At 40.0% G+C, this 253,152-nt stretch overlaps 5 protein-coding genes across 19 annotated transcripts; 2 read left to right on the top strand and 3 right to left on the bottom strand.

Moving 5' to 3' along the window:
• Positions 1–10,137: 10,137 nt before the first annotated feature.
• On the bottom strand, positions 10,138–25,686 carry LOC137461998 (uncharacterized). Its single transcript, XM_068171934.1, has 4 exons — positions 24,949–25,686; positions 19,418–19,956; positions 18,077–18,143; positions 10,138–13,424 (listed from the first exon to the last, which is right to left on the bottom strand). Exons 1-4 carry the CDS (start codon positions 25,451–25,453, stop codon positions 11,905–11,907), a joined length of 2,631 nt encoding a protein of 876 aa, XP_068028035.1. The 5' UTR covers positions 25,454–25,686; the 3' UTR covers positions 10,138–11,904.
• An 18,709-nt stretch (positions 25,687–44,395) lies between these two features.
• Positions 44,396–107,048, top strand: APBB1IP (amyloid beta precursor protein binding family B member 1 interacting protein). Of its 3 annotated transcripts, none has more exons than XM_068171955.1 (14): positions 44,396–44,408; positions 59,257–59,328; positions 61,323–61,413; positions 63,202–63,500; positions 69,098–69,175; positions 72,163–72,322; positions 75,944–76,065; positions 82,702–82,776; positions 83,891–84,034; positions 87,449–87,559; positions 99,151–99,249; positions 100,189–100,306; positions 104,141–104,238; positions 106,244–107,048. In XM_068171955.1, exons 2-14 carry the CDS (start codon positions 59,257–59,259, stop codon positions 106,775–106,777), a joined length of 2,001 nt encoding a protein of 666 aa, XP_068028056.1. In that variant the 5' UTR covers positions 44,396–44,408; the 3' UTR covers positions 106,778–107,048. The 3 variants fall into 3 exon arrangements, with proteins under 3 accessions (XP_068028056.1, XP_068028048.1, XP_068028064.1); XM_068171947.1 differs by lacking the exon at positions 44,396–44,408 and adding an exon at positions 57,235–57,377; XM_068171963.1 differs by lacking the exons at positions 44,396–44,408; positions 59,257–59,328; positions 61,323–61,413 and adding an exon at positions 62,967–63,077.
• A 1,146-nt stretch (positions 107,049–108,194) lies between these two features.
• LOC137462064 (protein adenylyltransferase SelO-like) lies at positions 108,195–132,423 on the bottom strand. Of its 2 annotated transcripts, XM_068172067.1 has the most exons (19): positions 132,249–132,423; positions 130,557–130,675; positions 130,195–130,323; positions 129,375–129,439; positions 129,215–129,271; positions 129,017–129,115; positions 124,880–124,947; positions 124,114–124,201; positions 123,195–123,264; positions 122,493–122,565; positions 121,852–121,935; positions 119,841–119,970; positions 119,277–119,321; positions 119,107–119,188; positions 118,925–119,017; positions 115,443–115,522; positions 114,561–114,604; positions 110,643–110,722; positions 108,195–110,312 (listed from the first exon to the last, which is right to left on the bottom strand). In XM_068172067.1, the coding sequence occupies exons 1-19, from the start codon at positions 132,421–132,423 to the stop codon at positions 110,190–110,192; spliced, it is 1,704 nt and encodes a 567-aa protein (XP_068028168.1). In that variant the 3' UTR covers positions 108,195–110,189. The 2 variants fall into 2 exon arrangements, with proteins under 2 accessions (XP_068028168.1, XP_068028177.1); XM_068172076.1 differs by lacking the exon at positions 129,375–129,439 and having other exon boundaries at positions 130,211–130,323.
• Positions 131,650–155,668, top strand: PDSS1 (decaprenyl diphosphate synthase subunit 1). 3 transcript variants are annotated; one of them, XM_068172096.1, is made up of 11 exons: positions 131,650–131,673; positions 134,281–134,345; positions 135,191–135,314; positions 135,684–135,814; positions 141,812–141,953; positions 143,026–143,137; positions 143,226–143,335; positions 149,332–149,412; positions 149,593–149,706; positions 153,074–153,154; positions 153,898–155,668. In XM_068172096.1, exons 1-11 carry the CDS (start codon positions 131,665–131,667, stop codon positions 154,036–154,038), a joined length of 1,110 nt encoding a protein of 369 aa, XP_068028197.1. In that variant the 5' UTR covers positions 131,650–131,664; the 3' UTR covers positions 154,039–155,668. The 3 variants fall into 3 exon arrangements, with proteins under 3 accessions (XP_068028197.1, XP_068028187.1, XP_068028206.1); XM_068172086.1 differs by lacking the exon at positions 131,650–131,673 and adding an exon at positions 132,422–132,712; XM_068172105.1 differs by lacking the exons at positions 131,650–131,673; positions 134,281–134,345; positions 135,191–135,314 and adding an exon at positions 140,223–140,317 and having other exon boundaries at positions 135,761–135,814.
• On the bottom strand, positions 155,500–232,864 carry ABI1 (abl interactor 1). 10 transcript variants are annotated; one of them, XM_068171974.1, is made up of 12 exons: positions 232,599–232,864; positions 209,736–209,903; positions 183,835–184,011; positions 173,781–173,795; positions 172,964–173,064; positions 169,684–169,824; positions 167,849–167,949; positions 166,852–166,926; positions 165,075–165,251; positions 162,149–162,235; positions 157,827–158,012; positions 155,500–156,188 (listed from the first exon to the last, which is right to left on the bottom strand). In XM_068171974.1, the coding sequence occupies exons 1-12, from the start codon at positions 232,713–232,715 to the stop codon at positions 156,013–156,015; spliced, it is 1,521 nt and encodes a 506-aa protein (XP_068028075.1). In that variant the 5' UTR covers positions 232,716–232,864; the 3' UTR covers positions 155,500–156,012. The 10 variants fall into 10 exon arrangements, with proteins under 10 accessions (XP_068028075.1, XP_068028084.1, XP_068028094.1 ...); XM_068171983.1 differs by lacking the exon at positions 173,781–173,795; XM_068171993.1 differs by lacking the exon at positions 166,852–166,926 and having other exon boundaries at positions 232,599–232,863.
• Between the last annotated feature and the right edge of the window lie 20,288 nt (positions 232,865–253,152).

A 253,152-nucleotide genomic window follows, 5' to 3' on the forward strand; every position in this document is an offset into this window, starting at 1 on the left:
TTCAGAGCCCACAGTGTCAATGTAACAAACAGATTTTTTTAATAGCATGATGTGGATGGAGCAAAATGTGAGCACAATTCAGTAATGATGCCTGATATTTCCACATCCAGTGCAGAGCAGCTACAATGGTAGAGACGCAGAGGTGTTGCCAAGGAAACAGACGTGTTTTGCTTCAGATGTGCAGTGAAGCACATACTCCAGACACCCATATAGCCTCATTACCACTGCATCTGAATACCTCACAGCCATTGGGAATGAATTTTACCCTCATAACACCCCTGCAGTGGTGCAGTGGTCCTTTATCCCATTTTTAAAGTATCAAAAGCAAATAGATTGTGCCACGAGCCCAGTCACCCCAGCAGTCTGTGATAAGATCCCTGAAATCTAAACAAGAAACAGATTTGTAGCCACGATCCAGCCAGCACCGTGACTTTGACATGGGTCAGCAATAAACTGCTAGGGAAGAATGTAAAAGTAACAAACCCCCAGCTTGTGATACAGGCCACCAGCCCACTGCCAAGGAATGGTTCTATGTTCATTTCCAAGGATATGCAATACTTCCTTCTCAGAATGTAGCAGGGAAACATGGATGTAGTTCAAGGCTCTGTACTTCAGAATCAAGTAACAGTACATGAAAAATCTCTTCTCATCTGCATATTAGCAGTTTTATTTCAAAATTCAATGGAAATGTAGAGATAAGGAAATGAGCTGACATTACCCATAAAAGTCTGACATTTTATCAATCTCTGTTCACTTCTGCCTTCAAACCAGCACAGCTCCTTGTAAGCTTGGAAGAGAAGAAAGGGGAAAGTCTCGATTTAGGGAAGATGAAGGAATAGCCCAATTATACGGAAATAGGCCATCTGGTATCTACCCAGTTCTCAGGCTGTATTTTCCTTGTTCTGTATCTCAATTTTCTTTTCTAGTCTATCACATGTCCAGCAAATTTTCTTCTCTTTAGAACAAAGAAACAGTTAGAACTCATTACTCTTATAGCAGAAATTTCTATGCTGAGACATGTGTTTTTTAGATTTCTAACGAAGAAGAAAGAGCACGGGACTCTCAGGGCAAGCTGTGGATGACAGCAAATGCACTGAAAACACAGGCTGTGGTAATGGGCTGTGGTAATAGGCTTTCAGTCCTTTTTAAGAAATCTGGAGATAACTAGAAAGAGCACCAATAAGAGCCAAAAAATCATCCACAGTGCATTGAGTAGTCCATAGTGATTTCAGGCTGTGTGATGTCAGAACAGTCTCTCTGTTCTGATCTCTGAGTGTCAGAACCTGTTCTGGAAACCTCCAAAAGCTTGGCAACAGCCTTTCTCCAAAACAGGGGGTGCTCTAAACTGTGGCTCAATAGCACAAGGTGAGGAGTGGCAAGGGGGAATGGCACCGCCTGTCCTGCCAGTCTTTGGCTGGGTTGTCAAGGTGCTGCTTCCGTTTTGACTGTCTAGTCTGACAAAATAGCCGTTAATTCACTTAGATGTTTGAAGACAATGCATTTGTCTTTATTGATACAGACTAGCTTCAATAGTTCTCAAAAAGAAAACAATATGAGTGTACTAAAAAATCCTTGAAGATCTCTACTGCCTGCCTTTTTTAAAGAAACTTCATCTGCTCATGAGAAATATTTTTCTCAATTTTTTCTCAAATTTAAAATATGAACAAGCTGCAAAAAGAAATCAAAATAAGTGATTGTCAAGAGTAGAGAATCCCATCCAATCTGCCTTTAGAAACACTCTTAAATATTTCTACCATTAAAACTTAAGTCAAAAAACATTTCAAGGTCTTTGATGTAGGAATTCCCAGATTTCTTCCTCCCTACACTCTTTTTCTTTCTAATAAAGTACCAACATATCCTCTTGCATCAAATGAAGTTTAGGTTCAGCTGGAAGTTTAGCTGGAATCCACAGAAAATGAGGGAAGGGAGTGACTGTGAACTTCTCTGTTTTCATTCTTACAGCTTCTGCTCTGAGTATTTTCTTTTGTCATATCAATTTAGTCTTTGAATACTTCACTGTTGGCCTCGGGGCACCCAAGGCATATCATCATAGATGCTCACATTAAGAAATAGATTCAAGCCCCTAAAATACCTATCTGAAACATTACTCTTTTTTTTACAATTATTTGTTCATTCAGAAATATGAGAGGAGAAACATAACAAATCTGTACTGCTCAAAACTTTGTACAAGGCAAGATACAGACTGTTTGTCTCCTTTTGAAAAGGACTTCATGGGGGTTTAACATTCAATTACCACTCACCTAAATCTGTACAGAAATTTTTAACAAATTATTACAGTTAATACCAGTTGATACCTATTGTGATACACTTAAGGAAATAGAAAAGACAAAAATTTTTAAAAGAAAGGACTAAATCTGTCATTAACTGATTGCAAGTCAGGAGCCCATGTAACTTGCAACAAAACAGTCTGGGGCAAAAACTTGTCACAAGCACACCTGTTTAATACATGGCACCAAAATCAAGTGACATCCTTTTTCTTTGTGCCTAGAGAGTTCACTCATCCCTCGCTGCCTGATCTCCTTCAAAGAAAAATGAGTTAGTTATGAAGGCAAAAGATGCCAATGGCAGATAAAGAGGTTGCTGTAATGACCTCAACCACGCCTACAGTAATTTCTCTCATTTACCTGTAGCATTACCTCGATATAACTGATGAGCCCATCTGTCTCCAAGCCAGCAACACCTCCAGTCCAGTGAGCAGTCATTTGTCAAACCTTCCCCAGGGCTGGAGACCTGCCTTTTTCCTGCTCTTATCCACTAACTATTATTGCCACTTTTATGACTGCTCAGCCAAGGCAGTGATAAGTAAGACCTTGCCCTGCTCAGAGTATTTCACTGGAACAAATAAAAAGTCCTCTCTAGCAGACAAACCTCTACTAGCAGCCTTGAAGGGCACAGAAACACCTCAAGGGCAACATGAGCACAATCAGCATTTAGTGGCCCTGAAACCAGAAAAATTCTTTCTTGTCTCTGTTCCTCAATAGGCTGCAGGAGCCCCCATCCACAGCCTTTCCTGCTTATAGGGAAGCCCTCTACCTGGGCACACGCCGCAGGCAGGGCCTGGATTGTTTGCAAGGATGTGAAGTTTGGAGAGATGTTCCTGCACATGGGCTGGGGCTGCTGTAGCTTTTGAATGGGGACACCAGGTGTTCTAGGGTGGAGATGGGCCTGGAGCATCCTCCTGGTGTAGCAACAGCCACTGCCACTGCTCAGCTCCAAAGACACTGCAGTAAACAGGGCTACAGTGCTACTTTAGTGATGGGTATGGATATCCTTATCCTAAAGTCTGGACTGGGAGCTTGAATACAGACCGAGTATCTGCTCCCTGAAGCAATGATCCAGACCTCAGTGATGCATCTTGCCAGTAACCGTAGCACCACTGAAGTAAGGATTTTCAATTTACCAAAAATAGTGTAATTCAAATCCCTGCTTCACTGTGGTTATTTATTAGAAGAGAGCAGAGCCATGTGGATCTTTCAGATAGCTGGAAGGAATGATTGCAGAGGAGATTTCACATTTCACTCCATAAATCCAGATACATGTGACCAGGAGCCCTCAACACTTCACCATCAGAGTCAAGTCCAGTGAATTTGTATCTGCTGGTTTTCTGGGAGGCACTGTGATATGGATACAGATGAGGTGAACTACAGCACAGACAGAATGAAGTCTTCTTTGAGTTAAGACAGAAATAGTTTTTATTTATCAGCCGAGAGCTACCCATAAGAATACCCCAATCCCTAACACAGACCTTAGCCTGGATACTTGCATTGGGTTTACATGTTTTGAAAGCACAAAAACGAAGGTTATCTGTTACAGTTCCAGCCTAAGTCTCTATTCAAGTGACGTGTCCTGAGCTCCTACTGATTTGTGAAAACTCAGCCCATTTCATGAAGACCTCCATGTCTCATCATCTGCGATTTCTAGGCATTTTGTTCAGATATTCAAACCAGGATGGGCTTCTGGAACAGATTTCCCTTAAGTTGCTGTTAGATACTGAATACAGGCAACCTTCCAAGGAAAGTATTATTCACCCATAGGAGTACAGCAATGAGCAACAAAAATGCTACAACAGCAAAATAATCTCAACATACCCCAGCCATTCCTAAACTTTGGCATGTCCTGGGAACTGCTCAGGTCCCACAAACTCCTGCTTCTGCAAGGGTCAGGCTGTAGCAGGACCCTCAGTCATGTCAACTCCTGAGCTTCAGCAGGGGTCCCTGTCCCAGAGCCAGCTTGGCCCGTTTAAGCAGTATTTCCATGTGCTCTCCAACCTGTTTCTTATCAAGGAATATTGTGCCCAACCTGGACAGAAACAAATCTTCAAAGACTTTGATACCTGCATTGTAATTTAAATGTAGAGCTGGCCAAATTCTGAGATTGTCAATTCTGAAATATATTTTATCAGTAGCACACCAATAATACTGTAGGTATTTATTATCTTATATGCAAGGTTGGAAACACACTGTGTTCTGGCCTCTGGAAACCAAATGCCAGGAAGCCTGGATGAAAGCAGATCTTTTCCATACAGCTGGCTTTGGGAGTAATTGCAAAGGTAAGACAAAAAGAGGTATTCCCTCTTCTCCCAGGATATAAGTGCATATGCAAATACATTCTCAAGTGCATATGCAAACACAGAACCTGAAAGAAGTTTTGAAGTACTTCAAGAGCAAGGGGTGATACCAAAAGTGTGAAATGCTGCAAGAGCACTGTCATGGAAACAGGTCATGTCTAGGTATGAAAATGCCACCTCCCTGTCTCCTAGGGCTGTACAGGTCCAAACAGGATAAATCACCTTTGGTTATGCAGTATCTGAGCTTTCAGTAGTATGTGGTGTTTATGTGGTGCTTCACAGATAAGTATGAGAGGGAAGCCTGCTGACAACAAACCAAGAACTGAAACCCCTGTCACGCACCAAAACCTGAGAGAGCAGAAGTACAGGTGCACATCAGTGGTGGAGATGTGGGAACAGTGGATTTTTGGCCTTATGGCTAACCATGAAAGGAGGATGAAAGGCAAATTGATAAAATAAGAGGGGAAAAAGACATTTATGGCAAGTCAAACCCAAGTATTTGCAGCTTCCCACCCAATACAGCTGTCACTGCACACCTCTAGCAAGACAAAATGTGAGCTTGACCACCCTGAGACAAGGGCTTCAGGAGGCTGAAGCAGATGAGGATAAAAACTGCTGCCTCAGACAGCATGACAGAGCTTGTACCTTTTGGGAGACTTGCAGTATTGGACACTATTTTTCAAGGACTGCTCAGTGGTGTTTGAAATGTATTACATTTGTCTGGCACACGGGGGAAAATATCCTCAAAGGTTTTAGCATTAATCAAGCCTGTATTAAAGTTACTGATGTGACAGGAGTTGGAAGCAAAGGTTTAAAGAAATCTAGATACTTGTTCAAGAAGAAATGAAATATAGAGCATTTTCAGGCATAAAGGCATCTTAAGCAATTTGTCTTCTCTACTTGGTATAAAGCACACATTTTCATTCTCCCCTCCTAATAAAACCAACAAATATACTTCTCCTTCAACAAACAGTGTATTTTACAGTATATACTAAATCTTTTTATTTTTTTTACCTCCTGAGTAGAGTATGAGGCTTTTATTTGAGTTTGATGTAAAGTACCCCAAGACACCTGCATTTAATCTGGGAGTATTCTCAGATGTTTTTTTATACTCTGCAAGAGAAGGCTGCAATCATGCAACTCAGATGTGACTACCAGTCTAAATCACTCACCAGGCCAAACTTGCTTTGAAAGCCCTTATCTATCATACGGACTTCTGTACTGAGTACAACTTGTGATTTAAAACAATGCAGCAAGTCAGGAAAAACCAACTGTGACCTGGACACTCTGTCAACATTCCACATGCACAGAGCTCCTGAAGACACTTACTACATGTGTAGATTATTGACTGCAATATAACAGAAAAATACCCAAAGGAGAATTAAAGGTACCATTAGCAGTCAAGTGATGCTAACGTGGAGCTCAGAGAAGGCTCATTTATCTAATGAGAAGCAGTTCCCAGTATAAACATAGTTAAGAGGTAATGATGAAAACTGAGGGTTTTATTCACCCACAAATATATCCAGAGAATTCCCAATATAAACTGGCATTTAATTAACCAAATTACCAAATGTAATGTTCCAGCTGAGCAAAGTACTTTAGCATATTCAGGATACTATAATACTACTTTAGTTTACAAAAGTTGGTGGGTGGGAAATGCTTCAAAGAGACAGAAAAGAAGTCAAATGTGATCCAATTTTCAGTTGAACAAATGTTTAAATACAACTGATTGAAAGCCCAAGAAGTTCTGACAAAAACTAGTTTAAATTCCTATAAATGGAATTACCTAAACATTGGAGATTGCTTTTCCCTTCTTCCACTTTTCTCCCCTTCTATCTCCATTCCCCCAATCTTCCCTTCTTAATTTCCCTTTCATTCCTCTGTTTCCAGTGAAAAAACAGCAAAGGGGAAAGTTGAAGACATTGATTTTATAAGACGATGCAGGAACTTTCAAAAATGCTTTTTCACAGTTGTTCTTCTTTTAGAGAAAATGCTATTTAACTGAGACCAAGATGATTATATATATATATATATATATATGTATGCATGTATGTATGCATATAACCATGACAGGCTTTTACTTCAAGGTTCTGCTAAAGCCAGGCATTAACACCCTTCTAACAAGGAAATCACCTCCAGCCTTTTAGGCTACTTTCAAGAGATGCCATTTAACTGGATTGCGCTAGAATGTCTGGAGAGCAGCTCGTTTCCCTTTGAAGAGCTTGTGGACAAAAGATGCAATCCTGCAGGTCATGATCTGCCTGCAGAGTTCCAAGAAAGGGTTGAGGAGAGCTGTGCAAACTGCAGCTGGACAAGAAACCCTGTTTTAGCAATAGCAATTCTATCATTTAAAGCAAACAAGTTTCTTGGATCCCGCTTTTACAGTTATTTGGCTTTCATACAAGCAGAACCAGACAGTGAAAGACAGGCACAGACAGGGAGATGCTGAGGTCCAGCAGATGGGCAACTCAGCTATTCTGGGGCCCGCTCACTACTTATTTCTGTCAGGCAGCACAGCAAAAGCAGCCCAGGCACTGCCAATAACACAGTTAATATCATCGGAGCCGTACTGTAAGGCAAACCCGGCAAGCAGAGGAAGGGGCACCAGGTCGGTGGCACAGTGTGCTTCTAGACCTGCACATGTGGATGTTGTACAAGGGAACGTCAGACCCCTGAAGAGAAATGCATGGTGACCCTGAGACAGCCATCGTGGGGAGCAGACAAACCTCAAGATGGTTCAGGCTTTTAGGGAAAGGGCATAACCAGTCTCAGCTGCTGAAGGCCAGAAGAGAAGAGGCAGTTTTGATCCAGCCTGGAGAAGGATGGTCCTACTTTCAACTGTATTTCATAAATACTTCTTTTCTCCTTCCTCTGAATGTTATCTTTGGGTAATTTAGAGTATGTTAATGATGTCTGGAATCCCTTTTTAACAGCACATCTCCTTCCGTTCACATCCAAGGAACAATACCATCCCCAAAAGAAGAAACAGATGTACCATCTAAAATACTTGTAAAGTTTCTACTGAGAACACATGAGTTTTAACTTGGCCAGACCCTGACAGAAGCATAGCTGTGCTACTGCAACAGTCTGGTCTGGACTCCCCCCCACACCATAAAAGCTTTCACATATAACAGAAAGCCTATAAAGCACCAAGGCAGGACAAATTTCTTTGTCTGTGTTACTCGGGCACTAACCATGTCCAGGATAAACTGTGCTGCTCTTTTGACGATTTTCATTTTCTCAAATCTGCTGGTTCAACCATGGGAACAGAAGGCAAGCAGATCTCTAGAAATGTCCATTGTTACTGTTCTTGTTCAGTGCCACTTCAGCAGGCACAGGTGACTAACTGAGACAGCATCTGTGAAATGCTGACCCCAGGAGAGTCAGTGGTAAAAAACGCAAGAGCCACCATTAGTCTTCCTCAGAATAGAACAAGAATACCAATGAAGTTTTATGATTTTATTTATCTCAGTGAAGTTCTCTTAAACTTATTACAATATAATATTGACAGAGGGAAGTGTCTAAACAGTATTTTTAAAACAAGGTAATATTTCAAAGTAGAAAATTTCATAAAAACAACACTAGAAAATAGTACCAGTTTTCACAGTGTACTGCAATCTGCAGAGACCACAGAACAGAGGAATATCCACAATATTAAAATAGAGTTCACATATTCTGCCCAGTTTTGACTTGACAGAAAGCATAAAAAATTTGCATAGGTAATAAATATATTCAGGTAAAACCTTTGAACCTGCAAAATGTTTCCCAATACAAATCAATCCAGGTTTTATAAGCCAAATCTTTTTTTCTTTTGTATGAGCAGCACTATACAACCTAAATTATTTTCCTCCTGTAATGGTCAAGTTTTCTAGAACAACAAGTTGTCCATTATCTTTGTAACACAGTGAAATAACCACCTGCTTTCCTGCATGTATTAACTTAAACTCATTCTGTACAGGTAGATTCTACCAGCCTCATACTGCTACTCTGTGAATCCTTCCTTTGGAAACACTCTGGCAGAAAAGATTGAAGAGCCTGTCTCCAGCTATTTTAGCCATATTCATGAATGTGGTATCAAAAGATGCAAAATAAAAGTTTTTAAATGAATTCCATACTTCACAGTATTATATTGTACTATTAATAGAAGAAAATATGGAAAAATTAATAATGAAAAAAGTTCTAAATTTGTAAATATAATTAATAAGATACCTGTCAATAAAACATGCAATTTATTACAGCAAATGAGATAAGTGCCGTAAGATTAGCATTCATTGTGCATCGAGTCCTCTCGAACTCTATCTTATTCAGGACATAGTGCACCACTTAATGTTGCATGGTGTGAGGCAATATATATCATTTTCATAGATGCAAAGGCTATATACTATGCCATTGATTAGGCTATAATAAATCCATACTGATTCCAACCTACTCAAATTCCTGTTGCTATACCCAAGGTCAGTGAGTGCCCTCAATGACAGATCCGGGCTTCTCTTGCCTTGAAATAAAGCTAATCTTGCTGTAAATTGCAATTAATAATACATATTGGATAAGACTTTTTTTCCACTCTCTGATTGCCTTATCACAGACGACATGAGTAAAACATTATTAGATGCACTATCACTACCAGATGGATGCAAACTACTGTGTTTCTTCCACTGTGCATCTAAAAACTTACTCTGAATTTAAGAGAAATTATGGGCACTCCCCACAGAATCCTCCAAAAAGTTTTATTACATTGAAGAATTTATACTCTGGAACTTCTCTCAGTTGTAATAATGTTCACTTGTACCTTCCTTGTAGCTTCTGTATCCTTTAATAATGGTGCAGTTAAATGCAAGTACCACCAGCATGCATAATACAGGATTGTAGCATCATTCTCTTCCCTGTTTAACTCCACTAATCTCACAATCTCACTCAAATAAAGCATACTCATACAAATCATGCCATTAGATTTTCTATATGCCACGTATAGATAAATGTTTATTATATTCAAGTAACATCTGCACTTTGCTAAAGATGCACCAGATTATTTCTAACACTAGATTCTGATCTCTGCTACACAGGTTTAAATCTAGAATGAGTCTTAAGCTGTCATTCTGGCAAGTGATAGCCTTCAACAGAACTGCACATCACAAACCAGCAAAGGATAATAAGCAGTTCTGTTTGTGAGAAAGTGGCTTCCTTAACTTCTAAAACAAAAACAAAAGCCTAAAATTTCTATCGTTCCCTAACATTGTCTCTCCCTCAACTCTTACCATAAAAATACCCAGGTGTGCGCTCTGCAGAGCTTCTGCAGCTTCTGCAGGTGCATCACATGACCCTTCTACAGAAAGCAGAATAGGTATGTCAGAAGAACTTTTATTCCTGTGCCACTTCATCTTTGTTCAGTCTTAGTAGGCTCCAAGAGTGAAGTTCCCAGAAAAACTGCTCTGCTCCCAGGTAATGCAGCTCTTCTGCACACAACAGTTAAATATGCTTTTCATTCCAGAAGTCCTTCTCTACCACTACAAAATGTCCTCTGCAATGATAGAAGTATTGTGCAAATGCTGAACACCTTCAATGGCAGTTTCAATTCATCCTTCCTTATGACCTTGCAAGAATGAATGAGACACTGGCTACACACAGGCACTAAGATCTCTCTCACTGACAGACTTTGGGGACACCGGGATTACTGGTTTGTGTACTTACACTGGCTGCCACACAATGCCCAGTGAGGTGTCCTCTGACAGGCTGCTTAGATTTTGCAGCTGAAAGCAAGAAAAACTACTGTTCTCTATTTGGAGCAGGAGAGCAGTTTGTCAAAAGCCTGAATCCTTGAGCATATCCTTGAAGACAAAAAGGATGATGGAAAGATAACTTCTGTTGTTAAGGATACAGTTATAATGTCACAAGTTAAATCAATGACCAGACAGAAGTCTTGCACTTGGGCTCATTCTATTACAGAAAATTACAGGAGGCCATTATACAGCAAAAACAGTGTAACAAACCCAAAACAAGACTAAAACACAGCAATGTACATATATTTAGTTATACATACTCAGGCAGACACATTAAAGTTATATTGTGCATATTTCTCCTTAGTAGGGTTACTTTAAGGCGGCCTGCAAGTGCATTGTTAATGTTCCTCTTCTGTAGTTACATCTGTGACACAAACATCTATCCTTTTGTAGGAATGCTGAAAGAAAGCTGAAAAGAGATGTGACAAGGCATGTCTTTTACTCCTAACAAAAAGAAATGAGAAAGGAGAGTGAAAAAGCTCTCCTCTTTGTAGAGGAGAAAGAATAAGATGGGATAAAACAGTCTATATAGTTTAGAAAAAGAAAGAATTAGCTTGATGGAAGAGTTGGAAGAAGATAAAAATTAGTGTCAATGAATACACCATTTCGTTGAATTAAATTACTGATTTGACAAAAAAAAAAGCCTTTTAAATGTAACTACCCGTTCGGCAAAATAAATAGACTTATGAATAATGGGGGTTTTTGGTCAGAAAATATTTTGCTGTTTAAAATAAATGGAATAAAATTTTGCTTAATTTTCAGAAGTCTGATTTTCAAGACATTCTTTTAATACTTGTTTCTTTTTGCCTATGTACTCTTCCTTGTTAGAAGAGACTTCCTTCCTTCTCATTCTGCAACTTTTCACTGGCAAAACTAAAAACAGAGAAAAACTTCCCTAAATTACTTAAATGCAGATTACTTCCAAATGAAATTAGAACAGTCATTAGTTCCACTGTTTTTGTTGCAAAAATATTCTATTTTTGACACAGTCCCTTTCCACAATATTAAGAATGTATAGTCCAGTGTTGCCACATTATCACCTCTATGAGGCATGTTTTCTCAATTTATGGAAAGCACAGCATTTTGTAAGATGCAGACAAATTAGCCTCAAAGTACATTTAGTCTTTTTATTAGCCTATTGCATGAAAAAAAGAAATGAAAGCAAGTTTCAATTATTTGGCTGTGCTGCTTTCAGTTACAGTGCTAAATGTTGTTTATCCTCAGCTGCAATTTTTTTTTTGTGGTCCAGAAATAATCAATTTTAAGAAACAGTTTTATTAAAATAAGGGAATTTGATCTGAATTCCACATTCCCCTGTCTGAAGATGGTAACAGAATTAAAATCTTGACTGAAAGTTCCTGTTTTCTTTAAACAGTGATCATTCAGTTAAGATTATATTTAAATATGTCTAAAATTGAGAGCATTTTGTGGGATAATATGCTCAAGTCAACACAGTATAGTGTCAAATATGTATAGAATCAGAGTAGAATCCAAATACAATTGAGACTCCAATTCCATGCTATGTTCACTGGGCAGAAATTAAGATGAAATCCATAAGATAGATATACTGGTTCCATGTTCATGAGTGATCTGGTTGATCCTTCCACGCACACAGTCAAGAGAAACTGATATCAATGTTCCATTATGTACTTCAAAAGATGCACGGAGGGACACACTGGTCCATACGCTTCCCTCTGGCACCTGACCTCCAATCTGCTGAGCAACTGCTGTGGGTTGCATGTGATCCATGGTCAACTGATTGAGTGTCACTTTGAGCACATTGCACGAATGGATTAGCTTTAAGTTAAATGCAATGCTGGCAACTCCCTTTTCAGTAAATATAAAATACTTCTGAGCAAGTTGTCCAGAAGAAACCAGCTGTATCTGTTTCTCATTGGATGAGACCTGGGTGAAATCCAGCAGTTTGTTTCTCACTGCTCCAGTAGGTAGACCTGTAACAGAAACTGTGGCTGATATAGCACTGGAAACCGCTGAAGGGATCCAGATGAGGCTGAACATACTAATTCCAGAACTATCTCCAAAATACCGAACATTGCACTGTGCAGGAGAAAGTATCTCAAAGCTAACCAGATCTCCAGCACCAACCTTTGTGGCCCCAGAAGCAGATATCGATGTGTCTCTGTAATTTACCCCAGATTTAAATACATTCATTAATTCTCTGTTGGTACCATTCCTATTGATATAAGAAATTAAGGAGAAGCCCTCCCGGACACACGTATGACCCATGGAATACAATGCTTGATGAAACACAAATTTGACAACACCAGTTTCAGTGAACTTTATAGCTCTACCGTCATGAGATAAGCTTAGCATATAAGGGTCAGAAACAGAAATTATTTTAAAGGTAGGTCGATAGTTGGTTTGGTAATGCATCGCTGTTGACATCTGTGCACTGAGTGCTACAGCACCTGTGTCGTGGGACAACCAAAACAAACTGAGTGGGGTATTAAGATCATAAATATTTAAGTCTTTGCTTTGATTGCAGAATTGATTAGGGCTCCTCAAATACACAGAAAGAGTTTGGCTGGGCTCCACTTCAGCAGCACTGCTTAAACTGGTGCTCTGGAAATACTTTCCTTCTGGCTGCTCTATCCGAACCCCACTCAGTTCATAGTCTTCTTCACTGCCATTAAGCTTTAAGGAAAGCTGCAAAAAGTTCCTGCAGTTGTGCTTTACTGCAAAATTTAGGTCAGTCCACAACAGACCATGTTGCCTGAATACCAGGCTGCTCTCTTCAGTGGACAGGATATCACAGGGAAGCTTTCCTTTTATCTTCAAGTTCAAGCCAGAGTAGACCTGAGAGACGCCAGACTTTACAGAGGGTAGAACAATGTTTGCAGCCCAAGACTCTGAGAGCTTGTTTTCACTGGCTGCTGAACAAACCGTGTCACTGACAGTAGAACAAGGCAGAGCCACCATTCCATCTTCACATTTTAAACACGCTTGGCATTCCTGCATTTCCTTATTAAAGAAATACTCCTCTCCACACATTCCCAAAGCTGCATCTTTCTCAGCAATTCCAAGGCATCGGAAACCACCTGTTCACAGGAAATGGATTATTTTTATTGTCATACATTTAAAATACTAAAAATAAGAACTCTATAGCTCCACATATCAAGTATCTTTGATATATATTTAATAATAAGCGAGAAAACAGAAGACAGTTATGATGTTAGATCACTTTATGCTATTAAAGGAACCTTGATAGATTACAGAGGAAATATTAGGCATAACTCACCTTGTTCAAGCCAAGCACAATGGTTTGGAGTGAAACAGAAGCTACATGGGGCAATTCTAACCAAAATCTGTAATGTATCGGATACAATGAAATTGCTTCAAAGACAGTCTCTTCCTTCTCTGATGCAAAAGGCACAGTGACTGGTACACTGAGCAGCTCCTTTCAACTAAGAGAGTTCCCCTAGACAGGGAGAAACGGGCACTGCCTGCCCAGCCATGCTACAGGGCAGCCCTGCTGTCACTTTGATTGCTAAAGCAGTGCTTTGCAACCCAAGTGACAAGGACCCCTGGCATTCACTCTGTATACAGTTAATAAAAAACCTGCAAGAGACAAATAGGAAAACCAATATGCAGTAGCCCATGCATTTAAAAAGTGGAAAACCACTGCCCTAAGACATAGGACACCAGTGGCTGTGATCAAGCTAAAGTGTGTTGTTAAATGGTACACTATGACCTCAGCGGATCAAAGAATGCACACCAAAACCCAGGTTTTAAAAACAGCCTGTAATTTTCTGTGGCAATTTTCCGAGAGCACCACCAGCTGCCAATGCTTCCACCTGGAGCAACCAGAACCCAAAACCTTTGTACGTGGAGATTTCAGGATCTGAATCAATACCCAAGATCTGAGGCATCCTAAAGAATACCCACCTGCAGTTTGTGCCTCAAAACTTAATCACTAATGCAGTCATTTATACTTTTTTACCACCATGATCAAAACTCAGTAATCATCTTTCCAATAGATCTTTTTAAATATCCTTTAGTATCTAGATCCTGTGTCATACACTTGCATTATTGTTTAGGTGGAAACTTCCTGTACCTTGGCTAGGATTTGCTCTAAGGCTGGGACTACAAGCATTTGTGTGGATTCCAATAATGGATGCTCCATTGCAAGCCCAGGGTGGAGGTGGCTATGCTACCTGCTGATGTAAACAGAAAAGCTCACCATGTTTGGCACAAACTGCAAGTACACATGAACCTGGCCACAGGGGAGGTCAGAATGTTGGCTAGAATTCACTTCTGATACTACATTATTCAGCAGAGAACACCAGACACAATGTATACAGGCTTCATATATTCACCCTCATATCACTTTGTCTGTTTACACTTCAATCACTTAAGTGATGATTCTGCACTAACACCGATACCTAGGACTACACAATTTATGATGTGAGAATATTCCTTCTAACATCAGGTACCGTTTTATCAAGAGTTCACTGCAGAACAGTATGATTTTTTCCATCTAAAAAAGTCAAGAGAAACATAATACTTTGTTCCTCTCTGAAAGTGTCTCATTTTCTTACGAGAAACAAAAGCCAAATAAATAAGATTACATTTTTTCAACTACAAACATTCTAGAGGGAATATAGAAAAAAGTCCCAGACAATCTTTCCCTTTGAAATCAGTTTTAACTATGATGTATTTGCCCACATGACATTTCTATCAGTAGCTCCACCATCACTGAGAAATACTGGATGAACTAAGTACACACCTACAGCTGGTTCACACAGCAGAGAAACATTTCACTAGTGCCTAGGAACACTTTTTATGCTATTTGTTTCTTACAAATATTTTAGTGTATATTTGGGTATTTACTAATATCATGTTTCACAAATCACATCATCTCTTGTGATGTCTATATGCACTAATTTGCTGTCTTATCTTTTATTATTTAGGTTAGATCTGAAGCAGGTGTTCCTCCTGTGTGTACTTCAAATAGGTGACTTCAAAGCAGCACACAGAGTGCTCCTTGCTGTGACCACTGTTGCAAGAGCAGCACCCTCCCCTTTGCCCAGAAGAGGTCCAGCAGCAAATGACAGCCAAACATCAGAAAACCAGCACAGCAGTATACTGGGACTGCTTCCTACTGCTCTTTATCACTTTACAACCTCTGCCACCTCTTCCTGACTCCTTGCTCTCAGCACTACTGCACCTGGTTTCACAGTGAGCAGTCCAGGTGTACTCAACCTGGCTTTGTGCAACTGAGTCTTTCTGCAGCACATGCCCCAGCCCTTGCCACTCATAGAGGCCAGGTAATTGCAAGGCAAATACTATGTAAGTATTTTTCTGCTGCTACTACTCACAACTGCCTGATGCAAAGATTACATTTGGGCAGACTAAGTCTTGGAATCCTTCTCTTTTTAAACCCTCTATGTCAGATTTGGATTATCACATATCAATATGGTTCATTACAAAACAGGACTATCTGGCAAGGCTTTCATTCCTCTTCCTTCTGCATTCCACAGGAAGTTCTACAGTAGGTCCTTTATTTTGCATGGCATTCCAGGAGGAGCGCCTTTGGTTGATTCCATTTGTTGGATAAACAATCTGACTACTCTCCAATGGTTGTCTAAAAAGGAAATGATGCACCAAACCCTATTTTCACTGATTACATACCCCTAACTGTTATTGAATGTCCAATGACTTAATGACTAGCCTTTAATCAAATAAATCAACAATTCTCATCCCACATAGAAGTGAGAAAAAGCAGCAGGGGAAGAAGGCATGCTATAGAGGAAAGTGGAAGAGTGAAGAAAGAGAGGCTCCTAGTTACATGATTCTTTACTGTTATTTACTCTGTCTCCCCTCACACTGCATATTGAACAAGAGTTGCTACAGATGCAACAACCTTTGCATCTTGAGAAACCACATTCAACATCTGGAACTCATATGTCACATCACATCCCCTCCTTCCCTTCTTTGCCCAAAACAGACATTCTGTTTCAGCCTTTCTTTTGACACGTTAATCGCACTTGTGTAAGATAATGAGTTACCATGAACAGACAGGCTGAAAGTCCTCTCCAACAAAAAATAATAGGAACACTCTCTCTCCATGACAGATGGAAACAACATTGACAGGATGTCGATTCCTGTCCAGGCGATGGGTAATAACTTTCTTTCACATAGCTACACACCACCATTAAAAGTGGGAGAAGAGGAAGAGAGGGAAGATTCCTTTTCTTCCAAATACATTGCTACTGCCTTTCTGTGGTCTGACACACCATCACTAGCCATCTGTTTCTTGGCAGTGTTCTGCCCTCACTTACATTGTGCAGACCCTTTTTTGGCCTGGTTCCCCTCCACGGAACCCACTGAATCAATTCATTACCGCCTTCCTTCTTCCAAGCCACAGACTAGAGCAACACCAAATTACTACCACATTGGTGGCTCTCCTTTCCTAGGGCTGAGGCCTTGTGGGCTTCCATCTAACAAAACACAAACGGGAGCAAACACAATGTCTCATTAAAGACAAGACAAAGCCTTACACCTTTCCGATGTTCTGACTCAAATTTTGTGCTTTAAACTGTCTTGCCTCCAACTGTCCACCTCTAAGATTCTCCAAAAATGTCTTTCCTCTTCTTTTTTAAGACTGACAGTACCTCGTGTGCAGCATTTATCACATAAGGTGACACTAAGTGCTCTCTTCCTCAAATAATTTCCAGTTTGCTGCAGTGTTTGTAGTAACAGCATCCAAACCAACATCAACCAGTTCCTGTCCAGAGGACGCAAGGGCAAAGTAAGAAAATCCACACCCTATTTTAATCCCTTCCTAGGCTCCCACATTTTTCTCCACCAGTGACTGGGTAAAAAAGGCACAAAATCACTCACAATCAGCTGAAAACAGCCCTTGCCCCTCAAAGAGGCCACCCTTTCCTTACAAGTCTAGAAGCCTAGAGGAGGAAAAACATAGCATCTAATTAGCCCTTCCTGGGTTATTTGACTGTGAGATGCAGGTACAGGTCACAACTGGAAAAATGCTCTGCTTGATCACAGAGTTCCTTTCAAGGCTTTTTGGATGACCAAAAATTAGACCAATATAAAGAAACTTAGTACCTGGATGAAATTTGCTCAGTATGTCTATTAATTTTTCTCTTTTGTGTCTGACTGCCATGAGAATGTAATGAAATAATGAAGTCTGCAGTGCAAAACACCAGACAGATTTGTCCTTAAATGTCTCAAAAACTTCCCCAAAGTGTTCCCAAATAATGGAAACTGTTGATCTTTCCTCAGTATTTGACAATATTGTTGCTAAGGAGAAGAAGATTAATGGAGGGAGGTCTTATTAGAGTCTTCATTGGATCAAATTAGTGGACCAGAAGGAAAATGCCAACTATTTTTCTCCAATAGGAATAATATATTTGATTTGGGCCTTATTTGCACCAGCATAAACAAAAAGAAAGTCTAGTCGTAAGAGAGAATTAAAAACAAAGCATATGAACCCCCACGAAAATAAGGCAAAAGGCACCATCCAATGCCTCTAAGGGATATTGATGTCCTAAATAGCCCATTGTCCACAAGAACTGCTATCAATTTATAGATTATTGTTTTTTAACCCCTTTGATTCCAGCAAGCTGTGCTGGATTCACTAACATACAAGCCTGAGTCCTTATCTATCTGGCCTGTTCCTGAAGATCTAATTATCCTCGTTCTTTAATTATCAGAGAATATAACTTACCTGGAGTATTGAGGCATTTTATCCTCTCACCACAAATGCTTGGAGATTCAGTGCACTCATCTCTGTCCTGTAAATTACAAGAATTATACTCAAACAGTTTAACATGACAACTTAAATTTGAAACAGGTATTTCAGGCTCCGTGACGTCCATCTGTCTGTAATAGGTGTATGTAGGGGTGGAGAACGGGTTGATCCCATAAGCATGTTAAGGCAGGACAATTTTGATTTGGATTTGTTACCTGTTTTAACCAGGTATCCAAAAGCACAGTGTGATGCCACAGAAAGCAAGCAGTGTGCAGATGAGCTGAACAGAGGGGTTGCACATGTGACACTTGTTATGATGCACATCCCCAAGAGTGGTGCATCAATCAATTGATCTTAAGGGCATTGCAATAATCAAGACACTGTTAGGAAAGGCTTTTAAGGACATTTTGTCTGTGAGGAAGCTGCTAATCAAAACACACATGAAAAGCAAATTAGAAAGTAATATTCCCTGTCAACAAGCCCTCCTTTCACCCTACAGCAGGCAAAGGGGAAAGAAAAACAGCCTACATTTGCATTTAAATGCTAGCATTAAAGAAAATTGAGGCTAGCAGAGAAGGAACTGGACAGACACATTCAGGTTCTCAGTATCTCATCCAGCTGGTCAGGCTCATGCTAAACTAAGAACTGGGGGCAACACTTAGCAAAGAAGATACTGCTTTAAATATCAAGTTGCCCATATATCTTAGAACTCCTAAATGACAGAAAGCAAACAAAAAACATCTTATTTTGCTTGCACGCTAGTTTTGTGTTGGGTGATAAAATGTATTTTATAATAAAATGTATTTAACAATGCAAGTATCCATGTTTTATATTTGTGTATTTGTATGTTATGTTTAAGAAGGAACTAGCTCTTACATTTGTTTTATCTGACAATTTCTGTTTCCAAACTTCGAAAGAAATGTCTGACTTATGCTTAATATAGCTTTCCTGTGCTTTTCAGAGATGTCTAGAAGCTCCTGTAGGCTGTAATGGAAGTAAATAAACAAATTTAGCATGCATAAGTCCAAATGTTTTAGGATGTCTTTTCCTACTATGATGAAAAGAATCAAAGTCCTGCCTGCTGTCAGGTTTGGGAAAGTGTCACACTCAACAGGCACAAACCAGTGCCTCATTTAGAACACTAAACACTAAAGACAAACACACAAAAAAACCTTCTGCATAGACTCATTCGGTAAAACACATGATTCAAACTGGATTTCTCTAGCTCTCCAAGTAGTTATTTCCAGAATGTTATCCCAGTATGTCCAACACAACACTTCATAAGCAATAACTGAAAGACACAGAATTATGTTTCACCTGGCAAATCCGATCAGAGTTTGCAGAACACTCAGCCATTTGGAAAAAACCAGCAGGACACAATGTGCACTTTTCACATTGTGAAGGTGTCTTTTGGAAATTGCAAAATTCGTCACTTTCACAAAGGCCACAGTCCAGCAAAGACTCCCCAACGTTAATCACTTTTGCATCCACTTCTACTTTGTGCACAGAGTATGACTTCTGGAGATGATTTCTGACCTGGTTCTGAAGTCCATGAAGATGACTTTCAAAATAATTTTGAATATCTTCTTGCAAACTCTGAAATGACATTTGTTTCACTGTATCAAAAAGCATGCCATACTGAACTTTGATCAGATCCATTTGCTCATACATTTTTCTTTGCTGTTCAAGAATCTCCCGTTGCTGGCTAACCAACACGTGCTGCTGTTCAGCAAGTTTTTGCTGCAAATCAACAATGATCTGCTGTTGGCTTTTTAGCATTTCAGTGAATTTCTCATGCCCTTTCGCAAGGTGCAGTTGTAGTATTAGGGCATCTTCAGATGGAACTTCATTTTCTCCTGAAATACAAATGATCTATTATTGTCCAAGCCTGCTGTATTATCTCTTCAAAAGCATTCAAATTTTAGCAAATTAATGAAAAGTCTCACTAAATTCAAGTCATCATTATAAGGTCAGTTCCTTTACTGTCTTTGTAGCTCCTTTATGGAACCACAAGGTTTTCCATTTCACAAGCAGCTTATGAAATCATCATCTGCCCCTGCTTCACAGTATAAATTAATCACCACATCAGTAACAGATTAATCATTCCTATGTACATGTTCAAACAAAGTAAAGAGTAAATGGCCAATTTTCGCTGTAGAAGTGATAAAATGAAGTGATAAAACTCGCTGCAAATACTAAGCTATTAAGGGTAGTAAAAGTTAGGGTCAATTGCAAAGAGCTGCAAAAGGAGTCTATGATACTGAGCAGCAGTAATAAAATGACAAAAAAGAAGTTCAGAGGTGATAAAGGTGAATTGTGGTTCTCACTGAGAAAAAAAAATCCAAGTTTTTTTAGATCAAATCTCATACTTGTAGATTATTATTACTCCTTGAAAATGGTCTTGAAGTAATATATCTAGATATCGATGGGCTACAGAGATATGTAATCCTCAGTTCAGTGCCCAACAGAGTTCAAAAAGGCAAATAAAATGCTAGGACTATTTAGAAGAAGAAGAAGATAAAACAGAAGATAATATATCATTATGACATTACATTAATCAATAGAGCATCTGAATACAGAATGCAGTCCTGGTTCCCCACCTCAAGAAGGAGTATAGAAGAACTCACAAGTTCACAAAAAGGGCAGCAAGAAAAATCTAACATATGATACTGCTGCAATATGAGAAAGTAGGTAAGACTTTTCAGGATCAAAGATCAGGAAAAAAAAAAACAACTGTGCTATATTACAGGTATCCTAGAGGAAGTAAATGTGGAAAGACTCTTCCATCTTTCTTCCAATTAAAGGACATTAAATGAAGGCAGCAGTTCCATACACACTAAAACTTCAAAAATAAAATCAATTTGGGACTTAAAGATAGACATCAATCAGATTCAGGAAATCTAAGCAACAAAGCTGTTGGAGCTGGGAAAATGATCTACGAAAATATTATGACATACTTTTCTACAGTATCTGCTGCTGAACACTGCCAGAGAGAATCCTCAATCCATATAATCACTCATCTGTTCTTAAGAAGCAATGATTTTTATTCTTACAAGCATAGAACATGAAGGATGACACAATTACCAAGGACCATATCCAGTTCTCATTTACAGTTCCCAAAATATTTTGCTGTTTGGTTAGTTTTACTCACAGCACAAGGCATACATTAATTTCTATTTTTCAGCATTAACTTAAATATTAGGGTAGTTTGTAGTATACTGGATTTGAGAAAACAAAGACCAGGATGAGAAAACAAAACTCAGTTTCCGTGCATTCCTTCTTTTGGGATGCCAGTCTTTCATCTAAAGTAAGGTTGCACTCATGGTGCTGCTGAGAAATAGCAGGGACAATGGGCTCATCTGATGTGAAATGAGACTACAAGCCTGCACTCCAGCATCTTCACCTGGCCAAAATAAGTGGTGGTTTAGTTACACCTGGCAGGAGTTTTCCAGACAGCAGGTTTGTGTAACCCCTGCAGATGGGCTGTGCTGGCTGTGACAAGCAGCTGCATCATGCACATGAGCCTGCAAACATGGATATCATGCTGGGAATCAGCTTGAGTCCCTGGTACTGGCCTGTACCTTGGAGGGCTGGCATCAGGCACGGCCTTCAGCAAGCATCTGAGTAGACTGCACCTCATAAGAATGGGGCTTTTTAACAGGCTGAATGACAGACTACTCAGTTCACCAAAACAGTTTTCTCCAGCAGGTTAACTAGAGCAGGGATATTTTAATTACTAAAGAATCACTGTAAATCTACTCAGGCACTGTCACAAAGCTGGCAGACATAGACTGGGGTGGGCCACCCAGTCTCCACCTGTGCACAGTGCATTAATGCAGGCAGAAAAATGACCTTTGGGTCACCCACACAGTATATTCCAGCTCCCCCGCTGTCTGAGGAGAGGTCAATGGCAAAGGAACATCCATTCAGCTGGTATTAGTGATGTGCTGAAATGGTACCTTGAAAGAAATGTTCCTCTAAAAACACAGAAAGACAGGAACAGTCACTGACCTGTCGCTTGAATCACTGAATAATGGCTCGCGTTCGAAGAGTTCATCTTCCAATGATAGATGGACTTAAGAGTTCATCCAGTTCCAATGCCCCTGCCATGGGCAGGGACACCCTGCATTAGACCAGGTTGCTCAGAGAACCATCCAACCTAGCCCTGAACACTTCCAGGAGTGGGGCATTCACGAATTCTCTGGACCTATTCAGTGCCTCACCACCCTCACAGTAAAGAATTGCTTCCTAATATCTTACCTACACCTACTCTCTTTTAAGTTGGAAGCCATTCCCCCTCATCATGGACATTATACCTGTTTGAGTTGCAGCTCTCCCCAGACAATTGTCAATGCATTTCTCCAAATCAGACATCTGATTATCACATTATTTGCTCTGTTTGTTTCAGTAGACAAGCCATGCTGGAATTGCTATACAAACCATGCTCATTTGCAAGATTTGACTCCAGCTGCCAGTGGGGCATTCCTCTGCACTACTGTAGGAAACCCACTGACCTACGTTCAAAAGGTCTCAGGGAAACACAGAGAATGTTAGAGGTTGCAAGTTGAGCAGAATGCTGGATGCCTGCCTATACACTGGCTTGAAGGAAACCAAAGACAATTAGCGTGCCTTATTTTTTGTTCCTGATGCCAAATACATGGAATTTCTGTTAGATGTTGATGAATTCAGTATGCTGAATTCTGTGCAGTATTCTTCCACTCCTAGGAGAGAAAGCTGCCTTATGAAGGTCTGGGTTGGGTCCTGTCTTTGGAATGGGCAAAATGTATTTACGTCCTCTGTCCAGACTGGACAAAAGCATGTCTACAGCAAGACTCATTCACACCAACTGCAGCAGAGGACACAAGGCAGTAGCAGTACGAGAGAATTTCTGAGGGTGCAGTGGTCCTCATCTAAAAACTCACATAGAAGCTTGTGTGTTATCAGAGGTTTGTTCGCTGTGTGTTCCGTGTCCACAGTGCCTTCCTTGAGATTACATGGTTTAGTGGGAAGTGTTGTACACTGCTTTCTCTCCAATATATTGCACATTTCTCTCTGCCACAGGAAGATGAATGCACAAATCCATGATCACCACTGCCCATAAACCATTCTTGATGCATTCAAGGATTTTGTCAAGGGCAACTTCTAACCATACTTCTCTTCCTCCGAGACTTCACCCAGCATCAGGCCTGCAAAGAGCATAAAATTGAAAGAGCAAACTCTGAGTCTCTGAACATCTTCGCCCTCTGACCCTTTAGCTTTAATTCCTCTGACCCACATCAGAGGGGACAAAGGATCCAAACCTAAGGCCCCGGAGATGAGAGGTGCATGTAACTCACTACATGTTAGCTGTAACCGCTGATGGTATTAGAGACTGGGCAGCACAGACTGACCACAGACAGCCAAAGAATAAGATAAGGTTTGGAGAAAGAGGTTATGCTGGATGTTCTTTGTAAGACTTGTATGGGGATACAACATTTCTGTTTTCAGCACCATCCAAAAGTATTACTCTTTTCTGTACAAGCAGAATGCTCTTGCTATTTGCCAAGGCTTGTATAACACAGAGAAGGAGTTTGGTATGGACAAAGAAAATGCAAATATCCTGGGTTCTTTGGAAAAACAGAGGCATGGCATTTATGATGATGGTACGAAGAAGAGTATGCACAGAAGCAGAGAAAAGGGAGGTTAACCATACTGACTTGTTTTCTGTCCACCTTTGGTCACTGAGCATACAGAGGTTTTCCAAGACATCTGGGAAGAGTTTCAGGCAAGATGATGGTAGACAGTGTCACTGCATTATGCACAGGGGAGCTTAAATGTCAGTCCTGGGGCTGGAATCACAAAGTGCAGAAGTCTCCTTTGGAGGAGATGTCACTTCACTAGGTAGACCTTGATAACCTGTAGGCTTAGCATGTGCTCTGGTGTCTGAAGCAGCCACGGAACCCATCTGCCATGCAAATGTGACAAAGCTTAAATTACCTTCTTCGTGCTTTTCATTAGCTTTTAACATCAATGGGAAATAAATCAACCTTCCTAATATATTTGCTATCTTTCAGACAAGGCATTAAACCAGAATCAAAACTGTTTCATGGTTATTAAAGACCTGTTGGTGCTCTTCATGTCGGTAAATCCACAAATCCGTGACCATTAGAGACACCTTCTGCTGACCTATGAGTATAACCACGGATGTACTTGGCTTCCTACAGGGATACCGAATTCACCAGAGCTGTGCTTGTCAATGGATAGGCAAGTGCTCTGAACAATGCACTGCAAGAGACAATTTACCTTTTTTTCCCCCTGGCTATTACAGAGAGACAGTTTAGCACCAAGAGCAGGTTTCTTACCAATGGCACCAGTCTGGGTATGGAACCCACCCCACGGAAGCCTTTTTTGAGGTTGTTATAAATTAAGAATACCAGAAGTACCGGACTGTGAAGAGAGAGACTTAAAGTTGTTTAAAAACTGCACTAAAGAAGATTCTGACACATTTACTCAGCTCTAGTTCTCCTAGGTGCAAGTGTTTAAGGAGGGGAGATGAAGGGGAGCAGAGAGAGGATCCACGGCAGCAATTCCCTCACAAGGTGTGAAGACCAGTGCTGGATTTTCTTCCTAACTCTCCCAAAACAAGGAGCTCTGGTGCAGTCGCTCAGGTGCCTCGGCGTCCGGGCTCTCAGAGGTGCTGAAGCCCCTTGGCCCAGCAGACACCTGCCCAGCACCCTGCGGCTGCGGCTCTCCGTGACCACACTGAGCCCCCGCGGGCTGCAGGAACCCTACGTGCCGCGGAAGGGCGGTGGTGGTGTGGGGTGCAGGGTGTGCCCTCCCGCCCCCGGCTCCCTCATGCCGCCCCGCACCTGGCTTGACGTCGCAGGTGAGCTGCACCCCCGGGGCGCCGCCGCCTCGCTCGGGAGCGCCGTGGGCAAAGTCGTCCCCCGCGAACTGGGCGGCTCTGTCGGCGGCGCGCAGCAGGGCGGGCTCGGGGCAGCCCTCGGCGGGGGCGGCGCAGCCCGGGCCGCGGGGCCGCGGGCGCAGGCGGGGCGGCAGCAGGCGGCACTCCAGGCCCTGGCAGTCGCGGTGGGTGGCGTTGGCGGCGCAGTCCCCGCCGGGGCAGGCGGGCAGCGGGGCGGCGGGCGCTGCCTTGCCCTGCGACGGCCGCAGCGGCGCGGCGCTGTGCAGGAAGGAGCGCGCCGGGCGCCCGGCCCGGCCGCCGCAGCGGGGTCCGCGGCAGGGCGGCGGGGGCGCGGAGCCGCCCTCGCACGGGGGTGCGCGGCAGGGCTCGGCTGAGCCGCCCCCCGCGCCCAGCAGCGAGAGGCAGACGCCGAGCCAGCAGCGCGCCCACCACAGCCGTCTCCCCGGCATCTCTGGCCGCGCCTGCAAGAGAAGAGAGGCCGCGGCGGGTCAGGGCATATGCCCCTCTCCTTCCCCTCTAGCCCGGGGTGCGCAGAGCTGCGGAACCCCGCCCCGCCCCACCCCCACCCCTCTCTCCCTCCGGTGTGCAGGCACCGTCACATCATCCCAAATCCAGAAAAAACTTTTCACCCCCGTCCCGTCCCTCCCCGGAGTCTCCCGGCGTAACCTGCGGAAGGTGCGGGGCGGCGCCCGAAGCAAGTGCGGCCTCGGGGCTGTGCTCCTCGGAGCGGGGGACCAACCTCCTCCTAAAGCTGGAGGGGAATGGAAATGTGCAACATTCCGGGGGCTTCGTTAGCATCAGATTTCCCAAGCGCCTCCCTTTAACTCCTTCGCTGCTCCAGCCCCTGCCGGCCGCCCGGGGTGGCGGTGGGACGGAGGCGGGTGCTGCCACGCGGCTCCCGCCGGCTCCCGCTTTCCCGCCGGCGTTTCTTGGCTGTGTTATCCCGCGACGCCCAGACAAGGATATGGACATGTCTTAAAAGGCTGACTTTTGTTTCGAGGGGTTTTACTCAGCCTCAGGAAAAAAAAAAAAAAAAAAAAAAAAAGGAAAATAGGAATAAAACCCCAAAAGCCAAACAACCAAAACCTCAAACCCAACAGAAGTAAAGTACACGCGCGACGCAGTTTTCGATAAAGAAAATTTCACGCGGCTGAAAAAGTTATGGAGAGTTTGGATTTCTTGGTTCCCACTTCGATCGTCAAGAGCCTCCATCAAAGATAACCACGACCGCAGCTGCCGTTTTCTCGGAGGCTACCGAGGGCCGCAGCAGAACCCAAGCGAAGGACCGGTTTTGAACAGAGGCCATGTGTGCGTTTGTCTCTCATGTCTCTCATGTCTCTCATGTCTCTCATGTCTCTCATGCCCGTGTGCGTTTGCTTTCTGATAAAGCAGCTTCCCCGGACCGTTTCTGGCAGCGCTCACACCGAGGTGTGAGGATCAGCATACCTTTCAAGTGCTCCGAGGCGTGAATAACTCCCCGCAGCAGGAGCCACCTCGCTTATCTAATCTCTTCCACATGCTACCGCGGGAAAGCGACACCAAGTATGTGTCCAGTTCAGCACTAACTGCGACGGCGCTTTGGGAAGTCGGCCGGCACAGATACAATAGCTATATGAACAGAAGAATTACAGAAAATTCTATTTATTGATTCATTAGCTTCAGCTTCCTTCCATCCACGGGCTCACACACATGTAAATCCACACATGTAAATCCTCTTCAGAGTATCTTTGCAATGCTCTCACACAGTCCCTTTGCCATCGCTTATACAGGAAAGAGAAGAAACAGCATTGTTTTGTTAGTTGGTTGATGTGTTTCAGGTTTTTTTTTTCCCCTACAAATACTGTTTCAAATAACGTTTGAAACTTCTTGGGAATCTCCTTTGTTGTTGGTTTGGGTTTTTTTTGTTTTGTTTTGTTTTTGTTGTTTGTTTGTTTTTAATTCAGGTGGATTTATTTACTGTTTGCCTTGCTACTGGAAAAGCATACCAAATACATCACTTGCAAACTGGCTCGCCATTTTTGACCAAGCATTACTTATTTTGAAAACACTGGCTTGTCAAAACTGAAATGCCCTGTGCAGCAGCAGTAGTGAAGGCTCCAACACACAGGGGTTGTAGCCCCCGCTGAATTCTGCAGGGCTGGTGACCTCCCAGGTTCCAGAACACCTGCCTGGGACAGGAGTACCTGTCAGCTCTGCCAGACCAGCTCTTACATGAAATGCCCAACAGCTCCTTGACTCTTTGCCTTGACCTTCAACAGAAGTAGAATTCCAGGGTCAAGTGCTCCTGAGAGAGCCTATGTTTTCCTATGGCTTCCAGTAGTTCTATAAAAAGGCATAGATTAAATGGAGATAAACCTCCACAGTTTGTCCCTCTGGAGAATCCACAGCCCAGCTGTGGTAGTATGGAGCTCTGCATGAGCTAATTTTTTTCTTCTAAATGAATACCTGTGTTTTTTTCTCTAGTTCCTTGATAGGTTTTCCAGCCAGTACATTACTACCACTGCTGTATCATTTTAGGGATCTGTGCCAGTGCATATAAAGCTAACTAAGATATAAACTCATCTTTGGATCATCTTCAGAAATGCCATAAGAAAGGCTATAGAGCTGGGGATGATTCCCAGAGTGGCTACATCTTCAGGCTAATAATTCCTGAAATTACATGAGACATGATGTTCTCAGACACTACACAGAGCAAAAGCAACTGTCCTGAATTTAAGCTCTTTATGTACCAATGTGAAAAATAAGAATAGAATTTACCTTCAAACCTGAGCCTTAATAACAATTTTTTTCTGGAAAAAAAAAAAGCTTTTAGATAGGCAAATATATCAGTAATAGTACCAACAAGAGTATTGATTCACACATTTGACTTTGGAAATGTCTGTAACAGAATGCAGCTGGGAGAAATGCTGCCATTGGTGTGACAAGTAGCATAAATACATGGATGCCATCCCTTAATGATTGAAAAGCTGTGCATCAATTAAATGGAGGGGGTGCCCCATGTAAAAAAGCATGTTCTGCTGATGTCTAGTATAGGGTGTATCAGCTATATGACACTATTTGTGGGTACTGTCTATGGGTGCATAGGTACCAGAATCACCCAGCAAACCTGCTGAGCATCCAAACTGAAGTCAGTGAATTGTTTGCAAACACACATAAAGCTGTACCTATTGTACTCTTGCTTTCCTTCCCTGTGTGGGCACTGTGTAAGGAGGGAGAGTCCCTACTTCACAACTTTGAAAGATGGTTTGGAGCAATGCTTTTGTTTTTCATGGCATTTTTCAGATTGCCTGTGTTTGCTGGCACAAAAGGAGCGGCTCAGATCAAAGAAGTAAGTAAGGGGCTCCTACATCTACACTATTTGCAGTTTGGGGAATGTTCTTCAGACCGGGCAATAATTAAAATTCATACAGAACTGGTTTGTACAGCTACAGCCCCGGTCAGGCACTGGTACCTGTTTGGTGTCTGTCCAGAAGATAGCACATCCTGTTAGATTCCCCCAAAAAGCACCCTCTTCAAGTGCCAAAACTGAATGTGATAGGCAAGAAAGACTGGGGTAATTGCTGCAAAACAGCCCTGCTGCTCTGAACCAGCACACAAACCCAGAAAGAACCCAAAACAGACTTACTTAGCCCCCCCTTCAAGTAGGCGCAGCAGCTCTGTCGCTCCCCGTGCAGCGGGGGCGGGCTTTGGCCGTTTGGAAATCCGTCTTACCGAGGCCAGCGGGGCCCTTGAGGGAGCGCCCGGTCTCCCGCAGCCTGCGGAGCGCCTGGGGCGCTCCCGGGGCGGGGCGGCAGAGGGCAGCAGGGCCCCGCGCCTGCCCGCCGGACACGGCCCGGCCTGGCCCTGTCCCCGCCCTGTCCCCGACCCTGGCGCCGTCCCCATCCCGTCCTGGCCGGCCGCCGTGCCGGGCGGGGAGCTCGCCTCGCTCGCACTGCCCCGCCGCTCCCTGTGGCGCTTCTCGAGGGGAGACCCCGGGAGGATGCACCGCATCCTTAAAGGCCACTGGCTTTGACCAAACCTCAGCGGCACATTTTCTCTGCTTGTTTCTTTGTTGAGGCAGCTGAATGAAGTAAAATGTTCTTTCTCGTGCGCTCTGTGCATGGGCCAGTTTTTTTGAAATGTCCGGACAACCTGCAGTAAGCATTTTTGAATAACGTTTGGAGTTGGATGATATTTTGCAATATGGATGACAAAGAATATCCAAGCATACATACATAACACATTTGCTCAACGTGATTTCTTTTTCTTAAATTTCTAGTTAAACTATACAGCATTTTTGGAAAAAGTCCCTGCCAGGTACCAAAATCTAGACCCCACATTATTTTCCCGCTTTTCACAATCTTTTACAATAGCAATATTGAACAATTATTTGATCCTGCAGGCCTTACAGACATGCTTAACTTAGCAATCTGAATTAATACTACATCCAGCAGCAGTGCTTACAGTGCATACTTTTCTCTAATCAAAACCCAAACCAGAACAAAATTAATATTTTTTTGTCTGGTTGTTTTCAATTATTTATTTTTTACAATACTTTTTTTAGGCTAAAATTCCAAGTATTGCTGTCATTTTTAGTAAATGTTGATTCCCAAAGAAGATTAATAGTTAAATAAATACTTATGCCAGATGAAAAACATGGGAGTAGTTTTGAGTTTTGCCATTAAAGCTAATAGGATTTTTGCACAAGCATTAGCTAAGAAAGAAAAAGAAACTAAGGAGAAACAAATCCTGCCAGAATGTATCTAACTTGCTATCAGGCAGCATTTGAAACACTCTTATTTTGCTCAATGCCTTGTATCCTTCACTGTTTTTCAGAACATTACCAAATTTAAAACCCAAGGTGTTTTCAAGTATTTTCAGAACTGCTAAATTTCCTGTTTAAAAATTCTTTTAAATGTCCACTAATCTTCAGCCCCCTGTTTCTATGCTGGATTTCAAGAAATTAATTCTATACATTGTAAACAGATTCATAATCAAAGTATAGATGAACTAATAATAGTTGAACTGGTAATAGTGCATGTCAAGGGATTGACAAGTTTTGCCTAAAATAGCCATTACAAACAGTTTGCAATACAAAATGGATAGACCTCAAACTTTTATTCCTTCCTTCCTTGAATGATTTCATGTCATGCAAAATGGCATGCAATGATATGTGATGACTAATTTGCCTGCAACTATACCTTAGATGACTGAACAGCTGGATGAACAGAGCAGAGAGCCATGTCACTGACGTACTTCTGTCTGCTATGTCCTCCATCAAGAACTAGCATCAGATCTCACAAGATAGCAGCCTCCCTTAGATGTCTAGACTGTCATCCCTTTACTGGTAACAGTTTACCATTTAATTGGCATGGGGAAAGAAATGGAAACTCACAGCTGTCCAAAAGGAGAAGAGGTAGAAACTCTGCTCAATAATGATAATACTAAAACAACCCCCCCTCTCCCACTAGATTTCAGGGTTTCATGAAAACAATAGAAAAGGGAAACAATATAGTTCAAGGGACATACTTTATTGTTGTTAAGTTAAACCCAAGAATAAGTTGTTACCTTGGCATATGGATACTGAGAACTGGAAAAAAGAAGAGCTATTCTCTGTGAGAAGATCAATGCCAAAGTGTCACCCTGTTCTTTTAAAAGTTTTCTATGCCTTCTAATGTTTACATATTTCTACTGGAGTTTCTCATGCACTGTCATGTAAATAATGATTGTTTTACATTCTTCTTTGTAGAAGGAGAGAATTGATGGACTGTTGGTTTGACCAGAGTGGTTGGAGAAGTAACAATTTCATCCTCCAATCCACTGTCACTTTTAGAATTCTATATATTGTGAGGTCAGAAATAAAACTTCCTCCTTTCCTTCTTTTGCATCTTGAGTGAATGTATGAGTTATTTCGTGTCATAGTGCAACACCGAAGAGCTCAGCTAACACATATTGTCAGTCGCTACTTGCACAGAAGCAGCAGCAACAGTTCTGCAGTGTAGCTACAAATAAATGAAGAATCTCCTTTTCTAAGTAAGTCTGGGAATGACCTGTTATCCAACCAATTTTAGGGAATCACCTGAAATAATTTTTGTGAATGTTCATAAAAAAAAGCAGATCAAATTAGTTTAGTAGTACAGGTTTAGTATTTAGTGGCTTCTACATCTATGGTCAAAATAGTACAAATATAGGAAATACAAATATTTTTCTCCAGTTGCTGAGAGAAAACTAGATCCTTTTCACAATGTAGTTCTTAATTGTACTAAAACTGAGGAGGAGAATGCATACACCACAGCTTGAAACTAATAGCATTTCATTGTTTCCATGGCCCAGTGTAGTTCCTCTGCAAAACAGTCTGCTGCCTCATATCAGTGTGTCAACGTGCTGCACACTGGCTCACGGGGCTGCACACAGCTCTGCAGACCTGCTCTGTGCTGCAACTGTTTCCTCCAAGTGAGCTGTATCTGCCCTGTGGATAAGCCTTCAGGCTCTCAGACTTTACATAATCTAGGATTTTACAGCTGGAGTGTACTATGAATACTTTGAATTGGTCAGGGCTCAGACTTTGCATTTTCTGAGAAATCATTTCAGTTTGAAATTTTAATTTGTCCCACTTTAGAAAGAAAACTGTTTAAACATTTCCTAGGAAATGGACATTCTGCTAACAATGTTATTTAGGAAGCAAGGATCCACAGCATTTCCAAAAAGCAGCTATTTTTTCCAAGAGCAGTGGAGCCCTGAATACCAGGAGGTCCTTGTATTCCTGGATCCCGGAGACAAGGAAGAGGCCATCACACAGGAGTAGATCTGACTGAATGGAAAACTGGCAGCTGACTTGCCTTGCACAGGACTATCAAAAGTTATCTGTATTCCATTATAAGGCTCACTGAGATAAGCTTTCATGAAATGTTTCACTGTCAGTGAACCAGGAACTTTTGACAGAAAACATGCCAACAGAATGGTGTTTCCAAGAGATGCATTCATAGCTGGATGACACAATGATAAAAATATCTCAGACTTGGCTGGACTAGCTGGTCAGCATTAGTTCAGTGCTACAACCCTTAGCCTCCTGAAGTAATAATAATCTTTGGGTCACCTTCTGTTCTCCTAATTGCTGACTGCACTCCTTCAGTAATGCCACATCAGCATTAGAAGCACAGTGCAGAATCCTTGTTAATAATTTCATACTTGGTTAGAGAGAATCTCCTGGACAGATATTTTTGCATTCTGCTTTGAAGGCTTGTAGTTAAATATGGATCACCAGGCTGCCCAGAAATTCTCCTGATCAAAGCACCTTAACAAGGAGTCTTTTCTTTTTCCCCAGGGTCCCTATATCATGGTAATGGGAAAAGCATGGTAATGGGAAAAGCATGCAAATGATGAGGGAAGATTTCTCTTGTGTAGCTGTAGAGCTAAGTTTTGGAAGACATTATTGCGTTCTCATGCCTTCATACAGAAGATCTGCTAAGAGAAGGTGTGCTTGAGGTACATCACATCAGTGTACATTCAGGCTACCAAGAACTGTGGGGCAGGGTCCCTAGCTGGACAAAAATAACGTGTACATCACATCAGTGTACATCCAGGCTACCAAGAACTGTGGGGCAGGGTCCCTAGCTGGACAAAAATAATGTGTTTTAAATCAATGTCATCAAGTGCAAGAGATATCTAACTTATCCACTTTAGCTGCTATATTTCCTTCCATATACTGTTTCTAATGGCCAGAGGACAACCTCAAATCTAACCTGTTGTTTCTCTTTTTCATTACAGGAGTAGCAGAAACTGTCATTTGCTAGTAATACTCTCTCAGATTTTCCCATTATAAAATCTAGTTTGAGTTTTTTTATACTTCGGCCAGTTTTTAACTGTTTGCATCAATACATACTCAGATGTTTGCAAAAAATGTGATAGAAATGAATTTAAATCAGCAGCCTTAATTCCTGCATTTCTGAGTCATGAAAGTTTTATTTTACAGCCTTAATAAAAGCTTTGGTTTTGTACATACTTATATGCTAAATATTTGGTATAAAATAAATTGTGGGCAGGTTACCACCTATCAAAACTCTATGGCCCCTGCAAAAGTAAACATATGTCATTATGGTGTAGGTCAAACTAAAATGTACCAACTACTCTTGGAACATCAAAGAGCCCAAAGGGAAAATGGTGGTTAAAGAAAATATTTTTAAAAGCTAATACGAATGAAAAATGAAGAAAAGGTCCTGGATTCACTAGAGTGAATGGTAAAACACCCACAGCTATAAATGGTGTCATGCAGAAAATCAAAGCAGAAAAAAACCCCAAACCCTGCAAAATCAGAAACTGGCTGAGTGCAACACTGGATTCATTATCTTTGAGAGTCTTCAAATCACAAAACAAAGTTTTTCTAAACAAAAAATATTTGGCTTAGCACAGACTGTATGTGTAGATGATTTTGTCTTATGTTATAGAGAGCAATAGACTAAGAAATCTATATTCAGTTCCAAAACTTCTGTACAGGACTCGTCAGTATGGAAGTAGGACAAGATGGTCCTGTTTATATTTTCCTTTAGTTGACAGATTCTGTTAAGATTCGTTTTCTTGAAGCTTTAAAAAAAAAAAAAAAACCCAAACCAAAACCAACTGTGTTTGTAATTATATACTTAATATTTTGAAAAGTTTCGGGCAATATTCCTTCTAATCACATTATTTCTAACAGTTAGAAACAATTACTATGTCAAGCACTGGCCAAAAATGAAGAAATGAAATGTAACCTATGTAAAATCTTCCAGTGGACATTTCAGACCAGAGGCATACCAGGTCTGAATCTGATAATATTTCTGTTTGTTTTTTTAGACAAACACACAGTCACTAAATGTATAATATGTTAAAAATGGGGACTTGAACCTGGAATTGAAAATTACAAAATCTTGAGTGTTGTCTATATTTCACTAATGCTGAAAAATATCACCAGTTAGTCTTGAGGCTGCCAAGGAGAACAAATAAGAAGACAGATAGATAATCTTTATGCACAACTTATAACATTGTCATTTTTTAAAAAGCCAGACTGCAGGGCTACAAGAAAGATAGGAATGCATCTTGGTGTCTTTTGCCTTCAGGGTGAAAATGGGAAGAAAACTTCAGTTACTAAGACAAGTGTTTTTCTTTCTTTCTTTTATTTTATGACAATTTCTTATTTGCCAAACCAACAATGGGAGAAAGAGCACAGGAGTGATACCATGGAGTTCTTGTTGGTTTCTAGTTCTTTATCTTCATTCATCCAAGAACAGCTGAGGTTTTTCATGTAGAGGAAAAGTTTTTCAGACATACCCAAAGGAAAGGGCATAGCTGTGAATAATTTCTGCAGGCAGCATTATCAATTTAGATGTGTGCATTTCCATATGCACCCTTGAAGTTTTAAGAACAGGGGAGTTATTCTGGCAAAAATGAGCCAATTATGACTGTTTAAGCTATTAAATACTGTATGTAGACTTGATCCTCATTTACCTCATGTGAGGGAGCTCTACTGCAAATGTAAATCAGGTGGTCTGTGTTTTCCTAGCAATTATAAAAGCTCTTGAAACAAACATCCTAGATGATTCACTTTTCTCCTAGAGAAAGGAAGCACACTCTTGCTGTACAAAACTAGCAAATTAGCTTCTGTGGTTCCTAGGGCAGAAATCTGCACAGTAACACACCAGGCTCTTTTCAATAGTGCTCCAGTGTCTGATGGTCTCTCAAATACCATTTGTAAACAGTTTACGTTGATCTTTGCTCCAGGCTGTGAGATGTTTTGGGATCTTTATTCAGTAAGGCTATTTGCCCACCATCAAGACCTTATTTTGGTAATCTCAAAAATAGGCTGGGATCAATTACAAAGACTTTTCCTCAACAATGTAGTTCTAAAATAAATTTAAAGCCTAAGATTTTGGCAAAAAAATCACATTAACAGTCAAACTGGAGATGTTTCAAACACTGATTGATCAAGACCCAGCTGAGTTTATTCTATTCAAGATAGATTTTCATTAGATAGTCCAAGGAGAGTGTTTGTTTTGGCCTCTGTTTCTAGAAATAATATTAACCTGGCAAAAAAAAAAAAAAAAAAGTTGTTTCCATAAAGAAAAAGGCTGTTGAGCAAGCTAAATATCTGTGTCTTTCTTCTCATGTACTACATTAGTTTCACTTATATCCTGTATTTGTATTTTCAGGAGCTGCATTAACATTTCAGGGCTGTGGTTAAATCACCTGTCTAGATCTCTGAGGTACTCACTGGCCAGGGTTTGTGAGAGGGTCACAGTCCAGTGCAGGTATGTTCAGAACACATCTGAGACTTAAAGTGTTCTCTCTCCATTATTCACCCATAATGATTTGATTCCTAGACAGTTAAGGTGCAGACTTCCAGGCATTCAGGCACAGTCATAGAGCTAATGGGACCCAAATATTTTTTTACAATCTGAGGCCACATTTAGCTCTTTTGACATTTTTAGGTCATTTTTAATGCCACTAGTAACATGGTTACAAATATCCAGAGGCAGACTTGAAAAACTTCAAGCTCAAGTCTTCCACACCCTTGTTTAGGTCCTTCACTTTCATCTCCCTTTCTTTATTTTCAGTTTATGTGCTTTAAGGGAAAGAACAAGCTTCCTTTAGAAGGAAGGAATGTGAGACCCACAGTTACTAGAGGAAAAGAAGCTCATAAGAGATATTAAACTTATGGAATATTTTCCTTTTTAGTTGAAGATGATTATATTTTATATTTCATATGATCCTTGAGGAGGAAAAGTGGTATATAGTGTTGTCAAGCAAGACTATCTTCACTTCATGAGACAAGAACATATTTGCAAAGTTATCAATGTTGAAGACTTTTTTCTGGAGAATGTTCACATAAATGGGATGTTCCTTTTGTATGTATGCATCATAAGGCATGGAATTCTTTCTGCATGGAAATGGAAAACCTGAATACAGAAGAAAATTGTGATTAAAGATGCTGCATTGACCTCTGAAAGTCTTATTACTTTTACAACAGTTTACCACCAAGGCAAAGTTTGCTTTACAGTCTTCAAAAGAAACAAATCAAGTGCATACTGTGTATGTGACAATACTGACTGCTTAAAAAATACAGTGCATGCCAATTGCTGGGTTTACTTGGAATGCACATTTATATGTTCCAGGTTCACTTGCAATATATGTTTTTCAACTTTTCTCTTTATCTAGCTGTAAATTCGAGCTCAACTTGCGCCTAAGAAGATTTAAGAAAATACTTACTTCCACATGCTTTCCTTCTCTGCTGTAAACTGGGCATCATCTTTGACTCAGATCTTCCCTGGCCACCTGTGTCTAGAGATTGCTGATTATTTTCTTGCAGCACCTCTGAAATAGGTGCTCTCTTTCCATATGTCAAAACTGGAAGCAAGGCTTTCATTTCATATCCTTATCCATGGTTTCCTGATGTGGTCTTTCCCTTCTCATTTATTCTTTCTTGCTCTGAAAATTATTTTCTCGGCCCAATACTTTTATTGTATCATTTTGTCTCTGCATTCCTTAGCTGGCACTGGCTTCCCACTTCCCACAAATACAAACTACTGATTTTTTTCAAGTTATTCCACGTTCCACACCACCTCTCTTTCATTATAGACTCATAAACTCTCATCTCTTCTTTGCCCATTTATTAAAATTTAGGACAGGCTTCGCATTTTTTTTTCACATCTGAAATGTCTAAAAAGTCTCTGCAAAAGATTTTTTAAATCCAAGAAAATGTAGTACACATACTTGCTATTCTACTACAGCTAATTTTTCTTAGAAAAGTTCTTAGAAAAGACAGAAAAACTGTCAGCTAGGGATAATCTAAATGCTACTGCAAAGGATTTTAATTTGAAAATGAGCAAAAATACTATTGAAGAGTGAAATGTGAAGAGTACACAATCTGCACTATGTTTGGATGTAATACGAGAGATGAAGACTAATGTTACTGAGGCAAAAAGGGAGCAGAATCAGAAATCACAACATGAATAAGAAGCACAGTGCATAAACACCAATCATGGTGTAGTGATCATGAGTACGGGACAAGCACTTCCTCAGCTGTTTTGCTGAAGTACAGCCACAAACTACCCCTTGTCCAAAACTGTTTAAGAGCTTGAAGTTATTTGTTTAGTCTGTTTGAGGAAGTTATCTCCTTACTTTCAGAGAAACTTTATCAGCCAAAGATCTTTCATGCTTATTTTCATGCTTATCATTCTCTTTCCCTTAGAGAAGAGGGAACAGTTTTTTCAAGCTCAGGATACATTATTTGAAATACTTTCTTCAAAAACTTTATCCCAAAGCCATATCCTGCCTTAAAGTGTCCTGCAACAAACTCTTCAAATTGCCACCACGGACATAGCTAGTACACAGGAACCCTCATCCTCAGGAATGTGAAAGACCAGTGAAACATGTGATTCTGGCTGGAATACCTAAGCTGTTGAATGATTTTAACTTCTCTTGCTGGGTTAAAGCTCCTTTTTCCTTATTCTCACAGAAAGCTCTGTTGTGGTAAGCAGATGGCTATATCATTGTGCAGGCGTACTATTTTTTGTTGACAAAAGGGGACTCAAGCTAGCATATGAGGGAAATATGACAGCATTTAATATATTAGTTATAACCATAGTCTAAAAATAATACAGCTGTATATTGCAATAGTGCAGTGTAGAAACATGAGTTATTCAATAAAAGAGGAAGCGAGAATTCACTGCCTTCTCCTAAAATTAAAAAAAAAAGCTACCAGAGGAAGCACAATGCTATTGTCAAGTTCCTCTTTTAAACATTATTGATTCTATTTAATTCAAATGGAGATCATATTCACTTGTATTCTATGGAAAAACTATATTGCCAACTTCATCTGGAAAACACAGATTACTAGTTCTATCCCAGTAAACCTCTCATTTTCTTTTGCTCTTGTAAATCAAGTAAGATACTTCTTGAGTAAAAGTGATACAATTGGCCACAGCTGGTTTATTGTAATTTCTTTGCACAGTTGAAGGAGAGTCTCACCTTGACTCTTGCTTGACTCATAGACATTTGATTTCAGACCAGCACCAGCTGTAGGCCATGGAAAGCTGAAGAAAAGATAGAAAGCTCAAGGTCTCCAAATTTCTAATAGTAATATTCAGAGTTCAGCTGTACATTACCTGAACAAGGTAAATACTACCCTTCAGAAAATCGATGATTTTATGGAGGTGATTTTTTTATTAACAATATGGAAATAAACAAGTTCCCTTGCTATCTTATTTATCAGCAGCCATGTAAAGCTGAGACCACTGCTGCAGAGTGTTAAGCTCTAGCATGTAGCTTTTCTCTCAGGATTCATCATACAAAATTGTGGTAGAGTGGAAACTAAAGAATATTTATTTGGTTAAATATTGTCCTGTAACTCACCCAAATCTAACAAAATCTGAGTTGGCCAAGACAGGTCAAAGCTGTCATGGTATGACGAAACTCTTAGACTTAAATTTTTGCATAACATGTACTTTTTCTGTAAACTCAGCTTCTGTGACACCACTTGGTCTGGCTCACTGGGACCTACCAGGAGGGATTGACTGTGTAGCCAAATTCCAGCTGTGAATTTCATATGCATGAGCTAATTTCATATGCACCTCCCTTTGAGGTGGGGCTAGAAGATGAAACTCTTAAAAATAGTTTCCCACAGTTCCTTCCATATTTAGTACATGGTCTGAAAGCAAGTTCTGCTTTCTAGTTTCTCCCCTCATGAGCAGTTAAGTGCCACACACTTAAAATGTATTTTGCAGGAGCTATCAGGAACTTGGCTGGTAAAACATAGTTTTGATGACTGTTTCTGAAGGTTTCCATCTGTTTCTTGCAGACAGAGTTTACATGGATGGGAAACAAGTGATTATGCAAAAACTCTACTTTGCACTTCTGCACACCAGAAGAAGCCATACAGGTAGTTTATAGCGCTGCTTTCCTCACACTATCCCTCACCCTATATGCATATTACACCTGGACAAATGTTACACACTACACATATGCTTTAAGTGGCAGACACACAGCAGAAAACTTTGCAGCCTAATACTGACATGCAGCTACAGAAAATCAAATGTGCAAAAAGATGTAACCTGACATTTGTACTTAAAAGAATACCTGCTGAGGGGGAAAGAAGAATAAATACATACTGAGATTTTGAAGATACTTTTTGAAAGCAAAAAAATGCTGACAATTATCTCCTTAAAGAGTTCTATAATCACTGTGAAAATAATGGATGGCTGAGAAGTGAATGGGGGGTGGAACCAATTTATTTTGAACCCTGAACAACAGAAAAAAAATCTCAAAATAAAGTTGTTTGCAACTACTATTGTGTTGTCAAAATAAGACTATTAAGTGTTCCAAATGCTTTCCCTGGGCCTCCAGGAAATGGGGGAAGTTTTAATATTCATATGAATGTAATGAAACACTCAACGTGTAGCAGGTAATGGAGAACACTTAAACTTTATTTTAAAAAGGTGACAGTTTAAACTGGTATGACCAGAGGACCAATATCCATGCTTGCTCTCACACAAGCCAACACATCCACCTTTGAATTGACGAAACTTCAAAAGAACATTCTACTTGTATAAACTATGTTACAACATTTTAACAATCAGGAAAGAAAAGTGCATAGGGAAATAAATCCCAGAGGAAAGAAGTGAGTAAGGAAATGGTTGAATAGTTTTAAATTATTAAAATATAAAATTGATTTCTTTCTATTAATAAAGTAAGATAATTCTCTCTTCTTTTGTCTTCAAGTACCTCTTATATTTACTTCAGTAAGAAGCTTCAAAACCTTACTCATTTCATGCTTAGTTTGTCATACATGTGAAATCTAACATACAGCATTCATAAAATCAAATGCTCAATTTAAAACAATACTTCTCATTAAGCTAACTTTTGCACACATTACTCTGAGCAATATCAAAAAGCCTATTTTGTACAGCTAAAGAAATTATGTCAATAATAAATGCTGACATTTTCAAATGAAGACCCTCAGGTTACAATTTTCTAGTTAATTACAAGTATCATTTGGAACAAGTTAGATGACATTTCAATATTCCATGTCACGACATACGCAGGTTCCCTTTTAAGGGTGCAGCTGATTTCATTTATCATAAGATTAATAAAGGTAATAAACAAGATGTGTTAGGCTTTTCCTGCCTCAGCTGCATTTTATGTTAGATGCTCAGCTCTCACAGTGAAGAAGGGGGCTGACTTGAACAGATGTCTGCAAGGAACAGAAAGGGATATGTATACATATATATATATAGCATAGATATCTGCTATGTACAAACAGAAGAAATATGGATGTACACAATGATATTTATAAGTGAGAACAGGAAAACTTAGAAAACTTAGGCTCTAATCTAAAACTCATTAAGTCCAGTGAAAAAGTCTCCTTCAGGCATTTCTGGCTTATTAATCAAGACCTTAGAGAAATTTTAATAGTATAAATCCTGGATATCTAAACAGTTTCCTAAACATATTCTACATGCAAAAATGGAAGCCATTGACTAACTCAAGGCCCTATCGTGCACAGAAGAAAAAGAAAAATGGAAATACATCTTAAAATTATGATGGCTCATAGAATTCTAGTGACTAAGCTTTGAGCATGGACTTTTCAGAAGTACTTCTGAAAAGCAGTTAAAAGTGTGAGTTTGCCTGCTTCACTGTTAACATTTTCAGATTAAAACATTTTCTTCAGCTTTTCATCCAGGTAAAGATACTGATTTGTTTTGCTTTTGGTTTTCCACTGTAACAACCAATGTTTTACTCTTAAGAGTAATGGAGCAATAATTATATTTTCAGTTCTGATTTGCTTAAAGCTGTCTTCAAAAAGATGGATGATAGGATGGGCAGAAGGGTCATGGTGCTCTTTAGCACACTGAGCTTCAGCTTCTTAATTTGCTATAATTTTAAAGAACTTTATATGATATTCTTGTTAACTAGCTTCTGTATACAATGCAGTCATACTTCAATTTGATTTACTGTGACTTTTTAAATGTTGCTTTTGGTAATCTCTTTGATATAAGCTCTTAAATGAGAGCTTTCCATCTTTCTTGTAAGGAAGTTTTAGGGTTTACAGGTCTTCTGTCGTATTGCACAATCACAAATGAATTTTTTAGAAAACCCATTAATAGAATTAATACTTATTGAAAGAACATAAAACCTGTCATTGATACTTCATTATACATATACTTTTTACTTTTGGCCTTATAAGAAGATGCCAAACATTTTTCCAGAATGCTCTGACATTACAGTCTGCTGTGGTGATATGAGTCACTTCTCACTAATTGCAATCTCTTAAAGCTTTCTGGAAAAACAGTGTCTTGATGAAAGAACTTATCTGATGTACCCTAGAGGATCATCCAGTCATTGTATCAAAGATTTTCAGTATCTGCATGGTACTACTTCAAAAGAGGATGCTCCAGCCTTTAGATATCACTTGCCTTAAACACATATTTTTAATCCTATTTTGTAGCTTGTATTTATGCCTTTGTCCTCTGTCATCAAAACTTCCCTTCTTCCACCTTAAAGTTATTTTGTTTGAATAACCACAAAACAAACAACACTTTCAATTGCATTCTCTGTGTTTTGCTATGACAAAAGTTCTAATTAATTTTTTTCTTTTCTGATCTTGGCCAGGGGTACAATGGCTTAGCAATATTTAACATATCTGCATCCTCTCCATGCATAACACTGAGGGCTATGGGCAGGTCCTGCATTACTCTGGGCAGCTAAGATCTTAGCATAGTGTCTTATTTAGCCTGTAAATAAAAATAAGGTCAGTCTCTACAAAGTCAAGTGATTATTATCAGTGTATGAAGTGATCTCAATAAAATTTAAGGGAACACATTTATGGTAATTTTTTTCCAATGAATTGCTGGTTTCCTGACACTAGAATTGTATTTATTTTTTCCCTTTCAAAATCAGATGTTCTGCCTTAATCCTAAATTATCTGCTGCTTTATAGAAACATTACTAGGACATGCAATCCAAGAGGACTGGGGAGGTTAGCTCTCTTCCTTCTTCCTCAGCAACGGGTGTATAACGACAGCATGTCTACCCAGTGATATACTCACCCAAGATAAGAACAGGAAAAGAACGATTTCTAACTGCACACATTCAGTCATGTGTCATGCAACTGCTGAGAAACGCCCAACTGTAACCTGGGTGGAGTGCACGTCTCCTCTTCCCATTAGAAAATTTAAAGCTTTCTGGAGGAAAGCAGGCAGAATGTAGGGGTGGAATTCAGGGGAATGATTCTGCTGCACATTCATTTCATCTGACAGAAAACAAATTAGGAAGCTTTACTTATTTCCACCTCCTCTTCCCACAAACTTTCTTTCTCTCTAACATTAGAACACACACTGTTAATCAAGTCTGTATCTGCTTTAGCATTTCCCCCACCACATTTCTTCCTTATGAATATGTGATGTCCTCCACCCATCCCACTGGAGCACATCGTCATGCTCCTGAACACGGACCAAAAACTTCACAGATGGCACTCAAGATTTTGTGGGATTTCTGTTATTTTCCTTTGCTTTCTAGAGGTATGCTGTTCTTATCTCCACTGTTCCTCTTATAGGCAATGCCAGGTGAGCTTTGGAGAGCTGCAAAATACTGCCATTCAGCTCTCAGTCTTTTTCAGGATACTTGGAGAGGACAGGAACAAATCTAGGGATAGAGCAAACAAAGGCTACTTTGTACAAGCAGAATAGATGTTTTCTACATTATCTTAACAAATACGTTGGTTATGTATTTAACAAAAGCAAAGTAAGTGTGAAACCACCCGTGTATTCAGGGTGTGACTATGTTAATCTTAGGTCACATACAGAAATAAAAATACACTTTCTGACAACAAAAGGCACCATCCAATATTACTTCTTAATATATGCAAAGTGTACAGTGCTAAGTGCTGATTTAAAAATTTACTTTGGGATAATTTTTTAAAAAATAATTGCCAATGAATCTTTTGAAATTACATCTTTCTTTGGCACCATAATGATACTAAAAAATAAAAGGAGAAACTGCAAATAAAGTCAGCAAAGAAAATATGCAGTATCCATGGAATCTCAGACTCCCAAGTTCCTCAACTAATGACTGTTTAATAACTATGTCCATGATTTTACAAATGCTGTTTGCCAAATTTAGATGTATTTTCATGTGCCTGGCCAAAAATGACCTGACCTCACTAAAGACTGGTAAATTTTAGCCAGCTTGTTAGTGAAATAATTCGGGTTTTTTTTTAAATAACATGAGCAGAACAATGCACTATTTCCTAAATGCATTTTTAAATATGGCTGAGCTGTCTCAGCTGGAATTTTTCAAAGCAATTACCCCTTAAAGCATTGAAACATATTTGCTGTGCAAAACATGGTGGTAGTTTAAAATGCTACCATCCTTCTGCTATAATTATTTCCAATAGTATTGGAGAAACAAAACGCCGAATTTCTTGGCTGCTTTGGAGCAAAATCTGGAATTTTAATACAAATTGCCAATAAACACAAGACTAAGCTGAACTACCTGGTGACTTCTCTAAACTGAAGTAACAGAAGGAGGCGATGGTGACATCTTCGCCTTTTTCATTACACTTTTCTGACAGTGCTTTAGATATAGAAGAAAAAAATCTACTAAGAGCATTGTTTTGGCAAAGTTATAGGTACCAAAACCAGGATTTTAAATCAAGAGAGAGTTCTAGTTTGACATGGCTTACAGTACTCAAAATCTCTCTTAAACTTGGTGACATCAGTGCTTCCAAGGCCATACTGATTTTCTGACACTTGCTTTTTTAACTTCAGATGGAAACGTCCCGATTATTTTTTTCCTCCCCAACTTTTTATGGAATATTACGTGTTATAAAATCATTCCTGCTCCGTCAATAAAATCTAAGTAACCTTTAAGGCAGCCTTTTCCAAAGGTACGAAGTAGCAAAAAAGTGCCATGAAAGTAGTTCGCTACCTTGCACGTTATAGATGATGTAGAGTCACTAAAGGGAGCGGGAAAAGAAAGACAATTCTGTCTGAAAAGCTGAGAGCGCCTGACAGCGCTGTCCAGCCGAGAGCGCCCGCGGGAGGGGAGCGCAGGGGCTGGGCTGGGCTGGGCTGGGCTGGGCCGCTCGGTCCGGCCGGGGTTTGCCCGGGGGATGCGGGCAGGGCAGCGGCCGCCGCCTCCGTGCGGCCCGGGGGCGGAGGGCGGCGCTGCGAGCACGGCGGGGCGGCCCCACTTCCCTCGGGCAGCACCGGGCCCCGCCAAGCCGAGCCGGGCCGGGTTCCGCCGAGCCGAGCCGAGCCGAGCCGAGCCGAGCCGGGTTCCGCCGAGCCGAGCCGAGCCGAGCCGAGCCGAGCCGAGCCGAGCCGGGCCGGGTTCCGCCGAGCCGTCCCGCGCCTCCTCGCAGCCCGCGGAGCCGCCGCCAGCCCGCCCGCCCGCCAAGGTAAAGCGGGCAGCGAGGGAGGAGCCGGACCCCCGAGGGCTCCCGGCGCCAGCGGGGAGGGAGGCGCGGCAAACCCCGCCGTGGGCAGCGCGGTGGGAGCCCGCAGAGGGGACGCAGCCCCGCGCCCCGGGCTCCCCGCGGGACAGGCACCTCCGGCCGCACGCGTGGCTCGGTGCGCTGACGCGGGACCGTGCGGTTTCGCGCTGCGGTGCTGGGTCCCGGTGCCGGTTGTTCCCCTCGGCGGGGTTAAGCTGGGTCGGACCTTCCCTGTGCCCCCTTCCTGAGGGAAGTGAGCAGGGGGTTGATCGCTGTAAGGCAGGGGAGCCAAATCGTCCCTGAGGCCGGCGGGGATCCCGAGCGACGCGCAGTGCCCGGTTGCAAGGTCAGCGTTAGGAAGGGGAAGGCAGGCGGGAGAAAGCTGCGGGCCGAGCGGACAGAGAATACACCGCGTGAACGCGCTGATCTGTCTTAAGCTGAACGTGTAGAGGGTGGTGGGGTTGTGGCCAAACAGCCAGTACACACTTCCAAGGAACGCAGTTTACATCTCTCTGCTGCTGGTCTGTGGCCACGTGGTGTAGGGAAAAACTCTGGAGTGTCTCCTGATTGAGAGGGCGTCCATGCCTCATGATACCCTCAGCTGAACACCACGGAGAAGTTACTGAAATGCAATCTCTCAAGTTTGGGGTGGTTTTTCAATCCCTCTTGCAAAAAAGAGAAGTTATTAAATCCATTCATTGTCACACTGGGAAGAGGAATCCGGTAGTGTGTTTTAGGCAGCATATGATCCAGCCTGTCATTAAAAATTTGTTGCAGGAATACAGCCTACAGACAAAATAAGCAGGGTTCCACCCTGCAGCTTAACTTTTTGACTTTTTAACTTTTCACTTCCTGCCCGAGATCACTCTGATGCTGTGAATAATTTGGCTCCAGTTTGTCTCTCCCTCTCAGAACTCGTTTGCAGAACTTTGGCAGTAATTTTTCCTCTTTGGTTCTAGTTCCTCTTTATGAATTACATGACATGTGTGTTTTCTCATCTCTTCCAAACCTGCATCCATCTTATTTCACGCATGAAGTGTGTTGATTTTACCGCTAATCAATTACCCTGCTGCTGCACAACAGTGATGTAAATGTAATTGGGCTGGATGTAGTCCATCGGTGTCATTAGAGACAAATAGGTGAGCCCCGGTGCTCCAGGGAGCAGTATTAGTGACCTGCTCCACCTGTGCACTCTCCTAATCATTTGTCTCTGCTAAATCTACAGTATTTTTTTTTCTGGTAACTTTGTAAAGACTATGAATTTTGGTTAAAACTTGATGTCTGAAACAGAATGTTTAACTTTATGCTGAACCTCTTCGGTTCTGTTATCCCCTGTGAGGTTTCTAAGGAGACTATTACATTTAATTGTACTCAATGCTTTGTGCAAGCATTGCTTAAAAATGGAGATAATTTGGTTTGAAATATGGCATACAAATGTCTTTGGGAGGTTCAATCAATGGAGTATTACAAATAACTGAGTGGTCCTTGTTTTATTCTCAGAAAATTTTGATCCATCTGGTAACACAACTGGAAAAACGTACTATCTCTGAAAGGAACCATTCCCTGTGTCTTCTCTTTCTTTTAAAAATACTTCCTGTGGGTATTACAGACTGTTCTGATGTTTGGAGGCATTATGGCTGATGGTTCAAATTAATTATTGAGTAAATTGTGGTTTTATTGTTCCTAGAATATGTGATTATCAGTGTGTAGTATCTTCAAGCAGGGTATGATGCTTTTGAAGTGCTGGTTTATTTCATTATCAAGTGTGTTTATTACAGCAAAGTTTGATTTTTTTACAATTCAAAAGTCACTATATTTGGGCAGTGTCTAGTAGATCACACACCACAACTCATATACCTGTGAATCAGTTTTAACCTTGATATTTTTGGTAATTTATTAGGAGACTAATACGTTTGGTAGGGTAACAATTTGCACAAAAGAGCCAACAGTATGAGCAGATGGGCCTGTTGGATATTGTAACAATTTAACTCAATACTGAGCCCCAAGATTTCTTACAGGTAAAAATATTTACCCAGCCGACTAAGATTTTGCTTTTGCTGTGTTTCACCTTTCCTGGTAGAAGAAATGTCTTAAAGCAGTAAGAGGAAGAAGAGGCAGAAAGCTTTCCTTCTCTTGCTCTGCCCTAAGTGAGGAAGAAAAAGCTAGGACTTGAGCAGCCTGTGGGTGGAGGGATCAGCTATTGCATCCCTTTAGCCCTGCAAAATGTGAGAAAACTACCAGTCTGCAGTACTGCTGCAGATGAGAGAAGGGTAGCCTTGTTCAAGAGAGAATCTGTCTTGCAGTTCATGAACATCTGACCATTGATAAGATGATCTGGGAACATGGATTTTCTTAAAAGCATTCTTCTGTTTCAGAGGTTGCTTTACAGGGATGTAGCTGAATTTCATCTTCCTGCATATCATTAAGATATCAAGGCCCTTATTCTTTCCTGCTTTCTTTGCAAATGCCATGGGTTTTTCTTTCTCACAGACTATTTTTTCTGTCTGTGGTTGCAGTATATCTTGGCTGTTTTGTTGTAGGTTGGTCTGACCTGTTCTGATGATGGCTTCCCATGGTCAGGTGCTGATCTGGGGCTGAAGTGAAAACAAGATCTCTTATTTGCCTCCAGCAATATGGAAATTTTAGCCTTCCTTTGGAAGGTCTCTAGTGACAATGGTAATGTGTATCCATGCAAACCTTTCAAAGCACTTCTTAAGTTTTAGAGGCAGGACTCTCCTCATCCAGCTGTAGACATGAGCATTTGAGTCATGTGAGGTTTTGAGTCACCTTTACAGTCTCTTACACAGAGAGATAGATACTGCTAAACCTTGCTTTGTGGCCCAGTTTTAAGCAGCAGCCATGAATCATGCTCTATAAAATTGTCTTCCTTTCCCTTTGTTGCCTAAAAAGAGTTTGGGACAACCACGTCAGATGCAGATCTCATAGAAATGCTATCAGATGTCTTTCCATGATTAGGAGTGTTCCATAGCTCTTGGAAAAACAGGCATTTGGGGCATTTCCTTATTGTCCAGCCTATTAATCCATAGCTACCCTAGATATTACCAGTAGAGCTACCAGTGTAGAATATGCATGTTGTACTGTGAAAGAAACTGGGTGCTGTGTTCTTAAGTTTCTGTAGGAGACTTTTGAGCAACTACAGCAGCATATATGAGGTCGTGTTCCTCACACCCCTCAGTTTCAATTTATTGTATTGAATGAAAATGAAGCACAGATTACTTTAATCTGACTTAAAATTTCACTGTGGGAATTCACAAACTAGTTTGGTAATGATAGTTCAAAAATTTTAGGCCTGTCATTACTTTCAAAGACTTTCTTCCAATGAAGTGACCTTTTAGATTTGTGGCTGGCTAATTGCTCTCGTATTTTTTTTGCTGTCAGGAACTACTCCAGCCTGCACACAGCTCTGTTTCTTCCTGTTGAACATTGATTCAGCATGCTATGAATTTAGGCTCAAATGAATAAGGGCTAAAGGTATTAGAAGTATTAGGAGTATTTTAGGGAGTAGATACATTATGAATCCTAGAAGAGGAACAATGTTCAGTGTATATACAAAACACATTTTTCTCTGCTGCTCCATTTAAAAATGCAAACAAAATCACATCTGATAGAAGTTTTGCACTGGATACATCTCAGTGCATTTCCATTTTTACTTTCACTCTGTATTTGCTTGTCATTTAAAGCAGCAGATGTAAAAGTGTGCCATGTGACATCAGTATTAAAGGATAAAACTCTCTGGGTCTGCTATCAGTGAGGAGCAGACTGCATGGTTGATGTCACTACCAACGGAAAGTCCTCCGTTCTCCTCAGACAATCCAACTGATAAAGCAAATATTTTGGTGAAAATCTTGTCGTTGTACCTACTCTTGTCAGGGAGAGTGAGCATAGAAGGGGAGCAGATCTGCCTTTAGCAGCAGTGCTGGTCCATCAAGCATAGAGGGAATCACTAGGAACCAAAATCAATCACACAGGCACTCTCTAGATGCTTTTACTGATAAAAATGGCAAATTACCATTGGGGTCCCCAGTTTTAGGCCAAATGATGTGTCTGCCTCACCAGGAAAGTTAAGAAGCTCAGCAGAATGGTCATTTAAACTGTTGGCATCAAGTCCATGTTGGCAACAATGAAAATGTGCTACTTGGTTGCTTCTTGGTGGCCTTAGTTGATCCATTTTGGTACTCTCACTGCATCTTCAGGTGGTAACCCACACTGCAGACACATGATTACTTCTGCATCAGAACAAGATTTTGATGTACTTTTGAAGATTTTTCAAGTATTTTCTAACAGTACTGGAAGGCCCCATTCCCTCACTTACTATGGGGATTTCACTGAAGCACATAAATAAGGATTATCAGCCCAAAAAATATTTTTGAAAGGTGATGTGGTTTTTTGTCTGATTGCAAATTAAAAAAAAAAAATACAAAACAAAAACACACACAAAAATACTCCCCCAGTAAAATATACATTATTGTTCTCTCTGCTTTTTGATGAAATAGTGTATTTGAAATATCTGCTGTACGTGTGCCTTGGAAGATATAAGTACCTGCGATAGCCTTGACCAAGCAAGAATATGTGCCAAAAACATGAACACAGATAACATTCACAAACACTTGTTTTGGTTACAGCCTAGTTTTGTACTTTGGTGACCATATGCTCATGACTGAGGGGAAGGTGACAGACCTAATGTTTGAGACAGCAAATACTAATGAGCCAGTGTTTTTGGATGCCAGATTAGGAAGGAATCCATCATAAACTTAACTGCAGTTTGATCCCATGGGGACTATGTTCTTACATGTGATCCATCAAAGCCTTTCATATCTGTCATTAGATTGGCTTCTTTTGTCTCCCCTGGGTCATGATGGAGTTGCTATGACCAGATCAGGATTGTTCCATCCCTCCTCCGCTTCTGAGGGAAAAAAGAGAGGGAGGCAGTGACATTTCCTTCTCATGGAAAACCTTAGAGAAATGGAAGAATGGAAATGTCACAAGGTCGCCATACCAATACAACATCCTCTCTGTGGTGACTCCAGGCTTCCACTTTTCCTTACAGAACTTCATCTGAAACCTACTGCTTAAAGCTGCATGTAATCACTGCATTGTATAGACTGAAAGAAGCAGGTCTGCTAGGTGAAGAGTTAACAGTGGGCCTTGGAATTGTACCTGATACTTCAGTCAGTAGTAAAACTGAGATTTGTAAAAAACTCTTCATTTAATTTTTCTACTACTCACTGTGTTACTGAGCACGGTACTTTGTTGAAATATCTATAAATCCTTGTTAAAGCATTACTTGCTTTATTTGATTTTAATATATGAACTGTGTACGAAACAAAGAGATGGATTCTATAAAATTTTTACAGATTAATCCATTTGCTTTACTCTCACTGTGAGAGCATTTTATGTTAGTGTCTTTCCCTTTTTCAATGTTCTTTTCCCATACCATGTGTGCCATCCCTTAAGCATTTCTGGCAGTAGTAGGAACATGTAATTGTAAGAAAAAAGATGGTGACTTAGAGCTTTTGCCAATGATAGGTCACAGGAATAAGTTATTTGTATGGGGAGACAGTTGTGTCATGGGCCTTTGTAGCATATCTTGTACTTACCTAGTGGCTCACTGTGGGAGGAAGTGAGTGTTGGAAAAGCTGAGCTGTTGACTATCCAACATAGCAGCTCCTGCACTCGGATTTGGTACTGTAACTTTTCTTTCCTTTTTTCCTCTTCCTAAGTTTATGCCATTATTTTCACTATTTCACACTTTTAACATCTCTTGATTCTGTAGGTAATTGAGGAGGGGAAGGATTTTCCCCTCATTTTACACCCCTGTATGCCTTCCTCTCTCATCTGTGGGCTTTCTTGTCTACTCTTTTCTGCTTCTTAGGCAATCGATTAATGTGGGATCAGCCTACTTCATAGACTGTGAAGCTAAACACCAAAATTTAATTATTTTATATTGCTGGCTGTTGTTTAAAGTACAAGACAATCTCTTGTTGTCATCTAAATTCTGGACAGCAGTGTTGGGTAACAGGAAAAAAAAAACAGGAAGGAAAATATTGCACCAACATCAACAAGCTACAGATTATGGGAAGGAATGTGGAAACTATAAATTTCTGGTATTCAGGGTTACATTACTCTTTTGCTATTCTGCACTGCCATCATGGCAGGGAATGGGGGAACCTAAAACTGAGGTTCTGATACTGAGTTCTGATAACTTGTATGTCTCCAGTTGTTTATACCTGAGCAGAGCTGAAGTAGGCACATTATCAACTCAAAATGGATGGGCCTGGGTAAGCTGGTGGTTCATGAGCTCAGGGGACACACTTTCACCCAGCTTTCTGCCTTTTCCAGGAGAAGATATGTTGGCAGAATGAAAATATTGTGTGCCATTAATCTGGCACAGAAATAGGGAGCTGTTTCTTTTACCAGTCTGTGTGAAGGCATAGAGCTGGCAATATGTCTTCTACCATTTTATTCTGTGCAGTTTGCCCTGCTTGTATGGCTCATGAGGAGAAGGTCTCCAGACTGGACCATTCTGCAGTAAATAATTTTGTGATGAAAGAAAAAGAAATTGACTGAAACTGTAGCTGTATTTCTATAATGTTCTTAGACCCACAAGCCAGACTGAAGCACATTGACTGATGTGAGGATACTGTATAAAAATGAACAGAAGTGGCAGTGTTTTGATTTCCATAGAAACATTCCCCTTTGGGAGCTGACAGGGAGCTACAAAGTGTGGTTCTGGTACATAGAAATTGTTCCCAAGCTTTCTCCTCCTTGCATATGTGCTTTACACTGGGTTATTTATTTTTTTTTTCCCACCTTTCATAAGGTGCTTTGAACTCACAGCTCCCCAGCTGCTCAAGTATTTTTGGATTACATTTTCTGGAGCCCAGGATCCAGACTGTGTGTGTGCCTGAGAGTTATGGGGAGAGGATCTTAGCGAGGAGTCTCACACCCAGCCTGCATATTCCTGCCATATCCCTCTACACGCTTTAACCTCAGCCATTTAACCAAATGTTCTTCCTGTCCTCTTGCAGAACAAGAGCCCTTTGCTAACCCCCTCCTCTGGCCTTGAGTAACTTCTTCCTGACATACTGTGAGTAAGCTTTTAGGTAGTCCCTTGTTCCTTTCAGCTTCATTTAAATGAATCTCAGTGACCACTCAGTAATGTTGCCATCCTGCCTCACCCGCAGAACAGGACCCACAGCTGCTTCTCCCAGACACCACTCTTGGCAAGGGTGTTAAAGAAAAAATATGTGTTTGGGGCAGTGCATGGCGGGGAGAGGGGAAGGCTGGGGGTGGTGGTGGATCCATCACAGAGGTGATGGATGCTGAGGCAGCAGCATCTGGAGGATGGCCTCACAATCAACAGCCTGTGGTGCTTTACAAATATATTAAATGTCTGTCTTCTCTGTCTCTCCCCACCCTCCTCACCCCCTCTGTCACTCTCTCTGAAAATGGTGTGCTCAAATATCACTGAAAAAGATGGCATAGGAGTTCCTGTAGTGTTTAAATTATTATTATCCTCTTGGCAAAACAAGTGTCAAATACAACTTCTGTCATCATTTAAGTGAAACAGTGTAGTTTTCAGGTCTATAAAATCTGTGACTTTTGGACTAATAAAGACTTTTTCCAAAATCAGTCCTCACTGCAGGTTTGTTCCTGTAAAACATGTGACATAACTGTGTATTTCCAAAATGGCAAAAAAAGTGAACAAGCTTTCAACAGGTTTAATTGTATAAATGGCATAGTTAAAATTTATGTGGAACATGAGTAGGATCTGTGAGTTTTGGGTGCTTTTATCTAACAATGTTTGTGTCTACCTCTGGGTGGGTGACTCTGGAATGAGTAGAATATGAGCTCTAGTACTCCATGTTAACATTAGAGCAGGATTCTCTCTTGATTGTATTTATCTGCCACTTTAATTTTAATCCAAAGCCAGATATCATTTGTTTATTAACTAATAAGGATACTTTGCAGATGTACAGTCTTCCTGAAGCTACTAGTGTTTTAGTGTGTCGCTTTTATTCCCTCATGAATGGAGTTACAGCATGTCACATCATCCCTGAGATAAATATGCAGTGTAACTTCAGCTGCAGATAAGCCTACAGTTATTGGCACACCACATTTCCCAGAGGAATAGTGAATATTAGTAAAAAACTGCTTTCAGAATTATCAGTGTGTGCGAGCTTTTTATTGGAAAATACTGTGCTTATCAATGCTAGGTAAGTACAGTGCTGGAAGCAGTCTAATTGCTTTTGATCCATTCTTTTCAAAACATGAGCTAGTTTTAAAGCAGATTAGAGTTACAGAGCCATGTCATGTAGGTAAGAAAGAGGAAAATCAACATGCTAATTACCAAACCTGATTGTGATTCTGAAACCTTGGGGTCAGCTACCATTTCTGTTGTATCAGTCCAAAACTTCAATTTCCATTCTTAGTATCTACTAGAATTAGTAACTAATTGGATTACATTCCTCTAGACTGAAGTCTGCAGGGACAGATGTTCACTTGTACTTTACTTCATAAAAGTGGGCCTTAAATGTCTGTTAAGGATTTTTGCTAGATGTAATGAAATAGCTGGGTAAGGAACTTTCATCCTGCCTCACTTAGGTATATGAGAGACATGTGTAGTATGAGATTTTCCTTGACATCTAACTGTAAAATCACTGTAAGGAACCTAGTTCCGTCTATTTCAGACCTGCAGTCTATCTAGCCAGAAGGATATCCCCAGCAGTGGCTAGCATCATGTACTTTAAAAAGAGGCAAGAAATCTTGTACTGGAAGGTGTGGTGTAACCTGTCTATCGTGAAACCTTTACTCTGGTTCCAAATAGATGGAGTCTTTATTTTAGGTCTTAAAACATGAGCTTCATCATCCTTGTCCGAAGCTCTCTGCTATACTAGCACTTCTAGCTACTACTGCATGTAGAGAAAACCAGCTCCTCAGCTTGCTTACTCGCCAGTTTTGATGGTGAGTTTCACAGTTACACCATGCATGTTTCCCTGGAACAGTTATTTAGACTTTCATTTACTATCCCATTGAATTTGTGTTGTAAATCAGGATGAAATGGTTCCTCAGTATCTTTCCCCTAGGTTTTGGTGCATTTTTTAAATCACACTAGTTTCACGTCTGTTTTCTGTGACAATCAGTTGCTCTCTTCCCAGCTTTTCACTTTATGGTGGGACTCTGTCACTTTCATCATGCTTCTCTAGTTTTCTTCCATCTTCTGTCTTTGCTGTGGGATGATCTACTTTGTGTAGTCTGCAGTACACAAGGGTGAATCTCTGAGAGATTTACTCCTCAGGCTACTGCTGTGTCTCTCCAAAATATGACAGATTTCTTCATTCCACTCCAGAAAGCATTTAAGCATTAAGCAACAGCAGGAGGTTGCAGTGCTGATAGTGGTCACCTGGGTAGTCAAACAGTGTTCATTTTGGTGGTCCTGGTACTCTTGACACTTACACAGTGTAGTGCAGAGACTAGGACCTGAAGGCGTGCTTTTGATGTTGCTGTGTGACTTGTTAAAATATACTCCATGTATTTTTATCTCTGCTATTTATGTATGTAGCAGTTTAAGAATAGCAACGATACTTTGACTGCAGTGAATGTGTCTGTAACTGTTAGCTAAGATCACTAAGTGGGCTGGTTCCTGACACTGTTCATAGCATGAATCCACTGTAAGTCTTTATCTTCTGACATCATGCTGTTCCTCATTCCTTTTTTGTTGTAGCCCTTTGGTTAAACTGCAGCAACTCTACTGAGACTGAGCTGCAGAGATGATAATATTGTTGGTGTTTCCTGTTCAGTGTTTCACAAGGGTTTTGAGCTTGTTTTCTAACTTCTCCACTGCAGAAGCCTTTTTACCATGTGACTTAGCCCACTCTTCCTGTGAATAGGTGTTACACTGTGACACAAAATAACTCACAGAAGCAAGCTAGATGTAAAAAGAAAGAAAAAGAACTCAAAAAGCAAACTTTATTTTCTAACTCCACTATATATACAATAATAAAAATCACAGTGGATTGGAGGGTGAAACTGCCACCTCTCCAACCACACTAGTCCAACTAACAATCTATCAATTCTCTCCACTTATAAAAAAGAATGTAAAACAATCATTATTTACACAAACATGTGTGAGAAAACTCGGTTAAAATATGTAAATATCAGAAGGCATAAAAACTTTTAAAAGAATTTTAAAACTCTCAAAAGAACAAGGTGAACAGGGACTAGCTTTGAGTATTTCTCAGAATTATCAGATACTAAAATACTAGCAGTTCAAACTCTCCTTGGTATAGTACCATGCCTGGGGGTTTTTTATGTACACTGTATGGTCACTTTTTCAGATTTCATTGCATTTTAAAATAGGTTCTTTTTTTTTAAGCAGGGTGCATTTTGTACCACTGTTTTTTTCTTCCTGTGGAGTGTTAAAGATTCTATCAAACAGTTCAATTTCCTATCTAAATTGGGAAGGTAAAAAAAATTAATAGATCCAGTGGTCCTGCAGGACTTCTGTTAAATAGTGGGGTGAATTAATAAGTCAATATTTATGTATTACGTAAACTAAAAGTGAGACTCATTGGTGGCTAGAATAGGAAGCTGAAGAGAAAATGTCCCAATCTCTTAGATTTACAGTATGAAAATGGTAGGAGTATTAAATAAAATATTTTTTTTAAAAAGTTTTTTATGAGATCTTAGTGAAGATTTGAGAATATGAAAAGGGGGGAAATAAAAAACAAGGAGTACTTTTTACTGTGCTACTGTCCAGAAGGCATCAGTTTGAAAATCAGTCACTTCAAAAATATGTTACATTTCACATATATGGCTTCCCACAAGCCCTTCTCAGCTTGTTTATTTGTGACAAGTGCAATTTCCTCATTTTATTTCAATTCTTTTTTTTTTTCTCTTCCTTCTCTTTCCTCTTTCTTAGCTACATGACATGGCTCTATAACTCTCTTTTTTCCTCTGATTAAAGTCTTATGCATAGTCTGGGAAACTTATTGTTAAAGTACTGTTCTGTTTGGTTTGGGTTTCTTTCTGTCGGTTTATTGTAGTCAGTAGTGATCTTAATAGTTCTTAGTATTAGTACAAAATAGAGGAAAAACCTGATGGAAAAGTTACAGTGGAGTAGGATTGGGTATGAAACTCAGTATTCTTCTGGACACATTGATAAATCTTTTCCTTTGTTTTGTTAATAATAGCTCATACACATTTCACCTTGAATTTCTGGTTTGAATAAGTTTGAGGCTATTTGTAAAATTCAGAAAAATTTGCTGATCCAAAATGCAGAAACATCCAACAGGATAATTTCCAAATCTGCAAGTTTTTTTAATCTGTTTATTTCTGTTGTGGCAATCAAATAAAAGAAATGGCTATAAGTGGAGAGAAGTCAAAGAGAAGAAGAGTGGATGGACAGTGGATGGGCAGTCTTTTGCAATTCCATGTTATGGGGACTCATATTGCTGTCTTAAGTTTTTCTAGCTCTTGGCAAGATCTTTGATGAATATGTAGAGTTCTTATACCAATTTAAGAGATCATTCAGTGTGTTTTAACATAAAAAAAATTCAGCATATTTGTTGATTATGATAACAATTTTGTCTTCCTAAACCAAATCAGCAAAAATTCAAGAGAAAATAAAATACCAGTACAGGCAGTGGCTTGATGACAACATGACTTTATCTTTTTTTTGTTGTTGCTAATTACTGAGGAGGGTCCTTAGGTTTGAATTTTTTTCCTTTTTAGACAGTTCTTACTACTCCTCATGATAAGAAGTTGCAACTGGTTACAACTCAAGTAATTTTTTGCCATTTTTATATTTCTATTCTGTAAAACTATAGTAAAGGAGGATTTCAGTTTGTCAAAAAAACTTGTGTGAGGTTCTTTTCCTGAAAGTTGATGTAGCTAGTGCTTTAAAAAATCTACCAAAAACATACAAATAACTGGAACTGATAAGATTTCCTTAGAAGATATTTTGATCTCCCAAATCAGAAAACAGGAAAACATAAAATTATTCAGCATTATTTAAACACTGATGAGATACTTGTCAGTATGAACTGCTGCTCCATTTTTTGTCACATAACAAATGTATCTTCACTCTGCCTGATCAAATAAGTGCCATTTTATCTAGCCTTTCTATGAAAATTGATTCTCCAAGTGCCAGGTGTATAGGAAGCTACACAGCTGTTGATCCAAATAAATGAATTAAGATTCAGTAATCATATGCCACCCAGCATACAGCTGGGTCTACAAAAACAGAATGTTGTGTACAAGGCTCTGTATGGGAAGTGTGATACAGACAGAGTGAGTGAGCCATCCGGTGTGGATTGTCAGCTGGAAAGGAAGCAGATAGGATGGCTTTAACTCTCCACTCACTCAGTCCTGTGTGATGTCTGTTCCTTGGGCAGAGCTGTGCAATCTCCATGGCTGGGCTACTGTTGCCCTCAGCTCTGTCAACCACATCCTATTAAAATGTCTTTAAGAGTATCCAGTTCCCAAATCTTTAAGTCTTTGGTTTCTGGGATATGAGAGAAATGTGAAAGTTGAAAGTTCAGTTCTTGGTTGCCTGTGCCTTGTTTAGTTACATCACAATTCTCAAACAACAGATACTGATTTTAGGGTTCAGTGACCTTTATAATTTATCCATGGAATAGTTACATGACTCAAGATGCTCTATTGAAGGAAAAGCATTAAGACTGGAGAACAGGAAACTTGCTGGTTTTCTTTTCTTACCAGTCTTTATAGTCGTTAGAGTTGTTCCTGAGCTCAGTTGATTGCTTTCTTGCATCAGCCTGGTCCTCATCTTGTAAGATGCTGTGGTTGGTTGCCTTTGGGTGGCTACCAGGTGCTTACCAAGTTGCTCTATCACTTCCCCTCCTCAGCAGAACAGGGAGAGAAATTACAATGGAAAATTCATGGACTGAGGTAAGAACAGGGAGATCACTTGCCAACTACCTTTGAGCAAAGCAGGCTCAACATAGGGAAATTAAATTAATATATTACCAGTTAATAAGATGGTAGGATAATGCAAAATAAGAAGAAAACTAATAAAATCTTCACCCTTCCCTTCTTCCCAGATTCAGCTTCACTCCCAACTCTTCTACCTCTTCCCACTCAAGTGGCACAGGGGGATGGGGAGTGGGGTTTGCAGTTAGTTCATAATGCTTTATCTCTGCTGCTCCTTCCTCTTCACACTGCTCCAGCATGGGGACCCTCCCATGGAGACAGTCCTTCGTGAACTTCCTCATCCTGGGACCTTCCCCCAGATGCAGTTCTTCAACAATGGTTCCAGCCTGGATCCTTCCCACAAGGTAGAGTCTCAGAGGAACACCCTGCTCTGTTGTGGGTTCTTCATGGAGTCACAAGTTCTACCAGAAAACCTGTGCTGTGTGGGCTCCTCTCCATGAGCTGCAGTTCCCACCAGGAGCCTGCTTCAGTGTGGCACACTGTGGCCCTCATCTTCCTTCGGGGCATGTCCACCTGCTGTGGCAGGAGGACCTCCACAGGCTGCAGTACGGATACCTGCTCTGGCATGGTCCTTCATGGGCTGCAGGGGAACAACCTGCTTCACCATGGCCTGCAGGGCAATCTCTGCTCCAGCATCTGGAACATCTCTCCCTCCTTCAGTACTGGCCTTAGAGTCTGCAGGATTATATCGCTTATATTTTCCCACTGCTCTTTCACAGATGCTCTGCACATTTGTTACCCTTTCCTAAGTGCATCGTCACAGAGGTGCCACCTCATCTTTGGTCTCAGCTTTGGCCAGCACCAAGTCCATCTTGGAGCCAGCTTGGGCGCCTGTCACTCTCTGACATGGGGAGAACTTCCTTCTTACAGAAGTCACCACTGCAGCCATGCCCCCCTACTCCCCAAACCTTGTCACAAAATCTGGTCCAGGTGCACACACCCCCAGAAAACTGATAGGACTACTTGCATGTTTAAAGTTTGCCCCTAGTTTGAGCCCTGGTTTTATGTGTTCGGTACCACAGTTCTCAGTCCTTTGCAGGCTTGGCCTCTTAATGTTTCTAGTTCTTGTCTCTGGTAGCATTCCATGGCAGACACCCTTTTACACTGTTTCTTTCCTCTTTATGAGGAAAAGGATTGTTACAGAAGCTGTCTTCCCATAGCTGAGCGCCGCTGGTGTGGGATCCTGTCCTCACACTGCCCCCTTGCAACAAGCGCTGCCATCGACGGTCATGCAGCATGTACCCATTTTCCTCCTCTCATTGTGCTTCCTCAGATCTCTTGAGGTTTGGTAAGACTGGAGTTCTCTCAGTGCAGTAATAATTGAAAGAAAAATGGTGAAATATTGAGCCAAAAAGTTGGTCGTGTACCTAACCATAACCCGATTTTGCACTAGATAACACTCAAGAAATTCCTGTAGTATTGGTTTTCTAAGCCAAAGAAAGAAAGCTTTCAAGATGAAATGTTCAGGAATTTCTCAACATCAAACTTTGTTTCCCTCTCTCTGTCTCACAGGATGCATTTTTTTTATGTTTAGGGTACAACCATGGTTTATTAGCAGGTGACTTTGTATGAAATGTAAATGATAAAAGGAGGTAGTTGGAGCTTCTGATGAGCATAGATCTGAAGTGTGTGTTTTAGCATATACAGAATAAGGGTTCTGAACTGTTAGTAGTTACTTCTAAGTTATAGATTCAGGTTTTTGCAAGTCATGAGCAATTGTTTTAAAGTTATTTGTGAACACGATGTAAAAGAGCATTGTGTATCTTCTGGTTTCGACTGTTGCTGGCTTTGAAATGAACTGAAATGAACTTCTTGTTTGTGGTTCTTTTTCTTTCAGATGGAGCAAACCTGTGATGATATAGATGAAATGTTCAGCAATTTACTTGGGGAGATGGACATGCTGACTCAGGTAAATTTTTTTTTTTCCCATCAAGATTAGAAAAAATAGCTATAATGTATTAGAGAAAAAAGGGAACTATTTTACATTTTTCATACTCTTCCACTCTGAATAAATACACTTACATTACTGTGGGAAACCTTCAGCTAAATTTCTCTGCTTGACAGTTAAAACAAGTGGCCCAAAGAATAAGGCAGTATCAGTGCAGGGTAGGTTGTTAAAGAGACCTAACTGCTTATGAAAGACATTTTCTGAAAAAAACCCAGGCTAGCAATTTAAATTCCTCTGGACTTGATCCAAAGAAATTAAAGGATTCTATGAAAACAGGAAGACTTTGAGTCTGAATTTTCAGGTATGAATGCTTAGCATACATGGGTAAATGGGATGTAGCCTGAGTGTCAAATGTAAACTTTGGAAATGAAAGCAACATTTTGAATATATGTTTAAATGATTCTTTAGATATGGCAAAATATTAAACTGCAGTGAGGGTGGCATTCAAGATTGCATGGAGATTTTGTTCCCAATGCAAAATACACTCTTGAGAGTATAAAACAGCATGAGCCTTTTTCTAAAGCTCTAATCAAGAAATACTTCCTGCAAAAGGTGATGAAAGGAGAAATTTTATTTCTAGAAAAAAAAAATCTACAAAGGGAATCATGTGTTGTATTTTAATAAATTGAATGACTGAAAACACTTAAGTTGTCATCTTGAATGTGTGAGTTTGATTACAGCCTCTGTTTTGAGGGGGTCTTTCTTCTTGGTGAACAAAGCCAGTGCTTGACAAAATAAATACCAATAATTCTGAGGCACAGAGTAGAAATTGTGTTTAAACTGAGTGAAACCCAAGATTTCACATGGTGGTGTTAGCTGTCAAATCACAATACTTTGTCCCTCAGTAGCCTCTCTGCTCTTTAGGGCTTTTTGTAAATGTGCATATTTATTTTATGTATTTTTATAAATATATATATATGTGTGTGTGTGTGTGTGTGTGTATGGAGGGATTTATGGTAATCTCATTTCATTATTATGCCTTCTAAAGAACAAAAGACTGCTTGTGATAAATTTTACCTCCTCAGACTGGACATAGCAGTGTTACAAGTGCAGGTGGTGCAAAGAGTGTAAGAGCGTGAGTCTCTTGTCTCTGTGCTCCCCGTGCGGTACTGGGAGGGATGGAGTGTTCCTGAAATTGAGACAGGCTTCTCCTCCTCTCTAAAGTTTCTGGCATCACATCTCACATCAGCGTGGTGTGGGAGAAGGAGGCAGGGGTATCTGAAAGCCTGAAGACTTTCAGTTACCTGAACTGGATCTGTTAATTCCCTCAGACTCTTAACTTTCCAAACAGGACTGTAGATAGTTTTTCACACTTTTTCACCAATCTATCAGTTCCTAAAGTAAGTGTAAATGATAGAAGCACACACACCTCTACATGGCATAACAGGGCTGAAAAAGAAATGAAAATTCAGAATTGGCCTTTTCTGCTGAAAACTAGGAATTCTCTATTTACACAGGTTTGCAGTTTACATTGCAATAGCATGGAGTTTTGTTTGTTGTATTGGGGTTTGGGTTTTTTTCAAACAATAGCAGAAAGCAACAGCTAGGTTTCATTTATATTGGTAAATAAAGCACTCTGGAAAGAAAATGACACTGTACACAGCTAAACTCTTTCCACACTCCCCTTCAAAAAACCCAAGGAAGCTGAAAATCAGTCTGGCTTTGCCCACTGTCTTGATTAGAAACAGTCCAGATGTTGCCTGACAGGAGTTGCTGCTGTCAACATTGGACTGAGAAGCATGCAAAACCCTTGCCATGATTGTGAGAGAGTGCTTGAACCCTTGTCCTGGCCCTAGTTAGTCTACCCAGTCCAACATAATCTCAGAAACCAGTGTGTGTCATTCTGTTCTTGAAGAATTTATTTCATTAGATAAATTCAGTTAATTGATTTGCAAATATTAATGTATGTAATAGTAATTATATCATCAGATACTTGTTTGCTTCTACCTTAACAGAGTTTAGGAGTGGAGACTGTACCACCACCTCCATGCCCTGAAGTGTCCAACAATGAATTTAGCTTTACAGTTGGTTTTAAAGATTTAAATGGTAAGTAGCTGAATGGACTCTTTCATGCCTTTTATGCTTGCTTAAAATACCTCACAGCAACAAATGAGAAGAAAATCTTTCCATACCCTTGATCAAAAACCCCAAACCAAACAAAAGAACCCTGTTTTGCTGGAGGGGGAGGTATATTTTTGTGTCTCAATTTAGGAAACTTCAAAAGGGAACAATTTTTGGAGGCATTCCTCAGTTTAAATAGAATTCAGACTTCTAAAAATGCTTTAGTGTAGAGGAAAACAAACTTGAGAAGTCTCCCAAATGACTTTCTGAAATGTAACCTTTTCAATGTAAGGAGTTAACTTGGTGAAAGACAAAGTCCCTCAGTGTGATGTCAGAGCTGCGTAAGCATTTCTGTCCAGTGGAAGTATTAGCTTCAGCTGCTTCCACTCTTCAGTGCTTGTTCTCATTTTGGTTTGCACTGTCAGTTTTCCATGTACAGCTGCTTGCTGAGGCTGTATGGCAAACCAAATGAGGGGATTTATCTGAGTTTGAAATAAAAACCCTTCCTTTGATTTTGTTTGTGATTGGGTTTGGGGTTTTTTGGGGTTTTTTTGACTGAGGGCTGGTTGTTTGCATTAACTAGAGTTAACCTCTGGTTTTGTCCCAGGATCAGTTCCCTGTTGGGCTTCCTAAAGACTCTTATCAGTAAAGTGGGTAGAACTATGTTAATAGAGAGGATCATAAGCCAACTTTCCTATTGTAAAGAAAAACTTATTAAATACTATATTAACATAACAAGGAGAGCAGAGTAAACTGAGATGGCCTAGTGACATGTTCACACTTAGTCTCATGAATGACTATGCTTTATTGGACTATATTAGCATTTTTTAGTATCTAATTCAGTGCTCTTCATCCCTCTCAAAATCTCACTTAAAGGTTTTCTCAGTTAGTTAGTTATTTATTTCTTAACTGGACTCTTTAAAGAGATTTAAACCACTGACTCTGTTCAATCTTAAAGAACCCTTCTCTTCTAGAAAGCTAAACCATCCTACAGGGTTTACTCCACGGTATATCTTTGCACCATGGCTAGTTCAAACAACCACAAATTATGTGTGAAGTTCTGGTATATGATTTTATTTTCTACTCTGTCAGAGTAGAAACCAGAAAGAAAAAGTTACAATGTTTCTATCTGGTTTATAAGATTCTTTTAACAGAGACTTTTTTGTTTGTTCTTTGCTTAAAGGAGCCTCAAAAGCGTGTGTGATGTACCACCCATGTGGTATGTCACAGATCACACAATTACTGCTGTGCTACAGATGATACCGTGCAGTTTCTTGTCTCTTAATATTCTTTGATTCTGCTTCATTTTAATTTTGTAGTTGTAGAATAGTAATAATATATGGAGATATTATTGATCTAGGCCTCAGTTACGTGGTTTGTTGTGTTCAGAACTTGCTAAGCATTTATGTATGTGCTTACAGCCTAATGGGAGCTCATGGAATTTCTTGCATTCATATCACTAAGCATGTACCCAGTAACCTTGCTGGATCAGGGCCATGTTTGTAACATCATAAAGGCCTGGGACTATATCACTGGAACTGAGGCTTCCTGTCCTGTTTAGTTTGTATTCGTAGAGTTCCTTGTACTCTGAACTTCAGTATGACCAGATTAATGGCTGTTTCGAGAGCACATTTGTTTCTTTAACCCATGTAAAATGTTGTTTCCTTTCCCATAGCTCTGTAACCATGCCTTCTGCAATTTAATCTCCGCTGAACTGGAAACAGTGCTTTTCATTGCACTCACTCTCTGACACGTTTTGTGGTTTTTTTACAGAATCACTAAATGCCCTAGAGGACAAAGACCTGGATGCTTTAATGGCTGATCTTGTAGCAGACCTTAATGATGTTGAACAGAAAACTTTACAAGCCCAGAAAACGTCTTCTTGCAACCAGCAAAGTACAGTCACTCAGCCTTCAACAGGCTTGAATAATGACATCTATTCCAAAGTAAGTCCCCATGTTACCATTACTGGACAGTCTGGGGATGATTTGCCCCCTCCACCTCCACCTCCAGACCCTGAACCAGAACTTCCACCACCACCGCCACCACCTCCTCCTGAGCCACTTACTCAGGTAAGTCTGGGTCAAGCCTTATTTTAAACATTCACTAGTTCTTGTCATTTTGCAAGCGGTATTTGGCACTGGAACACCGGTGGATCTCCCAGGTAGATGCATCTTGCGAAGATTCTGCAATGATGAAATGTGCATGAACTCTGGAGTGAAATTTCTACTGTTGTGGCCTCAGCAGTTTCTGCCTGTTCCTTGACCTATTCCCCTTCCTTCATCTTTCTAATCATCATTTTGGTAGCCCAATACAGGCATAATCATTGCAAATGATTTATTGTGACAGAAAATTTATCACTGAATTCTTTTAAGAAGCACTGATCTGTTAATATCGTCTTATTGAGAGCTTGGTTTTGGCATCAGTCCAAAGCATGGCCAAAGATCTCCACTTTGTGAAGATGTCACTATGGGTGCTCATTGCAGTCTGTGCTATTTGTACTGATGAGAAAATTCTGTGGATGTTTCCCAGCTCCATCTCTGGCCTAAGTGATTTCTTCCAGTAGGAAAAGCAGTTCATGTGTGGAAAACTCAACATTTGCTAGGTGACCAGGTCCAGGGACAAGTACAAGAAGTACCTCTTCTGGTCCTAACACAGAATTACTGCTCTTCTTGGTCTTGCATTTGAAAAGAAGTAATGAAGACTATCTGCAAGAGGGGACAAATGCTCTTAGGAGGTGCCAAAGTTATCAGTAGGTCACTATTTATAACTATTTATGAGCAACTGGCTTACCTGTATCTAAAATTTCAGACTTATTACAACCTTCTCCATGTTTGTGTTTCTCGCAGAGCTGTTTTAACAACTGAAATAAAATGTGATATTTGTGGTATATTTTTGATGTGAGGTTGCAGGGAGGTAGATAATGTGAGAATTCTGCCCTGTCACAGCCCTGTGAGAAGAGAAGGCATTAAAAGAGTGATGCAGCCCCCTAAAAATGAATCTGAAATCATGAAATACACAAATATATCACTTTCAGTATTCATGTTCACAGTAATTATGATTGAGAGAAGATGTTTACATTTAGGGAACGGAAATATTTTGGGGAAGTGTCAGTCAGTTTTGCTTAAAACCGTGGTCAATTCATTACTGTTTAAAAGCCCACATGAACTGAATATGAATCACCTCAACATCACTGCTACCCCTGTGTTTGGAATCATACAGCAGACATATTCAGCAAAAGGAACAGAAAATTGGATAGGAAAATTGGATGTGTCTGATGACATAAAAAGTGATTCACTAGATAAAGCTTCATTTGATGCATAGGACCATTCCACGCTGTTTGAAGAATGAAACTCATAAACATATAAGAGAAGATTTGCCATTTTTCTGCATCTCAAAGGTAATAGTTAACTTCTTGTCTTAAAGGAGTATCAACATTTGCAGAATACCAGCTAAACAGCTTCAAAAGCTGAAGAATTTTATGTAAATAGTACAACTGATATAGAAGAGATGCTATCAAGATGAGTTCTATCCATTTCCTTCAAAAATTATCCATTTCCTTCAAAAATTTCTCCATCTTGATTTAGACTCATGATCTTTAAGGAAGTACCAAACTTCTACGTAGCCTGGTTTGTCAGCTGATGAGTATGGTCTGGAAGGGTAGCAAGCTGGGTGGGCTGAGACTGGCCAGACTCAAGGGCTAGTAAGTCAATGGTTTGCTGGCTGGTAGCAAGTGGGATCAGCACTGGGGTTTATATTGTTTAACATTTTTGTCTGTGACCTGAGTGATGACATAAAAAGCCACCTGCAGATGTGCTGAAGATGTTTTTTATTAAGGGCACTGACTGTTAAGGTCACTGGCAGACCTTCCACGCAAGGGGACTTAAAACATGAAGACTAGGCCAGCAAAACTCTCAGAAACTCAGCAAGGTACAAGGTCCTGCACCTGGGGTGTAATAACCATTTGTACAGTTTGGGAAAGAACAGGCTGAGCAGCGACCCTGCTGAAAAGGAGCTCCTGCTAGATACCACAGTGAAGGAGAGCCTTGAGTGAAAGATCGTCTCAGTAGAGGAGACTGGCCTCTGTTGGGAGGAGTATGGCCAGCAAACTAAGGAGTTATTGTTCCTTTCTCTTGGCACTAGTGGTCCCACTGCTGGAATACTGCACTCCATTCTAAATGTGGAGATACTGGAGAGTGTCCAGCAGAGAGCTGATGGAATAGCCAGAGGCAAGCAGTGATCAGGAGCCAGCAAGGACAGGCTGAGGGAGCTGTGCTTGTCTAGTCTGACAGAGGAGGCTGGGGAGTGATCTAATGACAGCCTAAACATACCTGAAGGATAGATGCAAAGCTGGTAGAGCCAAATTCTTCCATGGTAGTGTTAGGTCCCTAATGTGGAAGAGGCAACAGCTACATATTGTAGCTTTGTCATTTCAGAGAGGACATTAGAAAAATTTTTTTCCACTTCAGATAGTGGTGTAGCACTGGAACAGGTGATCAAGAGAGATCCCAGATTCCCTTTCTTTGAAGGTTTTCCAGGCTTTGCTAGGCAAAATCATGACTGACCTGATCTGATGTTGGTGGCCTTCCTGCTTTGGGCAGAAGCCTGACTGTGGACCCTCAGGCCTCTCTTCCAGGCAGCATTTTTATTGATGCTGGGATCTAAAGCTCACTGAAATCAACCATGATGAATTTCTTTCCATTGAGTGTTGTACTGAGCTAATTCTTTATTTACTGACATCATGCATTACCTGAGGGTCAAACAAGATTTTAGAATGGGAAGAGTATATACTTGCTAAACACAACTGGAATTCTATATGAAAAAATGTAGCCAAAAGTCACTTCTCCCTTAGTTGAACTGTTCTCTGAGACTGATCTCTAATGATATTCTGGTCTCTTTCCAGATTCAGGGAGCATCAGAGAAGGATAGGAACAGGTTGTAGAAGCATTTCTAAAGAATATAAAGCAGTATTAATTTCCTCATTAAGGCATTGGTTTGGCTTTTTCCTGCAGCCTTTGCCTCATTTTATGATACAGGTTGTATTCAAATACTAATGGCATACCCACTGTGGCTTACTGTCCACAATATTGCCCACAGGGCTATTACACAGGTTGCAGTGTGAATGATGGAGGTAATAACCATTTAAAATTAATATGGAAAGAATCAATTTCAAATTAATATTCATTGTCTTGATTAGTATTTGTTTTGACATGACATTTCTGCTCAGTAAAAAGAAATTCAGCTGTAAGTGGAATGTGTTTTGTGTCATCAAAATCCACGTTCCTGTTAGCCAGGATTCTTGATAAGTGATTCTTGAGCCAGTCAAGGCTGAAGTTGTGTTTAACACATCTGGTTATCCACAGTCAAATAAGAATGGTGTTAGTAATTCCCAATGCAGCCGTGATATTAAGACCTTATTTTCTAATAGGGTCTAATTAAGACCCTATTTTGTAACCTTTAGGTGTGCCAAAATAATGAAGTGCAGCCTTTCTTTCTGGGAAGCATAGAGCTGTCTCATAGGTTTCCATCAACTCTGACATTTCTTTTTAAAACTGCCTTTAAGCTAAATAAGGCTTCTTCATTAGCTATTGACATGATTACTTTCTTTATGTGCTTCTGTTTAAAGACCCAGAAAAGGTGGTGGTGACCCTGTAGTCGGAAAACAAATCCTGTAGCTTGTCAAAGCATTTCTCTAACACTGCTAAAATGTTGCATCTGATAGCTTATTTCCTTTTTCTACATTAAGTCAAGGCTTATGAAGCCATGAAGGCTGTCAGGTGAGAGCTGTCTTGCACAGATTTATACAATGTGAGAACTATGTTTAACACAGGTCACATGCAGATGAAGCCTGAATTGTACCTGCCTAAAATTTTCATCAGAAAGCCTGCCCACACCACACTCAACCACTTTGGTTAAGATGCTTTTCCTGCTTGCTCTATAGAGGTGGTAAGGGGAGGGCCACAGCGTGAGAGGCTGTGTGCTTTTCCCTCTGAACAACCGTCAGCCTCACTGCAGCAGCCACCTTTGTGCAACTGCTCGTGTTCAACTACAGAGGCTTTTTTTGGATTCTCTAAGTTAAGCACTGCTGAGCTATAGCAATGCAAATTTCCACACCTGCTGAGAAAAGAAGGAGATATTTTTAACAGATTGTGTGGTATTTATAGTGGAGAATTTGATAACAGGAAACATGCTTGAAGCAGTGATAAAACAAAAGATGTTTAGTTCAGCAGTCAGGAGTACTTTAGTTACTGTTGGACATGCCCCAAAACTTGGGATGAATAAGATAATCTTCTTTCTCTTTCTTTGCTGTGATTGTATGATACCTCAGTAACAGGGAGGTGACGGCAATGCTTAGTTAGGCTTAGTTTCTTGCAAGTACATCTTCCATGAGTTGCAGCCAGTTCTCTTGGTGCGAAGACCACTAAAAATTATGACATTAGGGTAGCAAATGGAGGCTGAAGGCAACAGAAATCTTGTGTGGAAGCAGAACAGGAACTTTCTCCCATAGTCCTTGATTGGAAGTTGATAGCCTGTGAGTAGCTTAGCACAAAATCCTGCCCCCTTTAAACAAAGGAAACCGTGAAAGTAAGAGAGCAACAGGGACAGCAAAAATCAGCAGAGAGGCAAAAAAGCAAATGCAAGACAGTCTTCAGTAGAGGCAACAGGAATGTTAAGTTGGAAAGAAACTGAACCCTCCAGTAGTACTGAGGGAGTCCAAGGCAGCCCCAGGAACCACAGTCATTTGCTGTCCAAAATGTGCTTTTCCAGCTCTGAATGTGACTGGAGGAGACTTCTGGAAGAGAGATGGCATAAAGGAACAGTCCCAATCTGTACAGCAGTCACAGAGGCAACACTAGGCACCTGGTACTACATTTGGTACATGTAGCTAAAATTCCTAGCAGCTGGGAATCCAGAGTCTTCTTGGATCACAAATGTCATGGATATTAAGAAAGAGGCATGATATTGATAGAGCTGCTTTGTAAAAGGAGAGCTGAGTGATACTGAGGTTTTTGGGATTCTTACTGTGGAATGAACTTGTGTGCTCTATCTAGCTGTGTCTGTGTTAATATGAATAGGTCCATTCATAGAATAAAAGCCATGATATCATCCAGTTAATGGAGGTGTTCCTCTCAGTAAGTATCTGTGCAGTAAGAGATCATATGTGGCAAGTCAAAGAATAGAAGTAAATTAATGTAGTGAACACAGAGTATAAAATTTTAATTGGTGTAATTGCAAGCCAAAATTTCAGTAAAATCCTTCAAATTCTACTTCTCTTACCCTAATGAAAAACGAGTTTTCTTCCAACCAGCTGCATCCACAATGCTATTTCACTGAGGCTAGATCTTCCTTCACCTTCTCTTTTGTATCAGCTGTATGTACAGAAACATAGAAGAGTCCAGTTTTCAGGCATTCTTGTAACATTTGAGGAAAATATCATGTAAGAACTATATGGCTGAGCAACAACAGGGAGCATTGGACTTATAAATCAAAGCTTTGGCTGAAGGATATTAGGTTCTAATAAGGAAGGCTATCTGTGTATATGAAGTTTGCTGTGACAAGCTTTATCTTCAGGATATAAATATCAAGAAACAACCCTTTATTTTCAAGTAAATGTAAATTGCTGAGATTACTTAAAAAGAAATATACCAAATATCTTGTGTCTTTTCAGGAAGAACTAGAGGCAAAGGCAAAAGCTGACAAGATTAAACTTGCATTGGAGAAATTGAAGGAAGCCAAAGTTAAAAAGGTGAGCCATAAAATAGTAAATGCTACCATAAGAGCTACCACCTAAATAGCTTTTAACATTCTTCTTAATAGTGAATTTATTTCTAAACTGACTAGGCTTTTCCATATTTTATCTGTAAAGATACTCTGTGGAGTAGTTGTTGTCATCCACCTCAAGAGAAGTCTCTAGGTGAATGCTACCTCCAAGGGACTTATTTTTAGAGGACTTGGAAAGTACTGCCTCTTTTTCTTTTTTCAGTGTTGGGGCAAAACCCACTGTTCTGATAAGTTGCTTTAGAGAAAGCAGAGTGTATATGAAAATGTTGCTTACTTATGCTGTGCTGATTCCAGGAGTATTAAACTTTTCTTTATAGTGGATGTGGATTTAGCCAATCCCTATTAATTTAAGTCTTCTTGCTAAATCTTTTCACAGCAGTTGTAGTAATGTACAGGCATAATAGAAATTATTTTAGACCAAAAAATTAGAAAGCTTCCAGCCAGTGTCTGCACTGTTCTGCAGTGTGCCAGTAATTATGCCCACTCATCCTAAACTCGTGTTCCATCTGAACTCAGGCGCTCAGTAACTCTGAATAATGGATGTGAACTAAAACCAGTCATGACCTTTCAGTCTTGCCCAAAGAAGATGGGAAGTGTTGGAGTCTGCAGAGCTTCCAGGAAAAATGGAAGCCTCCAATAAATTAGGGAATGTCCAGTCTTGAGACAGTTCTCACAGAACACTTTATGTTCATGTACAAATGCTCCTTCTGAGAGGATGTCTTGGGAGGATTTCACCAATGTTGACTTTGTAAAGCTCTGTAACTAAAGTTATGACTGCTCACTGGTCATCCTCTTTTCCTTGTAATGTTAGCAATTCTCCTTTGGGAGACTTTTTTCCCCCCAACTTTTCCCCCTGCCCCCAAATATTTAGAACCATACGATAAAAGTAAAGTTCAATCTTGTGTCTGTGTCACTATAATGAAATTACTGTGTCATTCTTGAATTCTAAATTGACTAAATATTGTCAAGAAAACTGGTTTTCTCTCTTTTACTAAAAGCAGAGGGCAGAGGGTAGGGATGATGGTGAAATGCAAGCTCCCAGCCTTGGACTTCAGGAGAGCAGACTTTGGCTTCTTCAAAGATCTTCTTGGAAGAGTCCCATTGGAACTTCCTGATGGGAAGAAGGGATCAAGAAAGCTGGTCAATATTTAAAGATCACCTCCTTCAAACTCAAGAGAGTTTCATTCCAATGGAAGATGATCAGAAAATATTGTGAAGATGATCAGGAGTATCTCCTGTGAGGAAAGGCTGAGATTGCCTAGGGAAGAGAGGGGTCTGTGTGGTGCTTGTCTATCTCTAGAAAAACCTCAAGAGAGGGCGCAAAGAGAATGGAGCCGGGCTCTCTTCAGTGCTGTCCAGTGATGGGGTCAGAGGCAATGGGCAAAAACTGAAACACAGGAGGCTCTGAACACCAGGAAACACTTCTTCACTGTGGGGATGGGTGAATCTGGCACAGGTTTCCCAGGCAGATTGTGGATTCTCCCTCCCTGGAGATGACAGCAAACCATCCAGACAGGGTCCTGGCCGTTGGTCTCCAGGTGGTCCTGCTTGCCCGGGCAACTGGACTGGATGACCACCCGAGATGCCTTCCAATCTCAGCTGGTTTGTGATTCTGTGAAGATGGAAGCTGCATGCGTGTTTCTGAGCAGTCAGTTATAACCAGAAAAAAAAAACATTTTACCTTAAATGTGTTAGATTATGCATGTACAACACCTTTTTTCTGTATAATCTGCACTGTGGCTCAGATGCTTATTTTACAGAAGAATCTTCTTACAAGGATTGGAATCAAAAAAAGTTCATGGCTTTTGTTACATTTGTTTTTGCTTTTCAGAGACAGTGTAGATTTTCTCTTGGGGGTCATAACTCTGCTTCTACCTGACCTTTTACACAGATTGTCTCTACAGAACCAAAGCTTCTTATGCACACATTTTAAAATAAAGAGCTATTTAAACAACACCATATGGAAAGTTCCCCCAACTCATCAGCAATGTACAGACCTTGCTGAGAATTATTCTACTGTTTTCAATACTAATAGAGCATTTTAAGTACTTTCTTATAATGTACTTCCAGTTCTTTATCACATTTTATGTACTTCAGCATTTTCTTGCATTGTTCCTCTGAAGAAAGTTCACTCTGTTTTACAAATACTTCACCATATAAAGAAGTAATGAGTGTCGTAGGTTGATTTGGTCAATGTTAGTAACTCATGAGGGGAAGAGGAGGGGCACTCACTGGTCTTTTCTCTGTGGTGGCCACTGACAGAACCTGAGGGAAAGGCTTAGAACAGACTCTCCAGGAAAGTGGTCACAGCACCGAGCCTGACAGAGTTCAAGAAACATTTGGACAATGTTCTTGGGCACATGGAGCAATGCTCTTGGCATTGTCCTGTGCAGGGCCAGGAACTGGACTCAATGATCCTGATAGGTCCCTTCCAACTCAGCATATTCTGTAAACTCATCTGTTTTCTTATTTATGACAGCTGGACTATGGCCCATCTTAGTACAATCCAATTTCAGGTTATTTTGTTGGCATGGCAAGATTCTTCCATTCTTTTTCTATTTAAAACTAAATTTTCCACATTTGTAGCTTGCATTGAGGACGCTCTGTCCTTTTGCACTTGGTTTCCCTATCAGGCATCTTCCTTAATTGCACATGTAGTAGATTTAGAGAAGAGATTAACTTCTGCTTTTTTTCATAGCAATTTCATTTTTCCTGAAGTCATGCATAGGACAAGACTTAATTTTATTTTTGGAGAAAAAAATCTTTATTTTGGTGAAAATTATAGTGAGAGAATTTCAGAGCTCTTTTATTCCCTCAGCTTGCTGTGGGATAGGATGCCTTTGAATCAGTAATAACCTTCAGCCTTTATCTTTCTTATCTGTGTTAGCAGATTCAGACTAGTCCTTTTGTTGCTTCTGAAATTAACTGACTGTTCTGTGACTTTGTTCTCAGCTTGTTATCAAGGTGCACATGAACGATAACAGCACGAAGTCCCTAATGGTGGATGAGCGTCAGGTGGCACGGGATGTTTTGGACAATCTCTTTGAGAAAACCCATTGTGACTGCAACGTTGACTGGTGTCTGTATGAGATGTACCCAGAGCTGCAGATTGGTAAGTGGTGTACTGACATAGCACATAGCAAATAGATAGAGGGCTGGTAATCTTGAAAGATCAGGTAAGTGTTGGTAATCTTGAAAAGATAGTTAACATTTCTCCTGCCCATGGAGGCAGGAGACATGTGGCATGTTCCCTGACATTGGAATATCACAGACTCTAAGCTGAGGGATGCTGCAGGAATATGTTTGGTGTGTTCGTGCTGTAGAAATGAGTCCATTCAGCTGTGCTGTGACCCGCAGAAGGCTCCTTTCTTTTCACCATTTCCATTATTTTATTTTATACAAAATGAAGGAGCCATGTGAATTTCAAGGTGATGACAAACACCATTACTTAAATCCACTTTTTGAAGAGAGGATGCACTGCTGGAGTGCTGTCAGAAGGCATGTATTACATACTGGCCAAACAAATGTCACTAAACAAGGCTCTGTGAGAAGTGTTTCAGTCGTTTCTGATGCTCTTCATTTGTGGTAATTATTTTCTTAAGTGTAGCTGTTTACAGGACACTGCTCTTTGATGGGGCTGCAGCTCTGCTGATGGTAAGTTATGACTTCTGAAGCAATTAACCTGGCCTCCAGGTCTTAGGAAACAGCTATGCAAAACTAAGAAATTGTTCTGTGCAACATAATAAATCTTGTTTGAAAAAGGCTTCAAGGTGTCTTTCATTAAGAACATAGTATTCTCTAATTGTGAAATATTTCAGAAAATCTTTATTTTACAGACTGAAAAGGTACTGACATCGAAAAGAGAAGGAAAATTGCCACAACTTTCTTTCAGTCGTATTTGACCTAGAGAAATGGGAAACTGACAAACAGCTTTTAACATTCTCAGTTTACAATCTCCCAGCAGAGATGTGAAAATTCACAAATGAAGTCAAATATCAATATTGCACTTTAAAAGAGCCCCAGGTGTAGTTATTCTGCTAAAGTAAATGACAGAAATTTTAAAATTACTTGAAAAAAGCCTGACTGGTCATAAGCAAGGAGATGCTCATCTGCTTGTAAGAGTGGTGCAGAAATTTACTGCCAGTCTGTTTTTGCTACTTGATTAAGATAATGGTGCTGCATCCTTTTCTACCTGCTTATCTTAACTAAGAAAAGACTGGAAATGTCATTTTATCCTAGAAATCTGACAAAAATCACTGAATAATTTTGGAGTGTTTTCCTGTCTTAGAAAGTTGCTCCCTTTTTGTCCAGTGTGACTTGGACAAACATGTCTGAGTATTAGGATGACACCACAATAAACATATGGTTTCTCAATCTCCATAGTCACTAAAAAGAATGTACTTGTTTTTTTTCATAATCTGGATAGATATTTGAATTTCCCATCATGCGGTTAAAACTGAAGGTATCAAGGAGCTTGTTTGCTACAAACATTGGGGTAAATGGTTGGAATTTTTTTGGTAAAAATTACTTGTGCTACTTTAGTCCCAGCTAATCCTAGGTGATTTTGGTTAGTGTTAGGGTATTGCTGTAGTAAGGAATTACTCTCATAATGAATAAAATTTATTTTTAAAGCCAGAACAGAAGAAAAATATCAAAGGAAATAAACTTGTATCTGCTTCAAGAAAAAAGGAAACTTTTATTAACTCCTGGTGCAGTGATCTATTACAAGGTCCAGATCTGCTGAGGAGGGAGCCTTTTTGTTTGCAGAAGGCAGTTTCAATATGAATGGAATGGTACATGTTCTTTCTTCTGCTTCCAGTGCACAGCAACACACAGTTAATTTTGTTCAAAATCAGAACAATGTGAACCATTATTTATTTTCATCAGTATACTTCTTGGCTGCTGTAGATAGCTTTATTACTATCAGCACAAAGACAGAACCTTTCTGCACTTCATCTCTCTGCCTGCTTTCCACATTAGTATTAAAGAGAATAAAATTGTGTTTACTTTAAGAAGCAAATCTGAGCAGCAAATAATTCTTGCTGAACTGAAGGTCCAAGCAACTTTTATATCACAAGATCCTTGACAGGTTGTCTTACGTATACGGTTATTTTGAAAGACTATAATTGTAAATAAAATAAACTACAGTTTAAAATTAAATACATGTTAAATATCACAAATAATCTCAGTAGTGAGATAGCAATGTAACATTGGGCTGTACCTACCAGCATCCATTTTGCAATAAAGACTATTATAGTCTTATAATTGGCATCCAGATTTGACTTCTTAATGATTAGAAAGACCTTCCTGAGGATGATTAAATATTATTTTTCATACATTCAAGAAAATCCTGGTGCAGCAAATGAACAAAGAAAAATATATGTGGCAAAAATTAGTGTTACTGTCAGAGAATTGTTTCATGCCTATCTTGAACTATAAGGTACTGTTCACCCTTCAAACCATTAATGGGTTTTATATAGTGCTTTCTATTTCCAGTGCATTGCAGAAGTACCAGTTGCTAAATGAAGAGTTTATGTTGTTGGTGTTAAAAGTTACCGTGTACATGCAAATGGATCTTTGAAGCTAATCTCATTCTGTGAATTTAATTAATTCACAAGATAGAGGTTGGATGGGATGCACTAAACCCTTGTCAGAAGTAACAAGTGTTAAAGAAAGCCTACAGAATGTATGCTTTGTTACCTCCTCTGATGCTAGGCCAGTCTAGGCCATTGGAAGATGTGCTCACCAGAGACCACAGGAATGGGAATACAGCTGTCCCCAGGAAGCTGCCAAAATTCTACTGAAAATTGGAGCTGGATGAATTCCCTATTCTTGTACTGAATTTGTAGAAAAGTGCAGGTTGGGACACTCCAAAATGGCCTGTCAAGTTATGCTGAATTCCTTTTCCTTTAAAAGGGGTTTTATGTTGAGCAATCTTATATAAATAAAACTGAAGTGATTTCAGAGTTACCTAATCTTAGCACACCCTGTGGCTTTCCTGGGTGGAGGAGTGGGGTTCAGAGCAGATCAGGAGGGGACAGAGCTGACATTAGGTCTCTCACATCCCTGGTAAGGTTAACTACAGAGATGCTGGATGAACCAGTATATCTTGACATCAGTTCTCAGTCTATCTTTGTATTTTTTCTACTTTGCTATTTGTGGTTTTAAGTACAGTTGCTTGAAACCAAGCTTTTTTTTTTTTCAGTGCATAGAATTCTTCCTGCTGACAAAAAGCAAATCTTCATTGTAAAAGAAGTAAAGTAAAAAGACAAATAAATTCTTTGCTTTTTTTTTTTAATTCATTAGCCAAAGTTTATCTGTATCCCTTCTTCCACCCCCCAGTCTGCAGTACTGCAAACCTTAAAAAAACCAAAATCAATCAAAAGCAGAAAGCCATGAAATACATGGGTATAACTGTCTACTCCTGGTGGGTCACTGTTTCCATCCCTTGCAGTCTTCAAGCAACAGTACAGAGATTCAGGAGGAATCCAGGAGCATGGCACAGCTACATAAGGTACCTTCTGTAGCTGCTTTGCCCTTCCATGTGACACAATTTCATGTGATGTGTGATGGGTTCTGCACCCATCTGTGCAGTGGAAAAGAGTGCTGGACTGTCCAGCCCTGAGTGAGGGATCATCAGATAATGATTCCATTCTTACACAGGAATTTCTGCAGCCTCAGGAGAGGGCAGAAACAGTTTGAATGTCTTACATTATCTTCTCTGTCTCTCCAGAAAGGTTTTTTGAAGACCATGAAAATGTCGTTGAAGTGTTATCAGACTGGACTCGAGACACTGAGAATAAGATTCTGTTTTTGGAAAAAAGTCAAAAATATGCTTTATTTAAAAATCCCCAGGTAAGCTAACATGGTATTTGGATAAGAGTCTAAACTAAGGTCATTTAGTCTGCATGCTGCCTATTACATTAATAATTTGCTTTCAGCTTTGTCAGTTCAGAAAAAGCAAAACTTGTATTTTCAACCAAAAAACCCACCAGGATGTTGAATGCAGGATTTAAAAATTAGAGTTTTCTGCTTTTTTTCTGATACTGTTTTAGAGTCCTGTCTGTAGAGGTAAAACCTGAAGCACGTAGTTCACCTCCAGAACAAGCCACTGCTCGGGTACAGCTCTTAGAACTGAATGAGATGGCACAGCTGTAAAAACCTGGCCTTTGTTTTTACTACAGCTTCTACACTATTTCTGCTGATGAATATAAACATTTCCTTGAAGGCCCAGTATTTGCCAGTTGTACATGAAACTTCATAAAGGCTCTACTGAATGCTACAGAGGATTTACTGGATTTTGTTTATACTGAGAAGAATTGGGTTATCAGTAACTTGTGCACATTAACTTTGTAAAGGAGGGTCTGCACACTGAATTGCATCAAATTATTCAGATAGATGTATGCACAAATTGTTTTATTTCTTGTGTTATGTGGTCAAAGCTGTATGTACAAACATCCTGGAACATACAGTTGCTGCATTCTGGGGCACAGGATCTTTTCCCCATGTCAGCTGACTGTTAGCTCACTGAGCATCTGGTATGTTCCTAAGGGCAGCAAGAGAAAAATGAGAAATTCGGCATTGCCAAAAAAAAAAAAAAAAAAAAGAGTCAAATATGTAATTTAGCAGCAAATCTCACCAATCTGCTCATTAGGAATTTTTTTTTTAATAGAATGAGCCTATGTTTCAAATAAAACACCTATGGAAAAGATGTTTCCTTCATTGATATAAGTATCCACAGTCAGGGAAAGAAAAATTATCCTGCAGTGTACATGGATTAATGTTGATTTTTAATATGAAACAGCAAAGCCAAGTTTGGAAATACAATATGGTGGCTCAATGTGTCCTCCTTTCTAGAGCATATAAACCTACCCAGCAGCAGAGGTTCAACTCCACGTTTGATTCATACACTGTAGTGTTATTTGGCTAAGTGGTTTAGAGCAGGGCTCTGAACCTCAAACAGGAAGTAAAACTTAGATGACTATTCTGCTGTGATGAATATTGCATTTTGGTTGCAATGAAATTTAGAAATAAATGTGACCTAAAGCAGAACTAAACAAAAGTGTAGGTCTGTCCTTGTGTCTCAGCTGGATCTGGACAAGTCTGCAGTCATTGAGCTTTAGCCCCTCCATGAAAAGCTCTAAAATGAACAGTCTAAGGAAACTGGATCAGTTGTGGCTATCACACTGTTGAAAGATATTATCAGTAATAAAGTGTGACCATCTGTCAGGCATGGTAAACTCAAACATTGTGAATGGGGAAAATAGTACAGTCATATCAGCACTTTGTGGCAGAAAGTAATCAGTACTGTACAGAGCTGGCACTAAACACTGAAACATGGTAAAATACATATCTGCAGTGAGTCCCTGAAAAGACAAACCAAGCGGAAATGCTGAGCTGTGGGGCTTGGGTGCTTGATTACCTAGCGAACTACCGACGGAAATTATGGTGTAACCAATGGGAAACTGCAATCTTGTGCTCTGGGACTGGGTGCTCGGTATATTCAGCCTCCTTCTGGCTCAGTCAAGGCTGCCACGTAAAACTCATTTTGGGAGTACACAAATTGCAGAATGCTTTTTTTGACACACCCCGTGGTGCTAATGCCACAGCAGCTGAATGCCTTGTTTATTTCGTGCTCATTCTGTTGGAAGGGTTTTGTGGAGATCTCACCATTTTTTAACTTGTAGATCTTTTTCTGGGAAAAAATGAGACAAATTCTAAAGGTGACCAGGTGCCTACAGTTTATTCTTAAACAAATTAGTGATACAAAATTTTAATCACTAAGATTTGACACAATTAGTGCTTTAAAAAAATCTTATAAAGATGGGCAGATGCCTTCCTATAACAAGTGGATCTCTGAAGAAGGTCTGTGACCTGTACCAATGTTTATTGTTTCTTTCTGTGAACTAGTTATAGACCTACTTAACAGCACTTAATTAAAAGTTTCATTTTCTGAGGGGGAATTGAGGTTCTGAAATGCAGGGTATATGCTGCAATATGTTGCTCAGTTAATGCCCGTGGCTTTTTTTGAAGGTTCTTGTCATGCAGCACTTGGTAGTTTTTCTGCAGCTTTGTTTCTGAAATTTTTTTAAAGTGTTTGGAATACCTTTTAGAAAAAACTTCTATAAAATTCTCACGTGTCCCCCTTGCCATGAAGACAGGCACACTTTTGCCCTTTGCTCACTGTGATATAATCGACCCTATAAAAGACTGTTCCATGAATGCCATCAGTGACTCATCTGCAGAGAGGGAGCATCACAAGTCTGTGACTAAAGAGTGAAACAAAAATACATACTGGTACGTGGGCAAATAAAGAGAACCTTTACAATGTGGGAAAGGTGATGCTTTGTCCTGCGGTTGAGTGATGCTGGTTTTCTCTTGAAAGGAAAGGTTGTCAGGTCTCAGCACCTCTTTTCAAAAAACTCAAAGAATAATTCTGAGCTAAAAGATACTATAAAAGGAAGAAAAATTAAGGAAAATGGTTGTTTTTGAGGTGTAGCTGAATCTAAACTGCTTGCTGTAAATGCTGGTCATGCTCTTCAAACACTGTATTTTACTTCTGTTCACATGAACTTCGATTTCCTGTGTTTTTCTTTTGATAAAATCAAACAGTGCAGGCAATGCCACCTATATGTGCTTTTGTTTGTTTGTTTTCTTATTATTGGACAGTATTTATGAAAATTAGTGAAAGTCTGTACAGTGAGTACTTCATGCTTCTGCTCCCTCATATGTAAGCCAAAAGGTAGATCTACACCTTCCAGTGGAGAACCCATACACTGAATTGATATTTTATTTCTTCTGAAGAACAAGAGTTCTCAACAGCACTCAGAAGGAGGTGGAGTAAGGATTTGTAACATTTTTGTAACAAGACAGTTATAGCAAGTTTCATGCTTGAATATTTATCTACGATCCACCAGGTGATACTTTTGTTTTTCACCAGCTTGGCCACATTTATGAATCAAGGTTTTCCTTTTGTCTCTACCCAGTGATGGAAACATAAAAGGGTGACAGGGAACTTGGTTATTTATTGAGTATGCTTGCAAAAGTGCAAAGAAATAGAAGTGAGAAAAGGGAGGTGTTTTTCACTGTACTCCCATTGTTTAGTAATCTTAATTTCTCTTTTTGAGGTTTCAAAAGAGCTTTGCCTTTAACTTCATTTTTTTTTTTTTTTTTTGCTTTTATGATCTTCAGAGCAATTATAGGCATCTTCTAATCGTTTTAATGTGCAGTTTCCTAGGGGACACACCATGACATGAGTTGCAGCTATGACTCTGTTCTATTTTTTCTGTGCAAACCATGCAGCTGTTGTGGATTTTTCAGATCTTCTGGAAAATCAGTCTCAAGAGCTTGAAAGCAAAAATACAACTTAAGTGTAAGAGGAGGCAGAGGGAGCATGCTGTCTTGGAGCACCTGTTTTCTGCCATGCAACAAGTAGTTTTTGCTGCATTCCCACTTGGATGGGTCTGTGAATGAAAAAAGGGAAAGGTGTGAGAGAGGTGCTGTTTTATTTAGGAAATTCATTTTTTGAGTATAGAGACATAAACACCAATTAGAGAATTTGATAGTGCAGTAGTTAAATACTGTTTCTGTCATGATCCAGGTTTGCTTTGCTTACATGCCAACACAGATGGTCTTGGACACTACTGAAAACACTTTCTTTCTTCCACTGTTTGAGCATTATACAGTGCAGAGAGATACACCTTGATTATTTTTTTACCTGCCTTTCCAGAAAAAGGAGAAGGCTGTGTCCCTAAGTGGAAAGGTTGTATGCATACGCTTGTCTTTTGAATGTAAGAAATAGTTAATTCTCAAGTCTGTAGATATATGTAGAAAGCTGCCCTGCAGCTACATCTTGTCCCATTAATGACCTGACATCCCAAACCAAACATGCATTTCCCAGTGGTGTCCTCACACAGGAAAGAACTTGCCTTTTATCATGACCTTTGACTACTGGACTTGAAATGACCTCTTCTGGACACATGTGGTTTGCCTCCTCTAGGATGAATGCTTCAGATCAAAAATAGAAGACCACACAGTAATGAAACAAGTACAGTGTTTGGTCTGCTCCCAGATTTTTAGCCACTAAGTTCTATGTACTCCAGATTTCAGGAAAGAGACATAAAGGAGGCAATCAGTAATAAATGAAGTGACAGGTGAAAGACAACAGTGTTCATCTGTGTAACACTGGGTTAGGTGACAGAGCCCTGTTTCCCTAATGAAAAAGCTGTGGCACTAGAGATCCTGCATGGATATCCTTACAAACTTTCTCTCTTTACAGTTGATTATTTCAGGACAGGGTGGTCTGGGCTTCTGCTAAATAAGTGCCAGATGCCTGAATGTGAATCAGTTGTAGTCAGAGGAGCTTTGTTTTTGTATTATCAATCCACAGAAGGCTGACTAAATCAGATGGATGCTCTCCCCACTAGTAGTAAAGTTGATGAGCCAAGCCTTGTTGAGACAAAGTATACTTACGTTGATAAATCTTCATCGTGTATTTTAGTGGTTGTACTATGTCTTTATAATGATTTAGAGAAGAAGCCTTACAGCTTGCATGTCTCTGTACTTTCCAAATCCATCCCAAGGTCTGAAGGCCCAACCCAGCCTAACAGTGCCCTCTGAGGCTTCAGGGCTGCAATAGTGCTGCCCGTCAAGGAGAGCTGGTGCACGTGCGCAGCTCACTGGGCTGCAGCTGCTCAGAACTTTTAAGTGGGTTTTGTTTTGAGCTGATTCTGGGTTTTTGCCACTCTGAATATTGTCTTTAGATGCAACTGCAAAGCTGTGGTCTTTAGTGTTTGCTTTACCTACAGCTTTGGACTAAAATTATGTCCAGGCAGTCCAAAGCCAGCTGCATTTCCTAGGGTAACTGCCTACTGTATTGAATGTTAAAGTTTCTCCCACCATGGGCATGGCATCAGCATAGGCCACATTGCAGGTGTCTGTGTTTCTGAGCTCCCCTGACTTAATGTGAACTTCTAAGAAAACAGTTTTTAAAGAACTGGTTTTGAGATCCAGACCTCTTCTGCTTCCTCTCCTGGTGCCCCTCCAAAAATGGTCTGCTCTGAGGTTTGCGTTCTGGCAGACATCTGTTCACAGCACTGCTTGGAAAAGAAGATGTGGTTGTGTGGAAGAGCAGGGTTTCACTTCAGATAAATTGGATTGCTGTAAATGTGGTCTACTGGCAGGGCAGATTTGCTGCTTGTTTGTTTCTTATACTATGGCAACAGCCTGTTCCTTTATTTACACACTTCTCACTTGTATTTTGGTAATGTTTGCATTTATGTTGCAGTTCAGGAGTTGAGGAGTTCTAGGCATGTAAATATGTTGTCACTTTCTCATAGTCTTGAGACATGAAGAAATAGAGATGAAAAGTCAGATAAACTGAAAAGCTGTAAACCACAAGGACTGAGTGTAACCATTCTGGCCTCTATGCCATGGATCCAAATGCTACTTCCATCCTTGATCTCCCTGCTTCCTTCACTGCCTTACAGTCTGCAAACAGCCAGCTCTGCTTGTCTGGCCCTGCTTGTTGTGGAGCAAAGCCACTGCACATGCTCCAGCACACAAGCATCCTAGACAAGTGGGAACACTTGTCAGAATTTGCACATAAGTCCAAGTGCTGTCCTTTTGTCCATCTGTACAATGCAGATGGATGCAGACTGGTTATTGCTGTTTAACAGTAGGTGAATTTGTTTTTGTGGGTGAGCATGTCCTTGAGGCACTGTGGTTTCTTGTTTGTGGGGCAGGCAGGCACTGGGTCCTCCGAGGGCAGCTGCAGCGTCACAGAAACAGAGGAGTGCAGGCTTTATTTTCAGTAGGCTGGAGCACATGTGCCAAGATATCATGGTGATCACTTCTTCAGATTTCTTCTAGATTTTTGAACAGTTTCTTCACTGCATAAAAGTACTATGAAGAGCATGAGCAGGGGTGCTAAAGTAGAAAGTAGTAACTTTGGATAAAGGCTTTGGCATACAAGCACTTTAACTAAAAATTGAGAGCTGAGTTATATCCAGAGTGCAAGATACAAAGCATGCAAACTACCAGATTAGGTTGCAGGGAAAATGCTTTCTAGCCTTTCGATACTGCATTGTATTCATTGTATATCAGCATGCAATCAAATGTTAGGTTCTCTACAACCTGTAATAATATAGGAAGCAGTGAAAATTGGAATGCTAAAACCCAAACCCATTGATCCAGAAAAACAGCTAAAAACATAAGCCACTGGTTTTCATTTTTGGAGGCCATATTTACGTGGGCAAAAACAATCTTGTATTACTTTTGAATTATATTCAGAATAAAAAATTAAAATTCATGAGCAGGCAGATGTGATTAAACTTATCTTTAAGAAGAGTCCATAAGCATCTGTCTCTTGCATCTGCTGATTGGGTACTCAATATTGAAAGACTCAGTAACTCTTGAGTGAGTTTGTAGCAATCTAGTTACTTGTATTGCTGGCTTTATAATGAACATTAACTTCTTTTGTGTCTTCATCAGAATTTCTACCTGGCAAACAAAGGGAAGAAAGAAAGCAAAGAAATGAATGATAAAAATAAAGAGGCTTTGCTGGAGGTAAGCCAAATTATTAGGCTGCTGATGCAAATGTCACCAAAACTCTGCCACCATTTGCATCTGCTCTGCAGTACCAGCATGTAGTTCTTTGTGGGAAATGGTGTAACAACAGGAAGTTCTGTGATCATTGGTGTCTTTGTATCTTGGGTTTAATATGTTGACTTTCCTCTGCATTGGCTGTTCCTCATTAAAAATGCAGCATGTTCACTCTTAGGCCAGCCCTTGGGACTTTTTTTAGTAAGGCTGATCAGTACCGAACAATTATCTTTAGATTAGAAGTGGCTTTACTTCTCAACTTATTAGCAGTGCTACAACAGAAAAAGACATGTTCACTTTTCCAGAAAGTCTGTTTAATCTCTTGCCTTTCCTGCTGAAGTTTTACTTCAGATGTACGCTTGAAAGAGAAAAATGCAGAGTTATTTGAAAGAAAAGATTACCACATTTCTCCAGGCAAGCAGTTTGGTAAACTCATAAAGGAAATGCTTTTCTCAGGTGACTAAGGACTCACATTTCAAAATTATGAAGGCACCAGATGTTAACCAGCAGAAGTCTTGGTGAATTCTAAATGAAAACATTAAGTAAGTGTGTTTGCATTAAAAATTACCTACAAGTAAGTCCTTCAAGCAAACAATTAGTATATCTGATTAAACAGTGTTTTAAATGTTAGCATGTATTTCAAAGTGAAGGCAGAGACTGAGCTGTTTTTAGAGCTCTAAGCAGTCTCTAAAGAATCTCTCTACCAAAGTATTTCTCTACAGAACCTATAAACACTGCAGTAGAGAAAAAAAACCAACAACAGTATCAACCACTCTGTTCTATAGCCTTCACTGTGCACATCTATGTCTAGTTAAAAGCCTTTGTAGGTTTTTGTTTGACCCTAAGTGCTGGAGGTTTTGCAAGCCTTCTGTATCAGTGTGAGCACCCAGCATTAGCTTGGAAAAGTTTCCTTTGCCTGTCTAAGGTGTTCATTTCCCTAGTAACTGCACTCCCCATGTTCATATGTTCACTGTCACAAGAAATGTCTTTATTTTTCGAGGGAGCATTTTTCTGCTATATATTGATAGGATTGTGCTTAAATGGATTTATTTTATGCATTATTATTCTTGTTGCACAGGAAAGCTTCTGTGGGACATCTGTCATTGTGCCAGAGCTTGAAGGGGCCCTTTATTTAAAAGAAGATGGAAAAAAGTCCTGGAAGAGGCGTTATTTTCTTCTACGAGCTTCTGGAATTTATTATGTACCCAGAGGAAAAACCAAGGTCGGGAAGCTAAATAATCCTTTTAGCAATAAAACAGTTTGTGGAGGTGGAAGTGTAGAACTCCCAAGGTGACATTTGAAGAGCACTGTCTGGTGCCTCTGAGAGGGCTGAGATTTCCATGGTTCAACTTTGACTACACCACTTGTGCAAATACTAGAATGCAGTCACTGAATCCTGTCACGTTTCTCTCCTTTTGATTTCAAGGGATAGATAAAAACATTAATAAAATAATGCTCCTCCAGAAGGCAGGAGAGGAATCAAAAACAGCATAGCACCCATCAGCTGGTGGTGAACTGCCAAAATGCCTCACTGTTATATGGGTTCTCTTTGAAAGAAAATCTTAAAAAGTTATGAAGTAAATTAATTTCTTGTCACAAAAAAGGTAGAATTTTACTTTGCTTGATACTGACTTTCTGCACTAGTAACCAGCATGTGAAATTCTGGTTTTTCAATACAGTGATCTGTACCTAGAGAATGTGTTGTCTTTCATGGCTTTTTAAGTCTGCCCTTTGTGTAGAAAGAAGTGAGTCAGAAGCATCTATTCGGCTGAATCAAATTTACTTACATTTAGCATTACAAAATATCTAAAGAGTCTGAATTGCTAGCACTGGATATGTTGCACATAAGGGCAGCTGGCTTTTCATTTCCACAGTGATGAGGTAGAACAGTGGATTCTGGGACTAGTGGTTTGTTGTTGGTTTGTTTGTTTTTTGTGGGTGGGTTTTTTTTTTTGTTTTGTTTTGTTTTGTTTTGTTTTTGTGTTCTGAAAACCACTTCTGTTACCACTTACAGCTCTGCTAATGCTTCATATTTAGAAATGCTGCTGCTGGTAAAGCTTTACTGTTAGGATTTGTGCTTTGAAATTTAACTCTTCTGCTATTTCCTGACTAAAATGCAAAGGAAAAAATAATTTATCTTGTAAAGGGATGTTGTGCTGCTGCTCCAGTGACCTGTTTATAACCGAACCACAGTGAAACACAGATCACCTTGCTGCTTTCACAGCAATTTATTTTGACTTTACCTGACCCTGAGATAATGGCTTTCATGTCTCAAATCAGGTTGTACACACAACATCCTATCAATTAGGATCTAGAATGCTATTTAGAAGGCACTTAAGGTGGAAAAAGTGTGAGTAGTCAAATGTGAATCCATCTTGGGCATTTCCTTGTAGCATGCCTCCAACAATGACCAGTAGTACAGTGCCAAAGCAAGGCAAGCATGTCCTGAGAGTTACTCAGCCTTTTTTCATCATCCAGTGATACCTGTTCCAGTGACTTCTCATCAGAGTGCACATGAGGGGAGTGCTTTCTTTTTTCCAGGTGATAGGCTGTAAACATAGGCTCAGATGGAGCAACACAGTCCCCGTGTGACAGCTGTTCAACACTTTGCTGCCTGTTCATCATTACAGCCTGTGTACCTCCCTGCCTATTACTAAGCAGTTGTAGGAATTGTGTGCTTTAAAGTCACTATATTACCACAACAAATCTAGTTCTTTAGAAGATAGTCACAGCTCCTTAAAATGGTAGCTGCTTGCTCCTGCATCTGTAACAGCTTTCAGCAAAAGACTGATGTTGTGGCATGTCTTAGCCATTCCAGAGAAAGTCAAGTGCTTAATGGTGATCTAAGTGGTTACTGCACTCTGTGTTGGAACAGCTGAGGATGAGGTACACATGTCTGTTGTGGAGATCTAATCTCTGGGACATGAGCAGGATGCTGTGAGGGTGTTAAACATCTTAAAGCACTGTAGTAGAATTCAGTAGAGCTCTTCAGTCAAAGCCCTTAAATGATGAGAGTTCATCCCTTGTCAGGGTAGCATGAAAAGTGCACGTGCCCCTTGCACATCATTCAGTTGTGGGCAGAGCAGTCTTTCTTTGAGGCACAGAAATGAACAGTTGGCAGACAACAGTATCTTCAGCTGCTGCAAGTGCTTTAAAATTCATCATATATATTCCTGTTTTCAGTATTTACAAAAAAAGCAAAGTCATCTGGCATACCTTTGGCACTTTGTGCTGACTGCAAAATACATGGTGAAAGTGAAAATACAGGGGCACGTTCAGATAATTTTATACACATGCTTGTGGTGGATTTTGTTTCAGGGTTATTTGTTAACAAACCAGCACCAGTCAGCACTGCTGTCTTAATTTCTTTCTTCAGTATTGTTCTACTTACATCCCAATCAAAAACGCGCTGTTAATGGACAGGGTCACAAAACAAAAGCATCAGAATTACAGATAATTAAAAAATCCATTTCTGTTAATTGTGTTGCTTTGTCATGTTAACGTTGCTGTGTCATGTTAACATTGCACAAATACTCACATTAAGCTCGAGTCCCTTGCATAAAATCTGTTCCTTAGAAGATAATAACAACTGCATTCATATTGGTCCTAATCACTGTTGCCTGGTTCCTAAAGGAAAGGAACAACACATTATACGGAGGGATTTGAGCACATTTAGGAACTTTTAGATGTTTGAAAAACCGAGGTCCACACACTGACAAAATCTCTGGCATCATCAGCTGCAGCAGATACAGGAGAAAGAGGGAAGTCCTGTCTACATCTAGTAGGAAGTGTTTAGCCACATATCTTACTTGCAAACTCAATTTGTAAATAAAGTCAACTCAAGGGCATATTATAATGAAAATATCATTAAAAATGAGAACAGCAGACAAGAACCATCATATGCACATTATAACATATCCCCATATCATAACCCATTTTTAGGGGTAGAGGGAGCTTGTGGTTTGTTGTTTCATTTTTCTTTTTTTCCCCCACAATTTCCTGATTTCTCAGTTTAGCCAAAAGCGACCAAGTGAAATGGCTATTTTTGCATTTCCACACAAAGGATTGCAAAAGTTACTGTATGCAGAATTCATCACTGAGAAACATGCCAGCAACAGAAACCTTGTTACTTTAGCAATATTTTGTGAACAAGCAAATGTTATGATAAACAGAAATGGAATGATGCCCAGAAATCTGAGAAAATGTTAAGCAAAACAGATTAAATGTGTGCTTATTTCCCGATAAGGGTTTGTTTGTTACATGTACAAAAGAAAAACAAGCTCCCAAAGCAATTTAGAACCCAAAATCTTATTTCTCCATTCAGAATTTTAAGGGTGTGGTTTATTACTGTGGTGTTCTCTTTTGTGATATTAGACATAAGCTAAAATCTCCACACAAAGCAATGAAGCGCAGCATAACCAGAACAAGAGCAAAATGTTGAACTGTGTTATAGATTTTTCATAATATGTACTGACCCTCTTCCAATTTTTATTTTAAGAAAACAGACACTTAAAATTAAGCCTTGTTTTTTCAGTCAGCTTCAATGGCATTCATGCATTTGATAAAGGTCCTATTAATGAGTTTCACATCAAAATTCAATTTGCTCTAACAATGATGGGTTGGTTTTCATTTGTAGACATCACGGGATCTGGCATGCTTCCTTCAGTTTGAGAACGTGAACGTGTATTATGGTTATCAACATAAAGTGAAATATAAGGCACCTACAGATCACTGCTTTGTCTTAAAGGTAATGTACCAAAAAATGTTCTTCAAATGTCACAGTTTCTTTTATATGCAAACATGTTTAAGTTTGAATCTCCAAGGATCCTAATAAGATAGAATAACTCCTGAAAAATCATGTGTAATTTCCTCTTTGCTTCATTTTTATCAGCAACATACATTTAGAACCTTAATTTTATTACTGATAGTCCTGTGATATATGTCTACACTGCATCCTAAAGTTTTCTTCAAAACAGGGTTGAATATGCTGACTGTTCAGGTGACTGGACATGTTTGGGCAGCTGACACCCAGGGCAGATGTATGACGAGAAGTCTGGCAGTCTCTAATTTTGATCTTATGAGAACTATGGATTATACACTAAAAAGCATGTCTACTTTTTTTGTGGTGTAGTCATACCTTTTGAGGGGTTTGTTGAACTGAGATGCAAAATTTTGCAGGAGTAGGCATCTCATTTGTCATATTTTATTGCACTGCTGTTTCTGGCAAGAAGGCAAAATACATTGCTCATCCACTCATGAAAATCAACGCTTGTTCTTGAATAAGTATCTCATTGCTGCCTCTCCAGGTAATAGCACTGCAAATAGGTTGGGGATTCTGCATTCCTCTCAGGAAAGGAAAAGAAGCCCATTTTCTCCTAGTTTAGGCAGCAGAAATGAAGCTTTGAGGTTGTAGTAATTTGGCCTTGCTATCTGCCATATCACTGTGTACAAGACAGAAGAAAATCTTGTTGCTGCTTTTCTTTCTGTAGGCGTGCAGTGTGAACGAAGTATCAGAAAACACAGTATCTTGCCATCTCAGAAAAAAAAAAGTATAGAAAACATTCACATCAAAGGTTACCTACAGTACTACATTTCTGGCTGTAGTTGCACACTTAAATCACTTTTTTATTGAGTTCCAAAATGTCTGCTAGCCTAATTTGCATATGGCCAAGCAGAAGTGGTTTATAGACACAGATTTATTTTCTGAAACACATGTATCTAATTAACACAGATGAGCAGTTTTGATACTATAGACCTCCACAAAACACTCTACAAGAAACACAGGTGAGCTTTCAGAAGTTAATAGGTAGGCACTGCTTCTGAAAAGTACAACCTTTAATGGAAAAAAAAGGAAAAAGGGAGCTGATGTAAAAAACAAGGGGAAATTGATTTTCTAAACAGATGACTGGTCTGAGAACTATCTGACTAATTTAACAAAAGTTATTCACATTCTGTTCAGATGAAAATAAAAGCATGATTTTTGAATGTATGTATTTTGAAATGTTCACAATAGTTAGGTAAACTTTTTGGACTTACTGCCATCTTTTCGGTAAAGAGGTATGCTATTTACACTAGCAAAAAGTCATACCTCAACTGAAATTCTTGCTTTATTTCATGTGTGATGTTAGTGCTGTACCTTCAATGTGAAATTGGAAGAAAAAGATCAAAAGCTTACACAGGAAAGCTTCATGTATAATAGGTTTATAAATCTATGAAACCTACTTAGCAAATCGTGTCTGCCCTGATGCTTCTAAAATGTGTTTGCAGTTCACTGGAAAAAACATGGTATCAATAATTATTTCTGAACAATGTAACATAGTGATGAATTGATTATGTTACAGTGCTTGTTCTTCCTTTTAATTACTGCAAATCATCATTTGGTAGATTCTTTACCCGCTCAGTTTCAGACTTGGCTTTTTTTAATGGCTAACTTGCAGGGGCTGGAGTTAGTCAAGAAGTACAGGCAAATACTGATACCTTCATATTTCTGTTCTGTTGTTCTGTTCTGTTGTTTCAGAAGTGAAAGTCTCCCACTTAGGGTGGCTTTCTGAGGGTGGTAGAGAGTTTAATATTTATTTTAATTTCTGTACATTAATTTGAATTCTATATATAAATAGAGTATTAACTCTACTTTTTAAAGCCATGCTGCTGAAATTAGTTCTCTCATATCCTTGGCTTACTTTTGGAGGTTTGCGCTGAGGATGTGATACATCTTGAGATCTGTGGGCTGAGGGAAAGAGTTAAATGTCAGTCTCTCTGATTGGATCCTTGGCGACACAAAAGTGTGTGGACAGTAACACTGAGCCATTTATCACACTTAGTCACATTTTTGTTCTGTCTGGTTTGATCTGTAAGTCTCCCAGAAGAAAATATCTCTCTTGCTGGGAGACACTTGTCCTGACATGTCAAAGGAAAACAAACCATCATTCTTGAGATATTTCTCATCCTGCCATATTTTGCAAATGAAGTCCTCCAAAAGAAATAACAGTACTCTCACAGACAGGTGCAGTGCAGACAGGTGCATCTCTAAAGGGGATGTGGGCTTTTTCTCCAGTTCCTTCTCCTTGGCTACAGTCAGGCATGGGGCTTGCAGAGACGGTGAGCCTTTGGTCATAGTGCCTGTCCCAGCTAACACGCATCCAGTCACCAGGAGCTGCTCCCTCTGTCCTGTTTCTTATATAATCTGGGTGTTTAATTTCAACTTCAGTGATCATACCTGGGTTATGTAGCTACCGCTGGCTTGGGTGCTGGTATTAGTGTACCAACAAGATCATGCACATCATGGGCAGGTTGCTTTGATCCTTAGCCTGAAGCTGTGGTGGTCTTTGCAGGCTGGGATATTCTAGATGCACCTAAAGCTCAAATGTAAGTATTCTTATCTGCAGATCCATGCTGTAGGATATTCCTCTTACAGCTAGAGAAGCACGATGTGTTACGAGTGCTCCTTGTGTATCATTTGTTCCCATTATGTCAGCACCCCACTGCATATACTATACCTCAGCACAAAAACGGGATGTGCTTTGCTTATTTCTTAATAATAAGACACTGAGGAGATAATGGGCAAAGGGGTGGGGTGCCAGAAGCAATTAAACATCACAGTGCTAACTAGCAAAAGAGGGAGCATTTTGCTGAGCTTATTCAGAAGTTTCCTTTCAGGATGATTCAGGAGACAACTGCAGTAACAGAACAAAGCAGCTACTTCCTCATATCAGGCAGCACAAAGCCCAGCTGTGGCCAGCCAGAAAGAGCACAGCTGGCTGGTAGGTGGTGAGAGCAGGTCACCTTTAGCTGTGCGTGTGCAGCAGACCAGGACTGATGTGGCTGGGTCCTGAGGACAAGACTGCAGCCTGGCACAGAGCCTCCAATGGAGCTAGCTTTCAGGGATCCCTAGGCTTTGGGGCAACTAAAAACTTGAACTGTGCTTTATTTGCTAGTGGCTATTTGGTCTGTGCTGGGCTTTAAACTTCTTCAGTGCACTTGTTCTATATCACTGCTAAACAAACCTTCCTCTCTCAAAGGAAGTCCCACATTTCAAAACCAAGGAACAACACAAAGAACTCTCAGAATATTAAAAACAGAGCCTCTGAGTATAAGAAATACTTTTTGGACATCTGCTCTTGTAAATATGCAGATTCTTCCTATTTTGTACTCAGCCTAAGTCTTATGCTTTCATAAAATCAAAGAGCCCACCGTTCTCTTTGACATCAGATAAAGTGAGTCTTTTCCTAACAGGGATCTCCATATGCAGAGAAGAGGAGAGGAAAGGTCAGCCAAGTTTAAAAAAATACCCTCACTCAAACCTGCATCTCTCAAGATTGGATTTGTCACCCTGTTCCCAGCAGAGGAGGCAGGAGAGAGTCACAGCACAGCTCTCTGTGCCACCCTGCACAGAGTGCTGGCCACTCCTGGGAGAGCAGTGGTGAGGGAAGAAAATTCTCTCTTTCCAGCAAAAGTGTATTCACGCACTGCATACAGCAAGTAGAGCCACCTTTGCATTTACAAATGTGTGGTTTTATATCTAGATTCCCTGCAAATTTTCTCATTCACCATCTCATGTTGTATGGGAAATGCTGTGGAAGTAAATGAGACCTTTAATGGTTTATTTTATATTCTGAAACTGAAAGCCCACAAAAATAAGGTATTTCACCAGAAAGGGAGGGATCTGTCCATCATGCTAGCAACAGCATCTATTGCACTGAGCAGAAATAGTGAACGTAATGTTCATTTTGTGGATTGTCTCTGTCTGTGCATGCGCACGCATGCTCGTCCAGGAGCTGATTTTGTCACACCATGTTGAAAAATCTTTCAAAGCAGACAAATAGCAAGGTAATCTATATGCAAATGTGCTGGTTTAGTCAGTCTGATGTGCCTGTGACAAAGAGTGGATTTAATTATAGTTTATTGGTGCTGGTTATGCTTGAGTAATCTGGAGGTAATGGTGCATAATGCTGAATTAATCTAGGATGAAAAGAATGGGTTTCCTGGGGATAAACTGAGACAAAGGCGAATCATCCTCTATTACTACAGCTGCGTACATTTTCCTGTGCAGTCAAAACAGATAAGTTTTCCTGGCATCATTTGGCACCATTATTAAAAAAAAAAATTCTAATTATCCAAAGAATTTTGGAAGTAAATTTTCAAAAAGAATAGCTTGTTTGCAATAGCAGCATCATTCTAGCAGGTGATTTGGTATTCAGCTGCTTCTCTCCTGATTCCCTCCTCCCTCAGACCCTGTGTGCTCCATGCTGGCTGAGTCATGTATGTAATGCATTCAACACAAAGACAGTTAAAAAGGAGAAGGTGAGAATTAGCGGTGTTTGAGATAGAAAACACTATTAATAACAACTATGTAGGACAAGTGGCTAGTGCAGGAAACAAAGATAGAAAACAGGAGATTTTTTTAATGTGAAAGATTTGGAAATTGTTTTAGTGCGAGTGCTTCAGATAAGTGTTTCAGAATAAATTCATTGCTAGATTAACTGAGAAAGCAGAAGTAGAAATACTTTTTTTTGCAGAACACTTTCAGCTATGTGGGATTACAGTCATGTACATGCACAGTTTTGCTAGATTAATGTATAAACAGCAGGGAGAATAAGGACAGAGAATGGACAGGGAGAATTTGAATATGATAGCTTTGGAAAATATTACTTCCTGCATAAAGCAGACCTCTTTGGTTACAATGGTTATTATATATATATTTTTTAATGACCTAAAAATTTTGCCGCAGGTCAGTAGAGAAATGTAGGTCAAAAGAATAATTTCCCTAATAATAGGGCAATTACTCTTTTATACATAGAGTTCACACATCTTGAAGAGATCAGTTAAGTATGATCATCTTCATGCAAAGGGTGCATAGCATCTGAATTTGACCATGATGGATAATAGATTACAAATCTGAACCATTTCAGTGTGACTTTTGAAAGGTAATGACCATTTATTCTACTTCCAGACATAGGAGCCAGAAGAGTCTCAGCTTTTCAGAGAAGCTAGTTCAACACAGCACAAGTTCATTGGTAGTAGTTAAGGTATCCAAAAGAATTGAGCATTTTGTGAAAATTCAGCCAAAAGCCAAAGCTTGTGATCCAAAGTTAGTCACTCTTTATGCTTCTGGCTATTGTTTCTGCCTCAGAGACCGAGCAATGATCCGTATATTTTGGGGCAAAGAATGCAATGAGATGCCTGAATAACTTCAGTTTACTTTTCATCTTCGGTGTTGGAAGAAGGCAACACAAAAGAACATTTTATTGGGATAATATCCAATTTCATGCACACATGGCCTTCAGTCATTTGTTTTGGCAGACACCATAGAAACCACATCATTCAGTTCCCATTTCTTCGGGTTTTCAATGTGTTTTATCTTTTTTTCCTTAGGCAAAGGGTTTACTTTATATCTGAAAATGCTATCTGTGGATAAATATTTTTTAAACGTCTCCGGAAAACAAACTCTTTATATTCAAGTGCTTCTGCTTTTTTTATCTCTAGACAATTGATACTTACAGAGGAGACAGTGGGACAGAGGAGAATACTAGGTTCTGTTCCAAGCCTCTTCAGTGCTTTTCTGGGTGAAACATGGCTCATCCTTTTGCAGCCTCATGTTTGAGATGCTCAGATCTTAGTACTTACAAAATCAGGCTCAATGATGCGACTAATTCATCATTATTAAGAGTTTTGACATAGATAGATGAAAGTTCACTGTAGTCCATATTATTTCAAAGCACTATTCAATTTTTTTTAATTTGGGAAAAATTCTGCCCAGTTTTTCTGCTTGCATATTTCCACTTTTCTTTTAAACTATGACTTCTAGAGTTGTTACTGTTTAAGCAGTTGTCTTTCATAATTCATTTTGGTGCTGCATATTTCAGAGGCAAAGGTGCTAAACCTTTCCAGAGAAGATGTTTTCACTTTGCTGTCAGATGATTTTAATGATCTTTTCAAGACATGGTATGCACCCTATAGCAAAATAATGTATCTGTCTATGTATGAGGTGTGGTATACTGAGGTTAGTATTATTTTGCCTTAAAGTACAGTATTTCTCACATGGCTGTTGTGATTGATGTTGTTGACCTCTGTTAGTCTCACAGAAAAGTTATTACAGAGACTCTGAATCTAGTTTAGTAAAACCAGACTTGCATAGTGACTACAGCTGCTTATGTCTGTGTGCTGGACTAAACACTCTCCTGAGACATGGGAGCAGTGAAAGGAGGAAATTGGTCCACACAGAACCATAGAATCGTTTAGGGATCTTCATACCAAGTCAGCATTTCCAGGCACTTTCAGCTCCTTAGGGTCTTCTTCAAATTGCTTATTCTGACTCACCATTATAATGCACTATGTAGTAGATTTTGTGTGAAGTTTTAAGTGGAAAATTGACCTTATAAAGGTCAGCATAGAGAGCCGAGACTTCTGCCATTTGTACTGCTGAAGCAATTCCACTATGATACAGTTCCTCCAAGTGAGCAAATGGTGGGGTGAGTGAGCTGTGTCAATTCTTGGCTGAAATATTTTACCTTCCTACCTAAAGCAGCATGCTTCATGTATCTAAAAACCACAGGAAGCCAAATGTCTTCATCTGAGCCAGTTACTAATAATCTTGTATGGGTAGAAACCTTGATGGCTAAGCTTGGTGCTGCTGGTGTTTGTTCCTGTGGTCTGGCCTTGCAGACAGCTGCTGTAGGCACCCTCTGTACTGGCAGCCTGGAACAGTCCTCCTTAGGCCTGATCCAAAGCTCTTGTGAGGTGAGGGAGATATTTCCAGCCGACCTCAGTGGGCTGTGGATCCAGTAATGAGTTAAGCTTTATGTGTCATTCATAAAGTTACATGTAAAAGGAGCCAGTGCTGCTGCTACTTCTTGGAAAATGAGAGACAATACCATTCTTCTGACCTTCCTTCTCAGAGCTGGGGGTTCAGCAGCCTGCTAGTCTGGTCCCTAATTGACAGCACATATTTGTGACTGTGCACTTAATCACAGTTGCTGATTGGAGTAATTTAATCAAGGAACTGATTGGGGCAATTTGGAATAGGTCCCACTGGTGAATATCAGTCGTTAAGATGGATTGCCTGGTGGAGACAATAGCCAGCAAATGACAGGGAAAAGGGTAGCCAGTAAGTAACTAACATGCTATCCAGCAAGGGACACTGTCACCTTGTTCACTGACAATTCCCCCTCAACTTCTCAGGATTGTGAGACCCTCCCCCCCCATAGTCTGAAAATATTCATATTCAGGGTAAGGAGTGAGGTGAGGAAATTTGCTGATGATATTATATTATTCAGATCATTGAAGAAAGGGCAGAATGAGGAATTCTGGAAGGCCATTGTGAGGCTGAGGTTCAGTGCTCAGTAGTTGTCAGATATATAAATCAAGCATTAGGAATTATTAGGAAAGACATAGATGATAAAACAGCAAATGTTGCCTTACCATGGCAAAAGTTCATGATTTCTGTTCACCTGTGCAGTTCTGGTCCTCTCATGTCAATGAGAATATAATAAACTTGTAAAAGTATCAAGCAGGAGCAACAAGGATAAGCAAAGGTAAGGAATTACTTTGACTTGAAGAATGACTGAAGAGACTAGAAGCCCATAGGCTAAAAAGGAAAGACAGCTTGCCAATGAGTATGATGAGGATCTCTAGGCTCAGGAGTGGCATGGAAAGGTCTGGCTAGGGGTCAGGCATTCTGGTGAGTCTTCCAAAACAAGGATGTTACACAAAGCTTGTGGCAGTCAGGTTCAGAGAAGGAGGTGGTTCTTCATAGAGTGCGTGACAGACTTGAGAAAGTTGTTGCTAAAAGGTGTTGTGGATGCCAGAACTGTCTTTGTGCTCAGTAAAAACTGAAGAAGTACCTGGAAGAGAACCTATTTATGGAGTCCCCACGAGTCTCAGAAAATTGCCAAAAATCATTGTAGACAGAGAGCGTACAGAGAAGTATCATATATGCTTATCTTGTACTTCCTCTTCCCACATTTCAGGCCACTCTGAGAGTCCAGGTACTGGATTCAGGGGCCTTTGATCTGACACAGTACAGGTGTTCTTGTGAAACTGACATTTCCATAGGGTGCCCCAGAGGAGAGGTCTGCAGCAGCCTCTCTTGAGCACCCCAGAAGCAGATCCCCGTGGCACAGCTGTGTGTATATGCAGCACCATTACCTAACTTGCTCTATGCCTTGACCTCCTCTGCCTTGTTATGCAGTGTGGACATTCTTGCAGATGTTTGCATGAACCATTTGTTAAATTACAGAAGTCTTCTATTTTTGCTTGTAATAAAAACACACACTGGTAGATGTGGGGTTTAAAAATGGAGAGGAATATGTAGATGCAATGGACTTTTTGCCATGAAAAAGAAGGGGAAGGAAAAGGTCCCTTTTTTCCTTTTTTAAAGGTTTGGGTGCCATCTACTGGGTTCAGTAGGACCTTACACACTGGAGCAAAAATGCTAGTTGCTGGTTGAAAAGTGCCTGAAGAACTGAATTTACCAGGGGTTGCAGTGTCTTTGCTTGAACCTCCTGGTTCTTTTGTCTCCGTTGGTGATAACGTAACCCAGGTATATGGGATGTACTCTGTCACACAAAAAAGTGCCTGCTTACAGTTCCCTTTTAAAGGTACCATTCTGGCTGAATTCTTTGATTTTCACTGTTTGGTCACCTAATGGAGAAATAGTGGAAGGAAACAAGGATTTTTGAGCATTGTGTCGTAACCACATCTTGTGCTAGCAGAGGCTACTCTGAGCTGCATTCAGGCTCTCTGAGGCTGTGGGAGACAAGGACAGATGCTGGAGGCTGGTGGAGCAGGCTGTTTATCCAGGGGCCTGGTTACTGCCTCGGTTTGATACGTGGCAGAGGTTTATAAAAACAAGATACAGCCCTGTACGTTGAGCTGTGTGAAGGGGTGATGTGTGGGTGTCCCAGATGGGTGAGGTCCGTGAGGTGGGCATGGCCCCTGCTCTGCAGTCAAGGCACGTGTGAGCTGGCACCTCTGGGCTTGCAGTGTGAGTTCTCCTTTGCTCTCAGCCTGGGAGTGCCCCAAAGCAAGATGATGGAATGAGGCAGCCACGGGCACTTCCAGAGGTGAAAGCAGACTCAGCATATTCATTGTCCAGGGGAGATGGCCACCTGTGTGTTTGCAGAAAGACTGTGACCTGTGTGAGCAGGTGAGTGCAAACATGCAGGGACTTGTAACACGGGTACCCACAGCCTTGGGATGCATCTCTCCCTGTGAGACCTCTGAAGGGTAATATGCCTTTGGTTTTTTCTTCCTCACAGTTATCTCCATGGTATGTTCCCTCTCACTCCATAATTTGATGGTACAGGGCTTTAGCAGCAATAGTGGCTTGTGCAGTCCTATCCTCTCATCCATCCCTCGCTACTCATTCTCTCCCCAAGCCACAATGTTCCTTATTCCCTCGCCCTGTGTGAGGTCATGGTGTGGACTGCTGGGTTTAAAAACATATAAACCAAAACTACAGCATGATGAAATGGGTTATATTTAACCCAGACCAGTTCCGTTTTTGTTTATTTAAATCAGAATGTGTCCTCCTGAGCAGCTGGGTCAGCACAAGCAAGGGAAGCCTGGTGTCTGCAGTGCTGAGCTGGGAGCAAGGGACACGTGGCTGAGGAGCAAGTCCACTGTGTTTGGCTCTGCTTTTGGGTCACCCAGCTGTGGGCAGGTTTGGCCTCTGCAGCAGGACATCCCAGCCAGCAGCAGATATTTGTGAGGAGGTGGCACCTCCATGAGCCAGAGGCTGGCAGTGCTCTGTGCTGGGAGGGACCTTGCTGAGTTCCCCATGTGCAGCATTGCTCTGTTTTGGGGGCTTAATGACACCTATAAACCCAGTGTCCTTGCTAGATGGAGGTATGCTTTGAATTTTTAACTGCCCAGGCTGGAAAGAGAGTCAATCCTTGGAGCATATTTAGCTACTCTTTGTGCATTCACAGTATTTCACTAACTCTGTATAGTAAAAAAAGACAGCCCCGACTGGGAAGAAATGATGATGTCTGGCTCCAGATCAGAAGGTTGAATGACAGTTTTATTAAAACTATACTATATTACATTAAAATACTATTTAAAGAGAGACTATCCTATTCCACATACATATTTCTTACCTATGTATCAACTACCTAACAATTTGTGACTTCTGCTGAGAGTCTGAGACACAGCTGGATCCAATTGGTCATTGAACCCAAACAACCTTCACCAGAATCCAACCCAGCAATCACTTCAGGTAAACAATCTCCATACCAAATTCCACAAGGAAAAAACAAAGGAGCAGAGATAAAGATTGTTTTCTCTTCTTCTCTGTGCTTTACCTGAAAGACAGAATTATGTCTCTCTGTCCAGAGAATGTGAATGCCACAACCGTGCACTTATAATTTTTAAGAAAATAGATAGAAATGAGCACATAAATAAGGGATAATGAAGTGTTTTTCCTTTGGGTCCATTCTTTCCTTTGCATATCAAGAGATGGCAGTATGTTATTCTATCCAAGTTACTAAAGACATCTTTCTCTGCTTTAGCAGGGAAACCAAATTCCTTCAGAGTCTTAGAGAGAATGTTCCGTCCTAGGCAAGTAGGAAGTCTGGCATTTTGATGGTCTGTAAGTTGCATAGATATGTCAATACATATCAATACTACCTTGATCAGTAAAGGAAAGAGATCCTAAATTTTGTCCCAAATGAAAAAAACAGGTTTTAAAATTGTAAAATTTTAAAATTCCGGTACAAACAAATGAACAAGAATACTTCTGATGGTGCTGGATTTTGAATAATCCTCTATCCAGAACATATAACAGTTTTATCTATAATTTTTGCAAAAACAGCAAGTGTAAAGAAGAATAAAAATATATAAGAAGAATTCTAGAATTGAGCCCAAAGAAAAGCAGTCAGTTTAGGAGGAAAAATCTGTTTGAGCTGAAAGTTTATACTTAAACAAATTTAACATAGTCTTTGAAAACTAATTATGTTTAATGTTCAGTCTAAGTGCCTCACTTATGACAAACCACAAAATGAGAAACAGACTTCCTTCTAGTGTTTGTACATTGAGTGTTAGACCTTGAACCGGAGCAATTATAGATTTTATTGAACTCTAGATCACTGTTACATTTCTGAAACCCTTGAATTCACATTACAATGCATTTAAATGATTTCAAGCAAAAGCTGCCAGTGGCAACTTGTGTACTGTTCATAATCACCATATTTTTTATATTTTCTTATACTCTTGTTTTGCTATCTTTTTTTTCAAATCATCTTCATGATGTGTTTTCACAGGGTCATTGTGTGGTTCCTTCAGACTTTCATATAGTGATTTGGTTTCTGTGTTTGTCTTATTTTATAAATTAATATCTTTCAGCACCCCCAGATTCAAAAGGAGTCACAGTATATCAAGTACTTGTGCTGTGATGATAAAGCAACCCTGCATCAGTGGGTAACAGGAATAAGAATTGCCAAGGTGAGATTAAAAGCAAATTTACTTTAATATATTTTCTGTAAAAGCTGGTCTTCCTGACGTTGCTGACTGTCATCACCTCAACTGGAAATGCTGTGATAAGAATGGACATTCATGCTAGTTTTACCACAGAAACAAAGATCAGAAGTGCATGATGAGGATGGATGTACTGAATGTCCCTGTACCTTAGCTATCAGTATGTGTTTCTTATTAACACAAGAGTGAGTTCAGTAGCTATAAAACTCATGTACTCATAAAACTTACTGCACAATTATCTGGCTCAATAATAATATGCTGTATCTAAAGTATGCAAGCTCTGGTCAGTCCATTTGTGACATTTTTCAGACAGTCCTACCCAAATTGTCTGCCTCACTCTGTTAAAAAGAATCCTAATTGACAGCCCATTTTTTTTGTACAAAACATTAAGCTAGATGGATTTATACATAGCCTTGGTATTGGCTGTATTTTCCCATATAGACCTACTCCTCTTATATTTTAGTTTGGGCTTTTGCCAGACAGCTCTGCTGCAGGGTGGCACATAACAAAGGTGTGAGGTGAGCATAAAATTATGTCGTGTCTTACACTGACATAGCTGTTTGCTCTAGAGCCTGGGATTCAGTGTCTCAAGTCTCCAGTTTGAAAATGTAATACTTGGGAAAAGATACTGAGAACAGTTGACTTTAAAGCCAGGTTTCAAGAAGTTTACAGATACTGAAACGAACATGAAATGTAAGAATGCTATCAGTAGGACTGTGTTTGGTATGGGGATTCATGTTTTATTAAGCTTTCCACCTGGCTCTACACAGAAAAGGCACACTACTTCTAGAAAGGCACCTTTTAACAAAACTAGGTAGGAAGAAACAAGGTCAGAAAAGTTGTCCAAGAGCAAAATGAATGCTTGGTCTATGTCAAGCTCACGTTATTGTTTTGATTCTTTTGCAGTATGGCAAGACGCTCTATGACAATTACAAATGCGCAGTGAAGAAAGCTGGCTTGTCCTCTCGGTGGGCAAATCAAAAAGTGGTGGAGCCAGCTGCCCCTGCAGGATCCTCATCAGCAGGTACTGACACTGCCACGGCAGTTGAAGTCACATTTATTGCCCCCTTCTATTATCATCTGTGTTGCATAGAGTCTTTGTTCAAAAAACTATCCCATGGATTCAGCAAGATGTCTTTTTATAGACAGGCCAGTGTAGCAGCAAAACTCACTTTACAGTTAGAACTTGGATAATCCAAAGACAGTTCACTGAAGATCAGTTTAAATCTGCATAACTTAATAAGGCATTTTTCTGTTGGCATCTGAATCCTTTATCCTCCATCTGCATTTTGCAGACTGATGGTCCATATCTCAAAACTTTCTGTTTGCCCATCTCTACACTGGCTTTATTGGAGATTTTCTTCCAATTAGTAAAAGGGCTGAGTGGCATATTCTGAGATAGATCATTATAGAAAGATTAGGAAATATTAGAAATCATTATAGAAAGGGTGAGTCACTCTCTGTCCTCGCCTTTCACTCATTTGCATGGTAACAATGTGGGTGTTAGGACATGAGTAAGAAAGGATTGCCTTATTTTCTTACCTTACTTTTCCAGTACCTCCATCATACTGCTGTTACTGATCTGATCATGGGACCAGTACAACAGTGCATGATAGTAGCTGTAACTTGCATGACTAATTTTAGTTTACATGCTTAAGATATGCTTTATTAGGTAGGGCATGCTGGCCAAGTACTTACTGTCATAAGGCAGGAGAAGTTGAAATTACTGTTGGAAGCTAATACTCTGACTTCTCATGTAGACAACTCAAATACCTTTCTAGGGCTTCACTTCAGTTCACCTTTTTTGAGTACACTGGAGATAGAAGGTGGTCTTCCTACTATTCCTTGGAGTAAAATCATGTTAATAAATACACATCTAGTGTGGGGAGACCCAGTAACAGACTGTTTTGAGATCAAGGAGGTTTCTGATGGGGGACTGTGTTTTTAAGGGCTTGTTTTACTATTCATTATCCTGCTCTGATTTTGTTAGCAATAAATTCACTTTATATCTCTAAGTTGTGCCTGTTTTGCCCTTGATGGTATTTGGTGAGTGATCTCTCCCAGTTTTTATCTGAACCCATGAATTGTTTGTTAAATTTCTCTCCTCTGTCTAACTGCAGAGAGGAGTGAGCGAGCAGCTTCTTTTGTAGGTGCCTAGCATCTGAGCAGTGTCAACCCTTGACAGGAGGAAGTTTACTTGAGTGAGGGTGGGTTTGACAGTTGTGGAACATTTGTGTTCAGGTGCTGACAGCAGTAGAGACGTGGCTGGCCAGGGGGACTCCATGCTGGTGCTGCATCTGTCCTGGTTATGGGCAGGACTGAGGCCCTATAAAGGCTGTATATACATCTCTGTGACTTCAGCTCCTGACTAGAATCCAGGAACACTGCATGTGTTCAGTAGAATATACTGCTAATTTTAACTAATGGATTGCATTAAACGGTTAAGTAGGCTGGAAAGGTTTTAGTCATGTATACTGAGTCTATGGAATTACCTCTGAAGGAACATTAGTGTTGAAATTGAGGCAAGTCACTGTGATTCTGGGAATCTTACACTTGTCATAGCTGCCCTATATAAAACCTGGGGCCTGACTATGCTACTAGAACTGCCTAACTGTGAGCAGTTGTTGGTTTGTGTTTTGGAAAAGGAACAAAGGACGTTCACTTCTGTTTTCAGATGGCTCCATAGCCATTTGTATGGGCTGACTTCAGTACAGGCTAAAATCTGCTATAGAAGACTACAGTCCTGTGTGAACTGGGCAGGGGCTGTACTCTGTTAACTTTGGTGGCAGCCAAGGAAGGCAGGTGAAACTTTGGTTCTCACTTACTATATAGCCATTATTCCCTGGACACAGTGCTGTAACCAGCGTTGGTATGTTCACATATACCCCAACCTGTGTAGTCTGTGGCTCTGAAGCATCCCAGGTGCACCTCAGTCAAAATATGTTGTTTCCCTCTCTGCCTTATTGTGTGCCTTTGAACACAAAAAAAATCAATCTATGTAGTGGTCCTGCACAATATCATGATGTTTGAAAGATGGAAGATGTCACTTTACGTAGATGTTCCTTATCACTGCAAAGATAAATATTTTGCATTTGGGTATGTATATTTTGCATTATATTCGACTAACTTTTTTTTTCCTTAAAACAAATACTAATTCACTATAAAATTTTGAAGAAATTAACTTGTAAAGAATACGATAACATTTATATTAAAAATAAATTTTGAGAATAGAATGCATGGGATCCATACTATATTTCTGGGAGTCCATTAGCTGGCTGACAGGAGATGATGTAGCAAGTGTTGCTTTCAAGTCTTGCATAGTTTTTGAAATCTATTAACAGCAGAAACAGATTGGTGTGTCCCACCCTTCTGTAACATCATTTTTGCCAAGTAGAACACCATACCTGCACTAGATACAGTGGATCTTTCTCTGCTCTCCTTCATTTAGTTAAATCTCAGTATGACTGAGGGCAGCAACATCTTTGAGCAGTGTGAAAACCAAACTCCTGCTCTGCTATGAACAGCTAAAGTAACTTGCTCCACTTAAGGGAGCATAATCTTTCTTGGCCACAGAACCCAGGGATTTACATCTCCTTCCACTGAGGAAGGAGAGCCACAAGATTGGTTTTTTCTCTGTGTTGACTTCCATGTGAGTCCTTCAACAAACCACAAGACTGTAGTTTGAATGCTCCAAATGGTACTTTGGATTAAATATACTGAACAACATGCAGGCACAGGTATAACTAAGGATGTCAGACCACCTTCAGTCATCTCTTGAAGCTTAAATAGCCTTAGTAAACGAGGCACACTGCAGAGTTTGTCTTACTTCTTTGCCAGTCATGGGATTTGCAGGTATAGCAATAAAAATACTTTATTCTGTTTCTTATCATATTCTTGGAACCTCTTTGATCAGTAAAGTACATGTCAAGATTAAAGCTGCTGTTGTGCTTAGTCTCCACTGTAGACAGCTAAGGGTTCACTAATGTCTGAGAAGTACATGAGTGGAACTTTACTGGATCTCAGAACTGTAAATGATAATAGAGCTAAGGCAGTCATTAAGGTTTGCAAACCTAAGTCTCTAGGCACCAAACACTGCCTACTACTTTGACACTTACAGCTTTCAAAAATGCTACACTAAACTGGAGAGTATTTAATCCTCATCAGACTACATAGGGGCAGGAGATTTTTTGTAACTAAACTTGTAAATTTGTTCTTTGGTCTCACAGTCACTTACTCCATTTGACAGTACTGGGTTATTTATGCATATCCCTTGCACAAGCAGAAATGGTGGGCAGATGTTTTGCAGAGCTTTAACTCAGCCAGCTTTTGGATCTGCACTAATCTGAGAACACAGTGAAATTCACAAATCTTTGTGATTCCAAATGGGGCAGATATTTCAGAGCTGGGGACATGTTTTAGCTTGTTTACCAAAGAAAGTGGATCAGCCCCTCTGTAGGATTTCAGACTTCCACTCCAATGACTGATTAATATGAAACTATGGTGCTTTTAGTCTTTAGCCTAAATTAAACTGAGAAAAAAAAAGCATAAAAACTGGGAATATAGTAAAAATGTATCACATTGCAAACTTCAAAATGCTGTTGGGAAATACAAGTATTTTAATGTAAGGTACTTTGTTTATTTTCCTTAAGTAATGAACTGAATATGAAAAGTCACAAAATGAGCTTGAAGTAGAAAACAGATTTTACTGAGTTATGTATAAAAACCCTTTAAAAAGTGTTTCCTTATGGAAGTTGTAAAGAAATTTTTATAGCCTTTTTCTTAGTTGGGTATTCCCTGATCTGGTTAATGTCACAAAAACATAACAATCTCTTCCCTCTGGCTCCTCTCCTTGTCACAGGTACTGTTCAGTCAAATGGACAGATTCCCCAAAGTGTTCATCATTCCAGTACAGAACTTCCAGACACTCAGAAGAAAGTGGATACATCTGAGGCACAAGTGAGCAGTTACTACAGTTAAATGTCATCTGTGAACAAGTTTTCCAAGTTTGTTTTCTTTCACCTACTGTCTTCCCTCTCAAAGTGCCAATGAGAAGGATTTGGCTCCTGGGAAAGGTGGCTGCCCCTCCTCATGCTTTGCACACACTGCTTTGCACACAGTGTGTGTGCTGTGCAGAACCAGGAGCCTCCGATGGGAGGTGAAGGCACAGCCACCCACTGCTTCTGTTCTTCAGAACAAGCAGCCATGAGTTCATGTAGCAGGAATAGGAATGTGCCTGCTGGGATAGTCTCAAAGTGTGCTGCCAGAACCTTGGTGCCATGTTCTGTCTCTGCCAAAAAAAAAAAGGTCTCGCCTTAGAAACATAAGACATATAGTAGTGTTTTCAGTAAGGAACACTGCATAGCTGACGATGAGTGTGCAAAAAAGGAGAAACTGTGAAGAACTAAGGGAAAACCTTACTTACATGCTTTCCCTGGCTCTAAATGCATTTCTTGTTGAGCTCCAAATTTCATGTATTTGCACCAAATCTGGCTGTAAAAATATCAAAGCGTACAGTAAGAGAACCTCAAGAACATCATACAGAAAAAAGTGTGCATCTGTTTGCAGTTCATCATTCAATCTCTTCAGCATGTATGCACAGGAGTGCACAGGACAAATGAAATTAAATTCCTAGGATTTTCCTGTCACCAGCATTACATGTTCTACACTTCTTGTTTCTGTCTTTGAGTTCCTCCTGTTTCTCTTTTCTGAACCTTACTTCCTCTGGACCAGATCACATTCTGAGAACTCAGCCACTGGTTCCCTCTTCCTGTGCCTTATTTACTTCCATGTTTGTAGGCAAGGAGTGAGGAAGAGGAGGCATACATGTTATAATTAGCTCATGCTAGAATTAATGCTGCTGAAGGGATGCAGAGCACTTTTCTCTAGAAGCAGCAAACAGGAGGAACTAGAGATCTCCATGCAGCCACTGGGCTTCAATCTCACTGCAATTATGGACATGGTGGGATAGTTCTCGTGACTGGAATGTTGTCATGAAGGGCCACAGGCTGTTCAGGAGAGACAGACCAGGAAGGTGCAGTGGTGGAGTTGCCCTCAGTGTGAAGCAACACTTGGAGAGTGCCGAGCTCTGCCCTGGTGAGGATAAAAGGACGGACTAGTAAGGGTGACACCACTGTGGGTGTTTGCTACAGGCCACCTGATCAGAAGGAGGGAGTGGATGAGGCCTTCTGTACAGGCAGCTGGAAGCAGCCCCACAGTCACAGGCCCTGGTTCTTGGGGGGCTTTAACTACCCTGACATCTTCTGGAGAAGCAAAACAGCAAAGCACAAGCAGTGCAGGACGTTCCTGGAAAGCATTGATGACAAATTCCTGTCACAGGCAGTGAGGGATCCCACAAGGAATGCTGGGCTGCCCGACCTTACACTAACAAACAGGGAAGGCCTTGTTGGACATGTGACGGTTGAGGCAGCCTTGGCTGCGGTGACCATGAGACTGTAGAGTTCAGTATTGAAGGAAGAGGTAGCAGGACAGAGAGCAAGATTTCAAACAGGGACTCCAGGAGAGCTAACTTTAGCATCTTTATAAATCTTCTTGGAAGAATCCCATGGGAGAAGGCCCTGAAGGGAAGAGGGGTCCAAGAGAGGTGGTCAGTATTCAAGGATCATTTCTTCTGGGATCAAGGACAATGAATCCCAAAGATACTTTCTTGATGATAGTCTCTCTAACTGCAATTACTTAAAATTTTAAAAGCACTCATCTTCTGTGGACAGAGAAGAAGCACTATGAATACTGTCAACAGGGAGGTTTCCTCTGTGAAACCCCTATGGGCAGCTCCAGAAAGAAAACAAAATACTCTTTTCATGTTTTAGGTGAAATGTACTCTACCTAATTTCCCTGTCTACTACACTCATGTGTTTTCACATCTTTTTATGTTCTTAGGCAGTGGCATTAGTTTACACATTTACTGACTGTGTCTGTCCTTTTATTTTTCTGCTTATTAAAGGCTGAAACAAATAATGTCAGTGCACCTGGCCTGGCACAACCATTGCTGAGGCCACAGAAAGTCCAGAGTAAGAGGACCTCACTGCAGCCTCCTCCTCCACCTGAAAGGCGTTCATCTGCTATTTCTGCTTCACCAGTTTTACCCTCCAAAGTGAAACGAGACAGTGGCATTTTCCTAACAGATCCAGAGAGCTTTCCAGCACCACCACCTTCACTGAAGATTGATTTTCCTCCACCACCCCCACCCGATTTCTGTGAACCACCTCCTGATTTTGTGCCTCCACCACCACCGGTCTCCAGCAGCAGTAATGGAGATGTGCCATTACCCCCTCCACCTCCACCTGTCTCCAATAAGCCGCCACCACCTCCAGTGAAGAAACCTGTGCCACTTCCTCCAAAAAGGCTGGAAAACACAGGACAAGGTGGAGAGCCACAGTCAGCAGGGCTACCTCTGATTGCAGGGGGAGGCAAGCAAGCAGATTTCATGTCTGACCTAATGAAAGCTCTTGAGAAGAAAAGGGGTAACACCTCCTGAACTCTGGGAGTGGGTAGATTTTAAGACATAGCTGGTTTTGTGAGGCATCACAGAAGATCATGCTGGATCAGGCTTCTCCAGGAGGAATTCTCCTTCAGAGTTCCTCTTGGTGGGTCTCAAGAAGGTGGGGCACCCTTTGACCCCCAATTTGTCCCTGCAACTTGCTCCTTTCCCCCTGCACCTCACCATCCCCTGCTCTTAATTCCCATTCCAGTACCAGACAAAGGTAAGAATTAGCTGTAGGATCTTGCTTCCCTCCACAAGAACAGCCAGGGATGGTGGAGCAGCATTCTGGAGCCAGCCATTTCAGAAAGTGAAATGCATCTACTCTGGCTGCCTTTTTAGTAGAATTAGAGTTAAAGGAAAAATACAATGTCCTCATGCAAATTTTGAGAAGTGGAAAGGAAGATCCTTTTTCACAGAATCGCCCTTAAAAGTTCTTTATCAGAAAACTTTCAACTATGGGGGGTTTTCTTCCAATACAAAGATGCTTTTAAATTTTTTTTAAATAGTCTGCCTCAAAAATTAAAATCTCAGCTAGATTATTGTGAGATGCAAGGACCATTTCCAGACAGTGTCACCCCAAATATTATACACTCCTGTTTCTATATTCAACTCAGTTGTACCTGTCAGCATTCACAGCTGAAGCTTTGAAATCTCATTTATTTGGTTACCTTAGACAAAGAAAAAAAAATTATTTTGAAATCATGTATGTTTCCATGGTAAGCAGGAATTTTTTTCTCTTGGTTAACATTTGTCTTCAAACTGTATCTAGAAATGATCTGTCTTGTTAAAGACTTTGTAATTATCTTGTACCTGATAGGAATGTCTCCTCCTACATTTTTTTTCATTTGTTCTCCCCATTTAATTCTCCACTATTCGTTTAGGAAGCATTCATTGTTAGCTCTTAAATAAAAATAGCTTCTATTTTATATCTGTACAAAGTGTCACAGTTAATGAGCAGCCATTTTACTGGCAATTGGAACTTCAAATATTTTAAAGAATTTTTGCCTATACCTTCTAGACTTTGTTTTTATTTATTCTGATCTTTGCCTCTTCTCATGCACACTTGACCTTCTAAGATACCATCAGCAGTATATCTCTGTATTTTGAATTATAAAAAAAGCATAAAAAGTTAAGTGTGTGGTCTAAATAAATAAATGCATAAAAGCAGCTGACAGAGCAGGGGGGGTGAGCCTGCTGTGTTTGTCAGAATTCCTAGATCTAGAAGTGGTGGTGGAGGCAAGAGAATGATAAGCTGGTGGCAGTGCCATGGTCTGTGTTTTGGGTCATCTCTAGTCTTACTTGTGGCTTAAGGTTAGTTTGTCAATACTTACACACCTGCATTACAAGTTTAGCAGAAATAAGAAAGCTGTAACCATGTCTTCATAAATGTCTTTCCCTTTGAAATTACTACTTTAAAAAAAATTCTTTTCTTTTATTTAAAGCTAAAAACAGTGTTTGGAACCCCATGCATTTCTTCCTGAAATGATTTTGCTTTAAACACCATGTTAAGCTGACACAGAGAGTCCATCCAGCTCTTACTGGTTTTTGAGCTCCCTTGCTTTCAGCTGAACTGAGCAAAAAGCTCTCACCAAGAGAACTATGCCCACCATTAACAAAAGTGTCACCTGGAAGTCTTGAATTGACATGTTGGGACATTCAAAAGGTATCTAAGCACCTTCAAACTGCCAAACTGAGAAATGCCCTCAAGACCAGTGCAAGGCTCATACAAGCCTCAGTTCAAAGTGGAGGGGAAAAATAAAAGTAAGAGGGTTAAAAATAGGAGTTAAAAAAATTAAAATGAGGAAAGGATTACTGTTTCCCAATCGCTTTCCATATATAACTGAAGGAAGCATTATGCAGAATCATTGAAGAGCTAGGTGTCATTTTCTGACTAGGTATTAGGAGTGCACATATTTGACATACTTAGGTGACAACAGCTGTCTGCGAGTCAACTATTTTTAAATCAAATGAATTTTATGAAATATACACCCAGCATCAAAATAAAGCAGAACATGTCCTCGGAAAAATGTTGCACAGTAAGGTCACAAAGCACTGAGACTTTTACAATGGCTTTTCTAGCATTCACTCTTCTCACCAGAACGCTCAGCCTCCCACCCTATTTCCTCCCTTCTCTTTTGTTACAACACAAAAAAATCAATTTTAATACATTTTACATCTGCAGTCGATCATAATTCATGCACTTAATCTTAAACAAAAGAAGTTGAACTTTCTTCAAAACAAAAAAAAAATCAAAGCCTACAGAAAACTCCAGAAATCAAGTAAAATGCTGTGATGATTAGACCTCTGTCAGCTCTTTTGTATAGGTACATGGTCACATGGAATTTTTTTAATGTAAGATTTAAACTCCATTCAAAGAACAAAGCTGCCTCTTATTTATACACAATTATCTGGCTTGATCTGGTACCAAAATATGCTGTAAAATACAAAAAAAATGTTCCAATGCTGTAATTCAAAGTGTTTGTAAAAAGAAATCAATCCTTCTACCTCTACCAAACTGTTGCCTTCTAAATGGTCATCACTAGACCTTACAGTATTTTAGCCTGAAAATAACTGAAATTGCAGTGTGTCCTTTTTAAGTTTCCTCCATACCTGAAATGGAAGCAGTCTCAGCTGACATGCTTCCAACACAGTCCTTTTCCAGGGCCAAACTGTTAATTTTCCCTGAGACTTCATATCTATGCACCAATAATCTTTCCACTCCTACTAAAAGATACTTTAAAAGAGAGTGGTCCTCTGGATAGGTACCTGACACCAGCAAAGACACCAAAACTTACTCTGGAGTAAGACAGACATCTTTTGTCTCCCTCAAGACAGACATCTTTGCTAACTATTTAACTGAATTTCCTTTAAATCTTTTGTCAGTTTAATGGGACAAAACATAATCAGAATGAGAAAAGCTGTCAAGGTCTGAGATGATGCTCTGTGCCAGGTCTCCAAGATTTAAGAACATTTATGTATGCAGAACACGGCTATATTTGACAGTGTGTAACAGCAAGAGGAAAATTCATCCAAATACTGAATTATTAAAACTAGCTTACATGGATTTTAAATTGATCAGTCACTAAAAGCTATTAAAACCCACCTGATCAGCCATGAATTTTGAGAGGTTTAAGTGTTACAGTTTGGCAGAACTTAAATATTGGGACTATATAAGTAATGCACAGTTGAATGTGAGAGGCAGAGTTGTCAATGCCAGTATAATCTGCTGATGCACCCCTGCATAGTGATGCACTTTTTAATTTTGAGACTTCATAAGTTGGTCAAGAACAGTAGCAGATTCCAGTCCACAAAGTCTAAGGGAGAGAAGTTCCTGTGGCTTGATCCATTAGCCCTGTTTGAAGGCTTGAGCTTTGACCTTGATCCTTCTTGCTTGTTTGAATTTCCCTCAGGATGAACAGCTGACTTTGAGATGCCTGGCCCAGGCTGGGGGGCGCAGAGAGTACCCTGCTCTCTCTGCAGCCTCCTGCCTCTGAAAGGGGTGCTGTAAAACCTGCTCTAGGAGCTGAACCTGGAAGCAATTAAAAGTGGGTAAGCTTTTATACCAAATGTTTTCTGGTAAACAAGGAAAGTTTTTTCCACTTTATGCACCCTCTTGGCTCCAGAAACTATCACATGAATTGCTTACTATTATTAGTACTACTATTAATACAGTCACTACTATTTATGCTATAATTAATACTATTAATAATTTTGTTAATATTTTAAATAGCAGTTGGTGTTATATGGTACAATTTTAGTCAAAATGTAGTACAGTTCAAAGTGTAAATGTAAAAATTGTTTCATTAGCTGTCATGGCAGTTATTATTAAATCTGTCAAGAAAAAAAAAGCTCATTTTACCTCTGAGAAATCATTCAAATTAGCTTTTTGCACTGCTGATTCTGCCATCCAATTCCTGAGTATGTATCTAGGGTTAACAGCTGAAAGCAAGAGCAAATAATGTTAAATGTAGTTAGACATATTCAACAAAAGGAAAACGGTCATTAAAACATGTCACTGAAATCTTCAAGAAGATTTAAATTTGCAGATCAAGAAAAAATGCATAAAAAGGAAAAGGAATTAATTAATCTACTTAATTCTGTGAGTTGCTAAAGGATTTTTTAAACTTGCACTATCAGTAGTGCCAAAGTGCCAAAGAGAAATTAGAGTAGCACAGAACGTGACATTGATAGAGGAAGGATTTCCTGTCAGGAACACCAACAGGCTTTTCAAGTACAATGAGTTTACCACGGCCTAGGTTCCTGCTCTGTTGATGGAAAACTTTTCAATGTTGTCAATACCTTCCTAGAGATCACAAAAATGAATATTGTATTATTTAATATAAAAAGTAATTACTAAGATATCCTTTAAAGTATATGTATATAGATACTCCTTCTATGTCATGTAACAGAAGTTTAGCTTTAATGTTACATTTCAGCTGTATTTTTTAGAAACTGCTTTTTCAAATTTCCTTTTTATCTCCCGGCTGGGGGTAGGCAGAGGTTCCTCCGTTTTTCCCACAGCTGTCTGCTGTATCATTTTGGAAACCCTCATGACAGCTGCACTGCTTCCCTGCCTTGTTTCAGGCTGCTTTTATCTAATGAGCAGGAGAGAGAATGTAGCAACACTGGAAAATGAAAACTGCTGAATTAGTAAATCAGGATATATCCTACAGCAGAGCCACTGAAAACTTAGAAAAGGAGTTTTGTCAAACTGTATGCCAGGGACAATTCATATCAGCACACATGGCTCTAATTATCATTTTTTAGCAGATTATGTAAATGAAATTATTATTGTTGTTCTGCAATTAAAGGCTAGAATTCTACTTCAGTAAGTTTTCCCTAATGATCAAAACAATGTTACAGATTAATTGTAACAGTTCAAGCCTGCTTTGAAGTTTTAATTTGCCATTGGTCTGTATATTTTCCCCAATTCAGTAAGCACTTATTATATTAAGTTATTAGTGATACCAAAGGTGTTTCACTCATACACTTGAAACCAAAAGTCTGTGATTTATGGACATACACAAACTTCATCTCCTTCCCTTTCCACTGATGTCTCAGTAGGTTTTATATGAATAAATGTTAGTTTTATATATTTCTTTTTAAAAATCCATTGATCTTCATAAAATATTCTTATAAATTTCCTTATGGCATATTTGAAAGAGGATACTGGAAAAAGCAGAGGAATCATCAAAATTACCATCTCAAAATTCCTTCCACTCAATTCCTTCAATAAATTATTAAATTATTTTATTTACAAATAATATATCAGAAGGAGCCACAGACATTCTTCTTTTTCACATCCCCACTGTCGAGTATGTAATTACACATATTAAAAAAGCCAATAAATAAAATTGTCTACTGGGAATCCTGATAACCTCTACACAGGCATAACAACACTCTGCCCTAACTGCTAAAAAACAGTGTTTTACCACTTGGCAAAACAGTTTGTTCTGGCCAAGTATTTGATTTAATCCAGTAAATGAGTTATCGATAGTAAAGTGTGATAACTATTTAAAAAAATATTTAAAAGGTGAAAAAGTTAACATATGACTCATTCAAAAAATGGTAATTCACATTAGAGCTGTGAGTCATTTTAGCAGGAGAATATTTGTCCCAGAAATAAATTCTTAACAATTGCAAATTGACAAGTTTCACAGTGGTTTTAAAAATATCTGTATTTAACACGAGTGACAAGATAATTATGAAAGAGTAATACAAGCCAGGTAAGAAAAGGACAAAGCAAAAGAACTTTTGTGCCCTTATAAGCATGATCTGGTTGAGTTTTTTTACAAGCTGCTTTTGTAAAGAAATACAATTTTAGACTTGGATTGTCAAAACTTTTTGATCAACTCCAGAAGAACTAAGTTTAGATAGTGCAAGATAAAACACTACTAAGAACTGAAAATTCAATAAAGGGAGAAAAAAATTAAAATGATGAATAAGTGATGACTTCAAGTGATTCAAGTTAACATACTTTGAGAAGTGAGATTTTTTTATGACACTTACTAACAGTTAGGGAAGGGTGATGAATAATGAGGTATTAATGCCAATATATTCAGGGTCAGTCAAAGACAGCAGTACACAATTTAGTGGAACTTCCAAACCCAGTTGAGAATCTGAGGAGCCAGGACAGATTTGTCTTCAACATGAAATGCTGGGTAAAAATGCAGAGTTGACTGAATTGAACCAGATTTCTTCTGGAAGTTGTGCTGACAAGGACAACTGTTACAAGCAAATGCTCAAACAAACAAACAACAAACAAAACAAAAACTGAAATAATTTTTAAAGAGACCACGGGGGCATCTAAGCAATCTCTTTAAATCCATGGACGTAAAAATGCAAAAAAGAACAAAAAAAAACCCCAAAACCCCTGTAAGAAAATTCAGTCATCCTGTAATATGGAGCAGCTAGCAAAAGTCCAACAAAGGCTGTTGATTTTAAATAAAACAATAACAAACTAACATCAGTAGCCTATTATAAATTTTTGCAGCTCTGCAGTATGTATAGAGAGTGATGGTTGATTATATGGAAGAAAACAAACTGAACCACAAATCTTTGCAGATCAAGTTTTGACTGCTACCAAAACTAAGACCATTAGCACAAGTGTGATTTTGGAGGCAAAACCCTTTCCATGTTTATCTGTCTCCTGTACTATGAGATCCTCTGAGGTGCATGAAGAAAAAAATAATGATGGTTTGCAGAAGATCATTGACAAATTAGGATACTTTCTGATTTGGAATAAAACCTCAGAATGTCATGATTTTCTCTAAAAGCAGATTTAAAAGATACAGAAACATAAGAAGTGTGTTTAGACAGTTTTCAGCATTCAATTTTAGCTGAGGAAAACAGGAGCTTGAAAATTCAAAACGATAATTGAGGGAAGGACCTCAGAAACTCACAGATGAAGCTTCTTAACCCTATCAAAAAACAATAAATATTTCTTCTTGGTAGCTCTTTTCATATTAACTTTCTAAAATGCATATAGAATTTTAAGAAGTGTTCTTTAAAAAGGATAGAGCCTTTGTTAGAAAATGGGGATGCAAACCTGAAACCATAAATTGTGCCCTCTGTAGTTTTACTACCTCATTACTGAAAGTCAGTGCCAGCTCCTGCCATTTTCCTAGCAAATCGATTGGAGCTTTAGAAGAAAGTGGCCAATCAATATCTAACAAATGAGTGAAGCCACTTCCATCCTGCTTTGCAGGAAGCACCCTGCAAAGCAATGTAACAGTGAAGCCTTGTGTGCAGAATTTGATCAAATCTTGTAGTTCCTTTATTCCCTTTTGCTTATTGATTTTCAGTTGCTCATTTTCTCTTTTAAGCAAATTTCACAAATTTACCACAGCTTACTGCAGATCAAAAATATCTCCTGCTGAACAATTCTTAGAGTTTCATATCCACTGTTTCTGCTGTGATACCTAACTGCAGTACCTTTGCCATTTTGTGTTTAGAGTAACTTGGAGAATCAAAGCACCTTCCTTTGCCGTCTATGACCAGATAGTCCTTTCACAAGGAGTTTTTCCTCTGGGTGCCAGAAAGAAAAAGTGTGTCCCTATCAGAAATAGGAGTTCTTCGTAGCATGTAGAAAGGGCAGAGACAGAATGAATGTATAGTGTGACAAGATTTGGAGTAGCATTATGAGAGCTTCTCCTCTTCAGAAAGATACTGTATTTTAGTTCTACCCAAAAAGAAAAATATCTGACACTAAAGAAATATATGTAAATAGATATTGGCCATCTGTAAGCATATGATTCCTTTGGATTGTTTTACTCACTTGCCATTCTTACTCTTCTTTTGGCGTCTGAGTCACCATTGTTACTACACATCAAAAACCAACAAAAAGAAGAAAAACAGAAAGCACTTTAGGTAGTGAGGATTAAGCTGATTTACTTTTAGAAATATCTTATTTGGCTTCCATTAAAATCATTAAGTGCTCTGCTTTTGTGTTTGGCAGAAGCCAGTGTGAATCTCTACAAATTATTAGACTTGGAAAAATCTGCACACTTTCTTGTAGGTTTTGTGCTTTGTATTGATTTTTTCCCCTAAGAATTTTATTTACCAAATAAAATTTCCAAGTACCTGATATGTATTTATTTTTACTACTATTAGCCATGCATACCATATATAACTAAGAAAAAATGTTAGATTCTTTATTGATTTAACACAAAAGAATCCTGTGCATTCCTATCTATGCAACACCATGGTTTACAAACACAATCTGTGTATTTGCAACTGTTCAACTTCCATCCCCTGCCACTATAAAGTAATGATATTACATGGTAAATATATATATAAAAACAGTAATTAAACACTATTCATTCCTATATACTCGCAAAGCCTGTTTGTGATTCTTGGACTGAATGTGTAGGATTGGTATTTTAAAAAAACTGTTAACCAAAGAAAACGGATCAGATGCTCAATGAAGGACAAGAATAGAAATTACTCCTACCCTGTCTTTTTTATGTACCTGACTGTCAAAACAGAACTACACAGTAATTGTTGAATCCAGCACAATGCAGAACCAAGAAAACAAAAAAGGCATATGAAACCATGTTTAGGCCAGTTTATTAGACCCATTAAAAACTATGCAAAATCACTGCAGACTAAAGTTGCCTGCTTCTGGCAAATACACACTTTAAACTGCAATCAGAATTACCTGTGTAATCTCAGGAGGTACATAGTAACCCATTCTGTAAATAATTTGTGTTTACTCAGATCCTGGAGAGCCCAGAACTCCTAAATAGAAAGAAACATTTATTGACAGATAATCAGAATTATTTTCCTGTTAAGCAAAAACCAAAGTAAGTAACAAATACTGTGCTTTAACCCCAGCTGGCAACTAAGCCTCACATAACTACTTGCTCATGCTCCTCCTCAATTGGGGTTTAAAGTAAGGTTAAAAGTAAGAAAACTTGTGGGTTGAGATAAGAGCCATTTAATAATTGAAATAATTTAATAATGACAAAAATAATAGCAATGAAAAGGAAAATATCAAAAGGAGAGAGAAGTAAAACCCAATAGAAAGAAGTGATGCAAATGAAAAATCAATTGCTCACCAACCTATGCCCAGCCAGTTCCCAAGCAGGGTATCCCCCCTGAGCTCTCCCCTAGTTTATTTGCTGAGCATGGCACCAAGTGCTGTGGGATATCCCTTTGGCCAGTTTGGGTCAGCTGTCCTGGCTCTGTCCCCTCCCAGCTTCTTGTCTTCCCCCAGCCTCCTTGCTGGCAGGGCACCACAAGAAGCTGAAAAGTCCTTGACTTAGTGTAAGCCCTGCTCAGCAACAACTAAACCTTCAGTGTCTTATCAGCATTATTCACCATCTGAATCCAAAACACAGCACTGCAGCAGCTACTAGGAAGAAGATTAACTCTATCCCAGATGAAACCAGGACAATGAACAATAAAGGAATTTAAAAGGCAAACTTAGGATAACCCTCCAAAGAATCTTCTCCCTAAACATTCTACTGGTATCTTTTCCTCTGTATTCAAATTATTTATTTTTGCTAGTGTGATACATCCACATGAATCCATCTCTGTTACGACAAATTTTACCTAAACACCTCTAGCACTTCACCCCTGTTTTTCCTTGGCTTATTGTCTGACTTATTTGTTTTTTTAAGCTACATAATTACAGGTTTCACTCTCTTCTGAGACTTGTACATGGATCAGATATATTCATAGAGGTTTTTTTAATCAAAAATGGTGCAATAAGCAAAATATATAAATAAAGAAAAGGTGAAGAGAAAGGGAAACTAAAGTCTACAGGTATAGGAGAAAACTGAGAAGAATAGATACAGCAGGAGAGTAGACAGAACTTGGAAAATGCTGACAGCAAGAAATCAGAGCTTGGGGTTACTGCCTCCAGTGATGGACAGCAAACACAAACCAGGCTTCCCTGGCTGATTACACTGAGCTAACAGCTGCTTCATATTCCTCAGCTGAAAGCAGCCAAAGATCACAGACAAAAAATGAACTTCAGAGAAAGAACAGATTAGGAAGAAATGGCATAGATAAAAGGAGGTAAACAGCACATATTCGAGGAAAAAAAAGGTAAGGGAAAATAAAGCAAGAAGAAAAAGTTTTGATCCCATCTGGGTTTTTTGTTTTTGGTTTACTTTGAGGAATTAAAGAGATATGAAAACTATATTTGATCATAAAAATGAGCACAGAAATTACTAAGACATGGGAATCAGGCAGGTGGGTAACAGGTGAGTATGAGAATCAAGCATTTGTTCAAAGATGTGCAGAGTTAGGCTGCTTTAGGAGGAATTTCAGAATGTTTTCAGTTAATACTAAATATAAGGACTTCTGCAGTGTTACCAAAGAATTCTGGCATTTTTAGGTCAATTTTGGTATGAATCTGAAAAAGTCTTAAATTATGTACAAATCAATATGAAAACTTACTCATTAAAGTATTGGTGTGTAAATAAACAGAGGTGAAATTACTTTAAAATTGAAATTCTTTAAAACATTGAAAACTTTTTGAAATTGTACTTGTTTTTCCTCATCAGTTTTGGAACTCAGGATTTGTGGGCTAAATAATTTCATTATGTGGGGGAAAAAAAGAGATCAGGTTGCTACCAAGTGAAGGCTGGAAATGACCCTTGGTGTAGCAGCAGGATCACAACTACACCACAATCGCTGGTTCCTCAGCCAACACTTTCAAAGATGGGAAGATGGAGTTGCCATAAATGGAAAAATCCTTTGGGTTCTATGACAAAAATACCTTCTCTTACAAATACACCTGTCCTCTTATCACCCTCCTGTGCAAATAATAAATTCCAAAGCCACAGCTCCTGGGGATTTTTTGTTTCTTACCTGTAGAGTATCTAAACTTTTACACTCTTAATGGCTTCAAGTTCATAGAAAAGGTCATAGAAAAAGACCTCTTGCTTAACAGAAGAAAACAAGGAAAACCAGAAAATTTGCTCAAAACCACTTAATTATACTTGGAAAAAGAACTATCAACTCCTCATTTTCATTCTGTGTTTTACAATGTCATCCTGCTGCCTCAACACAACCTCCTCATTCCACCTGCTCTCATTTTAAATTGGCTTCAAAAACAGACATAAATCAGGCGTTTGGGGAAGGCAATGAAGTTTCCCAGGCAAAATGAACAATATTCATCACATGGAAAAGGCACTGTATTCAAGAATAAAAGAAAAAAAATCATTTTGGCTCTCACAAAAAGGCTCTTTTTTTCCAGATTAGGTTCCTTTTCAGAACCAGATTACAAGCTTCCTTTTCACAATTTCCCTTTTGCTTTTTTATTCAATTATGACGTGCCTAACATCTCAGCCCAGTTCAAAGATTTCAGCTATATTTCCACTTTCAAAGATTGCACTACATCCAGGTAAAAAAATTAAATACTCTCATGTCTTTTATATATGGTTATACTTGGTCCTGAAGAATAAATTTAGGCTAAGTTAGCAGGAATACAGGATGAGACAGCAGGCTGAGCAGGACACAATAGCAAAATGTATTCTTATGCTTTAAGTTACATTTAAAACCAATCTCTTGCTCAAGGAATAGCAGAGGCCACTCTGGGCAAAGAGTTCGAGCAGGAGTTTTATGTTGACATGGAATCTCACTTATCATTAGATACCAAAATAAGCAAATATGCCTGAGAGCAGAGGTTTAGGCCACCTGGTCAGCCCATGTCAGGAACAGTCTGGTTGACCTGAGGCTGAAATTTTCCTCATGAGCCCTGTGCAGCTTCACTTGTTGGACAAAAGGTATTCTTAAACAAAACAACAAAAAAACAGGGAGATGAAGGGGAAGAAAATTCTTTGTAGCAGACCCACATTAAATGTGACAAAAATCACATTCCTAGTTCTGTATGAGTATTTATGACAACTCATACTGGATCTGTACCAAAGGCTGAAAATCCGACTTCAGCATTTTTCATGAATGCACCTTTCATTAGCACTTTTCATTAACATATCCATCATTACCAGATAGAGACTTAACAAGGGGTGGTAGCCTGACACAGGTGTATTAGTCCCTCTGTCCCTTAATAATGACACAAAAACATATTTCCCAGATGAATCATGGCTTCAGATAGCCTCTACTATATCAGAGTTATGTCCAACTTGATTTACTCTTTTTATTCCTAGGATTGGGTGCTTGTATTTATACCTCAGGAATATGGAGCTCCTTTAACTGGTCTGCAGTAATTTCACTCAGCTCTCGGAATGTCATTGTAAAATCAGCCTTTGTATCTTCCATAATCTAGTGAATAAAGATGCTTCTTTGAGTGCTTTTCAAGTGTGGGGTACCAGTTCAGATGTCTGCCAACAAAATTAGCAAAGTAAACTCACTTTTAAGAGGAAAGCAATCAAATAGTTATCATTTTCATCCTCCCCAAGAAGACCCAGTTTTGTTTTGAATAGTTCTGTGAAACTGAAAATAGTAAGAAAGTATGGAAGTTGTGAACATTACATATTTTATAGAATTGTGACTAGAAGGTTTCAGTTCTGAAAGTGCATACCGACTGTGATAGTGCTCACCATACCCCTCCAAAATTTGGGAAGCTCTGCAAAACAGAAGAAATGTCAAGTTCTAAGGAACTAACATGCTGCTCCAGGTATAATCCTGCTGTACACTAAACAATGAAAACTTCTGCCTGCTCTCTTAGAAACATTGATATTCTGAATCATCTGGGCTCTGTTCTTCATATAAGAATCTTACAAGAGGCTATTAAAATATTGCTTCATTACTTCAGGAGGATGTATGGTCTTCCTGAGTAAGTTTCTTACAAAACAAGCTAGGCAAACTTAGAACAGAAAACTACGGGCTAAGGTCCTACCTTAGTGAAAGTAGAAAGGATCACACAACATCTAATACCTCCCTGTGGTCTTATTTTACTACTATTTCTGACCAAAAACCTTTCTTCCCACCCTCAAATCTTATTCTGGCCAATAATTAATCCAGAATCAATTTCCAGTTTAAAAAAATGCAATATTTTAAAAGCGAATCTTAAGCATTTGGTGATTACAGTGTCTCCCATCTCACTAGTTCCTTTTAGCATTATGATATTTTAAGGCTTACTTACAGCTGCTTTTGCCTGGGATCCAATAAAGGTTTTAGAGCTTGTAACAGCTTGCTCAGATTAAACAGCCCAACACTTGCCTGATTTCCTATTTTATACCTCCTTTCATCATCGGATGTGTTTGGAACAAAATCTGTTTCAAACAAAATATTACTTTTCCATAAAAGAGTAATTAAAATAAACAATCAATGTTAAAATACTGAAATACATTCATTTTTATACTTACACAGCAAACTTACAGAAGACCTAAAACTACTAAATATTTTAAATCACATCATAAGAATACTTATTTAAAGTGAGTTAACTCAAGATCTACTATTTGCAAAATCTAAGGAATACAGCCTTCACACACAAGTTCCCATGTGTTACAAGTGACATTTTCCTACCTGAAGATACAAGGTAAATTCAGATGGTTACAGAGGAAAAAACATTAAAAACAGTCTTTTACACTTAAACCCAGTATTTTAACTATATGTAGTGCTACTATTTAGCACATAGATTAAGCAAACAAATGTGCAACTAGATTCAGGATTTAAATACTTATGGAAAAGTCACACATATAGTAAACATGTATTTAATAATAATAGGCCAATTAAGCAAGATTTGTTTCAATTGGGCAAGCAAGCTTCACATAAAAATTGGGCCTAATGTGCTCCAGTATTCAAATCCATTATCTGGGAGATAACAAATACCTGTCATGCAAGTTACAAGTATCCAGAAATAAAATATATGCCTATCTACAGCAGCAGTCTCTGAGGGGATCAGCGGGAACCCCTCACTCGGATCAAACCCAGATAAGCTGATCAATGCACACAGCATCACCCCAGCCCTCAGAGGACACCGACAGCAAATGGAGCTTTAAGGAGGAGACTCCTAACTCATCTGTCAGATCTGGTGAGTGGTTCCAATCTGAATTTCTACTCTAACACCTCTCATCTGGCTCTGGGGTGCACTGTCTGGCTGGGACAGACTCAGTTCTCTTCACAGCAGCCTGTCTGGCATCATGTGTTGGACTTGTGACCAAAACAGTGCTGACAGCACAGCAATATTCTACACGTTGCTCAGCAGGGCTGGCCCAGCATCAAGGGCTCAATTCTCATTCTGTAACCCCAGAAAATGAGGCTGGGGTGGGTAAGAGGCTTTGCATCACTTGCTGGTCACCCCTGCCATTTTTTTCCCCTTGACTTATACAAATGTCTTTATCTTGACCCATAAGCTTTTTCTTAACCTTGCTTTTCCAATTGCGTCCCTCAGCCCACAGCAGGGAGGAGTGAACAAGTGGCTTCTGGATCCTTAATTGCCAGATGGGGTCAACCCACCCTATAAAGAAAGATCTAAGAGCAAAAAAGCCCCATTTTGTTCAATACAATAGAAACAATATGATATTTATTCTCATGAGTTTTCCTTAATTTGATGCTGCAGGCATGAAAACACATAGCAAGATAACCACTGCTGATTCTGAAGTTTATTTAGTTGCAAACTATAAACAATATTCTAAGAATACACATTTATGTACATACTGAACCTCTATCTATCAATCCCAGACAGACTGAGTTAAGATTTTCAAAGAAAAGTTACCATGACTGTGTAGGTTTGATTTCTTCTCTTCCAACATATAACTAGCTGCTATGACTATAAAACCAGAGCTTTCACGCATGCAAAGTTACTGTATTCCACTTCTGCTTTTGGCTGCTTCTAGCAATACACAATTTTTAGTTTTCTAGGCTTCTGTTGTAGTATCTATTGAATTGATGGTGTTCAAGTGGAAGCACTCTCACAGAAATGTGTTTAATAGCAATATTTCATTAGAAGACTTTTAGTCCTTGAATGCAACCTATATAGTGTATCATAAAACTCATCACTAATGCAATTTTTTTTTCTAAACCTCTTCAAACAGTACACATGCTTAGGGTTTTTCTGCTAATAATGAAAGGAGTTTTCATGCAATGGAAGCTATGTAATTTAATAGAAAAAGATTATTTTAAGTAAAAAAACCAAAACATGCTACACTCACTTGGGTCATAGGAGTCCATAAATCCAAATGGACCATAATCTATTGTTATGGACAATAAACTGAAGTTATCTGTATTGCACACACCTACAGTTAAACAGAAAGGAGAAACAAAAGTTAAAATTCCACCTGAACCCCAGGCTCTAGGCAATTTGCTGTGAAACATGTCCACTGAATTTAGAGAGCTCTCAGGAATCAGGCTTTGGAAAACGTACCCATCCCTCTGCCCCCAGCCCATGCCCCGCAGCACACCCAGGCTCCCGACGCTGTTTCGGGGTTAATCCCACAAATCTGCGGCAGAGCCGGACAGCTCCGTGTCCTGTGCACTGTAATAGGCCAGGGCTTTATGTGGATGGATCAAATTCAGAGCAGTTAAACTTACACATGGCATCAGTACCCTGTCTTTGTACACTGCACTGCTGCAACAGCTCTGAGAATTCTCGCTCCCCTATTGTCATGCTGTCGCGGTTGTGCTCTGAGAGATCAGACAGCGTAACTCTGTTACAAAAGCCCCTTGTGTAACAGATAAAGCTGTAGGTGAAGACATCAGCAGAACGAAATATCAAGGTGACAAATAAAAGCCATTTTAAGTACATTACTGTAAAGTGTCCCTCCCCTAAAGCCAGTGCCATCTGGCACCTTACCATGTGCAAAGCCCACAGACATCCACAAGGAAATGAGATTTGCAGTCTCTGACACGACAGTAGAGAAAAATTCCTAAAATCAAATACATCTTTTACTTCAAGTTCTCTCTATAAAAAAATATTGAAATACATAAGCATTTTATTCACTTTAGAAATATGTAATACATTCTATTTTTCAAATTTAGGTATGTGTCTGTCAGGACTCGTCATTCCCATTCTAAATTATGTGAATGCATAATAACCTTATCCAGCAAAGACTATTGTTAAATAAGTATACACAGTTGCCTTTAAAGAAATTAAGAAGCAAAATTGAAAAAAAAAAGACACTATATATACTAGGCAGTTACTAGACTATACTATATATATTACATTTACATTAGCAAAAGCACACTTCATCACAACATGACCACTGTTCACTGACAACCTGAGCAGTAAAAGAACAAAATACAACAGAAAATGGAAGCTTCACAATAAACACTTCCAAAATGGAAACTGGTAAAAAATGTTCATATTTGACTTTGAGAAGACAAAAAAAATCAAGAAGCAGATTTTTACTGCAGAGAATCAACAAACTTTTGCTAATAAAACCTGGAAGTTTACTTCAAATTTTAAAATCTTGTAAAACTTGAATTGTGAAGACCTTCCTGTAATTTTTGTTCATATGCTTGTTGAAAATAAAAATTACTCTTAAGAAAGACTTACCAGGTATTTATTTGAATCATTCATAGATATTGATGGAAAATGTTCCTGGATGATAAAGTCTAGCAATCTTCTGTAACAGCAGAAACAGAATTCTTTAAACAAAACTGGTACTTTGGAACTAATCATTAAAAATTCTTGTTTTCAAACAGCAAAATGCTGATCTACAGCTTGCCACAAATAGTTATTAAAAAACTCAGTCTATTTATTCCAATGAATATTAGATTAAGCTCTTCCAAAATGCTTAGAGATAAAACCTAGGGTTGTAGTCATAAATATGACTGGAGACTGCCACAAGGAGTTAAAATTGTCCCCACATTAAATCTCCAGAGCACACTAGGACATGGGTCTGCATGCAGCAATATCCATTTTTTGGGGAAAAAAGAGTTTGCATTTCCAAAAAAACAGTATAAGATTACAAGGATTAACCATTCTACATCAGAATTGTCACAAAGAAAATGTTATGGCTGAATTCTTATGGAGCAGGGTTATTTCTACAGTAACTGGCCATTCCCAAAACAGTTCTCCACATTCCTAAAAAACAGGCTTAGGGAAATGGGATACATGCATTAAAATTTGCAGGACCGGTCACAGAAAACTGAGAAATGTAGGAACTTAGACTTTCAACTTACAAATCTTTCCAAAACAAACAACTCCTCCCTAGTGCTTAGTTACCAGAACTACTTAGGTATAAAACTTTCCTCATTTTGTAAGATCTAGGTCTTTAGAAACATCTCAAGGGTTTTACCCTTTTGAGGTAAGATCTTTGGTATGCTTGTATAAAAAGAGCAGGTTCCTTTCTAAATTATGTAATCTCATTTGCTAAATAATTTATGTCTAAATTCCAACTGTATACATGAATTCTAATGTAATTTGATGGTTGAGAAAACTGTTTCAGTTACTGTGAAGATCCAATTCAAACCTTAGTAAGTCCAGTTCCCCAGAGTGAGCTAAGATTTCCAAGGATCCTATACGAAACCACAATTTGGCAAGTCGTAGCACTATTGCACCTTAAATATAAATACAAGTGTGTTTAAATGTAAACAGAGCACCAGCAAAATAAAACAGTTCCATAGCAAAAGCCACCATGTGTTGTTTCTATAGACACAGAGTTGTATAGGCACAGTTAAAATGGTATTTTTGTAAATATGCCTAACACATAAGAGATGAATTTGTATAACATTATTTTACTACACATGCATTTTAATGATAAAGCTTGATTTGCTATACCAGCAACCACAGGCAAAATTCTGTTAGTGCATTAATACTAGAATCACTCCAGAAATGCCAGCTTCAAAGAAAGAACACAAACAGATTTTTCCCCATTCTGTGCCATCTCTCTTTTTCAGAGCAGGTGTAGATGATGTAGCAATGACATGGCCACAGTTGCATTCCACTCATCCTGGTATTGATGTCAAAACAATGGAAAACTTCCCTAGTTTTCAACAGCATTTTTGTAATGGGAAATGAAAATCAAAATTATATTCTTTCAATACGTATGCTACAATCATAGAAGACCTGTTCAGAGGGCTTCATTTTTTCAACCAAGACATGTTTCAGATTGATTTTCTCAGGAGAGGTTTTATATCTTAATAAATTAAATTAAGCCAATTTATCACTTTTTATTACACATTTTTTCATGGTGAATTAAGTTACATTGTTGTAACATTTTAAAATATGTTATTTACCTCTTTCTTTCTTAATATTTCCATTGTAAAACTGGTCTCTCCACACATCATCATCACTTACAACTAAGCTGTAGCAAACAAGAAATGAATGTTAAAAGTTACCCAGCAAAAGTAATTCATAATGAATATCAAAGTGATATTTTATATAAATTCATTTTCTTCATAAGAAGAAATATTGTTTTGGTGGCATAGCTTTGTATTTCCAAATGACACAGGCAAAGAAGATGCTGAGGCTTAACAAGGTTCATGGCGAAGATGTATTTATTTTGTATTTAATACAGTGTTGTCCAATTTCATTACTCTCACTGTTCTTGGGGAGATGTCTACTCTCAAAAAGAGCAGTGCATTCACTTGGAACCTCAGTGACAGATTAGTGTAATTGTAACATTAACTAAGTCCCAATTTCCCTGGGGACAACATGGAAATTTCGAGAACAGAGAAATTAGAAACCAAATTGTTGCATCAGATGGAGGTTGCCCTTTACATGAGCCAAAATTATGTCAGAAACTTCAGGGACAGGTCTGTGATCCTTAGCAACCACTGCTACTGGTACTTGGATTTTTAAAACCAATCTCTTCCTTTTATTTGCCTTAAAATTCTGCACATCCTATAAATTTTCATGTTTATCCAAATACTGAGGTTTGTGAGAGTTCAGTACAACTTGCTTTAAAATATTTCACAACTTCCATTAATTTGTTTAAATAAAATATGTAGTTTCCTTGTATTTTCTGTTCTATCAGGAAAAATCAATCCTCACAAACTCACAATCCTCACAAACAAGGGCATCATGATTCTCTAAGGTTAACCAGTAGGAAGTTTTCTCTCCAAAGCAACTGGGATTACACTGACAATCCAGCTTGGTGCCATCTTTTGAAAGAGAGCTTATCCCCTTAATAGGCACAGAAGATTCCTTGTTCAAGACTCCAGCAGGAGGCTAATGTAGCTCATTTTGTGTAATTCTTTGTCTTTGCTTGTTGATAACTGGAAAATATTCTTCTACTCAGGAGAGACATGGACCTATTAGAGTGGGTCCAGAAATGACCAGAGAGCTGGAGCACCTCTCCTATGACTGAGAGCTGGGGCTGTTCATGGGGAATAAGGGGAGATCTTACAGCACCTTCCAGTTCCCAAAGGAGTCTACAAGACAGCTGGACAGGTACCCTTTACCAGGGCCTCTAGCAATAGGACAAGGAGGAATGGCTGTACACTGAAAGAGGGCAGCTTTAGATCAGGTATTAGGAAGAAGCTTTTTACTCAGAGGGTGGTGAGACACTGAACAGGTTGCCCCAGAAAGGCAGTAGATGCCCCATCCATGGAAATATCCAGGGTCAGGCTGGAGGGGGCTTTGAACAACCTGATATAGAGAAGATAAAGATGTCCCTGCTCATTGAGGGGTAAATTGGACTAGACCAGTAAAAGTCTCTTCCAACCCAAATTACGATTCCATGATTCAAAATATAGTTGGGTGGCACGCTATTTGATATTTAATGCAGTTATTTATATTCTGCTACTAGGTAGTTGAAAACAGCAGAGAAGACAGAACCAAACTTTTCTTCGAGGTACACAGCAAAGAACAAGAGACAGACCTATTGTTTCATTCATAAATATGACTGAAAACAGTCACAGTGTTAATTCTCAAGAGTTTCATTTTGGAAGTACACTAGATTATGGTTTTACATACTTGAGCATTGAAATTTTAGAAAGAATGCAGTTGAACCAAAAATGTGGGAAATCCATATAAATATAAATATGTACAAAAAGGTCATGAAAAGAAATAGCATGAAGTCGTACCTAGTGCACTTGCTTGCAACAGTAACTGTAGGTTTGAAACTAAATAATTCTTATTGTAGTCAATATTTTTGAAGATACCTAGTAGCTATTCAAACTGAATGTTCCGTTAACTGCAAAGAACAGGCAGTGAATTATTTCAAGAGAGGAAAAATATACAGAAATCAGCTTCTTTTATTGGAGCTGTACTGATACAAGTAGAATTAGAGTGGGTTTTTTTTTTAATACTTATTTGAAATCAATTGGTATGTCTGTAGGGTTTAGTACAAAAACCTCTGATGTAAATAAATGAAATGGAAAAAGAAAATCTTAATCCTTCAAGAGAAAACAAAAAAAATAGAAACAGAGAAGGAACCTCCGACACCTACAAAATACTGTGTGCAGCAGAGCACTAGGGACAGAAGGCACAAAAGTTGTGCTACTGAACTTTACTGTTTTGAACAGACCTCCGCCAAAAAGGTTGTTTCCTTTTCACTGTGTAACTCTTAGCAGGCTCTCTGCAAAATTCCTACAGAATACCAGCACTTCTATTGCAGATAAAACATCCATGGAGGCACTGACATTTCCTTAGTACGGACGTACAACATTTGAGAGCTGGCCAGGTAGCTGAGCAGCCACATAAACACACATTCCCACTAGAAAAGTAGCTCTCCAATGGTCCCTGCAGTTGGTAAGTACCATTGCTGGAGAGAAGGCAGCAGCAGACCAGCTGTACACTCACCAGTAGGAAATAGAGCACTGAAATTGTTCTCACACCAAAGAAGCTGGAACAGCACTCACAGAAGGGATGGATGGATGGATGGATGGATGGATGGATGGATGGATGGATGGATGGATGGATGGATGGCTGATATCCCTCCCTACCTGGCTCTCACTTAAGGGCTTGACTTTACACTCCTAGTGCTCTGCCTGCTGTTCTGCATGAACATCAAACCCTATGCAAGTAAAGCCACTCAGAAAACTATGTATATTGGTTCACTCTTTTGACTTCATGTGTAACACTGCTCACCGGTAGTATCAGAATGTGACTAAAATGGTACTGTATGAAGTGTTCTGTATCTGGCAGTACAGTCATAAACTGTAGCACCCCATTGGGAACACAGTACTTAAAATTAATAGAGCAAACCAACCTGCTGGGTGTTCTGGGATAAGCCGTAAGGTTTTTCCTCCCACTTCTGCCAAGACTTGACAAGACCTCTGTTAAGTACATCCCACCAGCCTCAGTGCAACAGCTCCCCATCGGGAAGAATATGGCTGTCAGCTGGGGTTTTTCCAAATTAAGTCTTGCAAACAGTCTGCAGAGCTTGTACAACAGTTAAGAGAGCCAGGCATTTAACCAATCTGCCAGCAGAGAGCTAAAGCACACTGTGTGCTCAGTAGAATTCGTGCACAGTAAAGGGGTAATTTCATACTGTTTTGCACTGAACAATTTGTTGAGATGACAGCAAAGAGAGGCTCTAACCTGCCAAATGATTTCCTGCTGATATTCAGACAGATTTAAAGTTATGCATTAACAGCCAACAGCAAAGAGTCCCAAGATGAAGTCAGTGAATAAACCATCAAAAATGTCATTTACAAACACTGCACTTCAACAGAGCAAATGAGTTAGAACTAATGCTAAAGAGATTTGCAGACACTTTGCAAATACAGACACCTAGCCTTGTGGCAGCTGAGTACAGGCCTTTTCTGCAGAACATTTGCTTTCTTTAAAGCCTGAAACACTGCAGTACAGACTTCAGACTACTTGGAACACAAAATGAACTTGGCATTTTAAACACGATCCTCTGATAATATTCAATTACTTGATTCTGAGAAAATCATCCAAATGAATGAATGTGTTAGTCTCCTTTGGTTCACACAGAATTCGTTTCAAAATTTTTTTTTACAAACTCTCTCTCTCTGCTGAAGGGGTGCTTGCATAGATAAAGAATTGAGAGTAACTGCCTACATTCAGTTCTACCTCCAATATTCATGTTTATTCATATGAATGATAATTTTTCCCAGCAATCTTAAAAATTACAGTAAAAAAATAGGCACTTTCGACATTTTCCTATTTGGCTAGAATCTAGAATTTGAATTAACTTTATAGAAAAGAGTCTTTACTACACTAAAGTTAAGTTGTATTTCTAGAATCCAGCAAACTATGTGATGCAATTAATTGCTGGAGTTTACTATCATTGGAAAGTTTTATCCAAAAATCTGTGGAGAATACATTTTGTTCTGATTGCATACATATGAAGAGATCTTTCATCTTGGAAACTAACTGCCCTGCTTTATTGATGTTCTGTGAAACTCAGTCACAAAATTACCTGTAAATAAGTATACTGTCAACAAAGGAAAGAAAAATACCTAGCAGCTCTGCTTGTAGGAATTCCAAGATAGTGCATGGCCTCACTACATAAAAACTCTCGAACAGAAGAGCGAAGCACAGCTCTCCCATCACCATTCCTATGGAGAACAGAGAAATAAGGAATTGGTCATAAAATCAAAGCAAATTTCAAAAAGCAAACATTCTGGTTTAGAGTACACAGAGTAACTGCAACTTACCTGGAGTATGGGGTCTTTCCTGACCCTTTTAACTGCAGTTCCCACCTCTCACCATGCCTGCAAAAATACCATTGGCATTTCTAAGCATAGACCTCAGGTTAACCATGACTCAGCTAAACTGAACACAGAGTTCAATCAGACACTTAAAAAAAAGTCACACCTGTTTGTATATACTCCAATCAAATGGGCTCTTCCATCCCCCAGCTGACCTGCCCAGCTACCAAACTGACAAAAATTAAAATCAAGTTATTGTCCTCTATCGTTTATAGAAGTTGTACTTGAAACAATACAGATTAAATCTAGGTCCTCACAAAAGACACATTTGCTCACATTAAAATGCTGAACCCTAAAGCTGCATTTCCACACTCACTCCAAAAATGAATCAGAAAACCACAAGAAAAGAGTAACACCAGTAATCCTCTTTTTTATTCTTTTATTTTTTTCTTTTTTTTTTTTTTACCTTCCAGCTATGACATACAGCTACAGACCTGTCTGTTTTGCATAATGAGCCTTTAAACCCACATGGCTTGTTTTGTTTTTTTTAATTGGAAATTACAAATCAAATTCTAGCATTCTTCTCCATGAATAATCATACCCATTTCAATGAAACTTGAACCTTAGTAACCGTGGTGTTGCAGTGAGGCTCTGTCCTTCTCCACTCCTCTGAGCTATTAGTATTAGATACTAATAGCTGCCCAGGCTGCTGGGGTGCTAAGCAGACTCAGCAGCTAATGAAAGTTAAAAAGATAATTTGCTTCAGGCATAAACAAAAGCAGAGCAAGTAAACAGGGTACTGTGGAAGGACATTATAGTTCTTTTCCACCTGCAGCCCGTTATGAAGAACAAGTCTGCAATCAAACTGTTAGTAAGCATTCATGTACTCACAGACATATACTGATGTACTTACAGGTATTATCCAGGTGTAATTCACAAGGAAAGACCTACACAATTCCACCTGGAAGAACGAGTGCCATACTTACCTGGTGACCCCCATACCTATGGGCCAGTGGAACAGACCCAAATATCACTTTCCCACCACTGACAAACTCCAGAAAATCAGATGATCCTTTGACAGATATATCAAGATCCAAAATATTTTCAAGAACTTCCTGGAGAAAAAAATAATATTTGAACATGATCAAATTTTCAGTGGTAATGAACATGTTTTCTCTACAGATTCCATCGTTAAAAGACATCTCACAATATGTTTAAAATGCTCTGTTTGTTTAAAGTATTTCTTGAGATGTTTCACGATAAATAGCATATGAATATTAAAATATACTTTAGTACATGTATTAATAATTTCTACTAATTAGAGAGGAATAAAAAAACAATAGCCAACCTTTGAAACAGCTACAAGACGAACTCTAGACTTAAAAGGTGTAGGATAGACAACTGAAAAAATGCAGTTTCTCACGTTACGGACATAATTTTCTTGGATCTCATCAACTGGAAAAGGATCTGTAAACATGAAACAGACAAGATATACCATATGAAAAACAATTAATCATATTAGTCTTAATAGGTTTCCTCCTAAATCCAGCAAAAATGCTTTAAAAACAATTAAAACTTGTAGTATTACAACTTCACCAATGTATATTAGCCCTTCATGAAAAGCAATCCCAAATAAATTTAGTACTTTACTGTTTGGAATTTCTGAAAAGGACTGAATTCTGCAGTTAAAGAATGTACCACGGCATTCTAGTTTTAAAATCTAAACCATATCGAAAATAGATTGAATAGACTGTGACTGGAACAGTCTCAGGGCAGTTTGATGTTGCACTCAGCTACATACACCCTAAAAGATATCTGCAGGAGACAAAGTTCAGCTTTTCCCACAGCTGAACAATGTCGTGCAGCAAATTTAAGTCACTGTGCACCAGTAACTGCTGTGTACAGTCCATATGCAGCAATGGTCACCACACAACCCAAGAAAACAGATGAAGTCTTTTCTGAGTAATGTAAACAGTGAATGAGTGGGTTAGAAGATGTAGCTCTTGCTGTAGCATACATGTGCACTCAGAAGTTGTGCTTCATTCTTCCTTCAGACCTACTCTGTGCCCTATTCCATGGTAACAGAAGACAAATAGTGTTTTAAAACGGTTTGCTTTACTATCTTTATGGACTTCTGCTTACAACAATCTTACAATGCCACATTAATTATAAAATCCCAGTACCTCATAGTCACTGTTTTGTAAATATTTTAAATTAGTTAGCATCTCTGGAGCCTTGCTGCTAGCCATGTTTCTCGCTACCTCTAATGGCAGATCCTGTTATAGCCAGCTGCCACAAGATTTATCGCTGACTATTATTTCTTAATACTCACAAGTAATTGTATCACCTGATGGAATTAGTTCTGTAATGTTATCATATCAATTAGCACTATGATTACAAGCACTTTGGTATGCCCGAGAGATAGGAGAGCTAGAATGCTTTGTGTACTTCCAGAGATGTGTCAGGTTATCAACTCTGCACTAACACATAACGGACTCAGGGAAAAAAAAACACCAAAAAAAACGCTCCTTATGACCAATCTAGTTTTAATTTTAAAACTATATTTGACTGTGTGTATCAGGTCTTTACTTAATTACTGCTTTAGGAGCTGCCAAAACCCAACAAGCAAAAGCACCGGGCAGGGCAGGAGTGCAGAGCCCCGGGACAGGGCAGGGCAGGAGTGCAGAGCCCCGGGATAGGGCAGGGCAGGAGGACAGAGCCCCGGGATAGGACAGGACAGGAGGACAGAGCCCCGGGACAGGGCAGGACAGGAGGACAGAGCCCCGGGACAGGGCAGGACAGGACAGAGCCCCGGGACAGGGCAGGCCAGGAGTGCAGAGCCCCGGGACAGGGCAGGGCAGGACAGAGCCCCGGGACAGGGCAGGCCAGGAGTGCAGAGCCCCGGGACAGGGCAGGGCAGGAGGACAGAGCCCCGGGACAGGGCAGGACAGGAGGACAGAGCCCCGGGGCAGGACAGGACAGGACAGAGACCCGGGACAGGGCAGGACAGTGCAGATCCCCGGGACAGGGCAGGCCGTACCTAGGAGGCTGTCGGAGGACAGGGCCCAGGCGCAGAGCTCCGCCGCCCGGCGCCGCGGGCACTGACCCGGCTCGGGGCTGGAGGCGTTCGGGGCCGGGCAGAGCCCGCGGGAACCGCACAGCGCGGCCACACAGCCCCAGGCCAGGCAGGCGGGCAGCCAGGGGCGCCACCACATGTCCCCAGACCTCGGCTTCCAGAGCCACCCACGGACCCGGACTGAGGTCTCCCGCCCTCAAAGAGGGCGTAGGGTTGCGCGCCCGGCACCGGGCCGGAGGGCGGTGGCGGCGCGGGGCTTCCGCGTCCGGGTCGCGGCGGCGCCGGGAGGCGGTGCCGGCGCGGCGGGGCTGGGGGACACCATGGCCTTGCGGTGGTGGTGGCGGAGCGGCGCCTGGTGCCGCCGGGCGCCGCCGCTGGGCTCCGTGCCGAGCCCCGGCCCCCGCGCCCCGCCGGCCCCCAGCGCGGCGGTGAGTGCGGCGGCGCCGGGCGGGCGCGGAATGAATGGGGCGGGGGGCGCCGGGCCGGGCGGGCGCCCGCGGCCGCCGCTCCTTCGGCGTTCCGCAGCCTGCGCCCGGGAAGCGCCACGGCCCGGGGGCGGCTCCCTGCCGGGGGGTCCTTGCTGGGGGCAGGAGCGCGCTCGGTGCAAGGTTAAATTCCGGATTAGGGGTTTTCAGCACTGGTCAGTGTGTGAGCCCCTCGGAGCCGGCCCTGGGTGGGAGCAGGGGAAGTGGCTCTCAGTGTGAGATTTTGAAGGCGTTTGTGTGTATTAGCGTTGTGAGTGGTAGTGGGGGCAGTTCACTCACTGCCTTAGTCTGCAGCTTCTTCACAAGGCCGGGCTGCGGTTCTGAGCCTCGCTGAGGTGCTCTGGCTGTCCTACCCGGGACAGGGAAAGTGCTCTGGCGAACGTGTCCAGCATCCCGCAGCAGCCGCCGTTACAGGGTCAAGCAGCAGTGTGAAGGAGGGAGTCTGTGTGTGCCCGCGCTGAAGGAAGAGATCAGCTATTTTTAGCAACAGAACGCGGTGAGAGGTCCGAGAGAGCGACTTGGGAATGTCTCAGCCATGGGGCTGGACACTGAAGTCAGACAGCAGTGGGTTGCAGATCTGTGATAAGTTAGGGCTCCTCGCCTTCCTTTGTCTCCTTGCATGGCCTTGTGTAAGCACGGAGGATGGAAGAGTGCCCTTGAGCCATTGCAGTGCTTTTGTTTGTCTCCCACTGTCCAAGGAGAGAGAGACTTTAATCCACGTATGAGGAGACGCTGAGGCACGAGCAGCAGGTCTCCTTGAACGTTTCTATGTGAGTTTTTCCGGAGGCAGTTTGGTGAACACGTGGATTGCAGTGATTTTAGGTTGGCTCAGCCCAGCATTGGGCAGGGCTCGGTACTCCCTGGCAGCCCTCCCAGGAGCAGAGCAAAAGCTGTACTTCCTTCCTCAGCCTGTGCCTGCTGGAATCATGCACCTGGGACTGTGCCTTCCTGCCCCCATGCTCCTGGGCTCTGTCTGCAGGGAGGGATCATTGGAGAGATTGCTAGATTTGGAAGTTAGGTTCTGGACATCTAGCAGAGAAGATGGGCAGGTGTAAATTATTAACAGCAGGCTGAATTGAAATTGCTTCAGGGGAAAACAAGGACATGATTTCCTGTTAGTGTACTGAAACAGCTCATCCTTTTCTCTGTGTCTTGACTGGTGCAGTCCAGATTTATCTGCCAGGCAGGGAAGGTTTGAAATTTGCACCTTGCTCAAGTGCAAAAGCAAGGTTTTATTGGAGCAGCTTTGGTAATTTAAGTGATAAGCCTCCTGGGCTGGGCCTGCAAGGGGAGAAAGTCCAAAGCTCCAGAGCAGAAGAGTCAGTTCAGTGTGCCTGATGAAGTGTGCACTCATGTCTCACGTGGTGTGGAAGGGGTTAGGAGACTCCCTTTGCTGCTGGGTTGTTAAAATGGAGAAATAGGGCAATGGTGATGGATACTTTTTTTTGTAGTGAAATGTTTTCTGTCAGTTTAAAGTTCTAATAAACTATCCCTGGTTTTATTTTGTGCAGATGTGTCACATTACCCAAAGAAGTTCAACTTTCTCATTTCCAAAAATATGTAGTACATTTTGGCGGTAAGTTGGAGGTTCACATTGTTGTGTTGTGGGTAAGGACGTAGTTATTGGGTGAACTGGGTAGTTACACCTCTGAGCTGTAAACTTTGAAAATAAGGTTATTTACTCCAGTGTAGGCTGCTGCTGTAGGGCTGAGTCTGAATCTCAGTCGTCTATCCTGGGGAGAAATGGGCAAAGCAAGAATGTTGCAATAAAATACATACGGTTCACTTTGGAAAAGGAAACACTAGAAGGAGAAGAAACTTCAAATCCAGGAAATAAACAAACAAATCTCCTTAATGCATCTTAATGCATCCAAGTGGAGCTTTCACCCTTTTCTGATGAACTTTCCTAGCATCGTCACGCTACCTGGAAGTATTGAATTAATTTATTATGTAGCTGGGTATGCAAAGGAAACAAATCTAAGTCAGGAATATTTTTTTCAGGAGTTTACATGAGAGGGAAGAAAGTAACAGAATAGTTGGGTTGCCAGACATGAAGGCTCTATCTCCAAATGTAGGCTACACTATCCATAGTGTATTCAAAAGGAATAGATCGGGAGCAAGGTCGTGTTCTGTGTCTCAGAAGATCTGGGATCTGTTAAGGGCAGAGTGTGTGTGTGTTTTCCAAATGCACTTTGCCAGGTCCCAAAGGTTTATGATCATCAATACACAGCTTTTCTGTCCTTACACCTTACTGTCTGTCTGAAAAAGAGTGTTATGGTGTCTTCATGTATTTTAGCCATTTGGTTAAATATGGTGTAAGGGGAGAAGAAGAGAAAGAAATCCTTTCAGATGTTTCTGTATGGGGAATCAGGGGAACTTGACATCTAACAAGACTACTCTCTTGAAAAACACTGTCACCAGGTTTCATCATACAAGTACATCCCACTGGTGCAGCTGCAGTAAGACAATTAGTGATGAAAAATACCAAGACCCTTTTCAACTTGGTAGAAAAGACTTGAAGAATCTCTATGAAGATATTAAAAAGGTAAGGGATTTTGGTGGCTATGCTGGGATGTCATGATGATTGTTTTTAATAGCAGCCATCAGTATGGAGAATATTTATTGAAATAATGTTATGTATGTTTATGAACAGCTGTCTGAAAATTAAACTGAAGGTAAATGGAGCATTTCTCATACTTTATGGAACCAGAATGCAATTTTTTTTCTCCTGATTTGCAGTGCTAGAATGCATCATTTATATTTCAGATTACTCATAGTAATTTTAAAAACAACTTGAGCTTGCACTAAGTGGAATGAATGCAAGCAATAGCGTTATACATGCATACTGTTTTACCTACACTAAACAGACTGACTTTGTGACTTCTGTGCTGAAATGCTCTTGTCCTTTCTATAGGAATTGCTGGTCTCTGCAGCAGAACTTAAGGAAATGTGTGATTATTACTTTGATGGGAAGGGAAAGGCCTTTCGACCAATGATTGTGGTGCTAATGGCTCGGGCTTGCAACATTCACCATAATAATTCCAAGTGAGTTGGTCACTTTCAGATACACACATCATGCTTGAAAATTATCATTGTGTTTCTGAAAAATACTTTATGAAAATAAATTGCTCCTCAGTAAAACTTGAATGTAAGCTCCATCTTGAAGCTGTATTTTTGTAGTTGTCAGTGCAAAAGGAACTGCTGGGTTTATTACATATTTCCATGTGTTAAATCATGGACTATACTGCACTTGTAAGCAGGGTGGATAAACAATGTTGCTGAATTATGCATAATTGCGTGCATAATTGCATAAATGCACTATTAGAACCTTTAATACTCTTTGAAACTATATAAACTTCGTTAAATATTTTTCATTTGTAACCACTCCTGTTCCTATTAAACTCTAGGTAAGAAGTTTGCTGTGAGAAGAGACTTTCATAGATTTTTTTTTTTTAGTAACTATGCAGAAAAGCTATTAAAGAAGTGGTATGATTATATTCAAAGCTGTAAGATTTTGAAAACAGTAAGAGTTTTTTTCCCCACCCTCTAGTAGCAAGTTTCTACACTTTATGTAAGATTCTAAGCTAATTAGTCTGGTGTAATCCTTATGATCTCCAAGTTACTTGGAAGCAGTTTTAACTGAGCAGAAGATCATTCTTGGCCAGTATTCTCTATCACTCCCGAGTCTGGCTCGTTGCAAATGCTTCACTCCACACGTTCCTGTCAACTGCTATGTTTGCATTTTGAGGAAAGATGTTGGCTGGAGTGTTCTCTGCCTTCCAGCTATGCTTCCAGTCTTGCCTTGTATAGAATTTCAAGTAGATAATCTTTGGTCTCTTTCCAGAAGTGTTTCTAGACTAATTTGTGAGTCTTAAAGGATTTGTCTGAGCTCTTGCACCGTTTTCTCTCTGTGGGACTAGTTTAATGCTTTGTTGGACTTGATTACTACCTCAGAGCATGGCATGTATTTTGTTGTGTGGATAGCACCCTCCACCCTGTACCCCCTTCTGTGTGAATACAATTTTGAAGGAGAAAAAACGGAGCTGGCATTATCCTTTCCTGTGTGTGCCAGTTCCCCTTGTTTTAGGGAAAATCATCCAGGATTAATGACCTTTGCTTCAGCCAGATTCTGTTGTAGTGCAGGACTGCTTCTTGTCATTGACTCTGAGATAGCAAAAGGAACATTATTGGTTGTGAAAATCCTCAGGGATGCCTTTTGCCACTGACTGGCTTAATATTTTCATGAGTGATCTTGACATGAAAAACAGGAGTGTGAGGATGGCACTTTTTGATGGCAGAATCATTCTTGATGATCATCCATCTATGGTGAAATGTAAGGAAGCACAGTAAACCAAAACTTTCTGCTTGAGCTTGTAGGGTCTTAGGTGTCCCATTAGGGCATAGCCCCAGTGTGGTTTGCAACCACCTTTGTTATGAAAAACCTCAAAGATATCCTAGCATGCATCAGCCATCCAGTTCAGCTATGGGAGTGTATATCACACTTCCTGAAATCATCAGCGTGTCTGATCCCTGTGCTCAAAATAAGGTAAGTCCAGCTGGCTTCAGGGATGGATTGCAAAGATAATCATGAAGATTGAAGACTTGTGGTCTACAAATTTATCAGGAACAGGGTGAAGGAGCTACTTAAGACAAAGCATTATGTTTGTAAGAGAATGGAAATTTAGGAGGAGACTTTTAACAACAGGGACAGTGAGGTTTTGGAGCATCTTTGGAAGCAAAATAATGGTAAAAATAGTTTTATCTCATTCTAGTGTGTAGCATGAAAAGCTTATGAACAAAATCATGTGTGCAGTACTGAGAAGGCTGGAACTGCTGTCATACAGTGTGGGAGTTGAACAGTGAATCAAAGAAAGGTAGCAGTAGAAAGACTGAATTTGCCTGTATGCTCAAAGCATATTTGCTGTCTTTTGACATATGTATATGCTCGTGGACATATTCCTGTCCACATGTTATGCATGTGCCAGTAAGAAAGTGCCACATATGCCTGGGGCAATTGTTTGCTTTGCAGTAGCCAGCCCACAGCATAAGTCCTCTGATTTCTCGATGCTTGTGTCATTTGGCAGTGTTTGTACATCTGTTGTGGTTCTAATCAGCACCTCCAAAATATGTTCAGTGTTTAAAAAGCCTCCTCAATAATCTGAATGTTCTAGTACAAACCAGGTTGAGTCACCATCTTTGTCATGGTGCTTTTAGAATGAAATTCTGAGTAGCAAGAACAGAAATGTTTCAGCAAATGAATGGAATGAAATCTCAGGGTATTTACCTTCCTGTTCTGTGCTCTGTGCCAATTTTTTCCAAGCCTGTGATTGTAATTAAATATCCCATATGTTGATACAAGACTTCGCTGTTCTGCTTGTTGGTTCATGCATGGTGACCAATGCTTTTGAGGGTTGGCATGGCCATGCAAAAGGAATTTACCTTTGTACTGTGGCTACCCAGTTCCTACTTCAGTTCACATTGATACTATGATTGATTCATTATTATGATTCAATCATAATTTGAATAATCATTAATATGATTATTATTGTTCTTTCTTAAAGCAACATTGTCTCCAGGTGGCAAATTGTTCTTCCAACTTCTTAATGTGTGTGAAGAAAATTGTGTATGTAGGGAAGTAATACTGCATGTTTTTAACTCTGCTACTCTTCTACAAACCTGAGGGGAATAATACTTGCCTTACATTCTGCTTCTCCCAGTTTTGTTAAGATGTTTTTCCACTTTCAATTTGTCATTTCCCTTGAAGCATTTTATCATTATTTTCCTCAGTTAATACTGATCCTTCTCCCAGGCTTGTTTTTCTTTGTTGAGGCTTTGTTTCCCACATGTGTAATTGAAGAGACTGACCACAGTGTCTGTAAGTTTGTAGGGTGAGCCAATATCCTGTACTCTTCATCCCTAGCTTTTTTTTTTTTTACTTTTGCCTCTGGGTTTTGTACTGCTGATGTTCATCTTCTGCATCATCTTGCTACCATTCTCAACTGTAATATAACTTGCTGGACCCACCATGTTTTTTTTTAAGTGTCCTAAGTCCTACCCTGAGTCTTTTAAGTCCCTTGGGCAGTGGCTTTTTGCTTATTGTTAGCAACTTTGCTTTGTGTGAGAGTAAGAATTGTTGTAAATATTTTAAGCTGGAGTCATGCAAACCCTCAATTTCACACATCCAGTGGCATTTCTTCACATACCTGTGTGAAGAACTTCACAGAATTATCACTGACAGGACCTAGTGTTTCTGTATTCTCCAAAGGTGTTTGCAAATGAGAGTTTTTATTTCTTTTCCTACAACCAAAAACAGAGAGGCAAATAAGAGAGGGCCAAAGAAGAACAAAAATAATAGGTAAAACAGTGAGCAAAAAAGTTGAGGGGGGGGGGGGATGAGGGAAGGAAAATAAATGTATCAGAATAGGATGAGAAACAAATAAAATGACTTGGCTAAACTCGATGGACTATTTCCTAAAGATAGAACCTGCTAAGAACCTTAGTTCCCTTTTGTTTCACTCTTCCAAGCCGTCTTTGTCAAAAGGCCGTGGTGTCAGCTGCTCTGCAGTTCTCTCTGGTGTTAGCACATGCATTCTCTGTGCTTCCCCTAGTTTGCAGTGCCCTTCTGTGTCAGTGTCTCTGTTTCTGAGATGGTTGCTTCTTTCAGCCACAGGGCCTTAGCAGGAGAAAGATGCTTGAAGAACTTTGGCCATAGCACAAAAATTTTGCAAGGCCTTATGCTCATTTCCTCTCCTTAAACTGGTAGTATTTACTTACTGGCAAACACGTTGCCTCCAGGCTTTTTGTTGGAGAGTGTAAATACTGGTTTGTGTGGTTTTGAGTTCGGCCCTCACCACTGTTGGGTGGTTTTATTTGTTGTTTGTTTTGGTTTTGGACAGGGATATTTGGAGGGAGATATAAAATATCTGTAAATATACATAATCTCAGGGCATCTTTACTTTGGGAGTGACCTAAAAATGGCATCTTTCCACTTACTGGATTCGCAGGGACCTGTTATCTGTTGAGTTACTGCCACTTTTTGCTTTTGTTTTGCAGGAGAAGCTGAATGAAAAATGGCAGGGGATAAGAAAGATCCTGGGCTTTTTGTCTTTTCCCCTAAAAGTAGGCATGCTCTGATCTAGAATTAGTCTCACAAGATGCATGTACAAAACTATTGCAGAACTTTTTTTGCCTGCAGTGGGAAGAACCTTGCTGGAGACTTTGTGGAAATAGTAGTTTTAAAGCTCCTTCAGATTAAATTGTTACATTTGATGCAACATTCTGGAAACCATGAACATTCCTATGCCATTTTTAGTCATTGTCAGAGATAAGATAGAGTATAATGCAGAACTCTTCTGAACCTGCTTTTGAAATAACTGGTTTTGTTCTATCTTCATTCTACGGAAATATTTCAGTGTGTTAGTGAGTGTTGCCATTTACTGCTGCTTTCCAGCAGGAAGTCCAGTCTGCTGGCATAATTAATGAAAAAGGGAATCCCCAAAAGGAGAGCAGTGCATGAAAGAGGCTGGAGACCTTTACAGTTTTTTGAAGGTAAGTTTTCTCCTACTTAGTAAGAGTAGTTTATTTTGGAAAACTATTTACACTGAACTAGCATTTGATTAAATCACTAGTCCACATTAAGACTTGCCTCCAAACAACCATGAAGGTTTCCAGCTCTTATTTTCTGTTGTGTAAAAGCCATATTTTCACAGCCTATGAGCTACCCATTCATCCTGCTATTGTTCAGGATGTAGAACTCCCACTGACAGAAGTGCAGAATTCTGTAATGAGGTAGGTGTCAGAATGCAGTGTTATGTCAGCAGACTGCAATATGTTCTTTCATTTTGTGATTAATCACTACATTTTAAAGGACATAGGCAGTGCAAATTTGTTTTAAATTCCCTTAGCTGAGCTGAAATTATCTTCTGTTTCTTTTTCTGTTCTTCTGTAAAATAGTATGATTTTCTCTGTTGTCTGTATACCAGAAATACAGTACTTACATATCAGAAGTAGTTTCTTGTGTTGTGGGTTTTGGGTTTTTTGTGTTATTGTTTTATGTGTGGGGTATTTTAAATGTTCATGTGGACCTGTTATACCTATGAGGCAAGGCTGACTGGGATAGCCATTTTTGGGATCCTGCATGTAACCCATGATGAAAACAAAAATACCAGGAGATGACAGTGGAAGCTGGATACTAAGGGTCCTTTGTGTGAGCTAGGTTGGCTCTTTTATGTGTTTTTTGCCAGTTTTGTTCTCTAGATAATTGCTTCTGTGTTCTTCCTTTACCTTCTTTTCACCTAGTTTTTTTTAAAAAAAAAGTAGTGTGAACTACTGAGAGTTGAATCATCAGTGTTAGCTCTTCCGAAAGGCTGAGTTCCAATAAGTGTTAGGTAGATGGTGTTTACAGTCCTAAAGTGGTTGCAGTGGAATTCTAGTTAATTGTTCATGTTTCTGAAGAACCTCTGGGGTTTTAAGGTAATCAGGTAAGCTGAAGGATAAGATCTATGAGTTATATCTTTCAGATGTAGAATGCAGGTTTCTGTTCCTTCTGATCTCTCCAGCTCACTGGAGTAGAGTTATCCAGCTGTAGAGAGTTTGTGATGCCACAAACAAGTTTATTATAGGTAGAGCAACAGAGATAAGGAAAACTTAAAACTCATCTACAAAGCTACCTGGCATTCTTTTCTCTGCTGTTTTCCAGACTTCAGTCTTGGAGCCAAGCATCCTTGACACTGTGCTATTTATTGCAGTCTGGATTTAGAAGGATTAAAGTCAATAACACAGGAGTTTTGCAGTACTGTTTATTCAGCAATGTAGAAATAGGCCTAATGAGGATGGACTCATCCCTCTGCACTTACTGTACTAATATGATCTTACTTTCTCTTGTCTTCCTAATTCTAGGTTTGAAAGAAGGGGTCAGACCAGGAAAAAGCTGTGACAGCTGTTTTTAGAGGATCATTTTTTGTTTGGTTTTTGATAGAGATTTTGTAGTGTATTGCAGCTTATATAATTAATTATTTGACAGTTCTTGTTTTTTTATTTTAGGGAGGTGCAGGCAAGCCAGCGCTCTGTGGCCATAATTGCTGAGATGATCCATACAGCCAGCCTAGTTCATGATGATGTTATTGATGATGCAAATTCTCGCAGAGGAAAAAGGACACTTAATCAAATCTGGGGAGAGAGGAAAGTGAGTATGCTAATACGTGCAAGACTTGCCTTTGAATTTCAGCAGAGCACAAATACCTAGAGGTTTGTAACACTACTGTAGCTAGGTCTTGGAATGTGTCAGAAAACATATGAAGAGGTGTGCATAGTTTGTGGGTGAGACAAATGTGTTTTCCTTTTCTGAGCTGTTGGAAGCATTAGATAATGAATGGTTGAAGTGTGTCAGTGTTGGACCTGTTCAGCCTCCAGAAGAGATGACTGAGAGGGGCCCTCATCATTAAGTGTCTGAAAGCAGTGTCAAGAAGATGGATCCAGGCTCTTCTCAAGTCACAGGACAAGAGGCAGAGGACAAAAACTGATGTACAGGAAGTTCCACCTGAATGTGAACAGATTGCCCAGAGAGGCTTTGGAGTCTCCCTCACTGGAGAGATGCAAGAATCATCTGGATACAATCCTGTGCCTTGTGCTCTGGGATGACCCTGCTTGAGCAGAGAGGTTGGACCAGATGACTGTGGCCCTTTCCAACCTGGCCCATTCTGTGATTATTACTGATTTTGCATTTGTTGTGCCATTCTCTGCACAACAGCAGAGAACTCTTCAGTGCTATTGAAATACTTTAAAATTGTGCCTCATCCTGAATGCTGATTCAATGGTGAACACACAATGGTGAAAAATGTTTTCAGTCAGTGGGAAATTTTTTTTGAAATTGGTGTTTTCTTCACAGAGCATTACAAGAAAGGTCTTCACCAGAAAATGCAAGAAAGGGACTTTGGGCAATTCAGAGTTCACATGGCGTAACAGCCACAAGAGAGAAATAGAGAACTAATGTTGAAAAAACTTCATAAGCAAACACATACTGCATATAGAGGGGACAGTGCTTATACAGAAAAATATAACCAGTACTATATGATAGGGATTTAAAAATTACTCAGATTTCAATATTTATGTGGTTTTTTGCTCTTAAAATGAGATATTTGTGCTTTATGTAGGAAAGTTACATAATGTGAGTAGATCTGACAAACAAAGGGAACTGTATGGTCTGTAGTAACACAGGAAAAGACTTAGGGGATCACCTTTTTTTTTGTTGTTGTTAGGCTGTTCTAGCTGGTGACTTCATCCTCTCAGCTGCTTCTGTAGCTTTAGCACGAATTGGAAATACCACTATCATCTCTGTTCTAACTCAGGTGATTGAAGATCTGGTGCGTGGTAAGGTTTTTTCCTATTTTTATCTTCCCATTTGCTTGCCTAAGCAGTAAACACACAAATAAAACCTCCCATCTGTGCAACTTTTTAGGCGAATTCCTCCAGCTGGGTTCCAAGGAAAACGAGAATGAGAGATTTGCTCACTACCTCGAGAAGACTTTTAAGAAGACGGCGAGTCTGATAGCAAACAGTTGTAAAGCAGTATGTACGTCTGTCTCTTCTGAAGTTAACATACCATACTGTAAGCTTCACAGCTAAACTAGTATTGCTGTTTGCTCTGGAGACCCTCCAAAGCAAAACCTTGAAATGGTATTCTGCCAGAATGAGAATGGGTTTAAGATTGTGAATTTTATCACAGTTCAGCTGTGTAGCCTTCAATATTGGTTTTCACTTATTCTTTCAGTTTTTTATTTATACACAGATTTATTGTTATTCTCAATTGAATCAAAATAAGGTTCAAATAACGATAATGGTGGCAATCGTCAATTTATGAAATTCTGGAACTTTGAGACAGTGGTTTTAAACTCAGTTGGTCACTTTTGAGCCTATAATTTGATTTTAAATCTTCTTTGACATCTGGCCCTACTCATTGGTGCTGAGTGAGACCTTAAGTGGTACCAGTGGGAGGAAACAAGTATTAGTGCTAGTGTTAATTATCTTCCTTTGTTTTCAGGGAACTGGTACATTTGTGCAACAGACATCAGTTGAAAATTGCTTATATCAAAATGATCACATAGAATGAGACACATGAATTTCAGGGGAGGGAAAATACCTTTTATTCTAGTTGGAGGAAAGAAATTTAGTCTGCTGGATTGCTCATATTAATGGCAATATGACCCTGACAATTTTCTTTTGCAAGTCTTGTTTTACATCAGTAGGCACCTGGACTAGTAAGGAGCATCACATTATTCTGCTGCCTCAGAAAAAACATACCCAAGTTTTAATATTCATTTTGACAGTCTGCCTAAAAGAATCTTTGCAGATGAAAGAAATCACATTCCCACTGGGTGGATTCTCCCTACAAATGTGCTAATTTAAGCTTTTTCCTTTTCATGACTTGCAAGAATTAAGGATTTAAGCACTTCCCTCAAGACTCAGGCTATGATCCTTGTCAGGGGGGTGTTTGGCTGCTTTTCTTCTAGTGGCTGGTCTGAGTTGTTCCATTGCTGAATTGCTGGAATTTTATATGCTGTAAAATGTGTGTTAGAAAGGAAAACCGAGAGGTCTCTCTTCATGGCAAATCCTTATTGCTGCACAAAGTACCAATGAGTTGAATATGTAATGTATGTTTCCCTCAGTTTCTTTCTGCATAGATTAGGAGAGTTCTATTGATAGCAGTTAAAAGGGATTTTTTTTCTTTTTTTTTTTTTTTTTGGGGATTTGGGTTTTTTATTTTTTTGTTGCATGTGGATGTTGAGATATTTTCATTTAGATTGCTTTGGCTACTGAAGAAATGAAATCAGAAGGGAGTTTTGTTTTCTGTAGCAAAAATGATAAGCAGGATCATCAGTTTCATCTTGAAAGGAAATTCAGTTAGGGAATCAAGAGTATTCATATCCAGTTTTCAGGGACAAAACTAAGAGGAGAGACTATGGGTTTTAGAAGCAGTTCTGTTCCTGTTAATGATAGGAAAACTTCATTTGTTACTGTGATTGAATAAAATACAAGTATTAACTGTATGAAAGAAGATAGCAAACAAGTTCAGGTGGCACCTTAGAATTCCACAGGGCCATGCTTTAGAAATGGAAGAGTAGAGTATTCCTGCAAAAAGGAATACGATAGTCCTCTAAACAAGACATACACTGTAACTGATACATTCTGTACCACCAAAGCATTACTGCATTTAAATCAAAATTCTTTAAGTTAGGACTTAGGGAGAGAACAGTCTGTTCAAGATGTTAAGAGCCATCCCAGTCTCCAGTTTATTTCTACAATAGTTCTGCATGGGGGAATGTTACCAAAGTTTCAATCAAAGTGTATTGTAAAAGGAAGCAGTGGCAGATGGCCCAGAGTCATTGAAGCCTTAGTTACTGCAAGGTATTTTTCAGAGAAACATGAGGTGACTTCAGTTCAAGAATTCAGAAACAAAAAAGCTCAAGTGGAATTTCTGTTTAGTCATCAGGCCAGCTGGAGATGGCAAAATAACCTGAGCAGGTTTTCTGTCTTTTTTAAACCCTGCTGTAATGTGAATTCCTGAGCCTCATAAAGCTGTTTATATTTTGCATGGTATACTTTCAGATGAAGGATTAAATTGTGCTTCCTTTGAGTGTAAGGGTGCACTAGAGGTTCTTGATTTCCATATTAGGAGGAAGCTTGTGCCTCTTTGTGTAAGGCAGGGCTGTGGAACAGGCTGAAGAAACCAGTAGTCTAAAGCTCTGGATCTTCATGTGAGCTCCTGCTCTAACCAATTCCTAGTTTGGTGTGTGCACAGGGCTCCATCAGAAAACCCTACCACCATGTGGAACTGGTGCCTAGGAAAATAAGACCTCTGACCCCCACCAGCAAAACTGAATCCCCCAGCCCAACTAGACCTGCAGGCTGCAATAATGTCCAATGGCAGATGTAGGGTAATAACACAGCACTATCAGATATTATGGTCAGCTAATAAATCTCCTTACTTATTATTTAAAATACAGTAAGTCCTTTGGGGGCATTTCTTTTGCTGTGAAAAAGATTTATCACATATATTCAGGCAGATAATCTTTGCTACTGAAAAGTACAACTCTGCATAAACAAGTACTTGATTAACCTGTTAAAATATTAATCACGTGAGAAAGGTCAAATGCATGAAAATGCAGACTCAGGACAAGATAGTTGTCTGCCTTGTCTTGAGTCAAGACATCTCTCTCTCTTGCAGGGAGGCCTCCATCACCCCTTCCTCAAGAGTAGTTCTCAGGAGGGTTTGAGGAGCCTGGAGAAGTTGGTGGCACTCCTGGCAGCAGTGGGGGACGAGCATGGGGAGGGGGCGTCACTGCCAGTGCAGCAGCACATCCAGGGCAGTGGCTGTGAGACCACATACAGGACACACATGGGCACTCTGCAGGGAGTTCAGTGAAGGGCCACCGTGAGGGCGGAGGCTGGAGCAAATGATGTGCCAAGAGCTGGTTGGAGTCTGGAGTAGGGAAGACAAAGGGGGAATCTTCCTGCTGTCTCCAGCTTGTAATTGGAGGGCATAGAGAGGATGGAGAAATGTGCAGTGAAAGGACCAGTTGTACTGTGGAAAAATTCATTTAGGTTTGAGGAAAAATTTCTCTGTGAGGTTGGTCAAACATTGCAACAAGTAGCTGAGATGGAGTGTGAGATTTTACATCCTTGGAGATACTCAGAAATCAACTGGATGCAGCTCTGAGAAACCTGATTGAACTGTGAAGTAAACTCTCCTTTGAGCAGATGACTTTCAGAGTTTCCTTCCAACCTAAACTATTCCGTGATTCTCCTGGAAAGAGGAACAATTCTCCTGTCTAGAAAAACAGTGGTGGGTGAGCCAGGAATGAGAAGGCAGGAACCTTACTGCTTCTGGAGATGGGCATGGAGGGGAATGGCTGGAAAAGGGGAAGATTTTAGAGACTTTTCCTTTCCATAAGGTCCACAAATCTAGGACTACAAGAACAAATATCTCTTGTAGTGTTTATTCAGGCATATTCTGGTGCAGCTGCAGGTTTTCCTCTCTGATCTACAGAGCACTGGTAGAGATGTGCAAATGCTTTCAACTCCAGCTGCCATATGTGACAACATATTAAATATCAGAGCAGGATGTATCTACCCAGAGCTGATGATGTATTTTATGGATGTGAAATTCAGTAAAGCGGCAAAATTGGTTTATAGTCTCTCATATAACATAAACAATTTTTTTTTATTGCAAAAAATGTGTTTGAAATAACACCAAGGAGATTGTCCTGCTTTGCTGAATTCAAATAACTTTTCAAAATAATTTGTTCCACTTGGTATTAAGAAGGATTTTTCATCTTGATTTAGTGGAGGACAGGCCTGAATTCTTGCAAGATTAAATTTGTCATAAACCAGTCATACCTATTTGGGGAGCTTTAGGCTGTTTTCAGAAGGGGTGCTTTATAATTTAAACACACTTCACTGTGTGTTTAAATACAAATCATCCTGATTTGTATTTGCAAATGTGGGTATTATCCCAGAGCATTATCCCAGTACAGCTCCAGTTAAACTCCATATGGGAGTGACAGGCTGCCTGGCTGCAGCCTGGCCAGTGTCCAGCTGGGGGCAACAGTCTACAAGAGCAGTTGGAGAAATTGCATCCTGAAGGAACTCCCTGGTAGACACAACACAATCGCAGGTTTATTATGTGGTCGTGGTCAGAGGGTTGCTCACTTGAGGATGACTGGCAAAACAAATCTCCTGAATTTTTAAATTTTTTTGTCTTTTTTTTTGTCTATGAACAAGAATTGACCTTTCAGGTTACATGAGGAAGCTCTTTCCTGTATGTAGCACTTCCTCCCACCCTCTGCCAGCTACTGCCCACTCCGACCCTTTGCCATTAACCAGGATTTTGTCACTGAATTCTGTGGTTCAATCCTCCACATGGAATCAAATGTGGAGGTAGGTAAGGACTTCATTGGAACAGGGTGGATGCAGTCCCCCTGCCGTGCTGGTGTTACGTGATTTATATTACAGAAGCAACCAAAAGTTTGTATAGACAGCAGTAGATGTTAGGTCTTCGGGCAAATACTGCTATTTAAGAGACAAACATCAAAAGGAGGATAAAAAGGCAAAATGTTCTACTTTTATAGTCCCTAGCAACATCCATTTAAATATCTCATATTGAACAGTTCACTCTGTTCAGTAGCCTTCAGGACTTTGTATGACTGTTAGATAAAAGTAGCATTATTTTCCTGCTATACTGTCCTCCTCTTTTAAATAAATGTGGAGAATGTATGATGCTGCTAATTTCTCAGTTATCCAGATTCCTCTGGGGTTTAGTTATTATCTACAGATGCAGGTTATGACTGGGAAGTGTTCTGATGCTCAGATATGAAGTGCACTGCTGCATGAAATCATCTCTCATTTTATGCAAGTTGTGTCGCATTTCTTAGGATATAATGTTGTTTCTTATTTCCATCTTCATGTTCACCTTCAAAGCTACTGCTGGACTTGCTTTTAGTTTGGGGTTGGAGGGTTTTTTTTATGATCCTACCTTACACAGTCTTAAAGAGGAATATATATGCATACACACACACACACGTACTTATTTTTATTGTGTTTTCCTAGCATATATTTTTAGTCTTAAATAAAATGTATCTTCACTTCTTGCATTGGTCATAGCAGATTTGGAATGCCTGCAATAAACCAGGGTGGATTTTTGTCCTCTGTTCTAATTGGTTTATTGAAGATTGAAATAAATCTGAGTATTTAACCAACTTCATTTTGCAAAATGTATAATCAGTACATAAATGCAAAAAGCGTAAACGCCCTTACTTTGAGGCAAGATACTAATTTTCAAACCTCAATGTATATCCTGTATTTTAGTTTTGTGGAGTTTATTCAGCAAAATTTCTGTCTCCCAAGTAGTAAAATGTTTATCTCAGTTTAGTGATACCTTTGTGAGCTTGTGTGTGCTTTCTTTATTTGCTGTCTTTTTTTTGCCACTAATTATCCCTCAGTACCTTTGCCTGCAGGCTAATCAAGTCATCTTCCTGAGCAAGTCAGATACAGTTAACATCACCTTAAAAATAATCATCCTTATGTCAACTGCCCCTACTGTACTGGGTTCAACATATCCAGCTTTGTGATCTTTCATGAGACATGTAACGTCCATTTATCTGTTATCTGACCTCCAATTATCCCCTGGCTGCTTTATGTATGTAATTAATTTAATTTCCCCATCACTGGACTGCATACTACCCTGCATGTAAAGTGCATCCACATTTCTTCTCTCTTTATCCTTGCATGGTTATTTCTAAGCCTGATAAATATTTAATGAAGCTAATCTCTTTGCAGATGTGAATGTAGTTTTAATACTGCACTGCTGTCCAGCCTTGTTTTCTAGTAAGCTTGGCTAGTTGTGTGTCTCCATGAACTGAGATAAGCCAGAATGTGCCTGAGTCAGCTTTTTTTTTGCCTTTCCCAGATCACTCCAGCCTGTGCTGGCTGTGTCACACCTATGGTCAGGGGCTAAAAGGGGATGCTAACTAAAGCTTTCTATTTACTTGGGGTTTTTGTCTTTTCAGGTTTCAATTCTAGGCTGCCCTGATCCGAAAGTTCATGAGATTGCATACCAGTATGGAAAAAACGTTGGCATAGCTTTTCAGGTAGTGTTTTTTGTTGAACTAAATGGAATTTAAAATCTAAACTTCTCCAACATTATTTAGAAATCAAAGTGGGCTGTCTTAATCCTTCCTACAAATCATGTCTTTAGCAAGGATTATTCTGTATTTAGCTCTAATACTTAAAAAAGAAATTTTAAATTTTCTGTATGTTTATTTTTTTAGTTGATAGATGATGTGCTGGATTTTACATCGTGTGCTGACCATCTTGGGAAACCAACAGCAGCAGATCTCAAGCTCGGATTAGCCACAGGCCCCGTTTTATTTGCTTGCCGACAGGTAAGTCAGCAGGAAGCTGTTTGCTCAAAATAAACAGTGTAAACTACTCCTCACAGGACCAGCTGAAACACATCAAATCTCCAGTGTCAGTGATGAGAGTGGCCTGGGCACATGTGACAAATCAGTGTGTTCAATATCAGATGGATTCTGTGCACACACAAGTTATGAGAAACACCTTCCTGCACAACTCTACTTACTGTTAGGCTCTTGTAGGTATTCAGAGAGCTTTAGCACATTTTGTGTAGGTTATTCCTAAGTAGCTCCTTGCTTGTGTTTTCTCCTGAGACATCTTCTTCCCAGGCTTGACTGTGTATGTAGGCTTTTTTGCCTTGTTCTGGGCTTTGTATCCATCTGGGGCCAAGAATTGAAATCCCTGCCTTGCCTTTAGGTGGGTACCTTTATTTATTGGATTTGATCTTTTCATCTCTTTGTCCTCAAGTATTATCCATTTACAAACATGAGCAGGTTTCCTGTCTGAAGGTTGGATAAAAGGGAGTGTCATAAATAAAACAAGCTTAAAATTGGTCAAGATTTTCAGTACCTTAAAAATTATTTAGAGGAGCAAAACAAAAACAGAAGTGTGAGCAGCATGAAAAAAAAAAATAAAATTGGTGCTAATCCATAAACAGGAAAGAAACTATTTTAATTCTTTGCTCCAGTGTCTTGTTCAACAGAGGCAAGCAGATTTGGGACTTAAAAAGCAGTCCTTCCTAGCAGGCTTCACAGTGTGATACAAAAACTGGCACAATTAGTTCCAGCAGAGCTCTTGTCTATGATCTCCCAATGGAATTGCTTAGAGCTTGACATGGGAAAAGTTCTAAATCATTTTAAAAAAACCCAACAACTTTGACATTTACTTCCCTCTCTAAAAGAGCCTGTTGTGGGGGGAGGTGGAGGATACACATCCGTTTGCTTCCTTATCTTTTGGGCATTTACAAGGATCTGTACCCCAGAAAAGGTACAGAGTATCAGCCAACTGACAAAGTAGATGAATGCATATTGAGAAAAACCTTCTCCGTGTCTTCAGTGTCTCCCCATACTCATCTGGGGGATTCACAAGCATCTTCTTGAATCGTTATTTCAGAATTGTGTCATCAGCAATTGGAGCTGTCCAAAGAACAGTGAGGCACTCAGGTAGAGAGGGAGGATGGAATTGTAAAACTGTTTTTGTGTGTGATAAAGCCATGTGCAGGACGAAACAAGGCAGACTGCAAATACCCAGTTTTGGCAGAGAATGGGTGACATTGATTGTCTTGTGGGTGTTGAATATTCCAATTTTTAAATTAAAACTATTCATTACTAATTTGTTTGGGTTGTCTGTCTCTGACTTTGAACTTCATCTTTTAATTAGCCTTACAAGATAAATTAGTTCATAATACAGAAATAAAAGAAAATCTGTCAGTCCTATTTTAAAATCTTGTTCTTTGTAGGCCACTTTTAAATGCTTTTCCTCATTTATATCTTTGATAGATGGGAAGTGTATATTTTTGCATTGAAAGATAACGACCATCTTGCCGTTTTCTGTGTTAACCAGAAGGCTTCTTTGCTGTAAATGTCCTGCTGTTTTCAAGAAACTGGAAGAACAGCACTACAGACTTAACTGATATATAAACAAAGCATGAGTGCTAAAAATGTGGAGCTTCAACAGACATTTTGTGATGCTACTAAAAGATATTTCATATATTTGTGTCTGAGAAAAAAACTCATGAGCCAGGACTTGAAGACAGTCCAAAGTGTAATTATTAATTATAGACCATCTTTTCAGATTAGTATTGCTGCTATCCTTTCATGTACCTGGTACTCCTGGAATTGTCTTCCTGACAAACTTTTGTTAGTTTTTAATGTGCTCTGATCTTCAGTGACGGATGCCTTTCTTCCTATCCTCTCCCCTCCCTCTGAAATACACCTTTGTGCATTAGAATATTAAGGAGAAAAAAATGTTTATCTTGATATAGTACCTATTTATTCAGTATTTAAAGTTAGCTCACTCAGTAAAAAAAGCAACATCCTATTTATTTTTTAAGGAAATACACTAGTGTATGCTAATTCTAAAGCTCCTCTTAAACAAGTACAGCTGAAGAATCAAGGTTTATTTTTATTCTAAGCATTCCTATTAAATGGTGATGTGCTGCCCACTAAATATGCAGAATTGCTAATAACAGCTCTGCCTTACAAGTTTGGGGATTTTCATGTCCTTTAGTGCTTAAATATAAAAACTGATCCCATATGCATCCTATCTAACTGTAAATATGAATAATGTGAAAGCTGATTGCATGAACACTACAATTAAATTGTCATTACCTGGGAAGGAAGCTAGGATCTAGAAAACGCCATGGTTTTCTTCTTTTAGATAAAGTATGAGTCATCACTGAGCTTCTGAATGCATCTCTAAGACTGTGTATAAGTAATAGGACAATGTCACAGCACTGATGGGTGCTACATGTTTCTACTTGAACGTGGTTATAAAGCTGCAGTTGCAGGACCAAAGGTGTGCAAGGAAAGCAGATCATTGTTTACAAATGTATGGCAATAAAATCATCTTTGTTTGACTAATCCTTTCAGGCAAGATGAACAAACAGCTCTCTCCTTTAAAAAGAATTCTTCTGTGGAGTAGCTGCCTTGAGTTGTAGCCTTATTTTGTTAAGCACTAGGTTTTTCTGTTTCTAGGCTGTCTGAAGAAAGAGGCTGCATATTTACCTAAGTGATGTGATTTTTCTCAAAACAACTCACTTGAGTTACCTGCTTGATTTGTAGGGAATTGAGCATACAGTGCTAACTACAAATGCTACGTGACTGAAAACAAAATACCTTATAGTTGTCATTCTTCTCTTACTAAAAAAAAAAAAAAATCTGCGTATATAAAATACCAGCACAATGGAAAATGCAAAAGAATGCAACAGCCAGTGTTACCATGAGGGGATTTCGCAAGTTGAACTGTACAATACTGCAACAACAAATATCCCGAGTTCTTTTGTACACATGGGGGCAGAGGTGCTTCTTTCAGGAGTGCCAACATTAGCCATCATCTGTGATATAATATCTGATGCAGATTATACACCAGGCAGTAGCCACATCAGAAGTTACCACACTGGAACATCTGCTTAACATGATAAAATGTCGGGTGCTGACTTCTGCTACCAACTGGTTACAGCCAGCAGAGCCAGGTTTAAGTTTTAAATGCTAGGGCTTTGCTATGCACTGTAGTCCTGTGCAGACTGCAAGTACAAACCTAAAGCTATGCCTGTAACAAGAACAGTGACAGGGGAAGAGGGTTACACTTCGGTGGTGTTCTGACCTTAGCATGGCAGGCATCTACATGGAAAACAACTCAGAAGCAAGTACAAACCCTTCTCCCCTTTGTGCTTAGTTTCCAGAAATGAATGCTATGATAATGAGGAGATTCAGTAAGCCAGGAGATGTTGAACGTGCATGGAAATACGTGTTGCAGGTAAGACTGATACCAAATATTTCTGCTGTCCCTGCTGCTCAGTCTGGAATTCATTGCCTCTCAAGTAAAATAGCAAGGCTGCATTGGCAAATACCTGCTGAGTAGCATGCAATGTACAATGCCAAGTCAGAACGCCTCAGCTCTCCTACTGGCACAGTGTTTTAGCAGAAATACTAGGTATTGAAGAACTTATTTTCTTTTTTTCCCTCCAACAGCATAAAATCCACATAATAAGTAAAAAGCTCCTGCATGAACTCAGTTCCTCCAGCTGAGGCACAGCTGTATTCAGGAGCTGGTATAAGTGGCACGTAATTTCCAGTCAGTCTTGTTACTGCAGTGCAGACCCTGTACCAGTTTTAAATGACACTGGTCTAAAAAGACTGAGTAATGGTCTGTGCAAAATTATTACCTGTTTTCCAGAATAGCATGGGGGTTTTTTACATCTCTATTTAGGGCAGGAGGGGAAGGGATAAACCATTAGTTTCTACTTTGTTATTAATACCAGTGCTGTTTTGTAATGGATGAGTTGCTGTTTTAGCCTGGATGAGTTTTAGTACTTCGACAGTTTGGGGCAGGTAGGTGGCCTTCCCTGATTACAGAAAGAATCCTCTTCCTTTCCCCATTGGAATATAATGTATTAGGGTACTTACTGTCCTTAAAACTTCCTTCTGTGACTGGAAGAGGTAGAAGGCAGGAGGAGGCTGATCAGTTCCCCATTTCCTCTCTGTGTCTCCTTCCCTCAGAGTGATGGTGTGCAGCAAACGACCTACCTCGCCCAGCGCTACTGCCACGCCGCCACGCGCGAGATCCGCAAGCTGCGGCCGTCCCCCGAGAGAGAGGCCCTGGTGCACCTGACAGAAATGGTTCTCATGCGAGACAAGTGAGAGAACTCCTTCCACTCGTTCTGGCAGCTACCTTACCAGACTGTGCCTAAATTTATTTCAAAAGTTATTTGCTTCCAACACAAGCTACCAAAAATTATTTTTTTAAAAAAACCCATCTTTTTTTTTAAGTTTTACTTAATTTTTTTTTAAACAAAAGTTTGAAGTGTTTTACTGCAGGAAGCCATGCAATTCAGAGCAAATCAAACTGTGCTGTACAATTGTTTTAGTGGGGGCTATTGATTGTGGGGGATGGGGAAGATGTTTACATGTTGATGCACAAAGGCCACAATGAGAATAAATGTAAATCAGTGTATGCAAACTGAAGCTGTTCCAAATTTCACTTGTTTACACTAATAAAGAGAACATGCATGTACAGGAGCTGGTAAACTCCTCTGAAGAGAGAGGGTTTGGATGTTTCCCTGGCTACTTAACAGAAGCACCTGGAATTGTATATATATAGAGATACTGATTTACTGTAAAAGACTACATGTGGCTTTTAATTGGTTATTCATCAATGAATTCAAGTCATGCTATTGGTGGCTACCTGCTAACAGTTAAAATGATGCAGAATTTGAGATTGTTACCAAATGAATGTTTTTGTTCAGAAAATGAAAGGCTCAGTATTTCTAACTCAAACTAAAAATGAATGATTCACCAGCCAGTCAAACCTGCAGCTCCATCACTTTCATCACTCATTTATAGAATATATTCTGTAGCACCTTGGAAGCTGCCTTTGAAGTTCCAGACACATTCCTCTCACAGTAATTACCCAGTTCTACCGCATTCCTTCTCAGGTTATTTCAGCCACAGCATCTGTCGAGCAGGGAAACACACCCTCTCTGGCTATCTCTGCCTGTGACCCCTTAACAGTGGCCAAGTTCCTGTCACTGTGTTCCCCTGGGTGCTGTCTGGAGGACAGCCTGCTCCTGCTCCCTCTGCTCCGCGGGGCACGTCCCAGAGCCACACAGAGTTCCCACACAGAACTGTCAGCTGCAGATGGTGCCTAACTTACTGCATCCAGGTAACTAGATTCAATCAAGAACCCTCACTGAAACTAAGTGTTGGCAGAAAAGAACTTTTAAGAGTATGTATAAGTGTGTAATTCAGGTTTCAGATCTAATTTATTTTCCCTCTGTCAGTGATAAAAGTCATGTTACAAACATTTGCTTTTTAAGTACATTGCCTGGGATAACACAGCCATGATTTTGCTACGTTAGCATTCCAAACTTCTTTGCCAAGCCAACCAACAAAGTAATGGACAAGACCTTTGGTTCACTTATATATTTATGAATGGAAAAAGTCATAATGTAAATTTACTCATTAAAAAAACTTGGGTACAAATCACACATACATAAGACCACCCATTTTTTTAATCACATGGACACCTTAGACCCAAACAACTCATTGTAATAGACTTCAGTGAGAATACTCCAGGTAAAGATTACAACAATTGGAAGCATCTTGGATTTTTAAAAAAGTATATTTCAATACATAAGTTTGTATGCATGCTTTAAACAAATATAATTCAAGAATGAGCAAAGAGTCTAAACAAAAAGTAATATGACCAGCACTAACATTAAAATTCTCATCCAGGTTTTAATATGTTAGTCTAACGTAGTGTTAGTTACCATGCTGTACTGAAAAATGTAATGGCACAATCTGATCATGGTTCATTAAATATTATACCCTACTTCCCCATAATTAGGCTGGTCATAAAATTAACAATGCATAAGTAAATAAGTATAACCAGTTATAGACAGTTGCTTGTTTTACAAATTGCCATCAGGTAAGACATACTGTCCCCAGAGACTCAGAGATGGACATTCAATCATACCATTAAAACAGTATGGCCTGAAGAAATGGGCACAATTTTTTGAAAGTATATTAAGACAATTCTGTTAGCTTTTAGTTACCCCTTGTAAATAATCATGGTATGACTTGAATACAAGACCAAACTTTGAAAAGCAAAGGATTTTAATCGGCATAGTGCATGATTGATTCAACATAATTCCCAGGAAACAAGCCAGTTACTCGATTGCAAACTCCTTCATACCAGCCATCATCGTTCTTCTTTATCACATAAATGATTGCACCCTCCATAAACGACAGCTCATCATCTTTGTCCTTTGTATAGTCATATATAGCAACAACTGTGGAATAAACAGGGACACATTTAGCATTTTATTAATAGCAACGGTATTAAAAAACATATGTACTTCAGAAAATATTAAGAGTTTATTTTGCTATCGTGGGATTTTCAATAATGAATTCACATGCTTTTCCTGTTGAACACCAAGCCCAGAAAATGGAATTTCACTTTCCTTGCAACATTAGCTAGCACTAAGAAGTGGGTGTTGACTACACTGAACACTCAGTTAAACTGCTGACAGAGAAGTACGTCTGTCCGATTGTGACACAGTAAAGTGGAGCTTACGGACACTTAAAAGCTGAGTTAGGGAATACCTGACTTGTGTGGTACCCGTTTCTGACCAGATTACCTCAAAAGCATGTAGATCCCTCTATATGATATGAATCTCTAGATTAGAACACGGCTAAAAGGATTGTACAAAAATCATTGCAATGAGGCCCCTGCTGGCACATCAGTGTGTCCTTGCACACATCGCTGCTAAAGCCTTTGCACACAAATGAATGGGCATTCCTAGAGAGCTGTTACGTCATAAGGAGTTCTGGCATTACTTTTCAAGGAGCTGCACTGAGTGCAAGTTGGAGAGTTGCTGTAGAAGAGTATAGAAGAAACATCTGCTATTTTCAGTACCTGCTTGGTACTACCTTTCTCTTACTAACCTCCTTACTAACCTTGCTGTGTGCCATTAACAAAGCAGAGGTTTTTCCAGGGAAAGAATGTTGCCACCACCAATACTGGAGTTAAAAACTACCACTGTGAATATAGAGACTTCAGGCATCACAGCCTTACCCTTTACAAGTTAATATGGACTTACGCGATTGATCAGCTTTATGAATTCCAAGAATCCACTATTTTACACCTACATATATTCCCAGCTATCTGATGTCTTGAAGCCTAGCAATGCTGCACTGCATCAGTTATTTTCATCCCATGGGTACGTCCTGCACACAGTCCAGCTCAAGTGAAGAGGGAACGCAGGAGCTCTGCCACAAATATCACATGTACCTGGCCCCATTCTGTACTCACTGCAGCACCAGCCAGCTCATGAGAAAAGTGGCAGCACTGCTGCTGACAAAATGGTCAGTGCTACAACACAGACAGCTCCACAGGCGGGAAATCTGCTTGTCCATTATTTATGGGAAGAGATGTTTACTATGTGACTTCATACCTAAGCACAGTTCACAGCCTGCTGATCTGGAGTCACTGATAAATCTCCAAGGAGGCCTCAACACATTTTATAGTTCAAAGTATAATAATCAACTCTGGTAATCTAGTTTTCTGAGATAAATATGGCTTGGAATTTCTGTCTATTTTGCAGCAGTCTGTAGATGATTGCCCAGCAATCCTGAGGCAGGTACAGACAGTCCAGCTCATCAAAGATGAAAGCCATCCAATTTACACCTGCTTCTCGTGAAGAAACTTGTTTTTTCACCTATTCTAGAATGTCTGAAGGTATTTTATAATTTATCCAGAAGGATTATGTCTTACCACATTAGGTGTAGACACAAACTAAGCATGGTTTGAGTTCTGACTTAGGAGGGACAATGACTGTTTTCATCAGACCCACACTAAATCCTTCATTCCCTTCAGACACCATTAATCCCCTGATACTGCACTAACACAGCTGCGATGCTTCTCTTACCTTTCTCTATGTAGTTCTTAGGTGCCCAAGCAGGATCTCCATCTGCATAGGGATCGCTGTACTGCACAACAGCAGCCTCCTCATCCTCATAATCCACAGGTGGTGGGGGTGGAGGAGGAGGAGAGTCATCAAACATCGGCATCTCATCGGGAGGCGGCGGCGGGGGAGGAGTTGGGCTATCAGCAACTAGAAACATTTGGACATTATTGGTTTTTTTCTTAAATCAAGACAGTGTGGAGATGCAAACAAACCTGAGGCTGTACACTGTAAATAAAAGAGCTGGGGGGGGACAACACACACAGCATGCACTATAATACCATGCACTGATTAGAAACAGAGGCTTTGTATTAACAACTACAACACACAACTATATTTGTTATTAGTGGTCCAATCTATGTGTAAATGCTACTAGAGTCAAAGGACATGCTGCGGGGCATAAGCTGAACATCAGCAGAGAGGAAAGCTTCCTGCTCCAATGTCCATGCGCTGCAGCGTTAGCTATGGAGGACTCCGAGAGGCACCCTCTGAGCCAGGCAGCAACAGGCCTCCGACTGGGCCAGCAGCTTGACTGGTTTTTAACAAATCCTTTGTAGCAGTCACTTCAATTTACTTCTGAACACTGCTTCCTTGGATTCCTTCTCTCTCAGAGCTAGCATTAGGGAACAAAAAGATCTGGTGTGGATCATAAATACTAGTCTCTTCCCTTTTTTAATATTTAATCAGGTAAGAGGAAGCCAAGTAATCCTTCTGCAGAAGAAAAGCTTTGTACAGATCCTTATCTTGCAGACTAGCTTGTGTGTGTGCACACATTCAGAAGTCAATTAATAAATGGAAAACTACAACAGGCAGCTGCTGCTCTTAGAGAAAAAGTGCTCAAGGAATTAAATGTATAATCCAAAATGTCAAATCCCTGCCCTGAGATTCTCCAATCAGCACAGTTACAATTTGCTTTGGGAAAGGGAAAAAGAGAAAGGCATTATGGTACAAATCACTTTTTAAATCAGTTCATTAAGTTAGTTTCCAGTAATGTTGACAGCAGCTGGCAGTGAAATAGAGAGATGGCATGCTCAATTGCAGGACATCAAGTCACTTTGTCCTATTCCTAGTGAGATGTGGTCCACTACACATGGACTGAAGTTACTGAAAGGAAGCTACTGTTACTGGCATCAGTTTGGTTACATAGCAACACAGATTCATTTTCAAGAGATCTGGGATTCTGCATACTGAAAACATAGGCTGAAAACCACTGCTCTAGGCAGGGTTTGATGGAAAAAGGCATCAGGCCCCAGAATGTGCAGCTCCAGCACACAAATTTTGAAAAGAAAGCCAAGCAACAGAGATAGAACAACACTGCACTGAATGAAGTTTGAACTGCTGATAGTTACAATGGCACTGGAGATTAGACATAGGGGTTTTGTTTGCTTGAACGCTTTTTACTTTTGGCTGGTCACTACTCTAGTGGTGACTTTGCTCTTCAGCCCCATGCCCCTGACGAGGGACTTGGGCACAGCTCCCATGTCCTGTCTGGGTCAGACTGGCTGCACTGGGACAGGTCTGGCACCTGCTGCCAGGGGCAAAAGGGGGCAGGAGCTGCTGGGGCAGGGGCTGCCTCAGCCCAGGCATCCAGCCCACTCCCTTCCCTTGAAGAGCCAATTCTTCACCTGCAAGACCAGCTGCTCTTCAACTTGACCAGCTGAGCTGAACACCCCACAGCTCTCTCCATCAATAAGCCTGGCTGCCACTGTATTAGTGATTCCTCTCCCACACAGAAGCCCATTTATGTCACTTGGAGACAGACTAACAAAGTCTTTGGCGGAGTGAATGCTACGTCCTGCCCGTTACTGAATAGCACTCACAGACAGGCTTCATTAATCCACCACAGACACATGACAACACCGTTTATGAATGGACTGGTTTTGTGCTGCAGTTTAGCACATCTTCCATAAATGTATTTCTCCCCTTGGTTTCTGTCTGCAGCCAGGGAAAAAAAAACAGAGTTGAAACAACAATCATTTGAGATCTTGAGAAATGCTTACCTTAGAAAATAGTTAAAAAATTTTAAAATGCAAAAAAAAAAAAATTAGATTTATTCAACAATGAAGCTGCATATTTGAAAAGAAGGAAAGAGAGCAGGAAATGCAAGTGTGAAAGCACCAAGACATACTCTAACTGAGATGCAGTGCAGGAACTGCAAGCTTTATGGGAAACATTTAAAACAATTCAACTTTGCATTTAAAGAAAGGGAGATAATGGAATAGAAAATTAGACAAGTGCCACTCCACTGAAGTATCCCCTTGCTTCTTGGACTTTAATCTAGACTTTTCCTTGTTCTAAACTGAGCCACACTCTAGGACAGCATCACTTCTCCTAGGGGAGGGAAATAAAGCATGCAAAAAGCCACTCTAAATGAGAAACGGTAAAGGGGTGAGTATTTATATAGCTCCAAACTGATATCTTCTCTTGTATGCATTCCCATTGTTGCTCTTTAAATGGAGACCACCAGACTCCTTGTGAAAGGACTGGGTGTGAGAGTACAGCAACCTAATCAGCTGTCCCTGAGCACCAGACACACTGGAAAACCTCTCTGGAGGAGATGCTCACAGTTTGGACACAGGAAAAAAAGAAGCAGCAATGCATAGTTCCTAAGCCCTCTATGTCCTTGTCCTCTGAAAGAAGACCACAAGCAGAGGATGTTGCTTTCCAAACCTGCAGATCTCTATGATAAGGAAAAGACAAGTCTACTCACGTCTCCCTAACACCAGAGACTTCTTGAGAAAATGAGGCCAATGAAAGTCTAGCACACAATGCCAAAACTCAACAACAGCCTCTACAGCCAGTTTTGCTGAGCGTATGCACAGGCTGCCACACGCACCCCTGCCTCTGGAATGGGGCAGCAGCAGCAGCTCCAAGCCATACTCATTATATAACTTTCCAACCCAAGGGACTATTAAAAGAAATAAAATAAAATAAAGAGCAATTCCTATGAACCGATTTCAAGCTTCAGCTGTTTTGCTGCAATCTCATCCACAAGTCAGCTTGCATTCTGCTGTTGCACGCACAAGTCAGTCTGTCCCTTTCACCTCCACTCTCCCAAGGGCCGTGCTATCTCCAGGAGAACAATACTCAGAACAATTCAGAAGCAGGTGTCAATTTTCTCAAGTTTATCTGCAAGTGAAGACATTCTGTAACCTTCATCTTTTGCAGGTTTACCTCTACACTTAGTATTATGGAAAGGTTTTCAGCACAATTTTGTGGCACACTATTCTACATCAACATGATTCTTACTGTTTACCTAGCACAGCTCCAAAATACATTCTTTTTGAAAGAGAACCAGAGAGATGTCTCTGATCTCACGGGGAATACTCAGAACATGACTACTTAAAAGCTCTTATGGGAAACAGAAGAGCAGCACTACTCAGACCTGAGGTTCCTAAATGGATGCTGCAGCTATATAGCCAACTGTGTAGTAATGGGCCCTGAGATCCTAGCAAATCTCAAAATGGTTCCCAAGCACCTTAAAAACATTTTTATTTACTTCATACTCTATCTACATCACATTTAGTCTGCTGTTTACAGAACTGCAACAAACTCCAACTGAAAAGGATATCTCCAGATCAGGAACATGACTTTACATCTGCACTAGCACTTGAGACAGTAACACTCACCTGAAAGGAATCAAGCAGTAACAGTAAAAGCACAGTCACCAGTATAAACACAGCACAGGTAGAGAGCACCTCTCACAAACCTAACAAGCAGAGCTATGCTGCAAGAAGCTCAGCAGGGAAATAGGAGAACAGAAAGAAATGGAGAATGAAAGGCTGCCGAGAGGAGAGATGCTTTACAAGCTCCTTTGTAATGCATCAGATCTCAAGACTGCACGTTCTCAACTGACTGTACAGTTTGCTGAAAAATGCTACAGTATTGGAATGAATGGTTACACATTACACGTTCTGACAGTCTACATAAGCCTTTCTAATAAAAACTAATCAATTATCCCTAGTGAAAAAGGCAGGGTGATTCAACATGAAATTAGTATTTTCAATTAAAAGACGATTTTATATTCACACCAAACATATGCCACATTTCACACTGTACTTCTGTAATAAATTTGCAGTTTAGAACTTTAACGGGTCAGTAATAATCATGCACGTGTTATGCAATATTGAAGAGTGTGCCCTTCAGCTCCAATAGCATATTGACACTAGAATGCAAGATGGTATTAGCTTCTGGAAAAGGAAACAAAATAGAGTCTGACTTGCCAGCCATGCATGATAGAAGAGAGTAGGCTCTACCCTTTAACAGCTCAGCTTGTCCAAACTTACTGTTTTCCTGCACCCTGGCCACGAAGCCTGTGAGAGGTATCTGTGGAGTCAACTGAGGCATAGGGGGAGGGGGTGGAGCAATAGAAACTGGTAGCAACACACACACCATATCGGGAAAGTCAAATGGACAAAGGAAAAAAAAAAGGGAACAAACAAAAGCAGCCGTCAGTAACGAGGACCACAAAACAAAGTATGTATAGAACAACAAGAACACACACACACAAGAACCTTCTTCAAGCTTGTGTTTCCAACAAAGCTGAATTCGTGGTTAGCCAATGGAGGATCAAAAGCAAAACATGCCCGTGTTCAGCCAGGTAACAGCCGAGCGCAGGCTGCGTGTCTGGAAGCTCACAGGGTGCGTGTGAAGGTTCTTGCTCTGTCACACATTTTGTGTGCTTCACCTGGGGAGCACATAAAATTGAGCTTTTGTCTTGCTGCTAAACAAGGATTACTCAGTGTAGCAGTTATCTTTCCAAAGTGAGCTACTAGAAGTAGAGGTGATGTTTTGCAGGATTCTGGACTCCTTCTCTAAAATCAAAGGGGAGCACTGCATCAAGTGCAAAGCAGCACTGACACAGAGCAAAGACAACTTCTGCAAGGGGCACAATGTTCCAGCACCAATTCTCACAGAGAGCACTTCCCACCACTGTGCTCTGCTGGGACAGGGACAGTTAGCTAGCTTACTGCATTTTTGTTTTTTCTCAAAAAAGGGACCTTGTTGCTTGCTGGAAGAGAAAAATACATGGGTCTAGAGCAGAGTGGAGCTGTACTAAGCCTTCTGTGGTGAGAGGACACCCAGCAACCTAAAAGGCTGGCAAAGGCTTCAACAGCTCCGAGCGGCTACAGGAGTGTGCAGAGCTCCTCAGGAAGCCCTTGCAAGCTCATCTTCTGTGAACTATGTGCAGGTCTGGTGAGTAATGAGACATGTGACCACACCGTGCTCAGAGACACTGGGCTGACAGCCCCGATGTTCAACTCTTCCCTGCACAGGTAGGGAAGAGGAATGGGAGCAGTAGGGCAAGCCACTCAAACTGTCAGCTCTGGCAGGACATCTCCCCCTGAAATGCAGGGAATGAAATGCATAAAACAAAACCCCACCCAGAAACTCAACAAAACATCAACTCATTTGTTTATACAGTGTCCCTTCTCAGTGGAATTTCTCTTGCACTGGAGCAGCGAAATTCCTGTGAAGGTGGGAATTCAGCAGGGTAATAATCCAGTTGGAACCAAATTTGAAAGAGGTTCTGTTCTTCCAAGTAAAGCAACAGTTTTAAATAAAGCTTTAACTAAGATTAATGTTTGATGAATTAACATGAAGCATTTAGTTCATTACAAAACCAATAATCAAATAAACTGTATGGGATAAATGATCAATAAAAGTGGGAGAACAAACAGTGTCTCACAAAATTGAAATAAACATCTAAGAAAAACCAGAGCATTTGTTAGCATGAAAAGTAAAATCTTACGGAAACATGGGACCTGGGTTTAATGTCAAGACAGTAGCACTAAAAAAATAATCACCAGTTACAGAAACAGAGGAAAACAGTTTCAAGCAGCAAAACACACCCATCAAAATACTGTTTAAAAAATGCTGACCATCAGTATTTTGAAAACACCAGAGAGGCTAGATTAAGAAACAGCACCTGCATTTGAGCAAAAAATTGCTTTGGACAAATGTAAACATTCAGAAACAGTGGTGTGCACAGCATTTAAGACAACTGAACTATTCCCAGAAGTAAAATCCTATTTATTTAATGGAACACAACTGTTCAAGCAGGAGGGAGTTTCTGTTGTTATGGTGAATTAATTTGGAGGAATAAGAATGTGGAGGAAAGTGAAATGCTAGTATGGGTGAGCAAGAGTAGGAGGAAAATCAGGTTTGGAAAAAAAGAAGAGATAGATATTGTGTCTGCATATAAAAATGCTTTCTGACAAATGTAATACTTCTAAACTACTCAGAAAACTCTTCACTTCAGTGTCTCAAGTATTTTAAAAGCATTCTTTTCTTAAGAGTAAGAATACAACAGCAAACACTGGTCTACAGAGATCTTGAACCCAGACATCAACGTTTCTTTTCAAAAGAAATATTCCTCTGAAGTTTAAAGACTTGGCATTCTGAAAACTACCAAGAAAAAAAAAATACAACTACCATTCCTCAATGTGTACTTGATCAAAATGTATGGAAACGGCAAGGAAGAAGTTTCCTGATAGAGCTTCCTACCAGCAGCCATGATCTTTATTTTGCAGATCTTTCTGCAATGAACCTTGTTTGCCCTTCTGGGGTAGGAAGGCAAGAGGCTGCTGAGTAAAACCTGCTCAGTTGCCCATGGCATCCATCCCTTCCTTCATTTATCTCCTTCTGTACTCCTACTAGTGTGAAAGCACAGAGAAGTTGTCTGCTAAAAGAGAGAGACTGAGCTCTTTAACAGTCAAGCCTAAAGATAAGAACAAAGGAGAAACTTGGAATCAGGAAAGGATTTAAGAAAGACACAGAGACAGGGAGGAACTGTGTGACAGGAACATGAGCATTGTGCTCAGATAGAATTCTTTTGCCACTATCCAAATAGTGGGGGGGAGGGGTGTACTACAAGCACATTAGGTCTCCCACAAAAAAAAACTGGGTTTAGTTTATGTTCTCCAAGCACACTTGAAATGCCAAGTATAATGTGCCTGTAATTAGACAGGCAATCCTAATAATTTCTTGTCATGAGTAACAGCAAACAAGTCGGGGGAAAAACAGTATAATTGCATATAGTGCAATCACTGTGCCATTCCAATATGGTTTTTCTTGTTTGTTTTTCCTTCTATTTCAGGAAAGAAAGTAGTAATCTCATTGATACTTTTCATAAATGAATTAAAATGCCATGCATGCTTTTACAATCATTTTGCTCAAAACAGTTTGTGATTTCAGAGCTCAGCAGCTTACTTGAATTTTGAGAATAAAGAGGCCCGCCATTAACATGAGGTTGAGCAGAGAATGGGGCAGTCACAGAAGGATTCCGTCTGTATCCACCAGAAGATGCTGAAGAAGTGGTAGAGTTGTGTCGTGAGATTTGCCTGGTCATTGTGCCATACTGGGAACCAGGAGCTGAACCAGGAGCAGCTGAAAAGCATTAGCCAGAGGAACCAAGGAAAAGACTTAAGCAGAGCATCACTTTGGATAGAATGCAGAAAACAGAAAAAGTCCAGAACGTGGAAAATACTTGATTACAGTTCTCCAATAATTTTAAGATCAGTAACAGGCGATTAACAGAAAAAACAAACATCCCCATTACAATCAATAATGAGAAAAAACACACAGAACATAAACCAAGACTCATATAAAGGGCATTGAAAAATGCTGAGAGTACTTTGAAAGACTGGATTGGACTGGAAAATTGAATCCAATTCTTCCAACTCTTAAGTGTATCTCAATTATACTACATGCAATAATACCCTTTATTAAAAAGCACACAAAAAACATTTCCACATTCTGCTCAAAACAAATTATTTCAATTGCAAAGCTGAACATGCCTCCAATCTAATATAAAACAACACTAACAAAACAGTGAAACAAATGTCGTGAGCTTCAGACACTTGGTACATTTATCAATCATATTTGCTGGTTGTGCTTTTATATTGATGGAATTTGTACTAACAAATCAGAATCACCAATTCCAGCTGACAAAGATGTCATTCATTCTTTATGATAAACACCCATATTTACCTTCCACCTACTGGCTGCACAAACTTCAAGGTTAACAAAAAAGTTTAAGTTCCTTCAGATTAACCTCTGACAGACTGAAAATCACACCTTGCGAACTAATGAATCTCCCATATTGTAGTCACATGAATTAATGCAATTCTTAAAGGCAAAAACTAGTTTGCAATAAAATGTTTTGTGCTTTTATATACATATATCATATAATTATATAAGACACAAGCAGCAAGCAGACAGACATTTGCAGTCCTGTAATGCTATCCAAAGTCTCTTTGATTTAACATTTCAGTAAGGGAGAGTGCAAAGGGTTATGTGGGTCAGAGCCTCCAAAGCTAGTTTCATAATTCAATCAATTATTCTTGTCATCAGCCTGTGACAGGAAAGGGTGGAGTATTTTTTCCTATTTTGAAAAGTACTACTTTTAGATCGCACCCTAACAGCCATATGTAATGCTTGAAGCAATTTCTCAAGAGCTGCTAGCTCATATCCTCAAGTCTTCCAGTTTGACACCTGCCTGCAGCATTATGGAATCAAAGCCAAGCTACTGTGATAGACACTTGTGCTTTCCAGTCACTTTATGCCCACAGAACAGAACACACACATCACTCTACACATAAATGACCATTTCTAAGCTAGAGTGCAACTGCTGTGACTTAGCTTCTGCTGCAGGAGTTACACAGCCTAATACCAATATTCAAGCAGATTCGGAGATCTTATAGATCAAATTAATTGGATCTTAGCTTAATTGGGAGCAAATTTCAAGCAACTAGCAGCCTTTTCTCCATACCTAGTGCATTTAGCTTCAGAGGCTTTAACCACAGGAAATTAGTGGAGATTAGATTTGTTGAAAAAAAACCCCAAAAAAATCCCAGAACTGATTTTTGGAATAAAATCACGTAGGTCCCACTACAGAAGAAAAAACGCCCTCACTGAGTTCATTAGGAAGAGGTGATTATTGATTATGCAGCATGTCTGCAATCACTTCAGCATTGACAAGTCTCACCTATCAGACTGCCCATCGGGAGAGGTGGAGGCAGTGGTGGTGCTGGCGGGGCTCCAGGAGGAACAGAAATGTGTGCTAATAAAATAGTTTATATTCCTAATTAGGCCATATTATTAAAAGTTAAAAAAAAGAAAGTACAGGCACTTAATAGGCTTCCCAAACAAATATGAAAATTCAACTTCAGTTAACTAATACAAATTCAGACCCTGATCCTACCCAGGGTTCTGTACACGCCAATCTTTATTCTCATTGACTTTTATGGGATGCCAGATGATAGTAAGATTTCATGCCTATTTATACCACTGCAGAACCAGAAAAGGTCCTGGAAAAGGAAAGCCTACATGTATATAAGGAAGTGAAGACTTGTCATCCAAGAAACAGAGAAATCTCTGCAATAGCAAAATTACATTACACCAAAACTCCACTATTTTCTTATGTCTTATGAGCTAAGTGACTGGGCTGGTTTATTACTAAGATAATAATAGTAAAGTAGGACCCTACTCAATCTCAGCATTCATCATTCTTAAACATAAGGGATTGTGCCTCCAACACTGAGAGATCCCTCATGTTTCTTTCCCTACAAATGGCAAAGTTAGCAGAGTATTTCAGAAGCCAATATTTCCCATTAAACATATACATAGTTGCTGCTGCTCTCAGGGCATCCGGAAATGCCAAATTGTAGACACATTAAAAATTACAGTTAAGCTTTAAAAGGATACATTTGTCTTTTAATCCCCTTGTACACACCCTTGCTTGTCTTGTAAAAACATGGACCAGCAAAGGTATTTTAACCATATGTTATTCAGTAACTGACTGTCCTGCAACAACTTTTGGTAAAGAATTAAAGCTTCAGACATCACTCAGCACTCATGAGTGATTTCCTGAGTAGGACTGTACTTCAGGACAGTTTCTATGCCATCATGTTTAGCCCAAGTCCCTCTGCAAACACAAGAAGTAGCAAGCAGCCTGAAGTCAGCAGGGCAGGAGTCCCACATACCTGGCCCGATGGTTGGCGGTGAAGGCGTAGGCACGGCAATGGGAATGCCAATACTGCTGCTTCCACTGTTCTCTCGACTGCCACTCCCTCCACTACTGCCACTACAGAAGAAAAACACAAGTATTAGCACAGCATCTGCTACAAAAGCATATCAACAGTCAAGCTTCTTGTGTGAGCTCTTCTAGCCTAACTCAATTACAGACTGTTGAAAAACTCCCTATTAAATGCCTCTGTCTTTACCTACAATTGCATACAGATAATCAAGTCTGGATGCATTACATTCCTAATAAATGGAATTAGCTAAGCTGATAAACATCACTATTAATAAAAAGCGCAATTAAATGCTTCAAGAAATAAAAAAGTAATCAACCATGCAAGTTCTAGGCAATGGAATAACTGCAGGACTAGTTCAGGGGCCTTATAATAATTGAAAGTAGTATGCTGGGGCTGGAAGACTTCATGGCTAAACTCTTAAATAACTATTTAGGATTAATTATGCTGTCAGCTGAAGGAACATTTCCTCTACTCAGAGCAGAAGTTTAGATTGCTAAGTTTTCAACTGAGAATGGACATGATAAACCACCTGGGGTAGGGTGTGGGGTATGGTGTGCTTAATTTTCTGTGTATCTAACACTCCCCACTAACCATGCACACACCTTTTATATGCAAGTTTGTTTCTAAGATGGTCTGAAAGCTAACACTACAGCCAGCTCAAAATCTGTCTAACTAATGTTATATGATATGCAAATCAGAGGCCAGCAATGCAAAACATAGTAAACTATTGGATAACATTTCTAGTCATGCCTTCAGAGACTGTAACATTTATTTTCTTAGAGGGAAATGATAAAGAATCAAAATTCAGGTAGAATCTATCCTTATTCTTATCTAAGAGCACTCCTTAGTTTAACTCTTGAATTTATATGCATTAAATTGATAATGTAAAGGAAACTAAGCACATAAGATATTTTGAAGCCAAAACTTCACTTTAATTCATCCATTTATTCAAGAGTAATCAGTGAAGTTCTAGTTTATTTACCACTCCTGGATAGCTATAAATCAGTCAAGAGTCAAGTGCAAATCATTCAAATATATCTCTTTAGAAAATAACATTACAAAAAAAGAAAATCGATGATCTGAAATGGAAGCCAAGATAATTCCTTCAAAATTAGTGTTCTGTCTGCTGAAGACCTTGATCTTGTCACCATGGTTGCAGCTGAATTTCTAACTGCAGCCTACATAAAAGAAGGATCTTGTGAGATAAGAGTAAGGAGCATTCACAGTCGCCAGCTAAACAGACTAACGAGATCCTCATGCAGCAACATTTAGAAGTTATTTAAGTCTGACAGTATTTCATATCACCAACTGTGTCTAAAACACTCTCTCCGTCCCTGTTAGTGACCTATCATGTTTAACTGTGTACTGGGAGTTTTTAAAATAAGAAAAATATTAAGAAAGAAGCTCTCTAAAATACGAGCTAACCTTTTAACTACATTGAATTCTTTCATCTGTTTTTCCCCTGCAATTTGAAGCCTGTGATAAAAATCAAATTGAAAAAAAAAATGAACTCACTCAAGAGATTCAGAGAAGCATTTAGCCTTGCAATTCAAGAAGAAAATAACAAGTTTTAAAAAGCTACAGTCAAAATATTGAATATGAATGCACTTTTTCGTGTTAGGAAAGTCAGCAAAAAAAAGCTCTGTGGATGCAGTGGTAGAATAACTCACCTTTTTGCCTTTTAACAAAAAGCCGAGGTACAAAGCTTCAAGGATTTTCTGTGACTTTAGTATGCATTGGCTTGCCAGGCAGGAGAGAGTTACTGTGGGAAAACAGCCTACCTGTGTGTCCGTGGTCTCTGGTTCAAGGAAGCTGTCCTGCCTGGACTGTGTTGACTGCCCAGCCTGGCAGGGCTGGTCATGTAATCATTCGGGACTGTTGGAGGTTTGACTGGCTCCAGGGTTTTGTAAGGAGTATTTCGTCTGGTCAAGGAAAAAAAGATTTGAAGACAGAAAGATAAAGAAACAGAAGATTAAAAGGATAAATAAGTGAAGTTGTAAATCCATTTGTTTTCTAAATTTTTCATGAAAGATCACTGCAGTGACCCACACTGCAGTATATTAAAATTCCAACGGGCAGGGTAGACAGGTCACAGTCAACAGCCCAAAGTACTCTTCCATAGACAGATCCATACAAGTTGGCCCACAGCAGATAAACTGGTCAAAAAAGCCTAAACTAAATTAACCATCCAAAATACATTATTTGAGCAAACCTAACATACAATAGCTACATCTGCATAACACTCTGGGTTACCTGTCAGCACATAACAAATTTCCATTGTACCAATCTCTTCTTCCCTCCCCCCCTTCCCTTCCCATCAGAATCCTTTCCAAAATTATTCTTGGCTAAAGGTATTCATCTCATTAAGACATCAGCAAGGCTGAATCAAGATTCACAGAACAAGTGACATTTGCAATCACCAGTGCTTCTCTCAGGAACTACTGCTTCACACAGTAATCAAGCAACCTCATCTCACATAAGCAGATCTGAAAGCGCCTCATAGATGAGCTTCATTGTCTCCATTTTGTGGCCCAAGAAAGCGAAGCCCAGAGAACTCCAACTGAGCAGGCTGCATCAAGTCAGAAATACAACACTGATCTTTCAAGGTGTATTTACCAGACCCATTACTGCCATAAGAACAGCGCATTTATTGCACTGAATCGCAGAGCTCTTCAGTTCTCAGCAGTAACTGACAGATCCATTGCAAAACACAGAATTTGGCAATGCACCAGAGCAAAGCAAAACCAAAAATACTGAACTATTGGCATTTAATAATTTGTTCAACTACTGGCTATAACCGAGTTGCTAAGTTATACAGCTTCCTGGTATTTTAAGAAACTTACTGACTTTCTCTCTACAGTATGAAAAGCAACAGTACTAAACTTACTTTTCAAGGTTATTTCATTAACAGTCTTCCCTGCTTATCGTTTTTATGTGGTAGTCTTTAGATCTCTATTGCTTAAAACCAGAATACAAAATTTCTTTTTTCGACAACTGATCCCTTTTGGCAGATCTATAGGTGGTGATACCCTGCATATTAAAATCATCTAGAGTTCTTCATAGACAAGCTAATTTACAAACACCACAGTATCTGGTAACAGTTACAGTATTTCTGCTTTTTTCTTTAAGAGGTTTTAATAATACATTGTTATAGATGGAAGACAAAGAATTATTATAGATGGAAGATTGCTCAGAGCTCCGCACCTCACTGTCCCCCCAATGTTTCAGGGTGATGCTGGGAGCCCTTGCCACCAGGGAGAGCTACAGGGAGCCCAGAGCCTTGCTCTGCTCCAGAACCTTCAAGGAATGATTTCAACTACTCCCACCACATCCAGTGCCAGCAATTCACTTAATCTTCCATGGTACTCCAAACCAGAGCACCCAATGATTCCCCAATCTCTCTCTGGTCCTGTGAAGAGACCACTGCTTACTTCAGCCCCTTTCACTTTTCACTCTGCTCATTTCCATGCAGGACTCCCTTTAGATAGTCCTGCCCTGGAGGGACAAGCTGCACAACAGGCAGCACCTACTTATGGGCCGATGTTACACACTAAGCTTATTCTGGTTTTACATACTTCTCTCTGTTTTCTGGATCAAAGGGAGAAGAGTAGCATCCTTGTGGTTTCTAGTGATTTTTTTTCTGCATAAATTAGGGTAAATCATGCCTGTGATATTTCATGCTTTGGCAGAACACGGCTGCTCAAGACAAGAACTGTACTTCCTGAACAAGAAGGGCAGATAGAAATCTCTCTTACAAACCCACATTATTCCTCCCCCTCAGCCAACTGCTGCCGCTTGTCAAACTCATCTGGAAATGACATTCAGCTGATTAATCCTTATCAGGCATCAGCCAAGGCAACCAAACAGCTCTGGCTTGTTCAGAGGGGGTACTGAGAGAGGCAGCTCACCAGTACATCGCTTCTGTTTCACTAGCAAACGTCCAAGAGGAGATGAAAGTGCTACCCAGGTTCCCAGGGCTGATAAACAACTCTCTCAGCTGGGATAAGAGACACAATTGAAATACTGATTTCATGCCCTTGAGCAATTGGAATTTTCAGAAAACATGCTGAGGAAACCTCTAGGTTAATTTCTCTGTGGAATATGCAGCAAATGCTACCACCAAGCATCAAATAGGATTAAAAATCGCTAAGTCCTCAACAAAAGGAGTTGCTGCTTCTAATTTTCCTTGACCATTGCTCCTGATCTCCACTCTGCTCCATCTCAGTACTCCTCATTTTTCCAGCTTCCCGCCTCTCTGAGACAACATACCTGAAGCCACCACAACCATGCCAGCCAGTTTTATAGTGCCTCAGTCACCCACAGTATAAGGAAAAGGCTGAGTGTGACAAACAAGTAGAAAGTCATTTAGGATGCCTTTTGGAAGATGTTGGACAGGCAAAACCATATGGCACGTGCATTGAGCTTCTCAAGTATTAATGTTTTGGTCTCTAGCAACAACTACTTGCTGGCACACCAAGATAAGAAGATTTCACTCCCCACAGGTCCACAGCAGCAAAATAGATGCAGGGAACTCTGCTCACAGTGGGACTTGGGAATAGCAAAATCCTTCCTCATTTAAGTATAAAAATGAAAATGCACAAGCCAGCAAGAATCGATGTTGCCACTGTATTCACAATGCCATAAATCTTGCTTAGCTGATGCAACAACTACAGCATAAACAGCCACTTCATAGCCCTTCTAATATTAAGAAATGAGTAGACAAGAACTTTACTTGTAAAGTCTTTACCCCACTGAACTTAAAACTTTAAGATTTGTTTCTGTCACTAAGGATTTCTTCCCAAAAGTCAGGAATAACAACTGCCTCCTCATTTACCCATATCCATATTAAATCCTTCCCTGTGAAAAAAATTCTTGCAGTCATCCTGAAAACTAGAGTCAATGCAGCTGAAGGAATTCACACAGAAAAGTATATTGTGATTTTTTTTTTTTTTTTGCTAAAGGCAACCAGAATTGCCATCTATCCATGAATTTAAGAAACACCAACATTGGCACAATTAAAAATTTCTCTCACACACGAAGGACCAGCCAGTCCACTCTTACCCCAGAGTTCCCCGGCCTGACATGGGAGGACTTGGTGGTTTTTGTGTAGGCGGATTTGTTCTTGACAAGGTGCCAGTTCTTGCAGGCTGGTTATTTCCATGCTGAAATAAGGGAAAACATGATTTTATTTTTATAACAGAGCAGCTCTATTACTGACAGCTTTTTTTTTTTAAAGTGTAAGAATATGAAGTGAGAATTCCCAGACAGCTGTCAAACAGTAAGTTTTCAGCTACACACGAGACAGACACCAGTAAATACAAAGAGTCTAAACACAAGCTTAATGTTATTTTCACTATTAATTAACAACAGACATCAGAAAGGTAGGCAACTGACAAGTTCATGCACAAATGTCTTCTATAATTTTTTTCCTTAAAGAGAATTCACATTTGTATTCATTGCAATTTCGATGTTAGTAATTTAAATCAAACTTTAACACTGACTGTAAAATACAGCCAGCATGGCCCAGGATTTCTCAATCTGCCCCTGCTATCTGACTAGCAGAGTCATTCAGGTTGTCTGGGAAGTCTCCTGCAAAAAATGTAAGTGAAGGGAATCAAGGCATCTACTGAATTCAGAGCAAAGCACTATATGTGTTAGAGAAATTATTATATCTATGTATAAATGCAGATGTCAATGTATCACAGATATATTGACACGCTGTAAATGAAAAAAAAAGTATAGCATGTTTAATCTACATATCCTATGGAAAGCAGAAGAGAGTGTAAGAGAGCGCTAGTTTTCAGTTTTAATGGCTCTGCAGCCTCTACTATCAGTCACATGAGGCACTGTGGGTCAAAGGAGAAATAACACTTCTTACCTTGGCTTTTAGCCACTTAACGTTGGCAAAAAAAGGGGGGAAAAAGGTAGAAATTAATGGCAGATCCATCACAACTGATATGACAGGTTAAACTAAATTATAATCACATTTTAAAGAAATAATTTGTGTCTACTGATAATTAGCTCATCCCACTACACTAAGAGAGATTCTGCTGTGCCAGTTATTGAAAATTCGGTGCCTGACAAAGTGAACACAGGAAAAGCACTAGTGTCAAAATTAAGTTTAGCTAAGCTTTGCCAGGTATGTCTGCCAGGTTCCTCATGGGCAGTAAAGGGTTGAAAAGCCCTCTGCTGACCATTCAAGTCCAAAACCAAATCAGTGCTATTTCAATGACAATATGAACTTAAGAATTCATTCACAAAAACCACAGTTTCAGCAATACACAGAGAATTGACAGGCCTGTTGCTTTTACACTTAACCTTTGTATGTTTTCAAGAAATCCTAGCTGCTGCATTGAATGATAAATAAAGAAAAGGGAATTTTTAAACAGGATGAGCAGCAGCGCCTTTCACCTCTGGTTTATTGATTGAAATCTGATTCAAGCCAGCACAATGCTGGCTGCTCAAAACTGTTTTGGCAGGGATAGAATGATTGTTATTCTGAAATTTTAGCTCTTAGAATCAAGTTATTATATGACTCCACTGTATCATTTTCACAGCCTTCATGATTGCAGAGGAAAAAAATATCAAAATTCAGCCTCATGAGGAAAATGTAACATTTTAAATAAATTCAAGCCAAGTTCTCTCACTTTTGGGGGAAGCAAGGGCATCACGGGAGAGTGGGACAGGCACTCATATTTTTGAAAGGGTTAATTTCACCAATTAAAAAAAACCACAAATACAAATTCCCAAACCAAAACAATCCCAATGCTTTTTTTTGTTTGGAATTAAACTGTTACTTCCAGAAAAAGCCTTCTAAGGCAGAGCATTTCAAACTGTGAGTTTGCATCTTCTCCTCCTCCTCCTCCAGGAAACACAGATTAGTTTAAAGGCATCCATGAACTCAGTAAAAAAAAGTAATTAAAATATGCAATAGAGCAAACATGCATTTGAGACTTCTGACAGGGTCTGCAAAACCAATGAAAAACAGCTGGCTTACAGCTGAAAAAGTTTGGTTTACCAATCAAATGAGGTTGAAAGCCACTGCCCTTAAGAACAGGAACATAAATCCTGTTTCAAAATTCGGATTAAAAAGTTTAGCACTGGTGAGTAAATTTAGAGGTCAACCCATTTACTCCCAGCCTGAACAGAAGTTCATCAGCAGAGCTGACAGTCATTTAAACCACCTCTGTCCCCACATACTTATTTCATGGATAAACATGCAGATTCAGTTCCCAAGATGCCAGAGTACTCTCCCAAGTAGTGTATTTTTAAAACAGGCCTTTAGTAATGAAATTTGCTTTCTCTTCTCACAGGAATGTGTGACCCTTCCCCTCACTTCACCAGCTGCCAACAGCAATGGCATAATACAAGGAATTTGTTAAAGGAGGCCAAAAAAATGAAACTCTTGGTTCTGTCCTTCCCCAGCAGACACAGCTAAAAACTTTTTGAAGGCTTAAAAGGAAGCGTGGCCTGGTTTCTTATCTAGCTGCTGCTACAAAATATGCCTGCCTCAAAAATATAAAACCAAAAAGCTTCCTTCCCTTCCTTCCCTTATGCAGTGTCACTCAGCATTTATGGTGAGTTACTTCCATCCCACTCCTAATCCCTGTTACATTCTGCCTCCACTGCAGTGACAGTATGAATATCAACATGTAGCAATGATTCACTTCATCTTATTTCAAACCTTTCTACTGCTAAGTACACTAAACATTTACCTGAAGTCCAACAGCTCTTGACCTCTATTCCTGTCTCTAGGAGAGACTACATCAGGTGAGCTTCATGTCTTTTGCTACCAGTTAAACAATATACAGACAGATACATTCTTGATTGTTCAGTAGAATTAGAAACTGCTGTCATACTCCTTTCTATATGTAAAAAGGTCTGTAGTTGTCATCTCTGTTGTTGTCAATATAAACAAGAGTCATATAGGCAGGAAAACAGAAGGCCAGAACACAAAAGGAACTGGGATTCACATAGGAAAGCAACTCCTGATCCAAAATACCTAAGTAAGGGAGGAAATCAAATGAACCAAAGCAAGATGAACCATATGGCTATTTAATCATGGTTAACAAGCTAATTAATTAGGAGGAGACTTTTTTTTTACTTATTGACTGAGCTTCTGAGGTCAACAATGCTGCATTTCTTGGTCTGAAAACCAAATGTGATGCTTTCTAAGCAATAAAAAAATCTGCCTGGAATCGGGAACAGTTTATGCAGCAGGGTCTAGACTCAGTGTGATTTGAAGAAGAAGGTGAGAAAAGGCAGCAGAAAACCTAAAGGAGTTGCAGGTAAGTGCTTAATGAATATGCAGACATCTCTCTACAAATGCCTCTAGGCCAGCCAGCCTGCTGGGAGAACATGACCATCACCAAGGGCCTGATCAGTACCAGGAAGGTCAGAGCCAGGAAGGAGGGAAATGCAGGGCATGAGAAGTGGTAACATGCATACGGTTCACAGCTTGAAGAGGGAAGAGACTGTTCTGAGAGGGTATAAAATAAGAGACAGGAGGTGTAAAATGAAAAAAGCTTAGTCAAATGAAGAGCATCCCTGAGAACTCCAGCAGAAGCTGTGAGGAGCATGATTCCCTTTTCCTCCTGCTACTTGTATTACTGCACATACACGAGACATTTCTCAACCCAATACCAGCATCCTGGATGGCAGACATCAGAACAAACAGTCTGTAGGCTTGCTGGGGATGCTTGTGATGCTGAGGGTGAGAACTAGATAGACCAGGATGTTCCCAGGAAGGAAATATGGTAGGCAGCAGCATTGGTTGGGGTTTCTTGCAATGATATAGCAGATCATGTTTTAAAGAAGCAAGCAAAACAATCTTGCCTTTCCAGGGAAAACCCAGCAAGCATGTGGCTGTCCTGCATAAAGCTTTAAGGGCTGTCACAAAACTAGAATAAAGAAACCACATTCTCAAAGAGTCAATGCTGCTGCATTTCCAAAATGTTACAGCTAGGGCAGTGACACATCCATTGGGTTTGGACAGCATGGGAGAGCAGGTTGGCCCAGGACTGAGGGCCAGCAATGGGCTGCAAAGGAGCAAAGCAATTAAGGCAACAGGCAGAACAGGTGTTTGCAACAGCCATGCCAGGCATTTATCAAAGCCAAAATTCAGACTGCTCCTGTAACTCGTGCCAGGAATTCAAAGCACCTGGACTTTAGAACTTCACCTGTGGGTTTGGAAGGACAAGCAATGACTGCTAGTACCAAGAGACTTATTTGCTTAAGGCAACTCTTTTGGCAATTCCAGCATACTCAGTTCTGGTAGTCTGAAGAGTACAAAAACACCTGCTGCCAAAGGCAGTACTGCAGGTTGCTGTACTTGAGGGCAAAGGGACAAGACCAAGAATGGCACGAAAAGGAAGGGTGTGAGGAAATCAGAAGTACCCACTAGTAGTCAGAGGATGTCAAGACATCAAGGGACTCCACTGGCTGGACTCAGGAGGCAGCCATCTAATGGTTTTTAATAGTTTTCATGCCAAGCAACAAGTCATGGGGGAACATTAGTCATGATTCAGGGAACTATAAATCTATCATTTGAGCTATAAACTGTACTTGGAAAACCAGGGGTAGGGATGATTGCAAATAACTCATTTATGTGAGCAAATTTATCTGTAAGCACACAAAGGACCACCTGCACACAGAAGCAAAATCCCTATCACGCTGATATTCGGCAAGTTTCTCCTACACATTTCAGCTATGAACTCAACAATTTCAGAGCGCAGAAACTTCAAATCTCTAGGCAGGTCATACTTCCCCTGCTGCATTCACTCATTATTTCTCCGACTTCTGAGTTTAAAGAGCCAACTTCACTCTATATCCTGCCATATCTAGGATGACTGAAAGAAGTCTGTAAAGACCACCCAATATAAACACTCTTCAATGGAAACAAGGGTTTAAAGTGTGCCAGTCTGATCTCCATTAATAGTAAGTATCTGGCAAACTTGAAACTTCTATACATGGGGTCTGTAAAAGCAACATTCAGCCTAAGATAGGTTATCTCTGACCAATAACCACAGCTGTCAGCCACAACCAAAAAAAACCCACATGGTCACTCTTGACTCTTTAGTCAACTTCCCTTTTACTTAAAAAGGTACTTCCTTTATTAGTCATGGGAGAATGCCCCCACAGAAAGGTAGCTGGCCAAAAGACCTTTTGAAATGCTATTATGTGTATGCAGCTAGGCAATTTTGCACAAGATTGCCTCTTCTCTCATTGGTGGGGCAGTTCTGAAATATGACATGGTGACACAGTCAGAGCAAGAAAAACAGAAGCTGGAAAGGTGCTTGTATGTGAAGGTAGGGATTGCCTGAGGAAATGACAGAGTAAAGCACCAAGCCTAGAACATGGTTTCCTTACAGAAATCAGGATACAAAGTTTGGTAGAATACGTAATCAAAGATGTTCTTCAGCAGGCAGATTGTATAAGGGTGTCAGACACTCAGGGTAAAACATTTCTGCCACACTGGTTTTGTGCAGTTTTAAAGAAATTATGCCTGTGTCTCAATTTTCTTATCAGAGTGTCTGTATTTCCTTATAGTCTATAGTAAAGCAGACTATTTTCAGGAAAGGTAGGTTTCAAATTAGTATTTCTTTAAAAATTGAACATATGTAGGTAAGTCTCTCTTCAGGGAAATTTAACCTCTCCTACTAATATTTGCAACCTAGTCATTAGTCTTCTGTTAATGGTAACCAGATGTAATTTGTCAGTATTGTTTCTCTCCTTTATGTTTTTTTCCAACTTTCCAATTAAAAAGCATTAGCATACAAAACCCTGTTGTGGATGATAGACAAACTTAACATTGTTCACTCAGCACTTTCAGAGAAAGACACCTAGATTCCTGCTTTTAAATAGTTCAAGGTTTTTCAGTTGAATTGGTGACTTTGAATCTAACTACAATAAAGTAAGACTAGCATAAAAATTTAGAAAATAAAGAGACCTCAAAGTTTTGAGTTTCCTTTGCAAGCTGAAAGGCTTGAAAGCTACATTGTCAGATGACACGAGGCACACTTCTGACTTTCCAGTAGCAAATGCCCTATGGAAAGCACACAGTGTTAACACTCACAACAGAGTCATTAGAGCTGGCAACAGGAAGTTCCTTTTTCCCCCAGAGAAGCATTCTTTACCCTACAGCAATATTTACTGTTTGGCCGTGACCCCAGAGGGATGATGTGACATTAATGAAATTGGCAACATGACATCCTTTGAAGCGTGAATGTCTGACAGAGGCTGGTAAGGGGACAAAGGCAGCAGCAGCTCCAGTTCAGGATCTCCATCTCACTTGGGTTTTAGTAGGGTGAATTATTTAAAATGCAATATTCCAGCAGCTACACATAAAAAGTCTTATCCTAAAGGGCAAGTAAGCTTGATTAGGGAGCCTTTCACCCCCACATCAGCATCTCAACTGCATTTTTGTTTTGCACTGACACAGATATAAGCATATGGACTGCAGACAAGTAGGACATGCTGAGAAGTACAAGGGTAAGAGCAAGACTCCCTTCTCTAAGCTTAATGTTTGTCAAGTTCTGGCCCAATCCCTACTTTAAGGGAGTCCTTCCAACTTCCATTTGCTTGAGAAAGATTTTGGAATGCTTAAACCATGTTTAACTTTTGGGGCTCAAAAGCTTCTTACAGCTTTCATGTGCTAAAATGCAAATTTCTTTATGGTGACAAAATTACAATTTTTTTCCTTAAAATTAAAACTGAAAAGTGATCAATCTTCATATACAATTCAAGTTTGGTTCTGAAGAACTATTAGTTCCATAAAATGAACTTGATCCAATTACAGCTATTAGGCATTTCAATTAGGCATGCATTCAACATTTTATCTGCCTTTAACCAAAAGGCATCATCACTTCAATTTCCTACTTAGCTGCCATTTTACAAATTGCTGCAATTCCACCTGCCTTCTATTCAAAAAGAAGATTATAAATTCAAAGGCCAATTTGAATTTGGCTTTTAAGGGCAAATTTAAGGTTTTTAAGGCAGCTTCCAAGCTTCCTCCTTCTCCCCACTCTTAAACTAAGGATTTTCTGTATGAATAATTGTGTTTGACCTATTTATTTGCTGGCACAGTATTTTTTTCTTTCCTTTCACAAAAAAAAAAAAAAAGAAAAAAAAAGGAGACGAGGAGGAAGGAAATGGTAAAGTAGGCTCTGCCTAATAATTTTAAACCAAGCTCTACACAGGAAGGTAGATAATGACACTTACTCTTGTTTACAAAGAATTATTTCAGCTACATTCCCCTATGCCCAGAGGGTGACAGCTGAGCAACCATTTCACAGACCAGCAAAAATGCTTCCCTGTGTGTTTCCTGGAGGCATCAACACATATTTGTATTGCAAAGGAAAGCCTTCTTGCTAGCAAACCAACTTAAAAAGCCCTCCTGATCTGGACTGATGCCAGCCTTGGCTTCATAGGGACATACATTAAAAAAAAAAAAAAAAAAAGCAACTTTTGGAGACATTGTCTGTATCTGTCCCTGCAAAGGGGCAGGGAGTGCAACAGCCGGGGCACTTTGGGGCTGCCATGGAGGTTTCAGGCTGAAAGAGAAAGCATCTCTGTAATCCTAGGATGTTCTACAAAAGCTTTTCAACCAAGATTGTGCTGGAGGAGGAAACAGCACTGCCTTCCAAGGAAGTGTCTCCCATCAGTGAGGAAACCTGCAATGGAGAGCAGCTTCTTACCCATCACTGCCACCTCCACCCTCACCTGCCCCCACAGAAATTGCTGCCTGTGTGTGAGACAGAGGGGAGCATGCAGAGCCCTTCTACATGCCCCAAGCACATGCATCTGCTTTTGCATCCTTTCTACACAGCCATGACACGCCAAGCAGAGACAAACAAAGAAAATGTGTGAGTAAGGTTTTGCATTTGCTCAGATGGAAGACGTATGGTGAAGACAGCATTTACCCTGAGGATTACACATCTCCCTAATTTCTTTATTTAACTCTGTGAGACATTATTTTTATCTACACTTTCCATATGAAACAATTCAGGGTCACTATTGTAAAGTGCAGGTGAACTCAGTGGGAAGAAATGATGATGTCTAACTCCAGTTCAGAAGGCTGAATGATTTCTTTACTGTAACTATAATACATTATTATACTATATAAAGGAAGATACTAGAACTACATACTTACTTTTCTAACTACCGTATCTAACTAACTCACAACTTGTGACCTTCTCGCGAGAGTCTAGACACAGGTGGATTTGACTGGTCATCAGGCCCAAACAATTCTCACTAGAATCTAATCAAGTAATTACTTCAGGTAAACAAATCTCTAAACACATTCCACATAGGAAAAACAAGGAGTAGAAATAGAAATTGTTTTCTCTTTCTTTCTCTCTGTGCACTTCTATGAAAAATCTTGAGAGAGAAAGAATTGTGTTTGCCACAGGTCACCCTATAAAATATACTGTGTATTTATTTATTTTTCCTAGCATCAATATTTAAATACATAAAAGCAGAAACGGGGTATAATCCAGTTTGTATCCTTGATTTCTCCTCCTTGTATTTTTCCTTTATCAAATCCTACACCAGACCAGAGTCCCACTAACAGCAACAAATTGTCATCCACAGATTTCAAAGTGCTGTATAATTTTTATTTAATACTTAAATGCCAATATATTTGTTGTGCTGTATCTTACTGACAGTTGCTACAGCAGAAAGCACTCAGGGATCTGCAAGTTAATCAAACTGACAACAGTTCTAAGCAGACTTCTTTTTCTCTAGAAAAACATGGTTTCTAAGGCCTTATTGGACATGATGCTGTCCAACTTGAGGTGAAAACTTTGCTTAAGAAAATAAGACTCAACAGAGACTGAAGCATCTTTTAAGACCACTCTGGATGAGACAAGTCTGTAATTCAGTTTACTGTATGCTCTCCCCTAACTGTAGATTCAAGGGACAACTCAGATTCTCAGCATCATCTTTCATTTGTGCTGACTTCCAACAGGACTTGATCCAGCTTTTTATGTTGTTTTGGTTTGATTTTCTTGTAACATCACTGCCTACATCTAGGTGACTAAGTAAGCTACTTCCGCCAGAGCCGTGATCTGTGGCGCCCTCTTGGAACCCAAGTAATAAGATAGCTAAAAAATTTAATTGTGTCATTAACTCAGCACACTCTTTTCAACAGTGTCTCTAACGCGTGGCAGCCACCTTGAACTACATACCTGAGGTCTGGCTGGCAGTTTATTTCATTTGTGTAACAAGTCTACATAGAAAATACCAACTGTTTTATGCCTTTGACAGCTGTAAAACAGACTTAGGCAAGTCACTCACCAAAACAATATCAAGATATAATTTGCAGCTGTCTTGTAATTGAGTTGACAATTTGGTTATTACTAGAGGCTTTTTTACCTCTGAAAAGACCAGGCTTTTAGTACAGAATAAACCACTAACATTCAAAAACACCCTTCACCAAAACCATTCCATAAGAACTGCCTAGAAATGAGTAAACAGCACCCACTAAAAAAGAGGGTCACATGAATAAAGACACTAGTATTCCCAAAAGCAAATACTGATATTGGAAGATACAACAGCTAACCCTTAATAATATCAGCCTTCATGGATCAAGCAACCTGTTTGGTGTCCACATAACACAAGTAGTTCAGCAAAGCATCAATTTCAGAGACTAACAGTAACTATTTGACTTTTAAAGTCTTCTACAGCACTTGATCCCCGGAGCACTTAAATACAGAAACCAATAATCTGACATTGGATTTCTGTACTCTCTATTCGTAGAACACTCTCCTCAAATGCAGGCTATACTGAAAAATCATCAGTTTCTCTGACTCCAGTGTTTCTATTTTATAGCAATTCAGAACACGTCTGTCTGTGTCAGGCTTCTACACAAGACTTATTCACCAAGACTGGCTTAATTTATTACTGAAAAACAATCCTGAGTTACTGGTTTAATACAGGTTCACCTATAAATGAAAAAAAATCAGGTAGTCTAAAGTCACTACATTAATTCATCGTCTACTGCTGTCATGGTATAGAACTGCTCTCTAACTTGTGTTGGAATTAGACTCCTGTGGACATATGGAGGGCTACTGTAAAGCAGGAGGTACCCTGGTCTCTGTTGTGCCAAGTCATTCTAAAGATCTGTTCCTCAAGCTCAGCTATTCAAAGGGCATGTGATGGGCTGACACAGCTGCACAACTCACTGACCAGAGCACATCAAGATCATGTGCTATCCTTTAGAGGATACACAGGTTTTGAATAAATGCCTTCCAAGAGAAGACTGTTGCAAACTGAATATACCTTGAACACCTGGTCTAGAGGGATACAAAAGTATTTTTTTATAAAAAGATGACCAGGGATCAAATGGTGTTATATTAACTCACTCCAACTACAACCATTTCAAGAGAGGTAGACATTATCTTATTAAGGTTTTTATTTAGAGAAAAGGAAAGTTAGGCTGTCCAATGGGAGTAAGACATCAAATGCCAATAAGATTTAAATGCAAACTAGCTGAACCCCTTTCTTCTGTTCACCCACCAAAAAACCCCAACCCCACCAGCCAACTTCCCCATAAGAGATGACTTCCTTTATTTCTTTAGTTATTGAGAAAAACTGAGTGGCAGTGACAACTTAATGTAGAGTAGGAAGTAGTGATAATTTTAAAAGTCAGTCATGGCTCTTTTGACAAGTCATTAGCCTAAGATCATGAGCCATTATTTCCTGACACTGTGACTATCACTGACAGTCACAAGGGTATGGAAAACATTGCTCAAAAAACCCTCAATGTAAACCAATCCATTTTGTTATTGAAATGTTTGTATGTGGGAGCATATCACACCCCTAATCCTTCCTATCATAAAGGAACTAAACATTTGAGTATCAGTAACATTCTGCCCCGGCCCTGTCTCTTGGTCTGTGTTACTCGGAGTCCTCAAGTGTCCAGGAGTTCTTACCTTCACGCCATGGCCAACATCATCCAGCACCGTGTAGTCTATAGGTTTTCGAATATACCTTACAGGACGTTCCATGTTCGCTGGTGCTATAATTTTGTGAGTTCTTGATGTGTTCTTATTGGTCGTCAAAATGCCTATCTCTCTGCGAGCGACCTTTTCTTTATGGATGTCCACAGTCTAGATTAAAAACAAGAAAGTATGGGTTTCTTTAGGCATTTGCTGTTTTCTTTACAGAGCTACCTGCATGTTTAGGTTTCACTGTTAGACAAAGAGTCTGAACGAAGTAAATGCTGCTGGAAGGATGCCAGTTTATTGATGAAATGAGTTTAATCTACACAAATATTGTTAGAAAATTACACCTTAATGAAATAACCAATATTAATAATAAAATTACAATTATACGTTACTGCTTCGACACCCTAAAGACACTATGCAGATACAGTCCTCACAGATTAACCCTCAGTGTTCTTATGACTGACAGTGGTAATAAATAACTCCACAGCTGGGAAACCAGGACAGACAAGCTAAGCAATTTGCTCAGAGCCCCAGAGGGGACTAAGCTTGGGAAGTCTGTGTGGTAATTTCTTTCAGCAAAGCCATCAGAGCATATAAGAGTGAGAGTCTGCACAGGTAGGGACTAATTTCAGCACTGGGGCTAGTTTCAGTCATACTGTTCATAGCAGCTTTACTGAAAGAATAAAACAAAGCTTTGCAAGTAAAGGAATATAAAATACGTTGCATTTTATTCAGGAAAAAAAAAAGGAGATAAAGATCAGTCCAGCAGTCTGTGAAAAAACAAACTAAGCTTCCCGTAACAGACACATTCTTCTTCATGGAATATAATCACAGCTTATACCCTAGATGAAGAACAAGTGCAAATCAAGCATTGGATGCCATAGAAATCCCATTTCTAGGAAGCCTATTTCAAGATTCAGGGATTGAATGTACTGGTTTAAGTACCTACTAGAACCTCAGGATCACATTGCAGGAGATGGTATCTGACAAAAAAATGCCCCTTTGAGCAAAACCTCTCAAGCCACCACTTTATCCACTGAGGAAAATAAATCTTAGTCTATAAGCATCAATTCCTCCTAGAAAGGCTATCACAGGGAAAAAAAAATAGTGAAGGTTCATAAAGAAAGAAAAATCCTTGTCATCCTAAATCCTACTTCAGTTAGGTACATATCTAGAAATGGTTTAATCTAAAATGACTGTTGTGAAGCACAAGGTTTAGTTTAGTGAAGCAAAGTCAAAGATGAAGCACAAAATTAGCTGATATTTCCACTCCTATATGAGGCAAGATAAAAAAAGCAAGATTAGTATTCAGGAAATTAACATTTCTAGGAAAGCCAGCATTCAGCGGTCACTGTGAAATGTCTTCAGCTGAACTGTTGTTTTCATTAACTGGTGCATATGCTCAAATAATCTTAAAATTCTCCTGACTACACAAAGACATAAACATGCAAGACCCTTCCTTAACAGTTCTGATAGGCGGCATCGCAGACTACAAGCAGGAACACAGGTAGAGAAGCACCTAAAAACAGTGATACCAAGCAATCTTTTTTCGCAGCTTCAAGCTAAATAACAGACTACTTGAAACACTGCAAAAGGTTCTTATACTTTGAAAGCACACAGAAATAAGAAATAAAAATAATAGAAATAAGAGTTGTAATTTTCCAGAGCAATGCAAGACATTAAGTGTGCATGTCTGCATTAGCTTATTTGGAATAAATTAATTAAATATTCCAGTAAAACTTTGGAACAAGCTTTATTGCTCTAAATGCTCACGCTCTGAAAAATCCCTAAGGCAGGAATTTTAAAAATGCCTTTCCAAATGAGACAATCCTATACATCAAGTATTCACCTACATCAGTATCAGGTATCACCCACTGCACCCACATTTTCTCTGGCAGCCGATTCCACAGGTGATAGAATGAAGAATAAAGAATGAGATTGGTCTATTTTTTTCAAATGCAGCTATTATTTGTTCTATTCCTTTTAGAGACTGAAACATACATATTAGTTCTGCCTTTTCATTGTTTTCTTGATCTTGTTGAAAGAATTATGAGGGCTGTGCTACATGTTCATTTCTCTTCCAAATTTTCTGCACAACCTGAACCTTTCTGTTCAATAACAGCAGGTCTCAAACTATCTTACAAAACCCTTAAATAATAAGCAAACCTCCATATTTTGTAATACATGAGCACTGCATAGGAGAGAAAACCAATTTTCAAGTCCCCTGAACAACATAGCAATTTAGGAGGCTGAGAACGTCAATTTAAAAAACATACAAAAATGTTTCAAAGTAGGCTTCTCTAAAATACAACTAGGTCCCTAGAAATTAATCAATGCTTCTACTTCATCTTCACAAACCAAATCTGTTGTTACTAAGAAACTCATTTTTTTAGTCAATGGATGGACAAAGATGCATCTTTATACTAGCAGGTAGTCTGTGAAATTTGTGAAATTGACTTTTTCTCCCTGCAATGGACAATGAAAATTCCATAAATTACTGGAACAGAGGATAAGAAATTCCAGGAACAGATGCTGTACCATACATGCTTTGGAAATTGACTTAAGTAATATTGTAATAAATTGCTGTTCATGCAAATATCTCAAATAACAGGAAAACACTATATATTAATTTTATCAGACAGCTTATCCAAAATTAAGTATGGAGCAGTGATTTGTAAAGTCTTGGCATGATTTTCAGTGAGAAAAGAGTATCTGTACCACAGTGCAGGGCAAGCAACAGGGCACATATGTAAATCCTGAAAGGCATTCAGATATGCCTGTGCAAGAGACTAATTTGCTGTTCAAAGCAAACGAGACTTCAACTCCTACCACATCTGATGCACTGGAAAAGCAAGGCAGGATTTTACCCTGTGCAAAGCAAAGGCTCACAGCATATGCTTTGCCCACAGCAATAGGCTGCCCGTCAGAGCTACCAGACATCATCTTACTTCTTCAAGAAATTATTGGCTTTTTTTTTTTAGATCTGTATATTATTAAGTCTTATGTGAACATTATGCAAAACAAACCACACGATAATTGGTCATTCTTATGTTTTAATTTATATCTGCTTGATGTTCATCTGGAAGTTTATTGTTTAGTCATAGGCGATATTTTTCACTTTCAAAAGAGGAAAAACTCAACACACAAGCAATTTTTAGTAGGACAGCAAAGCTTTCCAGCCAGTCAACAGTTAAATTTCCAAGAAACACAAGCCAAATATACCAGGTAACAGCCAAAACAGACCATTCTCAAACCTCGGGTCACACTTGATATCTGCAGCTGTGAGTGTTCATTCTGATATGGTAATAAGACAGCTAAACAGTAGTTGGTTTATTATTTCATGCACAAAACCCAATTTCAGATATCAAAATGGAGAGGAGCAAAGTATGGCTACGTGGCATGGGTTAGCACAGGCTAACAAGAACCTGCAAGCAGTCAGACCAGATTCAGGTGTCTTTGACCTATGCTGAAACAAATACATAGCACAATTTAAAATTTGGGGAAAAGGGCAGAGAATTTCACTCCTAGACAACATAATCCAGTGAGACAGAGGCCAGCTTTATAATGATTTGGAGAAGAGGGAAAAGACAGTCGTTCCAGAAAGCACAATGTGTTTCCTTTGGGAAGCAAAGTTAAATGAACTCATCAAACAAACCCCTTTGCCATTTCAACTGAGCGCCAGGGACTAGGCCCGCTAATCCAGAAGCTTGGAGGCTGAATGAATTGTTAATTATTAGCTGCCTCCACTATTTCTCTTCTTTAAATCATATAAAATTTTAAAAACCAACAAACAGTTGAACAGCAGGATGTAGAGTTAAAATTTAACTGTTTGTTTCCTTAAAAGTAGCCTCAAGACCAAGTGAAGCACAGCAATGATACAGCAAATAGTTGTTCTTTTATTATCCTGTGCTGCACATACCACTCTACCCATGTGCTACAGCATGGTAGCCCAGACCAAACAATTTACAACAAACAGAGACTGAGGTGTCTCTGGCCAAGCTAATATAAGCGTATCTAAAAATTTTAATAAAGCTCACACATATGGGGTTATTAAAATAAAAAAGGAAAAAGAAAGACAATTAACATTTTGACAATCCTCTTCCTGCTGAACCACTGAAACTCAAATTTATAAGTTTAAGGAAGAGCAAAAGGTCACTTCAAGGACATTTCCTTGGTCTTAAAAAAATCTAACAAACATATAAGACCAAAAAAGAATTCTAAGATTACACCACCACTCTTAATGACAGCTTTTCAGGCCATTCCATGCAATGCTTTTAAGAACTTTCACATCATACAAACAAATGCCCTGTGCCACACAGAGCTGCAAGCCAGTAACTTCAATTTGTCCCTAAACTCACTCAGAGAAGAAGGAATGTAGGATCACAATCCACAAAGTTCCTTAAGATGCCTATTTTTCTAAAGCAAGGAGACAAGGAAGACTAAGCGGCTCATTATTGGCAAGAGTTTTCTGTCATTCTGACATTGTTTCTCTTTTTTGTTTTTTCAGTTCATGGTTACAGGGTTGGGTCTCTTACTAACACTTTATTTCAGGCAAGTAGAGCCCTGATTACAGGACATCAGTACTATATATACCTAAATGTCAGCAGAATAGATTACAAATACTTTATACAAACAAAACCCAGACATCTCAGCCATGCAAGCAGCATGACCTGCTACCACTTGGCACCCCCATCTTCCTACTGCACTCGCTGCAGTCACATGTCCTGAGGCTCAGCAAACTGTTCGGCACAAACTTGGAGCTGTACTTCCCCAAAGGAATCCGCTCCACACCTGAAGTCCTGTGTGCATTCTGGGGCAGCTCAATGCAAGAAGGACAAACTATCAGAGTGTGTCCAGAGGAGGGAGACCAAGATGGTGAAAGGTCTCAAGGGAAAGCCATACAAGTGGCTGAGGTCACTTTGTTTCTTCAGCCTTGAGAAGTGAAGGCTGAGGGGTGCCCTCATCACAGCTGACAACTCCTTCAAGGGGGGCAGCACCTCAAGGGAAGGTGCTCATCTGCTTTGGTGAGCAGCAACAGGATATAAGGAAATGGAATGAAGCCATGTCAGGGGAATTTCAGACTGGACATTAGGAAAATATTCTTCACTGAGAGGGTGGTTGGTCACTGGAACAGGCTTCCCAGGGAAGTGGTCAGGGTCTCAAGCCTGTCAGAGTTCAAGGAGCACCCGGATGACACTAAGTCATATGGTTGAGCTTTAGGGACTTGGATTCAATGATCCTTATTGGTCCCTTCTAACATTAAATGACTGTATGCTAAACACTGCATCATTGAATTCCAATTTAATGGAGAGAACAGTGTTTCATCCATTCTATACCTGAACAGTGAGATTCTCTTAACCAAAGGGCATTGCTGGCAGTATAAGAGAAAAGAATTGTGTAAGAAAAAAAAAAAAACTTCCAAGACCTCTAGTCAAAGACAAGCCAATTGGAACACTAGATGTGACATATCACATCACAGCAATCCATCAAATACAGTATCTTCTTTCAGTAGAAACTGTGCCTGATGTGATAAAATACTGCAAAGGCACAGGTTTCAGACTGAACCTTGTCAATAGAACTATGAAATGCATGGGACAGTGAGTGGTGCAGAGAAAGTTTCGTTTCCTTCCTCAATCTCTGGTACAACTGGTCTGGACCTCAAGCTTACTTCTTCATGTTTCAATATGAAAGGTAGCATCCATTCTACTGCCCACAAAAATCAGTCACAGCTTCAGATTTAATTGGTCATACATAGCAGTAAAATACACATAGTTAAAAACTTTATAACACAAATACTTTCTACTACAAGTTCACACACACAGACTATACAGTGTACTAACCAAAGGAAACAACTTAAGAAACAAACACTAAGGTGCTTTCGGCATCCCTTAATAAATAAAACCACCCAAGCCCTCACTCTTTGCAATCTGGTCCTAAACCCACCTTTAATACAACCATTACTGTCCTTCTCCAAAGGTACAGATTGCATTGTCTTCCTATATAGTTTATACAATAAACTTCCCTGAAAGGAAAATAAACTAGTGAGAATAAGAACACCAACTTTCTCTGTTTTAGAAATACAAAGTTATTGCACTGCTGCTTCCAGAAAGAAAGCATATTTTGTAAGACCTTTTAAATAAATGAGTTATGGTTGAGTAAAGGCGCTGAGGAGACCTGGACAATGCACGTTGCACAGGCCACCTGCAAGGAAGTCAGTTCGACCTACAAAAAGAACAATGAAATCCCAAGCTTTAATGAGCTCAGTCAGACAGCTGACTTCTTCAGTGAGAGCACCATTTTATGCCATTATTTTGTAAAGAAAATTCAACACAGGGAAATGTGAACATATTTAAACTGCAAATAAATATTCTACAGAAAAGAACAATTATAGGCTCAAGGCACATCAGACATGAAAAAGCTCAAGTGAGTAGTCTGGGGTTTTATGACATCATGTACAATCAGATATCTATACAATGTTACAAATTACATGTTTCACTTACTCTTGAGGAAAGTGCTAGTAACTCAAGTATTTCACTTGAAACTATTGCTTACATATTGTCTATTCCCACCAAGACACTGCTCAAGAAACTCAAGAAATTTACTACAGAAATAAAATAGTCTACTTCTCTCTCTTGTCCAGGAGAGTCCAAGCACTAAGCAGGCCCGGCCTCACGGGAGACACGGAGAGCAGAGCATGGGTGCAACCGCATCGGGCACCCTTGTTCCTCACTGTGCACACACATTTATTCCATGGGCCTCTCCCCCAAAGTATGAGGCTGTAATGGCGTTGGGAACTGTCACCCTCAATTCCATTGACTAGAAATTGTTTGAATACCCCAGCTGTGACCATACCAACTCAGTTACAGACCAAAACTGGTCAGTTTGCTGAGCATTTGCCTCGTCCCAGTTCTTCAGCACAGACACCTGGTTAAGTTAACCAACAACTGAGAAACATATAAAAAAACTGAAAGAAACTTTGACTGAAGTACTGCTCTGTTATCAGGGACTGGTGGAGTCAATCCTGTCTCTTAAGGTAGAAGACTGATGCAATCTTCTATCATGCCCAGTTAGCTTTCAATTGTGTGAAATTCAAGTCCCTAGTTAGCTTTGAACATATTTCATTTGAAGGCGCTGTACTAAAAGCTTTATATTGGTTATCTTTCACTTTTGTAATAAAAAGGGGAGTGGCCTTTCTTACCAATCCCTCTTCAAGAGACGATTTCAAGACATTTTTAACAGCCTCTTGGACAGTAACCAGAATTAAATCTGCTAAAGCACTGTTTATCAATTTATCAGTCAATCCACAGAAGAAACCCAGTGCTAGCAACAAGAAACAGTTACTAGAGGAAAAGAAATAGGGAGATGCTTTTTCCAGTTCCCCAAATTCCTTTAAGAATATAAGGGTTTCAAGACCTTTTTATTTCACATAATCCTTCAATCCAACTTTCTTCACTAAGGCTAATAGTTGCCTGAACACCACTACCTAAATTCATTTGAGAATCCTCAGAATATCCTGCCATTCCTTTTGAACCTGCACCATGAAATTAGTTTCCTATCACTCTGAAGCATTTGGACATTTGATTTTCACCTTGTGTGCTTTGCTTTGTATGGGGAGCTGGCAATGTAGGAGACAACTGAAAGAGATTTAAGAGCTGTATTTCCAGAGCTGAAACCCAGCAATGTATTTGTTAAGTTTATAGATAGAAGTTTCTCACACATTCTCCTCAGCATACAGACAAGCGACAATAGTAGGACAGGAACTCCAAAAAGCTTCATCTCCTTAAGTCCTGGTAAATCCAGGCCTCTTAAGGTAAAAGGCTAAAGGAGCCAGATAAGCCATATCTCATGTAATCTGATATGTCACCTTCCTTTTCCTGCCCAGAGGCTCACATTCAAGAGCTTTTACAGATTGACACAATGAACTAAGGCCATCAACACAGATATATACAGCAACTTTCACAGTACATATAAAATGTTTGTAGCCAGCAGAGGGTAAAGGCACTAGAGAGATCAAAGGAAAATTAATGAGAGAAACACAAAGTCCCATTTCCAAAAGTAACTAATATGTAAAGGTACATTTTCAAAATACATTTCTATACATAAAATATAAATATATATATATAAATTAAGTCACAATTATATAAATTAAATGCTAACAATGCATTTTACTAATATTATCCAATGGAGAGAAGGGTTCAAAAAGTTGATTGTAGGCCTTATTTTGACTGACTATCAGTATTTCAATTATGTCTGAACACAGATTATGTATCAGTTTAATCCTACAGAGCTAGCCCTACAGAGCTAGCCCCTGATTTAGAATTTACATTTTTTTAATATACACTAGCAATTCTTTCTCAGATTCTCCTAGCAATTGCCATTGGCATAAAGCAAAGAGATTTCAGCAACACTTGAAGATATTTTATATCTTCACATAGATTTTTTTTTTTTGGGGATATCAGGACAGCTAAAGGGGGTGAGTGGTCAGGTAGTAAAGTATACCACAGACAACCCACTTCCTCAGGACTGCATGTTTTTAGAATTCAGAAGCACGGAATGCAAAACAATAATGCACACAGTTTCATAGCAAGTTTAAGCTGTATTCATTTCAAGACATACTTAACAAAAACCTCATTCCTAACTAACGGAACATGTGCGTACAAGTGTTTAAAAAAGAAAAAGTGTTGTTAAAACCAAGAAACTGAATACAGAAGCTAGAGAAACTGGCTTAAAGATTACTAGCCATAGACAGCCTTTCTTCCAAAAGGAAGATTAGGACTCACTGAGAACTGGACCCCAAGTGGATCCCAATTTCCACAACACAACCTGTGGAGTGGCACACACACCTACACAACAGCACAGAAAAGGAAAAAGAGCAGCCTGTTCAGCTGAAGGATTATTTCTATAGATGCTTTTCAGAGTACCCTATTGGCAAATCTAGTCATGCATTCTGCTGGAGAAGCTGACCAGAAGGGGGACACAGGGCAAGGACAGACCAGAGGGGCTGGGAGCGGGTACACAGCATTCTAGGACAAGAATCAGAGCAAAGAAACTAACCCACTCGTCCAAGAGCCAAACTTGAGTTCATGCCTGGTTTTTCTTTCCTGTTGCCAAGTGCAAATGGAAGGACTGCTATGGAGGATACATATTCATCCCTCAGACAGCACTGAAGGAAAGAAGCTTCTCACATTATTCTCTTAATGGTTATTTCAGGCATGTTCATGCAAGAGGCTGATCAGATATAACACGGCACCTGATGGAAGCCAGTAGGTCTCACCTGTGAAATGCCACCTCACAGAATTAGGGTCTATGAATGAGAAACATCTTTGGAGAGACACAAGGAAGTCTCCTCACACCCTCACCCCCAGCTCCCCACTTTCCCCAGCTGAAAGGAAGATGATGTCAACACAGAGCATAAGGAGGGGAGGTCCACAGAGTATCTCTGGGAAGAGGGAGAGAGATGTGGGAAGTAAGACTGGCAGATGGCAACTGAAGGCAAATGGAGTTTAAGTCCTACAGAGGAAGAGATTTTTAGCAGCTCTAGAGAGGCCCTTATTATGGAAAGAAAACAGTTAAGACAACAGCCCTCCCTCCTCTCCGCTGCATTGGTGAAATGCCAGAAGCACTTTGCTAAAGTTCACATAAGCATGGGGGAAATGGAACTTCAAACATCTGGAGTATGGAGGGCAGACAGCGCTGCAGGAGCAGCTGGCCCCGCACGCAGGAGGCGGCTGTCTGCCAGGATGTCAGCGAGTGAAGAGGTGGGATGGGTCTGTGGCTAAAAGCAAGAGCCTGGAAAACAGCAGATTGAAGTTCTATTCCTGGCTCTGCCAGACTTCCTGTGCTATGCCAAGCAAGGAGCTTTGCTGCTTGGGTTTGGAGCTGTGCACCTGCACCAGGAATAGACAGGGTATAGGTAGGCACAGGTACAGGCAGCACCGCCACAGCTGCCTGCTCTGGCCACAGTGACAGCCCAGATTTCTCTGTTAAACACTTTCCACTGATGTTTTTAATTGCTAATGAAAACCCAGAAGTGAGCTACAGATAACACTTCCGGTGCTTTGGCAAAACCTACTGTCAATTTTAACCATTTGAACAAACTGAATCTTTTTTTCTTACACTGCAGTAAGAAGTGCATTATGAACATTGTTCATTAAAAAAAAAACAAAACACTAGCCCTCCAATGATCTGTGACACATGTTTATATGGAGTAGAACAACTTTTTTGTGTTCTAGATAACTTTACTTTCTTTCAAATGCAACTGCTATTTCAATACCTTCTTCAAGAGCTTGAGTATAATAAACAGAAAAAAATGCATCACTAATGTAGATCTCTGTGGGAAGACAGAGGAGACAAGGCATTTATCTCCACTTGCCTCCTAAAGTCTATGGCTTTTCAGCAATGTCAGGAGTGGGGAAGAGAAAGAAAGAGCTTCCATTGTGTTATTCCCTGTTCTGACACAAAATCCCTGATCCCTCTAGAACATGGTTTCCAGTGTTTGCAGGAGATGCAGCTGTGGCTGAACCCCACACCCCGCCACTTCAAAAGTGCTGCACAACAGGAAGTACAGACCCCGCTCTGCATCAGATCAAAACTACAGCACACGGCAAATTAACAACTGGTAACCATTCACTTGAGTTTCACACTGCCACAAACATCTTTCTGAATGTCAGTTCTTTTACTCTGCCCTTCCTGTGGCCCACCACTTCCCCTTCACCAAGGGAGGATTCCAATAAGAGAACTCTCAAGGTACACCCCCTCTCCTCTAGTGTTCTACACAGTGAACTGAACAGACACTTCAATGCTTAACTAACACCAGTTGCTGATTAAAATCAGTTACATTGGAAGAGACTTCAAAAGAGAAGTGTTTCAACAGTACTATCTGATGGATTTTTGACAGAACAACATTTGGGATGTGTAGTCATGTTACATTTGTATTCAGCCCTAAAAAGCACAAAAAGCAGATAAATGCTTTTGATTATGCAAAGTCAAAATTCCAGCTGTATGTGTAAGTGTATTTCAGTCAGTGAAATTAGATATCAGTAACTTCAAATTTTTTTTTCTGGGTATCCCTGAAGATATGCATGACTAAGTCAATTCAAAAGAAAAAAAGAAGAAAAAGAAATATGCTTATGCAAGCTTCCACATAAGAGTCCCAGCATTTTAAAGTAGCTGATTAAGTCCCTCTTTTCCTTACTGGAAGCAATGAACTTATATAGAATTAAACAAAACATACAAACCTAAATATATTTTTGACTGTAGGAAAGCACAACAGAAAGGAAAAATTAAACAGCTTCTTCAGTAGTTTGGACTCACTAAAGAACCACCATGGGAGTAGAACAAAACTGTATGTCAAACGAAAAGCATTTTGTGTGCCAAAAAAAGCAACTTCATAGGAGATGAACATGTGCAATTGCAAAGAGCACTGCAGGTGGCTGAAAAGGAAACCATCTAAAAAAAGCCTATGAAAAATAAACTCAACAGAACAAGTCTGAATTTTCTGAAAGTTTGTCTGAGGTAAGAGGCTGATAAAGTTGTAACAATGATGAGTCAGAATGCTCATGCCTGAACAACAAATTAAAAAAAAAGCCCAAAGCCCAATACTTCACATTTAGTTTTAAGTTGGCAAGTCAAATTGCAAAGAGCATGAAACAGAACCCATGGCAAGAGAAAGTGAGCTAATATTGCCTTAGCCTTAATGTATCACCTCTTCAGTGCTTTACTTAATAAGCTTTGAAAGTAAAAATAAAATATTTTCCAATAATAAAGGTTATGTTACATGGATGGGATAGTGGATTTATTGTATATTTCAAAATAATTACTATGCTAAAGAATAACAAAACTCACACATAAAAGCAATTCTCATTTACCACATGTATTTACTTGAAAGTAGTCTGGATTAATTTTCAGACACACGCTTTTCTTAAAACAAGAAAATCCCAACCAACAAATTACCTAAAACCAACAAAAAAATACACATACCTACACAAATACATACACAAAAACGCCTCTCCCAAGCACCTCCCTTCCCTACATGAATTCAGGGCCTATTAGATGTCTAAGGCTGACATTTCTAAGAGAGTCTGTTTCCCACACACATAAAAAAGGACAACACACGTTGGAATGACGATGGGTATCCTTAGCTACCTGCAGACATAGTTTGATTACAAATCACCCAAGGCACAGTGTTCCTTCTATCCCTCTTGGATCATATGTCATCCGATGGCAGTGATACAAGCTAGTGGAACATGTGCTGGTTTCCAGCTGGGTCAACACTGCACCAGGAGTAACTCATGAGTATTAATCCAACAGCCAGCACGTGGCTAAAGGCCACACTATCTACACCACAAATCCTCTTGGATTAGTGCCACAAACACATCTCACCCTACATGAAATGTCTATTTCTCATTTCCTAATTGTTCAAGGGTTGAATATACCACTTTGTCCGGAAGAGAGCTACTAAAGTTCTGGACTTCTAAAATATATTTTTAATAAAAAGTAGGCAAGATGCTACAGCAAACAACTTTGTTGTAGCACTATGAGGTGCTACTCCAATGGAGTGATAACTAACGATAAGGATTTGTTTTCTCTTTTCCCCCTGCCCATCAGTAAAACAGGGTGGCAGGAACAATCCTCAGCCACTATAGAGTCCAATCAATAACTTAATATAATTTCAGTACACATATTTTACTTTACAGTTCACTTACTGCTCATACTACTATCTTCTGCATATTATTGTAGCAAAGAGCTCTTCCATGTCCCTTGAATACCAAAACAAGTTTCTTGCTTTCATTTTCGAAGACAAACATAGCACAAAACAGATCAACTTCCTTACGCTGCCTCTCCTTTCTCAAAACCCCTTCAGCAAGAAGGTACATCAACACAGGACAAGATTAGAAGCATCATGAACTTCCATCAGCTCAAACTTAAGACACTCAAGCAAAAAAGGAGAGTTGACAAAAATTCCCTCCCATGTTTCCTAGGACTGCGCTACAATTTTGGACTGAGTCATACAGACTTCTTGCAATTTGGGATATATTAAGTAAAAGCAGAAGACAGACAAGCAAATCACAGGCATGTATGACATTTACCAGTCATTAAACAGGGTGGGAAGGAAGGGCCAAGGCAGAAATGGAATTGCTAAAGCTGCTCTAATTCTCCAATGCCATTTTTATTTCCACACACGAACAGGAAGTTGCGCATTGTTTCTGTAAATGGATTTCCCTCAGCCTCCCAACTCTTGGCCATGACTGATATGAAATACCGCAGTTCTGCATCTGGTAACATCCAGATGGCCTCAGAAGTCCCAGCAGCCCTTACCCCATACTGAGCCACAACCTTATCCACCCTAAACTTTTCCTAACTAAGGCAGGGCCTACTGGCAGAGGGAGCCTGGCCCACAAAGAAGCTGTGCCGTAATTCAGCCCCTCCACCAGGATCACATCTCAGGCTTGTACATGCACACACCCAAAACTGAGATCTTGACTTCATCCTGTGCAAGAGCATCTGAACACCAACACTGCAGCCTGACGGCAGGTTAAGAGACAGTAGAAGTCTTGAAGAGAAGTCTTGTGTGTAGGCTCAGAGACACAGGCACACCACTGAGTCCCTGCTGCTGAATGTACCATCCTACTACTGCTACAGTCAATTCATTAGACTGATAATGTGCTCAGAAATCAGCAATTTCCACTGTGCGGTTATTAGCATATTGATTAAATATGATTGCGAACACTTGGGGAGAAGCAGAACATTAGCCACTGGAGAAGACAGAGACTGAAGCCAGTCAAAGAACCAGCTGGAAGTCTGCAGTTTTCAAGACCTTGTCTCCAGGATAACTGAGCCCACAGTTCAGGGAATAAGGGGCAGGGAACAAAACACTGTTTGTCACAAGAGAATGGCAGGAAAAAGAAGACTGGCCATCTCCTACTGTCACTTTAGGCAGAAGTTATATATAAGCTACATAAATATTGACCATTGAAATGTTTACAGCTAACTGTGAAGGGCAGAGGAGTGTCCTGGTGAGGATGCTCCAAACACCACGGTGGGTTATAAGCCTCTGAAAGGAACCACAGAGTTTCAAGAGGCAGCTCTTCCACACCACAGTAACAACCACCACAGACATGTGCATGACTGGACACTGAGCTGGGCAGTGCTGGACAGCTAAACACACACTGAAGAGTCACTGAATGCCTGCAAGAAACCTGAGAGCACAGGAGAGTGGTGGGGATCGACAGACCACTACCACAGTCAGGGAGGGAGGTGCGGCTGAGTTCCCCCAGAGATGAAGGGGTACATCACAACACTATTTAATGGGCTACAAAAAAGACAGCTGTGCAAACTTCTGTGCCCTACCTCCCCCCACTGCTTTGGTAGAGTCTGGGGAGGTCAATGTACTTTTTGGATTTAAACTGTGTATATCCATTCAGCAATGCAGAGTGTGTTTACTCCCAGAAGCATACAGCTAATATAAACAACAACTACACATTTGTTTTAAGAGCTACCACAACTAAAGAATCTCGGCAAATGGAAAGGACGGGAAGAGTACACAGGGAAATTGTCCAAGTAAGATCTGCAGACTGCTCACAATCTGTTTTCCCAGGATGTTTGCTTAAGTCAAATAATTGTTTGCAGAACCTCTGCTTTCTAAAAATGCATTTGGAAAAATTCATTCCACATTTTCTTAAATCAGTTTCTACTGATGATTTTCAATATTCTCTGATGATGATTTCAATGATGATGATATTCTCTGATGATGATTTTCAATATTCTCGAAGTCATTATCCAATAATGACCAGTCAGCAGCGTTCTCTTAAACATATTCTAGGCAAGCGTTTCATATGAAAATCAATATTTTAAAAGTTTTCCAAATAATTTTTTTAATGCCAGATATATTTAGTCCAAGTATTTAAGCCACCTCCAGTAGAGAGCACCTCTAAAGAAATTTTTGCATTGACTGAAGGACTACACATTAATGCAGCTCGAGGAAATAGAGTCTTAAAGTTATTGAGCTGAAAATAACATGCCAGTAACTTGGAGTTGTGGTCCCCTCACTCTCCTTTTGCTCCCACATCTGGAGGTCTAGAAGTATGAAGTAAGCTGACTAGGAATGAAGCTTGATATTCTTGCAGCCAGCCCAGAGGCACACTGCACTGCAAGAGGAGTTTGCTGCTTAAAGCAGCAAAATCCCCAGTGACTGAACTTGAGTTTTGCTCAGTGAGGGCTTATGGAAAACATCCCCCGCTTCCTGAGCTTTTTGTTATTTATTCATGCGCCCCAGCCTGAGCTCAGAAAAGGGAAAAACTTGTTATTTTAGCCAAAGCACCACAAACACCCCCAGAAATTCTCTCCTCCAGTTTTAGCATTCAGATTCCAGAGTACCATCAAACACAACCACTACACCATGAGTGCTTTGAAACTGTAATAGATGCAGCACTTCTGAGGCCAGCTGTCATGCTACCATCAAAATAAGGCACTAGTAGATATATCTACAGGTCTGAATACCATCCATAACAAAACCAGATATGTTTAATTACACATCAGTTTAGGATGAGGCTAAACCAGGGATATGGATGTGGTGTGATAGCCATCCTCAGTGTGAAGAATGGAACAAATAAAATAAAGGATGATCTGGCTCCTATCAGCTTATAGGTGATATAACCCTATCAGTGCTGGCTCTTAACATGTGATTTACAATGCATGAGGAAACTAAATCAAAATACAGTGACAAAGGTAAGAGATTAGATAGCTGAGAAAGGCTTATTTGTTTCAGGTCTTTTGACTGGACTTCTGTCTTGACCTTAATGACTCATAATTACATGAGGTTAGAACATTTCTGTTATGATTTGGAGGTTCCTCCATTTCACAAATGGGGATTGTCCTCAATTACTTCAGCATCTCGCTCATCACCACAGCAGGCAAAAAGTGCCATGAGATGGAGTACTGAAATAACATAGTATTTCTACCATTCTTCCACTCTCAGAAGCCGTAACCTGCCAAGACATGTGTGCAGGTGGACTGCATAATTTCAACTTAAGTTTCTTTCTTATTTTTAATCTAAATATTAACTAAAAGAAATTCAAGAATTATTCAGAGGAATACACAAATTGCTAATCCACAAAAGCAAGCATCTTATTAGCTTATCATACATTACCTATGAGCTACTAAAGAGCAAAAAATATGTACCCTGCTCAAAAACTTCAGTTAGCACCTTTTTCAGCCTAGCTTAGGTGACAAGCCTTTTCCACAGCAGAATTCATCTTTTCTACTCCTGTACTACATCTGGCCATTACTGCATCTTGCTCAATACTTGACTTAACAACACACGTAAGAAAATCCTATAAATGGACAAAGAAGGATCAGCTTCCCAAAGACGATGTTTATCTTCTTTCCAGTCTAATAAAGGTTGATTTGTGGTTTGAAGATTTATCCTGCAACGCTATAAAGCCTATTTGTGAACACCGTTCAAAAATAATAACTTTAAATGGAAAAAATAATCCTGTAAGACACTGAGTTCAACATGCAAGCAGAAATTCCTACGTTCAAATCAAGCCTTTCAGTCATTATTCAATTTCCTTGTTTTTATATTTTCAAATTATGGCCCAACCAACTTTCCCTGAAGCAATTATATACTTTATTATTTCCACCATGACCCCTCTTAACTCTATGGCCCCCATCCTACTTGTTCTTACTTTATATTTAGAAGCCTAATATCTTTTAATCATACACTTGCTGCTCCTGGTCTTGCCACACAGAGGAATTTGAGATAGCATGACAGGATCAGGTTGATTATTACTCTTCTCTTGCAAGCAAGGAGAGAGAAGCCAGTAAAAAAATAGCAAGCCGTGCTTCAGTCGTAGGGTGAGACTGTGCTGAATTGTACCATTGCATCCACTGTAAATAATCATCCTAGGACAACGTGTGAGGGGAAGGAGCAAATGCTTTTAGGCATGAACAGGTGAAGCTATATTAAACATTAGCTCTCATACAAGGATAACTTCATTAAGAAGTCACTGCTATTCAGCAGATTTTCAAAGAGGAAGCAAACAATATACAAAACCATCACAATCAAGATGTGATTCTGTGGTAACATTTTTACGACCATAACATAGAATTAGGTACAATATTAGCCAAAATTATTAAATAATATAACTATTGGTTGAAGCCAGAAAATATTAGAGAGCAAAATGACAGCTTTAGTAATCTACATTTTGGAATTGAGAAAGAGGCACACATACTTTCATGGTGGTTACATCTACGTGCATAGTAAACATTCCAAACGGGAACGACTGAAATAGCAAATGATGGCCTTAGCTAATTGTCACTCCAAATGTGCTCGTTCAAAACACATTCTGTGCTTTGTCAAAAAAAAAAAAAACCTATATAGAGTACAGCTTTTAAATAAACAAATTTACACTTATATTTCCATTATGGCCACAGTGTCCTCTCTGTGACGGCACTTGCAGCAGGGTCAGGGAAGAATTAACAATATTCTCCAGCAAAATAAGCTCTCCCAAATAAACAATGTTAAGGGTAACCTATTTAGTCTTTAGCCATAAATTGTATCACCCAACACCATTTCACATTTTTTTGTGGTACAGCAAAAGGAAACTTCCCTTTGTGGTCTGTGACTGCCCCAGAGATGCAGAGATGATGCTGGGGAAGGGAAGGGATTCCCACTGGGGCTCCAAAGCCACACAAGTGTTTAGTAAGATTAACATAGTTGGACTGATTTTCACACTTCATACACACTTTTTCAAAGTTACAAAAAAGCAATAGAAGTTGTCCTAGTTTTAGAAGAGCAGCTACCAAGTAAGTTCATAGACTTCCCATGAACTAATAAAGTGTTCTCTCTGTATATATGACCTGTAAGGGGGCTTTTACAAGACATGCATAACATGTATCAATGGGTCCCAAAAGGCTACTAATAAAGAGAATAAAGTCAAACTAGCAGCAGCATAAAATGTGGCAGTATTATTACTGGCTGATAAACACTCATGTGAATAATTTCTTTGTTTTCCACCTGCAGATCAAAGTTAACTAAGCACTTATAACAAGCCAGCAGAAAACACTAAGCAATTCCTATCTGAAAAGCACAAGAAGTCCAGCCACAAGCACCGAGCAGGATTTGCTCTTGTGCTTGACTGGCAGCTTCAGCAATGCTGTGCAATGAATGCTGTTGCTCATCTTCTTCACAGTAAGCTTCTTGTACTTGTTTTTCCCCTCCATTTCCCCAAAAACAGTCAACTAAAGCACACCACTATCCGGCTGCCACAAAAACCAACATTCCAAATAGCTGCACTGAATGGCACAGGTACAACAACTGAGTAAAAGCTTTGGTAGCTGGCTACCAGCTGTTTTATTAGGCACAATGTTCTTATCATCTCATACACTGCATTTATGCAATTAAAACATTGACAGAGATAAAACTTTAATTTGATGTAAACCAGGAGCTATTCATATGTGAAGACTGGTGGTTTACTAAGACTTAAAACAGAAGGAAAATCAATTTCAGGTAGCAAGCTAATCAGATGCATCTGAAGAAAAAAAAAAGACTCCTTGGAAAGTCCAATATGTGATTTCATATCAGGTTAGTGACGCATTTCGTCTGTGTGGTGTATCTCCCAGATATGAGAGGTTTTCATTAAAAAGACTGCACAAACACTGATGACTCTTTTGTTGCACAAAATTGTCAAAAAGGCCTTTCAGAGTCATGCTCACAGTCCTGGATTTTTGGCTTTGATTTCAGAAAACAAGAGGCTGCATCAGGCTTCTTAATTTAGTATTTAATGAGGTATCTAGAGCTTACAGCAAAATAACCACTGAGCAGAAAGAAGGTTTTAATGGTCTAAAACACATTGAAAACTATGCATTCCTACTGTCCTTCTAGCAGACAGTGGAATGGGAATAAGCATATGAAGGAATTCATGACAGTCAACGGCTATTAAAGTAACTTACTTTGCTCATTCCCCAGAAATATGTTCAAAACCCTGCATTCCACAAGGAAAAAAAAAAAAAGTGTACAACAAAAGTTTCTGGTTCAGTTTCTTCTTCAAAGCAACTGTTCTTCCCTATCATAGAAAGGCTGACATTGTGGTTGCTCTCTCATAGAACATGACTAAGTTTCATGGGAGGGCTGCTTTGATTTATTTGTTGGTAATGTGCTGGGGTTTTTTTGACTGCACCAGCTGAACTGCACAGGGATTATAGACATCCTACAAGCATTCATTTGTGGACATGAAGGGAATTTCTCAACTGAATGGCTGACAAGGCAACTCTCACACATTATACTATTTTCTGAGCAATTTATGTATACCACGTAGAAACTGATATGCACAAAGTTGACAACAGTTTTCATAAGCAGACTGATAAACAGAGCAAGCACAGCACAACTTCTCGGAGCCTTGGCCCCCATCAGGGAGCCAAGAGGAAGAACAGGATGTGAGGCAAAGGCCAGAGATAACTGTCAGCACTTTATTAGAAGAGAGAACGTCACCCAAGGCAAGCTTAATCTAAACAAAAGGTGCAAGTTTCTTGCCATATTTAGAGTACGTGTGGCTGCTGACAGGCACAGGCAGTCCAAGAGAACCAGACAGAAGACATTATTTTTCTAATGTATACAACATTAGATGATGCACTAGTTCCTGCTGATTCTTTTGGTCTCCACACACTTCTGGATGTGCGGAAAGTTTGGATGGAAGTGGAGCTTACAACATTTGTAGATATGTGATAGCAGCTTCTCCCCTGACTTTGTCATTATCTCCCCCCATCACCAGTTAGTTCCCATAACTTATCATATGCCTTTCAAGGATACAAAGTCAGCTTTTAGGATACATCCAGCTGCTGCAGTGTAATACCAAAATAGTCAAGGCAGAGACCCAGTGCTGCATCACACTCCAAAATAAAAAGGCTTTTCCCGGCTCCATGTACTAATCTGCCAAGCTTCAGCTTATGGCTAGCTGTTTAACATTACACAGTCACTATCAGGTAAAAGACTAACTGCAGAGACAGAAACAGACTTAAGTATTACTAGGCTACCATAACATCACTGCTTTGCTTTTTCTTTTACTGACCAAACTAACACAACTCCTTCAACCTCTCCTGGCAGACTGCATGCTCCATGCCCATGCCCATCTCTGCATCCCTGTCTGCTGGACTGTCTCTGGTTTCCCTAAATCATTCTTGAACAGTGCGAAAAAGCAACAAGCCAGACCCAGCACTCCAGATGAAATCGCAACACTGCCTTTCATCTGTCAGCCATAATCTTCCCAAGGCAGCCCCACCACACTGCTTCACTTATGCAGACAGCCTTGTGGTGTTGGCTCATGCTCAGCACAGCACCCATCAGCACACCAGCTCCTTTCCAACCCATTACTACTCACAGTCACCTCCCAGTGCATACAAATGCACGTCGGGCCCTTCCCTAGGGTGTAGGGCCCTGTTCGATAAGAGTCCTGTGTACTGAAGCTGCGCCATTCAGCATATGAATCACCCTTCTTAAATCAGAGTTAGTCCCAGATTTGTTGAGGATATGCTTTATGTTCTGAATGGTCTCCAAAGAATGTTCTGAACACTGTGGGCTCCAGTACTGACCTTGCTTCTGAGTCGCAGTCAACCATTTGCTAGTTCTGGCTAATCTCTCCAATTAACAGTTCTTCCATCTAGCCCATATGTTCTTCAGGTCAGAGACAAAAGGTCAGGGGTCTAAGCACTAACTTCTTTTTAATGAGGCAACTTCAGCTCAGAAGTACCTGGACAGCTGTACTTTAGAAGCACCGTCACCATTAAGAGGATCTAGAAAGGTCTTTTGCTCCCATCCGTAAGTGTACTAAAGTACCTCACGTAATTGCTGTTTTCTAGGCATGACCATCCACATTCATCAGCAGATCTGTCACATTTTCTACCCTGTTTCTACTTCTTGGCTTGCAAACATGAATTAGACTGTGTTGTGATCATACACCACAATCCCTAAATGCAGTATCACGTTAATCCAAAGTACACACGCACTCTGAACGCTCTTTCACACAAAGTCCATCATAAAGAGTCACCACTGTACCTGCACTGCCTTTTGCCTCTTCAAACACCAGAGACAGGCTGAGCATATAACAGCTCTTGTGCTCCTGTTCCCTGTCAAACATCAACTTGCTACTACTTTGGAGCTCACCCCTGACAGCCTCAGAACACATTCAGCAGGACTTCTCTGAAACCTAATCCACATCAGTCCTGACTGGTAGCTAACCCAATGGAAAGGCCTTAATATTTGGGATTGTCTATGTGTGATTCAACACAGGCTACAGCTGTAGGATTCAGAAAGCCTACAAGAAGACATCTGTGTATCTGCACTGTTGCCCTGACTTTACCTACACAACCATACCATAGCAACATAAGGCATTTGGCTTTCTGCTTGCAAACAGCACTTGAATTACACATGCAATTAATTAGACACGGATGGTAACAGGCAAGATTCTTCTGAACTAATTCAGGGAAGTTTTTAAATTATTTTTTTAATTCTAAAAGCTTGTAACTTTAAATGGTAACAAAAGATGTGTATTTTTTTTTTCTGAGTGATGTTTTCAGAATGCATTTTTTGCAATAGTCCCTATTTCACATTACAGGAGAGCTTCAGATGCAAAAGAAAAACTTCACACTGAATGTTTAAGGGAGGCAGTGTTTCCTGGTGAAAATTATAATTTCTTTAAAAGGAGATTATTGCTTTCTTCATGCTTGGATTTAAACACTGAGCTATTTAAAAATTGTCTATGTAGAGGGGGAAATAAAAGGAATAGTTGCTGCACCCAGCGCTGCAGCTCTGACATAAACATGAGCGCTGATCTGTTACATTTTTCAGTTTTGACACAGTAAACAAAGATGCCCCTGTCAACCTCTCTCCTCTGAGAAATCTGGCTGTCCCATCTTCCTTCTCTTGAACTTTATGAAAATTAAACAGCAAAAAATTTATCTTAAAGTACATGTTTTAAGTCAACTTTCATTTCCAAGAAGAGGAGAGGAAGAGCTCTCAAGACAACCAAGAAACAGTGCTGAGTACAGAGGGACGATCACTTCCCTAGTCCTGCTGGCCACATTACTTCTGACACAGACCAGGATGGCACTGGGGTCTTGGCCACCTGGGCACATGCTGCGTCAGGTTCAGCTTCTGTTGACCAACACCCCCCAGTCCTTTTCTGCTGGGCAGCTTCCCAGATTCTTCTCCAAGCCTGGAATGCTGCATGGAGCTGTTGTAGTCCAACTGCAGCGGCTGGCACTTTGTCTTGTTGAACCTCAGACCATTAGCCTCTTCCGTTCCATCCAGCCTGTCCAGATCCCTATTCAGAGCCTTCCTGCCCTCCAGCAGATCAACATTTCCATCCCTCTTGCTGTGCAAACTGACTGAGGGTGCTCTCAATCCCCTCATCCAGATCCCTGATTAAACAGGACCAGCCCCAATACCAAGCCCTGGGGAACACCACTGGTGACCACTGACCAGCTGGATGTAGCTCCATTCACCAACACTCCCAGGCTTGGACATCTCTACAGTTTTCTACCCAGCAAAGAGCCCACCCATCCAAGCCACGAGCAGCCAGTTTCTCCAGGAGATGCTGTGGGAAATGGTGTCAAAGGCTTTACTAATGTCCAGGTAGACATATCCACAGCATCTCACTCATCCACTAAGTGGGTCTCCTTTGTCATGGAAGGGGATCAGGTTGGTCAAGCAGGACTTGCCTTCACAAACGCATCCTGGCCGGGCCTGATTCCCTGGTTTCATGTGTCACATGCTAGCACACAAGATGATGCGTTCCGTGACCTTCCCTGGCACCGAAGTCAGGCTGACAGGCTTGTAGATCCCTGGATCCTGCATTGGGCCCTTCTTGTAGGATGGTGTCTAGCACATTTGCTAAGTTAAAGCCATCAGTGAAGTCTTGATGCTCGTGTTGGTACAGAGTATACACTTACTATGTTTTTCCCCTGCAAATCCTGCTTAACGGGCTAAGTAGGATCCCTTGTACCAGAAGGGTTTTCAAACTTCTCCTGAAGAGTGACCAAGTCTCTGCTCTGACATATTAGAGCAGCTTGGAAAGGTCAAGTCAGCTTGGCAACACTCCAGGTCAATATGAAGGATTTAAACCAAAGAGCTGAGCTCTATGTGTACAGCTCCCTGTACTGGGTATAGTAAACAATCACATGGCAGGTCACTCCAGACCCAGGCATTACAGCTTGAAAGACAACTCAAACTACAGAAAACACAGATGCAGCTGGGCAGGTTTTTGCTCTGGCTGGTATGAGAAAGCCATTCCCAGAGCTGTTCACTGCCTCCACCTCAGAAAAGTGCTCTCTCACCACACTGCCATTACTCATGTGAAGCCTCTGTGTTTGTGCTCAACCAGAAACCAAAGCCAAATAACTTTTTTCCTATAAAACCAAGCACAGTTTCCATTTGTAAAATTAGGCTCTATTAACAAAGTCACACACTAGTCCATCACCTAACTTTTCATGAGTGCTTTTTCCAGTGAAGAGAATACAAAGCTAGGAAAAATACAGAATGACTACTAATCAGGCTTAGCTATCCAGGGATTTAGCTTAGAGTCATTCTGGAAAACATGCATAGTGAACTGAAAAACAGTATGGAAACAGAAACCGTCTGGGCTCAGAAGAGCCACAAGACTTTCTTCCTCAGAAGAACTATCAAATTGTACCTTATTTCACAGATAGCTGCTCTTTTTTGCAAACCCCAAAATTGAGTAATTGACCTGGCAATGCCTCAGTTCTGTGTTTCTAGACAATACTTCTTTCATGAAAAAGAATGCCATTTTAAGAATTTGCTCATCCTCATGTTTTAGTAACATGAAAATATTCCCAATCGATACAGGCACAGGGAAGGAGACTCTGGAGATCCCAAAGCATTTAAAAACAGTCTATCACAGCAATTGTACAGCCGATTTAAGAAAGGCAGTTGAAGCATTTGAGTAGAAACACTTCAAAGCAAATAGCTGAGCTGGTATGTGTGCATTATCTGTACCCAGTTTAATTCTACAAAATTAGTCGGCGGAGGTTCATTTATAAGCGAGGATTAATTTCAGGCAAGACCAACCAGGACAGAAACTTCAAGCAAGTGACCTTGCTAAACACTCCTCAAAAGCTTTACAAAGCACTGATTGTTCACAGCCTTTAGCAAACAGTTCATGTATCAGGTGACTCAACAGCTTTCAGCATAGTGCCTTCAATCCAAGCAGCAAATAGTACAGTGGCTTAACACCTTTTATGCTAGTATCAAACATTTTGGCTTTTTCCAAGGTTAGTCATACTAGTGGGCCAATGAGAATTTAACAATAATTGCTTCACACACACACTGCAGCTCTCAACCACTTAAGAAAAGATGAGCTCAGTATAAGAGGGCATCCAATGCTTGGGAAATTCTGTGGATTCAGTTCTTTTTCCAGGCATTTCTTAAAAGGTAGTCATAATCCCAGCATCTCTGAATACTTAACAGAAAAAAAAAAAAACCAAAAAAAAAAAAAAAAAAAAAAAAAAAAAAAAACAAAAACAAAAAAACAAAAAAAAACTTATCTACAGCAATTTCATTTCCTCCTACTTTCCTGTTTCAGTGGCAGGTACTTTTTAAATACTTCACACAGCTTTTAGCATTGTTTAGTTCTCAGCACATGCTAACCTCACATGCCTTTTTGACAGGTTTGTTACTAGGAGGGCCTTTCCATCCGCACTGGAATCTTCTCCCTGCTGACATGCTTTCGATAAAACCACTGTGCTGCCATTTCACAAAGATGTTTAGAAACCACAACTCTAATAGAAGTTAGCAGGGCTAGGAAGGGAGACAGCAGAGACCATAAGAAGCATTTTCTTTCATGTATTTGGTCTAAGGTGTACCACCAACAGGATGCCGGTTGACCAACTAAGGTTTTTAACTCACTGGCTGCACTGAAGAACGTTTTAGGTTGCATCCTGTGCTCTTTGTTTACAAAACATCTCAAAGAGACATAGGACGAAGCCCAGTGAAGCTCCAACTGAATTTCAGTAGGAGTATGAGAGACACTGGACTTTTAACAACTCCCTCAAGCCCAGTTCAGAATAGCAATGTAAGGGTGAAATAACTGAGTCCTGTCCCTGCCACCACTGGCACTAACATGGCACACACCTGGTTATGCAGCAAGCCACTTCCAGATTAAACACAGCAGACATTTTTGGCTGAGTTAGCATACAATCAGGCCAATGATCAGGTACAAGGCAGGCAGCAGCAGCAATGCTTCCCCCCACACAGAAGCAGGCAGCCAGGGTGAAGCTTCAGGCAGGGAAATACAGGCTGCCATAGAGAGGGATAGACCTATTCCTTCCTGTCATTTATTGCCATGTCCTCACTGCAGAAACTCCAACTGCAGTCACAGTTCAAGTCAGGTCAGCTCACTCATTCAGCTGCCTTGGCTGGGAAGCAGCTTGGCTTGAGCAGGTAGTGGCAGCATGCGAACCCCTCTCCCCTTCCACACAGCACATGAAATTGTATCCTGCAAGGCTATGAAAACAAATGAACTCACCGCATGTGTTAAATAAAATACCACCTCCCATATGGCACTTCTAACTGGATTTCCTTCAGAAACAGAATCCTTCTCTCTACCCCTCCCTCAAGCACAGCTTCAGATCTTGAAATCTTAATAATTAATTCCTACTTTAAATCAAATATAATTCCAGCATTCTCGATACAGGAACTATTTTATTTTGGTCATGACCTTAATCCCAAAGTATGTTTCATAAATATTAGAAAGAAAAAAGCCTTTCCATTTTCTATCCCAATAAAGAAGTCAACATAAACTATCCAACTCAGTAAGAGACACAATAATGCCTCCTGCAACACTGTTAGTCCTCTATCAAAAAAGAAAAGAGATTACCTGGGAGATATGGTTGATGGAGGACTCCATCCTCCGTAGCTGGGATGCTTGGATGTCCAGCAGCTGTAATACATTGTTGGCCAGTGCATTGATCTGATAAGCAACACTGGCTAGAGACTGAGTTGTGTAGGCTTTGGTCTCTTCTAATGCTTTCCTTTTATCTGGAGCCTGTAAAACAAGACATCTGCTTTAGGCCAGGAAGAGGATGGGGAAAAAGGACAGGAACAAAAAATACAACCTGTATTTGGAAGAAGCTGTAATCAAGAAGGTCTGGCTGAGCAGCCAAAGTACTTAACCTGCATGAGATTTTAAAAAATCTCAATCATACAGAGGTGAGAAAGTATTTGAAAAATATTTAACAATAATAAATTTAGATGCCAAGAAACAATTAATTCAGTAGGAAAAACAACACTACCATGATTTGTTGGAGTCGATTTTCTAAAGTCTGTACAATTCCTCATTTCTCAAAAAGCCTCCAAATCCCCTGAATGACACTGAAATGCTCCTTTTGCCATTTCTTAGGAGGTCATGCAGCCTGGGCTAATTCACACAGAAAAATATTTTCCCACAGTTGAGTGTCCCCTATTCCACATGCCATCTACAAAGCCCACCCTCCAGTTATGCTGGCTACTACTCCCACAGACCAGGAGAGGGGTGAGTAGAGCATCAGGATGGCACAGAGGCCTCCTGTTTACAGGAGTACTTGTGAAATTATCTCTCCTCACACAAAAGCTTAATAAACTTTCCTTGACAGCTGATGAAGTTCATCACTGACTGAGAAGACACACATATTTTGAGATATCAGAAGGGAATATATATTTTCCTGAAGGGCAAAAATATAGGGAAAGGGTCACCTTCCTACTGAAATCACACCTTCCTAAGGTAAAGTCCTCAATCTGTCCTTAGGGATGGCTCCCTAGTCAGAGGGCAGGTTACGGCCCAAGATCAGGAACTGTTTACATGACTCGACTTGCATGGCCCAAGGAAGTCCCTCCTGACAGGATCAGAGATACAAACACAATCTCTACCATGAAAACACAGACAGAACCCCTTTTGAAGTACTCCCTGTGTCACACCTTAGGAGATGGCAGTGGAGGCCATGTATTTCATCTGTTACCCAACTTACAAACTGCAGCTATCCAGAATTTCCTTCCACTTGCAAGAGAGATGCACCGCTTAAGGAACAGTTTGCGGTACACAATGACTCAGTGATAGTTTCTTCCCAATTTCATGTATTTGTGGAACAAACAGTAGACCTCAGAAACCAATAAAAAATGTCCATACTAATAGCCCCTTCTAATTAGACTTCTATTTTTATTGTTTATTTCTTTGAATAACACTCTACATGCATTGTATGCAAGAGTTACAATGTTAAGCACAATGCAAGGAAACAAAGACATTCCATTAGCATTCAACTGAGCCCTATGTTTTCCAGTTTCCTAACACTCATTCATTTTTAAATCCTGTCTCTTATTTTTAAGAAGAAAACCAGAAGGCAAGCTGTTCATATACATTATAAAAGTTGCATCATTACCTAAATACTGCAATATTATGCTACATTATATTTTGCTCATATATTTTTTAAACACCGGTGAGTTCCCCCCAATCCAGGAATTTAGTTCATATTCATGACTAACATTCCTAGCAATGTTTGACATTTATTAGTGACACTTGGTTAATGCCATCCTTCAAATGGAATTCATGTACAGATGTCTTCTAAAATGTGAAGGAGCAGGAACGGTTCAATGTAATCTACTGCCAAAAGGCATAACAGTTATTGCATGTACTAAGGACAGACTATGTAAAACTCCATTTTTTAGTATTTCCCAATGCAAACAGAGCTACCTTTTATCTAAAAAAAAAGTATTGACACTTCTAGCTGTCAAGAAAAATTAGTAAAAGTCACTTTGCTTCTTCAGAAAACATAACTTGAAAAACAACTACTAAAGGTTCAAGAAACAAACTTCTGAAAGCTGGCTTTCCAAAGAGGCATTTTAAACTTCAATTCACAACTAGTAGTGACTTTAAAAATACTGTCCTACTGAACTACAGCCTAAAGAAAACAACTAATAATTCATACTTGAACTTCTGCCACTGTGGAAAATGGTAAAAATGCAGGTAACAGATCAGTGGCGTCTGAAAAAAAAAAAGATTTACTCAACTAGACACAACCAATAAAGCAGCAGTCAACATTAGTGTAACTTCATATAAACTCAAGTGGAGATCTGCAGCCTTTACTCAAGCAATTTTCTTATTACAAAGTTTCAATTAAATACTATTAGGCTAAACACTAAGAGGTGACAAAGTCACAGAACTCCATTACTGAGTGTTGTCAAAGAAGAAAACGTCAGTGTATAACAAGTTTCTTTTCATCTGTAATGATTCGTTGATTAAATGCCTTGCACTCATTTGCCTAAGCACCAAACGTTTTAGTTATTTGCTCCAATTAATACTTTGGCAGTAGGATTAAATGAACATAGTTCAGATGTGGAATGCATTTCATGTCCTGTAAGAACTAGATTAGGAACATTTTCAAGCCTTGCAGATAATTCAGGCAATTTCAGTTTGCAGATTAACAGTTTAGATTAGAACTAACTTGACATACAGACTTTTGCATTATTTTAATGTGAACTGCTGGCATCCACAAGATATAAACTAACAGCTTCACAGACAGCAAAGGCGGGAGGGTAGAGGGAGAAGCCAAGAACTGTGTGACAGAAACAGGAGGGAGCATCGAGTTCCAGTGTGCTTCAACTGTTACTTTCACATCTTTTTTTAAGCAAAAACTGAAAGCAGACTAGAAGACAGCACAGCACACGTGTTTACATTCAATGTAATACGTAAGCACTAGTTAACTACTCAATTTTGAGACAACACAATACAAATATTGTCACCTGACTTCTTTTCTAATGGTTCAGAATTACTTTGCAATCTAGTATTAAAAGCTTCAAAGAAATTGTTTTTTCACCAGCTGTCCTTGATATAAACAAAAATCTGATTCCCTTTAGCAGCAAAGTGGATATTCTTTACAGAACATCGTGGCTTTTGAAGTTTCCCTCCTGTAAGCTCCCACCTGTATCCCCAGTTCACCATTACCAGCTATGTGACGATGACAAAATTGCTGTTCGAAACAGCTTTCACATAACTAGATTTAATACTAAAAAAATTAAAAAAGAAAACCTCTCATGTAATTTAATGGTGTACATAAAGAGAGTTAAAACTGCATGGCACTCCACACTGCATACCATGTATTTTTGTCAAATGCAACTTGTATTATAAAGCTTCCTTGAAGAGTTTACATAAATACTATTGCAAAGTCAAACTGGTTCTGCACCCAAGGAATTGACACAATAAAAACAGAGTAGAAGCTTAACTACTGAGTCTTCAGTTCAGTGACATGTCAAGGTCAAATGATGAGGAACCTGTCCATCACTCTACAGCTGATCTTTACAAGTCACATCTTCCCCTCTCCAAACTGCCAGCCACACAGGCACATCCCCACAACACTGTGTGTGCATTGTTCAAGCTCTCCCATCTCTCTCTCTCAGCTAATTCCCACCATGTGCCAGTTCATACAGCACACAACTGCATGTACAAGCTCCCTCCACAAATGTCATCAGCTCACACTGCAAATCGTCTTCAGAAGTCAAACTTTCCCCTGCAAACACACCAGTCCATACCCCTGCTGTCCAACCTCTCTTCTCCCTCTTTTAACTTCAGTTCCATTCGCTTGAAACTCCCCGTAAGGTAAATTCCCCACAAGAACAACTGGTTCCATTTGACAAAGGTCAGAAAGCAGCTTATCAGATCACATCAAAGCTGGCTGGCCTAGCAAAAACACATCAAAATGCCTCTTGGTATGTGGCACGGGTTGCTCCACATTTTTCATCTTCAAGCTGTTGGAATATGTGCAAATTCAAGCACAGAAAAACTCATCCAGTATAAACTACTAACAGAGAACTGCCCTAAAGCAGCCCAACAATCAGTAAGTTAAACAGAGCTCTAAAGTATTGAGTGCTCAATAGCTGTTCAGATGCTTGCAGTTCTGTTGCTGGGCTTGATCACTCTCAGCAATCACGCTACAGGAACAGCTTTACACTCCGTTCTATTTGCCTTTGCTGACACTGCTTATGCACCTTTAAAATGCAACACTGCGGTACATTTGTGTTTGCTTCACAAAGAAGATAAAATTAGGATTAAAGATAAAATTAGGATTACTACAATCAGTTGCCACAGGAATTCAGCAATCTATATCGTGCATCACAGAATGCATTCACAGAATGCAACTATGCAAAGTCATCAATACCTCCATTAGTATTCTCTTTTGTTCATCTCATCACGTATCTATCTTTGGCATTTACAGAATGCTTTCTGATATCCCAAGTACTACAGTCAAGGTTTCCAAGTCCTGTTTTCTTCACTAAGGTCTTGCCGTTTTAGCTCAGAGATCTGTATCAAACCACCCAGTCAAAATTTTTATGTTATGAGCTTATGTTAACTATAACCTACAGCACCTAATTTTTCAAGTCAATAGGAAATACAGAATGGTGAAGATGTACATTCTGGAAGTGGCTTGGAGACTCCTAGACATCAGTACTTTAAGCTGCCTGAGAAATATCTGGGGACACTTCAAAGTGAAAGGAATGGATTTCTGAAAAGTGGTTTCCACACTCAGAAGACAGGAGCACACCTCCCTAGAGCAAGGGCTTGTAACATTATGTGGAACTTCAGATATATGAGTCTGAAGTTACTGGTTCACTGATCTGATAAGGTTTTTAACAAATCAAAGCTGGTCTTGAGGGTTTGTTACTTGTAATTGCAAAAAGCTTGGGCATCTCTAAACTATTCCCAATATATGTTCTTAGACCAAGTATTTCACATCCAAATATGCCATATTAAATATAAATATGCCATATACACTACATTAGACTTTTGGCTCAGGAGCTAAAATGTCATTTATGTTGAATATCATGTCCCTAGATCACTGTAAAAAACTGAGGAGCTAGATACTGAAATAAGTAGGTACCCCAGAGATACAGGTTCTCCCTTATCTGTTTTTCATAGAGCTTGTCAGACTGCTTTGCAAACACACTGCACCATGGTAGACTTTTTGGCTGTTACTGATGGTTATTACATCGAGAGTATCAGTTATAAATTAAAGAAGAGAGACACACTGGCAAATCACAGCAGCAAGTGCCAGAAGTTTCTATACTCTGAAGAACTTTCAGGAGCCAACTACCTACCTGGAAGCCATCCAAGAAGATCTACACAGACTGTGGTTATTAGTAGCAGATACTCAGCAGGGAGCATTCAGGGTTTTTATCACCACAGATACAGCCTTAAGGGATATATGATATGACATTCCAAAGTGCATGGGAAACTAAGGTTTCAAAATTTATGAAAGAGGTTGCTTACATTACATATGCCATGCAGGTAAAAATAAGAGTATCAATCAGATGTGTCAATTGTCTCCTGCAACAGGTTTACAGTACTTTTGCCATTCAGTAATTCCATTGAAGAAATTCTCTCTGCAATGCATTAGGCTAGGCAATACTTCAAGGGGATGGATTATGTGCTAAGTGTATCCAAATACCCACAGAGTTATATCTGGCCTGGAATTTACCTGCCTAAAAGTTGGACTGTTCTTCACTGATCAGCACCCCAATTCCCCCAAAGGAAAGTGAAGCAAGCCATCAGAAAAGTTAGCTCAGAAGTTCAAACTCAACCCTTGTCCAACGTACTAGGACAAGAGACACCCTCCCAGAGCACCACAGACAAGGCTGTAGAGAGTTACCAGTACACTTCATCTACGGTCTTTCTTCAACTTAAGCAGATCACTATCCATATTCTTGTTACTGGAATCACTTGCTCTGCCATTCATATCATTATTATCATCAGTAAAAACAACTGTGGGAAATTTAAAAAGCAAGCATTTATGTGGGGACAAAGAACAGGAAGGGACTTAGTCCAAGTACAGCCTGTTAAAATGACAGGACGAACCCAGCCTCCATATGAAGCAGTACTAAAGCCAAAAAGCAACACACATTCCAGACCACTGGCAAATCTCAACTGAAATTCTGCATCACAAAGATCAGTACACAAGGATCACAAAGTTCATGCAATACAAAAACGTTCAAGGGTTTTACTGAAGTGATTTTTATCATAACTTGTCATTTTGTTGTAGTTTTCTACCATTCTTGAATTTGTGTAACTTGTGCAATAAAAGCTCAAGATTTTCATTACCCCATAGCCTGCAAGCTATTAATAACAACATATTGCAGTCACTGAACATGCCCACCTCCTGTCCAAGGCCTCTCCAGGGGGCTGGCAGTCAATCCTTCACTGACAGTGGAAACAAGAAATGGAACAGACTATTCAGCACACTTCTCTCTTCACATAGTGAGAAGTAGCGTCAAATAGAAATATCAAAGCGCTCGATCACTTAAGTAACTAATTGTTCCAGGAGTATGGAAAAAACTGATATCCAGGTAAGGTACAGAAGGATGCCTAACCATTAAGAGCAAGACACCCAAGACACCTCTCCATATGGAAACCCCAAAACTAAAACAAGCATGGTTAAAATTCTTTCAAGTTCATTCAGTTAACAGTAATTCTTCGCATGTACTATGGCAGAAATCCTCCATAAACACAGCAAAGCTAGCATCTACCACTCAACTCCAAGGAATTTCCTTCCAGCATCTAAGACAAAAAACCCCCACTGGTATGAAATAATACCATGTCTGTTGAATTTCTCAAGATGCGGTAACTCAGCTATACAAAACACAGAGAAACTGGAAGAACCTGAAATCTCTTCTCCCCAGGTAAAGACATTGCACAATAAAGCTGGCATTCATTCAAGGCCAGAAGATGAGATGATCATCACCACCACTACACCACAATCCACAAACAAGATTTCAGACTGTTTCTTTTCAGAAGCACTATCTTGACAAAAAACATTGACTAGTCAGTTTCTTTATCTCAAGGGCCAAGACACACACCAAATTATTGTTTAACAAACACATACAGCAGCATAACCAGCAGTGCCTGTAATTCCCAAACTCTGCTTCAGACAAGCCCTTCCCCCAAATCCTGTATGCACGAGACAATCAGCTAGAAGCAAATCCTTCATTTCCATCAATAATATTCCCCTGACCAGTCCTGAATAGCCTTGATAGGAAATTAGCATTTCTATGGGCTGAGACCAAATTTAGTCAATCTCACTGTGCCTTTGCTGATTTTCTTTTACTTGAAAAGAAAGTTGGTTTTCATTCTGTTGATTAACCGTAAATAGAAGAGTCTCATTTTTTTAAATTATCCTCTTTTTTGTGGAAGGTAGAGGGAGAAAAGCTTCTTTATCAAGGGGAAAAGTTAATTCCAATGGAAAGTTTAAGCGACATACATATATATATATATATATATATATATATATATATATATATATATATATATATATACACATACACACTTAATAAATAAATTTTAAAAACAACAACAGAGGAATTCCATTTTAATCCAGGCTGCAAACATTATAGCAATAAATAAATCTCTCCACTAGGAATGTGATTTATAAAGCAATGCAGACTCTGACAGATGGAGCTTGGGAAGGTACATGCCAGCTGCTCTGTCAGTAGCATTTTCTGCCCAATGCAACAAACAAGGTTCATGTTGGCTCTGGACTAAGCCACTCCCCTTATTAAAATCTTATATATATATATACACATATATTATTTATATAAAATATATAAAAATATTGTTGAAAATGTAATTTTCAGTTCTCCTGCGAAATCAAATCAAAGAGATGTCTTAGTAAATATGTTGGCACAGTACATTGTTACTGTCAGTTGTCACAGTCTGTCTATACAACCATAAGGGCATGCCACACTGAACTCAAGTGACAGAAGCAGACATGCCCATGTGTCATTTTCACACAACCCTTGTACACTCAATTAGTAAGGCTTCAAGGCTGCACACACAGCAAGGGTAAGAAATTTGGTCCAAGTCTCACATTCTGTGTTTTACATGATTTAGACAATATAAGCTTCAGTACAGAAATCACGTATTTTGTTCCTGTAAAGTACTGCCCAATTAGCACATACAGTTGCTTCAAAACTACACCTTGAACTTTCTTGCAGTGTCTGAATTGCCTTATGACATCAAACACCATTTTCTCCAGAGCTGACATAAAGCAGGCTCTGACATCAGAGATATCAGCCAGAGCTCCAGAGTGTTTGATTCATCATCCCTAAATGTATTTAAATTACACGCAGACGTGGCACCTAGGATGTGGTTTACTAGCAGACTTGGCTATGCTGGGTTAATGACTGGACTTGATGGCCTTAAAGGCCTTCTCCAATCTAAGTAATTCTGTGATTCTAATGCCACCCTTGGATTGTCAAGACAGAAAAAGAAATCCTTGGCAGAAAGAAATCCTTCCATAGCAGTCTTCTTCCTTCAACACTAAGAAAGCTACCCAAGGCTTTGGAGCATATGATTATTTTGGTATACCAGATAGCAGATAACAGCAAATTAGAGAACTTACAGAAACAAACAGAATGTCTCTCAGATACTGGTTTTGTTTTTATAACAGGGCTTGAAATTAAAACGGCTTTCTGTTTACTTTCTTAAGTGATGGCACCCACCCTCAAATATTAGATCATCTAGTAAGACATGCTCCTTGGTAAGTCAGAGACTTATTTTTCATGCCTTTTTTTTTTTTTTTTGTGAGAATAAGAATGAAACACTTTAGTGTTTACTAGTTACTTCCATATCCTCTCTATGATATAGTGGCAGTAACATAGAACCAAACTCAAGTTTCTCCAAATGGAGAGGAAAATCAGAACTTGATAAACTCTCGCGTCATGTAGGCTTTTGAAACCAGACAGCTCAGAGTCACCTGCTTTGGGGCAAAGCTTCCCAGTTCACTCCACGTGAAAAAGTTTCATTACATTCATAACAACATTTCCTCCTATGGATTTTGTTTACCTCTTCAGTTTACTCTCATGGACTGGTGACTGCCAACATGAAGTTTTTTATTTCTGTTTTGACAAATCAAACTGAGGGTCTAAATCAGAATACAGCAAATCTTTATCTGAAGACAAGCAAGATGCTAAAATTTGAGGACTTCAGAGGTACGCTTCAAAGACTATCTTTTTTTTCCCCCCAATTCTCACTCTCTAGTCCTCCCTACCTTCTATGCAGGCCTGGAATCATACTAGATAGCATTGAGCAAGCAAGGTTAAAACAATGACATTTAGCATAAATGATCAAATTACAGTCTCATCTAAGCATGTCCTGCTATCACAGATTATTATAAAAGACGTTCCAGTATTCTAAGGGTGGCTATGAAAAAGATGGACTCTCCCTTTTTACAAGTCACTCCTGGTGAGATTCCCATTAGACACAACAGGAAAAGTTTTCACAATGAGAACAACCAGTCAGTCACTGGAATAATCTTGTCAGGGAAGTGGTGGAATCCTCAACACTGGGCATCTTTAATATTCAACTGGACAGGGTGCTGGGTCACCTTGTCTAGATGATACTTTCTTTTGCCCAAGAAAAGTTGGACCAGATGATTATTAAGGTCTCCTTCCAACCTGGTATTCTATTTTATGTCAACTGTGCTCTGAAGCCATACAACAGGGTAACCTCAACACCTGTGTGCAAATCAAACGCACTGAACACCAGCATCTGCTAAAGGATTGGTCCAAGAACAAGGAGGCTCAAAGCTACACTCTGCACTGCAACAAGTTCTTCCCCATGTAAGAGATGTTGCAGGACAACAAAGCAGTGAGGGAAATGGGAAAAAGAGAGCACAGAAAGTCATTAGCAGGCCTGTCCAGCTCCAGGGAGAATCTCAAGGCAACAAAATGTAGAGCCAAGAGTTACACTGGCCTTCAGACAATCAGCAAATTTCTGGATTGCACGTGTTCCTAATTCAGGAACAGTTCTCATGTTTAAGAGAGTCACTTTAGACACACAGCTGCTGCCCAGATTTTACAGTTCAGCCAGTTCCCAAACATCACAGTATTTTTAAAACAAAGAAAACAATGGCCATTATAGGATCAAATTCTCTACTCATGCTTTGTATCACTACACTGCTATTTAGTGTCTTGAAAATGAATATACTCAGTCCAGCAGAAAATCATCACATATCTCACTGTACTTAGCAGCATACTTAGACCAGAAACTAGTGGATTCCCACAATTTTGTAGTAGCTTATTTCCCAGCACAAGGCATACTCTCACATAGCACACAGGCTATACAGTGATCTCATGGTAATAAAGTAATGGGCTGCAATACAAGGAACGATTGTTTTTATAAGAACTTGCATGTAATTGATAAAAATCAACCTAGTTTCTGTTTCTATCTGATCACATAAACAGCAAATACTGCTCAGATTTTCATGTACTCCTGCACCTGACTGTAAGATTTTTATTCTATAGCAGCTGGAAGCACACTACATCCAGCTTCTGTTTGCATAAGTATTTATATTATGTTAACATTTTATCCTATGGTTAGCAACAATATTCCAAAGCCTTACATGCAGAAACTCACTTATATACTGGGTTGCTTAAATTGCAACAAGTAGAAATCTATCTCCTTTAAAAACCACACATAACAGAGCAAAACAGATGGCTGAGAAGAACGGAGGAGAGGGAGTAGGAATGGCAAGTCATTTCTTTCCCCACCAAAAAGTGAACAGAAGAATAAATAACCAGAACTAAATAAATATGGTAATATCCACATCCAGCAATAGGTAAAACCTAACTTACAGAAACCAACAGAACAAAGCAAGCAAATTCTTTAATAGGATATACAGCATCAAGTTCAGGAGTGAGGGAATTGCTTTGTTTGGCTTTTCTAAACAAAGTTCTTGGTGAGACAATTGCTGTGCTGTTGGCTAGTACAGCAATAGTTCAAGTGAGTAGCTTTCCCTAGAAATACAGCTGCAATGCCTTTTGCAGACACAATTACAGGAAAGTTTTCTAATCAGTGCTGAAGTTGCACTGGTGTTTTTAAGATGCACCTTCACATTATTTTAAAGACTGCTTCCCCTTCATGTACAGTGCAGAGGTCAGATTTAAGCATATGCAGGAGGTGCAGTCATACAGATGACAGAAGAGCTGCATTTCCATGCAACCAGCTGCATAAGAACAGTCATATCCACAACACTCTCTGTCTCCCCCCCCCAGCAGTAAAACAAAACCTGAACTATTTTATTTCAGCATTTGTCATAGGGCCATCAGGACACCTTGCTATCTCTTCTAATCAGCTTGAGTGGCCTTATTACAGCTGCAGAGGAGCTGTGCTCAGAGAAACAGTCCCCTGACAACAGGAACACATCACCACAGCTGTGTATCCACCCATACCCACACTGCCACTACCTCTGCATCTGTACACCCTGGAGGAAGCTGGGCTAAAATACAGGGGAGGCCACAGGAGGACATGCACAGCAGTGGAGCAGCATGTGGGACGGTGGAGCTGTCATTTCCAAATGCTTCAAAGCTTGGGATGGCCTCCCTACACTGCAAGAGGCAGAAGTAGTATCCAAGAAAATTTTATGCCCATTAAGTCTGCTGATAAGGCTTACTATCAGAGATAAGATTCTCACTATGGTATGAGCACCTGCAAGTAAGCCCAGGACTGGAACAATTACATTTCATAAGCTCTGTTCAAATCTCTAATTTAAAACAGCAAGAAGTATCTGTATCAGTAAAGGAAAAAAAATGCAGCTGTAGTCTAAAAACATGCTCTTGGTTTTACTGAAGAATACACAGTATTTACATGTAAATGAAATCCTGCATGAATAGGGGGACAGAGAAGAAAAAACTTTTTATACAAAACCAGCCTAAACACTGACGATATGTCCAAAGCAGAACTGGAGACTGGTCTTTTTACTACCTCCCCTCTCCACCAGCTCCTGGGTTAGGGAACTGCTTTTCAGCTTCCTGCCTTGTTATTTTTCAAAGGAAACTGGAAAGTACAAAAAACCAAACAGACCGACAATAAGCATGTTTTCTGTTCAACAACTACAAAAATTGATTTTGCTATTCACAAAAAGAGAATTTTCTTATCATCATGGATGGCCACATTTTTGCACCCATTATCCTTAAATCACGATGCATTTTTCTTAACTTTCACAATGGTTGTTTGCATTTAATCATTTTCTGAGGAGGCAAGAAGCTTAAATAAGCCTTGCTCATTATTTATGTTCTCTATTTGCCTAACTCCTGCACAACTGCTCCATTAAACACCTCTTCCCCTCCAAGGCCAATTTTAAAAAGCCTCCTGCTTTATGAGACTGACAAGTATGACTCACAGTATTCCCCAAGTTCATTCCCCCAGGCCTCGTGGGATGTTATGCAGCCAGTAAAAGTACCTGTTCCAGTTGATACTCCCCCACGCCCACTGCTGCTGCAGTAAGCCCTTACAGCAATCTGGGGGAAAAGTAAAGCTATTTCTCTGCTGTAGGCAGGAAACAAATAGTAACAGCATTTGCTTTTCATACTGTCTTTCTCAGCACCACAGTTAGCAAGAGAGAGTGGCTGAACACAATGAAGGGAGTTACACACTCTTCCCCATTCTTTCTGTGCTCTTATTCCTGTCAGAAACTTGGGAGTTTCTCAAGACCCTCAAACTGCTTTTCAGTAATCCTTCAAACCATTCCCATTTTCTATCAGCAAGGCAGAAAGTTATTCAACATAGATTATCTACTCCTAAAGTTCCTTCCATGCCCAAGGAACACACTTAAATACTCCACACATATGACATTCAGGACCAAAACCAGCAACTTCTCTCTCCAGCAGAGAAGCAAAAATCAACAGGTACCATACCCTTGAACACTTGGCTTCTATCCCCAGTAAACAAGCTCCTCTCATAATTACATAATACCTCCCTCAAAATACCTCCCTCAGTCTCTGAACAGTCAACATTCATTCACTGCAGAGAACTGAGAAGAGCTAATTTTACAGTTCACATTCATGGACAGTAGGTTTCCAAAGAGGGAATGTGTGCTAGAAAGCTTTCCACTGGCTGTTATCATTCTCCACTGGTTAAAGGACAGACTGATAAAGAAGAATGAAATACACATTTAGAAATGACAGCCACTACTGAAGAGATACAAGATTTCTTAAAAAATAAGCTGCATTGTGTGAGCTGAAGCTTCAAATACATCTACAGCAACAACAATTTCTCTAACATTCAGAGTTAAAGACACCTTAGAAATTAGATTAAAAATCTGTTGCCATTTAAGACAAATCCCAGGACTACTGCGGCAACCACATCATTTCAGTGCTGGGAGAACATTTGGTGTGCTGCAGCAGGAAACACACCCACGGTATTTGAAGAGAGCCCTTGTAGAGCCAAGCACTTCCAAACCAGACGCGTATTTTATCTAATGTGGCTAAAGCCAGGAGTTTGCATCATAGAAACAATAGCTCCTCCCAGAGATTTAGAAATCCTGCAAGTCAGACAGCAAAGCAAAGGCTGCACAATCCCCAGCCAGGTCTCGAAGATCTTGGCAACATAAGTGAATTGATCCACCATATCTCTACTTGTTAGTCTGATACTCTCTGGACCCTGACTGAAGCACCATCCAAGCCACCTGCCATGAGGCTTCCCAGTGGAAACCCTGGAGTTTATAACCATATTTTATAAAACCCTTTAAGGATCACATCCAGCTCTGCTTTGTGGACACATGCATGTTAAGAGAACACAATTCCTCCTGACACTTTTCACTTTCCTTCACTGTTAAGAGAACCAAAGCCCTCCAAGCAGATGAGTTTTATTATGCCCATTTTACTCCCTAGTCTCAAAAGAGTAATAAAAGGACCAGTTTCCTGTAGAAGACAGGTTTCCCATAAAGGAAAGGCCTGGCTGCATATAAATTTAAGAAGCCTCCTAAGAATTTTATTACTATGGAGAATCATATCAGTCCAATTTCACATTGTCTGCATTCCATTTCCTCTATACCCTGGTCTTTATGGCTTCCTCAGGTAGAGACTACTGCAGAGATAAGGCTTTAGTCTCAACTCTGTGCCAACAAAGGTATTTTTAAAAATAAATGTGTATGTATGTCTTCGGTAGCTGCAGGTTTCAAATTACTAGCAAACCCATGCTAGTAGAAACTGTCAGAAAGGTATAATGAAAAATCGCTGCCTAATATAAGTTGCTAGGCTGTAAAATATACAGTTAAATAATAGAAAGAGATTAATTAAAAGAAATAGGCAAGGGAGAATAGGTTTTCAGATCTGAAATGAGACGAAGTCAACAACATGAAAGCGAGACAAAAGGTCTAATAAGCAGTCTGCAGCAAGCAGAAGACTGGAGCAGGGAGAAAGAAATCAGCAAAATCACGTTAAGATCACAGCCTTGGAGAAGCACATGGGAAAGAGAAAAACATCACTAGTAGTATTTAGTGACATAAGAGCAATTAACATTACAAGGTATGTAAAAAGACAAGCCACGGCATGGCATTCTGCAGCTACTTAGATGTTCATGCAGTAATCTGATGCACCTGCCTAGACACCTTGTTCTTCGCTTGCCTATTTGTTTTATGCAGATGTTTTCTTATCATAAGCTCCAGAAAATGCAGAACTATTGCAGGAGGACCAGAGCTCAAGTATTAACTTGTTGCACACCTGCTACAACAAAGTTAAATAAGATGCACAGCTGACAATGATTGCTGCAGGACAAATACTGCTTGGCAGATTTGCTGACCCCAAAGTACAAGATCAGAAAATGAAAGTGAAGATACGCATCTGGTAAAAGATTATCCATGGAAAAAAAAAAAGCCACAAAAATCCCCAAAATTGCCTGATAAGGCATAGCTTATAAAAAGTATTATCATGTGAAACACTGGTGTGAAAGTAGCCAGCAAAGTCTACACTTCAATTCTTTTCCAAGAATTGTTATGCTTCAAGTGGTAAACAAACTTTTTTTTTTTTTCCCTCCTTGGAACTATTTATAACTTTAAGACCACCCAGTAAGAACATTACATTCAACTCCAAGGATGTCAAACCATGTTTTAGTAGGATTCCTCATACAGAATTGATTATTTTGGGCTCAGAGAAGGAGGGATAACATTATCACAAATATATCTGCTATTCTAACGTAAGAAACACAAGAAAGATGCAATCTCATTGCAGAAGAGACAACCTTTTACTGTTCTTTCAGAAAATTCCACAATGTCAGAAGATACAGCATGGCACACATCATCTGAGGAGGTTATGAAGAGACTTTATCACAGGGGAGGCTCAAACTAAAGGAAGTTTTGATTTTCAGATACTTTTTCAGTTTGCCAAACCCCAGCACTTACTAAACATATTTGATCTGGAGCCATTGACAAGAATATTATTAAAGTTCCCTTTTAAGTAGTCAGTCTTTTTCAGAGTTAAACTCACCTGCTTCTTTAGCTCAGCCAGCAGGTTATCTACCAATTCCAGCTCACGTTAATACAAACTGCTGAATTTTACAAGTTGCACCAGAAAATGCTATACTTGTGTTTCACTCCAAGCTGAAAGTCTCATGCAGATTCCCCACCCCTCATTTTCTTCTGAACTATCAGCATCATAGTAACAAATATATGTTCTGCAAAGCAAGCATGCATGGCTCCTGTTAACAGCTTAAGGGCACAGTCTCAAGAAAAGGTGGCATCTACACCCTTATTAATTAACCCAAGGAAAGTAACGCATTCCCTCAAAAATCAGGAGGAATGTTTTCCTCTGCTGCATAAAAAACTGATTCTTTAAAGAGCCCACCTGTTAGAAATGCTATATGTTCTATTTCAATACCTGGCACTAAGCTGATGAAACACTTGACTGAGCCTACTTTCAGCACCGTCAGGACACACTGACAGGCTGGGGGTGCAGGAGGAAAGGCACATGCAGTACCATCTTGCTCAGAGCTGTGTTCTGGAGCACACTGAAACTTATTCTCCACAGCACCCTGGTCTTGGCTCTCAAGGGTTCTCTGCAAGTTTTGAAGTGCAAAGGGCTATTTCTGCAACCCACAGCAGATATCATGTCTCTGTGGCCACTGCCTCACCAGCAAGGTCAGGAAAAGGGAGGAACCAGACTGAGGCACGGTATCTACCATTTCAAATTCCACAATTACTTCCCTTTACATAGGGATGGAAGGAGGTGAGGATCACTCTGACCAAGCCCACCCACCTCTGCATCAGTACTCAGATTTGGGACTGGGGTGGAAGTAATAGCATCAAAGGAAGTCCACTCTAGGAAACACAGATGGTAAAGAGAGCAAGAATGTTCAGGTAATTATGAACAAGCCTGGACACTGAGTAAGCGGCATCCCACAAGCAATTTCCTACTGTGCAACAATAAAAACAACACTACGCTCCTTTAGACTCCAAGTCACTAAATAAGGACTGAACATGGGCAGAGAGAGCAAGATATCCCCTTATCCCTCAAGGCTGTCTTGCTATGCCAGGACTGACACTTTGTCCACACAGCTGCCACCCCACCATTCTGTAGCTAAGCAAGATTTCAGTCACCACAAATGTCAAACACAGACTCCTTTCACTAATGAGAAATAGAGCGGCATCTTCTCGTGCCTCTGCCAAGACTCACCAACACGCAGACAAACAGTACTGCGAGCCTTATGTAACTCCTGAGGTTGGCAAAGCAAAAAATTAGAATCTCAGGGTTCTTATGAGAAGCAATACATTAAATTCTTAAAAAGTAATTGCTGCTAATGAGTTCAATGATGGTTTCAGGTGTGTTCAGGTGCGTATTTTCCCGAGTCATTACACTGCCTCTATGTTTCTGTGCATATGCACTTTTTGCTGTGCTGCAGTACAAGAGGCAGTCTGGAAAGGGGTGGGGTGGCAAGGGGAACAGCACTGGAAGTGCACACAACCAGGTTCTGTTCCCAAATCTGACAATATGTCCCTATATGACTTTCCATGAGCCAGTTACAGATTTCATGCCTCCACTTATGCTTTTGTAAAAAGAAAACACTTCAAAATGCTAGACAAAGATACTGGGAAGTTGCATCAGTTCTTTTGTTTCAGAGTTCAGGGGTTTTATTTTTTCTGTTAAACTTAGATTAGATACTAACAGGAACTTTGCCCTCAGAAGTACAACACTTCCTACTCTTACTCAGCCTGCTCCTGTACTCTTGCCTTCATTCTCCATTTTATGGTACCTTCCCAAGGCTCATCTATTTTCTCTCTACTGGGAGTGCTACTTACTGTAACAACCTCCCAGAGAACCAGGGGGAAGTATTAGATTGTTGCCCCATTTAATCAAACTTCTCTCTTCCTTCCAACAATTCCACAGGACTGTGTACAGCAAGAGCAGCGCGGGGAGCAAGGACCACACTCGGCATACACTGACCTCAGACATCCTGCAAGCTTCTTCCTTCCAGCAATGCACAAACAGAAGGGGGTGGAGAGCACTTCCCTTGTGGAAGAAACAATATGCACCTGTAAAAGCTTATACCAATCCACTTTACTGCCCCTGATTAAAGTAGCACTTAGGAAAAATGGAGCAGGAACAGCAGACAACATCTTGCTGGCTTCTTAAGCCAAATATACAAAAATTCATGGAAACATTTCAAATTTGGAAAAGCTCATCTCATATCATCTACCCCCTCTGGAAACAAACTAGACATACAACACCCTAGGATTAATTTTCTTTAAATTCAGTGAAATCACTTGCTGATTCAGTGAAGCTGGGCTACAGTCTTATGCTGCCTATGAGTTAAAGCTTTATTTTCCAAAACACAAAGACACTTGCACAGGCACAGAAGACCAACACAAGGCACAGAAGAGCTATAAGCCTAACCCAGCAGCATGGACCTATATTATTATTCTTAAAAAAAACCCAAAACCACACACAGAACAGCCAGTGCCTTTTCTACTGCTGGCAAACATTTGCTTAAACTATCTTAAAAAGAACACTATTTCAAAGTATAATGCAGCACCTTTTTTAAAAGAGCATTATTTAAACCTACAATGCATAATAGAGTATACATTTGTATTTTATCTCATTGCTCTCTAATTTTTTACTATATCTGATGTTACAGGAAATGAACATAATTTGCTTGTTATATGCTCCAAATTTAGCAATAAAACTTGCCGAAGAAAAAAATATTACTATATTTGCTTTCAATACAAACAAATTAACCTATGAACATAAAAGCATACAAGTTCTAACAGCACATAACGGATTTGTATTAGTGGCAATTTAAGAAGTTTATCCTTTTAGAGCAGCTCATTTCCTGAATTAGACATTCTGAGTGAACTTCTTTGTACCGAACTAAGTTAAGCCACTTTCCATGTGCCAGGCAATGAAATCGAGTGTCTGACCAGCTACCAATGTTTAAAGAAAAGCCACAAAAAAAAAGGTTCATTAGTGTTGGAAAGGAAATATAGAACATCCAACTTATCAAGCAAAAATAGTTCCTCTATGCATCTTGGAACACAAATATTTATGAAACTTTCTGTATGCAACACTTCTGCTCAATGCCACACATTCACTTTCCCACCAACTGGAAAGATACTTAGTTTTTTTGCAACAGCAGTTAAACTGAAATCTATCCATGCTTTTGTCTGTTTTACCCAAAATAGCTTGTTAATTCACCGTTCAGTTTCCACATATCAGTCAGAAGCTACAGAAGGAAGTAACATGACAGAAAAACACACATTTAGGCAACACAGCACTTACTTCCTTAAAAGGTCTCTCAATTTATTTTTCTAAAGCTGCTAAATCTACCCACTTGAGACTATCAAGATGAGAATTTATACAAGAAGTGCAAGCTGTTTGTTTAGAGGTTCTCACAGTCATATTAAAATTATATTTGAGCTTAAAAACAAAAATTAAAAATGGATCCTCACAAGTGGTCTAGAAGCTTGAGACTGACAAAAACTATATATATCTGCATATGCATAAACAAGGTTATAAGGAACACTTGATTTAGACAGTAGGAGAGTTGTAAGCAGGGTTTTACAGCACAGAGAGGCCTCTTTGGGGTACACCAGTCAACTGAAGTTGTTCAAAAGGAAGTCATCAGTGCAGTAACACTGCACAAGCTGATTTCCTGTGTCATTCTAATGCTTCATAAGCTAGTTATTGTAAATAAGTTCCTTAAAACACCAAAATAACTCTATACAGCTAGAAAAATGACTGGTGAATCTCTATGGAAGTTAGTACTTTTCAGCTGAAGAATCGTAACTAGAACTGCAAATGCTTTAACTCCTTGTTATTTCTGTATTAAGTAGTACTGATCAAGTTAATACTCAGACACTGATGAAACTCCTCACTAGCATCTTCAGCTTTATGTTACAGATTTTCAGATAGTCTTTTGGTTACAAGCACACCAAATGAGCTAGTCCCAGAATATACCTGCAGGCAAAAGGATTTGGGGAAGACATCAGCTATGGGAACTTACATTTTGAAAGTATTTTTTAAAAATTAATACATCTATATTTAAGAAAAAATATTCCAGAAGGCAAAATTATGCCTTAAAGATTTAAGGTTCAAAACCTTCTCTTAAAACTGTTCAGAGTTTAAGCCTCCAACCTAAAACAGGGATCTAATTTTCTACCTGCTTGTTATTGAAGCTTCCAACCAGAAATATCAGATTTTAAATATTGTCAGAGATTAAACACACTAATGTACTTATAATGCCCTTTTCCTTCTATTCAAAGCCAAAATCACCACCAAAACATCACAATGTTCTTCAGTTACTATTTCTACATTTGGTTTTCTTTATTTTTTTCTGTCCCCCTTTTTCTCTCATCCCCCTTAAGACTGCCACTATACTGTATTTTCCTTTTAGCACTGCAGGTCTTCCTTAGAAGCTTATTTGCTCCACTTCTCCTCAATTCTTTTCTCTTCCTAACAAATAAACTTCCTAGATAGCTACAATACACATGATCTGGAAGGCAAACTGTATTTCCAGCCGGCATTCTGATATAGTCACAGTGTGCCTTAGCAAGAAACCGCTTTTCTGAGAACAGCAATTTTCAACTTGAGATTCCCAAATGCAGCCATCTTTTGTAAATGCTCCAGTAAAAGGACACTTACTCTCCACACAGGTACATTCACCATCAGGGAGGCAAGTTCCAACCAGGTGAGCTTTTCCCCATTTCTCTCTTTTTTTCCCCCTGAGGAATCTCTAAAGACGTTGAATCCAAGTTTTCCTCAAAAAAATCAGCACGACTGAAATTTTAAAGAATTATTCTCAGCTTAAGTAAGAGAGACAAAACAAAAAATCCTGTATTTTCAAATAAAAAATATATATAGATTCAATACAGCAATATTAGTGGTGGGAAATTACTTTCCTGCTTAAGTCAGCAAAGAATATAAACCATAACACTGAGAACATCATTCTGTCTCCTACTACAATCACTATAAATTGTTAGTGCCAGCACTCAGAATAGTCTGACAAACCTGTTTCACCTCAGTGGCACATCTCAGAGTGGGCAACAGCACACGATAATTTTTACCACTATGGAGCACTTCGCTTTTTCCACAGAAAAAAAGAAACCCCTCCAAATTCAAAGTGGCTGAACTGAACCAGCTACATGCAACCAGATAAATTACAATATGGAGCTACTAGAGAAGTATTTTAACATTCACTTCATGGCCAGGTTCTCTATTCTGGTCTCTCTTTTTTATAAAATGCTCAATTACATTAAACACATAGATTTTTGTATTGTATGCTTGTTAAGCCTCTTCCTTTCCTTTTCTCCCTTCCCACCCCACAATACTCATATACCCAAATCTCATAACCCAGTGCCCTGTGTCACACTGTCTAATCCAGCAGTGGCTCCACCACATGCACTGGCAGTATAATCTGTTCAGTAGTCCAACTGGACAGCAGATGGCTTTGCATCAAGTGCTGATTAAAAAAACCATCTCCATCAAACACTTAAAAGAACACATGGTTTTATCAATACATTTTTACTGAGCAAATGTACAATACATGTAAAATACAAGTGAGGTGTATACATTTTCCAAAGCTACTGTACAAGACTGCATTAGGAATTTTAGAATTCCGGCTTCCTTTCAAAAGGGGTAAACACAGCTGTACAAAGATAAAAGAGACCCCACCAATCCCACATCCAGCTGACCTCGATACTTGAGGTGAAAATGAGCTACCAAATTAAAAAAAAAAAAAATAAAGAAAAGGAAAAGGAAAAGCCACCTCAAATGACCAGATGGGAATTTGCTCAAGTGTTGTGTTTATTTGGTTTGTTTGATGAAAGTAAGACAAGACAAGTTTTATGACTCTGAAGAAAATGATGTAACTGAAGATTCTCTGCACCTTTCTGACATAGGGAAAAGTCAGAAGCAGGAGACACGTCAAAACTTGTGCTGCAATTACCATACTCATGTATTTGTCATATTTCCCATGAGTAAAACCAAATGAACCTCGCCTCTTAGAAGCATTTATATCAGCAGCTTTCTCTGGGTGGAGCAAACAACTCGGAAGCATAAATAGACATTAACTCATACTACCCCAAATACCACAAAAAAAAAAAAAAACTTGAAAATATGGCTTGTTAGAGCAGTTTTAATTCAAATATCTCATTAAAAAAATCACTTTGTACTATTAAAGATGTGCTTCCATATTTGCTACTCCATTACTAAAAACAGTAAGACAGCTTACCAGCAATGACGGATACCAAAGATGTTAGTAACCTGTATTAAATACTTATCACAGGTAATCTAGTATTACATTCAACAAGTTCACTCTACAAGCTGTCTAGTAAATAAAGTTTATTTGCCTTTCCCCTTCAAATTTTTACGGAAAAAGAAGCTGAGTTTCAGCATCTCTGGATGGTTCTGCATCCAGATCAGTATGACTAAAGACTGAGACTTAGAGTCACGTGATGTAAATCCTGGAGAAAAAAAAATAAAAATAGGAAATTGTGCTTAAAGTAGCTTCAGAAAATCAGACTTAAAAGAAGGCCAAGAAGCATTAGCAATCTATGGGATGGGAAAAAAATCCACACCGACCGGTGGAGAGACGCTACAACCAATGGAGCCTCTTCCCGCATGAGAGACTCGGTCTGCAACCACTGTTGCAGGGTGTTAGAGCCGGGCAGGCTGCGAGAGGCACAGATTGCCATTTTGAAACACCGCCTCACGCCCGCACGGAGGTGCCAGCCCACGGGCAGCCTCCTGCCCCCGCACGCCGCTCTCGGCAGCGCTGCGGACCCGCAGCACGGCGGCTGCCTCGGCCCCGCCGGCACCCGCACGCCGAGGAGGACCCGGCGCGGATCCCCGAGCTCCGTGATGTCACCCGTGTGCGGGGCCCCTTCCGCTCCCCGCGCCGCTGCGGCCCCGGCGGAGCGCGGTGCGGGGCCGCCCGGCACCCGCGCCCCACGTGCGGCGCATCCGCCCCGGCCACCGCCGCCGACCGCCGCTCCGAGGCCCGTCCGCGGCCCCCGGAGGGAGCCCCGCCGCCGGGAAGCCGTGGGGAAACCCGGGATACCGGGTCGGAACCGGCCGCAAGGAGAGGCTCGGGGGCCCTCGCGCCTCGGTCACCCCCACCCCAGCCCTGAAAGGTCTCCGGGATGTGACTCATGATAAATAAATACGGGGGGGGGGGAAGGAAAAAAAAGGAAAAAAAAAAAAAAAAGACACACCCTCGGAGCCGGACTGACATAATAACCCCCTCCCTTCCCCTCTGGAGCGGGGGAAGGGAAGCCTAGCCGTTCAGCTGGGAAAGTTGAAAGAAAAGGCAAACCCGAGGGACCGGCTGCGGGGCGGGAGCCGCGGCGAGGGCAGCCAGGCGCCGCTGCCCCTCAGGCGGCTCCGGCCCCGCCGCCCGCACCGGAGAGCCGAGCCCCGCCGAGCGCCGCCGCCGGTGCGCTGCCCCGCCGCCCCTCACCTGGATGTAGTTGTTTTCGCAGTAGTCGGCGACTCGAGTGAGGTTCTGGTAGCTCTCGAGCAGAGCCCGCTTGCCAGAAGGGATTTCCTCCTCTAGCAACATCTGCAACTCTGCCATTTTCCACCCCTCCGCATCGCTTCCTCTTGCATTAAAGAGACAGCGGCAGCGCCGGGCTCGCAACCCGCCTGGTATTGTGGGATTCCTCCTCGCCTCGCTTTCGTGAACGCTCGCTTTCCCCACCCATCCTTCCCCCTCCGAGGGGAGGGGAAAAAAAAGAAAAAAAAAAAAAAAAAAAACAAACCAAGAAAAAAAAGAGGAAAAGCCCGCCCTCGCTCTCGCTGTGCGAAGGCAGCCGGGAGTTGTAGGCAGGGCCGGTCGCATGCGCGGGGCGGCCGCCGCTCACGGGCACCGCCCGCGGGCCGGGGGACATGGTGGGGCCCGGCATGCTCCGGCCTGGCTGGCTCCTGCGGCCGGACGGCGGCTGCTGGACTGTCCTGCTCCCCCGGCTCCTGTCCTCGTCTACCCCAGAGACGAGGGGAGACAGCGATGTCCATCCCCCGCCCCGCTCAGAAAAGTCCCTGCCTCACAGTGCTGCCCAGAGGCAGCGGCTCTGCAGGAGAGGCTAAAAGGGTCTGGGAGGGAAGCACTGCTCTGGTTATCTGGCCGTCTGGCAGGCTAAAAGTTTGGAAGATCGCAGAATCAATTAGGTTGGAAAAGGTCTCTGAAATTATCGAGTCCAACCCATGACTGAGCACCACCATGTCAACTAGACCACAGCCCGAAATGTAATGTTCAGTGTTTCCTTAAACACCTCCAGGGACAGTGATTCCACTACCTCCCATTCCAAAGATAACAAAAGACTGGTAAGATGTTAGAATGATCATGGTTTGGGGCAACTAGTCCCTTCCAGGGAGTTACCCCCTGAGGGGGAGGGAGAAATACTGAATCCAAGTAACGTAGATCTTAGTCAAGGTCTGCCCACTATAACTACTAACAGTGATTGCCTGGATTTAGGTTCATAAGAGCTTAAATACTTAGCTGACATAAATACAGTATTCCTGCCACTTATTTACCTGAGTTGTTAATCATTGTTCAGGGCCTCCTCTGGCTGTTAGCAAAAGTATGGAAGACAAAGGTCTGGTGATTACTTACTACAATCTTGCTTGCATGTGTTTTTTGTAAGCAAAATCCTGATTCTGCAATCGTGCCAGGATAGAAGCCAGTAACAGTAGGTGACTGCTCTGCTGAGATGTCCATGCCTGCTCTTGCAATGAGTAACAGGCCCAGAAAAAGGCATCTCCAAGGCTCCGCTGTTCTTGCTATGTGCTGTGTGTCTGCAGTCCCAAACACAAACACAGTTAGTCCTTGTGTTTTTTAATAGTTGTCCTAGAGAAATCCACACAGTGGTAAAAAGTCAGCATGTTTCAGAAAAAAACAGTCTCAAGCTCACATTATAGTAAGAGGAGCCTGCCTCATCTCTGCATAATCATGTGACATTTTACATGTTCTCTGTAGTCTGTCTCCTGTGTGCATGGCTGTTCTGGTCAGGATGCTTTGGTGTATTTGTTGCTCTCTCTAAATCAAGGTGGAGAGGCAAAAAAATAGATCTCCCTTCACCTCTGTGGTCAGCAAAGTCCAGTATCTCAGCCCAGAACTGTAGAAGCAAGGATGAAAGGTAAGGAGCCTGGAAAGGATCAGTGGGACTGGGAAATGCTTTGCAGCTGGAGTTACAAAAAACACTCCTGTCTGGGAACAGAGACAGGTACCAAGAAAAGTATTTGAGAGCTCTTTGAGGAGCAGAAGGATCTGTTACGTTTGCAACACTTGCTGTGGGATAGAAATGCATCTACATTGCTATCTTCTGATGGTTAATTTACTTGGCAGCTTAGCAAAATTGTTTCCAAAGGGGTTTTAATAACTCTCTTTAGGGCAGCATGTAATGTCCAATAAAACGCTTTATTTTGGATTCCTTTTAATGTAAGATAATTCAGTTTGTTTGTACTGAGATATTGGCAAGCTATAAATGTGTCCCAGGGCAAGTGTGACCAGAATCTCTGATGCCTCAGGTTTTCGCTTTTATATTTTTCAGATTCTGTACTGCTTTAGTGTGTAGTTCTGAGCTTCATATTAGGGAATAGTAAGCTCTCTTCACAGAGTAGGTAGACAAAACAATTTCTTCTCCAGCTGGGGACCAAGGACAAATGATCCAAATTTCAGGCCCAAAAGCATAAACAATGTGTACTGAAGAGAGAAAAGAAGGATGGGACTTCATAAGCTAAAGCAGTAACTGGACAATTAACTCCAATATGCTAATGGACCAGAACTTATAAAAGTGTGAGGACCCTGTGACCAGTCAGGCATTTTGTTACTATTTTGGGTTCATCTTGAGTGTAGCCCTGGCTGGGCTCTTGTACTGCCCAAGGTGTATCCATTGAGGTCTTCTAATAAATACCTACTTTATTCTTTAATTCCATCTAGTCTCTGTTCTAGGTCAGCCCTCACAAGGCATCACCACTCTTGGGCACTGGCTTCTCCTTGTTTCCAGTACTGACTTCTTGTTTCCAGCTGTATATTAATACAAAGACAAATTTGATTTCTCTATTCTCTTTGGCTGCAAATTGCTTAACACCCACTGGCTTGAATGAGTCTGTAATTGCCTACAGATCACAGACTGGCTTCATGGAAGCTGTTAACATCCTCAAATGTAGCACAATTGTTGTTGGCTCTTCTTAAAATGTTACAGCTGCCCCTCTAAAAGAAATAACAGATGTGTGGGGCCTTGCCCATCAACTTTTTTCAGTATCCGAAAAATGAGTGGCACGTGTTTTACTAAATGTATTGTGCTTCACTTCGGTGAGCAAGCTTGTCCTGCCAGCCGTGGCAGGACAGCCGCTGAGCAGGCAGTGGGGGCTCCCAGGGGATGCATCCACCTCGCCCAGTAGAGCAGCGGCTCCAGGAGGGCTTGCAGCCTCGTGCCCTGCTGCGACCTGAAAGGCCTTGCACAAACCCCACCAAGTGTACTTCAAAATGTTCTCACAGCTCAAGAAGACCTTGGAGGAGCACATCAAAGGTCGCCACCTTGTGACAGCTACGAGGCTCTTCTGCAGCTGCCGTGGCACGGCCAGGCGTTGTCCCCATGCTCGCAGGTTAGACCTGGGGTAGATAATCAAACCAGGTCCACTCCTGCAGGACCTGTCATCTGGGTGCCCTACAACCATGGCAGTGCTGCTGTGAGGGCCACACAGTGTAAGATGTACTGGGAATTGTGGTGTGGATATGCCCAACTGATAAGAACATCAGGCCTTACTAGCTTTTGCCCCATGCTAGCCCTCCTTCTTTCTAAATATCTCTCTGCAGGGTCCCTTGAGTGTCTTTGCAGGGTGTTCCTCGTGTCTGAGGCTCTTGGATGGTGCATTGACTCAGGTGCGATAGATCGAAGACTCTCCATGGGTCTGCATGGTGTGTGCACCGAGTGATTCTAAAGCACCTGAAAGAGTGCAAATCTAGCAGAACCAGCGCTGAGCCACAATCAATAAACCCTGGGCTTGAGCTGACATTTGCTGAAGATAGTAGTGTGCATCTAAACTGCATTCACTGGTTTTTTTTTTTTTTTCAGACACTATTTTATTCTGTTGTTCTTTTCATTTTGGTTTGTTTTGTTGGGTTTGGGCTTTTTTTACTCTGTCATACTTTCTCATTGCACCAGGCAATAAACTGCTGATTAGAAAAAAAAATACCTAACTTACACAAGATATTTTGAGTGTGCAAAAGAGCCGGGAATTAAAACTTTCCTGGCTTTGGCTGCTGGACTGTCAGAGGAAAACATGTAATTATGTCCATCAGTCTCCACCTAAACAATCACCCAAATGAGATCCTATCCAGAGTAAAATGTGCTTATATATCTCTCAATGTCTCAACTTTACGTCTGAGATTTTTTCCTCCTCAGTGGGGCATGAGATCTCCAGGGGCAATCCTGTCTTTCTGGGACAATAGGCCATTTTTGGCTTGGAAAGAAAAGTGTGACTATATTCTAAGTGCTGTTTAGAACAGCAGCAAAGTAGCAGTATCACAGCAACTTCTCCTGCACTGTAATTTGTGTAGCTCTGTAACTGTCTGTTCCCTTTCCTTGGCCATAGATTGGCATGTGTCTTTGTTTTTCCCTTGGGAACGAACAGTACTTGCTTCAGTAGTGTTGATTGGAAAATAACCCTTTATTTTTTGTTGGACCATTTCTCTGCTGGATTAATTCCTGATTCGGTTGTTCAGCTGCACAAGCACTTCTGACAGCGCAATGGAAAGGGAGATGAGGGATCTGAGGGGGAGGCACAGAGGACACAGGGCTGTTCAGATCAGCCACATCAGCTCTGCTGCCAAATGCCAAGTCTCATTTTCTTGTAAGAAAATTTTTGTTGATTGCAATGATAGTTACACAAGTATGGCTGTACTAGGACGAGCCTTTATGAATACTTAATACTCTTTAATGTTTTTTTTCCTGGTACCAAAACTTGCTCTTTTGGTATTTCCTTTGCCTGTTTAATAACTGCCCAAGAAGGTGCATAGCTGCATTGGGTTGCTTTCCTTTGCTTTAGCACAGAACCTTATTTAAGAACCAGAATAATTACCCATTTTGATATTTCAGTTTTCATCACAGGTTGTCTGAGTATTGCAGAGATGAATGGGGCTGTTTCTGCATTTTGGAGACAATTTGTCATGCACTCTGCACTCTTGTGGTCATCTCCGTATGCCCTTTTTCCCAATTAATATTTTTAAGGTTTTCATCACAGCTGTTAACAGCTGGAGATGCTGCCTCCTGGCTTGCCAGGGGAGCAGGGGTGTTTGGGGCAGGACTGCATCCCTGATCTGGTCAGAGACCCCAGCACAGCCCCCTGGCAGTTGCTAGGCAGCCACGAGCTCTGTGCAGCACAGGCAGCAAAGCCAGGCATTGCTAGGCAGCCTGAGCTGCTGGGGAGCACAGAAGTAATAAGATTCAAAATTGCAGCTTCAAGAATGCACAAGAAAAGAGTAGCAAAAAATAAATAGTTTTACTGTATTTTGACATGACCTTTCTCCTCTAATATATTTTCACTTGCAGGATTTGCCTTCTGTCTCAATCTCATTTTTCATAAAATTCTCTCTTCTTCATCCCTCCTGCATGCTTATCTTCACTCCTCAGCAGTACTCTGGTGTCAGGAATCCTCCTTTTCCGTCATCTCTGCTTCCCTTTTCTCCATCTCTCCTCTCAGTTGTTCTCCTCCCGTGTTCCACTGGATCCCTTGTTCCTTTGGCCTCTTTAATTTTGTTTTTCATTCTTGCATATTTCTCAGCTCAGCCTTTGGCCATCAGGTTGTCTCCTGATGTTTCCTTTTCACTTTTACTGCATCAAGGAATTCCTCTCCTATTTTCTATTCCCAGCTCCCAATCTAGGTCCCTTCTGCTGCTGTCACTTCCAGCTGCCCATCACAAGTTAGGCTTATCTTCTAAATCCCTCAAAATACTGTCAAGGCATCCACTGCCCTAAGAACATGGGAAAAACGGGGGATCTAGACCCTGGTGATGCAGCCAGCTCAGACAGCCCATTTCCTTCTCCTAGACCTACCTGGGAAGATGGCTACTGTGTGACAAATGCTAAGATGACTTGCTTCTTACACCACTAACAAATGGAGTTAAACTGTTTTGTTATAAGGACATTTTGAGGAAGGGCTGACTTTAGAGCAGCCACTTAAAGCAGAGGTGGGCTTCTGGCAGTAATCCTTTTTATTAGCTTTTTTTTTTTCATTCTTTTATTTTATGGCTTTGGAAAGGTAATTTAAATATGAAAAGAGCCATCTTATTGCAAGGGGTAGGCATGGAGTGAAAGTCAGCTTTTTGAATAGACCCATGCAGGTTTGGCATACTCATTAGAGGGTAGGTTGGGATTTCCTGAGTTAATAGCTGTTTGTTGGAGGATTGCAATCCTTTATAATAGAAGAATTTATTTGATATTCGTATATTATACAAAATAAAATTTTTCCTGGGAAAGGTTTTTCACCCTACATGGAGCTTCTGGTCAAAAGCAAACAGACACCTTGCCCAAGAAAAAGTAATATTTGCATAATTAGCAGTGAAAGGGAATATAACAGACCCAAAGACAAATCTCCTGTGATTCTAAATTGAAAGCAGGCATTGAAAGGGTAGATGGCCCATATCAGCAGTGTCCTACTTGCTCAGCTCTTTGGAGTGAGCATCCCTAACAGGAAGAAAAACACTGCTTAAGGTCTCGGAAAATGTTTTGAAGTGTGAAAACACCTTTATCACCATTTCTGTTCTGTTTTGCACTGCTTGATAAAGGCTATGAGAATAGCACAACCAAGAATGTTCCTGGGAGAATGCACCTAGAGCTTAATGAGACTCAGTGGCTCAGACATGGTTTGCAGAGCTGTAACTGCTTCCTTGAGAAGCAGAGCCTAAGATGGCTTTGCAAATTCATGCAACACTGCAAACAATGCCTTGAGACCACTGCCTAGTGCTGAGCACAGAGTTAGTAAGCTCTTTTGGACTACATTTACTGCACACAGAACTGAAGTGTCTCTGGTGGTCCTTGGAGCAGCTCCACTACCTGTGTTTTTCTCTTCTCCATCAGTTCCCAGTCTCCTATGATCCCAGATAATTGAGTTGATTGTACTATGCTATCACCTAGTTTATCCACACCTCAGAATTGATTACTTCACGCTCCTGACTATACTAACTTACCCTATACCCAGACTAATTTATTTCTTATCCTCAGTACTTAGTTTCTGTGTTTGGTACAGTGGATGAATAAAAACCAGAAAATAGTAAACATCTGTGTTTCAGAGCCAACATTTGAACTATCTCTGTGGATTTTTTCTTAACAATTAAAATTATTTAAATCCATTTTTATTCTTAAACAAAAGAAATTAAAGGCTTATCAAAGTGTGCTTAGCATAATGCAAAGCTTTAAACTAATATATTATTGTGAAGATAATCTAATTGCACAATTGCAATTTTTCATTGCATTTGAGGAAATCTGAGCATGGATAGGAATTACTTTTATGTTCTTTCTATTTAAAAGATTGGTGTTTTTCTAAGCACCACCGTTTTTTTTGATGCAGATTAAAAGCATTCGTATTCTGTACTGATTAATTGGTGTGCCTCTTTTGCATTTAAATATATACTTCATTGAATTGCAGTTTTCCATCACAAAGCAGGAAAGAAAAAATAATTAAATGATAACATCATGCTACTGCAGAAGGAGCACTATTTCCCCAATAAAAATAAATATTTGACAGCAATTTTGCAGTGATAGTATTACCAAGCACAGTATTTGGATGGCAAAATAAGGGACAACATAATAGGTTTTTTTCAGCAAGTGAAAACACATTACAGTTCTTGGGTCTGTTCCAGCTCCCAGTGAAACAGTAAAGCTTGAACTGAAAGCAATGCTGAGTCTGTAGTGTTGAGCAGTGTTTGAAAAGGACCATCTTCAATTGCACTGAAGGCAAAAGGGATCTGACTGGATGCACAGCAACTAGAAAATCACTTCCACACTAAGATAACATTGACATCCTCCTTGGTATTGTCCCAGTCAGAGCTCAAACACAGACTGCAGAAATGAGGGTAAAAAGTCATTACACATAGACTGAGGCTATTCTGTGTTGGGAACATTTAAAAATAAATCAGGCCGCCTAGTGCATTTCAACAAAATTTAAAGGATAAGCTTTGGATATTCAAAACAAATGGGGGGGTTCCTGTTACTTTTCTTTACATAACAGGAATAATCTCTTGTGCCTCTGAGACTGATTACATCTCAAACTTAGTTTAGATATTAATCAATCTCAGCAACCACTTCTTGTTTCCTGTAGCATAATGCGGTAAAAATTGTCCTTTAATTACCAGTAATGAAAGTTACCTGCAGTGAAAGTGAATATATGCCACTGGAAAATGACTTGGTTCAGAGGACAGTGAATGCAAATATGAACAATCTTAATGATGCATAGGCACAATTAGAAGTGAATATGGAAAATACTGATGACAGCTTCCTGCTGTGCTCAACTATTTGCTGTCACCATTAGCTATGAATGTTTTAATTTATTTGGTCATAACCATAATAATTCCACAGTATCTTTCTGGCCGGTGTGTTTCCTAAAGGGTTGGGGACTTTTTAAACAATGTCATTTAATAAATACTTAGTATTAAAAATATTTCTAACATTCTTTAAAATAATTCTGAATGTGAGGTGGAAAATTATGTATGCCATCAATTCCCTTTAAATGTCTGACTCTTCATTTTGTACCTGACATGTTTGTACTTCTCAAAATTTCTTCAATATGTAAGGTAGAGCTTATCTAGGTTTTTACATCAATTGAAAGATGTCTCACAACTAGATATCTTTTCTTATATGCTAAGAAAAAAAAATTCATGCTGTTCTGAGTGAAAAAGAGATCAAGATGTTGTTTCACATGGAAGATGTATTATAGAGCCCTCACTATACTGTGTGTGAAATTTGCAGTTGTTTCTCCTTGTAATGCTTTGCTTTTAGTTACTTACACCTTTCTCAGTCTTAATTTAGCCCAAGTAGCACACATTTCTATTTCAGACTTTATTTTTCCCCTCCAAGAAATGTGTGAGACAGGAAAAAGAAGAAATGCTTTCTGTAGCATCATTACAAACATTTCTGCCAAGAGGTTACACCCCCAGGAGCTCTCTGTTTTGAATGAGGAAGGTAGGTAGTAGAAGGTAGTTTCAGGGCCATACCTCCTGCTCTTCCTGAAAAACCTGACAACATTTGGTGAATCCCCAAATTTTAGAACTAATATATTTGCATACTCTTAATAGAGTTTATAAGAGGTAGAATTTATCCACTGAGGAACTGGGCTGTGCTGATAATGTTCCACTGCACACTGCAAGGGTCAAGGGATTTTCTCTGCACTTTTTTTTGGTTTTCATACAGTATCACTGTGATGGATAATGGCATAGAGGGATTGTATTCCCCGGCATCTGGAATGTAACAGTATGATGAAATCTGGGAGAAGAAATAGTGGAGGCACTTGCAAGGGCCAGATAGAAGGGGCATGTACAGGTGTGGAAGGGGAGAAGAGGAAGAAAAGGTAAAGAGGAACTATGATGAGTTTGAAGATTGTTGAGATATGTGGTGTCTGAGCATAGCAGAGAACAGGCGGGCTGAGGAAAGCACTATAAAACTACAAACACTTCCCACACAGGATATGGACTTCGACTCAGGACCTTTTCTATTTTCTCTTGTTTTCTCACAATAGCCAGAAAATTCACAGGAATCTATGGACTACAGTCTACAATCATTGCCAATTACTCCTGCTGTGTAAAGGTCATTTGCTGTAGATCTGAAAAATCAAATCTTGATGTTGGTACTTATGTTGGCCACACACCAAACTGTATACAAGTTTAAACAATGTATCAGCCAGTTAATCACCTAAGGAGAGCCATCATGTCTTATGATCTTATGGATGTTATACTTGGCTGGGTATTATCATATAAGCTACTAAAGGGGGCAGGTCCTCATTATCCTAAAAAACCTGTTGAAACAGACTCTCTTTTGAAAACTCCTTTGGTTTCCAGTGAAAGAAAAAAAATGTTTTGTAAAAAAAAGATGGTCTGAATATCTTTTCTCAAGTGGCTAATACATATCATTTTAAATTATTTTTATTGTAGCCTAAAGGTTTCTTATCTCATTTCAGAGAATAGAATTCAGTATACAAATACTTTCTTGTTCTGCATTAGGAAAAGAGCAGCAAATCTGACATACAGTGCCTCATTCAAAGATATTATGTCTTCATAACTGAAAAAGCCTCATTTCAGTAACCTCTTTAAGTATTATTTACAATAGCCTCCTGCTATAATAGTCTATTAGAACAATAAAATTGCTCTAAAGTGATTTCCCATTACAGTTCTGTGGTGGATATAAACTACATGAACCTGTAACCCAAGCCTGTCGCTGACGCTGTTCCATTGCCGCAGTTCAGCTGAAAGCCGGGAGGTGTTGGCTCAAGCAGCAGCAAGCCAGTCCCAACCCTGCCACCTTCCAGCAGGGTCAGTGCTGGCCATCACACAGCAGGGTTAGGCTGGAGGCTGGCAGCTGCCAGGCATTCCCTTGGTGCATGGCAGACAGCTGCATTTTCTGGATTGGAGGATCATTTGTTTTTCCACGTAAGCAGTGTTAGTAAGAGTTAGCAAAGGACGATGTGAATATTGTGTGTTATCCGTGGATAACTAAGATACTAATAGGAGGCTATCCAGTACATATGTTGAATATGGCAAAATTGTCCTCTGTTCTTTATATCCAGCTTTTTATACCCTCTAATTTTAAATGTACCTACGGAAAACGGCCTGGAGCTTCCAATCCATCAGCTGTGAGGCTGTTCCACAGTCCGCTATGGTACTGGACAGCTTGTGCAATGCTAAGGGTGACACTGCCATATAACTTTTCACAGATTTGCATAGAAATGTACTTTTCAAAGGTTTAGTGAAGCCACAGGGGAATATATTTATTTATAAGTGCCTAGGAATAAGGGTCACAACAACAATCTAACAATTTATGTATAATCCATTGCTAGTGCTTATTCACAAAATAGACTGTATAAATTATGCTATCTAATGCATAACGATTTTTGTATAAAAGGTTTTAATCAAATAAAAGGAAATGTCCAGAGAAAGTCAACAAAGCTGGTGAAAGGGCTGGAGAACAAGTCTTACAAGGAGCAGCTGAGGGAGCTGGGGTTGTTTAGCCTGGAGAAAAGGAAGCTCAGGGGAGATCTTGCAACTCTCTACAATTACCTGAAAGGAGATTAAGGAGATTGTAGCCAAGTGGGGATTGGTCTCTTCTCCCAGGTAACAAGTGACAAGATGAGAAAAAATGGCCTCAAGTTGCACCAAAAGATGTTAAGACTGGATATTAGGAAAAAATTTCTTCACTGAAAGTGTGGTTAAGCATTGAAAAAGGCTGCCCAGGGAACTGGTGGAATCACTTATTAGAAGTGTTGGAAAAACATGTGGATAGGGCAATTCAGTGGGGAACATGGTATTGATGGGTTAATGGTTGGACTTGATGATATTAGGTTGACTTTTGCAACCTTGACAGTTCTAGGATTCTTAGTAATTTTTATTCATGTGCAGAGTAATACCAAAACTATTATATAAATTTCAAATTCATGCCTTAATTTATGTGGGAAATCTCACAATAGCAGGCTGGATTTTGTGTGTTCCTCCCCCTCCTCCCCTTGCCAAGCAGATTTCTCCTATCATTTGTTTTCTGAATTTGAGTAAGAAACTTCAAAGTAACGATAGGATATGTTTTGCCCTCAGCTGACATGTATTGTTATATATTAAAGCAATATACCACTATTTGATATTTCTCATCCTTCTGTTGGTTAGTAGGAAGAGACTAAGTCACAAGAGGGTTTATTTTCATATGGATCAGTAATCTGAAAGCTAAAATCAGGGCACAGAAGCTATAAGCCTCTGATTTTAGTTGGAGGGTTGGTATGAATTTCTTCTTTCTCACTATTCCTGACATTTTGATTTTCTGGTTTGATATTTGATTATATTACTCAATAATTAATCCACAATAATTTAGCGCATCTCCTACCGCTTAAAGTTATTTGGTTTTGCTCAATCATTTCTCAATATCATGCTTGTAGAAAGGAAAGCACAGAAATTTGAATACTATAAAACATACTGCCACATCTGTTATACAGGGAGGGCCATATTACCTGATGAAAGAATTAATCCTGTCTATCTACTTAATACAGATGTTTAGGACACACCTGAGTTTTGTGCAGGGGTGAATGGATAAATGTGTCTACCTCATAAATATCCTGCTCCAGCAGGATAGAAATATCTGTTACTGTATTGCCAAAGTGCTTCAGCTCAGGTGTGGGAGCCTGGTTCTTCAGGGCACTGTAACTAACCCCAGACACAATCCCAGCTATGCCATGACCATGGAGGTTTGCTCAGACATCTGCATCCATGCAAGAGACTTGTGCTGGAATGGTTTTGTGGCCAAGATTTGGCCATCCTCACACTGCCCCACCACGACAAATCTGTAACAGGGCCTTGGTCAGCACCTTTAAACTGTTTGACTGAATCTCCTTTACTGTCTGGAAGGAGAGGAGCATTAAGGAGAGCAGTTTCAGAGGCAGATCAGGGGGGCAGCAATCAGCAGCTGTAGGTGCAGGAGATGGTCACCTCAGCCTCCTGGAAGTAGCTAGCAAGGAATGTGTGAATGCACCCTGAATTTGTGGAAAGAGGTTCAAAATATTATTTACTTTATTGAAATGTAATTTGCCTCTGTTAGTTGAAATGAGGTAAAGCTTGAAAATTAGTAATTTGTTCTATTTGTTTTTCATTCCCAGCCATGGATTGAAGGGGGAGTTCAGTTACGCTGCAGGGTGAGATGACACCCTTGTTCTGGCACATCCTGCTCTTTTGAATAGTGCCTGATCTGTGAGCTAATCTTATAAATGAAGACATTTTTTGCACACATGGTGTGCATTTCAAAGAGCTGCAGTGTGTTAACAAACTGCTCTGAATATGGTGGGCCCCACCAGAAAGCACATAATTTGAGGGACATGAGAAAGAGATACAGACCTGAGGAAGTAAAGAAGGTTCATTTGGAATGACTGAAGCACCACCACAGAGCTGCTTCCTTGGACAGGCATGAGCTTTCACTTGCTTTTACTACAACTATTTAAAATTTATTTTTTCAAGTTATTCCCAATCACTTTTCAACACCTCTTTTCAATAATGTAAAATATCCAGAACCATTGATTTGGGGGCTTAACTTGTTTCTTTGTACCTTCAAATTTCCCATTTCAAGACATGTAAGATAGCTTAATATTTTCAATATCTGTGGTCAAAAATGTAACAATTTTATATTTTTTGTGAATATTTATTCTGTTATCATTGATTTCCTATACCAGTTATGCCACACATTCTTTAATGAAATATATTACAGTCATGCTTTGGTCATGCAGATGACAGCATCCAGCAACCATGAAGCTCTTTCACAATGATTTAGAAAATATCCATCTGTGAGTCCTACTGTGAGTGCAAATCTGGGGAATGGCCGGTGGCAGGAGCATAAACGACAAGGCCAGAATTCCTGACAGCCAAGGGCTTATAAATGTACATAGGACTTAATTTTACTATTACAAAATCAGTGGGATGCTCAGGATGTTGAGCTTGAATGTGTGCATAAGTCGACACAACTGCTATTTTATCTTCAAAAGACACATGTTTGGGCTGTGGTTACAGTGGTTTGGTCTTTGATTTGTGAATGTCTTTTGTTCCTTCCTCTGTCTCGTGCACAATTTTGGATTTATTTATGCTGAATGAAAGGGGAGCTGTGGTGGGAGTGGGGTCAGAATGTATGTGCAGCCATGTGAGCTACAGCACAACTCACCTAACCCATGGGAGGACCCTGGGAGGCAGTACTGCATCCTCTGGGGACTTGACTGGAAAGGAAAGACATGGACCTATTACAGCTGGTCTGGAGGAGGCCACGAAGATGATCAGAGAGAGGGAATTACTCTCCTATTAAGAAAAGGTGAGATAGTTGGGGTTGTTCAGCCTGGAGAAGAGAAGGCTCTGGGGAGACCTTGTGGCCTTTCAGTACTTAAAAGGGACAAACATTTTATCAGGGCCTGTTGCAATAGGACAAGGGGTAGTTTTTAAACGAAAAGGTGGTAGATTTGGAAGACATTTTTTACAATGAGAATGGTGAAACATGGGAATAGGTTGCCCTGAGAGCTAGTAGCTGCTCCAACCCTGAAAACATTGAAGATCAGGTTGGATGGGGCTCTGAGCAACCTGATCTAGTTGCAGATGTGCCAGCTCATTGCAGTGGGTTTGGACAACATGACATTTAAAGGTCTCGTAAAACCCAAACTATTCTATAATTCTGTGATTTTACCAATAGCTCATAATGTACTCATCAATTTCATATAGAACATCATTACTTTATCATGTATGTACAAATATACATATATATAGTTCATCATTGCATTCCCTCTATTATAAACCATAAATATATTCTCCAAATATTTAACTATTTAAAATCTTTTTGAAAAACAAAATGAGTAAATTGTGTCTGCAATACATTTTTCATGACATAGACTCTGGAATAGAGAACATGACTAATAAAAAGCTTTAATCACAGTGTTTAAACCCATATTTTTATTTACATTAAAGGGAAAAACAAGGAATATCTAGTTATCTGCATCTTCTAAAATTAGATCTTCTTAAATAAGCACATACAGTTTAATCCAAGAATTTTAAATGAGCCAGCAAAGAGTGTTATGGACTGTTAATTTTCATTCTCAGACAGTTTTCAAACACTGGAGAAGTTCCAGAGCACTGAAAAAAAGCAAAGGTTCTGCCAATATTGAAAAGAGACATATAGGTATTATAGTCCTATCAACTTAATATTGATCCCAAGTATATAGCAGAATAACTAATAGGAGATTCCACTAAGAAAAAATTTAAGAACAATTTAATTAATGCAAATCAATAGGAATGTGTGGAGAAGTATGCCTATTTTCAGGATAACTCAATATCCTTTGGTGTGAGAATAAAAATTGAATAGATAAATGTGTTGTAGAAAGGTATTTATGTTCTGTAAAACATCTAACTTAATAAAACTTTGAGAAACTATAATTAAAAAAATTAAAATTATTTTAATAGAAAATCATTATGGTGCATTTTAAATAAAAAAAGGGTGGTAGACTTCAAAAGTGGTCATAAAGGGCATATTGATCTTGACTCCTTGTTGAGTTAACTTATTTTGGTTAACTTATTTTGATTAGCCACCAAGAAAACAATAAAATCATTGCTGATAAAATTCCCACAGAGACAAATAATTAAAAGAACAGACTGGCATGATAGAACAATCTGATAAGCTAGCTTCACAACAGCAAAAGTGATTGCAAGCCAATCTTGTTCCCACCACTCCAAACAACAGCTCTAAGAGTACACACTTATAATGGGGTCCTCGACTACAAGTAGGGTAAGGAGATTCTGTGCTTTGAGGCCTTCACCCACCTCTATATCCAAAAGGGCCAATGAATTCTGGACATAAGAGTGAGAATATTGAGTTTGGAGAAGGCAATATTTCAGTCTTCTATTGCCTCTGACATTGATACAAGTACCTGGTAGTACTATCAATGATTCACAAAAGAAGTTAAATACTGGAAAGACATAGCTGTGAAAGAATGAATTCGCTGGAGTGAAAACATTGTTGAATCCAATCCTAAATAAAAGAAATCCAGGAGCCGCTTGATTTCTATTTATACAGGTTTGTAGGATTGTTGGACAACCCTTCAGGAGGATAATAGGGAGCTTAGTAATCTAGTAGACAAGGCTGCATAAGGATTAAAAACTGATATTTTTAATATTTTGCATGGCATTTTAATACCATGCAGGACATATTTTACTGTTCTGTTTCCTTTGCATGGCAAAATGTAGTATTAATATTTGATTTCAGGATGTGTTAAAGTAATCTCTATGACACTGAAGACTTGGACTCTTAACAGGTACGTCTTTGGTTGGATAATTATAATGCCTGCAAAAACTGCCCTCTGCCCTCTGTTACATAGCTCAGTGTGACAGATTCCAATGTAATTGTTGTCACAGTGACGTGGCCACCCAGCTCCCCTCTTACTTTATGGCTGCATTTGTGTCTTTATCTGCAACAGACCTTTAAACAACTCTCTTTAAATGTATTCAAAGACTTCTGTGGATTCAAAGATAATTTTCATTTTGTATAGCTAAATTGTCTGTATCTCTTGGGTTATTTTTAAAAACCAACAGTAATTTACTTAGAAACCTATTCAGCAAGTTCTTTGATTTTTTTCTAGTTTTTGGGAAACAAAAACTGACAGCTATCTTTCCTCATTAACCTATCATTTACAGAAGCTTTGACATTAAGTTTCTCATGCTGAACATATTTTATAATGATCAGAATTTTTTAGTGCAAAGAAAAGTAAAAAAAACACTTAAGACACTTGATTTCCTCACTTTTCCCCATCTAAGTGAACTGGACAAGCCTTATCATCCCAAAACTGCGAAGCAAAGACCATGCCTTCATTTCAGTTGAGCAGAAATGATCTAACAGTATAAACTGAAATAGCTCCTGAATGTCAAACTTCATTCTCAATAAAGCTTCCCAGATAAATTTTGTTAGAAATGTCTTGCTGCAAATGTGATCTGAATATGAGAGTGAAAAATCCATGGTTCATAACTGGGACTAGCTGGCACTGATTTCTATAAAAGTCTGATTTTTACTATGACTGGTACAGCAAAAGAGCTGGGTGCTTATGGGGCTTGCAATGAAGTGTGGGTCCTGTGGTGAGACACCCAATTAAACTGAGTCTTAAATCCTTCTGAGAGCTTGTTGGAGGGCTCACTCCAGTAATTCACCTATCTGTTGGATTAGGTTGTTGAAAGGCATTGACCAAAACCACAGTGGTATATTTTCTGCCTGGATAAGTATCCACAATGATAAACACAGGCCTGAAAGTACTTGAGATGTTTGCCAGTTATATTCCAGGCTCTGCATACTGGTAAATGTGTTTCATGAAAAATGTCATTAAAATCATCACATTTTCACAAAGTCATTTTTCAGACTTGCTGGAAAGAATAATGAAATTATTTTGCTAGAATTTTAAAAGAACATGCATAAAGTAAGGGTGTTTCATTTATTTCCCCTTTCCAGATACTGGAAAGAAAATATCACAAGAGCTGTCTGGCTATAAATATGCCATTGCATAAGCACATTAATATGATACAGTCACAGTATTTTGTTTGCTATTCCCAAGAGGCAAAATACACAGGGATAGGCTGCTAAAACTTTAGCAGCAGTAGCTGAGAAGACAAGAAGCACAAATGTCAAAACAGGAAAAACATACCAGACACAGTTCGATTTTTCAGAGTCAAATTCTTACTCATTTACATTATGAAAATGTATAACACCATAAATATTCCCAAATCAATCAAGTAATTCCAAATTTATATCACTGTAAATGACAGCACAATTCGACCTCCAGAAATTCTGTATTTTACTGAAGGGAAGGGATTAAGTATTTATTATAAGCTGTCTTCTGATGTTTATAATAAGACACAGTTTGTCGTTGCTGCAAGATGAAACTACATACTTTTCAAAGCTCAGTTTATGGCTCTGTAAGGGAACAGGATTTTTAGAATGTTCTTTCTAGAATATGCAAAATCTGAACAATTCTCTCATAACTATCTGCTGGCTCTACAAGAATAATACCTTAAGGCAGGGAGGAAAATGGAACTTTATTAAAAATTTCATCAAAGAGATGAATAGTAGTCTTGGAGAAAAAAAGAAGAGGGGATTAAGACACAATATGGCACTGCATTATGCTTTAGAACCTACAGTATAAACCTGTAACGGGTTTTGACTTCATAAGTGCTGTACACTTCAATGCAAAGTCAAATGCTGCTGAATGTCTTTGGAAGTATGATCATATTTTGTTCTTCAAAGAGCATTTTATGAAATAGATCCAAGCTTATACTCTTGTTACTCCATCTATTTTTTTGAAACATGTGTGAAGCGGGGGAACATGGAGGAAAACAAAACACAGGTTGAAATATTGATCACTGAAAGACCTGAGATACCTGAATTGAATAGCTGAAAAGAGATTTGAAATGGAATGTTACCTAATCCTTAGGCTAAGAAGCTGCTGTTAATAATAGTTAAAAATAATTCCATTACTTAATCTCCAACTGTGAAATGAATGGGTATTTCTAGTTGAGTTATTAAGGGGTGTAACTGAACCTCACAAGGAAACTTCCATCCCCAAAAGCATTCTTGTTTGTGTCAAACTAGTCCTTTGCCCAAAGGGCTTTTGCTGAGGAACAGGAATTGGCCTACATAAGTGAACAAATTTCAGCTGCTGTTTTTGCCATATTCATGGTAAGTAAATAGTTCTCTTTCTCCAGAGCTGTTGATTTTGACACAAATGTCCTTCATTATTTCATAAAAAATCCTCTAAGTAATGTTATTTGAAATATTAGCCTTTCTACTGTAAACAGTGTAGAAAGTTGCTCCTCACAAAAACCTCTTCCCTTCTTAGACAACATCTTTCCATTCTTCATCAGCATGTAGATTTGACTGAGAAATTGTAATGCTAATTTCGTTCTTCATAATTATGACTATTAGGTTTTAAATAATTCATTTTTCCTCCCTGCTGGATTACATACTTCAAAAAGTAAGGCTTGCTAAAATTACATGCTCCTGGATCTGGTAGCTGACAGAACTTACTCATAATGCATATGAGGACTATGGTCCTCTTTCTTGAGAACCATTTTTAAAGTATTCTGTAAAATACACTGCTGTGATTCAGACCCTTGAGGGAGTAATAGGCATAATTGTTTCCAGTTTCAGCTTTTCACTTGCATAATTTAACTGCCTCCTTTGTCCCTCAAGTAAGATGAAGGTGCTCTTCAAGCTGGGCTGGGATATAGTTCAGCACTGGAAGCAACTGCTAGAAAACTAATGCAGTAGGATACAAATGAAAATGATACCAAGGGACAGTGACAGCTCACAAATGGTACAAAATGAGGATTGTAAGATAGGTCTACACATCAGACTTTGATATACTACCCTGTGGCATAGCAGCACTGAACTCAATAACCATCCCTAATGGACCTGTGAAGGATATGTCCCAGGTTGCACTCAAAATCATGTTTGTCTGCCTTTTTTTCAGATATCCCCTAAATGTGTTCCTTCAGCAGCTACAACAGCATGCTTCCATGCAAGATTTTATGTGTCTCAACGCTGCCAGGAATGCCTCATATTAGTGATTCACAAGCTCTCCATAAGTAGTTTGTGAAAGACCAAGTGAAGAGGAGCTTGAGGACTGCAAATCACTCAGACATGTCAAGTGTCACACATTGCACTCGCTGCCAAATCATGCTGGTAGCAGAGCCAGCCATGGCCTGTCCTCTCTGGCATCTCAACTGATGGGCGTCATTGGTCACTCTTTCTGTCACAGGTCCCAAAGTTTGGCTTCTCATACACTGGATGATAAAAAAAATAAGAGCAAGTCATACTTACGATTACTTTGGAAACTGCTGTTGTGGAGCAATAGAAACAGCCCAGTTTAACACAAAGATCAAAATTAGATTTTGCAAGCATGTAATATAATTTCTCTTCCCTAAAGAATGGAGCCTAGGTCCTCCTTGAGATAAAGCTGCAGATCCATTCCTGGCTGTCTGTGAGAGATGAGAGGGTCTCCTTTATTACCTGTACTCCACATTTAATTGTTAATTCTTCATGGAAGTCACAGCACTGAGGATGCAAAATATACATAAAGACATCTATTAACAATGCTAATTAGTATTAAATATGATCATTAAAATTAACTAGTTATTTGTGATATGTTCTCACAAAATGTTTGTCAGTGCTCAAAATTTGCCTCTCATTTACTATTTCATGCTTGTGTCAGAGGATGATGATACTGATTATTTTGGATTACTTCAATTACCTCATTCTGGATCTGCAGATCTTACACCCTCACACATCTTCAGTTCAAAGAGGGCAGCTTCTGTTTCTTCACACAGCCATTAATTAGGTTGTCATTTGCATCTCTTCTAAAGCCGACTTTCAGTGAAAGTCTGGGAACATTCATTATAAAAATGCAGACTGCATTTCTCTTAAATCAATTAAAAGGCAAACATCATTATAGATTGTCTCGGATAAACAAAATTTACACATCAGCTGGCTTCACAAAAGGCTCCTAATTTTTGTATTACTTTTGAAATTAACTCCTTGCGTGCTCAAATAATACAGAGACACATTTATCTTCAAAAAGCACTCCTCTTTGATCTGAGCTGTCATTCCTACCTTCATGGATAAAAAAGATGGTAGATCTTAGTATGAAGCTCACAAGTGCTTTAGAAATCTAGCACTCAGAATGAACAATCCAGAGAAATCTTTCTGTAACATTCAGGAGTGGAGCAGTGCCCATAACACGGGTTCATAATTTGCCCAGTGTGGGGAATCCTATCTGAACTCCTCTGGAAGTGTCAGCTTCTCTCCAGCAAAGCTCTCCCCAGACCAGCTGGTTGCTGACCTTGTAGAATGTACCAGCTCAGCAGAGCTGGAGCTGATCTGCTCTAATTCCCTCTCTCTGGAGCTTTTCTTTCCCACCAGAGGGCATACACTGTGTGCACACAACTCCCTTCAGAGGAATTTAAAATATATATTGTGTACTAGATAAATGAACTGACTTGAATGCCAAGTTTTTTTACTCAATTCCATTCAATGGGGCTGTTAATTCATCCTGTTGCTCATTGGGTAAATTATTCCATTTGCTACAAAAGCAGTTGGTTTAGCACACTTTTGTTTGACTTTGCAGAGTGCTGGATGCGCAGCGCTTTTGAATAAGGCCATTCATTTATTTAGCTACCAAGCTAACTGGTAGTACTGTGCTGGTATTCACCCACATCTCTGGATACCATGGAAATAGCTGCTCCCTGGGTTCTAGGCATGCCTAAAATT

This window comes from Anomalospiza imberbis, chromosome 1, assembly GCF_031753505.1.
Source record: "Anomalospiza imberbis isolate Cuckoo-Finch-1a 21T00152 chromosome 1, ASM3175350v1, whole genome shotgun sequence".
Lineage (NCBI taxonomy): Eukaryota > Metazoa > Chordata > Aves > Passeriformes > Viduidae > Anomalospiza > Anomalospiza imberbis.

Excerpts from the sequence above, each read along its gene's own strand:
- LOC137461998 (XM_068171934.1), bottom strand. The coding sequence starts at position 25,453 with ATGCCGGGGAGACGGCTGTGGTGGGCGCGCTGCTGGCTCGGCGTCTGC. Across the intron at positions 19,957-24,948 it reads CACCTGCGACGTCAAGCCAG|GAGAAAATGAAGTTCCATCT; the intron begins GTGCGGGGCGGC and ends TTTGTATTTCAG. Across the intron at positions 13,425-18,076 it reads AAAATGCCTCAATACTCCAG|GTGGTTTCCGATGCCTTGGA; the intron begins GTAAGTTATATT and ends TCCTGTGAACAG.
- APBB1IP (XM_068171947.1), top strand. The coding sequence starts at position 57,264 with ATGCTGTGGTTGGTTGCCTTTGGGTGGCTACCAGGTGCTTACCAAGTT. Across the intron at positions 72,323-75,943 it reads GTACCCAGAGCTGCAGATTG|AAAGGTTTTTTGAAGACCAT; the intron begins GTAAGTGGTGTA and ends CTGTCTCTCCAG. Across the intron at positions 100,307-104,140 it reads TGCAGGATCCTCATCAGCAG|GTACTGTTCAGTCAAATGGA; the intron begins GTACTGACACTG and ends TCCTTGTCACAG.
- PDSS1 (XM_068172086.1), top strand. The coding sequence starts at position 132,422 with ATGTCCCCAGACCTCGGCTTCCAGAGCCACCCACGGACCCGGACTGAG. Across the intron at positions 143,138-143,225 it reads GATTGAAGATCTGGTGCGTG|GCGAATTCCTCCAGCTGGGT; the intron begins GTAAGGTTTTTT and ends GCAACTTTTTAG. Across the intron at positions 143,336-149,331 it reads TAGCAAACAGTTGTAAAGCA|GTTTCAATTCTAGGCTGCCC; the intron begins GTATGTACGTCT and ends TTGTCTTTTCAG.
- LOC137462064 (XM_068172067.1), bottom strand. The coding sequence starts at position 132,423 with ATGTGGTGGCGCCCCTGGCTGCCCGCCTGCCTGGCCTGGGGCTGTGTG. Across the intron at positions 130,676-132,248 it reads GTCCTCCGACAGCCTCCTAG|ATCCTTTTCCAGTTGATGAG; the intron begins GTACGGCCTGCC and ends TCATGTTTACAG. Across the intron at positions 114,605-115,442 it reads TACCTCCTGAGATTACACAG|TAACAATGGTGACTCAGACG; the intron begins GTAATTCTGATT and ends TTTGATGTGTAG.
- ABI1 (XM_068171974.1), bottom strand. The coding sequence starts at position 232,715 with ATGGCAGAGTTGCAGATGTTGCTAGAGGAGGAAATCCCTTCTGGCAAG. Across the intron at positions 169,825-172,963 it reads TCAGGCCGGGGAACTCTGGG|ACGAAATACTCCTTACAAAA; the intron begins GTAAGAGTGGAC and ends TTCCTTGACCAG. Across the intron at positions 165,252-166,851 it reads CCCGATGGGCAGTCTGATAG|CTGCTCCTGGTTCAGCTCCT; the intron begins GTGAGACTTGTC and ends AATGCTTTTCAG.